This window comes from Ursus arctos, unplaced genomic scaffold (assembly GCF_023065955.2).
Source record: "Ursus arctos isolate Adak ecotype North America unplaced genomic scaffold, UrsArc2.0 scaffold_12, whole genome shotgun sequence".
Classification (NCBI taxonomy): Eukaryota; Metazoa; Chordata; class Mammalia; order Carnivora; family Ursidae; genus Ursus; species Ursus arctos.
In genome coordinates this window covers 61,983,449-62,267,260 of record NW_026622786.1, presented here as the reverse complement: position 1 = coordinate 62,267,260, position 283,812 = coordinate 61,983,449, and the positions used below count along the sequence as shown (strand labels likewise).

Sequence of the window (283,812 nt, the reverse complement as noted above, 5' to 3'; positions counted from 1 at the left end):
ATCTCTGTTCCACTCTCCGTCTGGTCCCTGCACAAATCAGAGGGATCCTGGAAGATGACCATGGACTACAGTGAAACCAACCAACGGTAGTTCTGTTTGCAGCCGCCGTGCCTCACGGGGTGTCTTTCCTAGAGCACGTTAATGCGTCCTCAGGTCCGTGGTGTGTAGCTATCGGCCTGGGGAGCGTTTTTCATGTCCTTCCCTATCAGAAAGAGTTCATCCTTGCTTGCAACAGGCTTGCCCCAGGGCTATTAACCTTCCTGCCCTCTCACAACCTAGTCTGAGAAGACCTATCGTGCCTAGATACCCTGCAGAACATCGAACTGGGCCAGATGGGCAATGAACAACACGTATATTGGAAGCCTTAGTGAGACACATCCATTGCGGAGAGTGGAAGAAGACACGAAGAAGAGGCAGAGGCCTGACAGCTCAGTGAAATTTGTAGGGACCAGTAGTCCGGGATGTGCCAGGGACTTATCCTCCAAAGAAAAAGACAGTCACTGCAGCCCCCACTCCCTCATTAAGAAGGAAGCGCAAGGGCAGAGAGGAGGCCTCCTTGGGTTTTGGAGGCAGCATATTTCACACCTGGAAATACTGCTCCATCCCATATACTGGGTGACGCAGAAGGCTGCCAGTTTTGATGGTGGCCCAGAGAGCAGCAGATCCAGGCTATGGTACGAGTGGCCATATGACCCGGCAGAGCCCACGGTGTTTGAGGTATCTGTAGTGGAAAAAGATACAGAGTTTCTGACAAGGCCTAGGAGGAGACAGTGTAGACCCCCGGGGCTCTGGAGCGGGGCCACGTCATCTGTAGCCAGGAAAGACACACTTTTCAAAAAGCAGCTTCTGATTTGCTGAGGGTTCTGGTAGAGACAGATCATCGAGTGGACCATACAGCTAGAGCTGCTCGTTGTAAGCTGGATTCTCAGATCCACCACATCGTAAGGTCACACAAGGCCAGCAGCAATTCATCACGACAGACGTGGTACAACTGGGACTGGGCACAGCGGGGCCAAAGGGCAAAGGACAGCTGCCCGAGCAGGTGGCGCAGACATTTATGTCATCCCCCATCTTTGCACCAGCGCCTCTCCCTCCGATCACCTCCGGCTGCCCGAGGAGCTCCTTCTCTCCAGCTGGAGGAGGAAAAAAAAGCCAAGCTCTGTTCATGGGTGGGTCAGCTCAGTATGTGTGAGCAAGCCAGAAACAGACTTGCCATACTGCAGGCCCCACTGCAGTGTCCTTGAAAGACGGTGGAGGGGGAAAAAAAGTGCCTGGGTGGCTCAGTCAGTTAAGCATCTGCCTTTGGCTCAGGTCAGGATCTCAGGGTCCTGGGATCGAGCCCCCGTAGGGCTCCCTGCTCAGCAGAGAGTCTGCTTATCCCTCTCCCTCTGCTGCTCCCCCCACTCCTTCTCTCTTTCTCTCTCTCTCTCTCAAATAAAATCTTAAAAAAAAAAGAACAAGAAAACAATGGAGGAGGAAATGCTTCCAGTGGACAAGCTCTGACTAGTACACTCAGTCATCCACCTGTTGTGAAAAGAAAGGGGGCTGTGGTTAAAATAGACGTGGGTCTGATGGGCAGCGGTGAATGGCTTGGCTGGTTGGTTAGGGGCCTGGAAGGAGAAGATCGGAAAATCGGGGACAGAGATCTGGGGTACGGGCGTGCGGATGGACTATGAGAGCGGACACCAAGTGTGAAGTTCATGGTATTCCAGGTTAACAGCCACCAGAGTGTCGACCAGGGAAGAAGTGCTAGTAGGAGCAGCCACGCTGCGGGAGCCGTATGATCTGGCAGAACCCATGGCTTTTGGCCACGCAGCCAGAGCTGCTCATCGTAAGCGGGATCCTGTCAAATCCACCACATCATAAGGCTACACCGTCCCTAACACACTTCCTGTCTGCTAATCTCCATCTCACAGTCTCCTTTCCGGGGAACTGGACCTGCAACCTAGCTCTCCGAATTGTTGGTAACAGCTCTTCGGTCAGGTGCCAGCAAACTTTTCTATAAAGGGACAGTTAGTGAATATTTTAGGCTTGGCAGGCCATATGGCCTCTCACAACTACTCAGTCCCGGTCAGTGCTCGAGCGCAAAAGCAGCCATAGACGCTACGGAAACGAATGAGTGGGGCCGTGTGCCAATAAAACTTGACGGAAGCGTGCAGTAGGTGGCATTTGGTCCATGGCCTTGGTTTGCCAACCGCTACTCTAGAGAAAGATTTTTACGAGTGCACGAAGTAGGCATTACAAAGATCGAATTGCAGCACGGTCTGTAATACAATTTTAGAAGTAATCTCAATTTACATTAGAAAAAGAACGGTTGAATAAATTGTGGTACTTAGGGTTTTGGAACACTATGCAGCAGATAAAAGGAATGAGTTTAGATCTATATGGCAGCACTGTCCAACAGAAATATCACACGAGCCAGTCACGTATGCAGTTTAAAATTTCCCAGGAGCCACATTAAAAACTGTCAAGAGAAACAGATGAAATTGATGATACTTTTGAGTTCTATACACCGAAGATATTATCACTTTCACATGTAATTCGCATAAAAATTGAGATACTTTACTTCCCTTTTTTGTACTAAGTTTTTGCAGTGTGACGTGTATATTACACTTCCCAGCACATCTCGGTTTGGGCTAACCACGTATCCAAGTGTTCAGTAGTCCCACGTGGCTAGCGGCTACGGTGTTGGACAGCGTAGATCTGTACTGAAAATCTGATGCGGAGACGCCGCTGATGCATATTGTCCAGTGAAAAAGGGAAGTTACAGAATAATGGGTGCTGGATGAACCACTTGCGTAAGGGGGAACATACTGCAGGAACATACTGAAGGAGAGGGTGTGTACACGTGTGTACCCAATTTAGAGAGAGGCTTTGGGTGGAGTGGTGGAGGAGGGATTTGCCTTCTCCTTACCTGATTTTTGTCTGGGGATAATTTTAGACTTACAAAGAAGTGACAAAGATAATACAGGGAGCTCCTCTATGGCCCTCACCTGCTTTCCCCATTGTCACCACGGTGCCGCGGTGCGGCACCTTTGTCCAAATGAGAACCCCACCATTGCCGCGTACTATGAACTGCACTCTGCACCTCGTTCAGCCTTCACCAGCTTTTTTCCACGAAATGTCCCTTTCCTGTTCCAGGATTCAATCCGGGATTGAACTGCATTTAGTCATTACGCCTCTCCAGTCTTCTCTGCTCTCTGACCAGTTTCCAAATCTTTCCTTTTTTCCTATGACCTTGACAGTCTTGAGCAGTGCTGGCTTTTGTAGAGTGCTCCTAAGTCTAGATTTGTCTGAAGAAGTCCTGCTGACTGAACTGGGGTTGCGGGTTGCGGGGAAGAGTACCACGGAGGCGAGCTGCCCTCCCCGTCACAGCGCATCAGGGCACACGGGAGCCACTGAAGTTATCGCTGGGGATGTTAACTTCCAAGGCTTGGTTACCCAGGTAGTGTCTGCCCGGTTGCTCCGCTGTAATGTTACTCTTTTTCCCTTTCCATACTCTATTCTTTGGGGGAAGTCACCAGACCCTTCTCAAAGGTGGTCGTGATTGAACTCCACCTCCTGGGTGTAGTAGCTACTTACATTATTTGGAATTCTTCCCTAAAGAAGGCTCGTCCATTCTCTCCTTCCTTCCTTCCTGCCTTCCTGCCTGCCTTCCTTGTTTCTACCTACCTACCTACCTACCAATCAGTATGGACTCACGTATATCTATTTTATACTTTGGGTTATAATCCAATCAGATTGTTTTCTCACAGTGAATGTAAATTCACGTATTATAATGTTTTTAATGCAGAAAACATACAAACAACCATGCTGTGTGAGACACAAATTCTGTGATTGGCAAGGCTTTTTCCTCCAAAGCTCTTCACGATTGCCTTTGAGTAGGATAATCATTGGCTCATTGCTAGTCAACTGGCAACTTTAGACAAGCTATTTCAACCCTCCAGGTCTCAATCCCCACATCTGAATAAGAGAGTGTATCGTGAAACGGTCTCGAGGTGAAGAAGGGGATGATGTTTGTATGTACAGGTATTTTGTTTCCTATTAATAGACCTAAAGTCCTTAATGGCAAGGGTTATCTTCTCTTATTTATGTTGGAAAATGGGCCCAGAGCTAATAGCCCTTGAGAACATCACATAAACATAATCAATATTTATATCCCTATCGCAGCCCCAAATACTTCTCCTGTCCTACTTTTTCACCTCTCTGAGTGGGATCTGGTTTTTGTCTTCTCCCTCAGCTTTCTCTCCAGTGGCCGAAATCTACCCTGAGACATGCTGAACTCTGGCCTCATGCACAAGCCTCTCATCTATCTACACTACGGCCACGCGGACGCCCTTTCACCCCCATGAACGAAAATGCTTACCGAATATCCACTTCTCTATGCCAGGCCCTGAGATGAGAGGAATCGACAGGGCTCTGTATCCTAGCTCATCTTCCGGGGGGGGGGGGGGGGACCAAGCCATCAGTCCCTAGCAATCTATCCTAGAGATGAATGGGGAGGCCTGTGGGAGCGTCATGGAGCGAGAGGGCCTGACCGTGCCTGTGGAGGGGCCTGGTCTGCAGAGAATCAGAAAGGCTTTGCAAAAATGCTCACTCTGGAGCTGGGCTTTGACAGGTATATAGGAGCTTCTCAGGGAGTGAGCAGGACAAGTGGTGTTCCAGATACAAGGAAACGTATATGAACGCCAGAGAAATGCCAAACAACAGGGAACGGTGATAGGCGTCATGTGGCTGGAGCCCAAGAGCAGACAGAGGAAGAATGGCCCCAGGTGAGAGTGGACAATGAGGTGCGGGACAGTCTGTGAAGGCCTGAATTGTGGGCTGGAAATTTCTATTTGGGAAATCTCTATGATTTTTTTTTAAAGATTTTATTTGTTTATTTGACAGAGACAGCCAGCGAGAGAGGGAACACAAACAGGGGGAGTGGGAGAGGAAGAAGCAGGCTCCCAGCGGAGAAGCCTGACGTGGGGTTCAATCCCAGAACGCCGGGATCACGCCTGAGCCGAAGGCAGACGCTTAATGACTGCGCCACCCAGGCCCCCAATCTCTATGATTTTTGAGATGAGGAAATACGTAAAAGTAGAGGAACAGAATCAGGGGCTTGGTACGCAGGTGACCGTTCATCAGCAGATCCTGGGCACCTGGGGCGCATCGGGCACTATTCACGGTTAGTCTCCCCCTCCGCCTTCGTGTGAGCTTCAGGGCGGGGACTGGGTCGCCTGCGTTCCCGTGTCCCCGGCACAGAGGCTAGGACAGCGCAGGAGCTCAGTGCACACGCACTGAACGAGGGCGGGAGAAGACCAGGCGAGGTCTGGAGACCAAGTCCTGCTCTGGAAGTCACCATGCAGGATGGGGTCGAGCCCGCCCTCGGCCCTGAGTTTCCCATGCTTCTGCAGTCTGTGCTGTGTCAGTGCGTCTGTCTACACGCCAGAGGCCCATGGTGTCCTCACGCAGGAGCGGGGCTCCCTGAGGAAGCACTCAGGGTTGGATGGCTTCAGAGCCAGAAGGTGCGTGGCCCGTGGGAGGTTCCTGTCAGAGGCGAGCAGCCCACGTGGCCAGGGGGGACAGGATTTGAGGACAGCCCACAAGGGGAAATGCATCGAGCATTATCCTGGGGGCCTCGGGCCAGGCCTTGAGCTGATCAAATATCAGGATTTTTCGAAGTTCATTTTCTGGAGAGGCCATGTGGTAGAGAACCGAATCATCACAGCCCGGCCACCACGTAGAGCTCTCCCGCCGCGTGCCAGAGACCGGGTAGGTACTCTGGACGCCGTCTCCTCCTCTCATTGTTGTCGCCAAAATGTGACCTCCACCCTCATTCTCCGCACCGCAGTGCCAGAGCCTCTGACCTTGTCTCCTCGGGGGCGCCCTTGTCCCTCCTGTAACCGGTTCCCCACCCGGCAGCCAGAGTGAGCATCTAGAAGAGACTTGCAGGTCATGTCACTCCTCTGCGCAAAGCCGTCAGTGGCTCCCATCAGACATCCTGTACAGTGGCCTACGAGGTCCCCAAGGTCCTGACCTCTGGCCCTGTTGCCATCTTGTCTCCTACCCCTGGCTCCAGCTACTTCTGTCCCTCAAACTCATCAACTGTGGCCCATTGTTGGGTTTGCGTCCACTCTTCCCTCTGCCTGGCACCCTTGGACTGCCCCGTGGTGACTCCTTGTCATGCAGGGCTTCCCTCCTCAGAGAGGGCTTCCCTGGCCACCCTCTCCAATTGGGCCCTCGCCCCCTGACACAGCTTCATAGGATTTAACCCCATCTCAACTTACTTACTATACGCATTTATTGTTTCTTTCTTCTGGTGTACCCCCACCAGAGCACACGCTTCATGGGAGCGGCGACCTTGTCTGTCCCTCTTCTGGGTCTCCGGTGCCTGGCGCAGGGCTCCGTACATGTGTACTGAATGAGTGGCTTCCCCTCCACGCCTTCGAGCTGGCCCATGAGTGCCCACACAGCCAAGCAGCCCTGTCTGCGCTACGCAGGAAACCCTAACGCAGAGCGTGTGGACCGACAGATGGTGTGGAACCGCGAGCTGAGGCGCGGCTGTTATTAGTCTGAGTTGCTTCTGCTTGGAATAGGATTAGCATAAATACCATCCCGGGCAAGTGGATAAGGTAAAGCTCTGTTAGTTACATTCAGATTTTGTTTCCCTGTTGCAATCCAGAACCATCCTTTTGCTGGGTGAGTTCAATTCATGGCTAAAGGTGTTGTCCAGAGAGGCCAAATGGGGTGGGAGTGGGAGGGTCACACACACAATCCTTCTTAGGCCCCACCTCGCTCTTCCCTTCCAGTCCCTGCTCCACACTGGCCTCTAGCGTGACCGCTGTAACCGCTAGAATCCAACCTTAGCAAGCAGGCAGAAAGCCTTGTCCCGGTCCGCACTGTCCCCGATGAAGCCCAAATGCCTTTTAATGATAAAGATGAAGATCGGATCATGGTAGCCGCCACATCACTCTCTCAAAGGCCCCCCAGCAGCCCTACAAGGCCTGGGAGTATCGTTGTCCTCATTCAAGGGAAAATCTGATGGCTCAGAGAGATTCAGTGATTTGCCCAGGGTTGCTCAGCCAGTGAGCCACAAAGTCGCCAAGCCCTGGGCTGTGGACTGATTGTTTGATAGGCATTCGAGGCCCTTCCTGAGTGGGCCAGCCTCTCCTGCAAAGCTGTCAGCCTCACCTGACTGAGCCAGGAGCCGAGTCAAAGGTAGGGGTCAGCCCCATGAAACTCCTATTCTCCGGCTAAGAAGCACCACTTGCTTCAGCCTCTTCCGCTTAGCTCCATCAAGAAGCATTTTGTTGTGGGGGGTGGGGGGAGTCGTTTTCCACAAAGAAACAGAGTTCTTAAAAACGGATTTATAATAACATGTGTATAGTAATAATAAAAGCTAACATGTATGGAGTATTCTGTCAAGACTGTGCTAAGTGCTTAATGTGCATTATTTTGAACACCGCCCCTCCCCCACCACAATTGAAAAACAAGAGGTTATAAAAAGGTGCATGTTGTAAAGTAAGACTCCGGCTCCCCTTTCCCCTCCCAGAGCCCACACTGTGACCTGTCCCTTGGGCTTCCTGCAGGCTCCGTGAGCCACTACGAGCTCATTAATCCTCAACAGCCCTTTGAGGTAGGCACTACCGCCCTTGTATTACAAATCCGGAAACTCGAGTTCGGACACAGGAGGCCACTTACCAAGGTCACACGGCTTTGGGTGGCAGAGCTGGGATTGCTCCCCAGACGCACTGCCTGCAAGCCCGTGTGCATTCTCGCCCCGGACCACCCTGCCTCTCCCAAGGAGGAGAAAACCGTAGGCTGAGCTGAGATGTGTAGGCCAGGCAGGGCTTTGCCTCCATAGACCGGTCTTGCAACGAAGAATTCAGATGTGGGCCTCCGTAAGATGACAGATGATGACCTCTCCCAGACCTTCGAGGTTATTGACCAAGAGTCAAGACCTCAAGTATTCCAATCCTGAATACCTCTAGTCAACATGTCTTGCTGGATCTGGCCGTCCTGCACCTTCGTGCCCTGGGTTTGCCCTTCGGAGCTGTCGGCTCTGACAAGCTGCCCAATATCAGTCAGGTTTCATGAGACGGAATAGGAAGAGCACAACTGTGCAGGGGCGCCTGGGTGGCTCAGTTGGGGAGGTGTCCGACTCTTGATTTGGGCTCGGGTCGTGATCTCAGGATCCTGGGATGGGCCCCGCACTGGGGCTCCATGCTCAGCGGGGAGTCTGCTTGGGGATTTCTCTCCCTCTCCCTTTGCCCCTCCCTCCACTCACATTCTCTCTCTCTCTCAAATAGATACATCTTTTTAAAAAAGAAAAAAGAAAGAAAGAACGCAACAGTGCGGCCGTAAGCCTAGGCCATGCCTCAACTGCCCTCTGCCCTGCACGGCTGGGTGGGTCGTGCCACCTCTCCGTGCCTCAGTGTCTTCACTTGTAAGGCAGGGATAATTACATCTCACTTCAGGGTCTGAGGGCCCTTGGTGAGGTAATAAAGGCCAGATGGCAAGTAGGAACGCCACATGCAAATGGCATTACTTTTAATCCCAGTAAAAGTTGTTGTAAAGCCATAGGCTCTATGTAAAAAGCAGCTGACTAAATTCACAACTACTGTCCCTTCACTTCTTTCTATCCCAGCCCCCAACCCGCATCTGTGAACTCTTTTACAGTCTACAAAATCCTTTCCTTCTGTCGCCTCGTTAACCCTTGCCCAAGCCCTGTGAGGCAGAGTGTGGGATTATCACCCCCACTTTACAGATGAGAAAGCTGAGGTTCCAGGAGGCGGAAGTGCCTTGCCCAAGGTCACAGAGCAAGTGCGAGGTGGTGCAGTGCTCATACCTGGCCTGTCACTGCCCTGTGCTGCCCATGAGACTGAGCCCGTGCTCCTTAGCCTGGCACCTGAGGCTCCTGGGGATCTGGCCCCTGCCCCCCTCCCCAGATTCATCCCTCTCCTTGCTCCTTTATGCTCCAGTCTCTCCAAGTGTCTCATCATTCCTCAGACAGGCAGCGACCTTTCTCAGCCCTTGTCCTTTGCTTCCCTCCGCCAGGCCGCCTGGTGGACGCCTGCCCATCCCTCATCAATTCCTCCCACAGTCGCTGTGACAGATGCTGACACAATGAATTTTCATTGTTGTTGTTGTCACTATGCACTGATCATTTTGCAGACTGAATCGGGGCCCAGGCTCCGGAGCCAGGCTACCTGGGTTTAAGTCCCGGCTCAGCCACTTCCTAGCTGAGTGCTCATGGACAAGTCACTCAACATCTCTGTGTCGTGGAGATGCACATTCTAGGATTACATACCGAACAGTAAGCCGGGGCCTGGCGCAGACCGAGCATTAGCTATCATTAGCTATCACCGTTCTCATTAGCGATCGTGATTATTTTCTGTTATTTGTATTCACTGATGCCTACCCTGTCCCAGTCCTGGTGCTGGGCACACTGAGCTGACTCAGACGCAGTGTCCGGGCTCAGAGCCCGAGGGAGGAGGGAGGCATGTAAATACTCCATGACGATGCGTTCACTCTGACCACGTCCCTGTGTTGCTGAAATCCCCTCTGCCCATGTTCATGGGCTCCAGGGAGCCAACGCCACTCCACAGCCGGTCCTTCCCTGCCAGGGGCGGCCTGGCTCCCCGTGCCCCCCCACGCCGTTGAGTGTCTTATCCATGCAGGATGGCTTCATCTGCTCTCCCTTCTCTCCACGTTCACCCCAGAGACAGGCTGCTGCAGAGTGCCAGGAGAGTCAGCTGCGGTATCATTTATCTCCCTGGGCTGCTTCCCCAGCGGAGATTTACAGGCTGTGCCTGTCACAGGGACCCTGCAGGCTCAATTACAGGTCTGCTTCCAGGCTAGACTGGGGCAGCAGCCTGCCTGCGTTTGCCAAGCGGCCCCGGGGGAGAGCCACAGGCCCTGCCAGACCTGGGACCTCAGAGAGCCTGGAGCCCATTCAGCCGCCTCGCTTGGGACATGTGAGGAAACTGAGGCCAGAAATGGGAAGACACACTCAAAGCTCCCACCAGGGAAAATGGGCCCAGGGTGAGGTCTAATGCAGGCCCGCGAGTACCGTCCAGGGAGCTGCCTTTACTGTACATGCGAGTATGACTTTATTATTACCCAAATAGCTTTCTTTTTACGTAACAGAAATATTTACTATGGAAACATGCTTTGAACCTTAAACCTAAAGCAAAACATTGCCCTTCCAGAAACAAAGACCATGTTCTGTCCACACAAACACACTAGGAAGGTATTCGGTGCTGCCGAAGCATTGCCCGGCTCCACCAACCTGGGATTACAAAATGGAGTCCTGTTTGTGTCCAAAGACAACAGCCCTGAGCCTGCTTCTACACGGGCGGGAAATTACCCTTCTCAGACTGTCCCCCAGTTATTCCCGGGAATCTCCAAGAGTAGTCACAACCGGTCTGCCGACTGCAGTCACCACAAAATATTTGCCAGTTCTTCCTCCCCAGCTGTCTCCTTCTTCCTCAGTATCCTCAACTAACGAGGCCCTTAGAAGGTTCCCATTGCTGCCACTGCGAATAATGCCTGTTGTGGGGACAGTGTCAGGCCTGAAAAGTGTCCCCGACTGCCTTTTCTCTGGGCGTCCAGTGGGGCTGGGCCTCCTGGGAGGGAACCCAGGTTCCATGACACCCTGTCCTACTGAAAGCTCACTAGCTGACAGTCCTTGGTCAGGTCTCTGTTAGTTACCTAGTTTCCTCTCTAGTTACCTAGAGGTGATAAGAATGTTGTCTTGGGGCACCTGGGTGGCTCAGTTGCTTGAGCGACTGTCTTCGGCTCAGGTCATGATCCTGAAGTCCCGGGATTGAGTCCCGAATCGGGCTCCCTCCTTAGCACGGAGTCTGCTTCTCCCTCTGACCCTCCCCCATCTCATGTTCTGTCTCTCTCATTCTCTCTCTCTCAAATAAATAAATAAAATATTTTTTTAAAAAAAGAGTGTCGTCATGAGAATCCCATGAGGTCATATGTGCATGATACCTGATATATATAGTAGGTGCTCAATAAACGAAAGTTCCCATTATTATTAATTTTTTAAAATATTTTTTATTATGTTAGTCACCATACAGTACATCCCTGGTTTTTGATGTAAAGTTCGATGACTCATTAGTTGGGTATAACACCCAGTGCACCATGCGATATGTGCCCTCCCCACCACCCATCACCAGCCTATCCCATTCCCCCACCCCCCTCCCCTCTGAAGCCCTCAGTTTGTTTCCCATTATTATTATTATTATTAATTATTAATATACTGTCCGAGACTGGGCTCCCCCAAGAACAGACCCTGAAATAAGCATTTGAAATAAACAGTTTATTTGAGAGGTAATCAGAGGAAGCCTCTGCAGGGGTGTTGTGAGGAAGCAAAGCGGGGAAGGGAAAGAAGCAAAGCAAGCAAGTTTCTGCTGTAACCAGCCAGCGCTCAGTTCCACTGGGGAGTTGTGGGTGGTGGTGTAGAATGGGCCTCAGAGTTGTCCCAATCCAGGGAGAGGGAGCTGGCGTACGTATCCACCCATCACTGGCTGAGAGCTGCTCGGGGGGAAATAGATGTCGAGTCTCCGGCAACTTCCCCGCAGGCATGCAGCCCAGGCTCCGAGGCCAGAGAAAGTGCCCAGGGAGGGTCGCCGGGGCAGGCGCGTGGAAGCTATTGGGTCGGCGTGCGCGGATGGCGGACACCAAGAACACAGGCAGATGCTCAGAGCCCCTGCTGCAAACACCATGTAGCGTCACTTCCCCTTAAAAGAAAGATGCTGAAACCATCTCCTTCAGGCTGGGGGAACCTGGGAGAAGGGTGGAGGCTATGTGGGCTCTAGTTTCCAACTCTGGCCCCTTCAAATTGACTGTGACCTTGGTCTGTACCATCTCTGGTCCCCAGTTTCTTCTCCTGTCCAGTCAGGAGTTGAAAGCTGATGGATCTTGAGGTCCAGCCAGCTCTCAGAAGTTCCACAATTCACCTGGCTTTTGGGCTTGCACCTCACAGCACCCCTTGGCAGGGGGTGAGCAGGGCCCGTGTGACTCTGTCAAGAGCCAAGCAAATTCGGACTCAGACGAGGGGAGCAGCTAGGTTCTCAAAGTGCACCCCTCCGCGTGCAGCCTCAGCGCCACCTGCACGCTTGTTAGAAGTGCGAATTCCTGGGCCCCAGGCTAGAGCTACTAACTCAGAAATTCGGGGGTAGGGCCAGACATTGGTGCGGCTGCCCGGTGACTCTACCCCGCGCGCGCTCGTGTTTCAGGCCACACAGGGCGCTAAAGGCAAAACGGGACTAGAATCTGAGCCCCTACCTCCCAGGCTGCACGTCTGTGGTTGGCACCGTGCCCTGTGCTTAGTAGACGCTCAAAAACAGCCAGGAAATCTGTAATCCCCACGCCCGTTTCTGGTCGCTCTTCTCCGAGGACATTTGTGCTATCCTGTGTCTGCTGTTGGTCTCTGTATGGCCGTGTGGAGCCCTAGAACGTCAGGGCATTAGGCAGTCAAGTGCGTCCATGGTAGATGAGAAATAGTTCAAGGGGAGAGGAGCCCCTGGCCGGAGGTCACCCAGCAAGGACGGGAGCAAGCCAGACCCAAAGCCCTGGTGTCCCTCCTCTTACCTCAGAGCTCCCCCACCGCTGAGATCATGACCTGAGCCAAAATCAAGAGTCAGATGCCGAACCGACTGAGCCGCCCAGGTGTCCCTCAAGTGTATTTTACCACAAAAAAGAAAATGTGTTAAAGTCAATCTGACCCTGTCAGTATCTTTTCAGTTCCCTGTCATGGCTCTGCTCCTAGAATGAAGTTCCAGCTCCACGGGTTCGCACCCAAAGCCCCCTGGGACCTGACTCCCCCACCTCTCAGGCCCTCTGCTCTGCTCTTGCCCACACACAGTCTTCACAGACTCAACGACTGACAGTTTGTCACACAAGCCAACCTCTTCCTCTAATGCTGTGGGCCTTCGCACATGCTATTCCTTCTGCCCGGGACACTTTTCCCCACTTCCTCTCCAGCCACATGCTTCCTCCTTTAAAACTACGCTTAGGGATTATTTTCTCTAGGAAGCCTCTTTTTCCTCCCTGCTCCCGGGTCAGGGGGCTCTGGGCTCCCCTCCGTTATGGCACCGATGTCACCGTGCTGTGTTGGTCTTTCCCACCAGGCTGTGGGCGGCACAAACCACTGACGAGGCTTCATCACCTCCGTGCACGAGTCAGCAGAGAAGGGAAGAGTGTTAGCGCAGAGATGACTGAGCCCTTGGTCTAGGCGTGTAGGACAAGAGCCCAGAGGAGGTAGAGAGGAAAGGCAGTGGTGTGTAGGGGAGGGGGCAGTCCTGTCCATGCCCCTGAGCCCCAGCAGCTTCTTGGAGGTGGGGCATTTGAGAGGGCAACGTTTCTACAGACAGAGATGGCGGTCATTGGAAAAGCGTGGGGAAAGACACAGAGGTAGGGAGCTGCTTGGCCTGGAGAAGGAGCAGGACAACAACCAGTATCTTCAAGCAACGACTCTTTGCAAACCTGTCAAAGCCACAGAAGCCTTCTTAGAAACGAAGTCACAAGGAACCCCAATCCATAAACTATACACAAGTGGAATGGCTCTGGTCGAACAAGGTGTGAGGGATCCGAAGGCTCTATTCTGCCCCTACCAACACTCACACCGTCCCAACCACCGTGAACACACCGTCCCAACCACCGTGAACACACCGTCCCAACCACCGTGAACACACCGTCCCAACCACACACACAGCATCCCGACCACCGTGAACACACCGTCCCAACCACACACACAGCATCCCAACCACACACACCGTCCCAACCACCGTGAACACACTGTCCCAACCACCGTGAACACACCGTCCCAACCACACACACAGCATCCCGACCACACGCACCATCCCAACCACCATGAACACACCGTCCCAACCACACACACAGCATCCCGACCACACACACCGTCCCAACCACACACACAGCATCCCGACCACACACACCGTCCCAACCACACACACCATCCCAACATGCACACCATCCCAACCACATACACCATCCCAACCACCATGAACACACCGTCCCAACCACACACACAGCATCCCGACCACACGCACCGTCCCAACCACACACACCGTCCCAACCACACACACCATCCCAACCACACACACAGCATCCCGACCACACACACCGTCCCAACATGCACATCATCCCGACCACACACACCATCCCAACCACACACACTGTCCCAACCACACACACAGCATCCCAACCACACACACCGTCCCAACCACACACACCGTCCCAACCACACACACACCATCCCAACATGCACACCATCCCAACCACATACACCATCCCAACATGCACACCATCCCAACCATATACACCATCCCAACCACACACACCGTCCCAACCACCACACACCGTCCCAACCACACACACAGCATCCCGACCACACACACCGTCCCAACCACACACACCGTCCCAACCACACACACCGTCCCAACATGCACACCATCCCAACCACATACACCATCCCAACATGCACACCATCCCAACCATATACACCATCCCAACCACACACACCGTCCCAACCACACACACAGCATCCCGACCACACACACCGTCCCAACCACACACACCGTCCCAACCACACACACCATCCCAACATGCACACCATCCCAACCACATACACCATCCCAACATGCACACCATCCCAACCATATACACCATCCCAACCACACACACCGTCCCAACCACCACACACCGTCCCAACCACACACACAGCATCCCGACCACACACACCGTCCCAACCACACACACCGTCCCAACCACACACACCGTCCCAACATGCACACCATCCCAACCACATACACCATCCCAACATGCACACCATCCCAACCATATACACCATCCCAACCACACACACCGTCCCAACCACACACACAGCATCCCGACCACACACACCGTCCCAACCACACACACCGTCCCAACCACACACACCATCCCAACATGCACACCATCCCAACCACACACACCATCCCAACATGCACACCATCCCAACCATATACACCATCCCAACCACACACACCGTCCCAACCACCACACACCGTCCCAACCACACACACAGCATCCCGACCACACACACCGTCCCAACCACACACACCGTCCCAACCACACACACCGTCCCAACATGCACACCATCCCAACCACATACACCATCCCAGCATGCACACCATCCCAACCACATACACCATCCCAACAACACACACCGTCCCAACCACCACACACCGTCCCAACCACACACACCATCCCAACCACACACACTATCCCAACATGCACACCATCCCAACCACATACACCATCCCAACCATGCACAGCATCCCAACCACCATACACCATCCCAACCACCATAAACACACCATCCCAACCACACACACAGCATCGCAACCACCACACACCGTCCCAACCACCACACACCGTCCCAACCACCACACACTATCCCAACCACCATAAACACACCATCCCAACCACACACACAGCATCCCGACCACACACACCGTCCCAACCACACACACCGTCCCAACCACACACACCATCCCAACCATGCACACCATCCCAACACGCACAACATCCCAACCACACACACCATCCCAATCACTACAAACACACCATCCCAACCACACACACAGTATCCCAACTACACACACAGCATCCCAACCACCACACACCATCACAGTCACACACACACACTGTCACAACCACCACACACACACCAACCACCACCACATGGTATGTGTACAGAATCACAGCTGTCACACACACAGATACCACCACATACACACCATTCACACATACCATCCTCATTCTCACCAGAACACAGGAAACCAGCAGACAGTGGGTACAGGTAGAACAATGGTTAGAAGTGTAACAATAGGAACAAGTCACATGGGGCCTTGTGAGTAAGGCTGAGGAGCTTCAACTTCATCCTGAGGGCCATGGGGAGCCATGGACGGTCCTGAGCAGAAGGACCCCCCAGCCGCAGTGGGGGGATGGTGTAGAGACATACTTGAGCTGGCTATAGCTAGCCTGCCCAAAGGCCCTGAAGGCTGCAAATGGGACCCTCATGGTTCTTCTAGTGCACAGTGGGTAAGAGCCCATCCCCAGGCTGGCATGGCAAGAATGCTCAGGACTGGGGACCTGGAACCAAGTCCAAGCCAGCATTCTCACTCCTCCTTAAGCTGGGACCAGACTCCATGATTGGGCCATGGTCTAGATGAACTCAGGGAGATTGCTGGAGGCAGGGAGGCCAGGGGAGGCTAGTGGTGGCAGTGTAGTGGCAGTGGAGATGAGAGAGAAAGGAGCAGCGTGTGTGGAAAGATGGGGGTATAGGAATTGAAAGGACTGGGTGTGGGAGGTGAGGAAGACAGAGGGATCAAAGAGGAGCCCAGATGTCTGGCTGGGTGACCGGTGTGTGGAAATGCCACCCATTGAGATAGGAACACAGGAGAAGGAAGAGGCTCAGGGGACATAATGATTCCATTTGAAGCCTATGGGGTGGCCATGCCTATGGGACAGCCTGACCCTGTGGTTCAGGGCAGAGCAGGGCAACAAACCGAGGAGAGAGGTCTGGATGGAGACCCAGCTGGGAGTCACCAAATCCCATGGAGATGGTAACAAAACACCCAGGATAGAAGAGATTGCCCAAAGTGTCTGTGGTCAGCAAGACCCCTGCTGGGGTAAGAGCACAGGGGCCTTCTCTGATCCTTCAGACCAACCGAGGTCCCTGGGGAACTGTCTCCACTGCAATGTCTTTTACTGTTGCCACCCTTGCTCACTTAGGGTGACTGACTCACGAGTCCTGTGTACCCAGGACGTCCCTGATCTTAGAACTGGAAGTCCTGCGTTCTGGGGACCCCTCAGTCCCAGGCAAACCAAGACAAACCGGGACAGTCGGTCACCTGCGCTTATCGCGGTTTTAAGGACTTGGTTAGCGTCTGTCTTCCCTAGTCAATGGGAACAGCACTTAAGAGTCAGAGGAAAGAGGAGGATGCCAGGAAGGGCTAGGAACTGGTTTGGAAGGAAAAATCTCAGGGAAGCATCTTGCATCTTTTTCGTCCCAGGAAATTGGTGCACCCCAGATCTTGTGACTCAGGATCTGGGAGCGGTTTGGCCTTCCAGGGTCCTCCAGGCCACTCGTCCCCATCCCCATCCCTCTTTATTCCCCAGAGGCCATCAGCTTCTCGAGACACCACGGACCTCCTTGCGGCCCCACAAGGTGGCGCTGCGCCCAGTGCCACCCCGGGCTCCGCCAGCTGAACAGAGGGACCTGGAGAGTCTCTGGCCACCCTCTGAGCCGCTCCCCCATCCCCCTCGGCGGCCCTGGGCGCTCAGTAGCAGTCTGGTGGCAGAAGGCACCCTGACGCACCCACAGTGCACACAGGCTTTTTCTCTCACCAGACACACCTATCGTCAGACACTCACCTGCCCACACAGACCCCGAATGCCCTTGACCCGGACAGCCCTGCAGGAACATGCTTGACAGAGCCAGGGCAAGCCTGAGGGGTTGTCACTTCCGGTCCCCTCTAGAGACGGCGTCCACCCAGGCACACACAGGAACATCTGTCCAGGAACACATGCACAGAGCTGCCACCTGAAGTCAGGCGCCCTTCCCCCCACGCTGAGCAGAGACCTCAGCTTCCCCCGGCCTCCCTTCCTCCACAGCCTCCGCCAAGCCTCCCTCACTGCCCTCCGGTGGGGATCAAATACGACACTGGAGAAGATGGGGTTTCGTGAGAGTGCAGTGGGAGTAACATTAGATACACACGTGTATGTTCACAAACACACCTGCACACGCATCAACGTGCAGCCGCTTGCACCGGCCCCGCCACACGCAAGAGAGCTCACGCGCAGCTGTGCCTGTGAACGGCAGCACAAGGACACCTGCACGCGCCCTCGCCCCGCTGCTCACACCTGCACGCTTGGGCCGCACACCTGACACCCAGCAGGCCCCTCCTTCCCTTTTGCTATGAAACGGAACTGGTGAAGAGGCCCAGTGCCCAGGCAGGGGTTCCCCAAACTCCAGACCGCGCCCCCCCCCCACCCCGGCCAGCCTCAAGTTCAGCTCTGGCTGGAAATGTGCTCCTGCAGCCCGCCGCCACCCCCAATGGTTCCAGCTCCCGCTCCACCGGCTGTGCGACCTCAGGCAACGCTTTCCACTCTCTGGTCCCTCCCCTGCTCCCTGAGGCTGTCTTGTCCTCAATCAGAACTTAGAGTCCTGCGGGTCCTGGGGAGAGACTTGGGCTTTGTGAGACACGCTGGCCTGCAGGGTCTGGCCCAGCTAAATCGGAACTCCCATTCCACCTCTGAGTCTGGGGGACCCCGGGCATCCTGAGAATGCTTTCCAGGGGTTTGTAAGGAGCCTGGCACAGGGCCTGGTCTGCCAGAGGCAGATGGGAAATCTTTGCTTCCTGTATGACAAGAAATCATCATTTTGTGGCGGGGATTGTACAGAAGGGGAGACTGTATCAAAGAAAGGATTTCTACACCCCTGACAGAGCTGGAGGTGCCTGGCGACAGGAAGCTGCATCCCCGAGGAGAAAGGGAGGGAGCCAGTCTCGGAGCCTACCTGGCTCCTTCTCAGCCCACCCCTGCCCTCAGCCCGGCACCAGGCCTGCGAGCTCCTTCTCTGCGCTAGGGGGTGAGCAAATCTGGGGAAGGGCGGGTGTCCGGGAGCACGGGGCGGTGGCCTGGGCACTCCTGTTGTGTGCATCTGTGTGTGTGTGTGTGTGTGTGTGTGCGTGCGTGTGCCCTGAAGGAGGCTGTCTCTCCACGTGGCTGAGAGTGTGTACAAAATCTCTCAGATGAGCCATGGCTTCAGTTGTAATCCCAAAGGCACTTGTGGGCTCTGTGACCTTACCCAAGTTACTTTACCTCTCTGTGCCTCAGTTTCCTTATCTAGAAAATGGAGATTATGGTCCTAATAAAAAAGAAATAATAGGCAGGCCTCACGGGACATGTAAAAAGTAGTTAGCCAAGCACGTGGGGGCACACGCTTAGTGCTCAAAAACCTCTTCGCTGCTGCTTTATGTAACGCAGCTGGCCCTGTGCACACATTCATTCATTCATTTTGATTCATTAACTGCCTCTAGCTTTGTGCCAGGCCAGCCTTGAACTGGACAGGGTCCTTGACCCCCAGAGCTTCCAGAAGGATGGGGGAGACAGATCCAAGCAGCAACAGCAACAGCAGAGCTGATGTTGAGAGAGGCAGCTGGGAGACAGAGGAGGGGAGAAGGGGCCCCTGGGAAGGGAGGGGCGCCCCCCCAGGCATCCCCACACACTGTACACCAGCCCCACTGGAGTACTTCCTGTTCCCCAACTGTCTACCTGGTTTCCTACCTCCAGACCTTTGCTCACGCTTTCCTTTGCCCAGAAAGCGCCCCTCCCAAGTTCTGCGTCCTCACTGCTATGCGTTTTTGAAAGACAGCCTCAGTGGCACCACCAGTGTTCCGCCCTTGGCTTTACCCACCACCCTCAGCAGAGATGGGCCACTTAATTGTCGTGTGCCCAGCACGTGTCGCCTCCTGGGGCTACTAGTTTCTGATCCTAGAGTGCCATCGCTCTGTGACCTTGAGTACAACCCTTCACCTCCTTGGCCGCAGTTTCCCCCTACGTAAAACGGGCAGCACCTTTCTCTCAGGACAGGTGTGAGGATCAAAAGACAGAATGTTTGGGGAAAGCACTTTGCAAACTGTAAATTGCTGGGCACCTGTCCAGGAGAGTTTTTATTCAAACAGCTTCCTTTCCTCTCCTGGGTGTGAGCCAAAAGGTGTGTACACCCCACGGGCTCGGGCCCCATTTCCCCGGAGCTCCGGTGTGGAGCAGCTCCTGTTTGGGGTTTGTGTGTGATTTCAAAGCCGGGAAACTCCCTCGCCCAGGTGATGTGGGCGGGGCCTGGTCCACAGAGTTGCCAGGGGAATCCCAGGGTTTGTGGCCCTGATTGCCCCCCACAGTGATCAGACGAAAACTCAGCCCCCAGGAAGGAGGAAGGGCATCGAGATTGTGCTGCAGGACAGTGTCCCTTGGAGTCAGGTGACCTGGGTGTGATTCTGGCTCCTCTGGGGGAACTTAGGCTCATCACCTTCTCTCCAGGCTTCAGCTCTAAATCCAATGTACAGGATTTATGATTTGGGGAGCCCCTTACACACCAGGGGGTCCTGAGGGTACCAAATGGGGACCAAGAGCTGACATGGCCACTGTGTGGGAAGTCTTTTGAAGTCAGACTCTGTCCCCACCTGCCTTCCCAGCCTTGTCACCTCCACGTGCTCGTCCACTCTGTGCTGTAGTCGCCTGGTGAACTTGGGGTTCCCTCGAGTCTCCCAAATCTCTCATCTCCAGCCGTGGCCTGCCTGACGTGCCCTTCCTCCCTGCCTCTCTCCCCTGTGCCCTGTTTAACGTCTTCTCATCCTCCAGGACCCTGCCCGGGCTTCACAGCCTCCGGGCCCCCTGGCCGCTTCCAGGCACTGTGGGGCTCCTCTTCTGCTCCCCTGCTCTGTGTCACTGGTGGTTTATGGGCAGGTCTCCCCACACCGCTTCCATTGCCACGGGTTCCCCAACACGTACCAGTTCAGGGCCAGGCACTCAAAGTCATGAATAAATACCCCCGAAGGTCCTCGGCACGAAGAGCAGGGGGACCATCTGGAAGAGTCCGTGTTGTTTTGATTTTGCAGAAAGAGCCCCCAGAAGGACCTGGGCTCAAGTCCCCGCCCCACCAGTTCCCAGTTGGGTGGTCTCTCGCAAACCTGTCAGCTTGGCTTTCTCGTTTGTCTGGTGGGGTGGTTCTGATGGCGAGGGTGGATAAACGCCGGTGTGCCCAGGGGGCTCAGTGACTGGGAGCTTTGACTGCTCTATCTCCCTTTCTGCCAGCACTCCCAAGGGAAGAGGCATCAGGGCTCTTTGCGATGCGGCCCCCCCCAGCTACAGCCGGGGATGTTCTGGGCAGTGGTGGGGTGTGGGCCCAGCGTGGGCCGGGGCGCAGAGATAGCTGGAGCAGCCTTCCCCGAAGTGCAGCTGCTCCGAGAGCCTGGGTGGGCGTGGACGAAGCCAGCAGAGGGCGGTGAGCCCCACTGATGGTCCAGGAGGGAAGCCAGCCAGGACCTCGTTGACTTTGGAGGGGAATGTGGAACGGCCCTGGGAGGCCCTGAGGCTCAGTGTCCAGAGCAGCCAGGCCTGGCTCGGGCACCGTGTGTGCTGGCGACTGCGTGGGCAGGACGGGCAGGCCAGGGACACCACAGGTCCCGGGAGGCTCCACTGGGAGCAGCCTGGAGCTCTGCCAAGGCACCTGCGAAGGGCCGCAGTTCGTTGGGGCCTGTCTGGGGCCTCAGGAGCCCTGAGCCCGTTTTGCAGCTTCACGCCGAGACTGGTCAATACTCAGCAAGCTCCTGCTCTGCCCCAGGCATTGTGCCAAGAAGTGTTAGGGCCGCTGGTTAGGGGCAGGGACTCTGAAGTCAGACCACCTGTTGAGAGGCCTGATGGCAGCGCTAAGCAGCCATATGACCACGGGTGAGATACACAGCCTCTCTGCCTCCACGCCTCCGCTGGGAGGCCTAAACTAGCGAACACATGTGAAGTGTCTAAAGTAATCCCTGGCTCTCAGCATTAACCTTCACCTAATGGGAGCTATTAGCTGTGATCTCAAGCATACTATTTAACTTCTCAGTGCCTCAGTTTCCTCATCTGTGAAATGGGACTCCCCTCCCAGCAATGTTGCAAGGACTGAATCAACTAACTCACGGAACGTGCTTAGATTCTGAGAATAACGAAGTGCTCGGTATTATTGTCTAACACGTATCTTGTTACAGCTACAAACGTGAGTGACAGTTGTCACCTGTTTCTATGACTCCCCTCACCTGCTCTACTATAAGGTCTGGGCTCTGGAGCCCTATCTGCTGCCTGGGTTTGAATCCCACCTCGACTGTTTCTTAGAGGGAATGATCATTGTTACTGTAGAGAGAATGAAATGAGAACAGAAATACAAAACCCTCTTTGAACAATGCCTGGCGGAGAGTACATTTCAGTGAGGGGTCCAGCTGTTGTCCCAATTAACAGATGAGAAAACCGAGACTTGGAGCAGTTAGGGAAAGCTAGTGGCAGAGCTGGAACCGGGTCTTGGATCCTGGCGGGTGCCAGGGAAGTGCCTCTTAAAAGAGGCCCAGAGAATTGGTGGGTTTGCAGGCCAATGTGTCACTGGGCCAAGAGGTGGCAGAGACAGACGTGAACCCAGGGCTCGGCTCACTGTGCCAACGTGGTTTACTCCCTGACAGAGCACATGGTGCCAGCCGACACAGAGCCCTTCTGCATAGGGGCTGGGTTCCAGGAGAAGACACCGATGACAGAAGAGTACTTACTTGACCTTGTTGGTCCAGTGGGTGTCTTCATTCTGAAGCCACGGACACAGAGGGCTGCTTCCACTGTTGTTCTGAGAGAAGCTGCCGGTGCCATCCAGGTGTCCTAACTAGTAACTTCCCACCCTGCCTTCCCAGCTTCACCCCAGCACACCTCCCAGCCCCCCTCCCAGCCGTCTTCCCATCCTTATCATGACATACTCTTCTGTGCCTCTTTGCATTAGCACATGCTGTTCCCCACACCTAGGATGCCATTCCCTCTCCTCTGCCTGATGTGCCTTCCTGGCAGCATGAGTCATCCCTTTGGGCTCCTCTCGCACTTACCCAAGCTGAGTCAGCAATTTAAACCCTGTCTTGTTCCCAAAAGTCTTTTAAGAGGAAAACACCTCGTTTGTCTCTGTGCTGGTGTCCCTGTGCCCGTCAAGATCCGCCGTCCGTCTTCTCCACCCTGCTCCGTGTTCTGGGGAGGCTGACCACATAGACCGTGTCCTTCTGGGCTCAGCCTGAGGGGCCACGGGGAAACTGCAGGGCAGAGGGAAAGTGAGGGGTCCCCTGGCTGGCTGTGTCCCTTCAGGGAGTACGTCTCCTGACCTTGAGACGCCCAGTTCTTTCCCAAGGACAGTGGGCTCCCGAGGGTGGGCCATGGCTGTGCACAGGGCAGCGCAGAGCAGACACCTGGGAAATGTCCTCGCCTCAGACCGCACCAGAGGACCAGGACTGCCACGCATGTGGGACTCGGCGAATGGAGTCGTGTCGAGCTCGTGCATTCATTCACCGGCTGGTCCCCTCATCCGATGCCAGACACTTACTGCAGGGCAGGTGGGCCAGGCTCTGGCAGGGGTGGAGCGGGTGAGGACTGCCCTCACGGAGCGGGCATAGCGGTGACGGGCACTGGGCATAAACAGGCAAAGCCCACGCACACCTCACATCATTTCGGAAGGCGATACCTCCTTGAAGGCAGGCGAAGGGGTACAAGGTGACAGGGTGGGGTGCAGTCAGGGGGCCACGGGGCAGAGAGGGGTGTGAAGGAGCCAGGCCAGCCATGCGCAAGGACATTCTGCACAGAGGGACCAGGAGATGGGAAGGCTGGAGGTGGGAACGACCTTGGTGTCTTGAAGAACAGCCGGGAAGCTGGGCGTCCCGGGAGACCCCTCCAACTCTGAGATTCAAGGACTCCTGGGGGAAGGGGCCGTCGCCTGGCCAGGACCTGCCGGCTAGCCTTGTCCTCAATCGTGCGGCTGGAAGCCCTGTGTGGACACGCTCTCCCTGTGTTCTCGCAGACCTCACGATGACCTCATGGGGAGGGTGTGGTGTCCCTGTTCCATATATGAGGAAACCGAGTCTGAGAGCAGTGAAGCAACTTGGCCGAGGTCACAGAGTCAGGGAAAGAACGGGAATGAAGCCAGGTCTGCCTGACCCATAGGCCAGAAGGCATTTTCCCAGGGTCAGCACATCACTTTGCTAAGGATCTCCTCTTTTGTGACCTTGGCTCCACAGGGACAGGCTGGTGAGAGGACCCAAAGCTCCTGGCTGGGGGGAGGCAGTCCCAAGGCCACACAGCCAATGGGGAGGGTGCTGGGGTTCAAGCCTCCCACTCTCTGCAAAGGGGACACTGGCAGGTGAACGAGAAAGCTGTGCTGTGTCCGCCATGCCCAGACACTCTTCCGGGGCCGGGCGGGTTGGTTAATGGGTATCATTTCAGTCCTTTCATTTCTAATAGACACTGTACTGTCATAAAGACTGTCATTTCCCACGGCTCAGGCAGGATAATCAACATGCTGGCTGCCCAGAGGGCTGAGAGTGGCAGGACCTGGACACGGCCATGAAGATAAGACCCTACTCTCCCTGTTGACCATTCCAGTCCTTTCCCAACCAGACACAAACTTGGGTTTGAGAGCCAAGGGGCCCCTACTCGCCGCACAGTCCCCAGCTCAGAGAAGAACTGCCTCCTCTCAGCCTAGCTCCAGCATTTCATCACCTTGTAACCTTGCATAAGGCGTTTTCCCTGCCCAAACCTCAGTTTCCTCATCTGTGAAATGGAGGCAATTCTGTCTGCCTCACCAGGTGGCTTAAGTGAGCTGATCTACGACTTGTCACGTAGCCCGTGCTTACGGGCAGTCGCTATGACAGTGGCGGTGCCAGAGGTGAGAATGATGCTTGTCACGTGTTAAAAACAGAAACTGAGGCCCGAGAAGGGAGTGGTCTCCTTAAGGTCACACAGCAAGTCAGTGGCAAAGCTGGGCTGAGAACCTGGGTTTCTAGGCCAGAACTTCTGCATGAATTCCCAGGTCAATGGTAGTCACTGGGGTGTGTTGACCCCTCTCAGGAGCCGCACACTGTCACGCAGGACCCCACACGACTGACGAAGCAGGTGTCATTACCATCACCCCCAATCTGCAGGCAGGAAGGCGGACCCCGTGGGATGCCCTCAAAGAGGATCCGGTGTGTGACAAGTCTCGTCCAGAGAAGCTGAGACCCAGGTGGTTGGAAGGCTGGCAAACCTAGCTCAGTGGCGGAGGAGTCTAAGAGGGAGAAGGTGGGTGGGGGAAAAGGAGGAAGGGGCCTCTGCTACAAACAGGCCAGGGTGTCAGTCAAGACCCTCCTGCCGGCACAGTACCCTGCCAGACTTCCCTAGTTCCTCGTGTTGCTACGTTCTCTCAGCAAGCTACAAACGGTGCTCCCATTACGCAGATGGACATATCAAGGCTCATACCATCCAAGTGACTTGCCCGGGTTCACACAATTACTAAGAAGAACTTGGACTTGAACCCAGTTCTCCTAGTGTCCAGGCAACTCTTTTTCCCTTGCTTAATTCATCTTTTACTTTGTTGACTCTTTTCTCGTTTTCTCTGCAAGTTACCAGCTGTTGGCCCCCCGTCCCTGGCGCTGCCACACAGATGTAAGCATCTTGAAGGGAGGCATCTCACTTGACTTCTTCACTGTCGTGTGCTTGGGGCCTGTCAAACAGTGGGGACAAAGCTGGGAACAAGTGGATGCTGGCTGGGTTGTTGAAGGAATTGTAATCAGGCTACAATCTGTTTAATTGATACCAATGGTCGGCAGGGTCCACGTGGAGATTTCTATTGATCGTAAGGGACTCGTTACGCAAATATACAGGTGGGCAGGGGAAAGTGGTGTTACGACAACTGCATTTTTTGTTTATGTTTCATTAGCAAGTTTGCTCCACTCCTGATCCGTACAGCTCTAGGGAGGGCTGGACCAATTTTCAGGAGGATGCCAGAGCCCTTCTCACAGGAAAGCACTGGAAACCCAACCCCCGCTCCCCATAGTGTAAACTCAGAGAAACACGGGGGTGCTGGAGTAGGTCTGAGTGAAGTCCAGTGCAGGAGAAGGTCCACAGTCTCCAAAGAGAACTCATCTGAAGGGAAACATCAGGGGTGAGGACAAAGACACGCGGGACTTCAATCAGCTTTTCAGTCAAGGATCCCCATCTATGTAAGGAAAACCACCACCGTGAAAGAGACACCAGTCCTCAGCTTGCAGCCTCCCTGCCGGGTGTGGGTCTGCCCGCGTTTGACACGGGGATCTGACCCAGCAGCAGCCTTGCCCCCTCCTCCGACAGTGGGAGGCGCACAACCAGCCGCCAACAGCGACACCACATGGCCGAGGCTGGGATCACAGCACCAGGTGGGTGTCCGCTCCCTTTCTGTTCTGGAGTTGGACTGGCCTGCTGTGGACAAAGTCCTCAGGGTTCCTGAGTCAGTTCTGGAGAGTGGAGGCCCCTGGATGGTTCCTGAGCTTCCTGCCAATGAAGGCTTGTGACAAGCGATTAGTTGGAGAAATAAGAAGTGCCCTTGTTTTTACCCCGAGTCAGTGAAGCCCTCGTGCATTCACGGAACGTCAGGTTTACCCTCTGTCACCGGGGACCCCAACTATCCACGTTGACAAGCAACACACATGGGAGACTTCTCTTCCATAGCAGACTATCTTTGAAATTACGAACAACTGCACACATACAACATGCCGTAGTTTACAAAGTGCTTATCCATTCAGGCTCTCGGAGCCTCACGCCAACCCTGTGAGCTTAGGACATGGATCCTCCTTAGAAAAGTGAGACGCAGAGAGGGACAGTGACTTGCCCATGGCCACCAACAAGTTGACAACACCCAGCTCTGCCCCTGTTGTGGGGACCCCAAGCTGCCTCCCAGGGAAGCCCGAGCCCAGGTCCCTGCCCACTCACAGCAGCATCAGGACCACGATGGCAATGACCATGAGGACTCCAGCCAGGATGCAAAGGCCCAGAAAGACAATGTCACTGGTGTCCTGAGCCACCATGGCCACAGGGCCCTCCAGGGCCTCCACCTCATCCCTGGGAGGTGCCTCCTGAAGATGTTCAGCTGTGGCGGCATAGGGCCCAAGCCAGTCGGAGCCAGACAGCAGGTGGACAGAAGCCTCTTTGCGCCGTGGCTCACAGCGGACCTCATACTCATGGATGTCCTCCTGCCCGCCCGCCGAGAAGTCGAGGTACAGCACACTGACGATCACTGAGGTGTTGTTCCTCCTCTGTGGGGGTCACGGGGCATTCACTCAGACCTGAAGGGGCCAGGGCTGACCCTGTTCCCCTAGATAGGTAGGGACTCTGTGCCAAGGGGGCCGAACCCTAGGAGCCTGGGTTCTAGTCCCAGCCTGGCCACCGACTCCCTTCCCCTTGGAACCTCAGTGTCCCCACCTGTAAAAGGGTCACCACGGGGATGTCTGGGAGGATATCAGATCTGATGCGTCCATGCTTGCTCTGGCTTTAAGGAGGCAGGGTCTGTGCAAGATAATAACAGTAATAGAAGGCCCCTCTGCCATGTTCTTGGCTCTGTTTTAAGTGCATTATCTCATTTCATTCTCACTATGACCCTCATTGGTACCGTTAATATCCCCATTTCACAGATGAGGAAACTGAGGCCCAGAAGTTAAATCCCTTGTCTGAGGTCGCATGACACACAAGTGAGAGGGAACACGAGCTCACCTGGATCTGCCCAGTTCTTAGCTGTGCTCTTAGCTACTGGGCCTCACTCAAACCAAAGAAGGTACAACCAAAGTGGACTTTAAAGCATCTAGTTCAATCCCCCTTTTCTGGCAATTTACCGATGTGACTACTGAGGCCCAGCAAAGGCAGTACCTTGCCCAGAGCTGGGTCCCGAAGCCAAGTCTCCTGCCTCCCAGTTGGAAGCTCTATCTCTGGCTATGTGACCTTCCTCCTGGAACCCTTCCTCCCAGTGATGCCGGCAGCCATGCTGTGTCCCTGCTGAGACCCTGGCCATCCCAGTGGCACCACCCAGGGTTAGGAAGAGCCATCGAGGAGTGCAATGTGGGGGGCCTGGCACACTGCTACCCTCCCTACCCCTGCAGAGGAGGGAGGCAGGAATCAAGTCGCCCTGAAGATGGTGGGGGGCTTGGCCCAGGATCTGAGGGGCAGCATTCTGATGGGCAGTCTGGTGTGGTCTGGGGCAGGGGGGTGCAGCGGGGCGGGGCTACTCTCCCCACCCACCCCAAGTCTGCAGCAGCCCTTACACCCCTCAGGCTGCCCAGCCACCCACGTCCAGTGGTGGCACTTCTGAGATGAAGCTTCTAGACACGGAAGCTGTCTCACACAGAGTGGGCAGGCAGGAGAAGTAGGAAGCTGCCGTCCCTGGACGCTGGGTGACCTCTCTGGGGAGGCCTGTGAAAGGGCCAAAAAGCCAAAAAAGGCTCTGATTCCATGGCCCCAAAAGGGCTTCCGAAAAAGGCTCTGATTCCACGGCCCCAAAGGAGGCTTCTGCATGTGTACCCTCAACCTGTCTGCCCCCAAACCCTCTGAGGAGGACTGGTGTTCTGGATTTTTGTGATACAGAATTGGGACACTGGGCAAAGACAGGGCCTATAAGTGGAAGGGGACCCAGTAAAGTCAGCCCACGTGATAAAGGGAAGAAAAAATCACATAAAATGGGGGTGGAGGGTATAGGGAAGTTTTAGGGGTTTTTGATGCGTGAGAGCCACCCAAGATGTGCTGTTATGGTGATGAAATCAAGTCTCCGGTGTTTTTTCAGAGATGCACAGAAAGGCTGTCATTGCCTTGGGCTGCTCGGCCTGTGCATCTGTGAGAGCAGCTCAATGCGGAGACTGGTCCTCGTGCACCCAGGATGTGTAAGGGTGACACTAGGAATCCAGGAGTCCAAGGTTCTCAGCTCTTATGTTTCCGTTTGTATTAGCTCCAAGATTCTATGATTCTGGGGCTCCAAGTGATGGTGGTGGTTCCATGCCTCTGAGCCCCTGGGTGTCCGTGATACCTCGTTCTCCGTTTCATGGTTCCCTGCCTCTGGGATTCTCTGTCAGCGTCATTTCATGACTCTGTGGAGTACCCAAAGAAAATCCCTGGGGGATTTAGGGCATGGAGTCGGGGGGAGGGCAGATCATCTTGGCAGCCAAGACTGCCCCCACTTCTCTCCTCAGGTCAAAGGACAGATGTTGCCAGAGGCTGGGGAAGTGGAGGGGTGGGCTGGAGGGGCCCCAGGCAGACATTTGGTCAATGTGGGGGGCAGAGTGGTACGGTTTGCTGGAAAGTGCATGATTTCTGTCATGGCAGTGTGACACAATCCCCAGATACCAAGGCTCATGGGTGGGGGTGGGCTCTCCCTGGAAGGGGGGGGGTCTCTCCTTTCCCCTTTGACCTGCCTCCAAGAATGCAGACATCTGAGGTGCTTGGGCCACTGCCCAGAGACTCTGAGGGCCCCAAACCCAGGGTCAAGGCCTTGGAAATATACGGATAGTGGAAAAAACTCATTTGTAAGCTTCGCTGCCTTTGGAGGGAAGAGGATCCTGTTACCTGAAAGGCCCTTTTGTTCTGTGGAGCACAGGGACCATGTGGATCACTGGTTGGTGAAGGGGCAGGAGGCAGCTGGGCTCCAGTAGCTCTGGGTGTTAAAGGGGTGAGGCCTGGGTGGTGGGGAGTTCCCAGGAGAAGGCAAGGAACAGCACGAAGGCCTCCGAGGATGGTCAGGGTCAGGGCCTCTCAGGAGGAGCCTTCAGTAGGGGCTTTTGGTCATCCCTGGGTTATGCAGCGGGGCCCCCTTCTCTGTCTCCCATTTGAGTTCTTTGTCATGTCTACACTGAGCAAGTTTGTTGAGTTCTGCGTCCAAGCTTGTGGGGCCACTAAGCCAGGAAGAGAAGCTGAATTCTCAGAAACGGCAGGTGCCTTTCAGCAGGGGTCAGACCCTCTCCCTCACGCCTGCCCTCCCCACTGCCCAGCCCCTACCTGAGACTCGGTGCCGCAGGTGTCAAAGCGGGCCTGGATCCGGAAGGTGCTGCCGGCTTCCTGGGCGGCACAGCTGCGGCTGCCCAGGTAGACCTTGGTCCGCTCCAGCGGCGCCAGCGCCTGCGCGGAGATCAGGATCTGGAAGTCCGTGCGGGAGCAGCTCACGTTCATGGGCACGACTGCGGACGGAGGGAGGGAGGGAGCGGCTGGGGGCCTTAGGGGCAGGAGGTCTGCCCCCAACACCCCAACACCCCACGCAAAGGGTGCTGTGTGGGAAAACTGAGGCCCAGAGTGCGGAGAAGCCTATGCAGCCCAATGGGGATGTTTCACGTGTGTTACTCCATTTCACTCCGTCAGCCTATGAGTTCCCCAGGGCGGGTACCCAGCCTTCTTGTGTCCTCGCAGCCCGGCACAGAGCTTGGCAGGTGCCGTGAATGCTGAATGAATGAATGAGTGAATGAGTAAATGAGTGAACGAATGAATGAATGAATATTCTTAATCATAAGAAGAGCTACTATCTGCTGACCTCTTTACCAGGTGCCAGGTAATTCATTCAACCGTTTGACAAATATTTCTTGATGGCCTACTATGTGCAGGCACTATTGTAAGCACCACAGACACAGAAATGTAAAAAACAAAACAAAACAGAACAAAAACCCAACAGCACAAACTTCCCGCCTTCTTGAAGCTTACATTTTAGTTGGGCAAGGGGGCAATATATACGTAAAACGAAAGATGTGTCGGAGTGGGCTGAAGGAAAATCAAGCAAAGAAGCAAGACAGGGAAAGAGGGTATGTGTGGGGGGCTGGGGGGCAGAACTGCGCTTTTGCAAAGGGCAGAGAAGGAAGCCTCACTCTCTCCCCAAGACAACCCCACGAGGTGGACACAACTAAACCCATTTTACAATTTTGGAAACTGAAGCTCTGAGAGGTGAAGATGTTTGCAGTGGTTTAGTTGGGATTTTAACCATTATTGAGTCTATAGGCGATCCCCCCTACCCTATTGGGTGGCCCCTGCAGCCCTCCAGGCCAAGACGGTGCGACTGTCTGGGTGTATCGGAGCATGCGTGTGTGCAGGGGCAGTGCTGGCTGGGGTGGGGGCAGTGGAGGGGGAGGAAGGGGTGGCTGGTGGGCGGGAAAGAGAAGAGCTGGCAGGCAGAGGCCTGGAACTCTCAGCCCCTCTCCGGGAAATGCCTCAGACATATCTCAGCCTCTGGTGTCTGGACAGTCGGGGATTTATGGGCCTGCCGTCTCCCACGATGATCTCGGTGGTGCTGAACTGTGTGTCACCCCTGATTGATGCTGAGGTTGTCCTCTAGCCGGGAGGCCGCCTGCAGCCTGGGCCACATCTGGAGCCTCACCCAGCACCGAGGGCCCGTCTGGCCCTGGGCTCCCACAGGGATCTGGGGAGGTGGAGGGGGCGGGTGGGAGTGGGGGCTCCTGCCCCCGGAACAGAGACAGGTTTGGAGCTGCTCCGTCATCAGGCTCTGTAGGCACCAAAAGGAGAAGGGGCTTGTCCAAGATCCCACATTGCTGGGAGAGGACCCAGGCCTGGAAATAGACTATCAGAACCAAAGGGGACCTTAAAGATCCTTCAGCCGTGTCCTCATTTTACATGTAGAATAACTGAGACCTGCAGAGAAAAAAACCACCTGCGTGCTAGCTGCGACAGAGCCCATGGCCCCTGGCTCTTGGAAGTGGAACCCTAGGGGGGGGTCGCTCTCAAAAGGTTATGCAAGGAGCCAACTGAGGCCCTGGAGGGTGGGTCTGCCCAGGCCGCCTGCCTGCCACTGGCTTGCTGTGGCACAGCCGTGTCCTGCCCCCTCATCACTTGCATATGGGGTAAAGACAGAGGGAAGATGTTTGAATGGAGACCAGGCCTGAGGCATGTGAGGGAGAGAAATCCACCATGCGCAAGGATGTCCCCTGCTCCCTCATTCGTCTGAACGACCGCCTGCAGAGGGCATTCGTCAACCCCTCGAACAGATGAGGCCACTGGGTGGTCGGGAAATGGCAGCATGTGGATGGGGCCCTGGTCTGAGCTCAGCCCTGGCTCCCTCCCCCCGGGCCCTGCCAGGCCACAAAGAAGGCAGGCAGGGGTTCTAGTTTTGGCCGTGCCCCAGCTGCCCGCGTGACCACGGTGAAGCGTTTCCTCTCTCTGTACCTCCCTTTCCACACCTGCACAACAAACTTTCACCTGAGAGGGCAGAGGGCAAAATGGGGCCAGAGCACGGACTTTTCTGGGCCCATGGGCCAGGGAAGGGTGATGGGAAGAGGGGAGAGACGGTGGAGGCTGCTGGCCGGCAAATCTAACAGGCAACTGTGGGAGCTGGAAAAGCCTGGTGCCCACGTCCCCAGCCGCCTCTGCAGCGGGGCGTGGCCACCTGACCAAGTGCAAACTCTCGAGACCAAGAGGTCCTTTAAGGGCTGCTGAACATCTTTTGCTTTCCTGACGATGGGACACTTGTAGCTGGCATCTCCCCTACCCTCTTCCAGCCTTGAACGTGGACATGATGTCTGGAGTTGTAGCAGCCAACTTGCAGGCATGAGGCCAAGAGAATCCCAGAGATACTAGCAGCTGAGACAGTGTGAAGTCCCTAAGCCAAAGAAGCAGCTCCCTAGCTCCAGACTTCTTGTTACGTGAGGAAAACAAAAGCCATTTGTTCAAGCCACTGTCAGCCGGGATTTATGACTGATACAAGCAAAGCTTGTCGACAGCTCCATGGTTATACAACTGTTTATCATACGTAACATGGCCATATTCTGCGTACTACCCCTGGGTACACAGGATCAACCACAGCGTGAGAGAGGCCAGGGGCCCAAGGGGGAAGGAGAGCCAGAGGGGAATTAGGGAACGTGGAGTTGGAAGCTGGAAAGGCAGGCTCTGCCGTAGCGGAAATAAGCAAGGGCCACTTCGGTGCGGTCTCAGGGGTCCCAGGGCAGCGGTCGGCAGTGCTGTAACCACCGAGAAGAGGCCGGAGGAGACCAGGGGTGGGATGGAGGGAGGAAGCTGCAAAGGATCCCAGCCTTGCCCTCCCCCAGCAGCACACCCACACCCTCACCCCCAGCTGACCTCCAATGTAGGCCACAGAGAAGCCCCTTCGCGTGGTGCTGCGGTCCGTGTGCAGCAGGAGCAGAAGCTGGTTGCGGCTTGAGGTGACCGGCGCTGGCAAGTGGTGGCCACACCAATTCCCCAGCAGGGGGGCCTCCTCGCTGGCCCCATCAAAGGCCGCCAGATGGTCGAAGTCACAGGTCCTGGTCAGGCTGTTGGGACCCTCCAGGTCCAGGTCCAGGAAGAACACCTTGACCTGGTAGCCCGGAGGCAGGCGGATGGTCCAGTGGCAGTGGACGTTGTTAGGGTAGGAGCTGGGGTACCGGGGACTGGAGAAGTTGCCCCGCACAGCCGTGTACACCTCCTGGCATTCTCCTGGGTTAGGGAGAGTGGGACAAAGGAAAAATAAGGAGAAGGGTGGGGACTGTTGCCCTCTGCACTACAGCTTGGGCAGTGGGCACCATAAAGGTCCTAAAACCACCCTGGCCGGTGATGGGCACGGTGGTCAGCAAACCAGACAGTTGATCCCAAAGCCTGCTTTAAAAGGAAACTAGCTTAAGGCTAGGACTCTCATTCCAACTGGCAGTTCACTTCACGAGTGCTGGTCCTGTTAGGAATTCAATAACCACACCTAATACTTGTCCCTGGAGTCCAAACTTGGACTTGACAGACAAGGTGGCTCATGACATGACCTTGCTCATTTTCTCACTGCCCCTCATCCAGCCCTACCTTCCAGCCTCCCCAAACACCTCCGAGCACACGAGCACACTAAACCGTCTCTGTCCTCCCTGCCTTCGTGCATACTGATCTCTCTGCCTGGAATACCCTTCCCTTCCTCCTGCCTCTGGCTAACTCCTTCAAAGCACTACTCCATTCTCTCCTCCTCCAGGAAGTCATCCATGATTCTTACTCTTAACACAGATCACAGTGGGTTGTCATTGTCTATTTCCTTCTCCATCTCCTCCACTGTCTAGCTCATTTCACTGTCAACGGTTCATTCATTCAATTATACACACATTGATCGAATCCCTTCTTTGTGGCAGGTACAAAGACAAACCCACAGGAACTCACAGTCAGGGGAGATCAGCGTGCCAACCACAAACATAAATATTAAGTGTTAGATCATTGCTGCAAAAACAAAAACAAAAAAGAAACAAACAAACAAACAAAAACACACAAAACCTCCAGAAGGAGTTGAAAGACAAGACTAATTCTGAGTCAATCAGGAAGACTTCACAGAGGAGGTGACGTGCTCATGCCTTGGCACTGGCCAGGCAGGGACATGCACAACACGCACAGGGGACTCAAGGTACAGCCCCAGCCCCTTCTACCTGAGAAGTAGTAGGCCTTGAAGCCCCGGCCTCCAATGTTAAAGTCGGACTTGAAGACCACCTGCAGCTCGTGGCCCAGCGACGTAAGAGTGGGGGGCCGGGTGCTGCCACAGTAGTGATGCTCACGGGTGGGGCCAGGCCCCCCAAGCACGGCCACGTAGTCGTAGGTGCACTCCTCATTGCCCTCCACCTGGAAGTCCACGAACACCAGCTTGACGGTGGCAGGGCCAGAGGCCCGGATCACCCAGAGGCACTCCACGTTGTTGGGGTAGTTGTCCGGGTACTCGGGGCTGGTGAGGACCCCCGAAAGGCCCGTCAGGACGCCACCACACACATCTGCAAAGAAGCCCTCCTGAGCTGACCTTTCTTCCTCCCCGTGGCTCCCCACCCCCTTCCTTGGAAACTGGGCATCCCCCAATGTGCCACCCCCATGGGTATCTCATGGGAACCTCGTCACCATCCACTGAGCGCTTTGCTAAGTGTCAGGCACAGACCTGGCACTTGGCACCGACGCTGTCTTTTAATACCATTACTAGCACCCTAGGGGAATGCACAGTGGTTCTCCCCATTCTATGGCTGTGAAAATGGAGGCACGGAGAAGGTCAGTAACTTACCTGGGGGAGTCTGGTTTCACCCAGACAGACCCTGAGACAAGGGTGTGAGCACAAGGAGTTTATTTGGGAGATATAAGGGCCAGTAAAAGGCATTGTCAAGCCAGCTGCCAAGCCCTGCTGGGGAGCCCTGGGGAATGGCATCAGAGTTATGTCACCCGAGAGAAAGGGAGCTGGGGCATTCGTACACCAGCTCCCGAGAGTCCAGGCCGAGGGCTGTGGGGATAGAGGTGACCTGCCAAGACTTCAGAAGAAGCCTTCACATAGAGATGGGGAGGTTGGCAGGAGCCACTGAAGTGACGAGGCCCCAGGAACCTGGGTGGGGCCTCGATGGCAGGCCACCCAGCTGATAATGGGGAAAGCAGGAATTGCCTGGTTGCAGAGCCTCGGCACTTGGCCTTGTGATTCTCACTGTCCCCTCCTACCAGGCCCGCGGGGCACAGAGTCTGAGGTGCCTGAGTTCAGGAATATTCTCAAATCTCCGTAACAGAGGAAACTGAGGCTTGAAGAGAGTATCTGGCGGAGTGGAGATGGGCTTGAAGTCTGAAGACAGGTGTCCCTCCTCAGCTCTGTCTCCTATGAGGGGTGTGACCCTGGGCAAGTGACCCAGCCTCCCTGAGCCTCGTGGGAACACGAGAGGTCAGAAGACCTGCCCAGCCTGATCCACCAGGCACAGGCTTGTGCAGAGTCTCGGAGGCTGATGAAAGCCCTTTGGAACCGGGCACCGCCAATCCAGCCCGGAGGTGGGTGATGATGAACGCCCTGACCCGCTGGAGGCACTGGCAGGGAGGGGCACGCTGCTGTTTCCCAAGACTCCAGAATCTCCCCCCAGGGCTTGGCTTGTGAATCGAGCGCTGCTCTGGGCTGGGCGGCTAAGCCTTCGCGTCCCCGTGTTCCTGCTCTCAGCAGCGTACCCTTGGGAAGACACACTCCCTCTCCGCTCTTAACTTTATTGTTTGTGAAACGAGAGGGCAGGTTTTGACGGTCTGTGAGAACACCCTTAGCAGAGTCTTCTGAACTGTGCCCGGGAGCCTCGCAGCAGCCCGCTGGGGCATCTCTCTGGCTGCAAGGGGGGACGAATTTCACTGCGGTGCTGTATTCCAGCACTCTTTAATGCGCTCCAGAACAGCGTCCACAGTCACAGGTCATACGCAAAAATTTCACTCATCGGAGGCCATCCACATTGACTTGTGTTTTCAGTGACTGGCTTATGATAAGTAAATGTTAAAAATATGAACTTACAAAATACAGTAATTGCATACCAAGAAAATATCGCCTCTGTCTCTTTTATATATAAGGGATTAACATAAGCTTCCATTTGCTATAATGGTGCTCCTGTTTGTAAAATGCTGGAAGACATTGTTCATGGTATTTTGACTTTGATATCCTAACAGTTTAAAAACCTAAGAGTCTTAAATTCCAAAACTATGATGAGATCAGTCTGTGATTCCTGGGTTTTAGAGTTTCGCAGTTCTGTGCCTCTAAAGCCAGCTCAGGAAGGGGTGTCCCACCTGAGCCCCCCAATGGTTGTTTGGGGACCCTGTGCCCCAGGAGCCTCTGTGGTTGCCTGTGGCTTGAGCTGACACGAGTAAGGCCTTGGGTTTGGGCCTTGGGAGAAGGAAGCAGGTTTGAGTGTATGCAGAGAGGCCTGGGAACAGGAGGCAAGGTGAGGAGAGCAAAGCCTCTGGCCCCCTCACTAGACTAAGGAGCAGGTTTCCAGGCTGAGGGAGGGAGGGTGAGGGATCCACAATGGAAGAGGCATTAGGTAAGGCTTGGGGAGGAAGAGTGTCACTGGCTTCACACAGATGGCCCTCGTGCATCTTTTACTCCAGAGGACTTGGGGTGGGGTGGGAGGGGGGGCCCTGCACCTGTGCAGTGATGGGGTGCCACAGAGGGACGGGCAGCAGGGACAGCATGGTGTCCTCTCCTTCATCCTGATGCCATGGCATGGGATAAGAAGGCTGATAGCAAGCACAAGAGGCTTTGCTCCTGGGTACAGTGAGACCCTCCCAGGGATCCCAGGACTCCCAGGACTGCCGTCATGAAGGTGGGAACCCACAACCACCATGACCACCGCTGGCAGCTGTCTTTGCCCCTGAGCTGCGGCAGCAGGGTCACCCAGGCTCCAGAGCAGCCAGCAAGCCTCGCCACGCCTCAGCCCACGGCTCTCCTCCCCCCGACCCCCACAGTGCCCCCCCCCCACTGCCTGGCCCCCCTTGCCTTTCTGGTAGCCGGCAGAGAAGCCGCGGCTGGCCACGTGCTTGTCTGAGTGGAAGACGACGGACATGACATGCCAGGAGGAGGTGAAGGGCGGCGGGGGCACCTGCCCACAGAACCTCCCCAGCAGGCTGCCCTTGTCCCCCGAGGCCCCGTTGTAGACCTCCACGTAGTCGAAGCCACAGGAGTCGTGGTACTCCAGGTCGAAGGCATGGAAGGTGAGCAGCACCGAGGAGCCCTCGGCCACCACGATCAGCCAGCTGCACTCTGTGTTGTAGGGGTAGAGCCTCGGGAAGTTAGGGCTGGAGAAGTTTCCGGAAGGTGCTGAGAGCACACCCCCACATTTGACACCTGGGCAAGAGGGAAGAAGGGCTTGGTCAGCGCTGGGGGCCTGGGGGTGGACCCGGGGTGAGGGAACATGAGGCTGTGACCCTAAGTCAATTCATTGATGTGTATGTTTGCTCATTCATCTGCTTAATCCTCAAATGCTTGGCAAGCACTCTTTTATTCATTCAGCAAATACCGTCTGAGTGCTAGGCAATGTTCTGGGTGCTGGGGTTTCAGCAGGGACAGAACAGACAAAACTTCTTGCCTTCGTGGACTCTCCTGTGTGGCTCTGATGGGAACACAGATGATAAACAGTGAGTAAAATATACGCCATCCTGAAGAGTGATTAGTGCTATGGAGAAAAATAAAGCCGGGAGAAGAGACGGAAGCGTCGGGGCGGACCTGTAATTTTAGATAAAACAGTAATATGCCAGATCCCAGGTGTGTGCCGTAAGGGAATTTAAAAATTACAAATAATAATAGCCCCACGCTCAGTGAAGAGGCACACAGCCTACTGTACCGTCACAAGTACATTCTTACATGCACATATTTGTTTATATTTTAAAAAGAAAACAATGGAAGGAAACTAATAAAAATGATTCTCTGTCAGGGCTAGGAGTAAACAGAGGGGAGGAAAACAGGCATGAAGCTAGACCTCTTTCAGTAAGACTTGCTTTATAATTTTGACTTTATAATCATGAATAACTTTTAATATAATTTTTTAAAGATTTTATTTATTTATTTGACAGAGAGAGAGACAGCCAGCGAGAGAGGGAACACAAGCAGGGGGAGTGGGAGAGGAAGAAGCAGGCTCCCAGCGGAGGAGCCCGATGTGGGGCTCGATCCCATAATGCCAGGATCACGCCCTGAGCCGAAGGCAGACGCCCAACAACTAAGCCACCCAGGCGCCCCTACTATAATTTTTAAATAACCCCTAAAAATCCAAAACTGGGGGTGCCTGGGTGGCTCCGTCGGTTAAGCGTCTGCCTTCAGCTCAGGTCATGATCCCAGGGTCCTGGGATCAAACCCCGCATCAGGCTCCCTGCTCTGCTGGGAATCTGCTTCTCCCTCTCCTGCTGCCCCTCCCACTCTCTCCCCATCCCCCGCCCCGCTTGTGCGTGCTCTCTCTTTCAAATAAATAAATAAAATTTTTAAAAGGAAAACACACAAGAAATATTTTTGAAAAGCCCCAAACTGAAACAAATAAACTTAACTATATATATCAAGTTGGAGGCACATTCATATGGGGGGAAAGGATTTCAGAGGACTTGGAAATACACTTTTTTGACTGTACATTCCTGGTGGGATATATCCCCGGGACAAAATGAAGCACAAAGAAATCTGAAACTTGACTCAGGAGACTTACTGTTTGTAATAACAGTCAGTACTGCTATTTTACAGTATTTTATAAATTGGAATAAAGCACGTCTGTTAATGTCAATAGAAGCTAAGATGTTCCGTGTAAGAGGAGAGCAACACAACCATAAAATTAAAAAATTAAATAGAATGCTTGTGATCCTCAATTTGAATTAAAGACAGTATGAATTTAAGGTTTATTTTTATTTCTAAAAAAAAAAAAAAGTAGTTTCTTAGCTCTGTTTACTGAAAAGGCAAAAAGCATGTTGCGGGCCTGGCTGACACAGCACGGGCCCCTCCCGCGGGAGCGCACTGTGGAATGGGGGGGCGGTCAGCAGTGCTCTTGGGGCCCGAGGGAGGGGGCTAATCTTGCCGGGCCAGCACTGTTAGTGGGGGGACAGGATTCACAGGGAAGGTGATGCTTGAATTTGACGAGGAGAGACAAGAAGGTTGTTAGTTGGGGACAATTTGGAGGGAGGAAATGGCACGAACTCACAGCCACCTAGCCTCCCCGAGCCTCAGTCACACATCTGTGAAATGGGGTTGCTGTGAGCACCGATGACACAGAGCTGCTTCTTTAAGGGCCGCAGACGCACACCCAGTGCAGGTTGTCGGCTCCCTGCCTGGGCCCTGTGGCAGGCCGGGCAGGAACCCTGTCTGATTCATGCCATTATGGCAAGAGGACAGAGGGACATTCTGTCCGATGCCTGTCCTCGTCCTTCCCCCAGCCCTGCCCACGGGACAGGAAAAGCCCTGGGAGTGTTGGAGAATTCCGGTGGCCAAGGAGGCCCCAGGTGCCAGCACAAGCGGAGGCCTTGTCCTCCGGGACTCAGCCAGACGCCCTGAACCCCAGGATCACCCTGGGGCCGCTACAGCCCCGGAGGCTGGAAAATGGGAACAGCTAGCTTCTCCCCTTACAGGAAGGAGTGAGACGCCTGAGTACCCAGCCCACCTCTGCCACAGACTAGGTGACAGACACATTCCCCTTTCCTTCTTTGAGCCCTATTTGAGCCTGCAGGAAAACCAGGCCCTGAGGGCTGCTTGCTGAGCCCTCACAACATGCATGCCCCCTGAAGACCAGTGAAGTCATATTGCTTCACAGACAGGCACACAACACAACAGGGCTGGAGCAGCGCAAGGCGACCTGGGGCCAGGGTGCTGGCACAGGGTTCTGGGAGCTCCAAGGAGGGAGCATCTGAGGCTGACGGAAGGACGTGGAAGGCTTCCTGGAGGAGGTGGTGTTTGACATGAGTTTGATAGATGAGCCACATGTTCTCAGAAGGCAAAAGAGAACAGGGACCTTCCAGACGGAGGGTGAAGCCTTTCCAGAAGGGGGTATGATCCTCTGTCAGAGCGAGGGGTGCCCAAGGGACACAGGGGACTGAGGCTGGGTATTACATAGAGATTAGGGCCAAACCAGGGAGACCCCGAATGCCATCAGGAGGCACTCTGATTTCACCCGGCGGGCAGCGGGGAAGTACAGTAGGCTCTCAGGAGGAGACTAAAGCCTTCCCCCAGCAGTAAACCTTCTATGGTTCTCCGAGCCATTCCCTTAGCCCTTGGTAACTATGCCTCCTTGGACAGGTTACTTAATCTCTCTCTGCCTCAGTTTCTTCATCTGTAAAATGGAGGACTCATACCCACCTTGAAGTTTGTTGTGAAGATGAAATGCAATCGTGTTTGTAAAGCATCCAGCGCGTAGCAGGCACTCCGCAAATACTATCTTTCACCATCTCAAGCAAATACATCCTCAACTCCGCCAACTCCCCGCCAAAAAGGCCTCCTGCTTTCTGGCCTCCCACATGGAAACCTCCTGAGACCCTGGCAGTCACCTGGCCACCCCTCCACGCCCTCCCAGAGCCTGCCTGTCCTCGGGAGCCCCTACCTTTCGTGGCGTGGGCCTTGGGGCCTGGGCCCAGCAGCGCCACCGCCAGCAGCAGACAGGACCCCAGCTCTGCCAGCATCTCCTCACCGGGTCCCCCACGGGTCTGCAGAGCTCGGGGCAGGCCAGGAGCTGAGGGTCTGGAGCAGGGGAAAGAGACGTGGGTTTGAGAGGGCCTCCAAGTTAATAGTGGCCTGAATAATTCATCGGCCCCTCGAATTAGTAAGCTGATCCCCGGGTGGTTCCTTCATTCCACCCGAAGGTGACGGATCTAGTGTCACCGGCTTGACACATTCTGAGACCGGCACTGGCTGCACTGTATCGGGAAGGGAAGCATCTCAGGGCGGGAAGGGAATTTGGTGGTGGAGAAAGGGCATGCGTTTTGGGGCTAGGCAGATCTGGCAACCACCCTAGGTCAGCCTCTAGCCCGACGGGTGGCCCTGAACAAGTCATCTAGCTCCTCTGGGTCTTGGTCTTACTCACCCGTCCAGTGGGGCCATTCAGTGCCGCCATAGGAAATGGCAGGCGGTGACCTGTACCGCAGCCCGATGGCTGTCCCATCACCCCCTCCCCACAGGGAAGCTGAAGGGACCTTCTAATTAGTGGGACAAGTGGGACAAGCATCCTTCAGACATGCTTAGATTAGCTCAGAGGGAGAGCGAAGGAGGCTGTAGTGGGCAGCCGATGAGGGAAAAGTCTATTTTCATGGAAGGAAGCAGCCGGAATAACAGGATGGGAAAACTGCACTGTGCATCTCCTAAAGCAACCACGGATCTGGGCCACAGTGTAAATTCTGGCCCGGAATATTCGATGTTCCCTCCTCAGCCGATCCACAAACCCTGCCTGAGCACCTATCTGTGCCAGGCTGGTGTTGGAGTGAGGCTGCAGGAACGCCCTGGGGTCTGTGACCAACAGGGAAGCAGGATCGGTTTCCTCTGGAAGCCGTGTTTGGTTCGGTTCAGCCCAGCGCTCGTTCCTATGCTCCTTCTCTGCGCGGCGCAAGCACCGGGGAAACGCGGCGCGTTCCTGCCTCCCGTGGCAGAGCCCGGCTCCGGTCGGGCCAACAAGGTCTGAATCCCAGCTCTGCCACTCCTGCCGGGCTGGGGCCGCCTGGGAAGGTGGCCAACGTCTCTGCGGCCCGGCCTCCCGAGCACGAGGAGGGGAGAGCTAGTAGCCCGGCGTCTGCTGCGGGGATGAGATGAGACGGGGCGCGGGAAGGCTTAGGCCGCCTGGCTCCACGCTAGGGAGAAGACACGAGACTTTTACGGAGCTCAGAGGCGCTCAGAGGGCCATGTGCTAGACCGCATGTTGCTTCTGGCCCGTCCTCGTGTCAGGAGGCCCCCAGGGAGCCCTCGGCTGCCCGCATGGGGCCACCTGCAAGGTGTTCAGCAAAGAGCGCCGGGGAGGCTCGGGCCTGCGGGGTTGGCTTACCCATGGGGCCCGACTGGCAGCAGCAGAAAGGTTCGCTGTCCTGGGCCGCCGGAGGGGACGGCGCTTTCATCGCACCCGCTGTGCGTGCGAGCCAGGGCGCGGGGCGCGGGGCTCTTCCGACGGCACAGTGCGCGTCAGCCGCCCCGCCTCGCGGAGGAGGAGCGAACGCCGGAAGCGCCTGAGCCCGCGTTGTGGGTCCAGTCGCTCCACAGGAAGGCCCCGTGACAAGGACTCAAGGGCCAGTAGCTTCTTTGGGAGGCGATCCCAGGAAGCACAGGCGGGACAGTGGGCAAGTGAGCCAGGGATGAGAAGAAGCCAGTCAAGGAGATGCGGGTGAGCAGCTGCCATTGTGGACAACCGAGGCTCCACCCCCATGTGACCTCCGGGGACGGTGGAGACTACGGCCCCACGTTGTTCCAGTGAGGGGTGAGGAATGGCCCGGAAGTGCAGGGGTTGCAGGCCGAAGCCGTCTGCCTGCCCAGGAATGGTGAAGAGCAGGGATGTGAGCGGGCCGTGGTGGCCTCCGCGGAGTCATCCAGGACAGAAGACTGTCGCCCTTCGCATGGCTTCACCCTTGACCTGCTGTCCCTGGAATCAGCCACCTCTGAAGTGTTCATTCCACCCTGCGACAGCCGTCTCCTCCCACGCTCCCTGCAACCCCTGCTGTCCTGCCCCGCCCTTCTCCCCACACCTGGCACGCCCTTTGCCGCATCTTCTCCCTTGGGCTCAGAGTCCAGGGTCAGGGCTGTCTTGCTCTTTCACAACATCTGCTGGACCAGCCCAGCTGGCTGCACCCTCCCCTGCGGGTCCGGGCCTCTGAGCCCTGCTGGGCAGCGCATTGTCACCGTGTTTGCAACCCTGGCAGCTAGGAGCTGTGTGACCTCGAAAAAGTCACTTTGCCTCTCTGGGCCTCTGTTTGCTCAGCTGTGAGATGAGAATGGCGGTCATCCGTCAGGCGCTGTGAGGGCCAGACGGATGAAGGCACGTGGAGCGTGGAGAAGAGGGCCAGCACCCAACTCAGGTGCGTGCTCTCTCTTCTCCCGCCTGCCGTCTGTGCGGACTCCCGGGGCTCCACGGCCCTCGGGTCAGCTTGCACTGCTCCTTTCACCTCTCCTGCAAGTCTCCTCTAGGTGGGGCCTCCCCTGCCCGGCTGCCCCTCCCTGCCATCAGCAGCCTGGCCTGGCCAGGAGGGAGGGACACCCGGGGAGCACCCACACCTCCTCCCGACATTGGCAGGGACTGACCCTGCAGGGTGGGAGGTGAGCATGTCACATCCCATACTTTCGCTGCTGGAGCCTGCTAGAAAGCCACGGGGTGGCACGGGGTGCGTGGGCGAGGATGTGAAGGAGGAGCAGAAGGGGAAAGGAGTGGAGATGGAATACCGACAGCCAACAACCAGGAGAACCAGTGAAGGGAAAAGGCGAAGAGCAAGGGGGAAAGCTGAAAGCTGGGGGGTTAGGTCGTGACCGAGACAAGGCCAGTGGTGGGCTGGGGTGGAGTCCCCGGGGGAGACAGCAGAAGGGGGCTGCCCCTCACAGCCTTGAGAGCCACAAACCGGCCTCAGGGCTGGGACACTGTGAAGAGGACACCGCCTCCCTCCCCCATCTCTCCTCTCTCTGTGTCTCTGTTTTTCTCTCAGTCGCTCTGCCCTGTCCTTTCCCAAGGCTACACTGCGAAGGCCACATACCGGGAATGATGTCCCAGAAGAACAGATGGCCAAGGACCAGGTGTCCCGGGAGGCCCCAGACAAGGGCATGACCTTCACAGCCTCCAGCTCCTGGGCCAATGAGAAGAAAGTGAGGAGGGGGCCAGGATCACCCCCATTTGTGGGGCCTGCCAGGCCCTGGGTCCTTCCACACTGTATCTCTCTGAACCTCCCAACCACGCAGGGAGGGGCTACTGCCCCACAGCACAGCCCAGGAGCGGGGCCTGGTCAGGGTGGACGCCCTCCGTCCTGGGACAGGGCGAGAACCAGGGGCCACGCAGAGAACGGGCCCCTCAGGGGCCCTGCTCACCCTCAGCAATGCTAGGGCACGGCCGTTAGTCAGGGTTTAGTGGAAAGGGTGGCAGGACTGAGTTCTAATTGTCCTGGGCTTGGACCTGTGCTTCACATCTGATGGACAACGCAACTTCGGGCAAGTCACTCACTTGCCCCTGGAGCCCCGGTCTCCTCGTGTGTGAAGGGGGCTCACTAATCCCACTCTCCATCTCCCTGGGCTGCTGTGTGGACTAAATGCAAGGTCCGAGAGGCAAAAGGGCTTTGCAAACTGTGAAGACCCGTGCACTGTTGGGGGGGGGGGGCTACACTAATAACTGGGGTGATCGTGATAGTGACCTGGGAAGTGGGCAGAGCACTTTGTGTAGGTTGGGTCGTCTCCTGTAATCCACACATCCCCTCCACGTAGGGCCCACCATCGCCCAGTGCACAGCCTGGGGCACAGTGATGACCCAGGACCACAGGCCTGTAAGTGGCAGGACTTGGATTCCAACCCAGGACTGTACTGAGTACTGGTGCTGAGTACTGGCTGGGATCTAGGGGAATCTGACCGAAGGGGCTCCTGAAGAGGATTTGCAGGGCCAGGAGCAGAGGCGTGGGGGAGGCTCAGGAAGGAAGCTTCCTGCTGGCCCAGCTTCTCCCTTCCCCTCTCTTTGATGGCCAATGAGTCCTGCTTCTTTGGCGGGCCAAGACCTTTAACAGGGTTCAAGGGAAACTGCGCTGGTGACCTTCCCTGCCTCAGGAGAGGAGGCTGGAATGGCTGTCCCAGGATTACAACCTCCAGGGAGGTGTCTGGAGTCTTCTACTGCTTCCTCTTACCCCTCTGGGCCCTCCTGTCCTTCTCACCTGCCCAGCACATTTCACCTCTTACACCTCCACCCATCCCCACCCAGAGCTCGTGCTCATGGGAGCCTTCCAGAGCCTCCTGCCTTGCACGGGATACCAAGCCTAAAACCTCCCTGCCTCACAGTAATTCTTGAGCTCCTACTGTTTGCCAGGCACGTTCATATCCAGCCATATCCAAGCTATGTGACCTTGGGCAGGCTCCTTAACCGCCCCCTCTGTGCCCTGGAGAGTAGTACATTCTATTTACTAATTTAAATTCATTAACTTAAACAAAGTTAAAAATCTTTACAACGATTTCGCAAGGTGAGGATCATCAAACCCCAGTTTATGGTCTGGTAATCCGAGCTCAGAGAGAGTTGCTTTTATTAGTTCATTTTTTCGACAAGCATTATGGCGCACCTACTGTGTGCCAGGCCAATGCTCAACATTTGTGCACTTTATCTCACTTCACCCTCACAGCTCTGTGGGGCGGCGTTAGTATCCCCCAAGGTTTCCAGACCCCTCCTGGGAGGCAGGACTACCCTGGGGGAGACCCGTGGCAGCTGTCTGTCTCCCCCAGCCCCTGATCATTGGGAGAGGAGACACCTGTATTTTATCGTGGCTGTACTTCAGCCCATGGCACGGAGTAAGTGGTCAATAAATATCTGCTGAGAGAAGGAATAGAAGTATCCCTAGCTTACAGATGAGGAAAGTGAAGTTCAGAGTCACAAAGTGATTTGCCCAAGATCACACAACCACTCAAGGGTGGAGCTGGGATTTGAACCTGAGTATGACCAGCTCAAAAGCCCGTGTTCTTCCCATGACAGTGATTCTACCCACACGGAGGCCCGTTTTTAGGAGGAAGATGAGGTCTGAGCTGGTATGCAGACCTGGGACGAAGGGTTGGAGATGCCTGGAGTGGCAGAGCTGGGGGCCACGATCCCTGCAGCCTTTTTCATTGAGAGCCCTGGTCCCTCCTGCCTCCCACCTGTCCCCCTGGCTTTCCCCTCAGGCCATTGGCCATCCTGGTCAGGGAAGCAGTGCTCCCTCATCAGGTCCGCCATCAAGAAGAGGGGCCAGCTGAGCTTCAGAAATTCCAAACACAGAAGCTGCCACACTCAGCCTCCAGGGCCTCATCCTGCGGCTCGAAGGCTTACCCCGCAGTCAAGGTGAGAGGGAAGGGCGCTGAGAGGCGGAGGGGTGGGGCAGCCTAAGAAGGAGGGTAGGCTCGGGCCTCGGGCCATCTTGGCTTGGAAGAGACTTCGGAGAGCAAGTCCAACCCCCTTTCTCACCCATTTTCTGGCTGTGGAAACTGAGGGTCAGATAAGACAGAGGCCACCTGCACAGACGGTGTCCACGGTGTGTAGACAGAATGCCAGGCTCTTTCACATTTATTCTAATAGCTTCTGTGACCCTGGGGGATCGCAGACGCCTCCAAAGTCAGTGTCTTCAAGAACCCAGCAGAAAGCCTGCACACAAGCAGGCATTCAGAAATGCTTGCTGAATACACCAAGGAAGGAGTTACTTAGTTCTCAGAATAATCTGGAGAGGTAGGATTTATCACGCCATTGAGGGAACAGGCTCAGAAAGGCGGGAATTGACAACAGCATCACAGGCTGCTGGAAAATGACACCAAGGACACATGTGGGGTGGGCACCAGAGTGCAGGGGGTGGAGGAAAGAAGGGAGGTGAGAAAGGAGGCCCTGCAAGTTATAGGCAGCTCTTCAAGGAGAGGCTGAAAATATGGGCGGGAGGGAGGGCAGAAAGGTTGAGAGACCGAGGGTACGTTCTTCTCTGGAATAACATGGAGGGAAGACAGGCCATTGCTGGGTTTCGTTGAGTTATCATGGGGGAAACTTGGATTGGCTTCAGTGCTGCTTGGACGGAGCCGGCAGAGACTTGCTGGAGACTCCCTGGCGCCCTCTCTCTGGAGCATAGGGGGCAGTTCCCCGAAGGTGGTCATGAACCTGGGCGGGAAGTTTCGCTTCTTGGCACAGAGCCCTTAGAGGGGGCAGAGGAAGGAGATCACTGCTCACGGAGACCCCACTGCAGACCAGGCACAGCGCTGCACACTTTCCTTACACCAACTCAACCCCAACCCACGGTCATGTGACTCTGACCAGCTCATCCATTCAACAGACACCATGTCAACATTCGCTGGCCAAACATCGTGCTGTCTGGGGTGGTGGGGCGGGAGCGGGCCAGCGATGGAGCCCTCCCCTCGCGCAAGAACACCACTTTCTCTACCAGGTGCGTCACCTCTTGAGCATCTGTCCGTTTCTTTGCTGTAAAACAGGGAAGCTACTGCTCTCTAAAGATCGTGAGCACTGAGATACCTTAGTGGACCCTGTTCCGGTGCCACCTTTCCCAGACATGCATGAGGAGGAAGCTGCAGAAAGTCCCTACGAGCACCTGGCTCCTGCATCTGTCTGTCTGAGGGCTCCCCTGGCTGCCAGGCACTGAGCCCACCCCTGGGAGGCTGCAAGTGCGGGGAGTTGGTGCCCTGGAGCAAGCCTCACCCCCCTTGGGCACTTACTGCAGGCTGAGCCACTTAGAAGCCAGGCAAACCTCTGCACCCTACAGTTACAAAGTTATTCTGTGTTCCTGGTTCTACGCTCTATTTTCCATTCCACTGTTCCAAATTGTACGCTGCAACTTGGGGTTCTATGTTCAACATAATTGGCTTCAAGCCCAAATTCGATGTTCCTTGTTGCAAGCACCCATCACGTCCCTCCTCCCCTCCTTCCAGGAGCCCTTGAGGTCAGCCAGGCAGGAGGTGAACCGCCCCCCCCCCCCCCCCCCCACCCCGCCGCCCAGTCCACGTGGAGGAGCTGTTGCAGGCTCACTTGCTCCTGAAGGTGGCGGTATGGCCTCCCACCCGGCCGGTGTGTCCACCTGGCTTCCGAGCTGAGTGCTGGGTTCCAGGACCTGGTTAAGGCTGTCACACACACACCCCCACCCCCGTTATAAGCTAGTGTGCTCCAACAGCATCGGGAGCAAGGGACAGGATGACACAGTGGTGTCCAGCCAGAGCCTGTGGGATCCACGTGCAGACAGATTTGCCACCTCCCACTGTGTGAACCGCACACTCCCCTGCGTGGCACTGTTCCACGCCATCTATTTAGAGTGAGCTCTGTGGCACGAGCGTTCTGGACCCATGGGGGCCCTGTGCTAAATACCGGCCAGTCGAGGACCTGTGCAAACAGCACCCACCTGGGCAAGGCCCGCTGTTCCCACAACTCACGGTCAATGCGAACGAGAAAATTAAAGTGACGCATCTGCATGGCCCCTCCTCAGGCCACACCGGCTGTCCGGTTCCTTTGCCTCTGGCTGGAATGATGTCAACCACGTGCAGCCCCCAGCTGGCTGTACAGAGCAGAAGCTCTGAGGGGCAGCTAGCTATGTCTTTGATCAATAAAAAATGGGAGATAAATTAATAATGACTTAATACACGCAATTTGGGATCAAAATCTTCCAAAGCATGGGGAAAATAGTAAGAAGGGGAGTTCTGCAGAGTGGAAAGTTTGAGAACGAGTGCTGTTCTCAGAGGCCAGCCCTGAGCCAGGCACTGCTGGGGCCACCAGGGAGACAAGAGGGAGAAGGGGCTGCGTTCTCACACCCGCTCTGTGCAAGGGGCCCTGCTTGAGCACCGCACGTTCCCTTCCTCCTCACACAGCCCTGGGAGACAGCGCAACTGCCCCCGTTTTGTAGATGAGTAAACTGAGGCTCAGAGAGGCCAAGTTATTTGCTCTGGATACTTACACCATTGGCAAGAGATTTGAATCTAAGCCTGCCTCACTTAAAAAGGAAAACGAAACAAACGAAAGAGTCCCAAACTGTGGTGTCTAGAAAGTCACTCTGCTTTGCATTTATGAGGGAAAGCAGAGGGAACAGCATGTAAGCTGAGTGCCAAGGCTGCTTCTCCTACTTACAGTGGTACCCAAACCAGGGCGCACAGTAGGTGCTCACGACAGTTTCAAATAGAAGCCGGACGGGCCTGGAGGCATAAACGGGCACAGCCTGTCCCGAGGGAGGTGGGGATGACTGTGTTTAAGCCTCTCCTTCCTGAAGCACAGTGACTGGCAGCATTTAGTCGTCTTTTTTTAATCTTTCTTTATGGAATGATTTCAAACACAGAAAAAGCAGACATCAGTGACCCCATCATCCAGAGGCACCTGATGTTCGTATCTGGCCATATTCATTTCAAATATTTTTATATTGAAGTGATGCAGATAAAAAAGAGCCCTCACCCCACGCCATCCCCTCGAGGTCATCACCGCCTTTGCAGTCGGTGTATCCCCTTCCTGAGCATTTGGCATTATTTTGTGTTTTTAAACTTTCAAAATATTGGTATCTCACTGTACCATGCCTTCTACAATTTGATTTTCACTCAATTATTATGTTTTTTTAATTGAGTCTATGTTGATACATGTGGGTCTAGTTCGTTCATTTTAACTGCTATGCGTTATTTTACTGGATGAATATAGAACAGTTTATTTCTCTATTCTCTTATTAATGGACATACGGGCAGTTTTTATTTGCTATTTCAAATAGTGCAGCAAAGAAAATCTTTATACACGTTTCCTGGTGCACTCACATGTCACATATAACCTTTATAACAACGGCAGCATGTGGGAATTCGTGCATCGGTACGTGACCTTGTAGAATTGCTTAATGTCTTGGAAGCTTGGTTTTCCTCATCAGTAGATTGGGGTAATGAAGTTTGGGGGACGATCCGGTGCTTCAACACAGAGGAGATACATTTTGCAACCTGTAAAGGACTCCATGTATAGCCCCTTTTTATTATGCGGGTATTTGACATTCGGGATGTGCCGAGCACACTCCCACGCTGGGTCACAGTGCACAGGCCCCAGGACAGGCCCATGATGTGCTCCCCTGCGAACGAGGCCGTCGGAAAGCCGCCACTGCAGCAGGACGCATGAGAACCCGCTCGCTAACCCGGCCTGCAGCCGTGGAGGCGGGCGCGGCTTTGGAGAGGAAGGGAGAGTGAGCTGAGTAAGTCCTCAGAGGACCAGGAGGCCAAGGCGAGTGGGAGAGGAGAGGGCGGAAGGATGGCCCAGACCCAGAGAGCAGCAAATGGGAAGGGCCGTACTGACGCAAAAGCAAGAGTGCTGGGGCAGAACCTGAGACCTGGGGGCAAGAGGCCAAGGACCAAAGTAAGTCTGGAGAGGAGGCAGAGCTGCGACGACACTGTATCCTAGGGCAACAGGGAGCCACTGAAGGACTTTCAGCAAGGGAGTGACAGGCTCAGCTCTGCATGAGATCTGCTGTTGAACACTGTACCTTCAGTCGACAATAATGTCCTGCGCACACAATCTGTTAGGAGGGTAGCTCTCATGTTGTGTTCTTATCAGAGTTGCAAAACCAGGTCTGGCTGCAGTATGGCGGGCATGAGGGGAGAGGCTGGCAGACCAGTGAGGGGAACGTGGAAGTGCTGCAGGCAAAACACCGAGGGGCCCAAACTCAGGCATCCTTTGGCTACCATCACCCCAACGGCATGCCCCCCGATGCCATGCGGTGGGTGTGACTTCATCAGGAGGGATGGGCAGAACCGGCCAGCCAACAGAGCCCATGTCATACACCCCAACCCGTGCCCTTCTTCGGCTCACTTACCATCTTGCAAGGCAGGAGCTTTCCAGTCTCTGGATGATATGAGCCCTTTTGGCATATTGGTACCAAGGACATGGCTGGGTCTTCACTATCATCCCACGATAAGAGACCCTACTGTATCCAGACTGTATGGATGCCATGTGGGGTGAGGGGAAGGGGAGGGTGGCACATTCTAGGACAAGAGGGGCTGATGGCTATTGCGGAGTGGCTGCGTCTAACATCTTAACATCCAATATATAAAATGGGACAAAGACACAAAAGAACCATCCCACACCCCCATTTCTTATGTGGGGACTCCCTACCACCCCGAACTCTGAGTGACGTATTGCCTTTGAAGCCTCTACCCTTGGGGCAGTGGCATGTCCCTGCCCCCCTAGAATAGGCGAAAAGCCCTTGCTAGGTATCCATACTTCCCTTTCTAGAACACTCATCCCTTTTAGAATTAGGGGTTTAATTTCCGCACTCCTTGTCGGGCTATAAGCTGTGTGACGGGGTGACCCTGGTGCCGAGAACAGAGTCTGGCTGAGGACAGGCCCTCCAGGAGCAGCTGTGAGGAGCATCCATCAACAGAACGTACTGGGGGAGGGGAAAGGCGGGAGGAGGACGCCCACATTTCAGGAGCCTGGAGGGAGAAGTGTCTTGCCCAAGTCACAGGAGAGGCAGGAAGAGATCACGGCTCCTGCTCGGGACCTCTGAGGCTTTAGTGTGGGCCTTGCTGCTCACTAACCCTGCTGCAAGGGGGCCATGCCACAGACCAGCGTGTCCCAGAGCACAGTCCACGGAATGCTGGTCTCAAAAGATTCTAGTGGACAGAACTGTTCTACAGGTAAATGCACTTGGAAAACTCTGAGTTAAACAAAATGAAAAAAATCCCTGGACCGCTGTACTTTTCCAATCTGCTCACGTGCGCAGGATTCTTGGGGACGTTCCCAGGCAGTCTTCCCCATCTCTAAGTGACCGTCGAATTCTGCCTGGGAATCACAGTGTGAAACCTCAGGCACTGTCCCCCAGATGCCCGCCAGGGTTGTTTCCTGGACACAGCCCAGCACGGAGATGTGCTGCAACTTTTTGGGCTGTGCAGGAATACCCTTTCTCACAAATGGAGATGACTGCTAACTCTGATATATTAATGGGATATCCAGAACTGCTCTGGTTGCAGGGGGCCTGGAGACCCTGTGTGGCTGTCCCCTCACTGCTGCCATGCCCGGAACCCTACTGTCCTACGGAGTTCAGTCTGGAAATCACTGGTTACCCAACTCTCCGTACAGGTAACATCAGGGGACCTGGCTTCTCACGCCAACTCGGCCGCGAACTGTTTACCTCGAGCACATCTCTTCGCCTCATGGGGCCTCCTTGCTTTCCCCATTCACACAATGAGTCTATTAGACGGGATGCTTTCTGGAGTCCTGAACTTTAATCTCTGGGGTGAGGAGGGCTGTGATTCCACGACTATAAAGTTCTCGCTCTGATTCTGAGATTTCATGGCTTAGTATTCTGATTCCGGGAGCACCCGCAGCCAGCCTGAGCCGGGGCAGCACGGTGGAGGCCGGGCGGTGGAAAGCACGATTCGTTACCGGCAGTGCGCTGCCTGGGAGCGCCAGGTCAAGGGGGAGGGCTTGCCCCACGCAGGATGGAGGGGCACGGTGGGGAGGGCAGTGGGGGTGGAGCGGAATCAGCAGCGGCTCAGTGGGCAGAGCAGAGAGAGGGACCCAGGTCTCCTGGCTCCTGCTCTATCTTTAGATCTCCATAGCAACCGTCACCAGGGCTGCGGAGCTGAGGGCGGGCTGAGCTGGCCGCCTGCAGGAGGGAGGGGTGTTTGTTTCTGTACCTCTTTGGGTCAGGAAAGGACTCTGGGCTGGGCTCTTGAGCCACGGAAGGGAGACGGAGAGCCAAGCTGTTTGCAGCAGGAAAGGCCTGGGCCCAGTACAAAATAAAGGTAATCCAGGGCCCACCTTGCTCGGAGAATGCGGTCAGGTCATGGAGCCTGAGACCGCTGTGTCAGGCTGGAGGCAAGTTCCTCCTCCAAAGAGCTCTTAGCTACCCCTATGGTAATTCTCTAAACACTCAGCAAGCAACGCATCTGAGCCAGCACTGAGGCCACAGCAGGGACACAGTTTTCAGGGGAAGCGGGCTTTAGAACAGGCATTTCTAGGGCAGGGTGGGACGGGAGTGCCCAAACCCTCTCATCTGAGGCATCTGGGAAGCTCCTCCTGCACCTTCTCCTGCCAGCTCTTACTCATCCGGGGCCTGGCACAGACCTGGCTTTCTCCCTGGAGTCCTAACGGATTCCCACGCCCCCCTCCCTGGGGCTCCTGCAGCCCCATCTTCCCTCCACACAGCAATACGTCTGCCTGAGGGAGTTGGCAACCTGGTGGGGTAGATGAGAGCTGGAGGTGCACACAGGTAAAGACATTCACCTAAGGTCACCTGGCCAGTGAGCGGTGGGCCAGGCCTGCACTCCATGTCTTCTGACTCCAGTCTGTGATTCTTCCAGTGTTCCAGGGGCAGGATCCAGGCCAGGGCTTTGGAAGGGAGGCCAGGGCTAGAAGAGGAAGTAGGAGTCTTCAGCCAGGCCTGCGCGCAGCAGGCACCTGGCCATGTCCTTGGTAAACTCGGCTGAGCCACAGACCAATGCAAAGGGCTTTCTGCGACAGGAGCCAACCAGCTCTTCAATCAGGCCCTGGGCCAGGCGGCCAAAACGGGTCTTCTCCCGGTAACTCCAGGGAAGCTTCTCCAGGGAGTTCTCCTGAGACAATGAGAAATAGTGCAGGTGACTACTGGGAAGTCTTCAGAGTTCACGCAGTTCACGGTTGAACGAGGAAACTGAGGCAGAGGGGCGGGAAGGCAACCTTCAGCTAGCCCTACCACAGGCCAGGGACTTCCTGGCACGGGGACTCTGACTACCCTCATAACAAGCCCAGGGGGAGAGAGGGACACTTATCTTCCCACAACAGGGGAGGCACAGGGAGGAGGAGGGACATCCCAGGGCACGCAGTGAGGCAGGTCCCAATTCTTACTGCCTCCCAGGGGCTGCTGCACCTGTCACTCCAGGGGACGTCTTCTCCCCAAGACTGGGGGTCTCCCAGTACCTTTGTAAGGCTGTCCACCACCATCACCCTGGGAGCATAACATGCGCTCCTTTGTTTCATCAGGCTTTCCACCTTGCTGGTGGGACGAATATTTACTGAGCGGGCACTCTGTGCCTGGCACCGTGCTGGGCACTGGGATGTGGCAGCTGCTCGAAACACACAAGCTTCCTGCTCTCGCTCCGGCTGTGTGTGTTGGGGATCCGAGGCAGCAGGGCCTTAACCGAGAGGGGGGCTACTGCTCACGTAAAAAGGCTGGAGGTAGGATTCCAGGGAGCACAGTGCCCGAGTGACCCAGGCTTCTCTCTTTTTGCTCCTCCAGCCTTCGCTGGTGGCTTTCATCTTTGGGATCACAAAAGAAAAGCTCCACCTCCAACTTATTTGGAGGAACTTCGCTTTTGTAAGTGGACGTTTTACTGAAGTACAATGCATGTATAGAAAAGCACATAAATCAAAAAGTATACATAGTTTAAAAATTCTAACGAAGAGAAGACACCATGTAACCAGCATCGAAACAAACAAAAACAGAACAGCACCATCCCCTCTGCAGACCCTATTCAGGTGAGCTTCTAACTTCTGGGGCTAAGCAGAGAGATGGGAAAGAGAGAGGGGGCTGGATCTGAGCTCTGCCACCATGTCCCAGCTGAGTGACCCTGACCTCTGTGGGCCACTGTGACGAGTGCAGGCCTCTTCTCCAGCACACTCACAGTGCCTCGGAGGCCCGCGCTGCAGAGCTCATCTGACCCCACTGCGGTGCTCCGAGGGGATCCTCGCTGATGATCTGGATCCTCCCATGCCCCCTCCATGCTCTGACCCACCCAAAGGGCCCTTGAGGGCCGGGACCAGCAGGGCCCACTGGCTTCACCTCTCCCTCCCGCTGCCCAATTCCCCCAGGCTAGTTAGGTTTGGCATACCCCCCCCCACCAACTGCACACCCAGAGATTCGGTGGGTCTGGTTGCTGCCCAGGTGGGGTGGGGGACCCATAATCAGTGACGGCGCTGCAGGGTGGATGCTGTTAAGGAGAGCCCGGCTATGACAGCAGAAACACCCATGCCAGTCTGGGGGCTCTAGAGAAGTTCCAGGATGGAGTCACACCTCAGCAGAGAGATGTGAGGGGTGAGTAGGCGTTAGCTGAGGAAGTGGGGCAAAGTGCTCCTGGAAGGGGGAACAGCACGAGCACAGGCAGGCCCAGCAGCCAGAAAAGCACGGTGCACTTGCAGCCAGGAGCAGACCAGCGATGCCTGGACACGCAGGGAGGGTGTGCCAGGAGACAAGGCCACAGAGGTTAGTACAGCCGTGCGGGCTGGGCCATCATCCTGAGAGCAGTGGGGAGCCAGGGAAGGGCTGGAAGCACGGTGGTGGTGGAGTCAGTGGTGCCCTTCTGGCTGCAAGAAGGGCCGATTGGCAGGAAGTGTCTGGAGAGGGAGACCCGTGGGGCCGCTGTGGCTGCAGCCTGGGCGAGAACCTTAAGTCAAGGAGGCACCTCCCACTGCATCACCCCTCACCTGCCCCTGCCTTTGACAGCCAGCCCGCTCAGCCGCCCAGCCCCAGGCGACCGGCTTCATCAGAGCCCTGGCCCAGGGCTGAAGGCCCTTTATTGCTGGTCAACTTTAACTCTGCCCTCAAGCCCAGGCTCAATGCCAGCTCCTCTGTGAAGCCCTCCCTGCTTGCTGCCAGCATCTTCAGCACCCTCCATGTGGCCCCCTCCCTCTGCTGTCTTATACCAACAAGCAGTAAAAGCAGGGCGTCTGGAGCAGGACCACCTTGGTTCACACCTAACTCTCCACCAACTTGCTGTGTTACCTTGGTCAAGGTTCTTACTCTCTCTGTGCCGTATCTATAAAACGGGCATGATGGCAGTATAAGCCTCCTAGGATTGTGGTGGGATTAAATGATTTAACACACACACAGCGCCTAGAACAGCACCAGGCACAGAGAAGGTGGTCAGTGAAGCCATCCCTGTGGCTGTCTCCCCTTAGAAAGGTGAGTGCCTGGAGGGCAGGGGGCAGGTCATCTTCACTTCCCTATCCCGGGCACCAGGCATGCGGTCGGGGGACAGGAAGGCTGGCCAACAGCCGGGTGATTCTGCCACTCCCCCCACCTTCCTTGAGCTGGCCCTCGAGCAGAGCTGCCTGGGCCAGCCCGGGCACACGAGTCAGGCTGCTCACTGGCCTCTGCTTCATTTCCGGCCTTCAGCACCTCCCGCCTCTGCGAATGCTCACCAAGCATGGCCCTCCTGACGTTTGCACCACTGACCCTTCTGTCCCACGGACAGGCCCACAGAACTGGGCCACTGAGGATCCCACGACCTCTGGAACTGGGGAGGGAAACCCGGTTTCCTGACACCCCCCCACCCAGTCACGATGGGGAAAACCATGCCAGTCTTTAGGGACACTCTAAAGCTGCCACAAGTGGGACACTGATGAGACGGGTACTCCCAAGTACTGGGCAGTGAGGCCGGCCCTGAGCAACACAGAACGGAGGGGAGGCCCCAGCAGGGACCCCCAACTGGGGGCACACGGAAGAGAAACAAAGCTACAGCCCATGGGGAAGGCAGCACAGGGCCTGGCTTGGGATAAGGAATAAGATGGCCCCCGACCACGGGCCAGAGGGGAGGGCCCGGGCAGAGTGGCCAGAGTACGTGCAGGGGGCAGAGAAGCTGAGGGGCAGGGGGCAGGGGGCAGAGTTGCTTCCAGTTCTGGTATGGGCAGCCTGGAGAATCTGGAAGCAACTCTTCTCCCGTGTGGGGGCAAAGTGCTGTGGTGGGAGCCCTAATAAATGCGGTGACCCCAGATCTACTTACTCACCAATAGTTGATGGCGTGTGTGCCTGCTCTGTGCCTGGCACCCTGCCAAGCACCGAAGAGAGCCTGGTGATCCAGACACGTGATCCCTGTCCCAAAGGAGTTTGTCCCGGGCCTTGTGGACATCTGCGTCCTGGCCCACTGACTCCACACACAGGCCCCCAGCCCATACAGCAGGTGAGGCCAGAGGGCAGCTGGCAGGCAGCAAAGTACGATGGGGGAGGGCTGGAGCGCAGCCCGGTGCTCCAGTCCTGGCTTCACCCCAGCCGGCAGCACGGACAGGCCAGCACCTCCACCTCTCTGGGCATCAGTTCCCGCACCCACACACACCAAACAGAACCAGACCTGCCCCCCTTGCCGGCCACATGGCGACAGTAGATTCCTACTGCAGTCCGGGGCAGGGAGGCCACAGCAGACCGTCAGGATGGGTGCAAGGGGCCAGCACAGTCTCAATCAGGGAAGGAAGTCACCATGCTGGGCTCACCTGGCTGAGGACAAAGAAGGTTCGGACATTCCAGAAACGGGCCTGCTCCTGCAGGAAGGTCTTTAGGTAGATGCCCTCAAAAGTCTTAAAGCAGCCGACCAGGGTGACGAAAGTCTCGTCCTCTGCGTTGTCTGTTATGCTCTGCAGGACGGGCACCATGGGGGCCAGGCCAGTGCCTGAAGCCAGCATGAGGAGCTCAGCGTACTGGGGAACAGAATGGGGACATGGCAGGTCTCAGCCCACCCACCCACCACATGGCCTTTTCTTGGGCTTGCTTGAACTGCCCAGGACAGCACAGCCCTTCCCAGGGGGTCCCACCGGTCTGAGGTCCCCTCTCTACATCTTCTAGGAAGCCATCCTTGCTGTGAAAGTCTACAGCTTGTGAAGTCTGTGTCACGGAAGTCATGGAGTCCGAAATGGAATGTAAAATGGTGTAGCCCATCCTACGAGTGGCTTAGCTGCTTTCCTACCCAACTCCACAGGACTTTGCTTACACACTTCTCTTGACAGGGAGCCCACTCCCTCCCAAAGCAGTTTACTCTGTTATAGGCTGACTCCCCTTTCCAGAGAGGTCTTTCCACCTCACACTGAGCCGAAGCCTGCTCCCTCCAAAGCCTAGCCCACTGGCCCTACCCCGACCCTGCCCTCTGGGCTGCCTGCAGAGATCTGAGGGCCCTGGCTTGGATCCCGTAGCCTGCTCTTCTCTAGACTGAGACACTCACTACACAAAAGTGCCTGCACAGTGTTGGCACAGAAGAGCCACAGAATAAAAGGGAATTTCTTCCCCGAGAGGCCCCAATTCCATCAACCCATCACTCAATCCACGAATCCTTCTCCTGGCTCTCGGTCTCTTCGGGAGGCGTGGTCTTTAAGAACAGTGCTTTAGAGGTTAGTGCCTGACCTATGCAGCAAGGAGTCACCTCCTTCATTCTGGAGATTAGGCCTCTGAGAAGTAGTCCAAGTTTCCATTAGCTTTATCGACAGCGAATGCATGTCACACCCCTACATGAAATACTTCGAGTATCAGTCATGCAGATCTGGGTCTAAATCCTCAGCCATATGATGTGGCCAAGTGCTTTCACTTCTCTGAGCCTTGGTTTCCTCACGGGTAAAAAAAAAATAACAGCTCCTCCCCACAGCAGCACGTGTCTCAGAATTGTCGTGGGGGTTTAACGAGACGCCATCAAGTGCCTGGTGCGGATCCTGGTGCTCCACACAGTTCGAGCCCTTCCCTCACTGAGCCCTGCTGCTGGCCGCACAGCCCTGTCCTGCGCGTGGGTCCCCAGCCTCCTGGTCCCCAGTACGCGTGCTCCTCCTCTTTCTCCCACCACCGCTCAGGGTCTCTTCTGGAAAGTCTTCCCCGAGCCAGTAGCATGTGAGGGGTCCTTCCTTTGCATCCCCACAGTTGTCTGTGCACCCTCCTCACGACACCGGTCACGCCGCATTGCCGTCACGTGTGCGGGCATCTGTGCCCCATCACACTGTGAGCTTCTGGAGGACAGGGCCTCGTCCGCCCCGTGTGTGGCCCTGCATGGAGACCTGAGAACGTCTGGAAGGAAAGCACATACAGATGCTCACGTGCCAGCCTCAGGGTGGCCACAACATCCATCTACAATGAAGACGACTGCAAAGGGCAAGGACAGGGCAAGGACAGGGCCAGAGCAGCCCCGCGTCCCTGTGGGTGCAGAACCGCGCCTTAGCCTGTCTCAGTGGCTGAATGTTTCTGCGTGAGATGCCAGCTCTTCTCCCTCACTGCCTGGCCCTACAACCTCCCCGGACAGGAAGTACGAGGCTCTGCAGGGGTGTTTTGTGGACACACGGGAGGCTCCAGCGGGAAAGGGTGTGCCCTCTAGGTCAGGAGGGAACAGGGACAATCCCGGTCCCTGCTTTCAGGGGCCTGGGGGACAGGGCGACGTCCTCAGCTAAAATGCAAGGCTGAGCAAGGCTGACGCCAGGAGTATTACAACATCCGCACTGCACACGTCTGTGAAACGGGGGTAGCACTGCCTGAGAGCTGTGGTGAGGATAAAACAAAATTTTAGCACAGCAAGTGCGAACATCAGAGCCTGGCACGTCCGCAGCGCCACACACATCGTCTCGTAGTACCGTTACACACACGTACGTGGGTGCGTGCACGGGTGTTCCACCCACGTGCGGAAGGGGAGCTGGGAAGTTATCTGCCAAGGCAGTGAGACTGGTGTGTCTGGGTAGATGGCCTGCAGCTGTTCTTTCCTCTCTTCTTTTTGCCTCTCTGAGTCTGATTTTTTTTTTTTTGGTAATGTACATTCTGTGTTTGTGATAAGAAAAAAACCAATAAAAACTATTTTTATATTAAACGAAAATAACGGAGAGAAAGGAATGATTCATTCTTTTTCATTTGCTTTTGTTTGGTTTTGTTTCCTAATCATAAAAGTAATAGGTGCTCATTGTGGATAATTTGGAAGGTATAATGAAGAAAACAAAAATCACCCATAATTCTACCAGCCAGAGCCGCTGACATTGCATTGCATTTTCTTTTCACGTTTTTTTCTGTGCATTTAAACTTTGTTTCCCAACCTGTTGTTTTGTACATGTGTTTGTCACCTGATCTTACACCATAAGCATATAACATCATTTATAAACACAATTTTAAAATCCAGGATAATATTCTATCCCGTACCTGTAACCCAGTGCACTTAACTGTTCCCCTGCGGCTGGATAGTCCGTTTCCTCCAACTTCCTGCTTTTATAAATAAAGCCTCCGTGAACATGTGCACAAGAGGCAGCACTTGGGTTCTTTCCATAAGACAGACTTCCAGGAGTGGGATTACTGGGTCAAAGGATTTGAAGATTCTTAAGACGCTTGGTACATACTGCCAAGCTGCCTTCCAGATATGCACCAGCTGATGAGAAATTACTAATTCTTCCCGGGCACAACAGGGAAGGAGATAAACATGCCAGGAGGATGAGGGGAAGAGCCTTCCGGCTGGGAAGCACTGGGCTCCCAAGCAGAGAGCGAGGGGCGTATTTAAGGGAGGGGCCTCCGTGGTTTTGTAGCTGGAATGTGAAAGTGGAAAGCCATCGGAGGGCCTGATGGCAAGGGCATCCCGAGTTCCAAGTACGTGAGTGTGATTTCCTAAGCAATGGCCGCCCTGGAGAGCTGGAGAGCATCTGTCTCTTGGTGCCCCTTCTGTCTCCTCCCAGGTCCAACCCCAGGGATGCTCTTGGGATTGGGCTTGGGCTCAGGAAGAATGGCACAGTGCGATTCCACAGCCTGCCACATGGAAACCATGGTCCTGGAGGCTCAGGCAGGAGGCGTCTCGTGAGGACCTAATGTGCTGGCACTGACCTTGTTTGCTTTATAGAAGAAGTCGCCGAAAGGTCCTCGCCAGAAAGCTGTGTCCCCTGTGCTCCAGGACTTGACGTACTGCGACATCAGCCCGGTCGGGTAGCACTGGGAGCAAACACAGGGAGACCTTACTGGGACACGTACATGCTGCCAATACAAGCCACGTCAGCCACGAACGTGCAGCCTCTCCAGCAGGCCAAGTGCCTGACAGGTGCTGTGTCAGAGGACCCTCCTAGTCGCCCCAGAGTTGGTACTGTCATTCCCAATTTTCAGATGAGGCCTGGAAGCTTACCCAGAAGGGAAATGGTGAGGCTGGGATAAGAACCACAGGACCGACAGCCTACCTGCAGAGGTCTCAGACCCACACGACTACAGGGCCCTGAACGTAACATCACTGAGTAAAGAACTGGGTATGAGATGATTAATTGCAATTAATTAAATCCTTCTCAGTATCAGGGAGACAACAGGGGGTGGTGGGGACCGTGGTAAATTGGTGAGTACAAGAATGCTCCTTCTAAAGGAGGAAGTCGCTTTGCAGATTCCAGGATGTAATGTGTGGGGCTGATAAAGCCCTATCTTCTGATTTTCTAAGAGGAGCAGGAGATCCAAATTTTTACGTAAAATCTCCCATTTTTGAAATGTCAGAAATTAATTCTAAATTTCTAAAACGCTGTGTAGGCCCAAACCAAATATATTTCTGTGCTGCAATCCGTTCGCAGGCCACTCATTTGCAACCTCTGCATTACCTGTTACTGTCTCCTGGCTGGCTGAAAGAAGTAAAGGTTGTGGAGGGGATTCCTTCATGGGGGTGAGCGGTCCACATTTCCTGCGGGCCTGCCCACTCTGGGCGACACGCCATGCGGGGGCTGCAGGGAAGACAGCTAGACCTTAAGCTCCATGAAGGTAGCCAGTGCCTGGACCTTGGGAAAGACTTCATAAATATCTCAATGAATGAATGAATGAATGAATGAATCCATCAATCCAGATTCAGGACCTCTCCTCAAGGAGTTCACAAACTAGGAGGGACCAAAGTCTTGCACATTCAAGGTAGAGATACCTAATACCCCATGAAAAGGACAGCATGCTGAGAGAGCCCTGACGAGGTACAGTCGCTTCCAATGGAGTAGGATCAAGGATGGCTTTCTGGAGGAGGTGGCATTTGAGCTGGACCTTGCGGGCTAGCAAGATTGCATTCACTAGGGACACCTGGGTGGCTCAGTCGGTTAAGTGGCTGCCTTCGGCTCAGGTTATGATCCCAGGGTCCTGGGATCAAGTCCCTCACTGGGCTCCTTGCTCAGCGGGGAGCCTCCTTCTCCCTCTGCCTGCCACTCCCCCTGCTTGTGCTCTTTCTCTCTCTGACAGATAAATAAATAAAATCTTAAAAAAAAAAAAAAGATTGCATTCACTAGGGATGGGAGCAGGAAGGCAGAGAGGGTTCTGGGCATCAGGTGTGGTATGGTCAAGGATAGGACAGCCGAAGACACAGGAATGTGAGGGGGAGGGGGAGATCTGATAGGACTGGAAGGGTGGTTTTTTTTTTTAAAGATTTTATTTATTTATTTGACAGAGATAGAGACAGCCAGCGAGAGAGGGAACACAAGCAGGGGGAGTGGGAGAGGAAGAAGCAGGCTCCTAGCGGAGGAGCCTGATGTGGGCCTCGATCCCATAATGCCGGGATCACGCCCTGAGCCGAAGGCAGTCGCTTAACGACTGCGCCACCCAGGCACCCCTGGAAGGGTGTTTAGAGTCAGAATATAACCAAGTTTAAAGGAGACTGGGCTTTGGTCACCAGACATGCTTTTAAGTACCCTCAGCAACCTCTGGTAGCATCTCTAACTTCACTGGGTACCATATGCACAAAGCAAGGGAAGTCCTCAGCCTCCTGCAAGAAGTCTGGGAGGGAGGCTACAGTTCTCCTCCTAACTTGCTGGAGGCTTGTCTCCGAGCACACCTGTTTTCTGGCCCCAGTCTTGGGGGAGGCACAGCCCCAGCTGTGGCTTTAGCAGCCCTATGGCACAGACGGCACTCAAGGAGAAAGGAAGGATTCTTCTGTGTCGCCAGCACCCACACGGAGCCTGCTCAATACATACTTGTTAAACAGACCTGACACTGAACTTCTGCTCTTCCATGTGGGGTCACATTACCCAAGGGGCCTTGGGACAGTGACATCATCACTCTGAGCTTCAGTTTCTCTATCTGTAAAGTGGGATAATAAGATCTACTCTGCAGGATGGTTATGAGGTTGAAAGGAGACGATGAATATGAAGAGCCGGAAAGAGTGCTTGGTGCCCAGAAGGTGCCTGAGAAATGGGAATTCCTCCCTCCCATCCACACGGGAGGTAAACCTAAAAAACCCGCCTGCCTTCCCAATTTGCAAAGACATTTCCAGCTCTTCCCAGCCAGCGGCTTAGGGATAATTAAGCATCTCTCTAAAGACAGGCTTTCCGGTAAACGAAGGAGAAAATCAGCCTTGCAGCTGGGAGAGATCCAGCTGCCCTGAAGAACTGTCTCCAGGCTTATCCTTTCAACAGAAACACACCCCGACAAGCAGCTTGGGGAAGCAGGCCATTTGGAGAGGATTTGTGGAATCTCCCAGACAAACAGTTGCGTGGAGGAGGGATCCCATCCAAGCTTCTGTGTGAGGGAATAAACACTCAGGCTTTGATGCCGTCAGGGAAGGCAGGAGCCAAGACAGTGCTGGGGTCCTGGAGTCAGGAGGCCAGGCTCACTCACTGGCCACACTTCTTACTCCCTGTGGAGCCTTGGGTCCTCCTGGGGTCTCAGTTTGCTTATCAATGGAAGGCGAGTAATAATTCCCATCCTACAAGGGTGATAAAGGACGTGAAAGCTATTCTTAAATATCAGTGTTCCCTAGGATTCTGTTTGGGAAATGACGATGTCAACTATATGTTAGCTTGACCTGTATGAAACCACTGTTTCTGTAAGTCAAAAATCTTAGAGTATCAGAAGTTTCACATAGTTCAACCTAATTATTTTTTCCACATAATCGGATCTTTAAGACCTCTTATACATCCAGTGCTGAATCCGTGGGTCCTGGAGGGGCGGGTTGTGGGGGGGATTTGTACCCAGGCCATCTTGTTCATCTCATCTCTGCCAAGTGCCCCACCCACCTCGGCTGTCCACACGAGCACCCCTCTTCCTGCCCATCAGTTCAGACTGGGTACAGTTCCCACAGACCCTGTCTCACCCCTCCTTGCCTTTGGTCATCTGTCCAGGCCAAGGCCTGGAAGGCCACTCCCTGCCACTGCCAATTTGTATTCCTGCTTCAAGGCCCAACTCCAATGCCCCGGGCCCTGTCTGCTCCCTGAGAACGGTCTCAGGTTAGTTCTGTTCATGAGGTGCTCCATGCCCCACCTTCTGCCTGCTTGTTCCCTTCTACTCAGGGACAAGTGACTGACAGCACCCCCAGCCGTGCCTCCTTTGCCGTTGTGCGTGCTGTTCTGGGCACCGAGTGCGTCCTTCCCACCCTGCCCTCCCGGTTCTCCACTCCTTCACTTCAACACGCAGCTCAAACTCAGCTTCTGCTAGGAAGCCCCGCTGCCTTCCCTGCACCCCCGCTGCCCTGAATTGGGTTGCGACCTCCTGTCATGGTGTCTGTCACATCGTCCTGCCCTGGTCTGGCCCTCTGTCCAAGGGCGGGCACTGTATGTCTGACTCATCTCTGGAGCCCAGCAACCAGTGCACAGTAGGGACCAGGTGACTTGGCTGCCCCTTCCCCTGGGCCCAGTGCTCGCTCTCCATGAATCGCTAAGAAAGCGAGAGGGAACAGCGCTACCTTTCTCAGTCTGAGCCTCCTTTTCCTGAAATCAGTCTCTGTTGGGGTCTGAGGTGGCGGCCCCCTCTCCCGGGGAAAGGAGATGGGAGAAGCCTTCCTTTACTCTCCCTGCCAGCCTCCTCCCATGTGAACACTGGCTTTTCCCACATGGCTGGGCACCACCCCATCCCGACCTGGCTGGGAAATGGAGTCCAGTCCATACCATCTAAAGGGCACCCACGTGGGTCAGCTCACCTTGATTAAAACTTCGAAGTATCCTTCTGCGTTGGCAGGGCTGATGGGTGTATAGGCTCTCTGAATTTCTAAGCCATCCACCTTCCCTCTGGGAAAGAGAAGTATACGGTCGGGCGGTCAGCCAGGCTTTCAACAAACCCTTACAGGTACCTCCTCTGTGCCGGGCGGGTGAAAGCGGGGCCCAGTGGTCCCCAGCGGTCCTCACTGAAGGTGGAGCAGAAAAAAGGGGTGCTGCTTCCCCCTCTGCCACGTGCTGGCCGTGAGACCCAGGCAGGTCACTGATCCCTTAGCTGCCCCTCTGTAAAGTGGGGACAACCATGTGTGTCCCTGTCGTGTGGCTCTACTGGGATCACAAATGGGAAAGTCGTGTTCCAAGAGTCCACTGATGAGGTGAGCTGTTTTTAGGACGTCACTGTGATGTTTCCTGACCTCCTCTTGACCACAGACTGAGAAAGATAAAGACTGTTCACGTTTATCAAACACTTACTACCATGTACCAGGAGCATCAGAATTAGAAGGATCCTCAAAGGTGCCCTAGTCCAAAGCCTGACCTCACGCGTGAATCTTCTCTACGATGTTATCAACAAGGGGGCCAGGATGATGATCACAAGTAATAATAGCAGCAGCCACGTTGATTAAATACCTACCAGGCACCAAGAATATTGTGCACATTACCTCATCTAACAAATAATAACCCGGGGGGCTCCTGGGTGGCTAGGTCGGTTGAGCGTCTGCCTTCGGCTCGGGTCGTGATCCCAGGGTCCTGGGATGGAGCCCCATGTCATCAGGCTCCTGGCTCACTGGGGAGTCTGCTTCTCCCTCTCCCTCTGCTTCTCCCCCAGCTCGTGAGTGCACATGCTCTCTCTCTCTTTCTCTCAAATAAATAAAATCTTAAAAAAGCAAAAACAAAACCCAATAACCCACATGAAGAAACCAAGGCTTAGGATGTTACTTGCCTGAAGTCACACAGCTAGAATTCATTCTTAGCTCTGTCTGACTCCAGAGCTGGATTCCGCACACGACACCTCAGTGCTTTCCAGAAGCACCCAAGCACTCCTTTTTTGAGTCCTACTGTATGCAAAACTTTCTTCTCAGACATATGTAAAGATTAAAAAGGCCCCATGCTGGGGCACCTGGGTGGCTCAGTCAGTTAAGCGTTCAACTCTTGGCTTTGGCTCAGGTCATGATCTCAGGGTGCTGGGATCAAGCCCCCGTTTCGGACTCTGTGCTCACTGAGGAGTCTGCTTGAGATTCTCACCCTCTGCCCCTTCCTTCCTCACTCAGGCATGCACACTCTCTAACAAATAAATAAATCTTTAAAAAAATAATAAAAAATTAAAAGGCCCCATCTTACTGCATCAAACCCAGAAGCTAGACCAAAATACTCAAGAAATGCTTAGGGAACAAACAAGGAAGTACTAAACACCATCCGTGGCATGGCGTGGATACAAAGAGCACTGTAACATCTGCTGTCCCAGACGTAAACACGCACACGCTCCACACGGAGGGACCACTCTCACCCGGGGAGCTACAGGAGGCCTCCTGGAGATTTGCTACCCTCCTGGGTATGAAAGAGGCAGGCCACTAACAGGTGACAGTGGGGACAGGACAGGAAGGAATTCCAGGCAGAGGGCACAGCCTGGGCAAAAGCTTAGAGGTAGGAAATGCGGAGCAAGCCAGGAACTGGTGAGTGGGTCACGAGTCTGGAGCAAGGCGCAAGTGTGAGGGAGGGGCAGGGAGAACTTGGTGGGAAAGGAAACGAGCCTCGGGAGCCTCCTCGGAACACCAGAAGGGGGCAACATGGTTAGCTCCCTGTGTTAGGAATGTCACTGGAGCAGCAGAGAGGGTGGAGGAGAGAGGCCAAGCTAAGGGCACGGAGTGCTGGGCACCCCTGACTTATGGGGCTGTGACTTGCCCTAGAGCCACTGGGATAGTGAGCTTTAGCGACAGCCAGCCGGGCCACAGGCCGGACACACTGGGCACAAACACCACGGGTTGGCATGAGGCAAGTGGCTAAAGTGCGACCAGTAGTAAGACCTTCTCCTCGTCCTCTGTCCGCTTTGTTGGCTCCTCCCCTTCTTGCCGATACCAAAAATGCTGGAGTTGCCAAGATTCGGTCCTCTGTCCTTCCCTCTTGCCACACCACGTACACCCCAAATGCTGTCCAGATGCTGGCTGATGACTCCCACGCTCACATCTAGAGCTCATCTCTCTGCTAAGCCTCAGACCCAGAATCAACCATCTGGCAGATGCCTCCACCTGCAGGTCCCAAAGGGCCTTGTCCCTGGGCAGGTTGGGGGTTGTGGGGGAGGGGATCAAGGCTGGGGGAAAGGGCAGAAGGAGGCTGGGAGGAGGAAGGAACTTCAGAGGAGTGGTGCAGTGTAGCTGGGGAGCCAGGCTGGGAGTTTGAATCTGGCTGCAGGACTTATTAGCTGTGTGGTCCCAGGCAAGTCCCTTATTCTCGAGGACAAGCGTCCTTCCTCTCAACTGGCACTAATATTAGATGAATACCAGAGGCTCTAGAGCCAGACTGCTTGCCTTCAAATCCTCGCTCCACCACTTCCTAACTGTGTGACCTTGGGCAAGTTACTGAACCTCTCTGACTTCAGTTTCCTCTTGCGAATGATAACAGTACTTACCATACACAGTTTTGTGAGGATTCCATGAGTTCCTAGGTGTGAGCACGCAGAACTGTGTATTGGAGAGTAAATGCCATGAAAATATTTGTTGTTGCTGCTCTTAGTTGTTAGGAAAACCCAATCCCAGAACCCTCTGAGTCAGGTAGCACTACGTTTATCTTAAAGGTGATAAATGGAGGGAGGCTTAAGGGAGGCTCAGCAAGCTGCCCTTGGCCCCACAGCAAGCAAATGGCAAAGAGGGGCCGCGAAGCTTTGGCCTCCCACTACCTGAGTGTACCGTAGGATGAGGTGCTGGCCAGGCCGTAGGCCGAGCTGGCAGTTCCTGGGTAGTGCAAACCGGACACGGTAAGTGTCCTCGGTGAGTCTGTCCATGGCACTGATGCGGAAGGCCAGGAAGGTCTCTGGGCTCAGCTGGGACGGGCAGCTCTGCAACAGGAAAAAATCCAACAGCTAGGACCTGGGGCACAACACACACGCAAGCACCCTTCTCGCTTTCCCCCAGGACAGGCTACCTATCTCTGTGGGAGAGTTTTCCAAATAATAGAGAGTAGTCCCGCCTCACCTGCCTTTCGTGCTCTGATCTAAGAAGGCCCGAGCTTTTCACACTGAGCTCCCCCTGCTCAGAAGCCTTCCGTGGCTCCTTCAGCCCCAGAATAAAGGGCAGCCTCCGTGGCTGGACACTCCAGGGCCCTATGGACGAACCTCAAGCCTCATTTTCTCTCCCATGCATCAGATGCTGAACTTTTCTCTGTTCTCCCAAGAATACCCTGCTGCTTCCTATCTGGGGGTCTTTGTTTGCTCAAGCTGTGCCCTTTATCCAGAACACTCATCTCCAATGTAGGAAATACCTACTCATCCTTCAAACCTGCCAAAAATCCAGATTTACAAAATTTAGAAGTTGATGGGACCTTAAGATGATCTAATCCAATATCCTTATTTTCCATGTGGGGAAAATGAGGCCTGAGTGGCAGTAGTTTACTTGTCCAAGGTCACACCCAGAGCAGGAATTCAAATTCATGTTTTCTAAGTCTCAGCCCATTGCCTTTAACATTCCTCCCACCTGTATCTCCTCCAGGAAGTCTTCTCTGAATGTCATGACTTACAGATCTCTCTCCTGTAAAATGCCCAAACCTCATTCACTCCTGGGATGACCTCATGCCCAGCTCCCGGTTAGCCTTTGAACCTGGATCTGTCTGCTTCCATTAAACACACCCTTTTCTCTCTGCTGTGCAGAGTCAGGGGGAGCTTCCCCACACAGGTGCACTGTGCAGGGCCGGGGCCAGGCTGACCCTGCCACCCTGCCACCCTGCCCCCTCTTGTCTGAGGAGCAACCCTCCCTTACCTGTGACTCCTCCCCACTCAGCAGGCTCCTGTCCTTGCTGGCTCGGGCTGCCTCCCACCTTGCCAGCTCTCGGTGATAGAGGTCAAACACACAAGGTGAGCAGCCACTGCCACAGCATTGGGAGGGCAAGGGCTCCACTGGCCGAAGCTGCAGCCAGGCTTCCTCATCGGCATCCGCCTCCGTCTCATCCATCATCAGTGGGGTTTGGGCAGCCCGGGAGGGACAACTTGGTGCTCTTCCCAGAGCAGGTCTGACTCTGTGAGGCCACGGGCCCGGGCCCTCCCTTTTTGGCCTGAGAGAAGGAAAACATGTGGGTTACACTGGTTACCTCGATTGCTCCCATTCTCCCCGAGGCCTGCAAGTGCCACACTCTGTGTGAGCACTGGGACGGGATGAATCAATCCTGAGAGAGCCTGGCAGGAGAGCCAGGCAGACAGGGCCCAACAATCAGAGCTGGTGCCCAAAGTTTCCTGACTGCTTCCTGTGCTTTGAGTGCTGGATTAAGCACTTTACATAGAAAAGCTCATTTGTGTACAAACTTAACCACCATAGTTCAGCTTTGCCCGGGTTTACCTTTATGTCAACAGAATCATACCACTGTATTCTTTTGTGTCTAATTTCTTTTTAAAATAGTATTTTTAAAAGATTTTTTATTTATTTTTGCGAGAGAAAGGGTTTGGTTTCAGAAAACTTGGGTTTTACTGTTCATGAGCTCTATGACTTCAGGAAGGTTTAGCAGGCTACAGCCCCCTTGAGGGCAAGGATGAGGTCTTATTCTTTCTGTATTCTACCACCAAGCACAAGCCGGGCATATGGAAGGCTCCAGTAAATGGTGAGTGCTCATTCAGTTTATAGATAAGGTCTGAGAGCAAGGGGCAGCACTAGATGCTGGGACATAAGACATAAATAGGACGCAGGCTCTCTACCTTTATAGAGATTGTAGCCTAGCACGGTGTTATATCAATTCAACCCATTTTTATTTTGTGCTATGGACCAGGTATGTATGGTGAGTGAATGAAGTCTGGAGCCCTCTTTATGCCTTTTTTTCCTGAAATTTTTGCAAGAGAAGTGGGAGAAGGGAAAGCTCTATTAAATGTAAACTATGAGACAGCGTGAGGGTTATTCCTATCAGTATTTGCCTTAAACTTACCTTCTCTGTGTCTTAATTACCCTACTTTCTTTCGTATTGAAGTCGTCCAAGTCTGTCATGAACTTTAAAGACCTGATTCCTGCCTCCACCTAGCTTCCACCTCTTCAGTCTAAGAAGCACTACCTTTAAGCCAGGTCTTGACACATCCTGTTGTCTCTGGTGGGATGGCTCTCCCCACCCTTCAGGCCTTCTTTAAAGGTCACTTCCTCTCAGAGGCCCACCCTGAACCTCCCCCTTCTCTTTCTCTATCAAGTACTCTATTTATTTCTATTATGTATTGATTCATTTAGCATATATTTACTAGTGCTGGGCACTGTTCTAGGTGCAGTGAGGAAGCAAAACCGCCTGCACTCATGGAGTTTACATTCTGGTGGAAGAGACAGTCATTAGACAAGATCAAAATGGAAAATGCGACATTTAGTGTTAAATGCTAAAACGAAAAATAACTGGGAAAAGGAATAGCGTGTTTCAATTGCTTATTTATTGGCTTTGCTTGCTTTCTGCCCGTACATTCTACATTCCGTAGGTATTTTAATCACCAACGCAAACCCACTGCTCACCACAGCTGCAAGCACTCCATAAATCGATGTTGGAGCAAGGAGCAAAGAACACCTCCAGGGCTCAGGCCTTGCTTCTAGGAGGCACACAGGAAAACCCTGAGAAAAAGGGAGGAAACTAGCTCCCTCTTGACGCTGGGGAAGGGGCGCACGTTGGATGCGGCGCTGGTGTGGTGGACAGGGCCACTCTCGGGCTCGGGGAGGGGCAGCGGTCAAGGCTCCGCAGCAGAGTGAGAAGTGGGTGGTGAGGCGAGAAACTTCAGTGCACCCGCTATGGGCCCGGCGCCGTGAAGGCACGCTAACTTAGGCATGTCTAATGCATTTTTTACAGTGAGGGACATTGGGGCTTGCAGGCAAGTGCCCTGCCCAAGCTTCAACTTCCCGTAAGCGGTCAAGGTTGCCCTAAATTGGGTTTGAAGTACGGGTATTCTACTCCCAGCCCTATCCCAGCCTTTACCCGGACCACTCACCTACACACCTCGAGAGATGTTCCTCCAGGTGCCGCCCCTCCGCCCAGGGAGGCGGGAAGTGCCTTGCTGGGTCTCACCTATGAGAAAATGAAAATAGCCTGCGGGGTGGGACAAGGCAAGCATATCTTAAATATGATTGGTTGAAGTGGCTGCCACTCATAAAACGAGCCTTGGCGCCCAGCCCCTTTCACTTCCAGCAGGCCTTGCGCGCGGGAACATGGCGGCGTCCAGGTGGATCTCTTGAGGGGGACCCAGTTGGTATGGCGTTGGCGTCGGGGCCCGCAAGGCGGGCACTGGTTCGCCCAGGGCGGCTCGGTCTTGGGGCCTGTGGGGCTCCGAGACGCGGAGCGTACGAGTGGGGCGTGCGCTCCACGCGGAAACCCGAGCCTCGTCCCCTGGACAGGGTGTACGAGATCCCTGGACTGGAGCCCATCACGTACGCGGGGAAGATGCACTTCATGCCAGGGCTGGCGCGGCCGGTGTTCCCGCCCTGGGACCCCGGTTGGACGCACCCAAAGTTCCGCCGCCCGATCCCGGTTCATGAGCAGCCGCTGTACAAGGATCAGGCCTGCTACGTCTTCCACCAGCGTTGCCGCCTCCTCGAGGGTGAGGCCCTAGGACGGGCAGGAGGGGACCTCGTTCCTCCGCCCAGCACTGACCCCAGTCCTCCATGGCCTTGAAACTTTGTGGGTCTTGGTTTCTTCGTCTGCGAAGTGGGTAGTGATTACGTCTTCCGAGGGTTTCAGAATTAAGTGGGATGAGAAGTGCTGTGCTTGTGTGAGGCAGTTTTAGGTTGAGTGGCGACGTGGGAAGACCTGGTTTCTGGCCTAGCCCTGCCTCCATCCAACTCTGTGATTTGGGGCAAGTGGATGAAATTTCTGGAGCCTCCATTGGTTTTGACTAGATGGTCCACATTGACCCTCCCAGCTCTTAACACCCTGGAGATATAACTGTACATTGAATAATTAGATGGAGGAAGTTTATAGTGGACAGAGACAGCAGAAATCATGCTTAATCTCCTGGCCTATGGCCTCATTTCACAGGATTGGCGAATGTGACAGAGAGGGACCTGATTTGCCCACACACGTGCTCTGGGTTAATAGTGAAGCCAGGGCTACCTTTCTGGTTTCCTAGGTCAATGTCCTCTGTCAGAGGTCAGAGCTGAGATGTTTTCAAGGAAGGGTTCTGGACCTAAAAGCCATCTATCTAGCCTATTTCTGCTCCCCTTTCACTAGGAACAGATTAAGATGACTGAGCCAAATGAAACCAGTCTGTGTGTCTAGAGCAGAAATTATTTTAGAGTCCATGGGGGGGGCTTGTTTATTGAGAGTCCCTTTCCCTGTTCTTAACTGTTCTTCCTTAGTCCCCAAGTCACTTTGGGGATAGGGCAGGTTCTGAAAACACAAAATGGTCAAGGTCAGTCAGTGGAAGCAGTATTTGCCAAGGACTGATTAGGAAAGAAAGAGACCTGGCAGGATTTGGGGACTAAACCAAAGAATAAATCCTAGATTTGAAAAACACTTAACTGGCCAGCCTCTTAAGCTGCTCAAACCCATTCCTGAAAGCTGAATTTCCAGCATCTAAACATTCCCATTGCCCTACCAGGGTATCATAATGGACCTCACAAGACTTGGCATCCCCCCCCCCTTTTTTTTTAAATTTAAGTAGGCTCCACACCCAGCATGGTGCTTGAACTCACGACCCTGAGATTAAGAGTCCCGTGCTCTACCAGCTGAGCTAGCCAGGCGCCCCAGCCTTGAATGACCCTGGTATAATTTCCAGGCTTTAGGGTGGACAGACTCCACCATCACTTACAGGGTATGTGACTTGAAACAAATTCTTTAGTCTCTGAATTTCATCCTCAATTGCATAAAATCCCATCCGATTTGTAGATAAAGTTCCTGGCACAGGGTAGTTGGTGGTGCTCAGTAAATGGCAGCTCTAATGATTACATATTATTCATATACTAGTGAGCCACAAAATCTCAATTTTTTTAATCCACTGTCAAATTTAAGGAATAATGACGATGTCAGAACTAAAATTCAGGTTATCTGACTCCAGTCCAGGGTTTTTCCTGCTGCACCATAAAATCCGGAAGTTACATTTCTAAATGTTTGTATTTCTTTTTTTTTTTTTTTTAAAGATTTTATTTATTTATTCGACAGGATAGAGACAGCCAGCGAGAGAGGGAACACAAGCAGGGGGAGTGGGAGAGGAAGAAGCAGGCTCATAGCAGAGGAGCCTGATGTGGGGCTCGATCCCATAACGCTGGGATCACGCCCTGAGCCGAAGGCAGACGCCTAACCGCTGTGCCACCCAGGCGCCCCAAAATGTTTGTATTTCTCATGTCCTACAAGCCTCAAAGTGAAACGTCTGATTGCCCTCATAGCATTTCATTTATTAGCACCAAGGAAATTGAGAGTGTCTCCCCCAAAGTATCCTAGCCTCTGTTTAATCCTAGGCATAGCTTTACCAATGAAGATAGGTCTCAAACAGTGGTGTTTGCCCTGCTGAGAGTAGCCTGCTAACCAAAGCAGTCACCAGCCCGCTGTTAATTTGTGACTACAGTCATGGACAAGAACGTAGTATTACCTTTGTCCTGAGGGCAGGGGACTGGTATGTGGGTTTGGTGCAGAATTTAGGTTCCTGGGGTGAGGCTGGTTTTTCCCTCAGGGAAGCCAGATTTGGGGAAGGTGAAGCAAGGGACTTCTGCTTGGCGTCACACCCATCCCACTGACAGTAGCTTCATTCCTTAATGTTTAAAAATGAAGCAATCTGAATCCAATCTAATTTTGTTTATTTATATTCCATCTTTTCCCCAAAAATATTTCAGGCATCTCACAGAAATTTTACAGCACAGCCAAATTAAATTAAAAACATAGAGGTGAGGGAATCTACACAAAGGCGAAATAAAGCAGTGAGGTGAATACAAAAAATCCATTTTGTGAGGTTCCGCTTGCTAAATGGGACCCCCAGACTTGGCTCTCAGCCAAGTAGAGAGCCGGGGTCAGCTGACCAGGCCAGTTGCCTGTTTCTGTAAATAGTTTTAGAACACAGCCACACCCACTTGTTTACTTGTAGTCCCTGGCTGCTTTCATTGCTGCCGTGGCAGAGATGAGTAGTAGTGACAGAATGTATGGCTCAGAAGCTGAAAATATTTATTACCTGGCCCTTTAAGGTTTGTTGACCCCTGGTATAGGGAAGAGCATTTTCAGTTACGTAGCTCACCGTGTCCATAAGACAAAAGCGTACTACCCCAGGAAAAGCCCAGCCTTGTGGTACCAAGGCCACGGAGGATCCTGTGTGATAAATAGAACATGTGATCCTTTGACGAATACAGCAGTACATTTCACAGGACTTCTGCATACAAAAATCTGCTTAAAGATAGCTCAGTATAGAAGCTCAGGGTTGGGTGAGATATGAAAGTTTATCTGTTTAAGTGCTCCCAAACTCGGGGCCCCTCGAAGCCCCTCACGTTATTCATGATTCATAAGTTATTTCAGTAAGTTACTCTCAAAAGCTGTTTTCTCTTGATACAGCAGTATGGGCTCAATCCTTGGCCCACACCTAATGGGTCTGTTTGGTAAACATGGGCTTTTACAGTCAGGGACTGGGATGTGGGTTAATAAACGGATCTAGGATTTGAAATGCCGGCATCCATTGATCTAGTCCTCTAGTCTGGAGTCTGTCTGAATCTTGCAGGCAACAGATGGACCCTTTGCCCCAAGATTCAGCCTTACGATCCCAGCCGTCTTCGCTGCTGTTTGAATCCCTCCGGTGCAGGCGCTCACTACCTCGGCCAGCTGCTGGCCATCCTCAGGTCGACAGCCATTCCTGCAGTCGAGTTGAAATCTGGCTGTCCTAGCGTCCACTCTTATTTTGGTTCTGACTCCTCAGATGTCACAGCACAAATCCTGTCTCTCTCAAAGCAGGCCTTTCCCCAAGATGCTGTTGGCAGGCTTAAGCAACTCTTACTGAATTGTCTTTTTTTTTGGTTTGTTTTTGGTTTTTGTGATTGATTACCCCAAAGGTGTGAAGCAGGCCCTCTGGCTTACCAAGGCCAAGTTAATAGAAGGCCTTCCTGAGAAAGTGCTGAGCCTTGTTGCTGATCCAAAGAACTGCTTGGAGAACCAAGACGAACGTCTTCTGAACGTGATCTCTCATGCCCGTCTCTGGCACTCCACTGAAGACACCCCCAAGAGAGAGGCCTACTGGTACGTTTCCCCCAAGTCAGTAACATTTCTAGTCCATGGATCTTAGAGTCAGCCTTTTGCTTTACATGTCCAAATCTCTTCTTTCCTCCAAGCCCAGTCATTGTGGACAGTCTGATACAGCTGTGTAGATCCCAGATTCTCAAGCATCCCTCTCTGGCCAGGCGGATCTATGCCAAAAACTACACGTTATCCACCGCCTGGAATCGAGGTAGGTTATCCTGGTCTGTTTTTTATCTTTTTACTCTTAGCCCCACTACCAGCTCACCACCACCATGTCCATACCTGTGCTCATTTCCATCCTTCACAGACCACTTTTGTAGGCTCAGACACATCCTCCTATCATTAGCCACAGACCAGTCTTTTTTTTTTTTTTTTTTTTTAAGGGTGAGGCGGGAGGGGCAAAGGGAGAGGGAAAGAGAGAATCTTAAGCGGGCTCCATACCTAGCGCGGAGCTCGACATGGGGCTTAATCTCACAACCCTGACATGACCTGAGCTGAAATCAAGACTAGGACACTTAACCAACTGAGCCCCAGGTGCTCCTCGGTCCTTTTTGTTTTTAATCACTTCTTCCCATAACTTAATTCAGCTGTATTGAGTGCCCACGAGAGCCTAAATGTTGAAGGTAAGAAGTAATAGAGTGCAGGCAGTCTCTGCCTTCACAAAGCTCATACTCGATTATAAGAGCCTTCTTACCCCATTCATGCTTTTCTCCTTTTCCAAATCCATTTTCCACGTAGCTGCTAGAGTGATTTTTCTAAAGTGCACTTCCCTCCCCTGTTTCAGATCCTTCACTGCCTCCCAGGAACTTAAACCATTTATCATCGGATCCAACCCATTGATTTGGCCACCAGCTGGTCTTTCTGGTCTTCTCTCCTTCTTACTACCCCCACCCCCACCGTACCCCCCAGGCCAAATTTACACTTTAGCCACTTGCAGCTTTTTGGCATCAAGCTTTTATACCTTTTGCACTGTGCTGTGCGCTCTGTCTGGAATGCTTTTTTCTACTTTCTTCATTCGGCTAAATTCTGCTTGTCTGCAGGGCTCGGCTCCAGCCCCCTTCCTGTGTGAACGCAGACATTAGCTAGTGCACTTCTGGGCTCCTAATGCCCACCGTGCCTATTTTTATTAGAGCACATGTTGTACTGTATCGGAATTTTCTAATATCTTCTCTGTCTGCCCCGCTAAACTAAACTCCTGACAGCCGGGACCGTGTCTCACTCATTTTTGTGCTTGGCGCCTAACAGTTCATGGCACGTGAGGAGTGCTGACTGAGGGACGGGTGGGTGATTACCACCCTGAGGGGTTTCCAGCAGGATGTTCCACGCACACCAGTGTTCTGACTGCCGGAATCCTGGAGCAGGGAAACCGGCTGTGGAATGATTTGGGATTTTCAGGGCATCTGCTTGGTCAGGTTTCTCCAGCTTGCCCCTTTTGAGTATGGACTTCCTGGCAAGGAGTCAGCTCTGCAGAGGTAATGGCACCACTAAGGAAATTAGTGAACCTCATTAATAGAGTAGTACTTGTTGGCCCATCATCAACTATTCCCTCTAATTAAACTGCCCCATTTGGAGCTGTCACTGGAGGAGGGATGTGGAGGGAATTGAATTGGAAACCACACTAGAGTGGTCTGTGGGGAAAATGTAAAACCCAAGGTTAGGAGAGGTCCAGGCACATTTATCTTCCTTGCAGATTATATGTGAGGAAACAGGAAATACTTTAGAAAACTATTCTCGAGGTGTGGGTATAACGTATTTTAACAAGCGGCTCAGAGTTTATCCATCCGCAGATGGAGTATCGCTGCTTTGCACACCCAGTGAGGGAGACCACATGCTAATTGTGTGACCGTGCTGCTGACCAAACCAGCTTTTACATGTAGAAGACCGTCACCCTTGATCCGTTACCATCGCGTTGTGACTTGACGATTTCTAAACACCCAAAGCACCTTCAGAGGAAGATTTGCCTCCATGGAGAATCTTCAGGAGGCCATTCACAGGGAGCCTTTCAGGCACATTGTGCCTGGTGGCATGCAGCCTCCTGGGGGGACCTCTGTGAGGGGCATGTGCGCACGCTCACAGTGGCAGCTTTGCTGATGTGTCGGGCGTGAGTGTGTTTCCGCATAACTTAGGTCTGTGTAGCAAGTACGCTGGTCTGTCTTAGGTGAGGCTTTCTGACTGGCCTGATTTTCCCTCAGTGTCGGTTGTTGAGGACAACTTGGCCCCTTTCCTGAGTTTAAGAGCCTTTCTCCTTAGCCTCTAGTCTCCTGCCTCCCTCCCTCCATCCCCCCTTCCTTCCCCACCACATTCTGCTCTAGTCCCCTGGGTTTGTCTCCCTAGACCCTGCGGCGGGGGAGCACACCTCCGTGCCTTTGCACACGTTCCCCCTCCTGAACTAAAATGTTTTTGCTTCCCTTTTCTTGCCTGGGCAAACTGTTAACCAACCAAGGGTAGTTTTGCCCCCTAAGGGAGATTTGGCAAGGTCTGGAGACATTTTTGATTGTCATGACTTGAACGAGGGGAGTTCTGGCATCTGGTGGGTAGGGGCAGGGATGCGGCCAACCTCTGCAGTACACAGGACAGTTTCCCTCACCAAAGAATTATCCAGTCCAAAATGAGAATAGTGCCAAAGTTAAGAAACTCTGCTCTTATCCATCCTTCAGAAACTAGTTTGAAGGCACACCACTTTCAGGAAGCTTTCCAGGCCTCCCAGAGGAGGTCAGTTTTCCCCACCTCTGCTGTCTCTGAGTATGGTTCATACTTTCTATGCACTTACTACCTAGGAAGCTTCTTGAGAACAAAGGGTAACTCTTACTCATTTCTGGGTCCCCAGCATAGAGCAGGTGCTTGGGAAGCTCTGTGGGGGGCAGCTCTGAACCCACAGAGACTGCCAGGCAGCCTCAGGACTCATTGGCAAGGGAACACAGGAAGAAGAGCGCATTGGTTGGTCCCTTTCTCAACATCTCGACCAAAGTTTTGTTTTCTGTGAGCAGGCTGGTCAGCTAGGAAAGCAGTAAGACTTGAGCATGGCAGGATGAAGGCTCGGCTTGGCTGAGCTGAGGTAAGGCTTTAGACCAGGGTAGACTAATCATCTTTCTCCCCTTTTAGGGTCTTTTCTCCTTCAGGTCCATGGTTCCAGTGGAGCCCGACTGAACACCAAGGATCCGTTGCCCGCCATCGCCTCCAGAGAGGAGGTCGAAGCTACTAAGAGTCATGTTCTTGAGACCTTCTATCCCATATCTCCCACTATTGATCTTCAGGAATGCAACGTTTATGATGTGGAAGACAACACAGGTAAGTGGCACAGCCAGGCTGCGTGAAGATGAGGGACGCGCTTTTTCTGAAGGGAAGGAGTATATCGAATACTTACTGAGCGTGTGCTCTGCACGTCACACGCGTTTTCTCCTTAGAGCCATGTAGCAGCCTAGCCCCACTTTGCTTTTGACCCCCGAGAGGTAACTCTGCTACATCACAGTTGTCACGGGTGCCTGAGGGGCTCTGGGCCGGGTGCCAAGTGTTTCCTTTATTCACAGGTCCCTTGAAAGACACCCCTCTTTCTGTGCACCCTGTAAACACTGGCCAACCTCCTGCTAGGACTGAGGAAGCCCCACAGGCCTTGAATGGGGCTATTATCTAAACTCCATCGAATAAGGCACCACCATCTCCCCGGCTGCCACGACAGAAAGTAGAGCATCACGGGCGCCTGGGTGGCTAGGTCGTTAAGCGTCTGCCTTCGGCCCAGGGCGTGATCCCAGGGTCCTGGGATGAAGCCCCACATCGGGCTTCCTCTTCCTCTCCCACTCCCCCTGCTTGTGTTCCCTCTCTCGCTGTGTCTATCTCTATCAAATAAATGAATAAAGTCTTAAAAAAAAAAAAAAAAGTAAAGAAAGAAATTAGAGCATTGGGCCAGGCAGGCCCACGGCTCCCGCCCTCCAGTCCGCCCCTAGGAGTTGTCCTTCTAACCGCCTCATCTCCACGGCAGCAGCCTCCGGCAGGCCCAGCCGGTTGCCAACCTCCCAGCTAGCTGGCCAACCTTATTGGGCTGTTTTCTCTCGGTCCATCTGGTTCCCGGTTCCAGAGGCACCCTTCTGAAACACGATTCCGTCCCTCCCCTCCACGCCTCCGTGCACACTCCCCAGTGCCTGTCGGGTACAGGTGGAACTCCTGAGGGCCTGCAGGTCTGCTCTCGGACCCCTCTCCAGCCTCACCTTGGTCTGCCTGTAGACCCCCCCGCCCCCGGTAGTCCAGCTGCACATAAACCCTCGTGCCCTCTCTCAGCACAGGCTCTGGCACGTCCTTGTCCCTCTGCCTGGGTTTCATGGCCATCCACCTCGTGTGTCTTCCCCTTAGTACTTCATCTGTCCCAGTTCATCTTCGGAATCACTTCTTCCCAGAAATGCTCTGGGGTCTTCCCTTGTCATCAGGGGCCTTTCCTCTGTCCTTCCCCAGCCCCCAACTCACCCCGCCCGGATCTTCACATGTCCCTCCGTGTATTCCCCTCCAGACCGAACCCCTCAAAGGCAGTGACGGGCTGCGCTTGGCCTCTGCTCCTGGCCCGTCTGTCCTTGGCGCCCGTGTCAGGCTGGACGCACGGGGAGTGCTGAGCAGCAGAAGTGAAGCCAGAGGCCCACGGGAGGGTGTCTTTCAAGTAGTGCTTGCCTCTGGGATTTTCAGAGCCCATGTCTCCCCAGCTCCTTCCTCCTTGCCACCCACTTTCACTACTCCAGGTGACTCATTCTGGAAGCTGCCAGCCTACCAAGGGTTTCCTCCTAGCCGTGCAGGGGTTGAGAACGATGGCACGGCGGGGTTGTGGCTGGGATGAGCTGGGGCTCAGCTCTGACCCTCAGTGCCGATCACTTGTGAGGGATGAGGCAGGTCATTTATTGCTAATAATAAAGTATGGGATTTTGCAAATGATTGGCTTTGAAAAAAATAATTACTGTAGTTTTCAGGTTTCCTTCTAACATCACTGTTGCCTCTGTGCTTGAATGAGCGAGAAAGGGGTGGAGTTAGAGCTAGCACGCCAGAATCACCCGGCACAGGTTGACAACATTTTCAGTAAGAGCCAAATAGTAAATATTTCAGGTTTGCAGGCCACATGTGGGCTCTGGGACAGCTACTCCGTAGACATTGTGTAAGTGACGGGCATGGCTGTGCTCCAGTCAAACCTTTATAAAACAGGCGGGGGGAGGGGCGATGCGGCTGGCAGGCTGGTTTGCCGTCCCCCGAGCCATAGTGACAACATCTGCCTTTACGGAGTCTCTGTGGTGCCTGGCACTGAGCCAAGGTGAGGTGACTTTCCAGAGGCTTTGGGACAGGCTGATAATCCTTTCCGTTCCTCCACATGATTATGTATCTTGCAGGATTCCAGGAGGGTTATCCTTACCCCTATCCCCACACCCTGTATCTCCTGGAGACAGCCAATTTACGACCACACCGCTTTCAACCAGACCAGCTGCGGGCCAAGATGATCCTGTTTGCCTTTGGCAATGCCCTGGCTCAGGCCCGGCGCCTCTACGGGGTATGTATGTGGAGACCACCGGGCTGCTTTGCGTGGTGTTGGCCTCCTGCCTTACGCTGGTCAAAGAAAGAAGGGAGGTAACGGGGAGTCCTTGCTCGACTGAGGAGTTCTGGGGACAGGTACTTCCACTCACCCTACGGAGGTAAACTAACGTCTGCTGGGGGCCTCCTGTGCGCCCGCCTGTCTTTTACGTAAGACACCTCATTTAGTCATCAGAATAGCCCACAGGGTTTCTTTATCATCCCCATTTTCCAGCTATGTCCCTGAACCGCAGGAAGGCTAAGCAGCTTGTCCAGCATGACATGGCAGCGACTGGGGGAGAGAGAGTCAGAACTAGGTGTGCCCGGCTCCCAAGGCTTTAGTTGTCCGTGCTCTGGGACACCCCCTCGGTTCCGTGAGAGCAGAACCGGAGCACGAGGCTGCGTGGGCAGGAGGGGGTGAAGCAGGAGCGAGGATGCGGACCTGTCCGCCCAGTCAGGATGGCTTCGGGGACTAAGATACCACTTGGTGACGGCGCCTTGATTCTGAGAGAGGTCTCAAGGACCTGGATGGGGTAGGATGCAGGCTGGGTGGTGGTCCCACAGAGCTATCCGCAAAATGGGGGAAAGCCTGGCCTGGGAGCAAAGGCCTCCAGGGAGGGAGTAGGGAATGGCAGTATGGGATTCCCCGAGCAGGCCTGGGACACCGGCTCCCGGGGTGTGTGTGTGTGTGTGTGTGTGTGTGTGTGTGTGTTGGCGGAGTGCTGAGAGCTGCCGGCTCCCAGGTCTGAGGCCCTCGCGATGTTGTTGCCGCTGTTGCCCATCCTGCGTGGTCTAGGAGCTAGGTGGGGCTGGAGAGGTGTGGCTGGGTGAACGAGATGGGGGTGGAGTGGACCTTGCCTGTCTTGAGCGTTGGCTACATGCCAGACAGTTAGGGCTCCTCATATCAGCGCTTCTCGAAGTATGGTCCTGGGTTAGCGGCATGAGCGTCTGCCTGGAGCTTGGGGGAGTACAGATTCTACCGCATCAGAAACTGGGGGTGGCGCCCAGGGAACCAGTGTTGTCAGAACCCCTGCAGGCGATGCTGCTATCAGCTCGGGGTTCAAAACCACAACACTATGGGGCGCCTGGGTGGCACAGCGGTTGAGCGTCTGCCTTCGGCTCAGGGCGTGATCCTGGTGTTGTGGGATCAAGCCCCACATCGGGCTCCTCTGCTATGAGCCTGCTTCTCCCACTCCCCCTGCTTGTGTTCCCTCTCTCGCTGGCTGTCTCTATCTCTGTCGAATAAATGAATGAAATCTTTAAAAAAAAAAAAAAAAACCACAACACTAAGATTTGAGAACCACTGCGTTGCTCAGTCCTTGTAGCAACCCTCTGGGGCAGATGCTCCTAGCCTCGTTTTACAGCTGAAGACACTGAGGCTCAGGGAGGCTCTGTACCTTTCCCGGTGTCACACGGCCAAGAGATTGGCAGCTCTTACATCTTCATGTGACCTTCTTGTGTCTTCAGGTCCTTGGAGGTGAGCTTTGTTCCCATTCTTTGACTACATACTCATGAAGGCCTTGGAACATTAGGTGCCTTGCCCAAGATCCCACAGCTTTTACGTGGGGGAGCGAGCACGGAGCCCTGATCCCTCTAGCTTCAAAAGACGTGCTGCCTCTCAACTCTGGGGCAGGAGAAAGCAGCAGACGTGGTCACATGCCAGGGACCGTCTGCAGCCTCCTCGTAGCTTCGGTGCCAGCCGTTGCCAGCAGAGCGTGGGTAGCGACGCTGCCGCTAATTGCCACCCAGTTGAGTAGGAGGGGAGACCTCCCCCGCCCCTCCAGGTACAGATTATTCCTGGGGATGTGAAGTTGAGCAATTACGGGAAGAGCTTCCATGTAGAAGGTGAAATCGCTGAGAAATTTACGTACTACCTGCAGTTTTATTGATCTGTAGAGGGAGATAAGAGTCAACACAGAATTCTCAGCTAACACTTAGAGGTACTTTTCTTTTTATTTATTTCTCATGCAGCTAAGAACAGGTATTTCCAAGGCCAGCCGTCCCGGCGTGGCCCACACCGAGGTCTGACATTAACTCTTCCTAATGTCACGTTCAGCTCTGGAGGGGTGAACGTAGGCAGCATTTTTGGATCAAGGATGGTCTGCTTCACGGGGCCTGCCTACTGGATCTGCCTACTGGGTGCTATCACCCAGCTGGACTGTTGCGAAGCCTGGCGGGGGGGGCGGCGAACATGTCATTTCTCATCCACCCTGGGAAGCTCCTGGGAGCGAAAGGGGGTACTCCTGTCGGATACTGCGGGACGCTAGGGGTTTCAGTGATTTCCTGGCGTGGGGTCTGATGCTGGCTCACGTCTCATGGGCAGCCTTGGACAAATTATACTACCTCTCCGCGCCTCAGTTTCCCCATCCGTGAAGTGGGAATAGATGCTGGATTCGTGAGATGACCGGTGACTGTAGCGCCGGCGGCGCGACTTGAGAGCGTCGGCACGTGCGCCGCGGGGTGAAGGCCGCTGCTGACACGGTGGTGTGGCCGCCCTGGCGAACTGCCGCCTTCTCGGAGCCGCCCCGGGAGCGCGAAGCCCAGGTCCGGAGACAGCGGCAGGGCCGGGCGCCGCAGGGCGCCAGCCCCTTCGGAGCGAGGCAGGCTGGAAGCTGAGCAGACCGGGGCGCCGGCCGGGGGCGTCCCGGGGCCACACAGCTGCGTGACGTCACACACGCGTAGCCTTGCTCAGTCTCGGTTTCCTCGTCTGTCAGGTAGGGTGAGAACAGAGTGAGCTTATATAGTCACTGACCCTCCCGCTTTGCTGGAGGCGAGGTCACCGTTGCCGCGGGTTTGCGGGGTTCCCCGGCGCGCTCTGCCGTCGGCTGCCGGTACTCTGCGCCGGCCGGCTTCGCCCGCGGCGGGGTTACTGCTGTCCTGTGCTCGTTAACCAGGAGGCGCGGGCCCGGCGGAGCCAGGCGGGGGAGGGAGGCCGGCCTCGCCTGGTCGGTGCCCTGAGCTCCTGCTTCCGTCGCCGCGCCGTGAGAGCCTTGAATGGGAGCAGGCATCCGTAGTAGGGGCCGGGGCGAGAAGCTGCGTGTCCTGCGCCGCTCTGCACCCCACCGTTTCTGGTTCGGTTTACTTGTCCCTTTTCCTCTCAGAACGACACTAAGGTTTTGGAGCAGCCGGTAGTCGTGCAGAGCGTGGGCACCGACGGACGCGTCTTCCAGTTCCTGGTGCTGCAGCTGAACACCACGGAGCTGGCCTCCGACGAGGGCGTCAAGAATCTGGTCTGGGTGGACTCCGACCAGCTCCTCTATCAGCATTTTTGGTGTCGCCCAGTGATCAAAAAGAAGGTGGTTGTGGTAAGTCCAGCCGTCCGCAGCCTGGTGATGGGACCACAGCCAGGACTCCAGGTGCCCAGAGGGAGCCCGGGGTGGAGTTGAAGGGGTGCTCACAAGTGGACCCCGGCTTTAGGGACTTCCTGCCCAGGGTCTCTAGCTGGAGGGCTCCGTCCACCCTGCCTGTCGCCTAGAACGGCGCCTTCCACCCTGCGCCCTGCCTGGCCCCCCGCTTCCCTGGGCCCCCGCCGCGGCCAGCTCCTCACCACACCCCGCGTGCCCTGCCACCGGTAGCCTGGGCCTTCGTAGGTGCTGCTGCTGTTGTATAGGAGGCTTTTTCCTTCTCCCCCCGCCCTCCATTTCTCCTTGTCTGGCTGTCCTCTCCTTGTCCTTCCGGGTTTAGCATAAGAACCCACCGTCCCGCTGCTGGCCTCACTGCAGTGCCTTGGACGGGTCCCCATAGCCCCTGTGTTCCCCCATCGCAGCACAGTCCTGCCGTTTCCAGGTTTTTCTCCTCCACCAAACCGAGCTCCAAGCTCCTTGGAGGTAGGGCCCGTGGATGAGACCTTCATTCATTTCTTCACGCGGACGTGGGGACTCTTCCCGGGCCTTGCCCCTGTCGCGCCGCGGTGCTCCCCTGGCAGAGTCCCCGCCTGCTGTCTGTGCAGCGGGCAGTTGACCATGTGTGAATTCATAACGTGCGGTCAGGCAGTGATACACTCCGGAGGACGAGGCGGCGAGGGGGCTGCTGGGTCTGCGGCTAGCTGTGTCCTGGGTCCCGCACGGGCCTGAGCAGATGTGCTGCAGGGAGCTGGCGCTGGGCCTTTGAACAGAGTCGGTGTGGCAGCTGCCTAGTTCTCTGTCCAGCCTCTGTTGGTGCGGTTTCTGCCCTGGAAACGTCTCCTGGTCTGGGCCCTTCTCTTTGGCCCCAGACACCGTTGTGTGTCACCTGCAGCCGCACCGGCTACCTCTGCGCTCTCTGCTCTTATCCTGCCCTCCTTCTCCCCTACACGTCTCTGGGTTCTCCCTTCTAGAACACTGACTTAGTGGCAGACACATCCCGGCTGGTCAGCTGGCTCCTCTGTGCCTCTCCAGTTGGGCTCCTGCCCCCAGCCCCAGCCCCGGCGCGGGGCTCCAGCCTCGCCCTTCTACTTCTGCCTCTGCCCGGGCGCATAGACTCGTCTCTCAGACGCCGCTGCCTTTTCTTTCTCTTTCTGGTCCATTCTGCTTGCCCTCTAAGACCCATTCATACGTATGGGAGAACGTGTGTGAGCCATCTTCTCCCCTGCTTTCTGAGCCTCTTTTCCCTACGTCTGCTGTGAGGCCCGTCAGCTTTCATCATCACGGTTGGAACATCTGGCTGTAAGCTCCTCGAGGGCAGAGCCAGAGTCAAGCCACTGTCGGGTTTCTAGCACGGGGCACAGGCCCAGTGCAGAGCGAAGGGGCCTGCTCAGCGGGGCCTGCTCAGCGTGTGTGGAGTGAGGGATTATCGTCCCTGGGAATGAAAGGGGAGGGCAACAGACCATTGGTTCATGGCTGTGGTTGAGGGGGGAGGGAGAGGGGATGAGGGTGGTGCGAGCACATGGTCTGGCGAAAGTGCTGGGGTGCTTCATGTCCTCCGGCCTAGCCCCTCGGGCACCTCTTCTCTGGTGCCCCTCTTTGGTCCATGAGAGGAGAAGACAGTGAGGATCCAGGCATTTAGGAGTTACATAAAACCAGCCTTTTCTTTGCTGCCATTAAACCTAGTAGCAGGATCTTAATGGGCTGTGTTCTTTCCAGGAACCTGTTGGGCCGACTGGTTTCCAGCCAGAGACATTCAGGAAGTTTTTAGCTCTGTATTTGCACGGCGCCGTGTGAGCCCAGGACCATTCTGAGGTCTGAAGTCCCCTGGCCCCCTCCCGCAGAAGAGCCTGTATCCAGGGCTGCACTGGGCCTGCCCGGAGCGTCCGTGCGCGTCTGGCCCGCGGTCTAGCTGCCAATAAAGAGCCTTGTGCTGACTGGGGCCTGGGTCTAGTGCGGGGCCGTCAGGAGGGGCGTGGGGAGCCGGCCTCCGTGCGGGTGCAGGCCCTGGAGCCTGACCTGCCCCGCCTCGAGCCCAGCTCTGCCACTCCCCACCCTGCCTTTAGATAAGAATCTTCGGTTCTTTAAGTTTCACCTTCTTCACCTGAAACTTGAGGGTGACGTAACCGTTTGGAAGACAGACTGTTGGTGATGCGTGTGGAGCGTCGGCTGCAGGATGGGTGCTCTGTGATGCTCGCTGGGGTCTCATGGAACTCTGAATCGCAGGCACATCTCATAATGACTGCATGAACTCTGAGTATAGAACGTTCATCGTAGCTTTCTCCCTAGCATCCGGGTGAATAGACCACGTGCGTCCCTGGTTCGGCTGGCCTCTCTCTGTTCACATCACATCCAAGTCCTGCTCTGGGCCCAGCACCTTAGACACAGCACCCTCTTTAAGCCTCATGTGTCATTTCCACATTCAGGAAAGTGGTTGAACGCCCGTGTGCCGAGCACTGGCCTGGGCCCTCAAGATAAGGCACGTCAGGTAGTATAAGGTGCCCCAGGTCACACAGCGGTGGTATAGGTCAGCTTCCTCGGAAAACACTCGGAGACGTGCAGGCGAGTTTGGGGAGGACCTCGAGGACCAGCCCCTGTGGGCAGCGCGGGGGCAGTGCCGGCCAGAGCGCCCGAGCTCAGTGGGTTTGCACCTCGGCCGGCGCCAGCTCTGCGGGTGCTCCGCGGCTGCGCTGCTGTGCCCAGGGGTGCGGAGCTGAGCCTTTCCGCAGACCCCGCTGGCCTGCACACGGTTGCTCAGAGCAGGAGAGACCGGAGGTTAGGTGGGTGGAGGGCAACTCCCAGAGGGACTTGGCTGAGCGCAGTTAGCCAGGGAAGCAGTTAGGCCACCCCTGCTGGAGGGCCTCCGAGGAGAGATCTGGGAGCAGCCTTAGAGCCACTAGAGCTTGTGAATGGCCGAGTGGCGCTCTGGCCCTGTGTGTCCGGCTCCCAGGCTCGTCCTCCAGCCACTTTGCAACTTACCTTTTAGGCTTGGGACGGTGGAGGCTTGAAACCAGGCTGGGCTGGCAGAAACCCTTGGAGACCAGTGGAAGCGGGAGGGGGCGGGGGAGGGCAAAGCCAGCCACTGGAGCCTGTGGGAGGGAGGCTGTGAGTCCCGCGACCACGCCAGACAACCCCAGCCCACCACCAGCAGGTGCCCTTGCAGTTCAGGGACAGCCCTGGGAGTGGCCAGTGTTGCAGGTTGGGCCTGGGCGGCACGCTGAGGGAGGACAGCCCTTGTGGCTGGCCTCGATGTGGCCCCCGTGGATCTCAGAGCTGAGCCCTGGGTGCCCGCTGCACTCCAGGCCAGCGCCACTGATCTGCAAGCTGAGGCCGCCAGGAGTGCCGGTTTCTACCTTCCGCCTACAGATGGGGGAACTGAGGCAGAGACCAGGTGGTGTAGTGTGAAGAGCTGGAAATCTCATGTGATGACTGCTGCCTTTTCCATAGAGAGGTGTCCAGTTCCCCCAAATCCTACTTGCGTGCCTAGCTCTGCCTGCTGCCTGCCGCCGGAGTGGGCTTGCTGCCCGGGGTGCCGAGTCCAGCCCCTCGACAGCAGCACAGCCCCTTCTAGCTCTCTGTCCCCACCCCCTCCAACACACAGCTCATGGGTCTCCTCAACCCCAGCCAGACCAGGATGGAACCTGAGGCTAGGTCAGGACTGGGGACTACAGACGTCCTCTAGACACACGCAGCAAAACCTGCCGTGTGCCCGGCCTCGTGCCGGGAGCAGAGCGACAGAACGAGCCCCGCTCTCTCCTCCAGGAGCTCTGTTTGCCAAAGCAGGAGGCTGTGAAGGCCACCTTCCCCCTGCCTGAGCACCTGCCCCCAGGGGACAGTACACGGGGGTGACTACCCAACAAACGTCCAGGTCCTCGGTGAATAACTGAGCACCTGCTGGGTGGTTCTGGGGACAAGGAATACTCGGGTGTCCCCAGCTTTGAGGAACGCCCTGCCTGAGGGGGTTGCTGGGGTGCGGGGGCGCTCGGTGTTCTTACCCTGCAAACAGAGGTGGGGGAGACGGTGAGGCGCGAGGCAGGATCCCCTTCAGCCCAGCACCGCCACACGTAGGGCTCCCGCCCGCCTGGAGAGCAGAGGCAGCAGCGTGGGGCCCGCAGCAGAGGCTCCGTGCCGGCAGAGGTTCCGTGCTCGTGGAACAAAACCCTTCAGAGCTGTGAGTGCGGGTCAGTCCCAGACTGAGTGCCGGCTGCCCAGTCGTGCAGAGGTGTCTGGAGGAAGAGCCCAGAAACCTTGTTCAAGAGGAGGGAAGGGCAAGATGCGAGTTTCTGGGTCCTCCCAGCTACTCCTGTCACTACCTTTCAGACTCCCCCTCCCAAGCAGGAGTGCCCGAACACTAACAGCTACCACGCTGCTCCTGTGGGTACAAGGTGCCCTTCTGAACCCCACAAACACCCTGAGGGAGGTAAGCCATCGTCCCCGTTTATAGACGAGGAAACAGGACACGGTGGGAACTAATGCCCATGGCCACACAGGTAAGTAGAGGCAGAGACAGGATCTGAAACTGGCAATTTGCATCTGGAAGGGTCAGACCTTGTAAAGGTGTACTGAGCCCACATTTGGCTCCCACAGTTTCCTTCCCCTCCTGCGGGCCCAGGGCACGGTCCCAGGAGCTCTAGGGAAGCAGAAAGTGCGACTTTTTCAACGTTCAAACCCGCACACCCCACTGCTTCCCTCGCCCCAGCTCCACTTGCGTGGACGGTGGCTGGGACTGGGTCTCCGCACGTCTGCCCAGCCCCACCCAGCCACCTTCCAGAACGCCAGAGGCTACTCTGAAATCCTCCAAGGGCTCCCCCTTGCCTTGGCGGTGAAAACAAGACCAAACTGAAAACAGGAAAATTGGTGTCCCCAGGAGCCCCCAGCCTAGGCCCAGGGAAGGCCTCAGGGCCCCACTGGCCTGTGCGGACTCCGTGGAAGATGGCACCAGGAGCCTTTTCTACTCCCTGAAAAATACCTTCTGGCAAACCAGTGTGTGTGTGTGAGACAAAAAGCTGAAGGTGGATTTTAGAATGCCCCCTCATATTTGAGGGGAGACGGCTGTCTTCCCTCCCCACCCTCCCCTTCCCAAAGGCCACTAGGACCGTGTACAGCAAGTGCAGATGAACATGCCCTGGAAAAGAGGGTGGACATCTTGAACACAAAACATGATCTTGCTAGGCACCAGGAAAAAAACCTGCCCAACGGGTCACCTTGCGTTCTGTAGTCCGCAAAATAAACTCCGACCCAGGTCCCCTACCCCCCCGCCCCGCAAACATGTCAGGAAGGGCTGCGGAAAAAAGATGTCCCTTTAATAAAACGTTATCAACATATATCGTACACAAACTACAATGTATCATAATTACTTTTTTTTTTCCTCTCTTAATTCAGAACCAGACTACAAGGTAAGAAAAAACACAGAAACAGCTACAATGTTCCCAATAATCCGCACAAGGTCTTTTTTCAGGCAGATGGTATCTCACATAGTATGATATACATGGATCAGGGAGGGAGGGAGAACAGACAGCAGCTACAGGGGTGCGGGGAGGAGGGGCTGTAAATGTACAAAGAATTCAGGTGTCTTCAGGGCAAGACACGGAGGTTTCGATGGGAGCAGTGAGGTGAGGGAGGCCGTGAGTCACACCCCTCCTGGGAGGGGACAGGCTCCACTGTCGCAATTTGTCGGTTTTTGAAAATAAAAACAGGACCGGAAACAGCACGTCTGTTTGGTTGGTGTCCCCCGCCCCCCACAGCTATTCCAAAGTCTTTCCATCCAGTTCCAAGCGAATACAGAGCAATTCTGGTCAATTTCCCATCTTTGAAAAAGCAAGAATCAAGAGAAAAAAAAACAAAAGAAAACCCAAACTCCAGCCCTACGGTGCCCACACACACGATGAGGACGATGCGAGCCAGGGCCACGGGACGAGAACGTGGGGGTCACAGTTGCCATGTCCCAGGTCATAGCCATCCTGTTGGGGGCGGCCTCCCCCACTGCGCTCCGTCCAGGCCACCACCCAGCTGGCAGGATTCTCGCTGGGAAGACTGGGGTGGGGGCTGAGGAGGGGGCTGGAGCGGCAGGGAGGTCGGGCAGGGGAAGGTCCAGAAGAGAGGAGGAAGCAGTCCTGGGAACACAGTGCATGCCACCGGGTCACAGCGCGTCTCCGCCGTGGCGGAGTCCTGAAAGCAGTCTGCCCCTCGGGCCACATAGTGGGGGGGGGGGGCGGTTCTGGGGTCCCAGGTGTGCAGCTGCTGGCGCCACCTCGGCCGGGAGAAACCAAGCAAAACCAAAACAGGTTCCTGACCCTCCCTTGCCTATCCGCACAAACCAAAAACCCCAAGTGGAGAAAGGTGACTTTCTTTTCTTTCCAAAAAAGGCCTTTTGAAAGAAACCACCGATTGTAAACTGCCCAGTTTATTATTATTATCATTATTTTTAGATGGCTACAAAGACAGCGTGAGACCTCACACCTAGACTAGCTTTCCTGGTGGAAGGGCTTGGGTACAGACAGACAGCAGGGCTTGGTTTTTTTTTTTTTTTGTCCTTTTTTCATTTTTTTTTTTTTAAAGAAGAAAGCAAAGAAGTTGGGTGGGGTGGGGTGGGGGGGGCTTGCTAGAAGCTTCCATTTTTAAAAATTTTCCCCCCAAAAAAACCCCCCAAAAACAAATTAAAAAATCCCAATAACGGTAAAACCCCAAACAAACAAAAAAGAAAAACAACAAAAAAGTGTCACGTACATAAAAGGTCCTTTTGGGAATGGGCAAGGGGTGGGATTTTTCTGGTCTTTGACTTGAAATACATTTTTGAGTTTTGTCCTTCATGTTTTATGGAATAAAAAGTTCGGCCTTTTTATTGCATGAAACTAAAATTGGGATAGGTTGGGGGACTGGAGGAGGAGGGTGGGGGCTGAGGGGGAGCAGGGAGAAGCCCCTCCCCCAGCTCCTGGGTAATGACACCTCACTTCTTCTTGCATAATTTCTGGCATCTTCCCGCCTGCAATGCCGGCTCTCTCAGCGTCTTGGAGAAGAGGAGGGGATCACACGCTCATCGTCATGCTTGGAGAATACTGGAAGAGGAGAAGTAGAGACGGGTTGTGAGGGCCAGGGTGTGGGAGCCTTGGGGGCTGGAGAGGGCCAGTCTGGGGCTGTGGCTGGGTGGGAAAGCCTGGGATGGCTCTGCCCGCTCAGCACTAGCCTGTGCCCCGCCAGGGTGGAAGCTCCGGGGGCTGCCATTAGACCCCCCCGCCCCCTCTTTCTCTTCTCAAATCCCCCCTTCTTCCCAGCTGAGAAAGCAGCAGATACCGCCCCCCCCCCCCCCGGGCCGGCTGGGCTGCTTTCCTGCAGAGTGAGCCAGGGCTCTGCCAGGGTGCCCTGCGGGGGAGCCAGTCCGGGGTTCTCAAAAGCTGCTGGAGCAAGACGTTGTTTCTTCAAATAAATTGTAAGTAGAAGCCAGCCCCTCTGCATGGAGACCTCAGGAAATCTCCAGTTTCATGAACCTTCTTCCCCAGGACAGACAGAAGTGGACCCCCAGAGACCATGCTGCCCAGAGCCCCAGAGCGCCAGAGCCCAGGCCTCCTGAGTCCCCTCTTCCAGCCACATCAGCTTTCTCAGTGTTGGAGGCATTGTGCCTGCCCGTAGACGCCTCCAGAAGGACCTGCCAGGGACCAGGGTGTCAGTGGTTGGGGCCATGCTGGGGGGGGGGGGGGGCCTCTGCACTTTGTGGAGAAAAATGACCAAGGAGAAAGCCAGTAGCATGGCTGCTGGGACACAGCCAGCCAGGCTGGTCTTGGCCAGCCAGCTCCACAACTTGTTAAACAGTCCCTGGCCGCAGGGGTAAGAGGATGAATCCAGGGGCAAAATGGGAGTGGGGGGTGGAGGCAGCACTTACATTGTCATTCTGGAAGGAGTGGAGGAAGTTCCCGCCTAGCTCACCATCGTCTCGAGGGGTGCCTGGAGGATTGCTAATGCCACTTATGTTGTTAGGAGAATTCTGGAGAGAGGAGAGAGAAGGTGAGCCCCGGCGCCCCAGCAATCTGCCCACCCGATGGGGAGACAGGCTTTCTGGGGCTTCCGGGCTGGGGCAGGGTGGATGCTGTCAGGGAGGAAACAGAATACACTCACTTTTGGAAGTCCATCTATGTCACCTGACCCTGGAAGGAAGGAAGGCTCGGATTCAGTTTCTTGTTTGCTCTTCCGTAGAGAGGCCTCCAAACCCACCCAAATCCCACATTACTTCTGTGCAGAGAATCTTCTGCTCTGGCTGGACCTCTGGGGATCTTCCTACGAGCCCAGCCAAGGCCGGTGGGGGAGACCAGGCCTGGCTGAGCCGAAGACGGCCGCTTGGGCAGGACTGGGCAGGGTGCAGCGTGACCACGGGGCCGGTGCCCGCTTACCTAACGATCCATTCATGTGGTGGGGCTCCATGCCGCCCATGCCTCCCATCGGGCCGTCCGAGCCTGGACCCATCGGGAACTGAGGGAGAAGCACAGGGCATGGTGGCTGAGTGGGCCCCAGGCCCTCTGCAGTGCTCTCATGCCCCCGCACCCAGCTGCAAAAAAGCTGTGCCCTCAGGGAGCATCCATTCTGGCGGGGCCCCTCTGTCAGGCCCCTCTGCCAGGCACACGGAGGTATTGGTTGGAGCAGGCCCCTCTCCTCGGCCCTCGGAGCTGTGGAGGGCAGAGGTGCTCAGCCCTACACACCAAATGAGGAAACAAACCCAGAGAGGGAAAGACGCTGGGGCCGAGGCCACACAGTGGCATACTGGGACAGCTCTCTAACCAGGTGGCACGGACTTGGGCTCTCTCTATCCCTAGCCAAGTGCGCGGCTCACCAGTCAGAGCCTCACACTCATACTCACAGACACACACGCACACATGCACAATGGATGACCGACTGCGCCCAGCCAGGGGCTGAAAGTGTTAATGCTTCTCCCCCCACTGTATAGATAAGGAAACTGAAGCACAAAGACAGTGGGAAATGCTTTGCCAGAGGCCGCCCCCCATGACCCTGGGGATGGGGGGAGCTGGGACAGGGCAGGGGCAGCTGATCCCCAGCCTCTGAGTGCCTCCTCAGAAATGACGGAGTTCCATGGGGGGGTGAGGAGATGGGGTCTACTGAGCTCCTGGGGGGAGGGGAGAAGCTGGGCAGGGTACAGTGGAGAGGGAGGCCGCTGAAGACGTCCCCCGTGCCGAAGCGGTGGCGCAGGCTGGTCAGAGGCCAGAGGAGGAATCTACCCTAGCCCCAGGCTCGGGCCTGCGGGGAACTATCAAACCATCTCAGAAAAGCAGCGACCAAAGGCCAGAGGGTCACAAAGGGAGGGCTGAGCCCCGGCTGGGGAGTCAAGGCCCTGGGAGGCAGACCGGGCATCAGGGTGGACAAGGGTGGACTGTTTGGTGTCTGGCCCATGCTGGGGGCTAGGGAGACAGAGCCGAGTCATGGCTGGGCCTCAGCCTTGAAGAGGAGCCCACAGCTACGGACACCCAACTACCCCAGGGGACAGACACGCTGAGTTCCAAAGGGAGCTGCAGACAAGGAAGGACCGAGGCTTCAGGAAGAGGCACTGGGGAGAGGGCAGAGAAATCCGAACACCCTGCACGGAGGAGGCGGCAGAGGGCCAAAATAATTGAGGGACAGGATTTAGGCAGGCAGAGACAGGTTGTGCAGCCCATTCTAGGGAGGGGTCCTGCGAGAGCACAGAAGAGCAGGTGGCAGCAGGGAGCCGGAGCCGAGCCGAGTGCGCCCAGGCTGCAGGGGCAGGGCTGGGGCACAGGCGTTCCCTCTCGCCCATCCGCCCACCACGGTCCACCACACCCGATCCACCACAGCCGCAGCCTCGGCGCCTGCCGCCGCTCCCGAGGCTCCCCAAGGCCACTCACAGGCACCGGGCCCATTTCCGACATCTAGCAGCAAATTCCGCACTTACTACTCCAAATGAGATGAGGAGGAGGGGGCTGGACGTTTTAGGGAGTCAACTTAGGACACAGCCCCGTATCAGACCAAACGACCCCCAAGCATGATAATGTTAGGAACATATGACTCTAACATATTTTTAAAAAATTGAAGTTATATATCATTGTGGTTTTTTGTGTATTATTATATCATTTTAAGTAGGCTCCACGCCCAGCGTAGAGCCCAACCTGCGGCTTGAACTCATGACGCTGAGATCAAGACCTGAGCCGAGATCAGGAGTCAGATGCTTCACCAACTGAGCCACCGAGGCGCCCCTCCTGTGTGTTATTTTTAACAGCTTTACTGAGATACAATTCACATACCACACAATCGGCCCATTTCAAGCGTACAATTCAGTGGTTTCTCGTGTTTTCAGAGTTGTTCAACCACCACCACAATCCATTTTAGAGCCTTTTCATCACCCCGTAAAGAAGCCCTGTACCCATTAGCAGTCCCTCTCCGCTCCCCCTCAAACCCCCAGCCCCAGACAACCGTGAACTTGTTCCTGTCTCTCTGGGTTTGCCTGTTCCGGACACTGTGTATGAACGGAGTCGTGTAAGAGCTTTTGGGGCTGGCTTCCTTCACTCAACCTGTCTTCAAGGTTCACTCATGGTGGGGCGTGAGTCAGGCTTCATTCCTCCTTCTGGACGGACAGACTGCATTTCACCGACCCCTCCGGTCAGGGGACACGGAGGCCGTTCCCGCTTTCTCGCCATTATGAGCCCCGCGGCTCTGAGCACTTGTGTCTCACTACCGCGTGCGCACGCGTCTTCTCGCGGGCACAGAGCCGGGCTGGAAGCGTCGTGCCACGGGGAGACTCGGTGCAGCCTTTCGAGGAGCGGCCAGCCTGCTCTCCACAGCAGCTGCGTCACCCTCCGTTCCCCCCGGCGCTGGAGGAGGGCTCCGAGGAGTTGCCGGCGTCGCCCCCACTTGGGCGCATGGTCTCCTGGCGGCAGCCGGCGTCGTGGGCGGCGGGGCTGAGCTCGCCGTTCCCACGTGCGCGTCCCCGGCCGCCACGAGGCCGGCCGTCTTTGCGTGCTTCGGACACCGGCTGCGGGTACGCCTTCGGAGTAACGTCTGTTCAGATCCTCGGCCCACTTTTTAAACTGGGTTTTTTTCATGACCGTGTTAGTTCTTTGCATATTTTGGATTCGAATCCTGAATCAGGGATGTGATTTGCACATGTTCTCTCCACGCCGTGGGCTGCGTTTTTACCTTCGGGATGGCGCCCCTTTGAAGCGCACAAGTCTTAATCTTGATGGAGTGCCATCCATCTGCTTTCTGCTTCTGTCACTTGTGCTTCCAGTGTCACAGGAAAGAAGGCTTTGCTCTCACCCAGGCCACAGAGATGGACGCCTCCGCTTTCCTCCAAGTGTTCTCCCGCTTCGGCGCCGCCGGGCAGATCGAGAGCGGACTCTGCGCGGATTCTGGGTCTCGGTGTGAACCGCGGTCCGACCTCACGCACTTGCCTGGGGACAGCCAGCTGTCCCTGTGCCGCTGTTTATTCTGTGTCAGTGACTTTGTTACATAAATGCTATTATCTCAATAAAGCCATATTAAGGCTAGTTAATGGGAGCAGTGAATAGAGGACTAGTTAAATAAATGGTGTGAGAAAAACATAACATTTTTATATTTGTCCTTTAATACAGTAATTTATTTGAGCTCTTTATTGGATATTTAAATTTTGTAGGCTATTATTACTATGTACTCTTAAAATATACAAATGTAAGGTTTTTTTTTTTTTTTTAAAGCTAAATGCAATGGACTGATTAAACTGATACTACTTGTTTTTTTAAAATCCCATTTCTTGGGAGCACCTGAGTGGCTCAGTTGGTTAAGTGTCTCACTCTTGATTTCAGCTCAGGTCAGGATCTCAGGGTCGTGGGATTCAACCCTGAGTCAGGCTCCATGCTCAGTGGAGTGGGGAGTCCGCTGGAAATTTTCTCTCTCTCTCTCCCCCTTACCCTTCCTCCTCCCCTCTCCCCCCACTCCCACACAAGCTCATGTGCTCTCTCTCTCAAATAAATAAATTTTAAAAGACTTTTTGTTCATTTGAGAGAGCGCACAAGCAAGAACACAAGTGAGGGGAGGGTCAGAGGGAGAGAAAGAAGCAGACTCCCCATTGAGCAGGGAGCCCGATGCGGGACTCAATCCCGGGACCCTGAGACCATGACCTGAGCTGAAGGCAGACGCTTAACCGACTGAGCCACCCATGCGCCCCAATAAATATTTAAAAAATCGTCGTTTCTTTTTGTCCTATATTATAATAGGGCATTTTTGCTCTGCCCCTCCCCCCCTTAATAAAGATCAGAAATAAGTTTTGTACAAAGAGGTAGTTAGCATGGTTCCTCTGTCGGGTTAGGTATCTTGGATAATCCATTCAAGGTCATTTGTCCAACCCGATGAAGCCTAGGATATCCTGAGCATCCGGATGGAAACACAGTTGGCCACATTTCTGGATGGGTCCCGGCCAGGCCGAGAAGACATGGCCAGAGTGCGAACCTGGGCTGAGTTTCCTCCAGGGACTGCAGTGGAGCTGCTGGGGTAACCCATCTTGCTTTCGTGGGTGCAACAAGGCAGAAGGTGCCTGCTTTCCCCCCAGTACTTCCCTGCATTGCCTGCAGCCTCTAGGCCATGCTTTTTAATTTCTTTAGGTAGTGGTAAACTGAATACAGAGGCAAATGCAAAATTCGCTGTGACCTGCCACTCTGCTCTTATCACACCCTGTTGTCAGTCCAACACAGAAATACCCTCTCCCCAAAACATGTGTGCGTGGAATACACGGGATGTTACTGACTCACACAGGTTTTTGGACCTGCAGGAACTCCCTCCCAGTGCTCCTAAGAGGTCTGTCACACTCTGTATCTACAGGCTGGTTTAGGGGAACCAGCACTTGCCGGTCGGGTCCTCTGCATCCCTAAATCCAGCAGCCGGGCTGCCTTGTCTCAGACGTCCATCACCATTAAGCGTTCCAAAGCACCGCGGATGTCGTTCTCGCTTAAACCTCTCTCTGGGGGCGCCTGGGTAGCGCTGGGGCGCCTGGGTAGCGCAGTCGTTAAAGCGTCTGCCTTCGGCTCAGGGCGTGATCCCGGCGTGCCGGGATCGAGTCCCACATCGGGCTCCTCTGCTGTGAGCCTGCTTCTTCCTCTCCCACTCCCCCTGCTGTGTTCCCTCTCTCGCTGGCTGTCTCTCTGTCACATAAATAAATAAAATCTTTAAAAAAAAAAAATAATAAACCTCTCTCTGGGAAAATGGTTTAAAGCACAGAGGTGATATGAATTTGTGAGATCCAAGTAAGTTACAGGTTTTTTTTTAAAAAAAGATTTTATTTATTTATTAGAGAGAGAGAGCACATGCAAGAGCAGGGGGGAGGGGCTGAGGGAGAGGGAGAAGCAGACTCCCCGCTGAGCAGGGAGCCCGATGCGGGGCTCCATCCCAGGGCCCTGGGATCATGACCTGAGCCAAAGGCAGACACTTAACCGACTGAGCCTCCCAGGCGCCTGCAAGTTAGTTTTAATCAAGAAGCTGAGAGAGCTCTATTTAATGTGGCTGCCCTTTACTGGTGACAGATTTTGATTCGTCAGGCAAGCTCATTTCCAAAACACAAGTCCCTACACTTCGGCCGATTAGTTTTGATGCAACCCCCTCAACCACCCCCAATGACTCAGGCGCGGTCTGCTCATCCTCCTCGAGGCTCCTGGCGGCTTCCTGAAAGATCACCAAACGGTTCTAAAGCCACAGCGCACATGCTTCCATGTGTGGAACGTCCTTCCTGTAATTCCTCTCTACATTCTCGTCTCGGCATAGTTCCCGTGAGAGAAGGACGTCACGGCAGGCTGACCTTGTAACATCCCTTCTATGGCCGGCAGTAACACTAGCCAGCGTGCGGGCACAAGTTGGGCCTGTCTCCACTTCGACAAAGTCCAAAGTCCCGTCAAGTGTGTCTGCACGTTTTGAAGAGGTTGACAGGTGACCAAAAGCTTTCGTTAGGAAAGCCTGGTACCATAGGTAAGCAAGCCATACCCTTCGGCAGCAGTGCCGGGGACAAGGTGCGCGGGACGGTCAGCAGGTAAGTTCATGCACCAAATGAAAGGTGCCGCATTAACTGCGTGCCTCTGCCGAATACGCTGACAGATGGGCCAGGTTGAGCTTGCACTTGGACAACAGAAGAGTCGTCTTTGATTTGTTTTCTGCGGTTTCATTAAAATCGGTGCAGAATCCAACAGCCCAATGTGAAGCTCCATCCAGCTTTTGAGTCGAAGTACTGGAGAGCTGGGGACGTGTTTTTGTCACCATGACGTGAGGCACCACTTGACAATTCCGACTGCTGGCAAAGGCTGGCAGAACCCGCTCGACATGCAAGCTGTGTCTCCTGCTGACACACAGGACTTGGGCGCAGCCCCGGAACACGGAAATGGAGGCTCCTCGGTTCCCGGAGCCACAGAGGGAACGGCGCAGTGGCGGTGACGTCCTGGGGCTGCGCGCAAACCAACCCGCTGGCCACTCTCCCCACTCCGGGGCATCTCTCGGGCTGCGTGAGGAGCTGTGCTGTCTGGCGGGACCTGCGCACCAGGGCCCCCTGCCACCTTCTGCCCACCACGTGGGACCCCCGAGTCCGTCACTCCCCTCCCTCACGCGCTGTGTGTCCTCCCACGTGGCCCCACTGCTGGGGCGAGCTCGGGGGCGCGCAGGCGCTGCCATCCTGCACCTTTTCAGCCTCTCGACTCGGAAACCACGGCGCCTGAACTCACGACGTGAAAAATGAGGCCTGCGTGATCCTGACACAGCAGGGAGACTGCGGGCAGAGCCCAGGTGGACCCCGTCCGGGCCCCTGTACGCTGGAGCCACAGCTCCTGGAGCGCCACGGCGTGGACAGTCCACTGGGAGCCACAGGCCACGAGCACTGGCATGCCGCGGCAGGACGGTCCTCTGTGCCACTTCCAGCTGTCGCGAAGCCCAGTGAGCTCAGGCCCTGGTTGTGGGGCCGTCAGAGTCTCACACTCTTCCACCTGGCCTTCTGCATCGACTGCCAAAGCCCTGGACACTCGGGTGTCCTGGGAAGTCGTCCCCTGGGACATAGAGCTTTTAGCTAGAACCTGATGGTTGGTCACCCTAATGAGAAGCAGGGGTGATGAGGGTACTGGCTGCCCAGGAGAGGGACAGGAATGGCGGAGCAAGGGTTAAGGAGTGTGGTTCCCGCACTCTTCAGTCACGTGATCCTTGGCTTAGGTCCCTTTCTGCATCCAGCAGGCATCCAGAGACACTCACTTCAGAGGCTGCCAGACGACTGAACAAGGGAGCGTCCAGCGCGGGGCAGCCCCCAATCAGTGTTTAGCCCAGTGGTAACTAAGGTGTCACATTAGGACCTAAACCCACAAAACCAAATGAAGCACCCCAAAAGGCCAGAATAACTTGGGGGCCCCAAGCCTACCCTCTGGCTCTGCAGTCCTGACTGTTCGTTTGGTCCCCCAGCAGCCTCCTTTCCAGACATGCTCCCCGAGGCAAGGCCAACGTGAGTCACCTCCCCCGCCTGGTGCAGAAGGGCTGTCTGCGGGGGTGAGTCAGACCAGCCCTCTCCTTAGGGAGCTCCCAGCCGGGAGACGGAGACAGGCCACAGCTGCAGAGTCAGAGGGCCATCCGGCACAGGACAGGGGGCATGAAGGGAGCGGGTGAGCAGGAATCAAAGTGGAATGTGAGCTGTGACATCACCGAGGCCTGGCACTTGGAGAAGCCCAGAACGGAGGGAGTGGCTTCTACGCCAGGCAGTGACGCAAGGAGAGGCCAAGAAGCCGCGAGGTGCAGGAGTCACGTGGCTCCCAAAGGGGCTGGAGACACAAGGCAGGTGAGACCCCAGATGGGCCCCAGGAACCCACAGCTCCAGACCCAAGAGGGTGACGGGCCTCCTGGGGCAGCACAGCACGTCAGCAGGGCAGGGTGGGGCCCCGGTCCCCCTGCAGCCTAGTGCTTCTCCCTCACTGACACCCCACTCTGAGCGGCGGGGATCCTCAGTGAGGCCGGGCGCCCCGCTCTGACCGGAGGGGAGGGCATCACACTACCCCCTCTCTCCCAGCTATGAAATGGGAACCGAGTTCCCCAAGAGTTAATCGCTTTTCTGACGGTTTATTTTATTCATCTTTGGTAACAAATGGCTGAAATCAATTAAACGTGCTTTCCCCTCAGCTGATGAAGTTAATTATGATTTGTTATGGTATCTGATATGTAAATTATTAGAAAGCGGACTTACGTTGGACCGGCTGCCTCCAGGCGGCACCGGATTAATCATTGTGTAGATGTTGTCACTGGAATTTGTTGAATCTGTAGAACAGTGGAAACCCACAAGTCGGGGTGATTAATTCATTTCTTAATTAAAACAAACTCGTGGCACTTGAACTCATTCTTTTGTATTTTATCACCTAAAATCTCCTCTAAGTACCACCATTTTCTGGCTAATTTGTATTTAATGAAGATTCACAAAGTTTTTAATCACAGAAAATTCAACTGTGAAAACCACTCAACCCTGAAACGAAGAATTCCAGGATGTCTGGACAGCAGTGTGAACGTGGCAAAGGGGGGTGGCAGGTTCGAATTCTCGTCCCCCCACCCCAAACCCAACCTGGTCCCCAGACACTGCCGGGGAACGTACAGGGACGGCCACCTGCACTCTCGCCCGATCCTGCCCAGCGGCTTTAATCAAACCGGGGAAAGAGAAATGCCACAAATTACCCAGGGGCCACCTTGCCAAGCCGATGGGGCAGGAGGGAGAGGCAGGGATGGGGCTGAAGACGCATTAACATAAGGAGTGGTTTAATGTGACCCAGTCTGAATGTAGGTCACGCAGCTCATCAAAATGCAGCAGCAGAAAGAGGGAGCGGGAGCCGGAGCGTCACAGCCGCCAGCTCCAGCACGACAGCTGAGCGGCTCCCCTGCTACTTGGGGGAGGGGAGGCTGGCGACAGGGGGACCCCTCCGTCTCCCCCAATTAACTAGAAAAGTCTCCTTAGAAAATCAGCTAACATGCTTAGATCAGGAACAGGCACCCTACTTCTCAGGCAGAAATCCAGCTACCTCTCACTGCTTACTCTTGGGCAGGTGAAGACTGTGGTGGAATTCCTTCTCGATGGGAGCGTGCGGTACTCTCAGCGGGGAGAGAAACACAAACGCGATGCCGTGTGCGCATGGATGTATGCGTGTGCCCGCATGTGTGCACGCATGCCCTCTTCTGATTCAAGAAAGAGGGAGAAGCCAGAGCTCTTGGCTTCTGGTCCTCTCTACAGGAGATGGCTTCATGTTATACGGTCCTGGTCCTAGGATGCCAGAATCCCAAAGTCCCTTTCTAGTCACGCAGAGAACTGCACAGCCAGGATGGGTGCTTGCCACCCGGTACGAGCCGAGGACAGTGAGAGCCCACATTCCTGGATCTCCCCACTCCACGCCATCCTTTAACCAGAGATGAGGAGTGACCTGGCCGAGGCCACAGGGTAGGTTAGTGGCACCAAGGACCTCCTGCCTCCTGACGCCAAGATACCTGGTGGGGGAAATACTGCTCAGGAGAGTAGTTGGTAAGCTCTGGCCCTATACTTGGGCCCCTCCAGGACCCCTTACTCCCCTCAATGGTACCCTCTCCCCAAGCCTTCTTACCTGCAGGACTAGGCATGATGGGTGTTCCTGGGGGGCCACCACCGCCAGGAGGTCCCTGGAAATGAGATAAAAACGGACATCAAAAACCCATCACAACGATACAGGTGGGGAGAAGCCACCGAGCTCCAGCGACATCAAAGGCGAGGGCTCCTGCACGGCCCAGCCAGTATTCAGCTCTTGCTAAAGCTCGAGCAGAGCCCGAGTGTTTAAGCCTTGGGGGAGGTGGACTTGGACACCCCCTAACACCCGCCCCCAGCTTTCCTTCCAACCCAGAGGCAGCTGTGGTGTGCACGTGTGTGCTCACACACACACCCATACGTGGAACCTGGGCCACGGGTCAGCCCCCAAGATGGGGACCCAATCCTAGGTCTTGCTGGGGGACTTCCGGGCCACCAGAAGGTACAGAGAGCGGAATAGTGACAGCAGGTTCTGGCACAGTTTGGAACGTGGGCTCAGAACGTGTTTTGAAGGGGAAAGAGACAAGGACCCTGGAAGTTCTCTTGCACGTTCAGTCACATGTGGCTGGACACGCAGTGCCCCACGCCCACACACACTTACCACGTAGGTACCAGGTGATGAGGAGGAGTATGGAATCTAAAAACAAGAGGTGGGGGAGCCACGTGTCAGAGTCACTTCCTCTGATACTCAGAGTGCCCTTGGGCTCCCCAGTCCACTTGGGGACACACCCCCTCTTGCTGGGAAAGGCGGTGGGCCCCCCTGGTTAGTTTCCCTGGGAGGGCCAGGGGTGTGAACAAAGCCCAGTTCCCACACTGAACTGATCCTGAGAGCCCTGGCAGGAAGCTTGGAGGGGGCGAGGACATGCGAGAGCCTCCAGCTCAAGAGGACAGGAGAGTGAGAGCTTCTCCCCCGCCCTCTGGCCGGCCTTCCGTGCGGAGCCCTTTCCCAGCTCCGTCCTCTGAGTGCGGGAAGCCAGCCCTGTCAGGGAAGAGAGGATCGGCAGGGGTTTCTGCGTGCACAGTGCTCTCTGAGTGAGCCCTCAGCTCACACGTCAGGGTTTCTGCAGAGCAGTGGGCTAGGCTGGGCTGGGGCCGAACCCCTGAAGGCCCCACCACGGTTCTCCCAAGCCTCCACTTACAGCGGCGCTCCTCCCTGCAGGTGTTGGGGGCGGGGGGAGTCTTGTTGTATCCCTGCCTCTGATGACACCTCCAACCTAGGGACAGGTCTACCCTGTACCCTAGAAGTCCCTCCCTGGCAAACACCACCCCATCCAGCCTGGGTACTCACTGAGTTAGCACTGTTAGGATTTGGCCAGGGTCTGCCAGCTCCCGGGCCCCTGAGAGAGGGAGAGAGAGAGATGACGACAATAAAAAAAGGTCTTATCCACCCCAAGGGGGTGGTGTCAGCAGGGCCAGAGCGAGAGGGCTGACATCACTAACAGGAAGTCCCTCACACAGGCCTAGGGCCTTACACACCATCTGGTTCTCAGGGAGCAATGGGCAGCTCCGTGGGTGGAAATCTAGAAGCCCCTATAAATTGTATGGAAAATGTGTAATGTATATAAAATTTCCTGTGCGTGTGCATTTTCCCAGGAAGGGAACCCACGGATTCTCACAGGGATCTATCCCCACCAGGGGGGTCAAGGACCACTAAAGCACCAGAACACTCTGTGGTGAATTGTACAGGGGTTCAAATCTCCACCGTCACTTAGAGGTGTGTGAGCATGGGCAAGTTACTTCACCTCTCTGGGCCTCAGTTCCCCCGTCTGTAAGTGGGGGGTGATAATAACCACCTTCCGGAGTTGTTTGGAAGAGATGGCTCAGAGCCACACCGAGTGTGGAGAAGCACTGTGCAGAGCCTAGGAGCTCTTATCACAGTGTGGCTGACACGCCTGATCCACTGCTGAGAGGACTGAGGGCCAGAGAGGTGCCCAGAACGCCTCTGTCCACGAGTGTCTCAGGGGCCGCCAGAGGGTGGGGCGAGCCGCCAGCAAGGTTGGTTGTGCCTTACATGTTAATCCCGGGCATGGCGGGGCCGAGGGAGTTGGGTGGTGGTCTCATGCCGCTGCCATAATTCTGCAACGATAACCAAGGGTCAGTCTATGAGAAGGAGAAGGGGAACCGGAGAGAGGAGGAGGGAGGAAAGACAAACAAAATATAAGCAAGAGGATTAGTCTGTGGAAAGGATCTGATGAGGAAAAAAATAACATATTTGTTAAAAAAGGTGAGGGGGTGGGAACCACGTGACGGGACCACAATGACAAGCCAGCACAGAGGGAGGCTTCGGGATGGTTCTCTCAAAAGCATGGGGATGTCCGGCAAGCCCTCACATCTTGGGTCTTGTGGGGGTAAAGGGAATGGACTTGTAACAGAACTGACTGGTGAACACTGCCCACCTCAGAAATTCTGGGGCTGGGGGCGGGGGCTGGGTCTGAACATGGAAGGGGAAAGAATCCTTAAAGGCCTGGCCGGTGACTGTCCCCATGGCCCAGCACGTGCAGACACTTGCCCCCCACCCCGCCCCATGCCTGGGTTGTCCCCCAACCCCTGGATCAGGTTGCCTGATTCAGGGGTCAGCCTATGGGGCCCTCAACATACATGGTACTGGAGAAGCAGAAAGAAAACTCTTGGGGGCGGGGAGCGGGGGGGGTCAGCAATTCTGATCGAGGGAAGAGTCCCTCCTCAGCTCAGTACAACCCCCAAGGCAGAGTGCAGTGGGTCACAAGAGTGCCAGGATTGGGCACCTCTTGTCACTGCTACCCCTGACTCCCCACTTCCAATGCTATTTTCTTTGCAGAAGAAATACCTTGCTTCCCTTCTCCACTTGGGCTCCTACACATCTTCCAAACCCAGCTCGAAGAGCACCTCCTCTGTGAAGCCTTCTCTGAACACCCCTTGGGGTTAACTGCTCACTCCCATAATGCCTTGTAATCCCGACCCCTGCCACAGCCCGTACCACACCGGGCTATGACCATGACCACACGTGTCTCCCACTGGGCTCTGAGTACCTGCTGAAGGTGGGGACTGCACCTAAACGGTCTCCATGCATGTGTGACCCCACACACACTGGGCGCTGAATCAATGAAGGAGTGAATGAGTAAATGAAGAGAGTAAAATTAGCCTGGTTGTAGCTTAAACGCTGCCACTGTAGAATCTGAAAGAAGTAAGGTTGGTATTTTTTTTTTTTAAGATTTTATTTATTTATTTGACAGAGAGAGAGAGACAGCCAGCAAGAGAGGGAACATAAGCAGGGGAAGTGGGAGAGGAAGAAGCAGGCTCCCAGCGGAGCCCGATGTGGGGCTCGATCCCAGGACCCTGGGATCACACCCTGAGCCAAAGGCAGACGCTTAACGATGGAGCCACCCAGGCGCCCCAGTTGGTGGGTATTTGATGGCAAAGAACAGCTGAGCACATAACGCACTTTATAGTCTCTGGCTTGTCCTTTGAACACGCCATGAAGCTAGTATTACTCCCATTTTAGAGAAAAGGAGACTGAGGATCTGAGGGGAGAAAGATCTGCCCAAAGTCAATAAGCCAATGACTCAGCTGGGGTTTAAACCTGGAACTGCAAGCCTCTGGGTCTACACTCTGCCCACCACACACCTGGTAAAAGGCTGGTGGGGACAGGAAAAGGGCAGGAGGCTGAAGAGCCCCGAGCTGACAAGCTCAGAGCAACATCACACTGGTGGTGGCTTCCTCAGCCAAGGACCGGCTCCTGAACCTTAAAGCCGTGGGCCCACCTCCTCTGCCTGGTCACCCTGACAGCTGCTTGGCGTCTACAAGAATCCACAGTGTGTAGACAGTATCAGCAACGGCACCAGGCTGACTGGCAGAGAGCAGGCCTGGAGTCCCACAGGCAGAGTGGGGCGGCCACAGAGGGATCACGCGTCAGCCCCGGGACGGGCAGAAGCTGCGCCCTCTCTAGCCACAGTGGCACCGGCTGGCAGGCAGAGCCACAGACTTGAGGTCACAGCACAGGACAGCTAGCCCCGGCTTGGGCATACATGTGTGACAAATGCCCCACCATGGTCCCCACTGGAAGAGATGCCGCGGCGCAGAAGCGGAGTGAAGGCCCCTCACACAGCTGTGCACCATGGAGCCGTGGCCCAAGGCCCACGGCCCGGCTCTGGCTCCACAGCCTCGGCCCGCCGCCAAGCTGCCTGGCCGATAGGGTGAGGACAGGGAGCCCCCAGCCTTACAGGCCCGCGGGGATCAAATGCAACGACGGCTTTGAAGTGCTCTGTCAGCTCTCAGAGGTGTGTTCTGATTTGGGATGTTAGCAGCAGAACGAACACCAAAGCCCTTAATGCCGCCTTAAGCATCACAGAACCTCGGGTCTTAAAGGGTCCTTCCTAAGCCCCACGTGCAGCTGCTAAATCCCTCCACAAATCTCAGCCTCACTTCCGCCGCCGCCGGACAGAAAGCCTGCCACCTCCCCAGGCAGTCCCCTCTCCCTGCCCTGTACAGAGACCCCTTCCAGGGGCGACGGCCACACCCTGCTGCCTCTCCAGCCCAGGGCAGGGCAAGCAGAAGGACGGCCTGGGGGCAGGTGGAGCTGGGGACATGGGGCGATAGGAGAGGCTGAGCCAGGTGCTCGTTCCTGGAACATGCCCGCCCGTGCAGTGTGCCCCCAGCCCCCAGGAGGCTCTGGGGTGCCAGCTGCTGTTCCTACCTCTATCTCACCTTCCAGAGCCTCCCAAACAGCCAGCACAGTGCTTCCTGAGAGGGAGGCTGCCCACCACGCCCTCCCTGCTGGAGCACAGACCCCAGAGGGCCACTTATACCTCCCTGATTCAAAGATGACAGCCTAGAGGGCCAGGGGGCGGGGGGGGGGGGGGGCACAGATTTGCCCAAGGGCACGGGGTAAGTCAGGGGTGAAAGTAGGGATGAATGTCAGCTTCCGGGAAAAGTTCTCAAAGCAGAAACAGCAGCCTTTCCATAGGGGGCTTGGAAGCACGGTTTCAGAGACAGAAATGGTTCCCTTCCAGGGCGCCTGGTTGGCTCAGTCGTTAAGCGTCTGCCTTTGGCTCAGGGCGTGATCCTGGCGTTCTGGGATCCACCCCCATGTCAGGCTCCTCTGCTGGGAGCCTGCTTCTTCCTCTCCCACTCCCCCTGCTTGTCTCTCTCTCACTGGCTGTCTCTCTCTCACTGGCTGTCTCTGTGTCAAATAAATAAATAAATAAAATCTTAAAAAAAAAAAAAAAAAAAAGAAATGGTTCTCTTCCCTCCACGTCTGCCTGCCCACAGCACCCGACTGCAAGGTGACCACCAGCCAGATGCTTCCCCTTCCTCTGCCATCTGCACAGCTCTGCAGGGACAGGGGCAGCTAGATACATGGGAGGGACCCTCCATGCAGTGTGGGGCTGGCCACATCCATGGCGGTGGTCCCTGTCTTCCCACGCTCTCACCCTCGTCCCTACTTGGGCACCCGAGACCCTGGGCAGAAGGATCCGGTCTGCTGCCAGGAACAATTAAGGACCCCCCTGTTGGGGACCATGGATGAGGCATCAGGCTGAGTCTCCTGGACAGGAAAGCGCTGGGCAGCTGGAAGGCTGCTCTCACTCCCTGCAGCTCCCAGTCCGAGGGGCTCTTCCTTGGTGCTGCCCACAGTCCACCTAGCACTATCTTCACCTTAAGGTAGGGGAAGAATGTTCCAGTCTTTAGGACACATTGTCCTGGCAGTTTCCTGGGCAGCAGGGTCCTGTCCTCCAGCCCCCTCTCATCATGTGGGGCCTGGGGGCCTCTATGGACCATCCCATTCCCCCCCCCCCAGGAAAGTGCTTTGAGCGGCCCGCTTTCTCCCCACCCAGCCCCCAGCTGCTCTGGCCAGGTTTATAATCCTTCCATCTCTTGCTGGGGCCGTTGCTCAGAAGCCACAGGTAGGAGCCAAGAAAGAGCTGGGCTGTCCTGGACCAACAGGGAGGTGCAGTTTTCTTCTGGGTGGCACAGGACTGTCCCTAGAGATCAAAGGTTATCCTTCACGTGGACTTTCTCAAACACAGACAAGCTAGGATGGCGATCTGATGCTGGCCTGCATGGACTCCATCCCAGCCTGAACACCAGAAACCCTAGTCATTGGCACTCAGGGGGGCCATGAGCATAGCACCTCTGAGGGGGCCTTGAGTTCTGTCCATGGGGGCCTGGCCAGAAGCCCTTGCAGTTCTAGCCTCATTCCAACGGGAGTCACTTCTGGAAAATGTAGCCAAAACATTCCCATTGGATACCCACATAATTCTTCAAAGAAAGACTATAATTAAGAGGATATATTACACCTCCTTTGTGGCTCTGGCCATTTCACCAAACCAGAGTAAAATCTGTCTGAGACACTCAGGGAAAAGGGCAGGGCGATGCCTGGTCTGCTGAGTCCTTTTTGACATTTAGGCTAAAATGCAACACAGGCTCAGATAGTGTAAATGTCACTCCATCCGGCTTTGAAATCTATAAAGTAGCCCCAAGACTACACTGTACCCACTCTGTTCAGAAAGTTCTGGAATCGTCACTGGCTATTAGCAATCTTACTCCCCACTTGGAATAACAGGCTGATGGCTTCCCACCTTTGTGTCCGGTCTCAGTATGGCACTCTGCATACAGTGGCACCTATAAAGGCTGCTTGAAGGGGCTGGCCTCCTTTTGTAAGGGCCCTGGCTGTGGCAGAGACAGGACTCCTCCCTCTGCCCCCCAGCCCATGTTCTAGGGAGGAAGTGCGGTCCATGAAACACCCTGCAGGCATCCCATGCTGCTTCTACCAGACCTACAATGGACCCTGTGAGGTGATCACCTGGCTGCCCATTTTGCAGATGAGGGACTAGAGGCCCAACCGGGCAGGAGGTGGGGTGGTCCTGCCCTCAGCCTTGGGGTCTAAAACTTCTAGGCTCTGCAGTACCTGCTCCCTGGCTGACTCCAAAACCTGTTCCACACCAGACCAGGCCCTTCTGCCCCCCCCCCCCCCCCCCCCCCCGTGAGGGACTGGGGCAGACATTCTGGGTTGCTCTAAGGGAGGTCTGGCCCTGCCCTCTACCCAGACAGGTACAGGAGGCATGGGCAAAGCACTTAGGGTTTCCCTATTAATACAATGAAGTCAAACAAAGAACAAAGGAGATGTTTCCAGAGCCTGAGGTTGGTAGAGGTGGGATGCATCAACCAGGCTCATCCTTGAGCTAGTTTCTCCCTCCCCTCTGGGTCACCCCTCTCAGGGTCTACAGGAGAACTGTGTCCTTACACACCGCTGGGTGAAGCCAGGAGAGCCACACTGGACCCAAGAGGCCTTGTTTGGTAAGACCTCCGCCTTTAGCACCCTCCCCTCTTTAAAGCATGCCACAAGAGTGTGCCAGACTGCTGGTCAGGGGCTCTGACATGAGCAGATGCCTGCTAAGCCGGGAGGAAGTCCTCAACTTACAGAATGCTCTGCTCTCGGTCAGTCGGCTGACACCTATTCCGGCTTCCAGAACCTCAGGATTACTACAGGCTTAACAAACTGCTAATGGCCTTGGCCAGAAAAAAATAAAAAAACAAAAACACACACCACTCAAAGCACATGAAGCCCAGGCAATGAGAGTCCGAAACACTGATTTTCAGCTCCCAAGTTGGAAAACATACATTGCTTACTGAGAGTACCCCATGCCAGGCGTCACACCGAGCACTTGAGCCTTGCCCTTTGAGCACTCCTGTACGGCAGATGCTGGCCTCTTGCCCATTTTACAGATGCAGCTGCTAAGCATCCTGGAACCCAGAGGGCCAGGCGGGGGGCCTTCCCACTCCATCCTCTTGTGTCCCCAGATCCCCCAGGACGTTGTGGAAGTCCAAGGTCACTGCTTATCCACCCCAAGAGCATCTCTGAAGTGCAGCTGAGGGACCTACAGGTTCCTGACTCAGGAGAGGCAACACTCTGCTTTAGACCCCGCGGCCCCTCCCACGAGGTCCTCAGCGGAGCCACCCGGCACAGATCAGCTCAAGACAGCCACATGGCAGGAAGGGGCCACTCTGGTGGCTTAAAAGAGACTGGTGAAAACACAAGCTTTGGGGGATTTGAGGAAAGAAAACAAACAAACAGACAAGAAAACCAGAGCTGCAACTGGTGTGGGCTTGCTTCATTTTAGGATTATGGGGCCAAGAGAAGACGAGGACCTCTCTAAAAGCTCTCGGCAGCACCGACGTTGCAGCCAGCCCCGAGAAGAAGGCAGTGGGCTGGGGGTGCTGTAAATACAACTCCAGACGGAGCGGAGGACTCTGGGTGTGGGCAGACACCTCTCCCTGCCAGAGCCGGCACGTGTCTGTGAGCCTGTGAGCCGGAGCGCTCCTCCTCCCCCAGGGAACCGGAAACCTGGGGAGGGGCCCCGAGAATGCAAACATCTGCACACTGAATGGGGGGGGGGGTGGACCCGGACGACAAGCAGGCTTCTAGGCAGGGCAGAAAAGGGAAGGAACACCCTAAAGCAAAACCCTCCCGATTTCACTGAATGAAACTTCCTGCTCCTTATTTAGACTTCCAGCTTCTTTTAGATAGTCAGGTCAGCAAACTCTCTGCCACAGCTACTATAGGAAACAGCCACATTCAAATACCCAGGAGACTGGGAAGCAACCGTGAGAAGGTTCAAGAACAGGAACGGCCTGTCAGACCCCTGCCTGATGGTCCTGTGGGAGCCTGGACCTGTCGGCCATGGAGCTGGGTCACAAGGAGTGACCACTGTGCTGTAACTGTAAAGAGGGAGACAGGGCACCTGACATCATATCTCCCAGAGACTTCTGAGGAGTCCTTTTTGACAATGGAACCTCTCTTGGTCAGAAGAAATCTGAGCTTGGAGGCTGGGAATGAAACCGGCAGGGGCTCTGGGTTGAAGGGGGTCTTAGGGGCCCTGGCCAGCCTGGCCTCCTCTCAGTTGGGGTGGCATTGCTGAGAACCATGGATAGAGATACGCTCCTCCTCCCCTCACATCAAACAGGGGAACCAAGGCCTACTAGGGCCCACCGAGGTCAAGGAGAGACAAATGGTAAGTCAGCTGAAGGCAGAGCTAGGACTGCCTCTCATTTGTCCCGCCATTGGGTCACGACAAACTAGGACCCTGAGCCAGTTCAAGTTCACCTACCCAGGGTAGAAGATTTTGGGATTCCCGGACACTACTGCTCGGGCACGAGACCCTCGACCTTCCAAAGTCCTCAAATCCCTCCCACAGGAGGGTCTGCCAACCAGAAGGCTCCTGGCTGTCCCGTTTCCCCAGCTTCCCAGAAGGCCCCTTAACCTGGCCCAACCTGTCTACCGAGGGCGGCTGCTCCTGGCTGTGTGGGGGACCAGCCTGGCCATGGGCAGAGGGGGCAGCTGGGGACTCAGCCATGTCCTCTCCCCTCACCCCTGTGAGCTGAGTGATGGTGGAACGACTGACAGACTGTGGAAGGAGGAGAGTAGGCGGGTGCACACAGATGGCCAGGGAGATGGACAGACAGACAAGTGGTTACCTGTGGGCCGGGCCCCATGGGCCCCATGCCTCGGGGAGGGTTCATTCTCTGCATTGATCCTCCCATGTTGGGGTGACCTGCACAAAAGAGTAGGTGAGCTAGGTGGTGGGGGCAGACAGGACAGACTCCCCACACCGCAGGTGGCCCCGCCCAGCCCTCTACCTTGTTGTCGGGTGGGATCCATGGAATTGGGCAGCAGTGGCTGGGTCCCAGGAACTCCTCCTGGAGGCTGAAAGAGACGTGAGAGCCGCACTGAGTGGCTGGGGGACGGAGGGAGATGCGCCTGCCTGCCCCGGCCCTCCGCTACCCTTCTGGGGCCACTCACGGCCTCCCTGACCTGCCGACTGGGGCTGGGGGCAAGACCCAGGAGCGGCAGGCAGCGGGAGCTGGCGTCAGCAGAACATACAACATGGGTGGGACAGGAACCATCACACACCCTGCTGTCTCCGTGAATCTGTGCTCCGGGCAGAGCTCCGCCTCACCCTGGCAGCGCCGCCCGCCATACACCCCTCAGCGGCAGCCTGCCCCCTGCCCCGCGCTCACCTCCCAAACCCCGGCCACCAGGTTTAAGCCAAACCCTGTCCTTCCTTCACCCCATGGAGATGTAACTCAGCCTAACCCCTCCCCTAAAGTGTGGGGACCAGGAGACCCACCAGCTAAAAATCCTATCACTCACTACACACATGGGGATCTTTTTACACAGGAGCAGGGGAGGAGGCGGCCTTCAAGGTTTGGATGGGGAAACTGAGGTCCAGAAGCCCAACGGCCCCCCAGTCACCTACTGGTAGAGCCAGGATGAGCACTCAGGGCTCCCAACTCCCTGTCTTCGTCCTCCGCATGAAAATGCCCCCTTTGGGCCGCAGAGGTGAAGCAGAGGCCTCCCAGAGAGGGAGGAGGAGGCTGAGTGAGAACTGCTCCCCAAAGCCGGGTGCAGGTGGCAGATGCTGGTGTGATTATTAAGAAGGTGAGGACAGGGTGCCACGGGTTTCCTGAGTGAATACTTGGCACACTCGCTGGGAAAACCTATTACAAGTGATTTACTTGGGCCTGAAGTGATTTTAGTGGCAATTGGGAAGAAAAGACAAGAAAAAAAAAAAAAAAGCAGCAGAACTAGAAGGAAAAGTGTGCTTCCAGAACCTTGTGCTTCAGGACTAAACACAGGCCATTGCCTTTGAGACGAAAAGCAGACCACCTTTTCCCATCTGCAGATGCCAGTGCCTCTTGGTGGCCAGGCTCTGGGACAGGGACCGCTGCCCCCTCTACCCCCAGCCCTGACCGTGGCTGAGGGGATGGCCCAGTGGTGAACTCCAAACGGTGCGTGGAACAAGGTGGTGGTATGCAGAGAGACTAGTTCTCTCTGCTGTCCCAAGCTTCAGAACGGGCTGTGTGTCCAGTGCGTGGGGGTGCTTGTGGGGGGCCACACAAACCTGGGAGCACCTGCTGTTTCCAGTGCCCGGGGGTGCTCACAGTCTCTCTCTAGCCTCTGGTCTTAGCTCTTCTGACCTTTCACTTTCTCCCAGTCCTGCGTGCTCTCCCCAAGTTCCCCAGCTCTGAGTCACTTGACAGGTTTGTGTCTGCCCACTTGGGAGGCTGGGATATTTCTAGACCCCGATTACAGGACCCTGAGAGGACAAAGGCAGGCCTGTCTCTGAGGCTCTCTGATTTGGGGATCCCAGGATGTCCAGGTGGACAGGGGACCGTCCAGGTCATAAAACATCCCCAGCTATAACCCTGATGGAGCAGCTGTGGGGGTTGGGCAATCACTTCCTCTCCAGGTAGCCCAGTGAGGACACCAACAGTTCTCGAAGGAAGCTCCTCCTTGGGCTCCCCTTAGCCTGCTGTGTCAGGACCCAGGAGCAGAGCAGGGCTGCCTGGAGGCTCAGAGGGAGTCTGGGCATCACTTCCGTCCACCCCTCACTGGGGTGACCCTGAGCTGGGGACAGGGTGATCTCGGCCCCCTGTACAAGAGAAGGCAGATGTGCCATGACCAAGATACCGGGTCTCAGAGAAGGGTGAAGCCTTCAAATGTAAGAAAGCAGCAGAAGAATGCTCATCTATGGCACTGTAAGCACATGCTGTGTGCATCTCGGAGTCTGCTAGGGAAAGCGATGCTCTGGGGCTGTCCCACGGGCTCCCGGAAGTAGGCCAGCGCCTCTCTGACAGCACCGTGGGGCAGGCGCAGGAAGCGTCTGCCCAGGGAACAGCCAAACCCCAGCAGTGTCTGCATGGTCACTCGGCCACTGGGCTGACGGGGGCTCCTCTGGGACGTGTACAGGACAGCTGCCTGACAAACCCGGATCCCAGTCTTCCTCCACTCAGCCCCGCTGAACCCCACTGTTCACTACCACCCACCTACTTTCACTTGAAAAACAGCAATGCTTTCTCTATATAGAGCCTCAAACCTGTCACCAGGGAGGCAGGTGGGAGGATGGCCTTGTAAGGTTCACGGGACAGGTCAACAGTCCTTAGCTTCTTGTCCCTCCCTAAGTGCCCTTCTCACTGCCTTAACACAGGAGGTCCCATGAACCTGAGCAAGCCCTGCGGCCTCTGCCTCCCCCACCTGCCACAGGGGAGGGCTGAGCTCACTGGGGCAGCAGAGGCTTCCACTCAACCCGTAGCCCCAACAGAGGCACTCTCCACGAACCCCCCAGGTGCAACACCCCTGAGAGGGGCACATCCCTCCCTGGAAGGCAAACATTTCTTGTGTCCACAGGAAATCGGTAGAGATTTCCAATGGGGTCGGTGCGGGGGGGGCGGGGGGGGGAAGTTGGCGGGAAGGTTACAAGTGGTTTGTAACGCGAGGTGCAGATGACGGATTCATTCTCCATTTGCTCTCTTGAGCACTTGCTCATGCTTAATTGATAAATAGGAACATACATGTTTCCTCTCATGTCCCTTAATTGCTGGAGGAAAGGACACAATGACGATAAGGGAGCATCTGTTCTCTCCATGGGGCGGAGGCCAGTTCGGGACAAAGAGAGACCCTGGGTATGCCGGGGGAAAAGGCGCTGCTGGGGCCCACGCACGTGACGGCAGAGGAGGCCAGGCCCCCTTGGTGAATGGGGCAGCACGCTTACAACTCTGAAAGCTAACCACACTGGGTGAGGGGCAGAGGAAACAGCACTGGGCTGGGAGCTATAGACCAACTTGATCTGGCTTACTGCAGGACTCCGGGACGTCACTTCTTCACTCTGACCTCTGTTTCCTCCTCTGTGACATACCCAAGGGTCCCTCCTTGTTCAAAAAGTTGGGTGTCTAATTCTTGTCTAAATCTCTCCTCCATGTCAGAGAAAGAGGAAACAGAAGACTTCTGGAGGGAAAAAAAATAACTGGAAACCTGAAAGGCAATTTAACACTAAAATTTGGAGGCCCATGACTATGAGCGTCTCTCCTTAGCCCTACAGCTCTGCACTTAGAGGCCTTTCTTGCAGAAACCCGAGAACAGAAACAATAAGGCCACTCGAGCTGGTAACTGAACTCCTAAGTTCCAAAGGCAGTAGGGGCTGGTGATGTGGTCACATCTCTTGAAGGGCTTTTGCAAGCAAGGTTACTCTAAGAATTATATATAAAAATATTCTGGCATGAAAAGAAATCTCCCTAACGTTTCTTTCCAAGTTTCTTTTAAATCTGTCAATCCTCAACACATATTTTATCTTTACTTCTCCAGCTTCCTTCCCGCCCCTGGATGGGCTGAACTAGGGAGGGTGGCATGGGGGCCAATTTCTCCAGACCACCTAAGAATTGCCAACCCTAATGGGCCAGCATAAGGCACACAACCCCAGGCTGAGCAGCCCTCCCCGTAAGCAGACCACTTTTCTAATTACACGAACAAATCCCTTCTTGTTTTGAGTTAGGTCTGGGAAACAGGCAGACATTGCTTAAAAACTCACAAATGTCCTGCTCCGCTGCAGCCCGGCTCCTGATCTAAGCATTCCTACGGGCCATTTCTCCCCTTAATAGCACGATTATATTTACCAGCCTTGGCAATTCTCAAAAGCTTCCAGGAAAAAATGCACGTTGTCAATTAACTTCATTAAGGAGGAAGACCCTTTTCCAAGAAGGGGCTGGAAGGGAGGGGCAGGGGCATTACCACCTTCTCTAGAATAGCCGAAACCCTGCATTCCCATCCTGATGGTTCTGCTGCTGCCCTCTGAGCTCCAGAACTCAGGTTTTACTGCCCAAAGGCCCCCAGGGGAGGCAGACACAATGCTGGGAGCGGGGCTGTACCGTGGACACGGAGTGGACAAAGGGCCCTCCCTGGGGCCCACCCGTAAGCTACCTCCCACATTCAAACCTGTCCCTCCACCTCCAAATCCTTTCCCCAAATGCTGATTTGAGTCAAAGGCCAGCGGGGGTCAAGGGTGGCTGGGTGAGGGGTGAGAGAACATGAAAAGGTACAGTACCTGGTTTCCCATTCTGATCGGGGGCCTGGGGCCGCCTGCGTAGCGCGGTGACATAAAAGGCTGCAATTACAGGGAGTTAGTTCAACGACAGCCTGCACTACTGCACAGGGACAAACACGAATGCGCTCCACGCCACCAAGTCCAGTTTTTGTTACAACTAGTGATCTTTTCAACTCTCTTTCTCCCGGTGGCCTCTTCCCTCTGGGCACAACTTCCTCTGGGCAGAGGCAATGACAGATGTGCCTCGCATGGGCGACTCCTGACTCCGCATGTGCCCACGTACGTCTACTCTGGGCGGCAGGAGCGCGCGGCTGGGACAGGGCACGGGACGCGGGAGAGCAGTTACAGCGGTGCGGGGCCGAGGAAGACAGCTCTGCTCTCGGGAAGGGCAAATGAAGAATCAGAAAGGGACTCACACACACAATGGTCAGCATGTGCGGACAAAGCTGGGCACGCACACGCACGCACACACACAGAAACCACTGACGAAAGGGGCGGGGAAGGGGAGCGAGGATTTGGGGGGGACACAATGAGAACGGTAAGGGGCCAGCGGGCTCCCTAACTTGTGCAGGGCGATGGGCAGGAAAGCTTTCTCAGCAGCAAGAGTGCACACAGAAAAAGGCCAGGAATGCAGCTTCGGTTACGAACAAATGGTTAACCAAACTCAAAAACCAAACCAAAAGTGAGAGAGGAGAAAACAAAAACGCAAAGGCCGCTGACAAGGTCACAGAAATATATTTGCTTTTCTTTTGGTTTCATATCCAAGCTGGGTGTGACGTCCAAGGAATGAAGACTATCTTGGGGGGGGGGGATTTTTTTTTATTTTTATTTTTTTTAAATTTCATTTGTCCAGAAAGACTCAAAAGCAATGGCTAGAGCACATTTTGATTTTTGTTTTTCCTCTGCTGGCTCTGTCCTCCTCGGGCCCCGCGCCCCCCGGCGGGCGGGCGAGCCACAGTGCTTTTACCTGACTGTGGGGTCCCATCATGCTGCTGGGATTGTGAGGTGGAGGCTGTGCGTGCGGCGAGGGCTGTGACCCCGGAGGACCCTGTGAGGCCAGACAGTAGAGGCAGGTTATAGATCACAGCACATGGAGAAGCGCAGAAGCTTAAAAGAACAAAAATTCAACCAAAACGAAGGGCAGGCGGCGGGCGTGCGGGCGGCGGGCTCTGGTTGGCGGGGAGGTGCGCGCGGCTGCTTGGGTCGCAGGCTCGATGGTGGGCGCGGAGAGCGGGAGGGAGAGAAGCCGATGAACACACTCACGGGGTGGTTTACAGGGACGGAAAACAAAACCCAGCTCCTTTGTCAAAGTACGCGGGAGCAGGGGCCCAGGCACCACGTACAGCTGGAGCGGAGTTTGCCATGTTAAATACGCTGGTTGTGACGGGCTCGGAGAGCGCAGCGACGCACAGCGGGTGCACCCACTCTGCAAAGCGTGCAAGCGCCGCTTCTGGGCATGGGGAGAGCCCTGCAAGGCCCTGGTTTGGGGGAGCTTCCAGTCTGGAGGGGGACAGAGACAGGATGCGGGCTCCTGGGCCAGTCGACTGAGGGGAGGGGGCCTGATGGGTGTACGAGAATAGACAGGAGGAGTCAGGCTGGGCCAGAGATCGAACAAACAAGGAAACAAAAGGATGGACGGTTACCAAGCACCCATTCAGTGAACTCTGTTAATTCACCATCACTTGAAAATGGCCCCATTAAGTGGGGTTTCTCATTCTTCTTTTTACCAATGAGGAAACTGGATCTCAAGGGACGTGAGGACTTGGCCACAGCCACACAACTGGTAGATGGCAGAGCCTGGATGAGACACCTGATGGACCCGAGGCTCACCGGGACTCCTGCAGCCCAGAGCTCAAGCGGGCATGTGCAGAGGAGCAGGGGGACGGGGCTGGGCTGGAGGCCCCTGACTGCTGGGTGGGCGGGTGGTGGGTGGGTGGAGGGGCTGGGCTTTCCACTCCAGCCAGCAGTGAGTCAGCCACCTGTGGTTCTGAGCCGACCCCAGAAGCCCTGGACTACGCTGACCTTGACTCCCCCAAGAAGAGATGGGCAGGTGAATTCACTTAAACCACAGGGTTGGTCAAACTGTGGGTTGCAACCCATTAGTGAATGCTGAAATCAATTTAGTGGGTTGCAACCATTGTTTCCTAAAAACCTGGAACAGAATAAAAAAACAGAATAGAAACTATCAAACAGCTGTGTGTGTATGAAGGCAAATCTTTTTCACTAACTTCTTCCCACATTTATACACAGGTGTGTGTGTGTCTATTGGTTCACAGTGTCAAATGTATTTCCTACCACAGGTCAATCAAAAAGTACAAAAGGCCCTTCTTGAAAGCTCCTTCCTGCCTACTCGGGCTGTTCGGAGCTGGACACTGGGCGAGTGACGAGGAGCACGCCCTAATTCACTCTTCTCCACCCTCAATCATGCCATTACTCTCGGAAGCCGCTTTTGAGAAAAACCCAAAACCTACACGGGGGATGGGGGAAGTTACATTAAAGGGAAGAGGAAGAGAGAGTCTTTGAGACTTAGGTAGGATTTTCTCCGCCAGCCTTCTCTCTCAGAGCCAGGCTGCCCGGCCTCCCACCCGCTCAGAAGACACGGTCCGGAGCTGGGGTGGGGTGGAGGGGCTGGTACCGGGCGGTGGGCCGGGAGACACGGAGAAGAGGTGTGCAGAAAAAGACGGCAGGGGGCCATCCAGGAAGCTGTGGGCACCACTGAAGACAGGCCTGGAGTTTCTTGGCCAAGCAAGGGGCTGCTCACTTCCGGAGAGCTCTGCGGAGCAGATGTTCCCCTACCTGCCACGCTACTAATTTCAACAAGTGTGTGTCTTTCTAGCGGCTGCCAGCAACGGCATGGTTTGTTACCATGAGCAATTTTCTTAATTAACAGACATTAATTAGCCATTTAGCAATTTTGCAAGCATTTGTTTAGCGGCTTTCCTAAACATGAATACCACTGTGATAATGGCGCTGATTAGAGGGTCCCCTAATTAACAGTACAGGGAAGGAAAATTGAAATCACATAAATTAAAAAGGGAGGGGAAGCTAATGAAGGCGGGACATATTTGCACCTGCAAGTCTTTTGTACCATGAAACTTGGGTGCAATGTAAACAAAATAAGATAATTCAAAGCCAACCCCCAAAAAAAGAAAAATAAAAAGAATGGAAGAAGAGGGTTCGAGGGTGAGGTCCAGTTGCCAAGAGGGGGCAAAAGGCCTTCTGTTGGTTCCCAGCTCTTGGCAAGAAGGGAGCACCTCCTCCCTCCAACCCTCGTGGCCCTCACTGGTAAGATCCGGTGCTTCCTCAGGGAGAGCGGTGCTGTCTCTAGGCAGGTCCCCCACACCTGTGGCCCCATGAGCCAGCAGAAGCAAGTAGTGGCTGACTCGACAGCTCACTGTAGAAAATGTATGGAAAGCACCCCAGAGTGTCTGCCACCCACAGGGGGCCTCAATCAGTGGCAGTCCCTACTAAGGGCCAATGATCAAAACCGGGTCTGGAGGGCCATTCCAAGCTGTCTCCTGGCCCTGGATTATGGCTGCTTGGGCCCCACAACGTTCAGGGCAGGCTGTTACGTGGGCCTCACCTCTCTACCTCCCTGCTGGACTCTGGTAACTGGTCCCTGAATGAGCAGATGTGGCACAAGTTCGCCTCGAAACAGCCGCCTAAACACAAACGGCCAGTAAGTATTAAGGGCCAGGAGCCCGCAGCTGGTCAGTGAGGCCCCCGGCCAGCCCAGCAACTTCTCTGGCTGGGTAGAGGTGGGGAGTGGGCTGTTAGGTCTGGGGAGGGAGCAGCCTTCTCAGAAGTCTCCCTCCATGACTTGGAACCGGGCTTTGGAACACCGAAGACAAGAGAACCCTGGCCTAGGCTAGCCAGTTACCCAGAGACAAATCCCCACCATGATCTCAGGACCTGCACGGATGACGCTCTGCACGCGTGTCCCCAGGGCACGGAGCTCCTCTCCCACCCCAGGGTAGGTGTTGACCAGGCTCTGCTCGGGTACTTCCCAGCATGGCCCCCAGCACTACTGGGAGCTCTGTGAGCCAGAAAGATTTTCTTCCATTAAGTCAGAAGCCTATCAATTCCTGGTGGTCACCCACGTCCAGCCGAAGCTCTATCCTCCATGTCTCTGCTACCTCCACCCAGCCCGGAGCGGTCTGCCACTCGATCTGTGTCTGGACTCAGTCCCCAAGACGGTGTGCAACAGCACAGGGAGGGGCCTTGCATGCTTGGCTCATTCTCAGGAACAGAAAACAGGGCACCGCGTTGGAAATGTTTGCTTCTGTTAAGATGATAGACCTGCTCCCATCTCTACAAGGAGGGATAGAATTTGCTGCCCTATGGTTTAGTGAGCCAATTAGAGGAGTTTCTCTCGTACCCTGCCTTCTCAACAAGAGACCAACACGTAGGTGTAGAGAAAACAGACTTTATGGTCTTTTCAACTTGTTACCCACTTGGTCAAAAGGCCACACAGGAGGCAGACCAAAAAGGATCTTGTCTGAGGATTTTGACCTTCGTTGGGATGCTTGGCTTTTCTCTTTCCCAAACTATGAACAGATCTGGCAGGCAGGGGGAAGAGGATCCAGATAGAAGGTGGGAGGAGGAGGGAGTCATAACACTGATGGTACTGACGAGTTTTCCCACACAGGACAGCTCCCCATGGGGCCTGCCTGCCTTCTACTTGCTGAAAGCTTTACATGAACCGAAAGTAGGTGTGTCTGGAAGCCTGTTTGGCCAAAAAGAGCCTATGAGTCCAGCTCTACTTAGACCTCGGCGGCTTCCTGTCTCGGGAGCTGCCGAATCCCCCCTCCCAGCACGCCACAGAGCAGGTGGTTATCGGCAGACATCTGAAGTGCACAGAGTACTGGGCTGGACTAGAGTTGCGGGTCCCACTGGTGCTTGGGGAGAGCTACACCTGCCCGCAGACACCCGTTTCTTGGGTGGCCCTGACAGATCATCACTTCTTCCAGTGTCCTTCATTTACGGGGGAGAAAAGAGAGGCCCAGGACAGAGGCGTGACCTGTCCAAGACCACAGAGAACTCCTTGGTGGCTGAGCCATATCTACCAACCCCAGCCCAGGGATCTCTTCATGATAATCATGTTTCCGTCCACTGTAGGTGAAGAAACAAGGTTTGGGAAGAACCGGGTTCAAATCCCGACTCTGCCTCCGACTGCACTTCCCTCCTCAGAGAAATGGGGATAACGAGGGAGCCGCGCGTCACCGGCGTTAGCTCACGTAACCCTGAACTCCTGGCTGGAAAGGCTATCAGTCGCTCCACTTCACAGCTCAAGAGGGTGAAGCCATTTGCAAAGCTACTAAGCGGTGGAACCAGCCTCAGAGTCCGATTCTAGAGCTCCAGGGGGTCTGAGCTGGCTCACTACCCTACCAAGCCCACAAGTGGTGCCTCTGTGTCACACGTGGAGCACGAGGAGCAGAGAAGAACGAATGCAAGAGGCTGAAGGATGTGGGGGTGCAACCAGTCCCTCACCCACATACATATTCTGGATGCTGACCTTGGGGGTCTGGCCAGCCCCACATCCTGGGGGTGGGTCACACAGATGCATCAGACTCGTCAGGCTAGCTGGGGAGAAGGATGATGACACGGGGACAAATGAACTCATGTCGGTTTAAAATGCCATGGGGTCCAAGAGAAGGTGACAGATAAACTGAGGCCCAGAGTGGCCATAGAAGGTAGGCCAACAGGGAGCTGGGATGAGAACTGAGATCCCTTGACTGGTCAGAAGTCCTTCCACTGCAGTGCACTGCCCCCCCCTCCATGGGGTGATGGCAAGGAGGCCTGCACCTGGGGAGAGACCCCAATCAGGAAACCCCGAAACCGAATCTGGGAAAAGGAAGCAACAAATGTGCCCACTTTCTGCCTGGGCCTTCATTCTGCCCCAGACCCTATTAATGGACTTGCCACTCTGTCTCAGGCGGTCCCAAGATCTCTGATCAGAGATACACGACTCCCGCACTTCCTTTTTATTTTTTCCTGCAATCCCAGTGTTGGGTAGTGTTACGTCTAGAGAGCCACTTAAGCAGCACCCGGGGAGGCTCTGCAAACGCCGGACACTGAGAGTTAGTGAGAGAGCCTTCGCTGTCATGGACATGGTGGGGAGCAGAACACCCCACGGCACAAGAGATCCACAGTCTCTGCAGAAAGACATTTCAGAGTGTCAGCAGGAGCCACCTAGGCCTCCGGGTCACAGCTGGGACAAGTCCCTGCACTTCACCCAAAGCCACCCTCGAGAGGGAGCTGGGCTTACAGCACGATGGGGAAAGCTGCAGGTTACACAGACCTGGCATCCGCTCCCAGCTCCTCCAGGGCACACTGTGAGTCCAGTTTCCTCATAAGGAGAAAGGGACATTGCAGTGGGGTGGTGCAGGTGACAGCACTAGGCATGCGGAAGGTCCCCAGTCTTCCATGGTCATGCGCCCCATTCTCCGGTGGCCACTCGCTGCCCATTTACGGGGAAAGCAGAAACCAGGTCTGCTCTGCCAGGACCCCTCCTCAGCCTGTTGAAAGCCCACACACCCTCATTCATGAAGCCTGCTCTGCCCAGTCATGGTGCACCCCAAAACACGGGGCATCCTCTTCAGACATTGCATCTCATCAGTAGACACCGTGTAGACTGCTCGAGGGCACGGGCACTGCTTTCCACCCCATGTGCACATCCTGGGCAGAGCCCGAACAGGGCAGCGAGGCTTGACCAACACACGGACCCCACAGCGGCAGTCAGCCGGCCCCTGGACGGACATATCTAACACCTGAGTTTAAGGAACCAGGAAGAACAGTACCAACAGGATGACCAAGTTGGTCCTCTGAACTAAAGACTCTACGGAAAAGAGGATAGCTCTTTAAAATTAGAGTCAAATTAAAAGGAAAAAAAAAGGGAGTGATTTTTTTTTAAAAGGAGAAAAGTTATTAATAAAACTACGTGTTAAGTTAAATATTTCCAAAACTCACCACTCCTTCACCCAGCGCCACCTTATGTTTCCCAAAGCTGCCTTTCCCTGACTAGAAATCATGGACTCTCAAGGAAACAAAGCTGAGACTTAACTCCAGGCTTTCTGGGTGCAGAGGCAAGCCCAGTAGCGAACGCACACGAGGACGTGCTGTGGCCAGGGGCAAGCGTCAGGCTCTGGAGCCCAGGGCACTGGGGCTGCAGTCCTGCCTTGTCTCCCTGAGCCGTGGGCCGCTCATCTACAAGGGGGAGGAGGTCAGGTGACACGGAGTTCAGCTTCCTCACAGGGAAGCCAGGAGAGCACTCTGCAAGCTGTGGAATATGCTACGTGCTTACCCCTTCTGTCTTCACAGAAGGCCTCTGAGGAAGGCACCTGGAAGTTTCAGGTGGCTCAGAGACCCAACACTCCACACATCCCCGTCCCTCCTCACTCACGGGGCCCCTGGCCCCTGGTCTGGCAAGGCTGGGCGGGGGTTATCGACTGGCCGTGGAGACAGACGACATGCATTACTAGGGGTCTGTGTCATCTGCCTGTTGGGCGTGTCACTTTAATTGAGTGAATATAAAATTACATTAATTATACACATGGTAAAAAGCATGCGGCAGACAATCCAATTTGCTCCTTGGACACAGATGCTGACGGAAAATGCTCTAAGCCCATTCTGGGGAGAGGGGGCCAAGGTGTGTCGAGTGCCACTGACCCCCCCCCCCGACATCCGTCAACGCAGTCCGTCTCGCTCCTGGAGCGTGAACTTGACCCCTGGCTGGGTAAGGGAGGGAGAGCTTTAGCCGCCCCTCCCCTTTAACATGCACCTCATCAGAGGCAAAGTCCTTTCTTTCTTTTAACCCATGGGAACAAAGTTGGCAACGGCTGGCATAGTTGCTTTCCTCTCCTGCCTCTGTCTGTCCCCTCCAGGGAAGAGGCTTCTGTGTGTGTGTCTGTATGTGGGAGATACAGGCCAGAGCTGGAGCTGAGATTACCAACTCGAGGGCAAAGGGAGCCTGAGACATCTGTATACCCGCCCAATGTGAGACTGGGACACACACAGCAGGTCCACACCCAATGGCATGACCCCTCCCCCCCCCCCAGAGAGCTCCCCGTCAGGGGCTGCCGGCTGCCTAGGAGATGAGCCCACAGCAATCATGACCCTCATGGGTACCAGACGAGGATGGGATTTGCCAGAGAGAGGTGAAGTGGTGGCGGCCCCTCTTCCTGGGATGGTGGGGAAGTCGCCAGTTAAGCGGGAGCAGGACAGTACACGACGTCTCCCCCTTGGGGTCACCTCTGCATACCATCAGCAAGCTACACAGCCACCAAGGTCCACTCTGTGCAAAGATCAGCAGAAGACCCATTGATTTCTGTCTGAGCAAAGGCCCCAGCTGACCTCTTCTTCTCCCCGCACCTCTCTGAGGAGCCAGGACAGGGCTGGGCAGACGGCAAGGGCAAGAGGTCCACATACTTGTGAATCTGGTGCCAAGACACAGGAGGTGCTCAGCGAATGTTCTCAGGAGGCATGAGGCACGCTTGCCCCACAGAGACAGAGACGCAGAATCAGCAGGCAATGGTTTTCAAAACAAAGGGAGGAAACGCGGCGAATGAAAGTAGTGGCAGCGTCCAAGACCTAATGCAGAGTTCCGGCACACACCGCCCCTGCCTCCTCCCCCAGCCATCCGCAGACACAGGAAGACTGCGCCCCACCTCACTGGTCCCAGGGCCGAGCTCGCCGGCCTGCACCATGCCGCACACCCAGAATGGAGGCTGTGGTCAGCTGCGCTGAGGACCCAAGAACGCGACCACTGTGCTGAGCTACAGGAGGGGTCGGCAAACTATGGCTCACAACCAAACAGGGCCTACTGCCTGTTTTTGTAAATAAAGTTTTATCGGAACACAGCCATGCACATTTGTCCCCTGTTCAGAGTGGTTGTCATGCTTCAATGGCAGCACTGTGACAGAGAGAGCCTAAAATATTTACTATCTGGTCCTTCACAGAAAATGTTTGCTGACCCTTGGGATAGGTAACGGTTTCCAAGGTTTAAGAGCGGAAAAAAACTGGGGTCTTTTAAAATCCTCACGGTAAGATAAAACAGTACTATTTCTACTTTCTGATTTTTAACCTCAAATCTCTCTGACTAGACAAATGAAGCAAAAATTAACCCCAGTGACAATAAGAAAACTGAAGTCCAATGACATTGAAGTATCGAAGCCATGATTTCTCCCACTGAGGATGAACAGAATGAGCGCTGGCCCAGGGGTCAGCCAACCCGACCTCTGGTTCTCCCACCACGATGCCATGTGGCCAGTCTTGAAGGCCTGGTTTTCTTGACCACTGGTCTTGCACAAAATGACCTTTTATCATTACAACAGCCAGCATTCACATCCAGCTGGCTGGCCCCAGAGTATCTCCTTGCGAATATCATCTCTCCAGTCTCCTTCTCACCAGAGTGCTGGGGAAAGAGCTCATCCCTTGAATGCCAGCAAAGAACATTCTGGGGGCTCGATTCCAGCCCTTGGTTCTTTCAGCAGGTTCACACTGTGTGACCCTCTCCTTTGCAGTGAATTTCTCTAGGCTCACCTCTGGAGAGGGCTCTACTTTGAATGGCTATGGTTGAGATGGGGTGACTGTGCCTCCCGCTGCTAAGCCTTTGGGGCCCCCCTGCTAGAGATCCTTCATATGTGCTTGTGTCCATATAACCAGGCACCCTTTTCAGGGACATGGGAAAAAGCATGTGCAGGACCCAGTCCACCTGGCACTGCATCCAGCCACTGGGTCCCAGCACCCTGGGCGGAGGCCATGCTCAGGGCCGGAGACACAAACAAGTGGTAAAAGAGTCCCAGGCTGGTTGGAGAGACCCAGGTTTAACTACTCCCACAGCAGCACCCCAACAGAGGCACGGAACCAGGTGCCCTAGGGAGCAAGAGGGCAGCAATGACATAATGATCACATTTGGGCAGGACGACCTGCAGGGAGGAACAGGTGTCCTCTGGCAGAGAAGAATCAGATGTGGCTTCTGGGCTGAGGGACTGGCACCTATGCCTTCAAGGCAGTGTGGCCACGGTGCTGGAGGGCCGTACGCACAAGGTGGAGACTCTGGGGCTGGGACCTCCAGGCTGAGAAGCGGGGTCATTAACTTTTAGGAGCTCGTGCTTTTACGCGGCAATCAGATCTAGGTCTTGGATTCGAATTACACATCCGTTCCTTTCCTCTCCCAAGATGCTTCTGTGGTGTCTCTCAAGTTAGAAATGAAGACCTGTGGCCACTGGAAAACTGAGCTCATAGCTGTCTAAGGTGCTAACTACACACGGACTATGTGTCTGCTCCCCCACTAAGCCATACTCTGGCCCCGAACAGCTCTCCTTCTTTAATGCTAGTGAAGGAGCCGGGGCCCAGGGGAAGGTTTCCAATACCCAGTCCTAGCCATGTGGGCTTCTAGCCAGAATCCAGAGAGCAAACCTCTCTCTCCCCGACATATACTCACTGCAGTAGAGACCAACTCTGCAGGTAAGCAGGAGAGGCAAAGACTGACCCAGGATTCAGAGCCATGCCAATCCCCAGGAACACATAACCTTGCCAAGACAACCAAATCCCATGCCCCTCCTGACTAAAAGATGGCCTTTTGCTCCGAAAATGGCTAATATTGCAAAGCTGCATCCTGCTCCTGCCCGCCAGCCTCCACACCGCCCCTCACCAGCACTCAGGCTCCGCAGTTAATCACAACGGCATGGGGAAGGCGAGGTGCATATTAAAAAGCCACGGCCTCATCCTCCCAGAGAATGCCTGTTCTACTTTAAGCTCTCCAGACAGATGTGTACATATAGCCTTCACACCGCTACCCCTTTGCACCACGAAAGACAATCCACAAGGTAAAGATCTCATCATATCCAACTAGGAAGGGAAGACACAGGGCTCTGGAAGCCACACATCCAGAATGCCAAATTCATCCCCTACTGGCCACTGAGCATTAGAGGGCTGAGCTGGGAACAGGAAAGTCGGCCACGGTTTTCCCTTTGGTTTGCAGCTCCTGGATGACTGGGTGGTCTCATGCCTCCTCCTCCCCAAAGGGAGCAGTTTGGGGAATGGCCCAAGATCTCATCTTCCCTCCTCAGCTAAGGAGAAGCAACAGGATGGGGCAAGGGAAAGAACCAGGATCCTGGGAAGAAATGGGTTTAGGAAGCCTGCCTGAAGTCACCTGGGCAATGGGTTATGCAACCTGGAGCACCTCAACAGAAGCACAAGGGGCAGCTGAGTGTGTGTGTGTGTGTGTGTGTGTGTGTGTGTGTGTGTGCGCGCGTGTTTGTGGGGGGGGGCTGCTGGAAGAGCCCCAGATTCATGGCCAGGAGCACCATCTGCAGTTGGCGCACTCCCGCCATACTTACTCACCTGCCTGTAAAACGGGATGCCCACCTCCTCCCAGAGAGCTGGAGGACTGAGGTATTGAGAGTCAAGTACTTAGTCCAGTGCTGGGACCTGACCCTCACCAAAGAGAGGCCGCTGAGAACAAAAAGCTGCGGCTCAGACCTTCCCGACCTCAGGGAATCCTTCGAGGGCCCCCTCTTTCTTTGACTAAGCTTTCCTATGACCCCAATTCCAAGGTGCTGCCTCCTGGCCTGCCAACATTCTTGGGCTGACGCTGAGTGCACATGAGCAAACTGCGGGAGTCGTCTGGCCCTTGAAGTGGTCGCTTTTTGCTTCTGCCCCAAAAGCCTTTGATGCCCCAGGCGACAGGAGCTGGGTCTCTCCTGCTTACCACCGCACCTCCCATGCCCAACTCCTAATGCTGTTGCATGTCACAGACGGGCAGATGAAGGCCCAGAAAGGAAAAGCTGCTGCCCCAGAATGGGCTGCACGTCTCCAAACTCTTAGAGCCTTCCCACAACTGCAGAATAAGTTTCTTGGGACCAGATACTATAATTACTCTGAGCAAGAGGCGCTTCATCAGATCCCCTGTGTGGGCGTATGTTTTTTGGGGCAAGGATAGGGCAAGACTTTGTCCAAGTCTTCTTGAATAAAACTGACCCGAGACTGAAGAGGCTTCCAGAAGGGGAGGGGAGAATTCTGTAGTCCACAGAAGAGGCCACACAGACGTGCTGGAGGTACAGAGGCTGGGTCTAAGAGCGACAGCTCTGGCCCCTGTCCTGGGGATCAAGAGCTGGTCCAGTAACGGCGAGAAGGTAGCAGCGGTTAGATCACAAAGAACAGTGAGTGTCTCACCGAGAACCTGGACTTTATTTCTTTAACGCAAGGACATCATGGATAGGAAGAACAGTCGATGGAGGGAAATTAGCTGGCCTGCTGTTAGCCCAGGCTGGGGTCAACCCCGTGGACTGTGAGCACCTGCAGACAGGTTCTGTCTGGCGTCCCGACCCTGGGACGACAGCAGGGCCCGGCAGAAACCTGTCACTCGAACATGTACTGAAGGAACAGATGACTGAACGCCAGCCGCTGGGAAGGAGGGCTTGTGCGGATTTCTGAACTGCCTTTCATTCCAACCACACTGGCAAACTCAGAGCTGGTGAAGCAGGTAGAAGCTGGTCCTGTTTTACAGTTGGGGAGCTGACCCTCAAGTGATACCCAACTGAGGTCCGCTAGTAACAGAACTTGGGATTCCAGGCAAAGACTCAGCCCCCTGGGCAGGAGAGCTGACACTAACTCACAATAAGGAGTTCATATCAATGAGCCTGGCAGGAACAGAATCAGAAGCTCCTGGACATACAACCTGCTTCCCTGCCTCTACCTCCCCTGTAAACTCCCACTGGGTGGACCAGGGAACAAGGAGTGAAGCCAGGTAAGGCAGGATTGAGATAACACACTAAAGGGACCAAGCAGGGCCTGGTGCTTAGCAGGTGCCAAACACATCTCTAACTGAAGGGGTAAGTACCAAAAAGCCAGTCTGTCTCTAAAATACCTAGAACCTTTCCCACAAATCGCTGCCACCAAGGCTGTACTGAGCCCCTAAGAAGATGCCCTTCTTGGAAATGAACACTCACAGTGGCCCGTGCCCTTGGATGAGCTGCAAGACCTAGCTCCCCCTGACCCCCAACTCTAGAAGAAACAGCCCCAGGACACACCGACATGTGTCCACAACACAAAAACCCGAGTGTTCAGCCACCCCAGGCACCAGGGAGGGCTTTGTGGGCCTCATTTCACGGTGTCCTCACAAGTGCCCGAGAGTTTGGGGCTATCTTCACCCCCAAATGTCAGGTGAAGCAATGAAGTTCAGATAGGTTAACTGACTTTCTCAAGGTAACCCACGTGCCAGCCCAGGCTGCGTGGCCTCAGGGTCTCCGGGAAGGATGGAAGGCCTTCAGGGAGGGGGAGAGGGGATGGAGGATGCGTCTCCAGGGGCCCAGATGCTCGGCTTCTGACTGCTCGTCAACACGGATCCTGAAGCCAATGGGTCATGTTTCCGTGGCAGTCATAAACCATCACTGAACACGACTGTATGTTTCTATGCAGAGTCAATCCTTACCAGAGCTCTGTAAAGGAGGCACTGTGATTTGTTGAATGAATGCTGCTCAGCACAACTGAGGACACCAGTGCCCACAGAGGTTGGGTAACCTCCCCAGAACACAGGGTCAGGAAGTGGCAGCGGGTTGGGGGGGAAGGTCTTGTTCCAAAGCCCGCCGTCACAGCTACCACACCTTACGTTGCCCTCTTGGGAGGTGTCCATAGGAGGCCTCTCCCAGGGCTCACACCCTGCTAATCCCCATCCCTGCACTGCATACAGAGCTGCTGTGCTGTCCCTCGGCCAGGGAGCCCCTGGGGTAGCCCAGCACCCAGCCTGGAGCAGACACTTCTGAAAAGCTGTGCCCCCCTGGCCATACTCTACCAAGTGTAACCCCCCACCCCATTTTGGTATTAGCAAGAGACAGTGGCTTGCTGGACGATAAGTGGGTCTGGCCCAGGGGCTTCATTTACATCCCGAGGCCTTCATCTGGGGGAGGGAGCTGGTCCGAGGAAGGTCTGCTGAGCAGTTCATTTAGGCAGAAATAGGACATGAGCCCAAAACCCACACTGTGGCTCTGCTGCTCTACCCCAGCTCTGAGAACAGCACCTCACAATTAGCACTCGGCGAGATGTGAGAAAGCCCTCTGACCCCGGTCCAGCCCCCTGGCCCAGCCCAGACTCCCCAAAGGGCAGTTTCCTTTCAGCGTGGTGTGATCTTATTCAGGGGGGTCTATCCTGAGCCACAGAACGCCAAGGCATGTTATTATAGGATTCCACTGGAATTCTCTTCCTCCAACCTCTTCTGCTACAAGGGTTGAGGAATTTGACCTTTTTTTTTTAAAAGGAAAAAAACCTCAGCATGATTTGCACAGAAGGTGGAAGCAGGAACACAGGAGGGTCTATCTCTCAGCCAACTATGAAGAAACAAAACAAAAACACAGGGGCTCCTCCACCCTCACGAAAAGCAGGAGGATCCTGGCGGGGGCAGCAGGGGGAGGGCGGGGACGACGCAGCCGTGGTGCTGGGACGGGGGACAAGACGGCAAAGCAGCTCCCAGACACAGGGGAAAATCTCATTCTAAGAGAAACCCAAAGTAAAAACCCAGGACTAAAGGGGAAAAGGATAAATCAGCCCAAGCTTTTAACACACGAGAGGTGAAGGGGCTGCTGACACCAATCATTGAGGATGGGATCCATGCAAGTCAGAGATCCGAGTCCGCTTACAGCTCAGGAGGAGAGAGGGGACGAGTCCGCTTACAGTTCAGGAGGAGAGAGGGGATGCACTGGGGTCTCCAGGGGCTTAAGGAGCAGCGCTAAGAACTAGTCTGAGCCTCCCAGGTCCCAGGGTCCTCCCGAACAACGCTCCCCTTCGTCTGCCCGGCAAAGAGAGCAGAGACCCGGGGCTGGGGGTCCTCAGCGCCCAGCAGCTGGGCTCCCTGGTGTGGGGCCCGCTCCGCGTTAGGGGGCGGTCGAGGCCCGCGGAGCGGCCGGTTGCTTTGTTACCGAGCAAATCTCCCAGGCACTGACTGCTGATGCATAGCTAACAGGGCGGCAGACATTGATTTATGTTCAACTTTCCATTTCATCAGCGAGAGTTACGGCGCGACATGCAGAGTTCACGTTTTTCGGAGGGGCGGAGAGGCGGCTCGAGTGTGCAGACACAAACATGCCCGCACGCGTGCACACAGGCACACGCGCCAATCAAGGCCGCAACTTTGTTTTCCCTTTCAGAAGGGAGGGCGAGGGGGGCCGGCAAGCCTGGCACGTCAGGAGTAACCTTTTGTCCGCGGTTGCTAGGAGCCCCGGCACGGTCATCTGCCCGTTGGGCAGACGTTAGGCACCAGGCTGGCTGCCGGGCGGGGCGGGAGCACAGCCTGACCTTTGTGGAGGTGGTGTTGGCAAGAAGAAAAGGCTTTTTTTCCCCCTTCTCTCCTGCCCTGGCCTTTCCACACAGGCTGGGCAATTGTCGGGGGCGGGGGAGGGAGGGGGAGCTGTGTGTGGGTCCACACTGGGGAGAGGGGACAGCCCAGGCGACAGAGTTTCCCAGCAGCCAGGGGTTTCTACAGCCCTCCAAAGCACCTAAGGCCCAGAGAGGGGAGGATGGCTCTCCAAGGACACACAGCAGTTTGGCAACAGGGCTGAACTCAAACCAGGACGTCCAACATCCAGGGCAGGGGTCTTCAGGCTTACAGCCTGCTACTGGCTTGTTCACACTAGCCAGGGGAGGGGCTGCTGTGGGGCTGTGGATGCCACGTTGGCTTGGAACAGGTGGGGCTGGGGTGAGAGCAGCCCAGGGCCCAGCAGTTGGGGTGCCCCGCCTCCTGCCTAATCCTCCTCAGCGGGGGTGACCCTGCCTTCTGTCAGTCTGGAGGCAGACACCAGGGTGAGGGGCAGGGAGGAGGGGGTGCTTCTGTCCCCTGAAGGAGCTGGCACACTCCCCCCATCCCGACACAGCATCTCTGTCCTCCTCTCCCACAGACCAGCGCATCTATCAGAACCCCTCCTGCCCACAGGGATACAGCCAGGGCGGGGGGGGGGGGGGCACAGAGCATGGGGCCCAGAAAGGGAGGGGATTTGCTGCCCCACAGACAGGGTGTTCATCAAGAAGCTCTAGAGCCTACCACCTGGTCCAGACCCATCTTCCCTGGGCAACTCTCTAGCCAATGTGAGCCTCCGTTTCTTCATCCAGAGTGGGAATGCTGCTAGCTCTCAGGCCGACCTCACAGGGTCAAATGCGATCACACAAGGGGATACCTTTTCTAACCTAGAGAGTGTTCCACCAACAACTACAAGAGGAGGTCAGACAGTTTTACTTTAGGACCTAAGAGCACTGGCTGGGAGCCTCAAGGGGCAAGGGGGCAAGGTGGCAGCCACAGGACAACATGTGGGGCCCCCTCCCTTCGAAAGCAAAGGGTCTGACAGGGTAGGAGGCACCTGACAGCCTCTCACCACCTCAATCCAATGCAAGCCAAAACCCTGGGCATCCTCCCAGCTCTGCTTCCTCCCCGCCCCACATCCAGCAAGGGGCTGTGAGTTCAGGGCAGGGACACACAGGCCACTGCACTTAGTCACCACTGCAGCCCAGGGCCCGGCCACCCCTCAGCCCAGGGGACCACAGCCTGGAATCCACACTTCCGCAATGGTAGCATGACACAAGCTGGGGGTCCTCCTGGAACCGGGTCACTCCCCTTCTTAGGAACCTTCCATGACTCCCCTGTCTTTAGGTTGAAGGATCTATCCAGGCCTCCTGCCATCCCAAGCTTGCCCCTTCACACCCACGTCCTGGCCTACTGCCCCCTCTCCCCACTCACTGGCAACTGTCTCCAGCTCAGGCCTCACTCCTCTAGGCTAGCCCCTCAGGGAAGTTTCCTGTTGGACCCCAGGGTAGGCCAGATGCTCCTTCGCCTGCCCCTGTGGCACTGGACCCTCAGTGTAATCTCTCCTTGCCTCCTCCACCAGACTGTGAGGCCCTCGAGGGCAGGTCCAGGGCTGTCTCTTTCGTCTGCGGTGCTCACCAAGGCTGTGTATTTGGGAGGCCACTGTGGCCTTACAGACCACATCTGGCCAAAGGGCTAAAGGATGACCAGCAAGTCTGCCAGGCCTCACAGGGTTTGGGTCCTGGCCTCAGACTGACCATCCATCAAATGGGGATGCCCCCCCCCCCCCAGCAAGCCCTCCCTTTGCAGCAGGCTTTGAAAACCACACAAACAAGGTGGTTTGCTTCTTCCCAAGCCTCTCCTAAGTTCCGCCCTGGCCCTAGTCAGCAGAGAGGGCTTTCCTGCCGCTGCAGCTTTCTGGCAAGAGGAATGTCAGCTCACTGTGCTGCTGCCTGCTTCCCGCTGGAGAGGAAGGCAGGAAATGGACAGCAGTCGGCCCAGCTCTCGGGAACTGCCTGAGCTTCTGCCACTGACAAGCCCTCATTTACTGGGCGTTGATCCTCCCTGGAAACACACCATCCCACCCCACGGCGCTCAGTCCCCAGGGCTCTCTACTGGGCATCGAGTCTCTACTTGGTTACCACTGATGCCAAGGAGCTCACTACTTTGTTAAGTTGGCAAGTGGTAGAATCGTCTTCTATACAAAGACTCAATTGGCCTCCCTCTTCTTTTCTCTGAAGGATCTGAGATCTAAGGGCTGAAGCCTGGCAGAGGCAGGTCTGAGCATCTTTTTTTTCTTTCTTTTTTTCTTTTTTAAGATTTCTTTCTTTCTTTAAGTAATCTTTACATCCAAAGTGGGGCTCAAACTCACAACCCCGAGATCAAGAGTCACACACTGTTCCGACTGAGGCAGCCGGGCGCCCCTGGTCTAAGTATCTTCTATATGGCCGAACTTCAGATACTCCAGGTCAGTCATCAGAGCCCTCCTGAGGCTGCTCCTTTCCCAGAGAAACCCCAGCTACATCTGCGGGAAATGAGGAGAGTGCTTCCTGTAATCTCAATAGGAAAGGCCCAAGGTCATGTGTATCTATCTCTCCCTTTTATTTTTGAATCATTTCTTGGGTTTCTGGACTATACACATCATATGCTTCTTCTCCCCACTCCCCCACAACTATGGGGAGGGTTCTCTGGAGGCAGACCTCAGAGGCGGGTGGACTCGGCTGGCAGGAACGAGAACCCCCGGGAATGGGGGGGACATACGAACTCCTATTGTGCCCCACTACAATGGAAAGTATCTGGGGATGTCCAGAGCAGAATGCGATGAGCTTCTGGCAAAGGGAGCTGGGTTCCCCCAAGACTGTCTTTTGCAGAGAAGGCTCAGTCTTTAGCCCTTGGACGTCTGCTGGGTCTCGGCAGTGCCAGTCTCTGTCCTGAGTGTGGTTAGTCCCCAGGTTCCCACCTCCACAGAGCTGACGGAGCGGGCGCAGAGCGAGCCGTTCTGGAACACACACCTGGCCAAGGCATTATCCGGACCAGGGCACTCCAGTGGCTCCCACTACCCCCGGATGGAGCCCACAGTCCTCCAACAGGTCCAGCAGACACTGCCAGCACACTCTCCAGCCTGTCTCCTACTGAGAACCCACCTATCACCTCACTGGGATAGCATCCCAGACTCTGCTGCCCCCAGGAAGCCTCTCCATTTCCTGCTACAGGGCATGGGTTACCCGTCAAGTCTCTGTGGTAAGCCGGGTGCTCCCAGGGGCAGACTCTGATTGATGAGTTCTGGCCTAGACTCAAGCCCCCTGCCCTCACAGAGGTGGCTCATCACTACCACTAACTACAGTCCCATCTGCTTCTGGGCCTCCATTCTGCATCTATATCAAGTCTGGACTCGATCGGGGATGGCAAATACACAGGTCACACACTACCACTTACATCCCCGTGTTCACGGCAGACGTTGCCCATCAGTGTCTGCCGAGCCCGCACACAGCTCCAGAATCAGTCTCAACAGTGTTCCAGCAGCCTCCACCCACCAATCAGGGCTGGCGACTGAACAGAAACACTGCCTGCTTTTGAGAGAAGATGGCTAGAGGTTCTCTTTCTCCCTCCATCATTCCCCTCCTTTTCTCTTGTTCTTCAGCCTCTCTCTAGACCCTCAGACTTGTATCTGACTGCTGCGGAAGAACACGGGCATGTGGAACCAGTAAGCCTGGGCTGAGACTCCGATCACGGCCCGCAGCCGGTAACTCTGTGCAGGTCATTCACCTTTCCCAGTCCCACTCTCCCAATCAGCCATGTCTCCTCGGCAGAAACGCTGGGATCAAAATGAAAGTAAGCCGCATGTCTAAAAACACTCCATAGCTGAAAACAATCACTGGAATTTAAAACAAAACAAGAACAAAACAGCCCGTACTCAGTGCTCCCTTCTTCGTGACCCCTGCCCTCCTGCCATGCCCCAGCTCTTGACTTAGATAGAAATCCTCATTGGAGGGTGCTTTCCTTAGAACTACCTTGGGGCCAAGAAGCTGGGGGCCCACCCAGACCAGCAGGCCTGGCCAAAACTAAGCCAAGCGTGCCAGATGTGCAGCCCGACTGACTTCAGCTGCATGGAAAAAAAAAAAAAATGCCACTGCTTGATTATGTAAAATCCGTCTGGATCCACAGCAGAAAATCCAAGTTGGAAAGGCCCTCACAGACCATCTGGTCCACCCTGCTTCATCTCCTAGTGAGGAATCGGGGGCCCAGAGATGGGGAGCAACTTGCCCAAGGTCACTCAGTAGGTCATGGACAAGCAGGGGACTAGAACAAGTGTCCTCAGGCTACCGTCTCCTGTATCCTTCCCCACTCCAGAATACCACCTCTGGACTCTCCAAGCCTGGGCAGAATGAGGATCTAGAGCTTTGGGGGTGGCTGGGCTCCACTCCTGGCCACATGAGCAACACGAATAAACTCAGTTCAAACATCTCCCAGGTCCCTAGTGCATGCCAGATGCTGGGAAGGCCAAGATGAAGGCCATCTTTTTACAACGAATGCACAGAAGTAGAATGTCCTTGCTAAGTTCTACCATAACCCTAAGAATACTCCCCAATATTGTGAGGTATGGTCAGGCTGGGTCCTAAACCACCTCTCTGCCAGCCCTCAACTTGCTACTAGACACATCTTATGCCACAGGACCAGGGCTCTGTCCACCTTAGACACCTCAACACCAAACAAGAAAAAGCCAACAGATAGGACATAACGTGAGGATGGCCAAATCCTCTGACCCCAGGAGTAGCCTTGCAGCCTGGCAGTCGAAGGAAGGAAGTCCCCTGGTGTTCCTTTCTGAGGGGCTGGGATGGGGGGTAGACAGCTACACCCTCCCACCTACCCTGGATGCCTCACTGGCTTCGAAATTTAGCAGCAACGGGGCATGGAGTCCTGATGTGAAACCTGGGCTGGCCACCGTGGGACAGGATCTGGTCAAAGCTGGGTCAGCCAACCCAGGCTGGCTATTTCGGCGCAAAGACCCCCCTGCCGCACAGCTGCCCGCCCAGACTGTGGCCAAGCAGGGGAGGAAGTGTAATTGTTGGCAGCAGATAAAACCCGATAGCATCTCTACTTTCCTTCTAATATCAGAGTGGCCGCCTGCAAGAGGAGCGAGGGGCAGGGCCGGCAATCAATAACTAATATTCCCGTCATGCGCCGGCCTGCTCCGGAAATGGGCAGTCACTACCTCCCTTCCAGAGAGATACCCTTTCCCCTCAGCAGTGACCCAGCCTGAGTAGGTCAGCATCACAGCCAGGAAGCACCCTATCCACCTTCATCTTCATCTGACTGATTAGAAAACCATGTCCTCACCTGAGGAGGGCGTGCCGGAGGTGGGGGGGAGGGGCGGGGAGGGGAACAAAGTAGGCTGAAGTCACCCAGGAAGCAGAGAGTCTGGGGAACACAGGTCCCTGCTCCATCTCCACCACCACAACCCCCCCAATTCTTGGAGGTTCATCCTGACTAGGGTTCAGAAAATACCTCTAGTCAAGAGGATCCAGAAGTTACCTCTGTTTGATGGTGGCTGGAAGTAGCCAAATAAGGGCAGGAATCAGTCTGGGCTTTCTGACCACACACCCCTGAACGTCACAGGGGAGGGCCCAAGAAGTATGTCTGGAATTAGGCCTTAACCATGGACAATTATACCAAAGCAGGAAGTTAAGAGCTGCCCACATATCAGGCAGACCTTCCCCTGCCCCAGACTCAGGCCAAAATAGAAGCCAACAGCCTATTTAAAAAATACAGCTGGCTATTGTCCACCTCTTCCCACCACAGCAGCTTGCTCTGGGCACCCAGATGCCAGCAAGCAGCCTCCACAGGCATGCACACAGGTGGAGCCCAGCACCCAGGGCTCTGTCCACCAGGCAGAAAAGCCACAACTGCACTGTATTCAGGGTCCATGGCCTCGTGTGGGAGGATGTGTAAGCCTGGGAAAGAAGGTCCAAGCAGACAGAACACCTGTGGGAAGACCACCAGCTAGGTACAGAACACCCAACTGCAGTGGCCAGGAAGATGGCTGCCCCTTGGCATGGATGACTATCTCAGTCAGCGGCCCCTGGGCTTCCCTTCCGGGGAAAGGGCAGAAACCTGTCTGGGGTCCATGGGTTTCCAAGGATTTGAATGTCTCATTCTCTTCCAAGTCTGGCCCCTCTTCCCGATGCCTTACCCCAAGCCAAGCCCCAAGTAATGCCTGGTCTGGTCTAACCTAGAGCCTACACACTCCATTTCTGAGGCTGTACTCTTTTCCATCCCAGGGCAAGGCTCCAGTTTGGGCGGCATGCTAGGAAGGTATGCAGATACACACGTGGCCATCCAAAGCCCTCAACCGCCACCCCTGTGCCCCTCTCACTCCCCTCACTGCCATCATAGTGGTAAGGCAACCCGCTCTTTCTGGTTTTGGGCAACACCCAAATTTCACTGATTCCTCCTCGGATGGTGAGCAGCATGTCCAAACCCTTCTCTCCTGGGAGTCAAGATCAACCGAAAGGTGAAATCTTACAAAGCAGAAGTGTCATCTAGGTCATCTCCCATACCCTTAACATCTCCAAGAGGGGTCTGTCCCCCTTGCTTAGATGTCTTAGTAACAGGGAGCCCCTGTCTCCCACAGCCTGCGTCTCACTCCTGGATGCACAGGTGTGAAAGTCTAGCTTACACCAAGCAAAAGTCTCCTTGGACTGTGTATCAGTGCTCCCAGTTTTGAATTTTTGGGCTTCACAGAGAGATCTTGGCCTTCTTTTCTATACAACGCTCTTTCCACATTCTTATCTGGAAGTGCTAGCCTTTCAAAGTGGTGGGGAACATAGGTAGGTTCTCAAACCCCACCACAGACAGGTTTGAACGAATGAAATGTTACACTCCAAGAAGCTCCTTCTAGCCCTGCACGCTGATACCTCTCGGAGATGGCATTCCCCAGTCTCAGCCTGGTTAAAATCAATGAGCCTCCCCCCCAACCCCCAGCTGCCAGGGAACCGCCGAGATAGGGGGAGAAGGAGGCACAGAGGGGCCAGCAGCCACACCCAACCCTGACAAGACAAAGCTCCCAGAGGCCAACAAGGTGTGTTTTGGAGAAGACCAGGCTCTCACCCCACGTGGGACCTGCCCCTGCCTTTGGCGGGCGGAGTGCGGGCACAGATGCTCGCGGGATGCCGACTGTGATCACACTCGGAAAAAATCAAGTGGTAAACCAGAGGGAAAGGATTCCGAGACCTGCCAGGATGGTGGGTTTTTTGTTTTTTTTTAGATTACGCCTAAGGTTTGTAGTTTGGACAGGCAAAGTAAACAATGACGATGACAGCAGCAACAAAACAGAAACAAAGAACAGTTTACTTGTTTAAAAAAAAAAAAAAGCCTTTTGTTATAAAAGACAGCTCCCCACGGCCTTGGAAGCAGCCCCACCGCCTCCCTGACCAGGGGCGGGCTGTGTCGTGCCTTCGAAGCTGGTGTGAAGGAAACCAGCCCGGGCAGAAGTGACAGCACGTGCGGAGGGGAGAGTGGGGGCTGCTCTCCATCTCTTTTCTCCCGTCCTCAGGTTTTGGAAGGGGTGGAGAAACGGATGGGAAGGGCTGGAACCAGCATAAAGCAACCGTATTTAGACCATGGCAAACTGAGCTCCTCCTTACTTGTCTCTCCCTCCCTCCCGCCTGCCTGGGTCTGGCCTGGAGCGAAAGGAGCACGAGACCGAGGGGGCCCAGCACGTACCTGAAAGAAACCCGGCGGGATGGGGCCTCCCGGCATCCCATCGTTGGGGGGAATGTTGCCAAGCACAGGGCTCGGGGCGGCGGCTGCACTCTGTGGAGACAAGGAGGTGGAGAGTGAGAGGCTGCACCCACCGAGAGACCCAGAGCTCCGAACCCCGGCCCCCAGTTCTCCCCGTCGGCCCGCGTCCTCCACACACCCGCCTCAAACACCACCTTCCCAGGGGTGTCTCTCACTGGGCAAGTGGTGGACTCTCCGACCTCTGTTTTCTCATCTTTACAATGGGAGGACAACATCCACCGCTGCGCACGCGCACCGCAGAGCCCAGCACGCAGCCGCTGCTGCAGACGTACGGACGCTGCTGCTGACGTGCGGACGCCCTGCCTAACCCACTCAGCTGCTTGACGAAGCCCCGCACGGCGGCCGAGGCGCTTTATAAATGCTTGTGCCCTCTCCAACAGGATGCGTGCTGTATCGAGAGCACATCCATCACTATCCACAGCTTAATGAACGAACAGACACCCTGCTGGGAAACGTCCCTGGAGGGGTCGACGAGGGCGGGGGCCTTTCGGCCCCGTCAGGGTCCTGGGTGCCATAGGAGATGAGGTGGCCCGCGCAATGGGGGGACTAGAGGCACTTTTCTTCTTAAATGCTGCTATTCTGGCGTTTACCTGGTACATCTGCCTCAGCAAATGCCTCCCGGGGGTGAACAGACGTCGTTCGCCCCAGCCTGGCCTCCTTCCAGACAATCTGTGTCCCACCTGCCATGTGGTCAGCATGTCTGAGCCTGGGCCCGCACGCACACAGGCAGGGTGAGGCTGATGGGGCGAGTCACACACCTCCCGCCGCCCCCTCTCCCCCCACACCCTGGCCACCGCGGCTGGTGCCCTGCACACACACCCCTCCGCCCCCCAAGCACTCCTCCCACAGGACCCCCCCACTCCCATCTCAGTGTCACCAATCACACACACCCCACTGAGAGTTTGAGACTCAATCACCAATGGCCTCCCAGGGGTCTGAGGGGTTCTCTGGGACCCCCGGGGTCAGGAAACAGACTGCCTCTTTCTTTCTTACAAATGCTGCAGAATTCTTCTTCCCTTTCCTCAGCCAGGAAATAGGAACCAGAACTCCTAACTTCCAACTCTGATAGAAGGAAATGAGGTAATGTGTGGATCCCATGGACACACTACCTGTAGCAAGATGAACTGACACCCCCGGGGGACCCATGCATCTGGGCTCCAGTGCCGTTCCCTGTACTAGCAACAGAGGGCCGTGGGCAAGCCGCTTGGCCTTCTCGGCCAGCTTCCTGTGCAAAGTGGGTATCGCTGTTGTCCTGCCTGTTCATCGGGGTTGTGGGAGGCTACAGGACAGGGTGGGCTGAGTTTGTGAACCGGGAAAGCTTGGTAATCTGGAAGCAAGGGGGGCTCAGTATGGGCATGCACTGGGTGTCTTAACAGACCCAGCAAAAGAGACTGGGGAGGGGATGGGCTGGCCACGTGTGCCCAGCATCTCAAAATGCTGCCTACCGAAAGGCAACCCTCTCTGTAAATAAAGAGATTCGCAACCATCCTGCCATGTGTTACAAGCATCCCAAACATCACGAATGAGCTCTTCCCACCTTCCCGGGTGAGAGTCCCACTCAGAAGGAGGAGGGGCCAGCGGGCCTCTGCCTATAGCCTCCCCCCCCAACCCGGGACCCAGCATTATCTGGGTAAGGGCCGCCTGGGGGAGCACGCCCGGCTATCCATCAGCTGCACGGTTCGTCTGTGGTTGGTGGTTCTGTGCAAATGCAACTTTTCAGGATTTACAGCCAACAATCACCCCTCGGAAGCAGGGGCAGGAAAGCTTGAAAGAAAAATTGGAGTGAGGTAAACAGGTACCCACGTTTTCTTCAAGTTCTGTCAGAGACGGGTTTTATATTTAACTCTTTAACCCTTCGGGAACTTAGTTTGGTACAGAATATAGATTTTGCTCCTCAGGCAGTGGCCTCAGTATGATTTTGCCCCACTCATTTGAAATCTGGAGGCAAAATCCTTACAAAGGCTTGGGTCTATTTCTGTGCTTTTAAATTCCGTCCTACGTGTCTCTATTGTTCATCGTCATGATGGGAGTTTCACCATGTATCTTACTTTCCCCTCCAATTGTTCAGTGGAAGTTTTCTGGCTCATTTTCACCTACCTATCCCTCCAAACATCAGATCATCTATAAAAGTCACCCTCCTGTTGAAAGAAAAAAGTTCACATATGTACACACACACACACACACACACACACAAATCTGGAGGAGAAATGCCGTCTTTCCTCAAACAGAGGTGCCCTCCCAGGACATGGTCTTTCTCCAATTACTCACACCTTCGTGCAAGTCCCGCAGTCGAGCAGGTGGGGGGGGGGGGGCAGGAGGACGACAATATTATCAGGTAGGTGGGAGTAGGCGACATGGGGAAAACCAAAATCCAGTCTTGTTTAAACTGACTAAATGTTTTATTCAACAAATGTGGCACCGACATGTTTGCGGGACGATGACAGGAAAAATGGAACTCCTGACTGGGGAGGCCCTAGGTGGTATGCCTTGGGCCCCATGCTAGAAACAGGCTGGGTACTCCCCGCCAACCCCTGCCCTCTCTCTCCCTGAACTCCCAGGAGGCCTGTGAGGTGGACACAAGCACCCTCGCCTGAGAGATGGAGACACAAGCGTCTGGTGAGGAGAGTGGGCTCAAGACAGCCCTCTCCCGTTTGTCCCCGTCTGCCCGGATCTACTCCACCCCGGCCTTCAACCCAGAACCATGCTGTTTTTACAGAAAGATCTGGAAAGCCTCACCAATTTGATTCTTTGAATTAGCATTTATCGTTTAGTATACAACACTTGCTTATTATAGAACACAGCAAAGGAAAGAGAAAATTAGCCACCGTGCTTTGTTAAAGAATGTCAAGAGCACTTCCCCTTCTCATTACGCGGCCAAAGAAAACATGAGTTTTTAATGAGTCTAATATTATGTAGAGGTAACATTATTTAACCCATTTAATTAACAGGCATCACATCGGTGTTTGCTACCTCGGTAGTTACAATACGGTACCTCTCTGGTATTCGGACCTATTTTTTGGATCACTACCTTTTGAAATGGGTCTATGCTGACCACTCGTAGATCCTCTTTTATGGGAGGACGTTCATGTCCCTTGCTATTGGTATATTTGACTTTTTCCTTAGTGATATATAAGAGCTCTTTATATTTTAAGGATACAACATATGGATATCTTAGAATTAAAAACAAACACCCAAACAACTTTTTAATGAAAATTTGGACCCGGGAGCATGACTTACAAGGCTCCCTCCCTCCGAGATCTCCTTTCCCTACAAAATCAGAAGTGAGTCCATGGTCCTTTGAATGTCAGGACTGGGGTAACCGTGGTTCCAGAACATGGATGGTGCAATTCTCTGACATCTGGGTGGAGGACAGATTTTTGCTAGCCTCCAATGAAAGGAAAGCCATCTTAGCAGTGATTAAGGTAGCAGAAAGCTGAGGAGACTTTTATCATTCAAAGCCTTGTCCAGCAGCAAAAATAAGCAAAATAATTAACCTGAATTATGACAGTTACTGCTATTCTTTGATTATGAAGGAAATATGTGCTCATAACGGAAAACTTTCAAAAGGGCAGAAAAGTATGAAGCAGCAAATGAAAAGCAGCAGCCGGTGTTACAGGGCAACAAAAGGGTTAAGTACTAACTGTGGTTCACAAAACGGAATCCACAGACCCCCTCCTCCGGACCCCACACCTGCCAGCAGGGGCTGTTTTACCCATCTCTGAGATGTGAGGCATACAGCAGGTGTTCAATAAATGATTACGACTTTTATTATTCAAAGACCTGCTCAAACCTGGCCATCCGGAGCCAGGCCTTTCCGGATTGCTAGGAATCGGCCTCTCCCTGCGGTTTCCAGCTTTGAGTTAGAGCTCCATTAAAGCACTCAGCAAAGCGTCTCATGTGAGTTTTCTCTAAAAACACAACCCAAACCGAAAGCCCCTGACGTTCACTGAGGCCTACAGCTTTCGGGGCTGTGGTGGGTGCAGGGGAGGGAACCCTCCCACTGGAGCAGGGCAGTAAAGAGCACTGGATTCTGAAGCCAGAGACCTCCCTGTGAGCTCGGGTCCCTGCTGGGAGCCTCAGTTTCCCCATGCGTCCAATGGCCGGGTTAGACAGGACCACCTCTTGGGCCCTTCTTCTGAGCCGCTCTTCCCAACCCAGTCTGCACACCCAGGGGGCAGGGACTGGAAAGTGCAGCCCGTGCGTGAACAGGAGAGCCCTCTCTCCGGAAGACTCTGAATTTTAACTCTTCTCTGTTCATTACAGAACACTTAAGAGATAAAGATTAGAAACCTTCTTGTTATCAGAGCCTGCAGGTAAGAGCCGATGACATCTGAGCTCGCCCCACCCAGGCCCTCCTCACCCACGTTTATCTATATATGCATACATACACGGACTAAAAAAAGCAGAATCAAATCAGGCATGCAGTTTGGTAACTCACGCATTTTTTAAAAAACTAACTTCAAGTTCTTTTCTACATAGAAAACAGGCCTTGCACCGGGTGGCGTGGCCCACTCCAGCCAGCTGCCTCCTCTAAGACTCGGGGGTCAGAGTTCACATGTGAAGCTCAAGGTGCCTTCGGACAGCTGCCTGAAGCTCCTCCAGCTCCCCTGTAAAGGATCATATTTTTGTTCGTGGCCTGGGAGTCTTCCAAGGAGGACCGAGCCCACAAGCCTCTCCCTTAAGAGTAGGGCTTCTTTACGATCCCACGGCGGATACACAGCCAGCCGGCCGGGCCCGGGGCTCACCGCCGCACCGCAGCCTGCCCGCGTGCTCCAGACCCAGGCCAGCTGGTCTCACACGTGCCCTCCAACGGCAGGCGTCCGGCACTAGCAAATCTGCTTTTCAGTGGTGACCACCCCTGCAGGGCCGAGCATCCTGATGCATCCTCCACTAACCCACCCAACACCACGAGAGTACAAACGCACTTGGCAAGTCCCAGACGTGGTGCCGGGCCCTTTCCTCGCTCGGTACCAACAAGTCCCCTGTGGCTCCAGGACCAGCAGGGTCGGTCCAGAGGAACCAGGAGACAAGCTCCCAGAAGCCTCCCGTCTCGTATCGCACAGTATCTTGTGATAGGTAATACGTGCTCATGCTTCCTTCCAGAAGTGTGGGTCTGGGGGATTCTCCCTGCAAGGTATTATCTTCCAGCCCCCACCCCAAGTACCCCAGTTCTCCTCACTCACAATCCAGCATGGGACCCTCCCCCCCATTTTCACTATTTTAAAATGATCCTCAGGGCGCCTGGGTGGCACAGTCGGTTAAGCAACTGACTCTTGGTTTCGGCTCAGGTCGTGATCAGGGTTCTGAGATCGAGTTCCGCATTGGGCTCCACACTCAGTACAGAGTCTGCTTGGAATTCTCTCTCCCTCTCCCCCTCTCACTCATGTGTGTTCTCTCTCTCTCTCTCTCTCTCTCACATAAATTATCTTTAAAATAAATAAAAACAGAAATAGAAATGATCCTCTGCACACGAAGCCCCTAGAAAACTGAATAAAACCAAATGCTCAGAGTGAACCGCAGGACTCCTGCCAGCTTGGCCAGCCCCTCCTGATTTACAAGGCTGCAAAATGGAACTTTGTTCTGCAATCCCCTCCCTCTTCGCCCCACCCCAATACTCAGGCCTCGGCATGTAGCAACATAGAGCCCACATGCAAAACCACCAAGTACAGCCTTTCTTGACTGAAACTCAACACAGGCCATGTGGCCAAGCACCCAGGACGCCACAGGGTGTGTGGCATATGGCTGGGTGCGCACAGCTGGGAAAGAGAGGTCACTTAGAGGAGTGAAGGCACCCTCCTGCCGCGTACGTGAGAAGGGCAAGTGAGAAACGAAGGTCTTTGTGGGATGCTTGTGTCCAGGGGAAGGACAGATGCTTGCACGGGTATCATCAAGACACAGCCTTCAGGGGCGCCTGGGTAGTGCAGTCGTTAAAGCGTCTGCCTTCGGCTCAGGGCGTGATCCTGGCGTTCCAGGATCGAGTCCCACATCAGGCTCCTCCGCTGGGAGCCTGCTTCTTCCTCTCCCACTCCCCCTGCTGTGTTCCCTCTCTCACTGGCTGTCTCTCTGTCACATAAATAAATAAAATCTTCGAAAAAAAAAAAAAGACAGAGCCTTCAGCAATCTGTGCAAAATACTGGAGTGACCTAGGTCCCTCGGGGCCGAGTTTCCTAGAGGAAATGTTAATCTTAGCAGGATAGATGAGCTGAAGATGTTGACGAAGGAGTGGCGAGAATGCCATCACCCAGAGAGAAAGGCCAAGACAGAGAGAAGTGGGGTCAAAAAAGGGAGAGGTACAGGAAGAGGCCTCTTGGTTTTGGGCACAGACCACAGAAGAGAATCGGTTCTGGAGAACAGGGGCTCTAGTTCTGCAGCTTGGAGAAAACACAGAGCTGTTGGTACGTGAAGAGACAGAACCAGCTGGCATTAAAAATAGGTTCAGATGACACACGGGAGTGAATGACACAGGATCCCTGCCTCCAAATAGCCAGGGGCTGTCACATGGAAGGAGGAGTGGATGTCCTCTCCTGGTGCCAAGGGATGGCTCTGGGTCCAGCAGTAGGTGCTCTGAGCTACCAAAAGCTTTTCCAGTTCCGAGCATCAGAGCGAGCAGCCTCAGGAAGTGGTGGCCTGGGCTAACTTGGGGTGGCTCACAGCTGGCACACAGCAAGAGCGCACTACAGCTCTGAATATGTGGCCTTGATCTCTGCTCTCCAACTCAGAGCCATGCTGACTGCCTCAGCCTCAGTTTCCCCTCTGCCACATTACCTACCACCTCCCGGTGTTTCGTGGGGATTATGAGGATAGACGAGACCTGGAATGAGGGCTCCCACTCTGGCTGCAAACCACCTACTGTGTGACCTGCGTAAGCCTTCCTGCCCCTGGCCTCTGCTCAGCTCCAAAGGAGGTGGATGACGTCCTGCAGTTTCAATGAAACAGTGGGCATCGCACTGAGCTCTAAGCTGAGGCCACGTGTAGGCAGAAAAAGCCCTGAGCTGCCACAGCCAGGCCATCAGGCCCACGGGAGAGCTGTCCTGACACCAGAGCTTCTTCCAAAGTCTCCTGGCTGAGGGGCTCAAGGTCGGGACGTGGAGAAGGGGTGCGGAAAGAAGCAACTACCTTTCATCCTGACCCCGGAGATCAGGAGGGGGGAGGGTGGGACTGACTCCTCAACATCCCCGCCAAGAGATCATTTCTGTTTACCAGTAAGGAAACTGAGGCACAGAGAAGCACATGATCATGAGTGGCTCTAACTTTACTCTCCCTGTCCTTCCACCCACTCCCCCAGTCTTAGGCCCACAAACCCAAACACAGTCTCCCCATCAACCTTGCAGTTCCCGAGGAGAGTTCTGTAAGCTTTCTGACACTTAAGAAACAACAGAGCATCACAAACACGAGGGGAGCACAGTGCGTTCTCTGCAGCTGGGACCATCTACAGGTTTTGCTCTTCTCCCGAAGTGCATGGACTTAGCCCTGCTCCTTCCAGCAAATACTTGATGGAGTTGGCCTTCAGCAAGGGGTGTGGGGAGGGGTGTGTGTGTGTGTGTGTGCGCGCGCACGCGTATGCATGTGTGCGTGTAGGAATGCATGAACCCGCTGAAGAGTCTGCTGGATCTAACTGGCAAATTACCCTGGGAAGAGAAGGAGAAACAAGGTAGGTGGGAGCTTAAAAAGGTTACAAGTGCTTTACACACATCGGACGCACTTCGCAAACACTTGCTCCCGGGGCGGCGGGGATGCGCCGAGTCTGCCAGGGCAGCAGATGACAGCGCACTGAGGAGTGTGGGAAGGTGCTCCGGGCGGGTGCGGTGAGGCGGGGATTAGTGGGATCAGGGAGGCTTTATGGAAGAGGTGGCACTCAAGCCAGGGCCTTAAAGGACGGCAGGACTCGAAGATGCGGGCAGTGATACGGAGGTGAGAGATTACTGCTGTCATCTCAGCCCTCCCCGGGAGCCAGGCCTCTGACAGCCTCTCCTTCAGAGCACAGATCCCGCCGAGGTGGGGAGCCTCCACTTCGTCAGAGCTCCGTCCCAGCCCAGTTTCGGGGGCAGGGGATCTGGGGCTTGGGCTGACTCACTTCCCTCCTCCACAAGGGGGTTCTTCTGCAGAAGGGGAGTGTGGCCTAGCTTCTTCCCCCGCTTTCCCAACAACCCGGTCGGGAGTCCAGCTGAGGATGTCGAGGGATTTGTCCAGGGTCACGCAGCTCAGCTTCGACAGGCCTAACTAGAAGTCAAGCCCAGATGTGCTAAAACCAGAGCCCAGTTCTCGGCCATGTCCCGGCTTCTCTGGTCTTAGTTCCGAAGCTGATGCTTAAAGATGGTCACCCAGGAACAGAGAGGTCAGGGCTCAAGGCCCAGCCTTTCCATTCTCCAGGAGCCCCTCACGGTCACCTGTAAAGGGGGAGCCCTCTATCTTCTGCAGGGCATGGGAAACGTAAACAGGACTCTCAGGCAATGGGTTCAGGTCGAGACAGGTGATCAATGAACAGAAGCCCCTGCGCCAGGGACACAGTACCAAGGCAGACAAGAGACTCGCTAAGTTTCTATGAGTCCACGAACACAGAGCAAGCCAGGGAAGGAAAGGGGGTCACAGCTGTAGGAGGACATCTTCTGCTCAACAGAAGCCACTCTTCTGAGCAGTGGCCTCTCTCTACTCCATGCTAGAGAAATAGGATTTCATTAAAAACAAACAAACAAACAAACAAACGCACTCCAGTCAGGACATTTCCGAAAGAAGAACTGGCTTCCTTCCCAGTGCTGAGAAGGCCACGGCCACTATCCCATCGAGCCTTGCCCATCCATCCCTGGGAGCACCCAGCTTCTGCTGGGAATGGATCAAAGGGTACCGTTTGTGTAAGAGGTGGAGCCCCACATAATTAATACCTGGTTATACCGTGGATGCCAGCCAGGGCACCCTCCTCCGTGTGCAAACACCTCTCCGGCTGGGCCACACAGCACAGGGCGCGGGTTCTAGGCATGTACACGCAAGACAGGGGAGATTAAGGGCTAGAGGTGCCCCCACAAATGAACAGTACAGAATGGATCAACAGCACGCTATTTGTATAATGCCGATTCTCTTCTTAAAGAGAGGTGAGCTCCATGGCCTGGGTTTACACCATTAGCAACGCACGCACGCACACGCACACACACACGCGTGCACACACACACAGAGTCTTAAAGGAGCTACTTACAACTGCAAACATGTCATAGTAGGCCAGTGACAGTTCCTTAACAAGAACACTGGCAGTTGCCTCAGCAAAGCGGAAAATTCCCTGGCGGGGACCCACACACGCGCTCAGTTCCAATGACAACTTAATCCTGCCAGGACTGAGGTGCGCAGAGAACAAAAAAAAAAAAAAAAAAAAATCGCCTGCTTCTAGAAACTTTTAAGTTTGAAAGAAATCATTAAAGGCATGACCCTCAGAACTTCTTTTAAAAATGGGAGCCCACACTTTGTTCGGCCGGCACCAAATTTAGCGGGGACCCAGTCACTTGCCTTCAGTTCATCCTCTGCTGTGATAGGACGAAAGTGCAGTCTGTAAAGTTCGCCGGGGTCCCCGATGTCAAGGCCAGAGAAGCGGACACTGGGCCGGGGAGGGTGCGTCAAGGCAGGGGCCGGGCGGGGCGCAGGTGAGGAGCCCAGCAGCGCAGTCTGCACGGCCAGCACGCAGGCTCCAGGCTGGGCAGATGCCACCTACGCCTTTAAAGTGCGCACTAATTGTGCTAATTTAGCTAACAGTCTCGGTTTTGTCCCCCACCCCAGTCAACCAGCATCCTCTGGTACTGCTGGAGATGCAAGCTGTTGGCCTTAGTGTTTTGTCAGCCATTAAACGATTCGTCGGAGTCATTAATTGATTTATTACTGCTGCCTGCTCAGAGGGTTTAGCAAATAGAGAATGATGTAGGTCACAACGCGAAGGAAATTGGACCAAACACCACCATGAGAAGCTGGGCACTTAGAGAGGGTGCCACTGTCCACTCGGGCAGCCCTCCATGCCCAGCTGTCAGATGGGGGACAGCAGAGCTGGCTCTCCTGCCTGAAATCCGGGTGCCAGACTGCCTCCTGCTCAGGAGCCGGTGCTGCCAAAGATGTAGAAGGGAGAGAACCTTGTCCAGAGGCCCCTGGCAGCTGGGTCCCCGGCACCTGCCAGGCACGATCACCAGCAACCGAGTTAGAGGGGGAGAGAAGCCTCCACTGGCCCCCACCCAGTAGGTGCTGGGTTCCAACGGCTGGGCCTGTGTGTCAGCCTTCCAGGGCACTCGGGAGGCCAGGGAGAGGCCCCCAGCCAGGGCTCCATTCCTCTAGAGGTGACAGGCTCCAACCACACTCTCTCTGTTCCTGCACTGCCCACAGGAGTGCCGGCACAGCAGCAGCTGACGGTAACAGGTGTCTCCTGAGGCCTGGCCCTTCAGGACTGCTCTCTGACCCTTGAAACAGTCCTAGCAGGTAGGTGGCATTACCGTCCCCATGCTGGCGAAGAAAACAAGCATTACACAGCAGGCCAGGGAGCCGCAGTCCTGGGCATCGAACCCAGGTCCACCTGACTTCAAAGTCCACATTCCCTCCCCTCTATCACACCCTTTAGCTGACACCAAAGGGCACTACGGCTCGGCCTCAACAATAACCCCACACCAAACTAGCTGGGTGAACAAGAGCAGAGCAGCCCCCCTTCTTCTCAAAGCCCCCGGTGCCTCACTTATAAAGGGACAGAGTCAAGATGGGGGAGCCCTAAGTCTCCGTGGGGGGGGGGGGGGCGCTGGGACTGCAGGACTCAGTTCCTCCCACCACCCCAGCGGCACTGGCCCATGGGGGGACGCTGATGGCCTGGCCATGCTGCCAACACAGATCACACCGCCCAGTGCCCACTTTCTGCTGTGAGTGCGCCTCATGCTGGGAGCAAGCCCTCCCATGTGTCCCCTGCTGCCCTACCCGCCCTTCAAGCCCCAACCTACTGCCATAGGACCGGGAAGCCTCCCCAGAACACGGCCGGGTACCCAGGAGCACACGATGAAGGGTTGCTGCACTGGGAACAGTCCAGAGAGAAGTAACTCTCATCCCGCCCTGCTCCCAATTCCCAGGGTTGTAAGCAAACACAGGGGAGTGGTGTTGAGATGAGGGGAACTAGAATGCTCATTTTACAGAAATGTTAACACTCCCAACAAGAGGATTACAGGGTCACAGATTCTGTGTGTGGGGGCGTGTGTGTGTGTGTGTGTGTGTGTGTACATGTCTGTCTCTAAAGCAGGAAAGGTAAACACTCTGGTACCTTGTGTCCCTAAGGAACAAACACAGCCAGTCTGGTTGACTCAAATTCTGTGAGTGCAGGCGTCAGCCCCTCAAAGACACATCACACGCCCGCCCTGCTCAGTGGCACTGGAGAACAGAGTCCACCCCAGCAGGCTTTCAGAGGACCTCAGAGGGGGATTACTTAGTTTACTTCAAAAGTGATGCAGAGGGGCTGCCAAGCCAGGTCAGGGGTCTGACAAGAGCTGGTCAGCTTCAGTCCTCGATACAGCCCCAACCCACAGAGCCCATTCTAGGACCTGCTGACAACCCGTGGGGCGTTCAAGGGCAAGGCAGGGGGGCCTCTTCAGAGCTCCCCCACAAAGAAGTCTACAGAAATGTGTTGGGTGTCTATCAGGTGTACAAGGCATGGCTCTCTTGCTAGCATTGCCCCATATCTTTTGGGATCCAAGTGAGAAACCTGCTAATGGGGTGTGGCCAAGAGCCCAGCCTGGAAGGACCAGAGATGACCTAACAGGTCAAAGGCTTCTAGGGGACAGAGGAGTTTATCTACTGAGAATTCTGATCCAAACTTGGCTTCTGAAACAGACCCAGGATTTCCCATAGAGGTGGTCTACCCCCTACTCCATACTGCATCGAAAGCACAAAGGAAAGTCTTTATAAAGAGATGCATCAGGGTCCAAGAAGTGAGATGCCTACAGTCCTGTGGAGAAAGAATCACCTACTGTCACGTACACATATTTAGGACTCCAACTCCCAAAGGCCTTTCCTTCACCTGTATTTCCCGGATGCGCACACCCAGCCGCCCCCTGCACAGGTCGGTGTCGCTCTCTGGACCGCTGCTCCGTGCTCTCTCCCTGGGCGATGCCTCTCTATCCTTTATGCATTCCTCATCGCAGCACTTGTCACATCTGACTGTTAATTCCTTATTAAATTGGTCAGCTGTCTTCCCGGGGACAGGGGCAAGGATGGTGCACACAGCAGAGACAAGGTGCTGGCTCAGTAAATATTTTTTGGATGAATAAAGTCCTTGCAGAAATCCTGCCTCTCAAGAGTATCCACCATGTCTACAAAGTCAAACTCTAAGGCTAGTCACCTACTAACTTACCATTTGGCTACATCCATACAACCACTCCCTGCCCCCACAAAATGCACCCCACAGACAGGAATCCTCTGCCAGTTTGAGGACTGCCCTTCACAGCTGGACCCTCCAAACCACAAGTTTCTAAGAGATGTGGTTCCTGCGATCAGAGATGAGCCACAGGGCAAGCCCTCAGCTCACTCAGGAAAAATGTGTCCTCTTCCTCCTCCCTGATTCAATTCCTCACTTGACATGAGAACTTGAGAAGGGCAGAGAGAAGAGGGAGGGCAGAGACCAGGCTCTCTGAGCTCACAGGGTCCTCTGGTTGCCCCCTGTTCTGCCCCCTCCCTGTGCTTACTATGCCCTGGGAATGGCTCCAGCCTCTCATCAACCAGGTCTCAGGTCCTCCGCTCCCCAAGGGACACTGTGCTACTTTCGAGGTCTCTCCCAGACAAGCTCCCTATCACCTTCCATTTATCTACCTATAGAACTCCTAGTCACCCATCCATGCCCAGCTCAAATGTCACCACCTCCCAGCCCCAGATCAAACACTAAAGTCCCCGAGTAGGTTCATGAGCTAGAACTCAGTATCAGAAGATACCAGTTTCCACCTGCAACTGTCTCAGGAGGCATTCAGTGGAACATTCAGTACCAATGAACTCCTAACCGAGGGCTGCCGTGGTCAAGGCAGAGAGCAGTGCAATGAGGGTTTCAGCTCCCCAGCTCCCTGGCTAATTTAGATGGGCAGGCAATTCACCCTGACTCGAGATGTTCCCCCAATACAAGACAATACCTCTACTGGGGTTGGCATGAGACTTAAAGCAAACAAAGAGATAATGAAGCGCTGTGATCTCATATCAACCCCCCCTTCCCCCCCCCCCAACCTTCCTCTTCTCTCGTGCCCTAAGCTTCAGCCATGGGGAACACTCCCTGGCCTCCAGCTGGTACAGAGACCATCCCCCCCCCACCCAGAGTGCCCACACCTCCCTGTCGCCATGTCAACCCTCCACCTGTCCCTCGGGCCACCCTGGGTACCGGGCAGGATGATTTTTTTCATCTTCCAAGCCCACGTGAAACTCTACCTGTGACTCCTTCAGAATTTTCTACGTGGCCTTACTGTAAGGACAAAAGCTACCTCCCTGCAGGACTGTTGGTTCCAAAGAACAGAACCCAAATATTTACTATGCCTAATCATCAATAACCATCGAATAGAATGACTGGGGACTATGAAAGAGCTTTTTGGACAAAGCTAGGCCTGGCTCTTCTGGGAAATTTCTTCCTTATTTTTCTCCTTTATAAAGATGTATAACTTTAACGAACAGAACAGACTTTCATAAACCCAAATGTCAAAAGGGACGAAGAGGGGCCTTATCTTCCAGTGTTTCTATGTTTTTCTCTTCAAGCAATCATTGCAGGAGAGAAATATGGAAACCTTGAAAAAGGCTTGAATTTGAGTCTTGGTTCTGTCCTCGCTTGAATCTCGTGAGTCGCAGAGACACGGGAGGACTGTCCTTGATGGATGACTAAGTAAGTGCCCCCCTCTGCCACAAATGTGTCTAAAGCAGTCTGTCTGTCTTCTGTTTTGCCTAATTCCATTTGAGACCATGGCCTGGGTCTTCTCCACTGAAGACAGAAGTTTTTAATTAGATTTGGGTAATCCGCAGGCCTTCGGAAACTTCAAATCTACAGCCTCAGAACAGGAGGGGGTCCCACAGCCCCTCTGTTTTAGATGCGGCCTCCGGCTCACAGACCTGGGTCCAGGGCAGGAATCCGATCTGGGACTTCGGTATCCCAAGATGTCTGTACCTTGGCACTCTCGTCTAGAAAACTGGGCAAAGAAGCCCTGCCTTCACAGAGTCTGTGAAAGTTTCTGCGGCCTCCCCTAGAACTCTGCCTGGCTTACATCCATCGCGTACTCCATAAATAACTGTGAATGGACACTCCTTCTAAACCCTCCCTCTGCCTTTGCTTTACCCAGGAAGGCCTCGCCCTGAGGGGCGCAGCCAGGCAGTGCTCAGCTGTGGAGCCCCCGAGCGTTCCCATCCCACGCCCCGAAGTTTGCTGGCCGTGTGTTCCAGCAATGGAAACAAGCCACCACTCAAGGTAGGCACCAGGGATGGCCAACCCTCCCAACAACTTGGAGGTGGGTACTCCACTCCTCTGCTTCACATCTGAGCTGTCTTGCTGGTGAAGATCACAGGGGGCAAGTGTCTTCACAAGGTCACAGTTCTTCCTGGCTGGGTCCAGTAATGACAAACCCATGTCACCCACCCCACCACCCTGGTGGGAACCAGATAGAAGACCTCAGTCGTGGAAAAAAAAGACCTTAACCCTGCAACCAAGCCCCCTGGTTCTGACACCAGTTTGGGGCGGGTCTCTTCAACCTTCACTTGACCATCTGTAAAATGGGAAGTGGCCACTGCCTGCCTGGCCTACCTCATGCAGGAATGTGAAGCACAAATAAAGAAACAAACACAAAACCTGATGTGACCGTAAGGGCAACAGCACCCCCAGCTCCCAGCCCATCAAAGGGGTGGGAAGAAAGGAGGAAGCTGCGGTGACAAACCCCTGGCTGGCTAACCCCTCTGCCACTGTCCCTTCCCCTCACCTATAAAACTAAAGGGGTGGATTCGACTCCTGGTCCCTAAACCTGGCTGTACATCAAAAGCACCTGGGAGCTCTGCAACCACCAAGCTGCCCACCCTCCCCAGGCTGCAGGGATCCAGCTTTTTGGGAACTCCTGCATCAGATGTTCTAGCAAATTCCTCCTAGGTTCTGTCTCTGCCCTCACCAGGGGAAACAGACCCTGGGTCCAGTGATGACTAGCCAGATGGGCAGGCCTCTGCTGCCCCTCACCCTCCAGGCTCCCAGGAGGCCTGCAGGAAGCCTCCGGATGCAGGTCGGGGCTTAGACAGCCGCCCAAACAGGTACGGGCCCAGATGTAATTGGCCTCTCGGTTAAGCTTTCTAATCTCATTAAAGCTGCCTGCATCATGCAGACCACAGCTCTGCATTTAATAACAGAAGAGCACTGCCCTGCCCAAGGTAAGCTGATTAGGTCTGGGGCGACCCGAGAGGACTGGTCTGGACCACGGCCCCCGGCCCGAGTTGGACCCCTCTCTGCCCTTCCACACCATGCTGTCGTGCGGACGTCACAAACTCAGACCAAAACAAGAGGGGGCACCCTGCAAAAGGGGCAGGCAGGCAGGAAGTGTTTCGAGCTAGGGTACAGGGCCAGACCTGCCTACCCACCCTGGGAAGCCAGTGCTGTCCCCAGGACTTTCAATACATGCAAACCTCCAAGTAATTTTATTTCCTGTCTGACCAGGGTGTGATCATGCCCACCCCCGCACCATGACACAGCTGTCCCGCTGGGCAGAGTGCAGAGCTCACAGCTGTTCCCCCCTCCCAAACACAGTGGGAAGAGGGGTATGGTCTGGGGTCCAGAGAGCTGCTCAGCATCTTTGGAAGAGAAGACCTATCCTGCCACCCACCCTTCCCTCCACCCCTCCGAGAGGAGGTCCCCCAAAGTCCTTCCCTCACAAGTGTGTGAGGAGGGCTGAGGAAGTAGCCACTCTAGACATCAGCTCTGAAAACACCACGGTCAACGTGTGCAAATATCCCTGTGCAAATATACGTCATGCACCCCTCGCTCATCTCCTCCACCTAAATACATCCCAAGAAAATAACTTGGCAGTGCTGAGAAATTCTGCCACGGCTCCACAGTAGCAAAAACAACACACACACACACACACACACACACACACACACACACACACTCTGTCTCTCTCTCTCTCTCTGTTCAAGGTGCCACACTGGGTCAAGGACAGGCGTGGAGACGCACATAGGCAACACCACCCAGAGTATGTTGGGGGTTCAGTCCTGCTGAGAGAGGTTGGTTATTATTAATATTTAATAGGCAAGATAATATTTTAGAAGGGAAGGGACTCTGTGCAGGCTCTAAGCCAGGCACAGATACCCTGTCCAAGGGAGATGTTTGGGGGCACGCCCAGCCAAGTACACATACACACCCATCCCCACCCCCTTTGGGACTCGCTTTAAGACACTGGCATTTTCCACTCCAATTGCCAAGAATGAAGCCACCCTGCCCCGTGTGATCCTCAACCCCCTGGAAATAAAGGAGGCAGTCATGGGGGTGGGCTAGCACACCTCAGGCACTGGGCCCATGTCTCCCCCGCCCCCTGCCATTTCACCAAAGGGGAAACAAAGGCCCCCAGTAGGAGACAGACATGCCTAGAACCTGGCCAGGGTGCTTCTTACTCCACCGCACTTTCATTCTTTGGATAATTTGGATAGAGGTAGCTTTTTTTTTTTTTTTTTTTTTAAATACCCTCAGCAAATCTAAGCTGCTTACAATCACCGCTAAGCCCACCCTCTAAGGCACAAGAGCAGCAAATTATTAGGAAAATGTCTGAGGGTCAAGGGCATGTGGGCAACCCTCCAATCACGCCAGCTCTCAGTGGGCCACCATACAATGCCCCAGTGCCCATCCACTCCACTCTCCATCTGGACTCGGTCTCCCTCACTGGTGTAGCTGCTCCAGTCCTCCCCTCGCCCCTAGGACTGACCTAACCAGGCCACCAACGATGGAGGTTCATCAGCTCAGTAGACTGTCTGCTTCCAGTTGCACACCAGCTTGGCTGGGCCCTTCTCAGTTCCAGCTCTGCCCACACAAACCCTCCTTCCTGAACGCAGCAAGTCTTTTCAAGCTTCCAAGTGTTTGCAGACGCTTCCCTTACCCTGCAATGCTCTCTTCGCATGCTCCCCTCCCGATCACCAACTTCTACTCCTTTTTCCTTTGTGGGACCCACAGAAAAAGTCACCAAATACAGGAAGCCCTCTGGGCAGAGCCTTCTGTTGGGACTCAGCAACTGGGTCCCTTGGAGCACCATCAGCATCTGCTATGTCTTCTTTCCCACTAGCCTGTGAGATCCCACAAAAAAGCCTCTTAGGTATCTCCGAGGCCTGGCTAAAGGTCCAGCACACCAAAGGTATTTTTAGGCCCACGCAACTTCCAAAAACACCTTCAAGTCTCAGAACCAATACCAGAGACGTTGTTCAGTCCAATCCTGGTTGTTTTGTTTTAAGTCAAGAAAATGAAGGCCCAGGGAGAATGAGAGAGTGTTACGATCACACAGCTCGTTAGCAGCGCCAGACTGGTGGCTGGCCAGAGTCTTCATTGACTCCTCCAGACTGGCCAAAAGCCCCCACAGCAAGACCAAACTCAGGAGAGTGCTACCAGGACCGAACATCCAAGAAAGAGGGGCACGAGAGAGGTCTAGGGGCAGCCCAGAAGGAGGTGGTCTGGGGGCTCAGGAGCCCCACAGAAGGAAATGCACACGCCAGCCTGGGAGCCCCAAGTGGAGACTCTCGGCTAGAGCATCCGGAGCAGGTGCTCTGACCAGGACAGGAGGAAGGACCACTGACAGGACCTGGCCCGTGCAGGCACTCAATAAACTTCTGCTGTTGCACAATTAATGGCACAAATGGCCAAGTAAAAACCGGCACCCTGCATCGTATCACACAGGCCTGCACTGGGCTGCGGGACCCCAAAGAAAGGAAGGATTATTTCTGCCAGAGGGTGGGGCAGTCTGGACAGCCTCACAAAGCGGTGACGTCTGATCAGACACCATCTGCTATTTTTCTCTAATTGTTGCACACGTGTGAAATTCTGATTCTAAGCTAGAACCTGGGCTCCGAGAGGCAGAGGCAGAGGCAGAGGCTGTGGCTGCTTCCCCGGCCTTCCCCAACTGTTCTCTCCAAAGCGTCGGTGCCACAGGGCTCATAGTAGACACTGAGGAACGCCTACAGGAGTGATGGGCCACACCCTTCCGTTTCAAAGAGGAGGCGGAAGCAACGTTGGCTTCCCACAAGTCTGCTTTACCTGCAGAAGCCCACCAAGAAATCCCACGGTGTCCAGGGGCACTCCCAACACCCCAAATGTCCTGTGTCCCTGATGTGACGTTAAGAGATGGGCACTCTTAGGCTCTACTGAACACTTCCTGTGTCCAATGGGTGGCTCTAAGTCTCTTCCACACCTTCCCTACTTACCCCTTTCAACAACCCTGCAAGACAGGAATCAACACCCCCACTTGACAGACTGGGGAAACTGAGGCTTGTAGAGGGGTCACATGGCGAGGTCAGTGGCAGGCCCATGTGGGCCCAAAAGTTTCCTGCAACAGACGCATCACCAAGATCGCTTGGTAGGAATGAATTAGTGCCCATCCAGACATCCCATCTGCAAGAAACACCACCAGCAGCACACCAACTTTGGTTTCACACCACCGACTAACCTCAGCGGCAGACCGTACCAGGTGGGGTCACTCACACAGACCATACCGTAGCCTGGTTTCTACAGCTGCACCCATCTTCTCACTTTCCCGAGGTTTTGACACGACACCGCACGCCCCAGCCACATCCTAGTTTCCATAGAGGCCCAGAAGAATGCAAACTCCAATGATTCCCTTTCTTGTCTGGATAATGGCCACTTTGCAATTCTCCCTCCCACCCCAGGACGCTCGCTGCTCCTGAGCAGGCGTTCAGGCCAGGGAGAGAACAAGCGGGAGGGGATGAAAAACACACACAACAGTAAGCTGCAACCCAAACAGAACTAATCCATTCAGAGCCCAGAGAGGCTGAGCAGATGGGAAGCCGGCACTCCCCCGCCCGCCACCACCCTGGGTTCCGGGGGCCTTCGCCACAGTGTGATAATTATAAAGGGTGACCCAGCCACATGCTCTTGGGGCCGCCCCTGCTCCCAGGCACCCGCAGGCACCGCCCTCATCTGGTTTGTGTTTAGAGCCCTCCCGGAGCCTCCCCCAAGTCAGATGCACAAGGGCAGGAGCGCAAACACCCCAGCCTTGGGACACACTTCCAGGGCAAGGAGGGGAGGGGCCAGCTCTGTGCCCTCCCCTCTGGCTTCTGGGCAGGAGGGGCAAAACACCCCCAGAAGGGCTCCCACTCCCATTCTTCCCAGCCCAGTGCCCCGTACTCTGCCTCTGAGCAGCTCCACCTGCGCGGCATGATGTCTTCCTTCACGTGCGTCCGTGCCTGTCTTGCCCTCACCCCATAAGCAGGAGGGCAGGGCCACCTGTGTTGTTCACTGGGAAACCCCCAGTGCTTAGCACAGGGCAACGCCGTGCAGAACACATTCAAAGATTTGCTGAATGAATGTCGTCACAATTCCAATTAAGTATACTGCCATTTTTACTCCTTTGCATTTGTTCCTTTCTCTAAACCTTAAGCCCCCTGAGGGCAGAAATCCGTCCTGTTCATTACCTCCCCAATGCCTGGCACTTTGACGCTGCTCAGTAAATACTTGTTGAGCAAAGGAATGACCATTCACTGCCTTGAGAACACGGAAGATCCACCAATGGAGGGATATCCACCGAATCAGGGAACGGGAGGGCCGAATGGAAGCTTAGCTATCGCGATGTCACCCTGCTCATGGGTAACAGGAGGGACAGTGCCTTGTCTGCAGCCTTAGACAAGTCCGTGTGGCAGACACAGGACTCGAATCTGGGTCCCGAGGCCCAGCCTGCCAGGGCGGAGGAGACAAAAGGCACCAAAGACACAGGTGAACTGGCGGGGCAGACGAGACAGACACGTGAAACAATTAGTGAACAAGATAACCGCCAGGCTGACGGTATTATACCCTGATATAATAAAGTACACGCTGTACGACACAATTAGAGACGAGAGTGAAGCACGCCGCACTAATTACACGGGACAAAGACCGAGCAACCAGGAGCCGCGGGGGCGCTGGAGCTGTCGTCACAGAGGGCTCTGGAGACCCAGAAACCCGAGGTGAGTCTGGGTGGAGCCTCCACCAGGAAGCCTCTCCAGGTTACCACTCCCTCTTCAGTGCTCCTGCAAGCTCCTGCCCTGAGCTGGCAGATCTCTCTGTCACTCACGACCCTTCTTTGGGCAGTCTGACATCGACCACCTGCACGGTCAGCCCAGGGGACAGGTGGCAGACCCTGGCCCCAAGCCAGCCCCCGGTGATCAGTCAATTCGTCATTTCAACACGCACAATCACTAGCACCCGTGCTCGGCACTGGGCTGCGCCTCTGCATGCCTGTCTCGTTCAGGCCTGACGGCAACCCTGCGAGGTGAGGGCGTGTGCCTCTGCGGATTGTAAGCTCAGAGCGGGGAAGTCGCCCTCCCCAGGCCACAGTGCCAATAAATGGCAGCATCGAGAGACGATATAAAACCAGTCCACCACTCTACAGACCTCATGCCTAAATCTCCACGCCCCCACACGGCCCAGCATGGAAGGCCAGGCCCCACGGGGCTACCGAGTTCTTGGAGATGTGGGCAGTTCAGACGGAGATGTGAAAACACACACCAGAGCTCAAGGACTTGGAAGGAAAAGGAAGTCTGTAAAATAACGCCTCAATTATTTTTATACTACTTACATCTTAAAATGACAGTGTTTTGGACATACTCATTTATGAGTAAATAGAGTGTACTACGCTGAAATGAATTCCTTCCGTTTCTTTTCACTTTTTCAGGGGATGACAAGAAAAGGTAAGGGGATGGGTGTGGTTGCACAGTCTATCTCCAGGGATCGGCACTGCCTCCGTGACGTCTGTGAATGAATGATGAGCAGGATACAGAGGACAGGAGGGTGGTGAAGGCGACATTTCAGACAAGAGGAAGCACGGAGGGAGCCAAGGAGTAGCGGGGAGGCAGCCCTGAGCCCTGCTCTGCAGGCTGGATGCGTGGGGTGACATCTGGCTAGAACTAGGGGAGGGCTTGGTCAGGTACACTGGCGCCAAATGACAGAAGTTGTGGAGAGCAGAGCAGGACTCTGACCTGGCAGTTCTGGTAAGAAGAGGAGGCAAACCTACTGACCACACAGAGAAGAGAGCTGGGAACGATGACTAAGTGTGACTAGTGGCCTAGAACTAGTCGCCCACCCAGCTGCCTTGCAGAACACAGCAGCAATGCCTCAATTTCTTGAGCTGAAAAGCCTGGAGAGACCCAGGGCCAGCGAACACTCTTTCCAACTCAGCACAGACATTCTGTGGTCACAGGGCTAGTCTCACGTAGGGGCCAAGAGGGGCTGGTTGGGTAAGGCTGAACCAGGATCTAGGAAGTGGGGGTAGGGAAAGGACAAGGCAGGTAGAGCTCTAGAAGAACAGGTGGTTCTAGGCAGAAGGTCTGGGGTGTGCAAAGGCTGCATGCCCAGGGGGCAGGCAGAGATGAGACCAGAGGCCTGAGGGACTGCTGGAGCCAGACCCCAGGATCTTCTGCTGATAAGGAATAAACACCATTGGTGCAAGGCTGGAGACTGAGTCTGGGAATGCGGTTGGAAAAAGGACCAGTCCTCGCTTATGGAAACAACCCTCAGGCCTGGTCTAAAGACCTCTCAGCTGTCGGCTGTTGAGAGGGCGTCCCCAGAGAAACCCAGAACACCCCCCACCCGCCACCACCGCCGCTGCTACCACAAAGGGCCGAGGATGCACAGGACCGATGGTCCCCTCTGGCACACCCAGCGGAGATTTACCATGACAGGAGAAAAGCCAGGCAGAGACCAGCGTGGAGGCGTCTGGAGGGAGGTGTGGCATGGGGAGCATGGCTCGGGGTAACAAATCCCAGCTCTGACAACTGCACGCGGAGAGCCTTCGGGCTGTTTGTTCGCTAAGAAAGAGGGGAACCACGATCTTACTCCCCAGGGTCCTCAAGAGAAATCAAGAGATTCAAGAGATGTGAATTCTCCAGCACAGACTCAGGCCCTTCCCTTCCCTGTGTTCCGGGTCCCCCGAATGCCTACCTTCCACGGTCAGGGAGGGCACAGCACCCTCCTAGCACAGTGGACAGCACATGATAGGCATTCGATAAACAGTAAATTTTCTGTTATCAGATGTCACAGCTGAGGGACAGCAAATTAGATCTAGTTAGAAGAGCAGAAAGGTACCTCAGCGAGCAATCACAGGGCCATGGAACGCTTTTAAAAAGAGAAGGAAGCTTGAAGGTAGAGGCCATGGTCTTCCTTTGCCAGGCTGGGCAGCTTGGAGCCACGGCAAAGCAGCAAGATACTCAAGTCTGATCTTTTTTTTTTTTTAAAGATTTTAGTTATTTATTTGAGAGAGAGAGAGACTGAGAGAAAGAGCACGAGCAGGGCAGAGGGAGAGAGACAAGCAGACTCCAAGCCGAGCCGGGAGCCTGACACAGGGCTCCATCCCAGGACCCTGGGATCATGACCTGAGCCGAAGGCAGACGCTTAACCGACTGAGCGACCCAGGCGCCCCAAGTCTGATCTTCTTATAGATGACGCGCCAGAGGCAGAAGGAAGCTCTCAGTTGAGGTCAGGGCTCGCGGAGAGCCGCTGCCATGTGGTTCCCTCTCTGGCAGACTCTTCTGCCCTCTCCCAGTTCTGTCCCAAGCCCAGGCACCCTGACCTGCTAGGCATTCTTCCACCTTTTCCCCGCTCCGCTCCCACTCTTCATTGTTTGTACAAACACCCTAACCATCGAGGTCCCAGGGAAACACCACCCATGGTCCCTCAGTAGCCCTTCCCAGACTCCCCCTGTCTGACCGTGCCACCCCTCCCTCCCCGACTCCCACTCTGTCCCCAACTCCTGACACCCTTCTATCTGGGCTGGCAGAGCTCCTGGGTTCCTTTCTTATTCCTCCTCCTGGACTGTAAGTCCCCCACCCACCCCACCCTCCTGGACAGGACACGTCTGGCCTGCACAGAACCCACGGGCCTTCCCAAGGACAGAGTGGAGATTACACACGTGCTAAGGGAAAGAGTGGGAGGGATGTGATAATGTGCACCTTGGTGCGATAAGCCTCGGGCTGGTGTCAGCCCTGTGTCACAGAGGGCATCCGCCGGAGGACAGGGGAAAAGCTACAAGTCCAAACAGGCATAGAGTTTCAGGCCAGGACACCAGGTTCATTATCAGCAAACATCAGGTTATCTGAAACCAGACTGCATAACAGAGGTAAAAAGCCATGGCAGCAGCACGGCCTCACCGAACGCCATGTTCAGCCCTTACCTGGGTAATCCCTGGGTAGGGGTGAGTGGGACGAGCACCCCGGCATCTGCCGTTCCTTAGGAGCTGTTACAGGTAGTACCATTATAAAGCTGAGAGTAACAGTATGTGTTTATTTGGTACAAAGCACTTACTATGCTCGCTTCTCTCTGTCTACCTTCACAGTCCAAGATGTAAAGACTCTATACGACCCATTTCACAGAGCAGGCAGCTGAGGACTGCATTGCCAAGGGTCACACAGTTGTAGCTGGCAGCACTGGCACCGGCCTGACACCGGGCTCTGTCCATGACAACTGTAGTCTTTCCCCCTGGCGCCCACCACCATTACTCACCTTGACACTCAACCTCCAGATTCCCAGAGTGAAACGATGAAGACTCAGATAGGATTCCAGCTGTTCCCTGTCCCCATAACCCCCAGGATGAATGAAACCCAGATTTCAATGGGCCACCCAGGCCCTGCTACCTGGGGTACCCTATACTCCCATCATACTCTCCTTCTCCTGCTCTTCTGGCCCTAGAATCCTGGCGCACACTGCATGCTTTGAAGGAGATGGCTTCCCCACCATTCACTCAGTTCCGCTACAAATCAGCCCTAGCATCACCTTCTCTACCAATCTCTACACCCACTCCACGTCTCCCCTGACCCCGGAGAACGGCCTTGTTCTCTCTCTTCTGTGCCTGGCTTATCCTGGCCTGGGCCCCGCATGGAACTTCACGCTGTGCTGTGTTCAATGCTCTGCCTGGCTTTGCTTGACGGTGGGTTCCTTGAAGGCAAAGATCCCATCTTCATTTATCTCTGAATCCCTAGTGTTGTCGAACAAATTAATGTTTTAAAGCACACTTCCCCCCCAAACAAACAACTCCCAAGCCCCTTACCAGAACAATATGAAAATAACAAAGAAGATTAGAATAACGCACCAATCCGGAGGGGCAGGGATTCACTCCTAGGTCAGTTCTGAAAATTAAGAATACCTAAGAAAAAGGTCATCTCTGCCACTGGCTTTACAGGGAAAATCTCACTGATTTGGAATAATTAGGGATAGGAGATGAAAAGCTGGTCCGACTTACCACTGTGACAAAGTTATAATGCACTTCTGACTGTATGAGGCACACACAGAACATAGCTTTAGTGACTGAACAGAGCCCATTTGTCAACAGCGCACCCAGAGCGTGTAAGCAAGCAGAGCACGCAGATTTCGAGCCGTGCAGATTATCAAGCAGGTTCTGTCATCTTCCTGCATCTTAGGATACCACTCGTTTGCTTGGCAAACCTGTCTTCTGGTCTTGGCCTGAAGGAGTGAGGCATGAGCTCTGCCTTAAGGGCGGTTATAAAATTTCCATCAGACCCCCTCAAACTGAGCCGCCTCCAAACAGTACACGACTTTGCAAGTCGCCTAATGAGAGCCGAAGTTTCTACAACAAGCCAGATCAAGTCAACAGAGACTTGAGCTGTAGTCACGATACAGGAACCGGATCATGAAGGGAGGCATCAGCATGCCTCCTCAGCATGACAAGGGAAGGGAAATGAAGCTGGTTCTCAAAACAGCCAGCCTGGCATCCAACGGATATGTGGGGAAATGTCCCTATTAGGATTTGAGGCTGACGGCACTGTGAGAAATTACTGGTCCCTTCCCCACGTATTCAGTGGGCTGGGAAAACAGCAGGCGGTCAGCAAGTTGGCTTCTCTACCACTCCTGACACCACCCGGTAAAACTCAAAGACTCTGGAGTGGTCCTGAAAATCCCTAACTCCCCAACTGCCCTGTACTCAGAAATAACCAAAAGCCTCAGCCGCTGCCAAAAAAGGAAAAAAGAAAGAAAACCCCAGGAACACAGCAAATCCATGTCCAACTCCTTTGCCCCTTAGAACAAAACCCATTGCGGGCGCACACAAAGCGGGAGAAGGCTGGACAAAAAGGAGGCCAAGTCACACCTCGACAAGGCGCTTTCTTGTCGTTTCCAAAACAGAACTGTCCTCTATTAACACACTCTTGTTGCTCGGATGTTGGGGAGGCGGGGGGGGGGGGGGGGGGGGGGGCGCACAAATCTCAAAACAAAAGACAAGCCGTGGCGGGGAGGGGAGGCCTGGAGCCGGCTCCTTCTCCCTTGCACACTTCCCAAGTGTCTGAATGCCCGCAGATCTCGGTCCCAGAGCTGGCAGCTGTCTGTTATTATCCCAGCAACTCCAAGGGCCCCAGCACCAGGGAGCGTGTCCCGAGCAGGTGAACGCCATCTGCCCGGCTCTGACGAGATGCCCGTCTTCGTGCCTGCTGCTGCCAGCAGGCCATGCAGACCTCAGGGAGGCACAGCCAGCCTCCCTCCCCTCTCTGAAATGGTTCTTCAGTGCTCGGGCAGGCTTTCTTCTCTCTCCCCAGGGGCTGTGGGCTCAGTCACTACCTGGCATTTATCGCAGAGGGGGAGCTCTTTTGAAAAACACTTGGTCACCTTTCATAGAAATTTCTAAAGGCATTGAGAGTATGTTTTTGAGGGAAGGGGGAGGTTTGCACAGAGTTGGGTATACATCGGGAAACAGAGCCCACTGACACACACCTTCCAGGGGTTAATTTTAAGAAAGATCTTTAATTGATTTACTAAGAGAAAAAAGTTTTCTACCTGCCTTTTAAAAAGCACTCCCCGCATTAGCTAAAACATTTCCAACACACCCCGGGCCCATTTCCTCCTGCCCCCACCCTGGCTGTTTTAATTGGGGTAAGTGGTTCCCTGATGCAATCTGCAACGTACTAGTCCAGACCATGGGGAGAGCAAGAGCTAAGTGGAAAAGCGGGGCTGCGGTGGGCACGATCCCGGGATGGGAGCGGGAAGGCCACACCTTCCCGCTCTGCCTCTTCTGCTCCTGGGAAGAGAAGAGATCCCCCTTAGAGTATTTTCACGAGCTAGTCTGTCAAAGAACCGAAATGCCTACAACACGTGTGACAGGCAGGGGGGAACAACTCCACAGGATAAAACGAACCGCGTGTGACGGCGAACCCGTGTGCCCATGACTTGAAGGGTCACCGTGGGGTCCCATCCTGTGCTCTCTGACCCGGGAGCTAAACGGCACCTGGAAGGAGCACAGGTCCCCACCCTCATCTCTCCGGAGTTTTGAGCAATAAGAAATCTGTGGTTTGATGTCTTCCGAGACACATACGCTTCACCGATGCCAACCAGTGACAGACTTCCTCGTCTTAGAGAGGAAAGCAAGGTGGGGACGGGGACAGGCACGGGGAGGGAACGGGCCATCCCAGAAGGGGGCAGCAGAGTTCCGGTCTGGCCCTGGGCCGCCGGGGCTCCAGGTAGAAACCCACCACGGGCTTGGAGTGAGGACTCTGGTCCTCCCAGACTGAAAATACCCTGGGGAAGGGCTGAGCCCCAAAGCCTCTCTGCTTTGGAACAAAAGCCAGAAGGTGGAGAGGCAGTGTGGAGAACCTGGAGGTCAAAGCTGGTTCTGACCCCTGCTAGACTTGGGGGGCCCAGCGGGACTTCTGGGGCAAAGAGAAGACAAGCAACCCACCTAACTCAGTAGACCGCCGCCGGGCGCGCCAAGGGCAGTGCAGGTCTGGGCCTGGAGCGCTACAAAGGGCCATAGCAGCAAGGTCTCCAAATGAAGTCGGCCTCCTCAGGAGCAAACAGGCAGGACATGCAGCCCCCAAGGGTGACGCACCCTGGCCCTGTGACCACCCCCAACGCCGCCGTCACATAGGGAGCTGCAAGCCAGGAGGTTCAGGAAAGCAGCCCAGCTACATTGAACAAGCAGCCCTTCCACCCACCCACCCTTGCTTCGCCCTCCACCCTCCTCCTCCTGCCCGGTGCACAGTAGAGGTCTATTTCTAAGGTCTTCAGCTGGAGAACAAGCCAAATCATTATCACACAGAAACAGTCCTTGAATTACTCCACCCAAAGTGAGCTCTGTGTTGTGTCCCCAGGTCCATGGTGCTGGGGTCCCAGTGGCATCTGCAGCGGCTGGGCAACCATGCCCGGCGCACCATACAGCTAGTGGAAGCTCTCGTACACATCTGTCTCAGCCTACACCCAACTGCCTCTCCCCAGCATTCACCGGCCCAGCTGCCTTTTCTCATTCTTGTGCAACAAAGCAGCAGCCCACAGGAAAAGGGCTCCAGCCCACAGCACCAGCTCTGAGCTTTGTAGTATTTCAAAGGAAAGGGATTGTTTGGGGCAAGTGGTCAAAGAGGGCTTCCTTTCACAAGGAGGGTGTAGCTCACGATGAGCCTGGAAGAATAGACGGGATATTTCAGAGAGGACCAGAGAACATGCCCCCGTGCACTCAACCACAGCCTCGGCTCCGGACTCAAAGCAAAGTCATGACCTGTTCTCTGCCCTGAAGGCTGTCCCATCTTGTCACAGCTCCTGAGCCCAGTGTTCAAAGACCAACCCCATGCCCAGAGATGCCAGGACTCAAGGCCTGCTGTTCCCACCTGAGGGGCAGAGGCCACAGGACAGCGCCCAGCTGAAGCCCCTGGGTGTCTCCTCCCCACCAAGCCCTCGTTCCAGATCGGGGGACCGAGCCAGCTTCCTGGAAATGTCTCCTCCACTTTGAATCCACTTCGGAAAGGCAGGCTCCGGTGGGAGGCCGGGGAGGAGCTGGGATGGGAACATCCTGTCTGCATCAGGGCAGGGGGGGTGGGGCTCAAAGGCTACCCACGTGTGCTTCAGGCTCTTTTTTTTTTCCCCTTCACTGAGCAGGAAGTGTTCATTGGACCGACAAACAAGCATCTGGGGGTCGTGGTAGGGTTAGGGCGGTGAAGCCAACCTCTGATTTGTGGGAGTGAATAATCCAAGACAATGGGTGTGTGACAGCGGAGAAATCACCTCCAGATGCAGGCCAGAGCCAGCTGCCCAGGGACCAATCGGGTAATCAATCCTGTTGATATGTTTATTCTCAAAAGGAGGACCTGGGGGAGGGGGCTAGGGCTACTGCCGGGGCAGACAATGGGAGGCAGCTGCAAGTTGGTCCTATGATCCACCCCCTTCCCGGCACAATCTGGGGGTTCTGTGTTCTCTTCTGCTTCCAGGCTTCCCTGCTCCCCAACCAGGAACTTGAGGGGAAAGGGAGATGACCACACCAACGCCAGCTGAGTGTGCCTGAGTTTTCTGAAATCAACAGCCATGTTGCCTGGGGTCCACACCCAGGGTCTTACAAAGTGCTGGAGACTAGAGTCCCCCTGCCCAGGGGATGGCTGAAGGCTGCCCATCACCTCTGTGCAGAGGTCTTAAGCTGATGCTACTTAGGGTCAAGATGGCCAAGCTTTCCCCAAACAAGCTTTCCCGGAACCTCAGGACAGCTAGCATACAGGAACTCTGGGATTTTCGCTTTGCAGACCTAGAAGGTATCAAGGTAGCTGCGATGAAAACGGAGGCCTGACAGGGCCTAGCCAGCCATAAGTAGCAGAGTTAGGCCCAGACCAGACTTCCCTTCCTATCCTGGGGCTCTTCACAGGCGCCCAAATGGCCCCCACCCCCAACACGTAACCCTAGACCCAATCCCCAAGGGGAGACAGGATTACTTGGTTCTCTGGTGGATGGACGTGGGGGAGGATGACCACACAATGACAAACCACACCAACCAAGCATGTGGGACACATCCCAAAAAGCAGGTTTGAAGACCTAACATGTAGCACAAACTCCGTAGAGAAGCAGAACGAATAAAGGACTCCCCTACTTCATAGAGCTCTTACACCCACAAGAAGATGGGCATAAGAACCCTTCTATATGACACAATGTGACCAAGAGCTATAGCCTTTAAGTTGTGCCCAGACCTGGCTTGTGCAGTCTCACCAATGTCAGTGGGGCAACAGGGACTCCCTGCCTGGCACACACAGAAGGAAGCCTCAAAATGCAAAAGTGATTTGTTACATAGATTGTTAAATGGATGGAAGAGAGCTGGGGCTGACACCTCTAACACTGCTTCCCAGGACAAATAACGCTATGGCCTCAAATATTTCCTTAGATCCTTCCTAAAAAGCACCTGAAAGGGCCCTGGAGGAAAAGTGTGGGGGGTGAGCAGCCTAGTTAGGCAGGAAGTACTCGGTCACTGACTGTACCCCGACAGGTACTGGGCTGCTGGCTTCCAATGTCCCTTCCCAGCATGGCCATTCCATGGAGTCAAAGGTCACCTGGGTACGGATACTGGACAAGGAGGGAATACTTGTTCATCTGCCCAGCCTTGCTTGCTGGTAAGGGGAGCCCTCGATGAACAGGGAAGGGAGAAGGGAGTTGAAAATCCCAAGAACAAAAGAACGGCAGAGCTTGTCACTCCGGCCCTGATCGTCCATGGCACCCTCTCCAGCCATCTGTCACATCATAGAGAAATTCCCTGCGTGTGATTCTGTCTGCCTGGAAAGACTGCTGGCTCCTATCCATCTCCCTATCCCCACTGAGTGTGGTGCCCAGGAGGCCCCACAAACATCGTTGAACAAAATGATGAGCCAGGGCACCACCAGAGCCTGCTGGAGCAGAGCAAGCACTGGCCACGCCCATTCCTCAAGGCTAAGGCTCTCTAAGCCATGCAACTTCCTCTCCTTAACCTTGACAGCACACAGAGCTCATGCTACACACACCAGCACGAGATCACACCTGGTCTACCTCTGTTCCCACCAGCCGCCCTCTCCTCCCTCTCGGGCTGCTGTGAGTCCCTGGCAGTCAGGGGGCAGAAAGGACTAGCCACACTCCACTTGGCGCTTCAAGAAGCACATAGCAGTCAGACATAGTGGTTGGTACAGAAAGTAGAAAAGTCAGGGTTTTAACATTTTTCATCTAGAGCAAAAAAAAAAAAAAAAAAAAAAAAGCTTCCTTTAAAAACGTGTTTCGGGGCGCCTGGGTGGCACAGCGGTTAAGCGTCTGCCTTTGGCTCAGGGTGTGATCCCAGCTTATGGGATCGAGTCCTACATCAGGCTCCAGCCCCACATCAGGCTCCTCCGCTGTGAGCCTGCTTCTTCCTCTCCCACTCCCCCTACTTGTGTTCCCTCTCTCGCCGGCTGTCTCTATCTCTGTCGATTAAATAAATAAAATCTTTAAAAAAAAAAATAAAAACGTGTTTCATAATCCCCAGTGCAAGCAAAAACGCAGTTAGAATACCCATTTATCTATTCTAGCATCAGTGTAAATCAAGACAATCCTTTTGAAAATAATTTGGCAAAATGACTCAAGGATCTTGAAAGGAGAGGCCCATACTTTCTGACCTAGTAATTTCACTTCTGGGAATTTATTCCAAGGGAATCATCCAAAAATGAAATGCTAAGATGTTCACTGCAGTGTTATGTACAGTGGTGGGGTGGGAAGGGGGGAGGACAGGAAGAAAGATCCAGTAAGAGACGAAGAGTTAAATAAGACCTACGCAGCCATTAAAGTATAATTAGAAATAATTACAAGCATGCTTATCAAAAGAAAAAGCAGACCACAAACACATATGCAGACCCGGACAGCATCTTGTCCAAGTCTAGAAGTTGTGGTAAGATGATGGTGGAGTGAACATTTTCCTTTCACTTTCCAAACTGTCCCCCAAGTGGATTCTAAAGACAGGGCGCCCTACTTAAGGTGGGCGAGGGGCCATGCCTGGGTCTCCGTCCTCCTCCAACCCAGCTACCTCGTGACCAAGCCTGGGACTTCAGCAAGGGGACAAGAAGTGGGGGAAGACTCTGAACCACGTAGCCGAGCCTGGCTAGTCGTGCTCTGTTAACATGGCACCTCCAGGAATGACATTTAACCAACGGGAACCTTCTGGGAATATTTAAATACCCTCCCAAAACCCAAACCAGGCAGGCAGGCTTTACATAGAGCGGGCACGCGCATCCCGAGAGCCACAGTTCTCAATAGACAGAGACAGAGATACCGTTCCATTCCCCAACAGCCGCGGTGGCCAACTTTCTGCCCCAATCAGCCATCTGGGGCTCAGAGGGAAGGTGTCAGATTGATCACCAGGGTTGGATTAAATTTTTTTTCCTCCTTAAATCCCCTTAACTGAGAAAGCAGCTTGAGCCAATTCTGCTTTTTCTCACAGACACCAAAACACCAAGCTGTAGTTACACCAGTTCAGCTTCACACCCCCGGCGTTTGGGGGAGGGGAGGACCAAGCTTTCCAAGCAGCTCTCTGCAGTCTCACCTCCCGGTAGAGAAGCTGAAAGCACAGGCTGCTGGGAAAGGGCCCCATCCCCAAGCCCCCCAGCCCCGACCCCCCACCGCTAGGGTCTCCTTCAGAGGAGGGAGGTGGCCTCGCCTCCCACAGGCCTCTCCAGATCCCCAGCTCCAGTCAGAAGCCTTCCCCTTGCTCTGCTCTGCCACTGCAAAGATCTTCCAGAGTGGCACACGGCTCGCACCAGCCTGACCTCACCACTTAACACACCCTTAGAACTTACTGAGAGAGTGAGGGGAGGAAGGAGGTTATCGTGCCCCGGGATAGACCAGGCACCTTCTTCCCATGATCTCATTTTCTCCCCTCAGCAACCCGGCCAGGGGGTGTTCCCGTTTTATAAATAAACCAATCGAGTCTTGGAAATGCTGCACTTCTGTGGCTGAATCCTTTGTATTCTAGACTATGTATACCACACTGGCTGTTGCAGGCCACGCTCAACAGAGAAGGGCAGGGAACCAACCACTACTGAGCACTGAGAGGTGCCAAATGCTCCTACACACACTCTTTTTTTTTTTTTTTTTTTTAAGATTTTATTTCTTTATTTGAGGGAGAGCACATAGAGGCAGAGGGAGAAGCAAACTCCCTGCTGAGCAGGGAGCCTGTCACGGTCCCGGGACCCTGAGATCTTGACCTGAGTCAAAGGCAGCCGCTTAACGGACTGAGCCTCCCAGACGCCCCCTTCACACACTCTTTCTGATCCTTACAACGACCTGGAGAAGAGGAACTCTATCCTCATCCCCAATCTCCAGATGAGAAAACTGACCCTGAGAAGAGCTAACTTCCTTCTCACACAGTTTCTAAGTGATGGGCCAGACCTGAGCCCACCCCCACCACTGTTCGATTGTCCAAAGCTCCTCCAGGAACCAATCTGCAAAGCATCTGTGTAGCTCCCAGCCAGGTCTACACCTAGCAGTGTGTGGGTACTCAAGACATGTGCTTCTGTTGCGGGGGAAGGCAGGCAGAAACCAGGGTAAAGGAACTCCTGAGGATTTACCCCTAATGGGGGAAATTTCCAAACACACAAGCAGCAGCAGCAGCACGGGACAGGGGTTCTCCTGGGAGGAGGCTGCTGCCTCATGGCTCAGCAGCTTCTTCTGAACCTTACCGCCCCTGAGCCCACCTTTACCCCAACAACTAGGAAGATCCTTAATATACGCCCTCCTGTCCCACTGCAAACACACTCTGTTACCTGCTTTACCACGCAGCCTCCCTCTGCATTTGTTAATGATCAGCCTCCCAGGTAGGTCCCAGCCTTCCAAAGGCACAGTGACCACCCCCAGGAAAAATGGCCCAAAGCAGGTTCTACGTCAATTTATTAGGCTGTAAAAAGTCCTGAAGAAAGGCGGGGGGGGGGGGGGGGGGGGGGGGGAGAAGAGCAGCGAAGACCTGGTGTTTCCAGTATTTCTACTGTCCTTTGTTTGGCCCCTTCTCTTTCAAGGAGGCAGGTGGTGCGGGAAAGGCCTAAGGAAAGAGCCAACCACAAAGATTAGTGCTCGGGAGCCTGGTTTCAAACTCACTATCTGGACAGACTCCGTAATTTTTCAGGTTTTGACAGGAGAAGGGGGGCTCTCTCAGCTCACAGAGCCCCCTGAAATCCAACAACGGGAGGCCGCCTCCTGCCGCTCCTGCTGTCACGGACGCTGGGGTAACCTGCTCCACACCAGGCAGAGAGGAGGCGGGAGGACTTCAAGGCGAATCAGATGTGCCCTGGCCTCCAGGGCCTTCCAGTCGAGTAGGGGAGAGATTCACCACAATCACCAGTGACTTCCAAGGGAGGAAAAGTATCAAATAAAAGTTATGTGGAAGATGGGGAGCCTGGGTGGCTCAGTTGGTTAAGCATCTGCCTTCAGCTCAGGTCATGATCCCAGGGTCCTGGGACTGAGCCCTGCACTGGGGGTCCCTGCTCAGTGGGGAGTCTACTTCTCTCTCTCTCTCTCTCTGGCCCTCCCCTACCGCCTCCCACTTGTGCTCATTCTCTTGTGCTTTCTCCCTCAAATAAATAAATAAAATCTTTTAAAAAAAATTAAAAACGAACCCTTATGTGGAAGAAAAGCCAATCTCTAAGAGGAGAAATGCTGGCTCTGGGCTCTGGTCCCCATTCCCAAAAAAAGAAAAAGAAAAAAGCAGCAAGGAGGAGAGAGGCCCAGGTTCAAAGACGCCAAAGACAAAGGTTACACCAAACAGGTTTTAAGTTAACAGCCCAGTTACTGGACAGTCAGGATCCCAAGTATCATCCAGGTGCTAGGAACCACAGCAGAGCCACGGAGACAGGCCCTGACTTCAAGGAAACGGGGTGCAGGAGGTAAGCACAAATAACTTCCATCCACGACCTCAGTTAGCCTATCAACTAGCACCGTACCCGGCAAACGGAGGCATTCAACAAATGCATTCATGGGATGAACAATGGAGCGCCCTGAGAAGGCAGAAAAGGAGTGCTGGGCAAAGAACCTGGAGCCCAGTCACAAAGGCAAACTTGCCCTCCAAGCAAGCAAAAGGAGCATCAGGCATCCTGGGCGGAGGGGACGGCACGCACCAAGGCACAGTGACGCAAGGGAATGTGGCATATCCAGGGAACTCCAAGAAGCCCCTCTGTTCATGCCTGAGAGACCAGGGAGGCCCCAGGCAAAGGCGCCGCGCCTGCAAGGCCTTGAGCCCAGCTGGAGAGCACAGGCTGCAACCTGAAACAGAAGAGAAAGCCGGGGTGTCCGGACATGGGTGCAGCACAGAGCTCTGACGCCAGCTTCCAGGTGAGGAAGCGGGGGACTTGAGTAGGGTCAACACTTAACTTGAGGGCCGGCTGCTGCAGGGTGCCCATCCCTGGCTTCCGACCCGGCGCTCCTTCCATCCTACCCTGCTACTGTCCTGAGCACGCACTGCGTTACCTAAATATTCCACAAACACTGCACAGGCTGTTCTGGATGGATCTGCACAAACAGGCAGCAGCTTCACCCGCCCGAGCCCCAGCTTCTGCCTCCCGTGCAAGATGGGGAATGCATGCTAAACCGAGGGCGCTGCCGAGCAAATCAAAGGAAGATGTGTACGGCTCTGGCACGCGGACGTGCCACCGGGAAGCCCTCTGAGGGTGGCAGACGAGTATCTTTTGCTCATTCAAACATACTGGAGTGCCTACTATGTGCTGTTTTGATCAGGAAGAGCAGAATGAAGGCCAGGGAGCTGAAGACCACCCGGACAAAAATGGACAGAAGGCTTCCCATAGTGGACGATGGGGGTGTGTGTGGGGGTGCAGTCTGAGGCCTTTGGCCCATAAAGTGAGGGGTTGCGTAAGCAAGGAAGAGAGGGGAGCCTGACGTTTTATGCAATACTTGACTGCTTGGAGATAAAACCAGAAAGCTGGGTGGGAAAGTGGATGTAAATTGCTCTATCTACCCCGCCCCTTCCAAAACTCTGAGACTAAACAATTAGGAGTTCAATCCCACCTCTGGGGCTATAGTTGGGGCACAGTTATGGCCCTGGTTCCAGCCTTCCCAAGGCACAGTTTATGTGATCCCTGTTCAGGAAGGTTCTGGTCTGGTCACAAGTATCTGCTCTCCATCCTGTGGCTGGCTGGCTGGCTGCTGAGACAGGCAGACCGAACAGGGGAGAGAGTAATGCACAGTTTCCGGTGGTAAGGAGGTGGTGGACAGCGTTGATGTGGACTAAAGAATCACACGGACTTGAGCTCTTAGGACCTGCAGGGCTGCCAGTGGAGTTTTGGGGCTGGGGGACTGGAATGCTCCGGTGGGTTGAGGTGTATGTATATAAGCAGCCGTGGCCAGTAGCGAACAGCAATGACAATGGCCAGCCTTCTCTGATCTGGGTCAGGAGGCAAGTCCCTCAAGGACCCACAATAAACAGTTCTTTCTTATCACTACCACCTAATAATGCATCTGGCACATAATTCAAGATGGCACCTACTGAATACCGAAAGATGACGGCCAGGCCAAGTCAAGCAGGGACACAGGGTGTGCACTCAAGAGATGCAGAAGGCAAGGCCCTTTCTCCTAGGATGGGCAAAGGGAAGAACAGGAAGGGACAGCTGTGGTCTCCAAGAAGTAAGTCGGCTGTCTCCCCTGCCCCTCCAATCAATGAAGCCAGGTTCAGACAAAATCAACAGCCCACTTATACCTCAAATGTTAAGTCAACTAGCATTACCAGGTGGCTTTGAAAGTCCAACACAGCATGTGTTATGGGACAGACACCCCATACAATCACTGGTTTCCTCCAAAATTGCACCCAACACCTTACGGGGGTGGGGGGCACTGGGAATAAAAACAGGTTCCCTGTCTTCTGGGACAATACTGATAAATAATGACTTACACTCCACAGGTCTATTCACTGGACCCTAGCCTATGATTTTCAAGGAACTCAGGAGAAGACGCCGGGCTTCCTGGACAAAGAAACGGCAGGCTATCTGAGTTATTAGAACGTTCGAGGGGAGGGCAGTGGAGAGAGGTCCAGTATCCTTCAGCCTCCCCCACCCCATCTCAGCACTGGGAACCACTGGTCAGCCCTGGAGCAAGTCAATTAAGCTCCCAGAGCACCTAAAACTACTCTTTAGTTGGGAAAGAAAAAGCTTTGAAAAAAGAGACGAGAAAAAAGAAAAAACTCTGCCTCTAGGGCTTAATTAGCTTTGTAAAAGGCCAAGAGATGCACAGATAACATGTACTTTTGCCAAAAGAGGAGAAACGTAAACTACTCCTGGAAACAGACAAGCTCCCCGTCCCCAGCCCCCAGGACCCCTCTAGCAGGTGGGGCTGGAAGTCAGGCCCTGGAAACCAGTTCCTCTAGCAGGGCAGGATGCCAAGGCATCCTGCTGGAATGAGGTCCCCCATCTTCCCTGGAAAGGTGGTGCTCCAGCCTCTTGTCCCAGCCTGCTTACCAGACCCTGTCCCAACAGGCAGGGGAGGACTGCTCCTGGCCTCACCTTCCATACTATCTGCCTTCAGGCGAGCAGAGGGCAGAGAGAAGGCCTGCAGAGGCAGTGGGGTGTGGGGGGAAAGGTTCCATCTTGGATTCCAGTGACAGGGGAGACTTGCAGTGAATTCATCCAGTTCTAGAGGTGAAACGTACTGAGTCTGCAAGGCCTATGGAAACCGTCCACCTCTGCTTCTACCCATTAAGTAAGGCTGCAAAGACTGGGGGGGGGGGGGGAACCAGCAAAAATGAAAGTCCCCTCCCTTCAGGCTAACACGGGCCCACCTCAGCAGGATAAACAAGTGGGGTACAGCAGATATGCCTCTGTGCCCCTCCCATAAGATTTACTGAGTATCAGTTATTGAAGTCGAGTGGCATGAGGTATTATCCTAAGCTTTTTACAAGAACCTTCTCGTTTAATCCTTGAGCATGCTTGCTAAATGTGCTCTCCCCAGTTTACAGACACAGAATGGAGGAGCTGGGGGGGGGGGGATGACAGAACTTGTTTCTTGGAGATCACAGCTGTTCCTTCTTGTTCTTCCTTTTGCTCATCCTAGGCCCCACTCTTCCAAGTCACACCTTTTCTTTTCCAAATACCCCTGAATTCCTGTGGTCAGTGACCAAGAAAGCTGCATTCAAACCCAGGTCTGTGGACTCCAAAGCCCCAGCTCATGGGCACCAGACGCAGGGACAGACTCTCAACAGTCTTTGGGCAGTGGACAAAACTCCATGAGAACAAAATCCCTCTCCAGCGATCAGGGAAGAATCAGGGAAGGGCCTCCCCCTTTCAGACAGTCCTCTGGCGTGGCTCCACTGCCTCGCTAGCCTCTGTGCCACCACAGGGGCCACTGTGGTCTCTGGCTGCCCTGATGACAGCCCTGGTCCCCACCCCAGAGAACACTGTTCACTCATTGATCCCATGGGTCAAACAGCAGGAAAAAGCAGCAACCCTCAAGGACAGTGTCCATCCCCGGGGTGCCCCCTGGGAAGCCTGCAAGGTTGCAGCTTCACCTGCCCACCTGGCATTCCACCCCCAAGGCAATGGAGGCAGGCCCCGCTGGGGAGTGAGGAAAGGAGAAAGCCTAGCCTGATTTACAGAATTTACCAAATGGGTCCGTTTTTCACCAAGTTCCAGTGCTTTGGGGAAAACTCCAGGTTTTTAGGAGAAGGAGATTAATGGCAGGGAGTTAATGGGGCAGTGATATATCCTGCCTGAAATTTTCTGAAAAGTTCCGTGTCGAGGCATGCAAGTCCAGTGGACCTGCCGTGATTTAGTACGGCAGCCCCTGAGAACAGGCAGGCCCACTACATCGGTAAATCTGCTCAACGAGGTCGTTTCTGGAGGGCGGTTTACAAGATATATGGCCTGATGTGTTGCCAAACTTCCCAGCTAGCGGAGCCCCAAATGTGAAGACAATGGGAAAGCCAAGGCAGAGAGCCAGCCCCCCTCTTCTAGGAGGTGGGAAAAGTATGTCGGGAGCAGCCAATGCTGGAGACCCAAGGAAAGCTGAACTTAAGTTCTCTGGCTTCCTGCTTGGGCGTGGGGGAGGGTTCAAGAACAAAGGAACTCCAGAGAGGAGAGCCAAGAGGGAACTCAGACATCACCCACTGTGGTACCATCTTACCACTGAGAAGACAGAGACTCGGACGGCAGCCTGGTGTCTCGGACCAGGCTCTGACTTTCCCTGGGCAGTCACGCCCCTGGCCACCCCCTCCAGACCCCAGCCAGACCCCACTGCCCAGGCCTGCCCTTTTTCTCAAAAAGCCTCGCCTCTGAATGTACAGGGAGAAGGCAGGACGGCCTGGTGCCTCGCCAGCTCAGGTGTCACCAGGCTCACCGGCTCATCTAGAAGCGACATCGCCTAAACGAAGGCAGACACAGTCACTCAGAGAACAGCCCTCCTCTCCAACAAGCCCTGCGGGGAGAGATCACACACGCCACCCCAGATCTTTCCACAGGCAACAGATGCGATCGCGATCATCGTCCCAAGATGAGATGCTCCCTCCCTCTGTAGCTCCCGCTGATGTAAAAGTCCGCACCAGATCAATTACAACACCATCAGTCCCCATTACCTCTGCTGGAGGATCCAGTTATTGGATTAATTTATAATCTGCCTTCCTGGTTGTTTTTTGCCTATTGCTCTTTATACCAAAATCACATGTAAGTAGAACTTAATCAAACGGCCCAAAAAGGCGTTTGAATGTCTCGACTGCTGATGTCAATTCATTAGAGGCATTACTGCTTCTCCTCTGATTTTCTCCACACTCCTCACCTTATTCTGAAATCCCTAGAACCGAAACCCTTATCTGTGGATTTAACACAGTGGCAAAGATAATCCAAGGGAAAGTCCTGCTTGACATCAGGGCTGTGGTTTCCAGTGGCTTTCCAGCGCCCACCCCAGCCATCTGGGACACCTCCGCGCGCCATGGCTCGGCAGGCGCCAACCGGGAACAGGGCACAGAGGGCTAGGTGCTGACGCTGGGTCCCTTTCGGGGAGAGGGTGCTGCTGGTGGCTGCAGCAGTGGGCTCAAACTCTCCAATCTCCCTCCTGGAGCTCACGGTAATCTGATGATCACAGTGGATAATTAGAGTCTCTTATCAAAACAATTAGCGGATGAATGAACAGCCAGCTCTGTCTCCGACACAACTGCACAAGAGCAGCAAGGAGGGGGAGGCAGAGGCAGGGGAAATGACGAATCGAAGCCACTGGCCATCTTGCCCGCGCCTGGGGACAGGCGTTCCCACTCTAAAGCACACACACTGCTCCAGCCTCACCTCAGACTCCTCTACACACGCCCATGCCACCAGCAGCTGCCCAGAACCCTCCCCAAGCACCTTCCCTTTTTCCGCTCCGCTCCTACTCTGGGAAGTATCAGCCTCACCCTCCTCCACTCTCTTCCCTGCAGAGTTCTGTGCATACCCTCTATTTACCGAGGCTGGGACACCCCAGGACAGCACTCAGAGCTCTTACTTTCCGTGGCTACTGGCCCCTGGTAGGGGCTCTGTAAATGTCTGTGGAGCCAACGAGCAAGCGAGCCCGGCCTGCCTCTCTCCCTCACTGACTGCGAAGTGTTCCATGGGAATACCCAGGCCGTTCCACCCAGTGCCCCCGTCTGCAATCTCATTAGCTAATGTTTAAAATTCAAAGCTCCTCCATCATTGCCGTGTCTCCCCATCTGTAAACAGGCCTGTGGGTCCAATACCATTTGTTTCCACCGGCGAAAATACACAAGGATTAGCCAGAAAGCCCTCTGGAAACATAATCCGAAGTAGCCTGGATCGTAAGGTGGGAACGATTTGCCAGAAGAGGTGGTCCTTCCCGTTTGGTTTTTGGACCTGGGAAATGAAGCCAAGAAGAAGGTGGGGGACACCCAGAGGTCAATGGGGCTCTCACCAAGAGGCGCCCCAGGGGAAGAGCCCCCGGTTTCTAAACACAACTCAGACACTGGCAGGTGGGGGCACACCATCTCGGGCCCAGCCTCTCTAGGGTCTTACCCCAGTATCACCCCAACAGTGATACATTCTGGAGTGTGCTGGTGCAATGGGGTGCCCCCGCCCCGTTGCTAGTGTTCAATCGAAAGGGAGGGAATACGAAAGAAAGAGAAGAGGAAAGGGCAGGGCCCAAAGCAGAGTTCTCCATCTGCTTTTGTTTTCCATTGCGTTCCTTTCAAGGTCTGGGTTCTGCTAAGCCCCCGAAAGCCATGGCATCATCTGTCCACTTCCCCCTTTGCAATCTGCCGCCCTGCCCGCTCCTGACAGCCATCAATCACTCTGTAATGTGCTGACCCCAAGGCTCAGGGGACGGAATTTTCAAGTCAAATGTAGCCGTTAACATAAATAAAGCATCACCCTGGATTTTTCTTTCTTTCTCTCTCTCTCTCTCTTTTTTATGATTTTGCAGCTGCTGCTGGGGACTCGGTAGGCAACAAAAGTGAGGCCAGACAGGCAGAGTAGAATGGCAATTCTACTTTTCTGAGTCATAACAATTATGACGTGGTGATAAGAAACATTTTCTATGAATTTTTAAGCACCAGTTATCCTGTTTTGCAATTGTCCCCCGGGAAAGAAGGACAGATTCAATGGGACTGTAGGCTCCAAGCCAATTGTCCTGAGCAAGGCAGACCCCGGGGTCCCTCCCGCAGCCCACCCCAGTGCGCCCCCCTAGCCAGGGCTCACTCTGCATCTTAAATAAAGCAGTGTCCTTTAAGCACATTTACATGCAAACGGCTTCCATGTACCAAATATAGTTCCGTAAGCCAGCGTTTATTTTTAAACATGAAGAAGAGTCTCCCATAATAAAGCTCATGATAAATGTTATGATCCTCCAAATGGTTTTTAGGGGAAGAGGAAAAGCGACTCGGGGACTGGGCAGGAGAACGGAAGCTCTTCCCGGGGGGCTGGGGGGGGGGTCTCCCCTTCTGCAGCTTGGCCATCGACCATGGGACGTCTGTCCTGGCAGACTGCCCTGCCCTCCCCTCCTCGCTCCTGTGCTCCATGACAAACACACCAGGGCCCAGCAGGGGAGCGATGAGCACAGGAGGCAAGGTCCATGATGCCAAAGGGCCAGTCGTCAAGAGATCTAACCACTGAGCCAAAAGAGGGCAGGGGCCCTCTAAGAGCCAGGTGTGTATAAGAGCTCTGTTCACAGACTACAGTCAGGGCCTCTGAGTCAAAAGCCAGGCCCACCTGAGACTGTAGGGCGAGGTAACGACAAGCTTCCGGCTCAGCTGCTGATCTTGTGTGTGGCCTTGGCCAAATCACAGCACCTCTTTGGGCCTCCGTTCCCTCATCTCTATAATGGCGGAGGCTAGCCTAAAGAGAATCCGCCAGGTTCATTCGAGACCTAACTATGCATGACTCCCTGTCGAACCAGAAGCTCCCCTAGCAGCTCTCCCTCAGGCAGAAGGCGGATTTGCCCACTGGGGTTTCTAAGTTCCTTACCCAGCGGCCTAACAACATCTTGACATCCTCACTCACATCTTGAAAGACCCTGGGGTTCCTCCAACTCCTTCTGGGAGAAAAACCAACAGCCTGGTCGCCAGGGTGTCTTTACAGAAAGCCACACACAATGACAACAGGATACAAACCCCATAGACTAAATTAACCCCCTGTCGGCATCTCTCCCTCCCGTGGCCCAACCCCCTTCCAGAACTGTCACTGAGAGTAGAAGGTGCCATTACCCCAACCTTGAAAATGTGGTGCCTTACACCCGCACAACAATGGGGGCTCCTGTGATACCAGACCTAACTTCCTCCAAATTATACTGGAATGGGGAGCCAGTATTTTCCTGTCTTGGAGACCCAGGGCTGAAGAGTACATTTTCCCTCCCTACATCCTCTGAATGGTGGGTTTCCATGGGAAGTGAGAAGGGTCCCCATATGGAAGCAGCTAGAAGCCAATGCCTGTTTCACAGGTCCAACAGTAAAGTTCCAAAAAAATATTCTGGAAAGTACCAGACTCAAAACTGGGGAAATAAATGTAGCTCCTGGACTTTTGGAAGAAAGAGACTTTGAGAATCTAATCCTTAGTCCCCACCAAAACTCTGCTCCTGGAAGAGAGCCCCACCGAAGGCAAGGAGGGTGGCTATGAGTTTGAATATGCCCGTGACCCTGAGAATGAATGACAGACTTTTTTTTTTAAAGGCTGCTCAAAGCAGACACATTAAGAAGGCTGCATATTTATCTTTCTGACATTTTTAAATATGCTGCAAAAAGCGGAATCTTAAATCAAGGTGCATTTTTGAAGGCATGTTGTACCAGGGACAAAACCGCTTCCTTTCCCCCTTCAAGGAGCACGCCTGCTGTGGAGCAAGGATTTCTGCATGTGACAGAGTCTGGGCCTCCTGCACAATCGATACTGAGTTATGTTTTGGAGGCAGCAGGACAGCCGGCTGGGCTGGAGCTTACAACCACACAGCGTCCTGTCAGAGCCTCTGCCTCCTACCCGGGCCCCCAGGCTCAGCCCGGGCCCCATGCTGCAGGGGAGCTGAACTCACCTCAAGGAAGCCACAAGCTCTGCGAGGGCTCACCAGAAACAGACATTTTCCCGACCTAACTCAAGGATCCGGCTCCCCGTCAACTGTTCCAAGGCACAATCCCAAGCAGGGAGCCCCCCCCCCCCCGGCTTCTTAAACAGCTGCCCCAGCTGCACCTCTGAGAACTGGGGGAGGGGCTGGCCTGGGTGGCTGTCCGTCTCACCCCACAGCGCACATCAGGGCTGGGGCAGGCAAGGGAGAGGAACCCTGAATGGCTTGCTGGGTGGATTTTGGTCAAATGTTGTATCAGCTGCAGAGAGAGCCTTCAACATACACTAAGGAACCGGACACCCCGAATGATCTGGTTGACACCCACTGCCTAGCATACTGCTGCACAGCATGGCCTGCTTACAGAAGTACCCCAGTTCAGATACTGTATGGTCCCTAACATACACACAGCAGAGCCTTGAACCAAGGGAGGAAAGAGACCTGCATTAATCCTTCGCAGCAGGCAGCCCCCCAAGCAAAGAGGACAGAACTGAAAACCTACAGGAAACTGCTCTCAAGGGCTGTCACCCATGGGTTCTCCATCATGCCTGAGCCCAAAGGAGACCTGGGCCAAACTCCCCTGTCAACAGAAAAAAGCAACAATCCGTAACTGTCACCACCACGGAGGGAGGGCTGCCCCAAGGGACAATGGTGCCAGGCGAACGAGGATCGGTGGTGACCATGAGGAAGGTGTCAACCACCTTCCCTTACAGCCCCGCTTCACCTGCAGTTCCAAGGGAGTTAGTAATGCAGCCCCCAGGGTCAGCTGGCATGACCCACTCACCTCCACCTGCCTCCTCCAAGACCACCCATCTGTTCCTGTTCCATTCACTCTGGCAGCTACCAAACTCTTCCTGGTATCGAGTCTAAGATGTTACTAGAAATCAGCCTGCCAGCAGTCCCTTGAGTGGGTGAGGAGAGCAAGGGTGACCCCTTCCTTGTTCAGAGGGATTCCCTCTCCACCACCACTGGCCACCTCACCTCCCCCTGGCCATTCTCCACCAGAGTGAACAGAGGTACTCAGGGCTCCCTGCCTGTCATGCCCACCGTGAGGACACAAGTTCTATCTGCTGACAGAGACCAAATCTCCATACAACCGACAGCTCCAACCTATGCCGTCCAAACACTCCTCCCCCGAGCCTAAATCTGAAGGACGCCATCGGCTCAGGAATCCCCCCAGGACAGGCACCGGGCAGCAAAGAGACACCCTGAACAGATGGCCCCCACGGGCCACCCTGAACTGTGCCACCACTCCGGAGCACTCAACTCTGGGTAGGGGGTCGCCACACTGGTAGTGGGGATGGGGTCCTGGGGTGCCTGTTACGGCAGAGCTTGGGAATAATGAGGAATCAGCTAATTACAGTCACTGAAGGCACTGCTAAATGGTTTATTAAACTTTGCAAAGAAAAATACATCAACATCCATCAATGCAAATGCTTTTCTATACATCAAGCCCTTGGATATTTCCTCATTCTAAGTAAAAATAAAGCTTTACACACGTGTACGCACATAAGCACACGTCCCCATAAGATAACCTCCATGTGTAAAATCAACTACTTAGAAAGAAGTGCAGGTACGTGCCTGGCTGGAGAGACAAAGGCATAGGATCTGGGTGAGGGCACCTTATACCGTGGAAGTGTGTCCGTGCATGGACACAATACTGAGACCAGATGCTGAATCATTTCCAGATGCTACCGTCTAGGACAGCCGAAGAGGAGAAAGAAGCTTGCCCTCCATGTCCAGCTACTTGGGTTCAGGTTACATGAAACAGGATTCGTTCAGAAAATAGTGCAACTTTACAGCCAAGGCAAAAACCAAAGAACGAAAACCATGTAAACAGCCGACAGGACTACAGGACTGAGCAGTCACAAAAGGCCAAAGACTCCTGGTTTAACTCTAACTCCCCTCCCTCCACCCCACACGTGCGGCCTCACATGGAGGTGGGGGGGGGGTCCCTCAAGCCTCATAACAGGGCTGGCATTCCTCCCACGACAAAATCCAGTGGTGTCCAATGCAGGGCAGAGGTGGCAAGGCTTGGCTCCTGCCCGTGCCTGACCGTCGTGCCCGCCTCAAGGCCACGCCAATCAGCTGGCCAGCCCTCCACCAGCAACCTCTCTACCCTGAGCAGCTGCCACCAAGGACGAGCAGTGTTGGGGTCCACAGCATGGGTGCACAGAAAGAACTGGAAGAGAAGGGGCCAAGAATGGTGGGGTCCCTCGCCCCAAGTGCCCACCAGCACCCAAAGCCAGGCAACAGTCCTCTGGTGAAGGCAGAACTCCGAATGCATGCATACCCTGCACCGCCCCACACAGGCCTTTCCCACCAGCCCACGCCACCTGCCCGCCCCGAGAGCCTCCAAGCACAGGTCCACATGGGTCCCACTCACTCTCTGGAAAATCATTAGTCACAGACCTGCAGGGCTGGAAGGTCACTGGAGGTTATCTAGTCCAAATCATCTTATCTCCCAGATGAGAAACCAGGGCTCAGAAAGGTTAAGCAACTTGCCCAAGGTCACACAGCTCAGAAGTGGAAGAACTGTGACTGGATCCCAAAGCTGCCTAGCTAAGCCCGCGCTCCTTCCACTCGGCTAAGTTCCTGTAAACCAGCTGCTGCTACCAGTCCTGGGAGGCAAAGGAAGTGACAACGGGGATAATCAGCCGGTGGCGGCCAAGGAAGGCGGTGGCGGCGGCAGCATGGGCCAGGAAGCCTGGGTGGCAGCCACAGTCGCTGCATCAGTCAGCGCTGCAGGAGAAGCCACAGCAGACATGGGCCGCAAGGAAACCAAACATGGAAGAGGGGGCTGCAGGAGGGAGGCGCCCGGGAACTGGGAGCCAGGAGCCCCGGGTTCCCGTCCTGGCTTCTCCATGCCTCGGCCAGATCAAGGCACAGCTGTGGGCCCTGTTTCCCCATCTGGACAGGAGGATCCTGCAAGCCCTCTCGCCCCCACGTCCAGTCGCCCGGCCCTGACTCCAGCTTCGGCCGCATTTGCTGGTTATGTGGCCTCCGAGAAGCCACTTCACCTCTCTGCGCCTCCACTGCCTGGCCTGAGACAAGGAGGTGACAGGGCTGAAACCAGGGCTCCTTGGTAAGAACTCCAAGGAGGCCAGGTAAGCCTAAGGAGCGTCCCAGATGCCCTGGCACCAGGGGAGACCAGAGGCGGCCGACTGGCTCCCCCGCGCTACAGCCAACACCGCCTCAGGACAAGGGGCCCAAGTGGGAGTCAGATGCATCGGAGTCAGGCTGAGTGCCCACAGGGGACCGGAGGGGACAAATAAAGTGTGTCCCTGCTGGCACTCAGGTCAGGAGGCGCGCAAACACTTGCACACGCCCCCTCCCACGCAGCATTGTTCCCCGTGCCTCCGTCAGCACTTCTGCCGGGCTTGACAGCCGGGGCTTCCTAATAGGGCAGGCCGGACCCGGCGGACACCCGGTCACTTCCCCTCTAGTGGTCCACGGGGACCTGCCACTGCCTGCGGGTGGGGGAGGTGCCAGGAAAGCCGGGTTTGTCCTCAACAAAGGACTGGGAGCCAGCCAGCGATACGGAGGGCCCCGGGGGCCTCTCCTACCCCACACAGGTGGTCTCCTCGGTCCTCCCGCCTCTTTGGGCATCCCCGACGGGTGGGCGGTCACCTGGCAGTAGGGAGCTCACTACCACCCTCCAGGGGCCTAGTCTGTGACCACCTGGTGTCCAGATTTAGGAGAGCAGAAGTTTCTCCTTTTTACACATCCACCCACAGGCTGCAGTTCTGCCCTGGGTCCAAACACAACAGTGTCCTGCGGACAGGCTGCCACAAAGAACAAAGGGCACAGCCGGCTCCTTCCCCACCCTGACCACTCTTGTCCTCTCCAAGGCTGCGAGGCCTAGATATTAACAATTCTAAGCCAGACTATCCAGGTTTGAATCCCACCTCTGCCACTTCCAAGCCCCATCATCTTGGGCTTGTAACTCAACCCTCTGTGCCTCGGTTTCCTGAACCGTAAAACAGAGTAATGACGGGACTGATATGTAGAAATGGTTTAGAGCTGTGCCTGGACGCAGTGGGGGCCACACAGAGGAGACAGCCGTCGGTAAAACTACCTTCAAGCTCAAGGCCAGCCATAGCCTTCGGCATCTCTTCATCCAGCACCTTCATCCTCTGCTGACCCTCTAGTTCGCCCCAGACAGCACCGGCTCTGGGTTCCAGCAGCTCTGCCACTTCCTGGCAGTGTGACACGGGGCAAGAAACTCCGTGTCTCAAGTCTGGGTTTCCTCTTCCGAGGAAAGAGGATCCTCTGACCTACCTCAAAGGAGGACCTCAAGGGTGGAACAGTAATGCAGGGAAGGCACCTCACTATTATTATGAATTATTAACAACAACAACATCAGCCTTCTCCTTTTGGACACGATCCTTGCTCGGCGAGCCCGCGTTACTTTCTCTCAGCCACGGCCAACCGCGGGCGCACGGAGCCGAGCATCAGGTAAAGCCGAGGGTCACTTTCTCACTCGCCGTTCAAACGAAACTTCCCCATCCTGTGCCTGTGAAGTTGCTATTTTTTGAAGCCGCATACGGGACTTTACATTTATGCCTATTAAATTCCATCCTGTTGTTTTCCACCTGGAATGGAAACGGGGAGGATTTGCTCATCAGCTCTGACTCAACCAGCACGGAGGTGCCGTCCCCAGAGGGACCGCAGCCCCCCAGAGGTGACAGGGTCCAGAGAAGCCGGCCTCTCAGAACTAGGAAGGGGCCAGCTCTGCCCCCTGCCTGCCCGACGCCAGAACACGAGAGACCGCTCTTCCTACCCAAGTCCCATCAGGAAGGAGGGAAAGCACCATGCTTTCAAAACGAAGGCCACATGTGCAAACTGTTGTCATTAACACAGCCCCTTCTCGAGGCCTCCACTGCATTCCTCCCCAGAAATGTGTTTCATTTCTTCAACGTAAACACAAATCAGATTTATTACATTCCGCCGACAGTTCCAGGATGGGGACTGAGAAAGCTGTGCTTCCTGGGAACAAAAGACACTTGTGCCTAAGTGTGCAAGGAAAAGGAGCAAAAACGGCCTCCCGGACTCTGGGTCCAGCGACTGCAAGAGGACCTTTCTGCCACCTGCCCTGAAGTGACTGAAGGACACAGAGGCAGACTCAATGATGGGGCTCAAGATCACGTCCAGCCAGACTTCAAACTGGCCCACCACGGTCCGCAGAGCTTCACGCCATTTCATATCTCCCCCCCCCCCCCGCCCCAGGGCCAGACCTATCAATCCCGCGAACCCTTTCTGGGACCCGGAGTGGCCCAACGAGGAGTGAGACTCATCTTGGCCTGTCCTCAGGGGACAAGAATACAGGCACCAACGTGGACGACAAGCACTCCGTGCCCTGGAAGGTGGTGGAGAAGCAGCTGGGGGGCTGGGTTCTCACTCGGAGTTTCAGTTCCTAAGATTTCTCCCAGGCTGGATGAAGCAGAGGGATTCCTGGGGAATGCAGGCAGGAAAAGGAAGCAGTTGGGGGAAGGGCAGGACACATGAGTCTCGCAGAAGGGAGGACTGGGAGCAAGAGCCAATGTGACATCATGATGCAAGTACGAGCACTAGAGCTGGAGAGACTCAAATTCCAGCTTCGCGGCTTCCTGCGTGGCTTTGCACAGATGACTTAACCTTTCTGAGCTTCGGCTACCACATCTGTAGAAAGAAGGGAATGAAGGGGACCATCCCTAAGGTTCCCCCAGCGATGACCCTCCCGGTTCTAGCCAGGAATTGCCGCACCTTTGGTGAGCAGTATTTAAATCTTTCACTAGCCATCCAGAGGGACTATAATACTGTAAGGCGCCTAGTTCCCTTTCACCTACTGAGTCTTTGCAGTAGGCAAGGCAAGCAAGTCCAGATTAAACAGATACTGCCTGACATGGCCGCCTATCTTGGGGGACCCACCCAAACCCCTCCTAAAGCCCTCAGAGGCCCCGGCTCCTCACCTCCCAACCCTCGTCCCCTCCTGCTCTGGGGGCACTGACAAGAAGGAACTGGATTCAGTGGGCACCCCAGCTGCCATCCACCTGGAGGAAAAAAGCCAGCACTGGCCAGAACCTCCCAAGCCCTGAGAGCCAATGGGCACCTGGCAGACGTCCCACCTCTGCAGACTGGCCTGGTTCAGCAGCTTCTCAAAGTCAACAAAGGAAGGTTTTCAAATCCTAAAAGGCTTCTCAAGCCCCTTCTAATCTGTCTGCCATTTTGTTTCGTCTGCTCAGCTCAAGTCAAGGGGAACTTGACATTTGGAATACTAACTGCAAATAATCTCACACCAAGGACAGGCTGGCATGCTGCAGTGTCAGCATGTGGCTCACAGGGATGGTGGGGACACGCCAAGACATTCCAGCGATCTGCAGAGGGTCCTAGAAGGCACATGTCGGGTCAGGCCCCACGCCACTGACATGGGGACCACGCAAAAGTGCCAGCTACCCCAGGGGTAGGACTGTATTGAATTCACTGGCTTCTCAACACCCCTCCCACACATGGTGGAAGAGAGATGCTATGTTGGACGCTCTGCTGGCAGAACCTACGTCAGATAAATGAATGCGCACGGTGGAAGTGGAAAGGACAATGAACCAGTATTCTTGCAAACTCTAGATGTGAGGCCCTGCTCTGAAATAGCCATACCATGCTGGGCTGCCTCGGGCAAAGTGCTCTCTGCTCTGTACACTTCCACTTGGCAACAATCCCACAGCTGGTCTTCACAGTGGGATCCACCAGCAGCCCCGCCGTCCCCCAGCTACAGGCCTCAATCAGCAAGGATATACAGGTAGGACTACATGCTTGTCCCTATCACACATGCTTGGGCTCAGTGCATAGGCCAGACCAGGGCCCAGGGTCTGGGGAGCTGGCTGCCTTAACCCCTCCTATGCAATAACCCACTCTGGTCTGCCCTTTTAGCAGCAAGAGGTGCCAGAAGTGCCAAGAGGCCTGGAGAGACAGAGACTTCAAGGGCAGGCTTTGTGTGGCCCAGGCTAACCTCCAATGTCCAACCTCTGAAGCAACAAGAGCTTGGCTGACACACAGCATTTTTTTTCACCCTCAAACTTTTCAAAGACAGCATGCTCTTTGGGTGTAAAAATAAAATCCCAGGACTTTAACTGAGTAATAAAATAAGATACAATGACTATAACCACCCACAACATCATGTATGTATACAAATAAAACTCAACAGCAAATAGAACCAAAATGCATACTTGAAACCTCTTGTCCCCCAATTCATTAGGTCAACTCCTACAACTCAACGCCTCCTCCAGGAAGCCGCCTCTGACGCCCCGTGTGATCCTGGTGCCCCTCTTCCACATTCCCACAGCCCCTGTGGCCCCTACTAAGACAGTACAGGGTCACCACTACCTACAACAAAGCCCAGCTAAATTCAGTGTTTACTTTCCATTCCCCCAACTAGACGATGAAATCCTCGAGGGATAATACAGTTGACCTTGAACAACACGGGTCTGAACCGCACAGGCCCACTTATACACAGATTTCTTACAGTGCAGGACTGTAAACATATTTTCTCTTCGTTATGATTTTCTTAGTAGTATTTTCTCTTCCCGAGTTCACTTTATTATAAGAATACACTGTATAATACACATAACATACAACACACGCGTCCATCCACTGTTTAAGCTATGGTAAGGCTTCCTGGGGGAGTCAAAAGTGACACGTGGATTTCTACTGAGTGGGGGCTGTCCCTTAACCCCTGCGTTTGTTCAAGGCTCAACTTCACTTTGCAAGTACCTGGAAAAAGAGATCTGGAATGTATCTCAAACTGAACACCCATCTGTTGAATATAATAAAGGAGTAGATGAGGACATGGCCTCTTGCCTTTGAGGGTGCCCTCCACCCCAGGAAGGAGTCGGCAGAGCCCTGGAAATCTCAGCCCTAACAAGACAACACCGACCTATCCAGGGTGACTGCGTGGTCACTTTGGGTTTCTCCGCCTTTAGAAAAATATATAAACCCAAGGGGCATGAGCTTGAGTTTCCATACAGACCAAGGCAGCAAAGGGAGTTCTCTCTTCCCGGCTGAGGCTAAACAGGGACCCAACCACAAACATCCAGTAATGCTGAACATGACGTGAACAATATAAAAATAGCTGCTCTATCTCTTGCCCCCACCCTTCTCCTCGGCAACACAAAGGGCAGAACAAAGTGACACCCCTAACAAGCCTTGGCTTGTTCCAGCACGGACAGCCCCAGCCTCCTACATCTGGACCAGCTGCTGTGAGCCAACAGGGGATTCCAAATTACATTTTAATTACCATAATTTTTCACAGGTACCTGAAACCAGACCATGACAACAGTGCAAGAAATCCCCAAGTATGATGCATGAGGTCCATGTTACCAGTGAGTCTTCTGCGTACACACCGTTTTCCCCATGGCCTTCATTTCATGGGGCACTTTACAGTTTGCAGAATGCTTTCAGAGGCCTTCTCTCTCCCGTAGTCTCTGGATTAAGACAAGAGGGTTTAATAGCAGCCTCTAAAGCATGGTGCCCTCTACAGAGACCTTGGGTTTTGTTTTGTTTTGTTTTTTTTTAAAGGGAATTTAGGAATTGGGGGTACAATTCCTCTCCCGCGGGGTGACTAGGAATATTAAAGATCAAATGGAAAGCATAATGAAGATTTTTTTTTTTTTTTTTTTTAAAGAGAAAGCACCTTTAGGGGCGCCTGGGTGGCACAGCGATTAAGCGTCTGCCTTCGGCTCAGGGCGTGATCCCGGCGTTGTGGGATCGAGCCCCACGTCAGGTTCCTCTGCTATGAACCTGCTTCTTCCTCTCCCACTCCCCCTGCTTGTGTTCCCTCTCTCGCTGGCTGTCTCTCTCTCTGTCGAATAAATACATAAAATCTTTAAAAAAAAAAAAAAAAGAGAAAGCACCTTTAGGATAACTCATGCTGGATGGATAGTAGGTGCTTAACACGCACACATGCTCAGGTGTCTACACAGCTGGCAGTTAGGAGAGTGAGCTGTGGAATTAATCTGCTTACATCTGAATCCAAGCTTTGCAACATTTTAGCTGTGGAATCTTGGGAACGTTAATTAACCTTTCTGGGCCTCCATTTCATCAACTGGAAAATAAGGATGAGAGTAAAAATTACTTCCCAGAATGACGGTGAGTCCGGGGAAATAAATGGAAGTCAAGTACTAGCAGGGTGCCCAGCCCTGGCACATGATAAGCACTCAAAAAAAAAATTTTTTTTTCTTTCCTTTTTTTCTTTTATTTTTTGGCTGGGAGAAAAAGGAATTAAAGTGCCTTAAAAAGAGGGAGAGGCAAAATGTACCATTCAGCATTTAGCTCTCCACTCAGGCAGACATTACCACCAAATTCTGGAAGGAAGGGTGCTGTGGGGAGCCAGGACCCCATGGCTCGCCTGCTCTCGTCCTACCTGAACACTTAGATCTTTCTTCCCCCACCTAGAGGATAAGCAGCTCCAAGGAAGAGCCTGTGTCCTGCTGGTTTTTGGTTAGTCCTCGGGTCCCTGACATGTGACTGGCAGGAAACTTCTGCACAGTCAATATTTACAAAATTAATTGAACAAATTAATTTATCTCTCTTGCCTCTGTGCATTCCAGATATCAGAAAGAAGCAGGCTGCACAAAGAAAGCCCTCTAAAGGGGCCTGTCTCTTTTCAGCTGCAGTAATATTTGCAAAGGGAGTTGGCGTCCCCATGCATGCCAGAGCGCCAGCCCACCGACACGGCTGTTTGCTGCTACAGAGAAGTAGAGGCACTTCCTCATGAGGGCCCTGTGGGCCCTGTCCTGGGGGGGGGGGGTGAGCAGCATCAAGGCCACCCATATGCCCAGGTTGTGGGAGTCCCCATGCCTGCCGAGGGGCAGGCAGCAAGGAAGGGGGAACCAAGGGGCAAGTGGCTCCCACCGAAACCCCAAAAGAAAGCCCAGAGGCAGTAAGGAGCAAGTGCACGTTTTATTTTTAGCCACAAATAATGGAAAGTTACTCCCGGAATGGTGCAAATTCTGCCTCATCACCCTCCGTCCCTTTCCAGGAGGCCCCGGGGAGAGAGGAATTTCTGCAGCTCTCTCTGAGGTGGAGAGGAAGGACACAGAAAAAGGTGAAACCAGGTGGGCAAGGAAAGGGGGTCTCTGCGAACCACCAGTCCCCCCAGCACAGATGGCCGGCAGCCGTGGAGCCTCCTGCTGTAAGTCGCTACACCTCCACTGGCTAGCAGGAGGCAGGGTCCCCATCAGAGCCAATCCAAGAACTGGGGCTGTCACTGCTGGGAGGCACGGGGCTGTGCCGTCAGAAGGACCCGAGTTCCGATGCCGCCTCTGCTGCATTGGGACGTAAGCAACCAAGTTCACTGGGCCTCCGTTCCTCCTCCACAAATGGTGCCTCCCCAACGGAGCTGCTACAAACACGGAGCGGAGGAAATGACGCCTGGCACTGGGTGCCTGATTCACGGTCCTTTAACGACTAAACTGGGGCCCAAATCGAGGTCTTCAGAGGCTGTGTGATCTTGGTCCTTCCTGTTTTCTGGGCTCCGTGTCTTTTCACCCACTAAGGGAACAGGTTGGCCGGGACAAGCTTCGAGATGCATGAGCTCCGGGAGGCTGCATACCCTGGCCTATGGGGCTATGGGCAGAAGTGTCCCTGTTTCAGGTGTTAGGGCTCCACTCTGACGCCATATCCTGACCTCGAAGTGGGCCCATGCCTCTAGAAACATCAGGAAATCACAGTGAATTCTGCTCTCCAATGTTTGTTCCCTCCATTCTCACGCAAACTGCATCCATGGGCCAAACAGAAAAGACCCCGACCTGCCATCTATCCCCTCCACCAGGGTTTGCTACCCCCTTTACTGTGCCGTGCTGGGCAAACAGGACAGACCAGGACAGACGGGTCCCTGCCTTCCCCAAGCTTAACTGCTAAATGCTGTAAAAGGTAAGTTAATTCTTTTATTGTATTGTGGTCAGAACTACAAAAAAGAAGTACTGAGAGCCTTGGGGGTCTATAACAGGAGGCCTGACCCATGGAGGATTAGGAAGTACCCTTGGGGCTGAGATCTGAAGGATGGGCAGGTGCTAAACTAGAGACCAGGGGGCGAGGGAAGGGAGGGACACACCTTCTAGGCAGGGAACAGCGCTTGTGAGAAACCAAGAGAAGGCCAGGGTGGCTTAAGGGCAAAAAAGGAGACCAAACTGCCCAAGCTGGGGCTGGCCAGGCAGGTTTTCACCCATGGATTGCCGCCATACTCTATGGGAGGCCTCTTCCATCCCCCACCCAACCCCCAGAGGGAGTTTTCTGGAACCTCTGGCTTTGGGTAAAGTTTCCTGCACAGACTGAGCCGGGGAGATAGAGATAACCCAGGCATAGCAGCGCAGGACAGTCTCGGGGTCCAGAATCTAAGCATGGCCTCCTGACCTGGAGCTGGCCCGCCCATCAAGAAGGACCCTCCTCAAACACAATTTTAGTTTTTCTAAGGTTTTGATCCATCCCTGCCTCCCACTCCCACTCATTTGCCTTGTCTTATTTTTATTTATTTATTTTTAAACTGGGGCCTGCTTACGGTCAAGTTAATGCATTTTTAAAAAGAAAGCCTCGAATGTGCTGCGGCCCCCCCTCAGAGGAGATGGGTGGATCAATAGCCCTCTCAGCGTTCTGCCTCCACCGCCAGCAGCCAGCAGGGTGGGGCGCCAGGCCTACCCCTCCCTGTCCTCACTCCCTGCAGCTGCCAGGCAAGGTCTCCCACACCCTGCCCTGTACCACCTAGAGAGTTGAACCCGCGAAGCAGAAGGACAGACCCAGGGAAACGAGAGGACACTGGACAGTCGAAAGACTCACGTTCTAATGTCAGCGCAGCCTTGAAATCCCAGACAAGACACTTAACCTTCCTGTACCTCAGTTTGCTTAACTAAAATGTGGGAATCAGTCTAAAAACTAAGTAATGGGAAAAGGGCCTCTGGGCTGCTGCTGACCGGAACCTCCCAAGGACCCCGATCCTGTCCCTCGGGTGCCAGGCCCCCCAACCAGGCAGAATGTGCCCTGGGTGGAGATGCAGAGCCACCCTGCTGTCACAGATCCTCCTTGCCCACCTCCCCTCCCACCCCCGCCCCCCCTGGTGCACTGCCATGCTTTGAGCTCCCTCAAGTGAAAACCCTCCCTATGCCGACAGATGGGAAGTCCTAAAATACAGCGTATGGATCATGTTTCGTGACTAGCAAAACACGCCAGCCGGGACACTTTGAGAACCCGGCCGGTTTTCAGGAACAGGATTTTACACATTTCCCAGGATTGGCGGATCTCTGCTCGCCTCCACCCACCCGCAAGCTCTGGAGCCCGGATCCTGCATCAGGGAGATACTCAGGACAGGTGGGGACCTGCAGGGGAGGGGAAGCCCCACAACCAACAGGTGGTGGTGTCTAACCCCCCATGGCTTTTGTCATTACCATTTACTGAGCACTACTACAAATTCCTTGGGGCAAACCGGGTGTGTGGCACCCGCTCTCAAGCCACACTGCCTTGCTGCAGTCCCGACTCTGACTCTAACGCTCTGGCCCTGGGCTCGTTATTTCCCGAGTTGCGGTTTTCTCATCTGTGAAATGGGGCCAGGAGTACCTTCCCCTCTCTGGGTCGCAGGGAAGGGTGGGTGCACAGCCTAACGTGAGCTGCTACTAACAACCACAGTCACTATCGCAACAGCATAACTGTTCTGTGGCTATCACTGCACCCATCTTATGGAAGACAAAATGGGCACCACAAGGCCATGCCAGCCAAGGGCACACCCAGAGGCAGAGGGGCCTGCCTCTCGCTGAAGGGCCACTGGGAAGGGCTTCAAAGAGTCCTCAAATCCCTGGACTTAGTGGTTTGTACATGTGAACATGCCCTGTTTGGAGAGGACAGCCAGTTCATCAGTCTTGTGGTGATCTATGGGCCCGTGAAGGTTAGAGCCATACCCCATACTGGACACACACGGTGTTCCCCCTGGCAGAGCAGCCCTGGACTCTAAGACTTGGGAGCAAGGATTACACCCCGTTCCCCTCTCCCCAAGGGAAAGAAATTGGTTCTTGGTAACATGGGTTACAAAGAGCTCTTGGCTGCGGGAAGGCAGGCCACGGGCGGTGAGGACACGTGTGGGCAAGCCTCCTGGGAGGGAAACCACGTGCAGCACGGGTTCTAGAATCTTAGAAGAACACATGCAACTTAGCAAACTGAGGCAGGCAGTCTGTACCTCCCAAGAAGAGAAGACCAGAGGGGAAGGAGGGAGACCGTGGCAAGGAGCCAGGGGACAATGGCGGCTGAGGAGGCACGTGGAGGAGAGGGTGCTGGCCACGAGGCAACTATGGTTGGATGGCTGGGCTCAAGCAGCCAAGTGGACTGATACCACCCCACCGCACCTGACCTCCTACAGGCAGGGACATGTTCAGACAGTAAGTCCTACCAGCAAGATACAAATCAGGGTACTACCAATATTAATCTCTGGATAGTGGAAGTGCCAGAATTTTATCTAATTTCCTTCACAATGAACATACATCCACAATATTGCTTGCAAGTAAGACATGAGACTAATTACTCACAGAGCTACCTGTGTGAAGCCCATCATCAGTCTCGGCATCAGGAGTATTGGCAGAAGGGGACTCTTGAGGGCCCCCTCTGGGAATGGGGGATCCAAGCCACTCCCAGGACAGCCATCACTCTGGAGGTAGAGTGGGGAGACTAAAAGTCCGTCCTAGACACTTCCTTGGATCCCCTGGGGTTTGGTCATTTAGGGACATACAATTGTCCTCCTGTACTGACTGGTAGAAAGGCGCTGCGTCTTCTGGACTCGACATGTTCTGTATCCTCAGAGTGGCGAAGGCCTTGTAAGAGGTGAACAAACTGGGGGAAATGCCTAATTAATTTTCTTCCCTTTTTCTAGCGGGGGAGGGGGTTGGGGGACGAGAAGAGAGGAGGGACGGCGAAGAGCACCAAGTCCCGCCACATTCCGCCACCGCCAAAGCCCTCGCCGCCTGCAGACAGCGCTCTAAAGGCTACAGGCGCATGGTTGTAAATTTCATTTGGCGTGTGTGGTTTTTAGTGGCAGCGTTTTGAGGATACATATAATCCTGACTTCCTATTTACATTACATTGGTTTTCACCAACACAATAGCTACAAATGCTTTCTGCTCCACTCTTGTCATCTGTGTGGAAATCCTTCTCAGACACTGGGAGACTGTAAAGTCGTGGGAAGAATTCTCCTGCGTGGCGAGTAGACTAATCTCAATTCTCTAGCTGCTCCTACGGCAACTCCCGGGAGGGAAGAAAAGGGGCTGGCCCGATGTATAAGCCACTAACCCACACCTGGCTTTACGTTTCTCCACAACAAAACACAGGAGCCCCTATTAAGAACCATCCCTACTGACATGACACAGTGTTTGCCCTTCCAAGAAAACAGTTCCCAGCTCCCACGGCTGCCTGGAACAGACCCCAAGAAGCACACTTCAGAAACCTTCTAAGTCCTGCCCTCACTCGGAAGGAGGAAACTGAGCACTGAAAGAACCTCCAGATCCAGGGGTTCCCAACCCCCTTCTCCATCACCTTCTTCCAGAGGGCAGGGAGAGGAAATCCGGGCTGGATCCAGGTAGCCCCAAAATTGATAGGGCAGGAAGGAAAAAGCCTATCTGCATTTCTCCAGGTCATCCCTGAAGTACATGCATATAAAAGCCTGGCCTCCACAGAAGCTTCTCACTGTAAAGGCCACACAGTCGCTCCCCTCTGCGCAAGGCCAAGCCCAGAATTTGGCACGCGCAGGGTTCCTAACGTGAATATACTGGACTGATTGAAATTACAGAACCAATTAGGGTCTTTAAGGCCCCTTCAAACCAGAGTTTGCACATGCTCTCTGGATGTGGGGCCGGCACGATCTTCCTGTGCTGTGGGTTGAGGTGTGTCCCTCTGAAAGATCCATTCAAGTCCTAACCCTGGTACCTGTAAATGTGACCTTATTTGGAAACAGACCTTTGAGGATGCAGTCAAGTTAAGATGAGGTCATACTGGAATAGGGTGGGACCTAACCTGTGACTTATAAAATAAGTCCTTATAAAGTAAGAGAAATGCGGGCCACGGACACACAGGGAGGACGCCATGTGATGGCAGAGGCAAGCCAAGGACCGCCAAAGACTACCGGCAATGCCAGAAGCTGGGAGAAAAGCACAGACAGAACAGATCCTCCTCTGGGGCCTTTGGGAGAACACGGCCCTGCCGACATCTCGACTTTGAACTTCAAACCTCCAGAACTGTGAAATAATGAATTTCTGTTGTGTAAAGCCAGCCCATTTGTGGTAGTCTATTAGTGTGCAGGCCAGGAAATGAATCCATCCTGAATTCTTTCCAATCCTCCGACCTCCAACTACACTCTCACCTACCCCCTTCCTCCCTCTCTGCACTGTTCCCAATGCAGTGTTGTTATGTGAGACACCTTCACACATCCATGCAACCACCCCTAACCTTCCACCACCATCTGCTGGAACAGGTCAGAGTCCTGTCACAGTGACACAAGGTCATCCTTACTGGGTGGTGGACTCCATGCTTTGTCTGCCAACTGAGCGCAGCCAAGGAGAATGAGGCAATGCGCAAGATATTGGGAAATGCAGAGATGTGGGGAAGCAGGTGGAAGGTGGGTGGAAATTAAGAGACTTGGCAGAAAGAGAGAGAGAAAAGGAGAAAGTTCAAGAAGGATCCTGAAGGTCAAGGGCACAGACAAGAGGGAAAGAAAGCGGACCTCATCTCCCCTGCCTGCCATGGCCAGCCACATGCTCGCAACTCCCCCCTCCACCAGCTTGACGCCTGCCTGGAAACTGACTTCGACAGCCCGCCAAGCAGGCTCACGCCCGAGAGCTGACTACCCACAGAGCTGTTGCATTTTGAGCTTCCACAAAGAGAAAGCCAACCCGCTTCCATCTCGGGGCTAGGCTTTTATTTGTTTGGGATTTTCAATATCTAAAACTTGGTGTGGCCAAGTCAACGTTAGGGTGACCAAGATGCTGGCCAGGCAGACAAATGAGGTTAAAGGTTCCACGTGTTGCCTCACCTTTGCCGATGTAAGGAGCAGAGTCACCAGAGGTCCTGAGGCAGGCCAGGTGGGTCCCAGTCTCACTCCCCTACGACACTCACAACTCAGATGGCGGCACAAACGTGCCTCAAGCAGCGAGGCCAGGGGACTGACAACAGTCGCTGGGAAAGCTGAGTAGCTGCTAAATGTCATTTCCACTTCTATGAAACCACCAGAAACAAAGGAATCCTCTGGCAGGGACAGTGGCAGCGATGAATGTAATACACATCTAGTTGGTTACAGACCACAACAGGACTTGCACCATCATCTTCCTAGGCTCTGGCACTCACACTTAAAGCAATCCACAAAACAAAGCTGGCCTCAAGGGACAGGTGCAAGCACTGGACAGGCAGCCTGCTGTCTTGTCGAGAACCTGGGCTGGACTAGGAACCCAGCTCCACTGCCTTCAAGCTGTGTGCCATGCATCCGGCCAACAAGATTTATTGAGCACCTGCTATGTGCTCTCAGTGGCCTCACTTGCAAAACTGGGGTGACAATACCTGCCTCAATGAAGCTCTCCTGACAATGGAACGTGATGACAAATATAAAATACCCAGCACAATGTTGGGCATATTAAAAAGAGCCAGCATGGCGGCTTGGTGTCTTTTAACCTCTCTCCCCTCTACCCATTTCCACTTTGGGTTCAAACACCTTGGCAAGTGTCCTGAAGTGCATAACACGAACTGCCTTGAGACCCAAGGTCTCCAACAGTAGCATCCCCTAGAACGTCAGCTCCGCAAGGACAGGCAGGGTTAGCATCCGTGCTGTTCCCTGCTGGACACCCAGCACCCACAACTGGCCAGACACACGACAAGCACTCGAATGTTAAAGGAACAAAGTAACTGCCGGGTGCCAGGTACCTAAGGCACCCACCGCTGCATGCAGAGGTATCAAAACTGTCATGACGTGCTGAACAAAGAAGTCTGAGGTTATAAACAAGGAATACTGCCCCCCACAACCAGGGAAGGAAAGGGCCACAGGGTCCCCCTAAATGAAGCCAAATTAAAGGAGGAAACCAGCACGGAGCTGCCTCTGGCTTCCGCCTTGGAAACACACTGGCTCCTCTTGGAGCAAACAGAAAAAGGTTAGTGACACCTTACTCGTCTTCATAAACTGAGGGCGGGGGGGGGGGGGGGTGCCATCACAGGAGACAGGTAGCCAACGAGGAAACAGGTATGGAAGGGCCAGAAAACATCAAAATCATTGTTCTGCAGATCTCTTTTTCAAGAGATGGCTCCCACTTTGGTCAAGATTCACAAAAATGCTACTTTTTTTTTTAAAACCTCTCTCCCCTCTACCCAGTCCCACTTCCGGTTCCAGCACCCTGGCAAGTGTCCTGAAATGCATAACACAAACTGCTGGCCATCTGGAGCCCCCAGATCCAACACCCACCAAGGGTCCCTACAGCCGTGGCTGTTGGCTATCACTCCAACTCTCCTGCCCCAGATTAAACCTCACCAAATGCTAACCACCCAGCATCCTGAACTGGAAATGCCTTTACCATGCCGCCCCTAAGGGCTGTGTCTCACCTACGGGGCCCCCACCTGCAGCTACTGGGACCCACTAAGATCTAGGACTCGGGGGACATCTGTGTGGAAAGGCAGGACAGCAGAGGGGCATTTGGAAGACCTGGGGATCTGAAGGCCAAATCACCGCCTCAGGTGTGTGACGGGAGGGCAGGCTGCTTCCCCTGCCCGAGCTCCAGTCCCGCCAGCCATAAAAATTGGCACACGATAGTAACAGTACCCCTCAACAGGGCTGTTGGAGAGGACTGAAGGGAATGGCTCCTAAACGGTCCTCTTTCACAGTGAGACACAAATGCTGTTACTAGGTACCCTTTCTTACCACGAAAGAATGGACCAAAGTACATGCTAGAAAACGGGCCCACGCACAAGGCAGCCCTTGCAAAGCAGAAGAGGCCCTGTTTTTCTCAAGCGATGAACCGGTCCAAGAAAGGCTGCAGCGCAATTTACAAGGGCCACAGCCAAGAGAGATTCATACGCATATGGCCTTCGGATGGCTTTCTAAAACCGTGCACACCCTCCTTTGGCTGAGGACCTCAGCAGCAAGTAATTTTCTAATTGATTCATTAGCACTCCAATCAACTACTACTTTGGACACAAAGGGCCCTGCTCCGGTCTGAATGCCTGAGCCAGGGATGCTGGCTGCATGGCCGCTCCCGAGCCCTCCGGTCAGCTGGGCCCAGGGACTGTGGAGAGAAGCCCGATGCCGAGGTCCTCCAGAAACCACACCGACCTGAGAAAAATACCCAGAGTCTGGAATCAGAGCCTACAGAGCTTCTTCGCTGATAGTTTGGTAACGAGAGCTTTTTGCCTAGAACATGATTCTGCAACGCTAAGTGAACAAGAAGGAAAAGAGCCTGAGAGGAAATACACCTCTCCACTCCCCCATCCCCCCCAAAAGAAGTTAGCACAGTGTTCGTCCAGGTGGTGGAATGATGGGGTGACTTTTTCTTCCTTCTACTTTTCCAAATGAGCATGTAGAGGACACAATTCCCTCAGTTTTCTCAGGTGTAAAGCCACAGCAATTACACCCAACTCCCAGTTACTGTAAGGATGAAATGAGATTATATATGAATGAGCAGCGCCCATGAGCCGTGGGCACTGGACAGTGCGCCAGGCTTACCCACCAGCTCAGTGACTAGGGGGCCAAGCTGCTTCTCAGGCCAAGAATCAAAGTTGCGCTCAGGGAGGTTGTAAATTACTCCCGTCACTTGTGAATTGTCGAAGCCACAAATGCTAAAAATTCACAGATCTCAAGGGTAAAGCTGTGATCATTTAAATATAAATTAAGCTTTAAAAACAACCTTCCTTCATTGTTCCTTGTCCCTTTGGCATGTGGGATACTCACAAGACAAGGTTCCTCAACAGATCAACCTAATAGGAAGGAACCTCCAGCAGATGCTAGAAGGGAATGGTCAGAAACTTCTCTGGGCCCTCAGGAGATTCAGGACCTGCTTGCTGCCTGTACACCTGGCTGTTGAGAAGTCCTCAAATGTAACATGGCATTTTGCAAAGACTTCTGACTCACCCGAGCCTGGATCAGCATTCTCGACCCACTCAGGCAGCCAGCCAACCACCCAACCCACCCTCCCACCTACCTAACCGCCCATCAAAACATCTTTAAGTTTATTCTCCATAACGAACTCCCAAGAAACAGTGGGAACTCTCAGCAAACTAACAGGCTTCCTTATTATGAAAGACAAAACATATCAAGCGCCCTCCATCTGCACAGCCTTGGGCTAGACAGGGATCAAGGTATGTAACGGCACGAAAGGCCTAGAGACACTAGTTTCCTCCTCAAAACCCAAAACTTCAGAACTGGCACCGGACACCTTAGGAAGCTTGAAGGAAATTGATTCAAGTCCTACTTGACCTAGCAAGAAGTAACCTGTTACCCCAGGAAGGGACATTCTCCAGAAATGCCAAATGGGTCCCAATTTCCTGGCTGATAGGTGTGGAGGGTTCCTCAAGGGACGTTGTGAAAAGGAGTCAAACTTTTCCACAAAATATCCTGAGGGAACCTTTGTCAGAAACTGTCCCCACTGGGCCCGCCCACCCCACCCCCCACTTCCTATGAGGCTTCATCTCCTCTCCAAACCCCCACCTCCCTTCCCCTCACCTCCTACTCTCCAGAGAAGAAAATCATCCATTTCATGTCTTACTATGGCAACATTAACACAACAAGGCAAACCTAAAACGTGGGTGGCTATCCTGAGTCTCCCCTCACTGGGCTCTGCAGCAGGAAGCAGCTGCATTTCACTCATCTTTCTGGCCATCCGAGGATCTACCATGATTGGCACTGTACTCACTACAATCACTACTGTTAATAGAAACACACAGACAATGCAAAATTTGAGGAAACCCCCCCCCATCTCAATCAACTGCTTTAAAATGTCAATATGGGGGTAAATTGTTTGCCATTTTTTTCCTACTCTAAAACAGAGGATGGTTAATGACAGAACCTCCACAAGATCTGTGAGGCTCAACTAAGACCGTAACAAGCACAAAACCTACCCAATCCCGCAGGACGTAAGCAGACTCTGAGGGGCATCCCCTGAATGGCAAACCCGAGAACTATCGGTCAGAGGGAAGAGCTGGCCCTGCCAGTCATGTGTCGGTCACTCCATTCCCTACGTGGCCCTTAGTTTCCTCATCTGTAAGGAAACCTCTAAGGCTCTCCACGCACCCCGGCCGTGGGGAGGGCAGGTCTCTGAGGACTTCGGCCAGCTCTGGAATGAATACGGTTTGTTTTATTTATTTTGCATCCAACGAGGCTTCGGCTAATTTGAACACGGCACATCTATTCTTTCCATGGAAATCAGGCCCATTGTGACAGAAAGAACTCTGGACAAAAATCTAAGCCAAAGTGGGAAAGAGCAAAATCACCTCTACTTTTCTATCCTCGAGGTCCCAGAAATCTTCACCTCAACCCGCACGCCCCCACTCCACCCAGTGACTTACCCACTTGCGTACACACGGCCCAACCCCAGCAGCTTCAACCCTGAAGATCTTTTCCTTTAGCTGTTCTGAGAAGCTTCACTGGTAGAGGCCCTGTGTACCTGCTACAGCCCCCCAGCCCAGAGCCAAGAAGATCTCTCCCTGTAGGAAAATTCGAGCTTAGAGGATCTTAAGTGAACCACAAGTAGAATCAGAACCCAGTTCGGACTAACCTCTCCAGATTCCATGAAAGTCAGACAAAAGTGGGCAGGGTCCCGAGACTGCCCCCTTGATGTGGCCTGACCCGTCTCCCCCACAGTGCAGCCCAAAGGCAAGGATTTGAAATGCACTAAAATGTACTGATATGAACAAAATTATACCCAAGCCAGATAAACTAGGCAAAACCCTAAAGCCACCTCCTACAGTGACTGAAAAGCCAGTGTGAGGCCCAGAAGCACAGAGAGACTTCCCCAAGATGCTGCCTCCATCCCCAGACCTGGACCGAGTGATGGTCGAGAGATGGAGGATGATGAGGTCAATGCCAGTGTTTTACAGGCGGGAGATTGTGGTGTAGATGGGACTGACCACCCAAAGCACACAGGGACCAGAAGCTGAGCTGGTTGCAGGCCCTTGGCTGCAGGTGGCACATCACGTGCCCTCCCAAGAATACTCCCACATCCCAACACAGGGTCACACTGGCCAGCAATGGGAGAGCCTTGCATTCCACTGCCCCAAGCCGACCCTCTGAACCAGGAAGCTGAACCCCCAGCCAGCGTGCCCTACTGTCTATGGACTCTCCTGATCTTATGAAGGTGCGTGTCCCTTTACCTCTGGCATCATTCTCACCCATCAAGACCGACATTCCAGCCCAAACTGCTCACACATCTGCCATACACACAATAGATGGACAGCCCAACCGGGACCTGGTCCAGCGGGGGCAAGTCCTTGTCTGGGATCCAGAAGCCCCAGGAGTGGATATGCCATGACCTCTGGTCCTCAGCTTCTGCATCTATGAAATGGGAACAGTGAGCCTCCGCAGCTGCCGGCTGGGCCTTTAACACACAGACCTCTCTGCACAGAGCTCACTCTCTCAATGGGGAGAAGGAGTGAGCCATATAAAATTCCGTCACAAATCCCAACCTCTCTAGAGGGAAGAAATTCAGAAAAGCAAGAAACCCAGGAAGGCAACCAATTGGAAATCCCTTTGAACCAGGGCCCAGGCTAACACAGAACTCCACATAGGACACAGTGCTTAGAAAAGCACAGCCTCTATGCCTGCCAATTATCAGGCCCGTGGATTTCTGGGCAATCACAGTCAAGGGGAAAAGACGAGTAACAGAGCAGACCCCTCTGAGAAAGGTGTCCTCAGTACAAGGTCACCCTAAAAGGAAGGCCCCTCACAGACTGGGAGCCTCTCTGGCCAGAAGAGTGGTATGACCTGCCCCTTCTTGGCGGGCCAACACGTGCAACACCCAACAAATGGCAGCTGAGTGAATGAATGAAACTCAGCAGTCGGTCCCACTTCTCACTGCTCCCGGCACAGGGCTGGGAGCACAGGAAACATGCAATTGCTGTGCTGAACTGAACTGAATTTCTGGACCACATCCACCTGGAGGTAAATACAAGAGGAGAGAACCCAGTGCCGATATTGCAGTGGGGGTGGGGTCTCCCCTCACCTTAAAGAGGCCCCCCAAAATTTAAGGATTCTTGTCCAACTAAAGAAGTTCCCTGAAAATCCTTCTGAAAAGCCAGTCCCTCTCAGGGCACTAGAAAACAAGATTGCGTTTACACGGTATGTTTTAAGAAGGCAGCTACTGTATGCAGGAAAGCGAACCCGAGTGCACAGCCTTCTATCCCTACCCCCTCTTTGTGCGAGGGGACAAGCCCCACATTCGGGCTCCTGGAACCCAGCTCCCTCTCCTCCGCCCACCCTGCCTGGCCAGACCCCCATTAACGCACTGCTAGTGCCATCAACACTGTTGTTTTGGAATGTGCCAGTAATTCTAGTGGCAGGAACAGCAAGCTTTAAGCTCAGCAGAGAAACCAGCTGGAAAGGCAGCCTCATGAAATAATGAAATGCCAAACCAACCCCTACATCTTCTCCAGTCTCTCAGGTCACCTACCAGATTAGAAGGCCTGTTGCTACGGCAACCATATCTTGCAAGTGCCGGCTGAACTTCCCCATAATATTTAACCCTTTAACTAGCTCGAGGAGGGTGGTGTGCGGGCGAGCCCAAACCCTGGAGAGTTGGCCGGCTCTGGCTTGTGCTTTCACAAATTAAACCAAGGATGGAGGAAAACAGTGGGCAGGGGGAAGGACGAAGGTCCCACTTAAGCAAACAGACAAAACAGTAGAAAAGAAACGCAGCAACATCCACCTTCCCTTCCCACCGCCACCGCACCATAAGACCACTGCGATAGGCGCCGCGCGGCAAACTTTTTGTGCACCTGGCAAGTCCTGCAAAGTGCGGGAGCCAGGGACAAGCCAGCAATAAACAAAGGCAAGATGGGGGTGCCTGCCCCTCCCGGCCAGGCTCCGTGCCCTCGCGCTGCAGACTATTGCCGGGCCCTTCTGTGGTAAGCAGAAGGCGGACAGGAGCCAGGCGGAGGGGGACAGATGGCCAGGCAAAGCACTGGCACTTTCCAGTTGTCTGAGAGGCGCCTGCTGCCAAACAAGCTCCCCCCTCCCTGCAGCCCCCCATCCCCCAACCCCTACACACACACACACACACACACACTCTTCCTGGAAACTGCATTCAGGCTCCAAAGCACAGGGGGGCCAGGCTGAACACCAGAGCTGGGGGGGGGGGGCGGTTTGTCCCTCCCCTGGTCCCTCCCCTGGTCTACGGCATCTACGAGACATCGGAGAGGCTCAGGCAGGGGTGTCCACTCCCTCAACTGCCCAGGCCTCTCCATCTCTCCTTTCAGGGGGAAGTCTTCCACCCACCCCCAACCACTAAACCCTCTTTGTGCTCAACGACCAGAGTTCATGGGGTTCTCCAGGAATAAATCTTTAAAATGACTTTCCTCAGCCTCTCAGATTTGACAGGAGAAACTTAATAAAACCACACAGGGGCAGGAAAACGCCAGTCAGGCTTCAGTGCTGGGGTGAGGGGGGAAGCCCCCTCACCTCACACCGTGACACCGTTGGTGGGAGAGAACTTAGGGAAGAAAGGGAATAGGGCCCGTCAGTGGAGGAGAGGCTCCTGACCACTGGACCTAGCAGCGGGGAGCCTGTGTGGCTTCCCCAGAAGACGTCTCTGGAAAGAAGGAAGCAAGGAAAAGGGGGCTAATTCCCCATGAGAGCAAAGACAAAACTGAAAGGGGCAGGAGGGAGGTGAGGAAAGGAAGCAGGCATCCTGGGACCCAAAGGACAGGCCAGGCAGCAGCAGGGGGTGGGGGTGCTGCCCATGTCTCCCCAGAGTGCCTAGCACAGCGCCCCCCACCCCACCCCCACAGCAGACACGAGACCAATGAGGCCACTGTGTTGCGCACACACCACAGCCCCACTCCTGACGGAAGGCTGTGGATTCACTTAAAAAGTCGGGGGGGAGGGGCCACCTGGATGGCTCAGTCTGTTGAGCATCTGACTCTCTGATTTCAGCTCAGGTCATGATCTCAGCAACCTGAGATCAAGCCTCGGGTTGGTGCTCGGGTCCATGCTCAGTGCAGAGTCTGCTTGGGATTCTCTCTCCCTCTACCCCTCACCTGCATGCTCACATGGCCTGGTCCTCTCTCTCAAATAAATACATAGAATATTTAAAAAAATAATAATAATAAAAGAAAGTCAGATGGGGGCAGGATATGCCACATAGGGGTGGGCAGTGCTGCAGTAGGGTTTCTTAGAGAGCAGGAAGGGGATGCCTTGCCAGTGTCCTGACACTATTAGCAGAGAAAAAGGAGAAAATTCAACCCCACCCACCCCCATCACCTTCCCCACTCAACCACTGTCCAGCCAGCCTGGCCACCTCACCTCTTACCCATGCAGGGGGACACCTGGGAGGAAATCCAGTCCAGTGATTTAAAGACCTAATATTTTCTTTGCCAATTAATTAACAAGACACACCACAAACGGCACAGCACCCAGAGAAGAGCGATGATTTTTATTAGCATGTCCACCCGTCACCCAGGCCTTCTGCACTCGGAGTGGTCAATCAGTCAGGTTAAACAGAAGCCGAGGAGAGGCCATGGGGTGGGGGGAGGCTAAGGGCAGGCCCCGTCCCTGGGAAGAGGAAGGGCAGAGCTTCAGCTAGAGTTTTATTGTTGGGCTGCATGCACTGGCTACCGTGATACCTGGGAGGACACTTCCAGGAGCAGCTGGGGAGGGACCCTTCAAGGGAGAAGGCTCCAAAGCCAAGGCAGTTAGGCATTCAGTGCTTACAGAATACTTCCCATACCATCCGCACATGAGGGTGCCCTTACATTAGGGTTTCCTTCCCTAACCCACTCAGCAACTGGGCTGTGACCACACCACTATATCCCTCTGAGGTGTCCAGGATGGGGCAGGAGCTCCAAGAACATTTGGGACATAAAAAGGAATGGGCTTTTTCCATTTTAGCCCCCCAGATGGGCTGGCTGCCACCAAGCTTATCCACTGTTTGGTCTCGTGTAACCAAATCCTTCGGTTCATTCAACAAATCTTTACTAAGCACTTACTATGTGCCAGGCACCATGCATACAAACACGAAGACTAACACACCCATCTGCCCTCGAGGAGCACCTCTCATCTGGCAGCTACCCCCGGTACTCTGCCAGCTCTCCACCCCTGCCTTGTGCGCGGCAGGCCCTCGGGATCTGACGGATACACTGGACTCTTGGACTCTCATCAGGTGTGCCCCTGAGGCTTGGCCAGCGTGCCCAGTTCAGGAAAGCAAGGGCAGGGCCTCAGGGTTTCTGCGCAAACCCCAGTACCTGTCGGCCAGGGCTAACCAGCCGGAAGCCTCCTTGACCGTTCCACAACTGTTAAACTAAAGGCCCTTCGTAGTGCTGTCACTCTAGCCTCACCCCAGGGTAGAGAGAGCACCAGGAAAAAAGACCAGCAGCCTGGCTTCCAGCCACGAAGGCGAACTTCACCTGCCATGTGACAGGAGAACGGGGACAAGTTGACTTCTACCCTCTGGGCCGCAGTATCCCCTGCTGTAAACCGAGGAGGTTGTCCCATCTAATCTCTGAAGACATCCTAATAAGCAACATTAGAACAGCACCATCCTGGCTGGACAAGGCTTTGGAACAAAGGACCCAGCGAAGACGATTCCAGGCAGAGTGGGCATCCCGCTACTGCGTCCCCACCCACGCTCTCAACAACACAGGGAAATTCTACCCACGGCTCTGAATAATAATAGAAGTAACATTTAGGTAAGGTTGGGGATTAAGCTAAACCTCACATAAGAGGCAGAGATGTTGGCATTTGGAAGCAGGAAACAGGCCTGGGAACGTACTTAATACCTACCACAGAGCAAAGCGGATCACGGCCAGCTCCTGACTCAAGAGCATCTTCGCCCCTGCCACACTTCTCCCTCTTGCCAGCTCCAGACACTTCGAGGGCGCCAGGCCAAAGAGTGGGGCTGGAGGTCAGTTCTGGAAGCCACATTTTCAGAAGAACATTGGCAAACCAGAAGCCAGGAGAAAAGCCTTCCAAAACAGAACAGGAGCTATTTTAAATGGAAACCCACTGGGGGAGGCAGAAGAGTTTTATGGGAAGAACAGAGAACATGAATGAGTTGCTATAATTAACCGCCCCCCAAAAAGAAAGCGTAAGGAAGAGGGGAGTCTTTCTACTTGGTGGTGGTAACACACAGGTAGTGTGTTCCCCATCACTGAAGGTGAAGCAGACACTGGAGAGAAAACTTGGACCAGGGAGGCTCTTGTGTTCAAAAGGGACTGTAGAGGTTATTAACTGATAAAACACTGATGGGAGGGAAATGCAAAGGGGAGCATTCAGGCCTTTCCTAGTTTATTTTATTTTATTTTATTTTATTTTATTTTATTTTATTTTATTTTTTTAAACTTTCCTAGTTTATTTTATTTTATTTTTTTAAAGATTTTATTTATTTACTCGACAGAGATAGAGACAGCCAGTGAGAGAGGGAACACAAGCAGGGGGAGTGGGAGAGGAAGAAGCAGGCTCATAGCGGAGGAGCCTGATGTGGGGCTCGATCCCAGAACGCCGGGATCACACCCTGAGCCGAAGGCAGACGCTTAACCGCTGTGCCACCCAGGCACCCCAGGCCTTTCCTATTTTAAAACTGACTTTCCTTTTAAAAAAAAAAAAAAAAAAGGCGTAAGACTCCTAAGGGTCATGAAAATGTTCTTCTTGCCCCTCAGTAACCTGCAGAGGGCTTTTTATCAACAGAAAGTTTCCCTAGACATCCCTGGTCAAATTCCTCTGGGCTGCGGAGGTCACTGTTTTTCTGCCAAAAGCTGCTGGTGGTGACTGAGACACAGGATAAGAAAGAAAGTTCCATTATATTAACACTCAAATGGTGAGGGTGCCTCAGCAGAGCACACAATCAGAGAGCAGAAATGAGACAGGCCGGTGCTCATCCTTTTAGGGGGCGAAGCCGCCACGTTGGCATCGGGGGCACCAGCATCACCCAACCTGGCGTGCTGCGGGTAGATGGTGGGCCGCAGAGAGCAGCCAACACTCACCACATACACGGAGAAAATGTTCAGGTCACAAACTGGGGATCACCAGGGAGTCAGAGCGGGCCCTCTGGTCGCCGACGGGTTTCAGTGAGAACCAAGTGTACTGTAATTGCTACTCCTTCCTTCAGGGCTTCGTTCACCTGTTGAATGCTTAGGACATAGAACAGTGCCCAGCACATACGTGTGCTCAAGAAACACTTTTAGAAAGTATGGGTATTGAAAACTTATAAGCAAAGTATCTTCTCCTTTAGTTTTGGAGTCAATTACATAACTTCTTTCCTCCCGCTGATTCACCTCTCTCCTTGTGTTCGGGCTCAAAATATTACACGAAAATTATTTTTGCACTCCCCGAATCTATGGTGGGATAAAGGAGCTGCCTAGAAGCTTAGGGTAAGAAGTTACAGCATGGGAATGCGGAACCCTCAATTTGAGCTCCACAACGGTAGGAATTTTTGTCTGTTTTGTTCGCTGCTTTATCCTCAATCGTGTGGTAGAACACTGGTACGTGGTATGCACTCAAAAACATCTAAAAAGCATCAGCGAACACACTCACTGTACCGTCTTGGCAAGTCACTTCTCTCTACAGGCCATCTTTTCTGAACTGTAAAATGATAATGCCAAAGGGCTCAGGGGTCCCCAACCAGTTCTAATGTGTTCCAAAGTCTGTGATCCAGGGGAGCCGGCCTACAAATGGCTTTGATCAGAAACCTGCCTGGGTCCTCCCCAGGAGCTCCCACAAGGGAGGAAGCTAGGAGGCAGTGTGGTGCCACAGAAAGCACACAGGCTCTAGAGCCCAACCGTTTAAATCCCAGCTCAGCTCCAGGTGCAGGACTTGCGGGATGTCGCCAAACCTCCTAGAGTCTCCACTTCCTTGTCTGCAAAATGGGGGGCCACGCCTAGCTACCCCTTCAGGTTGCAGCCTGGATGATAGACTAATGCATGTAAAAGCCCCTTGCGCAAGGTCACTACAGAGTGAGGTGACCCATGTCCCTTCCAGCTCTACAGTTTACAATCACTTCTACCCTCAACGGGACGGTGCCAATTTGGAACAGAGCATAATCCAGACCAGTTCACAAAATAATACTATTCAAAGATTCATGATCTGCACCTTGGCCTGTCCTAACTACAAAGATAAAAATGTTTATCTTATGCAGTTCATCTCGAGCTTTTTACTCCCTTCTCAGAAGACGGAACAGAGAGAGGTTTAAAGAGAAGGGGAAATATTTTGAAAACTGACCACCCCTCATAAGAAAACAGGAGCCCTTCTGAAGCTGCAATTCAACCCACGCTGATGGCTGGCAAGGAATAAGCAGAGAAATGCTGCCCCCAATAGAGCAAGCCCTCCCAGGCCTCGGAGAGGAGGTAAGGAGCCGGTGTGCTCTCCTCCCCACAGCCCAGCCACCAGCAACACAAGCAACCGTAATCAGCGGTATATATCAACACAGCATCTATGAGCAGCAGAAGTGACAGCCCAAATCAAGACAAGTGACCTTACTGGACACACCGGACACATTCGAGCCCTCCACACCACTATGATACTGCTGGGCAATGTGCGTTATCATTCAAAGGTAAAAGGCCTCGTTTTTAACTCTCCCTGACTGGTAGGCGTTGTCAGCACCCCCACCCACCCACCCCCAGGTTCACCTCTCCCTTCCTCACTAAATGAGGGTGCAACCAGAAGTTCTCCTAGAAAGAGACTGGGGGGCAGAATTAAAACAGCTCAGGAAAGAGGGGTGTAAGGCCTGGCAAAGGTGTCTTGCATGGCTTAAGGCAAAATTTAGAATTCACATCTTTTCATCCCCAGTCTGGCATCTTACTTGATGGCATCTTACCTTCACCTGGGTATTCACCTCCATGGTTAGGACAAGCAGAGGAGACCACAAATCCACACAGCCATACAAATACCCTAGCAAGGGAAAAATCCCTCCCTTTTCTCCAGAGTCATTCACTTTCTCACTCTGGACCAGGAGCTCCCCTGAGAGCCTGCGGGGTGGTCGCTGACAACACCAGACCCCCCTGGACCATCCCCGACACACGTAGGTGCTAGGTGCTCAATTAAGAACAAACTTCCTCGGGGCGCCTGGCTGGCTCAGTCAGCGGAGCGTGCAAGGTTGATCTCAAGGTTGTGAGTTCAAGCCCCACGTTGGGTGTAGAGGTTACTTTAAAAAACTTCCTCGTGCCCACTGAGTCGTGCTAGTCCACAGAGCAGACTCACCACCGACCGTCCTCTCATCCCCAAAAACGGATCTGGCAAAGAGTGGGGGCCACCAGGGCTTGCTCTGTGGATAAAGTGACTTAGCTAATGGGTGGAGGAGGGGAATCCGGGCTGAGGCCCTCCTCAGGGCCACAGTCAGCGGCAGTCCACTGGATGAGTGAGGACTCCACCAGGTTGAAACCCCCACCCCACCCCAGGCTCCCCCAGGTGCGCCTCACACAGGCCCAGGCTCCTGGGATCCGGACAAGGAAGTTATTCCACCAGGAAGGAACACCCAATGGTCCATTTCCCACCCCATGTGCTCCCGGCCTTGAAAGCTTCAGGAAATAGCAGGCCCCCAAATCTAACTTTTTTCATAGACCAGGTAGTTGGTTTTATTTATTTATTTAAGTCCTAGTTTATCTTCTTAAGCTGTCCAAACATTTGCCAGAGTATCTCAGCCACATGCTAGGCTGCCCTGGGGGTTAGTTCTGCTTTTAGTGGTGAATTTTTTTCCCTCTTTCTCTCCCCACAGATAACAGCAGAGACTTGCATTTCTTAAGAGCCGCGTGCTTCCCGGGAGTACTAATCTGACGGGATGGGGGTGGTGGGCTAGAGTGACCCGTCTCAAAGTGCGTTTGCACAGCACACTGCTGTTTCACTCAGACCACATGCTGCTGTGGGGCGTCTGGGAGAGAGGGGTGGGGCAGAAGGCTGCCATCCTCCGCCATCAGGATGCACCACTCTCTGCAGGGCATTCCTGGGAAGGGAGGTACCAGGCCTTAGGAAGCCCACTCTAGCGCGGCGCCCCTGAAGGCCCAGCGACTGTTTGCTGAGTCACATCTCAGTTTCCACAGGAAAATGATAAAGACATTTGCTTGTCGCAGCCATGTGAGATTTTCAATCCAGAACTGCAAAGCTCTTAACAGCATACTGCCTTGTTTTGCCAATCTGGGAAATGGGGACAAGGGTTCCCTTCTCCTCCGCTCAAAAGGGAAGGGCCAAGGGAGGACACACACAGCCTTCAGCAATAATGCAAATAATGAGCATTTCTTCACCTGGAGCAAAAGTATTATTTAGCACAAGTCAGAGACATGAGAGACAATCTTACTACCAAATCAGCCATCTGATACCACACTGACAGTTACGAAGAAGAGGAGTTAACCTTTATTTATACTCCTTTCCCCTCACTAACCACGGTCTCTTTGGGCCCTCAAAGAAATAGCCCCGTAAAGAAACTAGACGTTATATACGAGTGGGGAGCACAATACTGGTGTCCCTGAAACTACCCTGCACGCCACCATTTTTTTTTAATGTCAAAATAAAATACGAAGAAAGCCATATAGTGACAAAAGCAAGCAGGGTTTGATTTTTTCTCCCTCTCACTGTAAAGGTGTATCACAGGGAAAATATACAGGGAAAGGATGTGGGAAAGGTATGCTGTTTTGTGGCAGACAGCTTCCTTCATCAGACTTAAGCGCAGATTTACCATAGCTTACAACTCTTCAGAACAGGGCGATATGCATAGAGCTAGGCACTTTTGCTCTCCAGAGAAGTCTGGACAGGCCACCTCCCCTGTTACCAGAGGAAACACAGGGGACGGACCAGGTTCCTGGCAAGGTCAGGCCTCAGAAGGGCTCAGGTGTTGGTCCCTAACTCAAGTAAGAAATTCCTCCCTGCAGACTAGTGTTGTGCACGAGAAAACATTACAAAATCCAAAGAGAGCGCTCTAGAGCTGGGATTGGCAAACTAAGGTCCACAAGCCAAATGCAGCCCACAACCCAAATGAGGCCCACCGCCTGTATTTGTTAAGAGTTTTACTGGAACACAGACACACCCCTTCATTTCTGTATTCTATATGGTCGCTTTTGTGCTGTAATGCAGAGCTGAGTGGTTGCAACAGAGAGCATACAACCCACAACGCCTAAAATACCTACTACCTGGCCCTTCACAGAGAAAGCTTGCTGAACCCTACCCCAGAGTCCACAAAGGGTGTAATAATAGCCAGGTTTCAGAATGAAGACAGCTAGTTCAGCACCTCCACTTTAGAGATGGAGAAACCGAGGCATGGAGAGGAGGAGGTGACCTGCCGGGGCCAGACTGTTAGAAAGCCTGAGAGATGCCTCCTGCTTTTCAACCCAGCACTCTTTTTAACACAAAGCAACGGGTGAGGCTTCTCACAATAAAACAGCAGCAACAGGTGCACCTGGATGGCTCAGTCGGTTGAGCATCCAACTCTTGGTTTCGGCTCAGGTCACGAACTTGCAGTTATGAGAGGCAGGCATGAGAGCCAGTCCCCAGTTGGGCTCCTCATCGGGCTTGGAGCTCAGCGGGGACTCTGCTTAGGATTCTCTCTCACCCTCTGCCCCTCCCCCATCATGTTTTTTTTCTCTAAAAATAAATAAGTCTTCAAAAAACAAAACACTGGCGACAGGAAAAAATATCAACAGAAAATTAAATTCTACAAACAAATGTTAATGCTTGGCCCGGGTTTAACATCAGCAATGTAAAAAATGGGGAGGGGAAGAGGACCTGGGATGGTCTAAGCAAATTCATATTCAAAGGACAGACTATTTTAAGCCCTTTAGAAATACCCCTTCCACATATCCAAAGCACACGGGCTAATTACAAATCCTGCCCTCTCCCTGCCCAGGCAGATGACCCCTCCTCCTTGCCACTGCAATAGTGAACTTGGCAGTAGTGAACCAAAAGTCTTTTTACCAGTTGCCTGCAATTTCAGCTTCTCTTGGTTCTCACACAACTCTGCCCTTGAGGAGACCAAATTAGTGAGGTCTGTGCTCATTTTAACACTCTAATAATTAAGACCTCTCCCAAAAGGAGTGACCAGCGCTCTCCCCAAAACAGCTGTGGAAATCGGGCTGAGAGGGTGATGGAGATGGAGAAGACCCAGCCTTCACAGAAGGGACAGGAGGGAGGGTCAGAATCCACATCTGCCCTTTCCAGAGCTTTCCTCAAACCGGCACAGGGGAAAACACCGGACAACATGAACGGTGCATGGAGATGAAGCAATATTACCAAGTGAAAATTAATTAGCTGGCATGTTGACAGAGGCTCCATTGTGCCTCACAGTGAAGCAATCAGAGTGCAAGGGCATCACACACAGTGTTGAAAGGGCCTTGGCAGCCACAGGTACAAGAGGGGAGGACATGCTCGGTCGTGTCACCAACATGGTTCCTTCAAGGAAGGTAGGCATACTGTGTGTGTGTGTGTGCGTGTGTGTGTGTAATGGCTAGTCTAAGACAAATCTAGAAGTCAATTTTCTGGAATGAATTTCAAAAAAGCAATGACTGAAATATCAGTAAGACTCTACTCTTTGAGAAGCTAAGGGGAAGGGCTGAACTGAGGAACAGCATGAAGCTTGCCTACGAGCCACTGAGTTGTCACTCACAGGGTGGATGTCAGGAAGGGCAGAGGCTTCCACCACTCAAGTGACAGAACGGGGACGAGAGGAGGCCCAACTACCACAGATAGTAGTGGCTCTAGGTGCTCTCTTATCGGCTTACCAACACCCTCTCCAGCCATGTCATGAACTGCCACTCCCCGCGTCCGCACACCCTGCCATGCCCAGCTCTGCCAACAGCTGCCTGCCCACCCCGTCCCCCGCCAGCCTTGCTCGCGTTGGCTGCTACACTCTTCCAGCCAGACTCTCCTTGAAACCCAGCGGGCTGTGCAACATAGCCATTAAGAGCACTGAATGCCTATGCTCCAATCCTAGCTTGGACACTTACACGCTTTGTGACCTAGGGCAGGCTGCCTCACCTCTCTCTGCCTCAGACCCCTCACCTAGAAAAGTACACTTCTGGCCTCAGAGTTTCTAGTGGGCCGGTTTACACAGAATGATGTGAATACCAAGTGACACAAAGTCAAGGCTAAAGAAGTTAGTACTACTAAGGCCCCCAACCCCTCCTTCTTAGAGGGCACTTCCTCCAGAAAGCCTTCCCTAATTCCCTCCATGCTTTAACTGCTCCCCACTGGAGCCTGGAGCCCCATCTGCTGCTAACACCTCTCTGGTGGTGTTTATAGCTGACTTAGAGTTTACTTTGTATTCATGGCTATTTATATCACTGTTGTCCACGTGACTCTGAGTTAGGCAGAGTACTAACTACATCCACTCCCCATATACTGCAACATGGGGGGCACAATCTCAGGTAACTTTCCAGTACCTTCATTTGTGCCATACACACTGGGCCATTACATTGTTATCTCATAATTCTCTCAAAACCCCATGAAGCTCCAGACTGTTACCCCAAGTATACAGATGAGGGATCTGACACTTACTCTCTCTTGGATGGGTGACTTACCCGAAGTTACAGTCAGTTAGCATGCTGCTGTTTAATTCGGGTTTGCTGGAATTGAAGAAACAGAGTGGGCATACAACAGGGCCTCCGGTAAGAACTGAAATGGCTGGTTCAGGGCTGAACCGGAGCAGATATTAACACGTGTAAATGCACAGAAAAAGGGCAGCAAAGGGCAGGGAGATGCTCTTTATGTTTTATTTCATACACCTCTGTGTTTTAGCAATAGTTAACACCATAAGTACTTAGGTACTAATGGCATAATTAAAAATTAAGAATCGTGTTACACTCATCTCCTGCAAGACCTTGCAACCACTCAGATTTCGTTCTAATAACACGTTAGAGATTCCTGGACAAAATGCTTGGTGCAGTCCAGCTTTGGAGTCAGACAAACCGGGCTGCCAGTCCCAGTACTGTCTCTCTCCTTATAGCTGAGTGACACTGTTCGAGGTACCAGTACTCTAGAGCCTTGAATCCCTTGAGCAGGAAGGGAACGCGACCTCCCCGTCTGGGTGTTCATGAGGCTCACGGGACACGGCACGCAGTTCTGATGCGGCTGTCTGCACCCGGGAGGCCTGAGTGTGGCCGCCTGCCCTGTGGCTTTGAAGGGTTCATTCTAGTCCATATCCACGAGTCGGTCCTTCTCCAAAACAATCTCCTTGCATGAAAACAGAATGCCACCAACCCTGCTGCCCATAAACCCCCAGCCCTGAGACTCCCCTTCTGAGAACACCGGCCACCCTCTAGGAGCCAGGCAAGATCCAGGCTATAAAAGCGGAGACAGAAACCTTCTCGCAAACGAGGCCCCTGATGCCCCATTGTCTCTGTAGTCCAATCTGTGCCTCTTACACAAGGTTGCAGGGACATAAAAAGCATTCAGATAAATGGGTCTCCACTACTGAGCTCTTACATGAGGAAAAACATCTAAATCTAAATCAATTAATATGTATGAAGTCCCCGCCACTGGAGCCGAGCTTCAGCAAGCAGGGTGAGAGGAGAAAGAACGAGGGGCCCGCTCCCAGCCCTCCAGGGCCAGACTGGCCGGACAGGGCAGCGCAGCCCGCAACACAAGGCCCTGCGCTGAATTCCCAGGAGCTGGTTACCGAGGTCGAGGCTGCCTGTGCAGCCGGCATCTTCCAACACTGCTGATTAGTACCTTTGCCAGGAACAATGCTGGCAACTGAAACTCAGATGTTCCTGAAGCAATGTGGTGGCAGTTCTGATGCACTCGTGGTTATAAAGTGTGCTGTGGCAACCATGTGACCGAACCGCTCCACATCTAAGAATACCACCCCATCTAGGTGCACAGACCTTTAGCCATGAGGATGTTCATCACAGTATTGTTTATAGAACGAGAAAACTGGAAACAATCGATGTTCCATAGTGAGTGACTGGTAAATTATGTCACATGCAAGAAGCAGAAGGCTTGCGTGATCACTGAGAAAGACAGAAAGTATCTAATGACATGGAAGGGCAGAGGCTTATGGGAGCCCTTCACCTGACACCCCATCAGACGTTGCAGGAAGAATAGACAGCTGTGAAGGATGGGGATGCCATGCCACAGTCCAGGAAAAGGGACTTGTTCTTGGACTGACAACTGGACCCACAGTTGTCCTTGTGGGGGGTGGGGACTGATCACCAACTCACAACCCAGTCACTTCCCACCTGTAATATTTCTTTCTTTTTTTAATTTTTAGAGTGGGAGGAGGAGCAGAGGGAGAGGGAGACAGGGAATCTTAAGCAGGCTCCATGCCCAGTGCAGAGCCCAACGCGGGGCTCGATTTCACGACCCTGAGACCATGACCTGAGCCAAATCAAGAGTCGATGCTTTACACAACTAATGAATCATCGAGCCTTACATCGAAAACCGGGGATGTACTGTATGGTGACTAACATAATATAATAAAAAATCATTATTAAAAAAAAAAAAAAAGAGTCGATGTTTAATCGACTGAGCTACACAGGTGTCCCCCACTTTTAGTATTTCTGAGACCATTTTAGGATTCCTCGACCAGATAAGGTCCTGTGGTCAAACAAGTTTGAGAATCACTGTATTTTATACTGTCTATCCGCACCCCCACTACCCTCCCCTACCCCACTTCTGAGATCTGCAATGCAACCCAACATGCTAAAAACTCAGGAAGCTCTACGGTAAAGAAACTGCTTACCCCTGCATTTCTCACAAGCATCTGGCTGCAGACCCTTCACTGAAACCTGTCTGAACATCTCACTGAGGAGCTGGGGAATGCTGACAGACTAGAAAGTACCCCAGATGTGGCTGGGAGGCATGGGGACCCCGTGCATCTCACTCACTAGGGCAACTTCAGCTAAGGCATTCCTTTTTCCTGGGCACCGCCCCTCCACCTAGGAGCTGGACTCAATCAGAGGGCCATGGGGGCCAGGAGGGGAAGCATAAAGGTGGGAAGTTCAGTGGGCAGGACTCTCGGCACCCCGCTTCCCTTACACTAGTGGACAGTTCCGTTTTCGGTTTTATTATTTGGTCTTCACATAAGACTTCATTTAAAGAAAGGGCTCTCCTGCTATAAAGAAAAAAAAAGTAAGTTAAAAAACCACCGAAGCCTATGCCTGTAAGGTCCCTTCTAACCGCGACAGCAGACTTTCTTTAAATTTGTATTTCATGTGGGGAAGAGTCCTCTCAAATGGAGGGGCCAGGCCAGTCTTCCTGGAAAAGGTGAGGGTTTGAGCTGAACTTACTCCAAAAGAGACTCGGCGGGTTTAGGGTTGGGGATGAACCAGGGAGCCTTCCTATGGGCAGGAAGGCGGGGAGCCGGGTGACGCTGCCGGGGGAGATGAGAGGGTCTACGCAACTAAGTGGACGGATGAAAAGGCACCTTGGAAACCAAGGTCAAGAATATCCACGTGGAGGCTGACAGCAAGAAATCGGCTGATGTTTGAAGAGTTATGCGATCAAAACGAGAGAGCCACTAGTTAGGTGACCGTGGAGGATGGTTTCTGTGGCTCAGCATGGAGGAAAGGCTGAGGTGAAGAAGTGCTCGTGGCCTGGCTATCCAAGGTCAGAGGCAGAATCCAAAGTTCAACTTGAATGAGAACTTCAAACTCAACCTCCACGTCAAACCTGGTAGAGGAAGATGCCCAGAACAGGCCTGGGTATTCAGACTCACCAACCGGTCCAAGAACAAGCCCCTGGCCTTCTGGCCGGACAGGATCCCCCGGGATGGCCCCCCATGGCCTCCTGGGGACACACCCCCTCGATGCTATCACCCCACCACCACTCGAGATGCCCCCATCCTGTGAGGGTCTTTGTGTGGCGTGGAACTCAGGGGGTCTGGAAGAGGAAGGCGTTGTGCTGTCTCCTCTATGCTTCCTCCAACCGGGAGGGTTCAATCATGTTTCGGCAATTGGTGTGCTCCACCTTCCATCCCCTTCTGGATCCCCGTCTGGCTCTCCAATTCAAGCAGCCCTTCTTCGGTCAACCACCACGCCTCTTACGGAGACTCTCCCGGGCCTTCTGGAAGCTGGTCGTTGGCTCTGGCAGAAAGGCACAGGGCTTCCAACTGGAATCCAGTTACAGTACGCATCTGACTTTCACTTATCTAGAAATCCAAACAACCAGGAAACGCACACGACGTCACTGGCCAACTTCCAGCTGGTGTGTGACACCGATGACAAGAACTCCTCTCGCATGCCGATGTTATTCAACTGACAATGGCTGGCTGAATGTGCTACTGAAAATAATCGTGAACCCGGGGTGCAAGGAAGAGTTACCGTGATCAACGTGCAATGTCTGACACGAGCAAGGGAGAAGTGTCAGTGTGCGTGCCAAGCATTTGCCATCTGTCCTGTATACCTTCGGATCGGATTTTACTCTTAGCTTCATCATACACTGGACGTGTGACTTGGGAAAGTCACAAAAGCCACCTACCTGCCTTTTCATCAACAAAACAGGGTAATAAGCCTCGTCCGTCACTCCCACGGGGACTGCGGGAGGGTGCCAACAAGCTCGTGTACGGGAGACCGCGCTGCAGAGTATCCAGTGCAGGGGATTATGATATTTGAGGGATTACAGTTCCTCTCCACAAGAGTGGCCCTGAGGCCCTACACGGTCCTGAAGAGGCTTCTAAATCAACAAAGAATTAGCACAAGCCTGGTGGCTGTGGGGTGGCAGCCCTGATGAGGCGAGGCTCAATTCTAAACTTGGGAATGGTTCTCTGCTCCCGTCACACGGGGCCAAGGGACGCTGGGATCCCCATGTCTTCATGGATTCTTCCCATCGTTGCCTGACACTGTACTGTGGGCACACATGGCCTGGAGACCCGAATGCTGAAAACCACAGGGCACAGTTTGCCCATCAACAGGGCCCCCACCTCTTCCCAGCAGTGGTGAGGTGGGAGAGAAGCAGTGATACCACTGCCAGAAGATCACCTAAAGGGAGTCTTGGGGTCTTGCAAAGGGCCATGGTGAAAGGTCTCCAGGCAATCCCAAAGCTATGGATGCTTCTAACACTGTGTTATTCTGACAACTGTACTGGGTCACCATACTGGACTTTCTGCGTAGGAGCTGCCTGTTCTTGTAAGACTGAGGTCTTCAGGGTCTCGATTTGACTTGGGGCAGGGTCCTGCACCCGCACCTGGGATAACCGTATTGCTGGTGGAGAAGAGTCACAGTCACGAGCTCAAGCATCCAAGTGGCAGGGGGTCTCTGGAGCCTGGCTCGGGGGGTTTGAAGGCTGGGTCTTCCCTGCTGTGTGAGCCTGGAAAAGTCTCTTAACTTCTCCGTGGCCCAGGTTCTCAAACGCAAAATGGCATAATGCCTGCCTCACAGGGTTGGTTATGGCGGTTAAGTCACTCCATGCAGGCAAGACCAGAGCCTGGCACAGACTAAGAGCCCACATGTCCACGAGCACGCTTCACCTTACACAACCGGCATGTTTGGAAGGCTGTCGCTGAGAAAGCCTTGGTAAAACGTTAAGCCTCGCCTTACGACACACGGGAGGGCCTGCGGGAGCCTTCCCCTGATGTAACACAGGAGGGCAGGGACAGGAGCGAGACACACCCAACTCAGAATCTCCACATGGCTTGCCAATTACTGTGACTTTGGACACATTACCCACCCTCCAAGCTGTTTCTTCTTCTATAAAGTGAGGCTAAGATCACCCCACAGGACTGATGAGAGGACCATCAATAATAATTACTAATATCGAGAGATAAGACACAATAATGAAAATGACTACTGTTTACCAGGGCTGTGCGCGTGCCAGTGCTGTGCTGGGCACTTTGCCCACATTTTATCTAATCCTGCCCAAGTCCCACAGGCTCCTGGCCTCTCAAACAAGGACAGTGGGGGAGGGGAGCCTGCCTTACAGTTGAATATTTTCTACCTTGCAACCACCCCTCCTTTAGTTGCTGGGGGTGACAGCTCCCTGCCCACAAAGCACCCTCTGAGCAAGGCCCACAGAACAAATTCCATTCAAGAACCTCACTTCGCTTCGTGGACATGTGTTACTCTCATTTTTACAGATAAAGGAAGGGAGGCGGGGAGGACTCCCCCCAGCGCCCAACCAGTGGGTCGTACCACCAGTTAATGAGCATCTATCTCTCAGCCACCGGATCTGGGTCCCGTCAGGCCAGGCAGTGACTCAGGGCCATGGCGGATGGAGGGGGTGTCCCGGAGCCTGGCTCTGGGGGGGTCTGAATGCTGGGTCTTCCTTGCTGTGTGAGCCTGGAAAGGTCCCTTAAACTTCTCTGTGGCCCAGGTTTTCAGCTGCAAAATGGGATAACACCTGCCTCACAGGGTTGGTTATGGGAATTAAGTCGCCTCTCACAGACAAGACCAGAGCCTGGCCCAGACTGAGAGCCCACATGTCAGCTGCTCACTGCCCACAGTCCTCCGAGACAAAGATCTGCACCTGCCTGGGATGTGCTTCCCCTCCACTTTCTCTTTCTGTGTCTTCTTTGAAGCCCAGTTGTAATGCCCCCTCCACAAAGCCCTCCCAAACCCTGAAGCAGCCGGACATACCCCTTTCAGGGCTCCCCTCAGATTCTGAGTCCCCCTCCCAGCACCGACCAAGACCTACCCACTCAATGGTCAAATCAGTCTGCCGGCCCTTCTGGACCATCAGCTTGATCCTCACCCAGTTTTGTACCCCCTGGATACCAGGCTTTTGGCAGGACCTAGATGACGCTCAATAAATGTAACCGAGTGACTGCCAAGCCGCCCTTCCCAGGTTTCCGGTTCTTACACCAGCCATCTCTCACTGAGGAGCCAGGAGTGTCAGGGAAGGTGCTGAGCATCGCACACCTGCACTGCTAACATACACCTGTACCTTGACCTCTTTTATGGATGGGCAAACTGAGGCTCAGAGGGGCCAGGTAAGTAAGCTAAGGCCACATAGCTGGAGAACAGCTGGGCCAGGACAAGAGCAAAGTCTACCTGACTCCAGCAGACCTTGCTGCCTAGTTGTCCTCTACTTTGTCTTTCTTTGCTTTTCTTCCTTTTCTATCCTTTCGTGTTTATGGTGCCACAGCGATGCGGCATCTTTTTGCACAAAGCAAGGTGTCCCTGCCCATAATTTCCCCGTTACTGGTAACAATTAATAGCAAACCAACGGGCCTCCGCACTGGATGACTCTGATGTGCCCAGGCCCTCCTCCCAGTGTCACCTGCACTAACCCACTGACACAGACACTCAAATGCCACCTGACTGACTGACAGCCTGGCTTCCACCTTCTTCCCTCTTCCCCTCCAGGGCCCCCAGAACCAACAGGGGAAGTTGGTTGCTAATGGCAACGGTCTTGGGAGCAAGGTGAGACCTAGCAGCCCGCTGCAGAGGGCTGGAGGGAAATTTTCAAGAGCCTCTGGGGCCTCTTTCCATCAATCAAGGCGGCCTCTTCCCTGCCTGGGCCTCAGTTTCCTCTTCTATAAAAAGCAGGCGCCACCCTCCCTGATTCTACTTGTAGAGCTGAGAAGAGTTACGGGAATCCAGCCAACTGGGCCTGGGGGGCGGGGGGGCATGCTGGTTGGATTTAGATGGGTCAGCAAGTGTTGTTTTTAAAAAAACAGAAGTGCCTCCCAGCACCCTAGCTCTGCAGAGCCCCCTTCACCCCCCCAAGACCCCCCAAGGGCTACACACCGAGGCCTCTGAGCTGAGTGCCACGGGCTGAGCCTGTTTTCCAGGCTGTGTGTGATTTGGGACCACTGGAGCTAGAGCTACCATTATTTCCATCCCATCATCCCTACTAGACCATAAACCTGCTCAGACAGGAAAGACAAGCTATTCTCGATGTGTACAGCTGGCACCCAGGAAGTTCGCAAGACAGAGACGCAGGGAGTCTGGGGTGGCCAGAGGGGCCAGGTGGCTGGCAGGCTGGAGTCCTGGCTCCTAGGGCTGCCCACAAGGCCACACAGGCTCCTCTGAGCACACACCCCGGGGAGGCAGTCTCAGCCCCTCTGCCCTTTGATATTAATCCCTTCGGCTGGCCACAAAAGGACAGTCATCCCTTTCTTCAAGAACCACGGCACTGCCCCACCCAGCTCAAGTTCATGACCTGTCCAAGCCTTTCCAGGATTATCAATACCAAATACCTAACATTTTCCAGAGAGAAACTGGTTCACACACCACCCTCAGCTATCCTGTGATGGAAGCTGGCGCTCTCCCGCCTCATAGAGGGCGACGGTATGGTCAGAGGACGGTATGGTCAGAGGACGAAGACGCAGACGCGGTCAAAGAAGCTGTTCATGGGGCACAAGCTTTCCCTAGCCCCTTCCTCCCTCCCTCCCTCCCCCAAGCGAACCCACACCTGCACCCAGCCTTGGCCCCGGAGAACCAAGGGGGAGCTGGAGCTAGTGTCCACAATACCAACACCCTCCTCCGACCTGGGGTATCAGGGGAACTGGCTGGTCACTAGGGCATAAATTTGCTTTGAAATGCTTTCATTCTCACTTTGTTGAAAGGATAATAGCCTAAGCTTAGGCACAAAGATAGAACTCTGGCCTGGGGAAGAGGAGAAGGACCCCCCCTGGGCACCCCACCCCCTGGGTGAACCCATAGGAGTCTTACCACACAACAGATAACTTTGTATTGGGGCAAAACAAACAAAACGGAAGACAAAAGAGGAGGGGAGATGGAAGGAGGGAGGGGAGGGGAGGGAAGGGGAGGGGAGGGGAGGGGAGGGAAGGGGAGGGGAGGGGAGGGAAGGGGAGGGGAGGGGAGGGGAGGGGAGGAGAGCTGAAGGCCACTAACACGGAGGACTCAGCTCAGCTGCCTGCTGCCCTGTGGTTCTCCACTTGTCTGAAGAGGAGTCGAGGGCCTGCTTCTGTCCCCAGATGTTGGGCAGGCCCCTCCAGTCAGAGCCTACAGGGCTCAATCAGTTCTGAATTATGGCAAAAATCACCACAGCGAATCTCACTTGAGTCTCAGGACAGCCTGACCAAAAAACGTCATCACCGTTTTACTGACTGGGAAACGGAGGCTCCTCCAGCAGGGAGGTGGCCTGCTCAAGGGCACCTGATTCGGTCAATAGAAAAGCCCAGAGGCGGAAGACAGAACCACTAGGCACTAGTTATCTCTGTTCGACTGTCCATTCAAGTCCTGGTGTAGCACAGCCGTGTGGTGGCCGCAGCAGATTTTACTGCTTAGGATGTGCACTGGTGAGGGAAACTGAATTCTTGCACCCACATCAGCGCAAGGCCACCAACCTGGGACTCCCATTCTGAGACTTGGTTGAGGCTGCTACGGGCCACCCCAGCCACCAGCCCTCTGTTTCCAGCAGCCACCCTCAACTCCAGTGAATCTCCAAGCATCACGTTGTGGGCCCCGGAATATAGGCCCTGGTGAACCACCTTATGAGAGTATGAGTGGGGACACGGGCCACAGTCTCCCCCCCAGAAGTCTTGTGCTCAGGCAGGAAAGTCGGTCAAGGCAAGCACTTCAGAGTTCATACTGAAACCGTTTTTTATAAAGTACCAGCTTTTAAAGAGAGATGCACAGCCAGAGGCCTCCTTTGGACTTTATCTTGACTCGACAGGCGGCTGCGGTGGCCCTGCCTGAAACTGGAGCCTGGGCAGCCAACCCCTGCCCGCTGGGCAACAGGGCCAGGCCAACCCTGAGCCATCCAAGGGGACACAGGTGCTGCTGACCGGGCTCAAGGGCCTGGTGCCGGAAGGGGAGGAAAGGGGGGGGACAAAAGGGGGAAGGAGAAAGGAGGAGCCAGGGAGGGGAGGGGAGGAAAGAGCCTTTGTGCTGGCCTCCCATCCCCCACCACAATCCTCAGGAGCAACAATCAGTTATGCAAATAGTAACCCCTCCCCCAGCCAGAGCCACACCACTCCTAGGGCCCCCTCCCACTCCCTCTGGGTCTCTAGGTCCTTCTCTGGTTTGTCTTTTGCCCCTCTGGCCTTCCCTCCCTTCCTTCCTCCCTGTCTCTTTCTCTCTGTCACACACACACACACACACACACACACACACACACACAGAGGCACAAGGCCCTCAGGCCTTGCCCATTCGGAAAAGAAACCTGCCCCTGACCCCCACCCCGTCCCTCAAGGTCTTCAATCTTTAGAAATTAATTTACCCTGATTTTTACCACTACCATACTCATTTCTCATTTTGGGGCCAGAAACAGCTAGTCCAGGGAACAGTTCACAGCTGGAAGAAGCAATGTATCGCTCAGAGCTTCACAAAGTAATGTGAATGCACCACCCACTTCCATTTCATTTTTCTAATTCTCTCAATGAAATAGAGTATCTGAGGGAAAAAAACTGGCTTTGAGGCAGGGCCCTCACCTGGCGGTCCGCGTGGACCCCTGCCATCCACATGGAAAGTCTGAGCTGGGTGACAACTTCCGGTGGGGGGGGGTCTTAGCCCCCACTGCTCCACTTTCTGATTGTTTCAGTTTCAAATTACCATCAGCCATCTAAATCGGGAATCCCAGAGCAGGGGGGCACAGGTGCAGACGTGGATATTCAAAGCAGCCCTTACTTACAAAGAGTGATGCAAATCTGCCCCGAAACACTGGATGCACTAGACACACGCGAAACACGCCGCGGCCACTGTCCGTCCCCACCAAACACCAGCAGTGTGCGTGTCCTTGGTCACCCACAATCGCGGGATGGCGAACGAGGACCGTGACAATGACGATGGACATCTCTGGGCACACACGGAACCTGGCGCCTGGGAGGTCTTGAGTTAATAAGCTTTCACGAGCTTTGAAATAAAGACAGCTGACAGAACATAAACGTTTTTCTGAGTCCTATCTGGGGACTGGTCAAGGCTTTCCTCACCTCCTGGGCAAGAATGCTCCAAACCATGGGAATTTAAAACATTCCACTCTAAGAATGCCAGAGGGTGGGCCACAGGGGCTGCTCTTCAAGGGGGCAAAGAGTAAATGGTCCCTGCGCCACAGGCCTCAGGCCTCCTCTCACTCCCACTACTGGGCTCTCAGCAGCTGAAAAGTGCCACCCCTTTCCCTCTGAAATTGTTCCCCCACTCCAAAACCCCAAACCCATCATGGTCCCGGCCTTCCCTACAAGGACTGTCTCCAGGCTTCGCCTCATAAGCCCTCAAAGTCACTCTGCCAACCAGAAGGGCCAGAGTGCTCCACCCAGGCCAACCTCTGGCAGTGCCTCTGCGGACAGCTCCCTTCCCTGTCTACAGGGCACATACTGAATCCGGACAAGTGAACCTTAGGCACTATTGTCATCTGTTCTTTACAGAGAAAGAAAACAAGGCTCGGGGAAGTATTAGGGTCACACAGGGCACTCACAAAGGGCAGTGCTCCCCCAACTCTCCAGCATCAAAACGGGGGTCTCAAATCTGCTAGAGCATCCCCAGCAATAGGTAACCAATGAAACCCATGTTACAAATCCAACGGTTTTAATGTTCTAATAGGATCCCTGTGGCTTTGGATAAAATTCCTAGAGACAGAGTCATACGTAAATTTTAAAAAATATCATATATCAAACAACTCAGATGGGAGTATTGGTGAAACGCGCTAGAAAAGTGGGTTAGAAGACAAAAAGTGGCTTTGGGGTCAGCATTTAAGACACTCATGCCAAAAATGCACGTGGAGACCTAGAGTCAGTTTTTTTTATGTAAGTTGAGAGCAGAATAGAACACTTCTAAATTTACACATTACCTCCTATAACATGATTTTAAGTGTGTATCATTAAATTAATAAAATACTTTAAGTAGGGAAAAATACTTGTGGCAACAATGGGGCCACACCAACCGGCCACCGTTCTGCTCTGCCTCGGCAAACCCACACTCGCCTCCACCTGACCTCCCCGGCAGGCCTCAGCTGTCTCAAGTCCAATGTGAGGTGCCCAGCCACATGGCCTCAGGAAGCACACACCCTCACACCCCTGGCCACCAGGTTAGAAACCAGGCACCGGAGTTCCCATTTCACCATGAAAGACTCCATCGGGCTCATCCTCTCCATATTCTCAACCAATTATAGGAATAGCTAGATTTTTCCCCAACGTTCAGTTCTCCTCCCCAATTTCTGCTTAACCCCCAAGTGACGGATAGCACTTGTTTAAAGATAATGAAGCCTATCTTGTAACAAACGTGGGTGCTCTGGTACCCAGAAGCGTGGGTTTGGCTTTTTTAGAGTTTGCCTGTGGTTATTTCTAGGTGACACACACAGAACTTGTGACCAAAAGGGCCCCAAAAAGGCTCAGGGCAGGAGAATGAGTAGCTTTGATGGAGACCCCGGGCCCTTCACCAGGGAAGGGGGTCCCCCTGCCACAGCCACAGCCCCAGATCCCTCTAAGTAGGGTAGCAGGCTCTTCTTTCTGGAGGGGCGACCAACAGCCAGCACCAAACTTCAAAACTAACCACCACCTTTGGGGGGCTAGGGCCCCACTGTCTGGTTCCTTTTAGTCCACGTGCAGACAGCCAGTCCAGGACCCACCAGCTACTTTTGTTTCACGGGGAGCAGACAAGGCAGGGGCTGGGCGGCCACTGGAGGCTCCAGTTAAGTTTCACTGGTGAGTGAGTGGCGGGGGCACAAAGGAAGGAACCGCTGGGGGAGGGGAGGCCGCAGAGCTGGAGGGCTGGGACAAAGGGGACAAGAGACAAAGGGACAGGAAAAGGGAGCCCGCTTTCTCCTCTGAGGAAGGAACTCTCCATTTAGCCTAGTATTTCACTCACACATCCCTGGGCCAGGAATGCACAATTACACGTTTTGGGAGGCGGCTGCAGGTGACACGGACACCCCTCCCGCCTCAGCTGCACATTGGTGGCTCCCCTTGCCCACTCCCCCACCCCCGCCCCTGCCCCTGCCTGTCCAGGCCCCTTCCTCAGCCCACTTGTTCAAAGTCAGGGAGGCTGCCTTTGATCAGCTGCCTCTCTCCAGCCCCATCCGCCACCCTGAAGAGAGACAAAGAATTATTTATTTGGAGAAAAGAAAAACCCTCAAAGTGTCAGCCAGTGACAGACATGATACTTGGGGAATGAGGAGGCAGGAGCGAGGCGCTGGGTTTTCTAGTCTATGGGGGGCTGTCACCAGCAACCCACACACCGGCCACCCTCTGTACCCTCAGACACTCTCGAATCCTACCTGTTTGGCCCTTTGGGGTTTTTTTCCCCTTAAGACCACCACCTACCCCACCAGGAGTTTGTGATAATTAATCTATATTGAAGAAGAGAGTGTCCGGCACCAGGATGAGGTCTGCAATCAAAATGGCAAAATCTGAAATGTGGGCGAGGTCAGACCAGAAAAACCTGGAACGTCTGGCTCACGGTGTGGGGCCTCAGTCCCACAGTCAGGGAAACCTCAGGGCTGTCTTTACTGCGGCTCCTGATTTGTTTCATTTTGATCTGATGTTGATTTTCGTAGGGGAGAGACTGGATGCCATCACATTTTACGTTAACAAAGCAAATGTGGCATCCACGCCCAGGCCCAAGACAACAAAGGGTGAGGCCAAGAGGCTGGCTGTCACCATCAGCGGGGACAACAGGAGAAAGGCCGGAGCCCCTGGTGCCCCCGTGGCCAGACCACAGCTATCCTGTGCATAGCACGTTTGGCTCTTTCCCTCCCTGCTGCCACCCATGCCCCTGCCAGGCCAGAGTCCTCCCCTGGATACCCCTGTACTCCCCCAAACCCCTGAGCACCTCCCATGCTCCAGGCGCAGCATAGGGGGCGAGAGCATCAATCACCAGGCCTCGCGTCCTCCACTCCTACAGTTTTAAAACTCAAGACTTTTAATGAGCACCCACTGTGCGCCAGGCACTGGGGGCTCACTCATTTGTCGGGGCCTGGGAAAGGGCACTCCCAGTCCTGCAGGGGGGACAACCAGGGCTTGAGGAGTGGTAAAGAGCCTGTACTCAGAGAAGGGAGAATGGAACTGGGCCAAAGGAACCAGAGAGAGGTCGGAGAGCATCTGCAGGCTCCCCCGTCCTGCGTGGGCTGGGCGGGCGGCCACGCTGGTGGTAGCCATGGCTCCTACATCAGGTCAGGGGTGGACCCTCCCCCAGAGCAGCAGAAGCTGCTGTTCCAGGGGTGAGTGACCCTTTCCGTGGCCTGGACAGGCTAAATCACACCTCCCCTACTGCTTCCCTTCCCCCGGATCCTCCTCACCCCAAGGCCCAAAGCCTGAGACCCGATTATACCCTGGGTGGGGCCCCAGCAACCCGCCCACCCAATAATCAGACCAAAGATTGGGCCACAGTCAGCTCTGGGTGAAAACCAGTCTCTCGGCTCTCAGGCACAGCTTCTGCCCTCATGAGAAGAGTGCTGAGGTGACACGTGCTCCTCCACAAACATTTTTATGAAGGAAACAGGGAGGGGAAAGAAGCCATGTGTATCTCAAGTGTCAAGGCAGCTGTGGACGGAGCAGGCACTGGCTTCCTGAGAAGCAGCGGCCTGGAGGGGCCCTGGCCCATGACCCTGGCCCTCCCCAGGACGAGCTATTCCAGAACAAACTCACTGACTCACTGGAAGAGGGCGGCCCAGCAGCAGACACCTGTGCCTCAGAGATGCCCCAGGGCCTGGTGGCCATGTCTAACCCCCAACCCCGAGGAGGAGGATCTGTGCTTCTGGTAAAGCCTGGAAAAATTAACTCAGGTCTGAGAGAATGTAGGTCCCTAAAAGCATCCTTAACACCAGCACGTCTTTCATTCTTTTATAGTTCATGTTTCTGTGGATTTGTGTTTCCAATAACCAATTTTTAAAGAAGTTTTATTAGAATAACAGCCGTGCAAGGACAATTTCGTTCCGCCTCTTCTGTCTCCAAGGTACAATCACCACTTTCTCCAAACTCGTAGCCATACCCTGACAGGGCCCCCGAACGGCCCAGCTGTGTGCACCGCACACACCCCGACACTGGGGCCGGGGAGGTATCATTTACCACCACTTTACAGAGAAGGACATGAACGGTCCGTTAACTCCAACAGCCAGTCCAAACTCCACAGCCATAGAACGCAGCGGCCAAGGGACAGGGCGGCCAGGGCACGAGGGACCGCCTCAGGGGAGACCTGGAGAGTCCCCCAGTGCCCTCCTGGAGGATAAGCCCCTCTGGACCTGCAGAAGGTATCTGCTATTCAAAGACGTGCCATTAGCATCTTAAAACACAGAAACCCCAGAGAAAGGGGAAGAATAGTCCACAGAAGTTCCGGGAAGGTAAATGATTTGCTGCTGCCCTGTCTGCAGCCACACCTCAGAGGCACCAACTCTCTGATGAATGAGAGACTAAACGGACCAGATGAATATCCGAGAAAAACAAGTACGGCTCTGACCCCTCAGTGGATTTTGGATAAAATGTTCTCCCGGGAACACCTGGGGGGCTCAGTCAGTTTAAGCGTCTGCCTTCGGCTCAGGTCATGATCCCAGGGTCCTGGGATGGAGCCCCAAGTAGGGCTCCCTGCTCAGCGGGGAATCTGCTTCTCCCTCTGCCTGCTGTTCCCCCCACCCCCGGACAAATAAATAAATAAAATCTTTAAAAAAAAAAGTGTTTGAAGGAAGTGATTTCCAGCCTGGGAAAAGCCTGAATGGCTGGCTTAGAACTAAAGCAGTCCCCCCACTGGGGTGTGGCCGGCCCTCCCTGAAGAACAGGTGATGAGCCACCCGCAATTAGGAGCCCCCACGGCACAAAGTCCCCAGGCCAAGGCCTGAGCACCCCCCACCCCCAAATCTTGTTTATCCTCCTGGCTAAGCAAACCATCTTCTCAGATAATGCAAAGGCCAACTGTAGACTTGGGTGGCCTGATAACATCGCCACCAACGCTGAGTGACAGGGGGTCAAATTATGAAATATTCCCGCCCAGATAAGCGGGAGAGTTAGAAGAATCAGAACCCAGCTACTTCCCGCAATCCCAGGTTAACACCGCACTAAGGCGCCAGCTGCGGGACTGTGTTCAGGACTCCAGGCCAGGTCCCTGCCCACCCTCTCGCCAGTCCTCTATACAAAATGCAAAAACCGGGCAGAAGAGTCACAGGGCTTCCAGCCTCAGAGACCTCAGCGGTCGGCAAAAGGTTGGGCGAACTGAACACTGAGCATTTTTCCACACATCTCTGAGGACACTTCATGTCAGAAGCGCCATCAATATGTCAGAGACCTATTTCAGAAAAGAAAGGCAAATGGCAGGGCCAGGACAGCCGAACTTTGACACGTGCTGAGGGCATTAAGGCTTCAGGGAGCCATTTAAATGCACAGATTGGGGGGGGGGGGCTGGTAGTGGGCAGCCTCCTGGTACTTCCTGATCACTTTTAGTCCACAAATACAAACTGGAATATCCATCAGGTGTCAAAAGCCCCAAGTCTATTGGTCCTGCCCAATGGCTCAAAGATGATTATGAGAATACTCTCTGACATCTGAATTGAGGCATGAAGAATGAATAGAGATCCCCACAGGGAGAAAGGACAGAGGAAAGTGCTTCAAGCAAGGAGGAATAGCCTGTGCAAAGGCCCTGAGGTAGGGAGCCTGGCCCTTCCCTTAACTACAGCCTGGCAATGTTTGGTATCTAAGTCTCAGGGTTCACATTCCAGCTTAAACATAAAAATACATAGTCAACATTCCAAAACGTACAAGGTCAACCACCTTCTCACCTCTCCCTGCTGACCACCTTTCCATCTCTGCAGTGGTTTCCCGGGCGCAGTAGCTTCTAATTCCTGAACAGTTCACAAGGGCCTTCAGTTTGGGACACACCCTAGCTTCCTAACTGCCCAGTGGTCACCCAGGCTGCCTGTCCCTGTCTCCAGAACAAGCCTGCACAGGGAAGAGGGAGAACATGTTTCCTAACCAGAAGAAAAGAGCAAACCCCATCTGCTCTGGGCAGCACAGGCCAGGAAGGAAGTAGGAAGTCATCCTGACTACAGGAAGGCCTCGCTCATCCCTCGATGAGACTAGACCAAAGCCCAGCAACAGGCACTCGGTTCTGGGAAGGGAAAGATGGTCTGGGGGCAAGGGGTGGAGGTGAGAACCCTGCTCTGGCCCTGTACATGGTACGCTGGGGACATACAAACACTTCTAACCGAAAAGCACCTGGTTCTCTTGGAAGCTTTGTCCTCGCCCCCACTCCCCAGCAAAAACAGACTTCAGGAAGAAAATGAATCAAGTTTTACAAGCTTCCCTATTTACCCAGGACTACAAATCTATCAGTGGGGAAGCTTTTAAAATAAACTCTCTCCTAGCAATGTCACTTCCTTTCTTCTCTTTGCCGCTACACACACACACACCCCACCTCTTTAACCTTGGCTGTGGAACCTGAGTCTGAAAGAGGAATTCCAAATTCAGAACACACACCAAAACCACCACGTGTAAATACTTCCTACTTTTTATTCGGCTCCTCTCATTTACTCGTGTGTCTAAACATACCTGGTACAGCTCCCTAAACAGGGATACTTTGCCAAGAGCACTGGCTACCTTGCAGCCTCTCAATCTTTTATTCCAGAAATACTGCTGGGCATCTTCTCAGGTGCTCGGCATCCTCACCTCAAAACAGTACTGCAAGTTGAGTGCAACCCATTTTACAGATGAGGACACTAATGCACAGGTTACATGATAAGTAAAAGCCCTACTGGGGATTAGAGCCCAGGCTGCTTCACCTTGTTCTTTGCACTCTGGTTCCCCAGCACCTCATGTATCTTTCAAAATGCAAACAGCAAAACTGCTTCCTTCAAAAAGAGACTCATTGTGGGAGTGCTCAGTTGGTTAAGCGTCTGCCTTCAGCTCAAGCCATGATCCCAGGGTGCTCAGTGGGGAGCCTGCTTCTCCCTCTGCCTGCCACTCCTCCCCCAGTTGTGCACGCGCACGCACTCTCTAATAAAATCTTTAAAAAATACATACATAAATATAGAAAAAAAATTTTTCAAGACTGGTTGTAGATCACCAGCTGCTTTAATATGAAATCTTGAAAACTAAAGGCCATTTGGACTGTTGCTTCCAGAATGGGTCATGGCAACTCCGAGGGCAAAAAGTAAAGCCTGCGCTTCAACGTCAACAGCAGCACTTGGTGTGGTTCCTGGAGACACAGGGAGGATGCCCAATGGGCCGTAAGCAAACAGCAGCCCCTTGGCTGGGGAACTGGGGTTAGCATCCCAACCCACAGTCACTAACCACAGGACCCAGGAAAGGAGCGGCAAGGGCCGGGTGGCCTTCCTGCAGTGGCCCCTGGGCCTCCTCTATGGCTGGAGGCTCTCCAGATAACATGACCCATGTGCAGAGCGCCTTACAGCCTCCAGGGCTGAGCACATGTGAGCTCCCAGGAGCGGAGGAGGGCGGGGAGATGGGAATGCCCTTCTGGCAGTTGAAAGGATCCAGGCTATGTTGGGGTCTGGAAACAGCTCAGATTTCATCCCCCAGTTCCAAGGCTGCTTACAACCTGTATTCCAGAGTTCGCAGCGGAGGCAATGAGATAACGTCCTCCAGAAAAACAAAATAAAAGGACTTGCTCCATTTTCAAATCAGCCCACTCTACTCATCCTAAACTCTCTGCTGGCTTTCTATACCCCTAAATCCATCAGCGGGCCCTACCTTCTGACCCTATCTTCCTGCCAAGCAAGAAGCCCCTCTCATGTCTGGCCTAGCTGCCTACAGAATTCCTGCCCGCCTGTGCACGACCCTGTTCCCACCACCCGTCCACCCCTTCCCGCAACCCCACACCTGGGTACCTCCATCCTAGGCCCTCGACTCTCCTCAGCCATAGAGCAGAGCAGTAAGAACTTACACCCCGTCTGTCACTCTCACAGGGCTGCCCAGTACACGAGAAAATACTTCATAGAAGGTCAGATGTGGCAATTCACTCGTGTGGGGTCCCTGAGTCCTACCACACTCCCCATACACAGCCGTTTGCTCACTGGATTCTGTCTCCTGCGGCCCATCGCTTCTGGGGTGTTGGTCAGAAAAGCCCCATGAGGTGAGAGACGAGGGGGGTACCCTAAAAAGAACTCTAACTCAATGACTCAACTACTTGGAGCTGAGATCCAACGTCTCATTTAAAGCAAAACCAAAGCTGCCAAACGCCAGGCCACCCACCCTTCAAGAAAGGATTTCCAGCTAACTCGTCCAGTGAAATGCAATGTGGCCTCTTAACTACAATCCCCCTGCTCTATGGCAGGGCCTTCTCGGATTACTTTCCTTAAAAAAAAAAAAAAAAAAAAAACATAATTTACACGTTGAGTGTCTTTACTCTCCAAACCATTCAGAATTAGGGAAAGGGGGGAAAAAACGTCTGTTTCTATTTGAAACTGTCAAAATTAGCATTCAGTAATTAAAAATCACACCCTTTCTCTTAATAACCTAACCAGCATGATACAATCAGGTTGTGCCAACTCTTTAATCTAATTGACTAATTACAGATTTTAATTTAGTCAGTTACTGAACAACTGTTGACAATTTGTTTTCATTAGGGACAGAACAGAATAAATATTTAGGCTTCCAGTCACAAAGACTCCTGCGATCAGTTCTCCACCGTGACCCCAACTTCAGGGCGGGCTCTGGCTCCGGCAACATCCTGAGACACAGGTATACACACAGCCCGCCAGCCACTTCTCAGCGGCAGCCCCGCACACACCTTCCCCCAAGTCCCTCTTAAGGCAAAAGCCTGAAAGGCGAGCCGCGGCCTACATTCCCAAAGTACAGGCAATTCCCAAATTCACACACGTCACTCAAAAAGTGGCAAACACTTAAACGTTGTGAAGAAAAATAAATTCAACGCTACATGTCACTGGCTTTTAAGCAACAAAATAAGTTAACAGTCAAAATAGGTTTATCTGCATTCATCTCACTGGGAAGCAAACTGTCACTGACATCTTATTTTTTTTTTTTTTTTAAGACACACGTTTACAGGTTTCTCCTGAAATGATCCAGTTCTTTCAAAGTGCCTTTTCCCCCCAAGGTCCCAAAAGTTTGTTAGAGTAACACATGGCTCAGAAGGCTAGGAATGAGGCCCTGGGTTCAAACCCTGACTCTCATATTTAATGATCTCATCACCAGTTAAGCCTCAGTTTCCCTGTCCAAAGAACTGGATAAAAATAGCCTTTGCCTTGTAGAGAGTTACCGGGATTAAACGTCACGCCCACGCGCAGTGCCTGGCCCAGGGTGTGTGGCAAGTGCCAGTCACACTGTCCTAGAAATCACTTTTGTATCCCTCACTGGCCTTATGCTACGAATCAGGAAAGCCCAGACAGAAGACAACGGTCAGTCAAAGGTTACTCAGTCAGTAAGTTGGGAAGTTTAGCTGTGAAAGAGGATTTCTGCCCAGTGAACCATCTCTCCCACTGGATGCCAGCTCAGAACAGTAGGGAAGGAAATACTTGTTTGCGGGGAAGGGGGCAGGGGTCTCGGGAGTGTCTTCTGGAGATGGGAGCCTCCCACACAGAGTCTTACACCCCTTGGGCCACCCATTCCCCCAAGGTGGGGTTCTCCCTACAAGAAAGCTTTGAGCAGCCTGCACTTCGAGGGATAACCCAGGACGAACTCTGCATTCTGCTCCTGCTGACCCCCCAAGGAGAAAGCACGAGGGACTTCTCTCCATAAAGCCCACCCTGGCGATTACAAAACAAGTCTACCACAAGCCTCCCACCCTGCTAGCTGGTCAGAAGAAGCTCAGACGAAAGCCACAGGTTCCCAGCCCAAGGACGCTCACCAGGTCTCCTGAAAACCCTCCTGGAGACCAAAGCATGGCTGGTGGGGTTTTTTTAGGCTCAACAAAAATCAAGTCTACCTCAACTGAAATGGAACCCAAATCCCCAGTGTGTTCTGTTGACTAGAATTCTACCAACCTGGCGTGCTCGCACTGGCTCCCCTGAGCTGATAAGCAGCTCTAATCAGCAACTCCCTAGTTCTTGTTTTTCCTATTTCTCAGTTAAAATGGTGACCCGATGCACGCAATCTATTTGCAAATGAAATATGTTCAGGCATGGAGTCCACAGGTGACAGAGGATTAATAAAAGGTGGCCTCGTCAGTGAAGAGATGGGGAAAATGCCACGTGAGGGTATGCAGGCCCAAAGCAAGAGGTCTTCTTCTCAGTCGAGGTCACTGAAAACCAGCCCGGCAAGGACCCATCCGACCCAGGCAGAGAGAGCTTCGGCTTGTCCACCTCCTTCGGGACGCACGCCCCCTACTCCTCCCAGCGCCAGGACCAAACCACCCCGGCCTGGGCAGTGGGTCATCAGTTAATGAGGCAGCAAAGACGTCAAATCAAATCTGGTACTAATTCCTGGGGAGGCGGCGTGGCGTGGTAGCGAAAAGCACTTTATTTTTTAAGTCCACCTCCAATGTGACTGAATCCTTCTAGTGCCTCCGTCTCCTCTTCTACAAAATGAGAATTCGGACAGAACTTAACCCACCGGGCTGTTTGGAAGATGACAAGAGATCAAGCCTAAAGGACTCAGAACAGTGCCTGGCATACAGTTCGCACTCAAACTTGTTCACTGTTCTTGACAGTTCTTCCTTCATGAAACAAGAAGATCCTGTCCCCTACGTTGCCCCGGTAGGACAAGAATTGAATAAGAACACTTTCTTCAAGGTCTTGGCACACAGCAAGTGCTCAATAAACACTAGTTTCCTTCGTCAAACAAGGGATTCAATATTATGAAGCCACAACGCCGTGGTTTAGTTACTTATTCCTCAGCAAGAAACTACCACCCCAACTCCCAATGGCTTGACCTTCCATGGAAGATCGTCGCCCCCTCCAATAGTGGCGGCCAGAGTCCCACACCATGATTTTTACCTCGCCTCTTCTCTTCGAGTTCCCTTTGACAAAGATGCTGCTAGCAAAATAATGCCAAAGAAAGTACGTGGCGACAGTCAACTAGATTTAAGTTCATTTTCTATAGCTTGGGGTCAGAATCGACGGATGCGCTCTGGTGATCAAGTTTTCTGCAATTCCCTATTCCACGCATTAGCTCGCTGACAGAAATTCACTGCGGTATTTAAAGTGGCAGCCATCACAACTAACTCAAATTGTATTGGCTTCCCCGATGCTGAAATGCTCTGCTGAAACCATCAATTGGCCAATTCGGAGATAACGTGGTGGCTGAAATTCCCTGTCATGCTGTAAAACCCCCGTCTGAAGCGGCACACCAGCCCGGGGATCTGCAGCGAGAGCTGCCACCGCGCTGCGGGCCCGGGCGGCCTCGTGTAACACAAGTGGGCCCGCGGAGCCGGAGCTGGCGGGCGGCGGGCGGCCGGCGCTGCCAACAGGCAGGGCCTCCAGAGAGAGGATAACATTTGCTCCTGGAAGCCTTCTAAAAGACAGCGAGAAAGGCACAGCAGCGTGCACACGCCCAACACCAGGCCTGCCCACTGGGCCGTCTGCCCCCCTTGGCCCAGGCCACGGATGGCCAAAGCCACAGGAAGCCCACGGCATCGCCCAAAGAAAGCTGCAAAATTCCTAGCGGGTGGCACGGGCGCAGGCGCCTGCCTCTTAAGCGAAGGTTTTCCAGACTCAGGGGCTGCCACGGGAATCAGGTGTCCACCTGGCCACAGACTTGCTGTGTTACCGTACCACTCCGGGCCTCAGTTTCCCCATCTGTAAGTTGAGAGGGTGCTTCTTAACACATATTCCACAACTTGATAGTCGGTTCACATTCCAAAAAGCCTTCTCAACAGTGGACCACAATTTACAAACTATTTTCACAGGCTCTCACCAACTTCTAAAATGCTTAAGAGGCAGGGGGAAAAAAAAAAAAAAAACCCAGGCCTTACTTCACATCGTTTCACATCACAGATGAACCAGCGAAGGCTCAGAGAGGCCAAATGACTCACCCAAGGCCATCTGGAAGAATGAGAACTTGGACCTCTGGCCATCCAAGTGGAAATCCTGTGTACCGCCGGTGAGGCCGCTTTGGTTCCCGGCACTGAGCGGGGAGCCCACCTGCGGCACACACCCGGGATGACCCGCCCGCCGCCCGCCTCGATACCGCTCCCGCTCCCGTCTGCGAAGCCCGGCTCTGTCTACCCGGCAGCTCCCAAAGCTGCGGATAGCAGCCCGGCCCCTGGCAGGTGTGTCACCCCACAGCCCGCTCTCGCCAACGGCCTTTTGTGACCGGGAGAGAAGGATCAGAGGAAAACCTCAGACAGGGGCCCCGGGGAGCAGCCGAGCTTCTTAAGGTCAGAGGACTCTGAGACAGAAGTGAAATGTCAGGGGCTTCACCCAAACACACAAAGAGCGGGAGACACAAAGCCTGCCTCGGGAGCTGTGCAAACAGCTGTCACCGGGAGGGGACAGAGAATTTGGGAGGCTGGGCCCAGCTGGGTCAGACAGGATGCCCTGAGACCTATTCTCGAGATTATTGCCGTAGCCAGAGCCTGAGCCTTGCAGATGTTCAGACAACACCCTCCACAGGGGGCAGGGGAGCCCAGCGGGCCGCAGACACACCGGAGGACAGGCGGGAGGAGCTGGCCTGTCGCCGGCCAGCAGGGATGAGCTGCAGACTTCAGGGGGGAGCTACTGCTGCTTGCTCAGCATTCGCCAAGCATCTGCTGAGCACCTTCTATATGTCCTCCACACGGAGAATACGGCAGCCAACAGCTAGGCAGCCACCGAGGAAACTACCAGGCACCACTCTTGAAGCGAGGGGCATGGTGGGGAAACCGTTCTCTCAAGACCCCTCGGGGGTGGGATTCATTCCCTCCTTATTACAGGTCACAAAACAGAGGTCAGCGATCACTTGTCACTTGGCTCAAGTCACCCCACCTGTGGGTGTCAACATTCAGTCTCAGCCCTCTCGGGGCTAGTGGCTTCCAAAGTTTAGACTGAGACCCACAAGAAGGCAGATTTTACTTCACAAACCCAGGACACACATTTATTTATGCAGCGATCACTGAAAACAGAAGTTTCCCCAAACAATACTTATGCTTACTCCGTGTGATAACAGTTGTTTCATTTTTTGTAATTGCCAGTCGTGACCCACTAAGTTGATTTCCCAAGGCACTCATGGGTCACAACTCACAGTTTGCAAAACAATGCGTTACCATGTGCCACTTGTCCATCTCCATTAAAACGTGTATTTAACACACTTGATCCCTGGGCAGGGATCAGACCTTTCTCGCTTCTCAGAGCACAGAGTCTATCTCACCAATCGGGATTTATTCAAGACTCTGCAGTTGGCCCCAGGAGTGGGGGTGGCACAAAGGGGGTGCAGATAAGGGGCGCCTGGGTGGCACAGCGGTTAAGCGTCTGCCTTAGGCTCAGGGCGTGATCCCAGCGTTATGGGATCGAGCCCCACATCAGGCTCTTCCGCTATGAGCCTGCTTCTTCCTCTCCCACTCCCCCTGCTTGTGTTCCCTTTCTCACTGGCTGTCTCTATCTCTGTCGAATAAATAAATAAAATCTTTAAAAAAAAAGAGGGGGGGTGCAGATAAGAGCGGCCCTTCAAGAAATTTTAATCTACAAGTTGGGAAGGGAAGAGATACAACCTTGACCCAAATCGTCCTCTTTCTGGTCAGCAAGTAGCAGAGTTCCTGGGGATAAAAGAAGAAAGGAGGGGTGTTCCCACGGGGGTGGTCCTGGCAGGCCTGGTGGAGACAGCCACATTCCAGGCCGGCATCTGCCCTACAGAAGGGGCAGGGGAGCAAAAACCCCATCTCAGTTGGTGTGGTACCAAGTAGGGGCCACAGAAAGGGTCAAAGGAGGCGGTGGAAAGTTCCAGATTCCTAGGTCAAGAGACGTGACCAGCAAAAGAGAAAACGGACACTTGAATGAACAACCCAGTCCAGATGCCAGCCAGGAGTGCCTCTGAGTGAGTCTCATTTCATCCTCACAAGCACCAGGGCTGCTCTGGAAGCTGTGTGTGTGACCCTCGCCTTCCAAGGGCTCAAGGGTACTTGAAGATGGCCGAGTCAAATCCAGAGATCCAGAGCGCGATTCAACAGGTGAGGCAGCCAGTGCCGGTTCCCGTCCACAGGCACACACCTCTCACACCAAGACCATTCTGCTGCTGCCTCCCTCTTGGCCAAGAGAAAGCCAGGATCCATACAGGGCCGCAGGTGAGGTCACAAAAGGAAGAGCAGACATTTACATGGAGCTTCTGCTGCGCCGGGCCCTAGGACAGAGGTGGGGTGCTTGCAGGCACAGACGCGCATTTCATCCTCGCGACAACCTCATGAGGGTGTACTTTATCAACCCCATTTTCCATCGGAGGAAACGGAGAAACAGAGAGGCTAATCAACGTGCCTGGGTTTGCACAGCGTGAAGGGCAGCAAGGCAGCACAAGGCAAAGGAAAGCGTCCCAGAGCCCGACTGGGTTCGCAGGCTTGAGTCCTACCGGCGACCTCAGGGGAGGCATCTTTCCTCTCTGCAGCTAAGTTTACGTATCTGTAAGATGACTAGGTGACCTCCAGTTCAATCCCCTCCAATCCTGCCAGGTACATATATGCTAAATACATTTCTTGGCTGCCACAGAGGGTGGGACTGTTTACCTTCTCCCACCATCTGTCCTGACTGCATCCTGGTCTCTTGGAAGACCGAGATCATTCCGCACGAGGCTTTCTAAGCACTTATCACATCCTGGGCTGCATCTGTCTCTTCAACGAGACAGTGAGCGGAGCAGGCACTCAGTGAGCCGCCGGATCACCACCGCAGAACTCAGCGGTGTCTCCCGCTCCTGGTCTGGGAGCCAACGGACCGAGCCCGGAGAGAAAGCAGCCGCCACACCAGCACCAGCTTCCCACAGACCTGCAACGGTGACACACCCCTTCCCAGGCTCGCTTCCTAAGGCTCCTTTTCGGGACGCCTAGCCCAATCAAAACGTCAAGTGAAACGGGAGGCACGCAAGGGCAGGCTACATACCGAAAAGGACGACCCAGCTTAGCAGCTTTCGATCCTGTCCATCCCCATAAGCGTCTACACAGCACATCACCACACAACTAACCACCCCGGACAGGCTGCCTTGCCTTTCTCTCAACCCCTATGGCAGGATGAGCAAGGACGATCCCTAGGCCTACTTCTCAGTGGAGACAATGAATCTTGAGAAGTGGAGGCTCCCCCAGTAACAAGGGGTATGGAGCCAAAATCTGAATCCAGATTTCTGCTGATGTCAAGATGCAAGCCCCTCTGGGTCTTACCATTTCACTATGCGGGACTGGGACAGGACTCCCCTGCCCCACACAGATAAGGGGTGCAGACGTCTCAGGGGAGCATTTATCGGTGCCAGCTTGTGGCAGGACTGCCCACTCTGCCCCTTGCAGGAGTGTGGGGATGAGACAAGACAAGAGATATGGAGGGAGAGACTCCAGGGCACATCAGGGGAGCCCAGGCGCTGGAGGGCATCATTGGGAAATTCAAGTGTCCAGTTCCCTGAGGTCAGCCTACTCTCCCAGAAAAAAGATGCTGTTGTCCCCATCACATTAAAAGTTTTGGAAACTTTAGAGCTGCAAAGAGAAAGGAAACAAACTCACCAAGCACAAGGCACAGAGAGACAACCACTCTATGTAGGTGATACCACTCAGCTCTCACAACAACCATCCAAAGGGATCATCTCCCCCACCCGCAGAGGAGGGAACGGAGGATCTGATAGTCCACCCCACCAGGAAACGACGGTGAGGGCTAGAACTTAGGTGTGCGTCCCAGCCACCAGCCAGAGCCCAAACCCTTCAAAATCCAGAGGATTCAAGACCTGAGAAAAGAAAAACACGGGAGAGAAACATTTCTAAAACCCATTCACCAAGGCTTCAGAAAACCCCATTACCCTGACGAATCAAAAACAATCGTTATTGTCTATTTGCTGTAAGATCCTAGCAACATGTATTAGAGAAGTTTATGTGCATCGTCTCATGCACTTGTGCCGTGGTCAGAATTATTACCAAGCTAAAAAAGATTAATTTTTCTAAATACTCTAAACCCTAGACACTATTATAAAGGCTACAGCTAGCGTAACATTTCTGTTATCTTGGCTGACAGACCCTCAAGCACACACACCTCCCCTTCCACTTCTCCCTCTTAAGACTGAAACACACACAGGCAGAAAAGTCGGGGGAAGGGGCAAGGCAGGTCTGGCCTGAGGTCTCCACTACAGAACCCTCTTCCCTTGGAAAATTAAGACAGCCTAAGGGACACTGCAGGGAGAGCTGGGTGTCTCTGGCTCCTTCAGAGCCGTGGCTGGCACACAGCTAACTCTTGGTCCAAGTTTGCAAATGCTTAGCTAACAAAGATGGCATTATGCAAAGACGTGCACACGGCTGGTCTTGGAGTTCAAATGAAGTGACCACTGCCAAAAACTTTGTTTGGGTCCCCACGACTCTACCCCCCCCCTCCCCGGCCCCAGCCCTACCTCCTGCCTTGAAATAAAGGGCAAGGATTTGCAATTTGGGGTCTTGCCGCCACTTGAAACCCATTAAGGTGGCCGCGCAGCCTGGGTTCTGGCAAAATGCAATTCCAGTTACTCATTTAGTGTTTAATTAGCTACCGATGGAAGAGTCTGGCAGCCTTGGGGTTAGAGGAATTGCAACAAACGGGGTAGGAGCCCGAAGAAAGGATGCAACACAAAGTCTAAGCTCCAAGGCGGGTGGGGAAAGAAATTACTGTGTGTATGTTTTGTTTTTTTAATCTGCCACACAAGAGTGCCAAGGGTCAGAGCCAAAGGCAACTGCTATGAACTTGCCAGGACCTCTGGGCAGATGGCTAGGCCGGCTTATCTCTGGGGAGAGCACTCCCCCGCTCCTCAGAGCAGGGTCTGGCCCCTCCCCTCCCATTCTGCCTGCACCACCCCGTCCTCTCCCGCCCCTGCCCCCAAATGGTTCTGGCAGGCGTGGACACTCCCGGCCTGGCAGGAACCCCAGCTCAGCACATCCAAGGAGAGCCCTCTCAAATATCACTTTGCTATTTCAAACCCACCAAGGACACTGGACCCCTGCCACAGAGCCACAAATACCTCAGCTCGCGTCCACGCCTAGGCCTCTGGGGCACTTTCCTAATCCCCCTTCGAAGCCTGGAGACACAGGCCCACAGCTGGAGGTGAGGGGGTCAGCGGAGTCCTGCGGCGGGGACACAGGGGAAAGGGTGCCAGGCCCGCCTTGTCAGGGGCTCACGACAGCAGAGCAGAAAGGGAGAAACTGAGGCACAACACTCGCCAAGGTCATGGGTTTCCACGTCTAGTATATGCCCCAGGTTCTTCACGGGGCATCACAGAGGGGCTGGGGTTAGGGGAAGCAGTCTGTACACCTTCCAAAATCAGGTACAAAGTCTCCTTTGTGGGGACACATGTATTTTCTGGAAGGAAAGGCCAGAGCTTTTATCACATTTTCCCTGCCAAAAGAGCCACTGTACCATAACAAACTCCCTTCCCGAGCTCCCGTCCCAAGCTCTGCCAGTGACTCTGCGGTTCACCTCTCTGCTGAACGCATTCCTTCAGGGACTATATACGGGCACACTAGGGGTCAAACGCAAACACCTTGCCTTCATTCAGCAGGAATTCTGTTCAAAAGTTGAGAAGAAGAACCTGAAAGACCCACATATAGTCCCAGCTCTGCCACCAACACTCCCCTCCCCCCTGCTACATGCCCTTGGACAAACTATCTAAACTCCAGACCCCGGTTTCCTCATCTGTGAAATGGGGCTGAAACTTAAGAATAACACCTGACCAATAAAGCCACCTTGAGGCCCAACCACAAGCCTGCACTGAAAGGCTTTATGAGAACCGCAGCGACGTGAGCGGTGCGGAGCCCCCTCGGCTCTCTAGCACCTTCAGCTCAGAGGCCATGCCTCTGGGTCTTGCCCACTCCACTCATTTCTTGCCACCAAGAAGAAAACACACGATTAGCTACCACAGAAAGGGAAAGGGCTGCTGGTAGCCAAGAAGGCACCAAAGATCCTTCTTTTTACCAGCCACATGGACCCTGGGGGAGAGGCAAGCAGAGAAGGTGGCCCAAAGTGAGAGACACAGGTTGCACTGGGAGCGTCCAACCCACAAAAGGCCAGACCTCAGACAACAGGGTCTAAGAGAACCCAACGGCACTCCAAGCTTTTCCCGATGCCCTGAGAAGTGCTGCTCTGGTGGGAGTAGAAGAGCCCCCGAAACCACAGCAAGGTCCCCGGGAGCCTCCTCCCAGGGCGTCGGGGCTCTTCGGACTTAGGGTAAACCAACTTCTCAGAAAAGTCCACTCCTGCACTGAATGCCCGAACACTCCATGTTACACGTAGTCAACATCAGGGTGCCCGAGCTTACAAATAACCTGCCAGGTGTCTGGGGGGACAGACTGCGACTCAAATAAAAACTCACCAATTCAAAGAAAATTTAAAACACCTCCCCGCTGAGTCACCTGGTTCATTCCAGGCCCTATAGCCTGGCCCTGACCTGAGAGGAGCCTTTATGATCACCTGACCCCTGACCCCACTGTCAGGAAGGGGAGACAACTTGTCAGGAACACAAAATCTTTTCCCCTAAGAGAGCGGAGACCAGGATCTTCCCAGTGGAGGTCCTTTCCAAAGACCCTTCCAGCCCCACAGCAGCCGGGCACACCCCCTCATCCCTGCCCCAAAAGCACTTAATACTCACAACTCCCCCCCACCCCCAAGGCCTGGGTGGGTACCTGGGCCGCGCAGACTTCCCCCCAAACCATGAGAATCTTTGAATCGCCTCAATGGCAAAGGGAAGGCCAATGACTGGACACTCTTATTGACAAGATGTAAAGTAACTAGTTTACCAGCATTGGAATCGCCTGGCTCTAGACCACCCCGCAAAAGTGAAATCACCAAAAGAACATCTTCCAATATTCCAATGGCGGTTCTAGGCCAGGCTCCTCAGTGACTCCAAATTACCTATTCTTTCTCACCCATAGCTCCTTAGCCCCTTCATTCAATTAGCGCGCATGCCTACTGTGTGCAAGGTATTGTGGGAGCTACAGAGATGAGTAGCTCTGTAGGTCAATGAATGGTCTCTGGCATGGAAAAAATTAATAAGCTGTGGTTCAAAGACAAGCCTAAAAGAGGAATTAGGCAGAACAGACCCAAACAAACGGCACTTGCCACGGACCTGCGGGGCTGGGCCTCAGCAGCGTCAGGAGCGGCGAGTCCGGAGTCAGTGTCGGCCTGTGTCTGCATTCTCACTCTACCGCTCAGCTGGGAATTAACCTTCCTGTGCCTCAGCTCTCTCATCTGCAAAATGGAGTTAACAACTCCTCCTCTCACCTGGCCACTGGCCGCTTGAAATGAGAGACTGAACCAAAGCACTCAGCCCAGGGGCCCAGCACATGGAAAGCCACCAACAAAGGCTGTGTATAGATAGTTTGCATAGACAATGAGATGGAGTGATCAGAGTGTGCTAAAAACGATCATAGAAGTCCACAAAGAAGTTAAAAGGTGGAGAGGATTTGAATGGATAAGAGAGGCATGCATTCCAGACAAGAGGAAGGGAGCCTGGCAAGAGACAACCACAATAATTCTAGCAAGAAGGAATGAGAGCTAACTAGACGGCAGCCATGGGAATGGAGAGAACACATGAAGATCTGAGAAGGACAAAGAGAAAAGAAGATTCCTTTTCTTAAATTTCTCTTCATTTACCAGGTGCTCCTCTGTCACCCCTGCAACCCGATGCCACCCCATAACTCCTTCACCATACAGATGTTCCCTCTCTGTCGCCCCTCATCACTCCAACCCTCCCTCCCACGGCTTCACTCTCAAGCCAATGACACCAAGTGGATTCCAATCGAGGAGAAAGGGTTTTGACCCCCCAAATCTATGGACCCCCGGCCTCAATCAGTGTAACTTCAACGCTCGCTACCGTCTTCTACGTGTCTACGCCGATTTCAGTCCTCGCCACATAATTCCGCCGCCGTTCCTTAACAAATTATAGAAAGCAAACCCATGCAAGCTTTCACTGCCACCCACATTGTTTCAAGACGGTAGACCCAACGACAAATTGCCACAACCTTACGTCCTTCGCTAGGGCACCGAACTTAGCTAAAAACTCTTAACTTCTCTGATAGCTTGCAAAAAATAGCATAGACATCCTCTATAAAGAGATTTACTTGAAATAGGCACATCCACCTATCTTCCCAACTCTAAAACGAAACCATTTGCACAGCAAAGACTGGCCACACAGGAATGGGCTCTCCGTACTTTTTTTTTTTTTTTAAAAAGGAAGATTTTTACTAGGTAGAAAGGTCAAATTCACCAACTATTTTTATATGCCTAATGTACCTTCTGGCCTCCTCCCCCAACCTCCAGCTCGGGAAACCCTATGATCATCACCACGGATTTTCCCAGAAGAACCACATCACAAGAGAACCAGTCACCTCACCTTTTACTACTGAAAGTTTACCAGACCGTAAGTACCATTCGCCAGCTTCTCTTTCTCAGCCCTGGAGAGGGCACAAGCACTGGTCCATTTCCTCAGCTGTCTGTTCCAAGGGCATTAACTTTTCAGTTGTAACAAAATTTCATCCCGTTGAATAGTCTCAAAACCAGTGAGCCTCCCACGGAGTCTCTAACTCCTCATATTACAGGAGAAATTGTCACCATAAAGATATTCGTGGTAATGGGATTTGACCACTTGTGAAACTCAACCAGATGGGTTCTGGTGTCCTAGGCCAGTTCCTGGTGTCCTAGGTGTGTCCCCGCCTCTGGATGCAGGGGACACAAATGGCCTGGCTAAGTGGGTAAGCCCTGACAACATTCAAGAAACCAACTTCCATGCGCTAGAGCTTGGAGACCATTCCTACCCACCTCACGAAAAAGAGCAAGACCAAATAAACCACATCTTATGTGCCTGTACGCACGCGTTCACACTCACTCACACACATACACACACACACGCACATACCATCTACAAGGCCAACAGGAAGCAAAGCCTGGAAGGAGGCTGGGAAGAACTGCAGACACTTCCCCTTCCATCTCCCACCCCCCCCTCAGATCGTGTTTCATCTGATCATAAATTCTGACTCCAACCCATGTTTGGAGTCTAATATTTTTTTTTTGAGGGGGACTGCCATGGGAGATGGATATGCGGCAGACATCGCTCTTATAAGCATTTCATAAATCTTGGGAAACTCATCCAGGTAGAGGATGAATGATAGGGTAGCAAGCGCTATGATGTGATGAAATTAACTATCCTCACAAGAACATTTTGAACACAAGATTATGGACCAGCCAAGGACGTCAAAGTATACGCGGTCTTAGGGGGCACAACATGAGCCCTCCAACCAAGCACACACGCGCACACACACACACACACACACACACACACACAAAACATAATGAAAAGACTGTTCCCTGGGAAGTAAGGAAAGAGTCCACTTCACCAAACTCTCAATTCAACCACCCCTTCTGCTCCGAAACACAAGTTTCGTATTTGCTTTTTCTGTGGCGGTGGTGGTGGCCAATTTTTTAATTAAACCAACACCAAGGAGGCTCGGTCCCGTCCCAGCTAACTGTCCACTCTGAACATCAACCTCACTCGGCTGAGCCCTGAACACCACCATTTAATCCTCCAGATAGGTATCTCACTCCTCCGCATAACAACAACATCACGAAACACTGCTCCCCAAGTTAGAACGGGCAAGGGCAGCAGGGAGGTGGGCAGAACAAAAAGAAAGGCCAGGAGAAAACAAAGACCACTGCCAACTGGCTGTGTGTTTGACTCTGGTACTAAAGAAGTTAGAGCTATCCAACCCTGTAATTATTGCCAAGATTAAAAATTTGTTACTCACGTAATCATGAAAGGCTTTTGCTTCACTCGAATGTTCACAAGTGTCTCGCCTTTCAGGAGCTGCACAGTAAAGGTCCCAAAATACGCTGCAAGTCAAAAAATAAAATAAGATCAGGTTACTAATTATTACTCACGTACCAACGACAAGTGTACAACGTACAGGCTAACAGCAAGTGGTCTCCCAAAGGCTCCAATCCCACATTTCCAGCCTTTGTCGGCCAAACTTGGGCTTGAAAACACAATGGCAAGCCAAACCTTTGTAGGGTACGGTTAGGGTTAGGTTAGGGTCAGTTCTCATCGATCAGGCGCCTACTGCGTGCTGGAGGCCTCACGCCCGTGACCCTGCTTGTAACTACTGCGGTATTATAAGGTAGGTGACTATCCCTACTCTATTCAAGGGACAACTGAAGTTTGGATGAGTTAGTACAACCCATTCATGGGTGCCCAGACAGAACACGTAGGAATCGGATAAGAATCCAGGCCTGCTTCATCTGTGCTCCTTTTACCACCACCTCCCCAACCAAAATGGCTACATTTCATAAAAAGGTTAAATTGTCAAAGTCAGGACTATGATTCATAGGCAGAGCGGTCTGGGTGACTAGCAATAAAGGAAACCTACAGGTTCTCAGTCCCAGAGCCCACACCCCCACCTCCCATCTCACCCCCAGGCCCAGCCAGGCCTTCCTCCAAGGAATTCTTATGCAAGAACCATCCCCCCCCCAAAGAATGCATATCAATTAGCCAAAGGAGAGGTTGTCACAGCCCGAGTATCCTGTCCTTTCCTGTTGAAGTAGCCCTCCTCAGAGAGGCACCTGTCCACCTATCCAGCAAAGGGGGAGGGGGAGCGTGCAGGGGGATGGCGAGATATCTCTGCCTCACCCACCTCCAAGATTTGGCGTAGTCACCCTAACACTTTGTATTACATGAGAACAAACCTACACGTCACCGGTCAGCCAGTAAAACCTTACACAAACACGGGGTAGTCCTTGGTATTAATATAGGGCCTTAGAAACCCTCTCCAGGTCAGGAGCCCAAGACCCAGGGCTCGGAACCCACTTGAAGGAAATGGGCACCAGAGCAGAAGTCTGACTCCTGGTCTAATGCTCCCGTCCCCCTCACCAACAGCTAGCTCTGCTGGTCATCAGACATGCCATCTCACTCAAGGTGTCTCAATTCCAGGGCCTGACCAACTCAGCCAATCAGAGCCCCGGCTGCCTCCCACCTGGAGAGCCTCAGCTGTCATTTGCTCAGGGTTGAATGGCACGAAGCAACTTCTAACTAACAAGACCACAGATAGACACTCAGAGCCACCACTGCTCAGGTCCAGCACAACAGACTCTCCACATTCCTGGGGCCGAGACAAGGTTGGAGAAGATGGGCTGGGGCGGGGCGGGGGGGCCTTATGGACAGAACAAGAAAATCAGAGATTTCTAGTAGCTGCAGAGGAAGGCTCAAAAACATTCCTTTCTGTCCCCTGAAGCTGCACACATTTGATTAACCTCTCCACACACTAAAGATTCTAACACTACAAACTCCCCAGTCCCTTCTCAGTTAACTTCTACTCCTAAACCCGAGCTTCTGCAAAATCCATGATGGTTAGACGCACCCACCCCGCTCACATACTGCTCTCCAAAAACAAGCCCAGAAAACCTATCACCCACTCCTACAGGTCGAGTCCTCAGGCCACAGCACTGCAGTGCCAAGGCTGGCAGAAGTAATTACAAACTCATTTTCTCTGTGCAAGTTAGAACAGACACTTCATCCCCCCGCATTTCAAAGAGACTCGGAACAGTAACCTGCTCCGCACAGGTAAACGCACGCAAAGACCCCAAGACATGGCACTTCGATCCTTCTGAACTCCACCAAAATATCAAAAGCCGTTCTGCTTTCTTGTCCTTTTCAAAAGGACGTCAAAGACTCCACCAATCGGTCCCGCAAAACATCCAGGTCTCACCACTCACAGCGACTCACTCCTGCTGACCCTGAGCCTCCGTTCTTACGCAAACCTACCAGGAGACTAGACCTAGAGAGGTCCCACCCCAGCAGGACCCAAATAAAGGAGGGAAAAGGTCACAAATAAGGGAGAGCCGCGAACTACCAACTACAAGCTTTCTGTGAGGTCAACATCAACCAGTTAAGGTTCTTGGTAAAATGAAACTTTGTGGTTTTAGGGATGCTAGGGGTTGGGGGGGAGGGCCCACAGAGGAGAGGAAGGTCCAGTCAGTCTGAATCAGTATCTTTAAAGGAAGTGGCAGCCCCTTCTTGCTTTTTCTCAGGGTGCCTGGAAAAGGCCCCAGTAGAGTTGCTCTCTCAAGGTTTTGAACTCACAGAAAAAAAAGGAAGGGACAGGCCAGTTGTAAAACAGACCTGGTATCCTCTCCACCCTACCCCACCCCCACTCCCTCTAATTAAAGCAGCATGCAGAATTGACAAAAATCCTTCAAGGTTTTTTCAAGCCCCAGCCTGATGCCCCAAAGAGAGATAAAAAAGTAAAGGAGTTTCTATACAAACACTGGGCACGATTTAGTAGGTTCTCAATAAGAGGGGAAAAAGAAGGCAAAAACTTCAGGTACCAGCCTCTCCTGTCCTTTTCCTCCTTCACCGGCCCTGGTCTGAGTGCCCAGGGGTGCCCTGTTCTGTGCCAAGCCTGAGAGCTAAGGCATGGGGGTCTGCTCCAGGCCTCCTGTCTTTGTTCACCCAGACCCAGGTCTCAGAACAAAACACACACACACACACAAAACTACCACACAAACTTACCACCACCACGAGTGCAAAAACCCAGGCGGTTCTCCCAACGTGATGTTTTTTTCCCATCGAATCTGGAAAGCAGAGAGCAGAGACCGCTTAGAGGAGCAGAGAAGGGTGGGCTGGGGGCTTCCCGGAGCCAAAAAGCTGTGAAGACCAACTAACAATAAATGCCAAAAGGTGATAAAAATTCAAAATGGTGGCCACAGTGGCTGCTCCTGAAAACAAAGGCTCTAAGAATAGTGGGGAAGAGGGGGTGTCAAGAAATTGGATGATGGGGGGGGGAGTTCCACTCACCTCCGACAAGAAGGTCTGTGCAGATTTCTGTGCTCCTACGTGCAGTAAATATTCGTAGACGTATAAAGCTAACCTGGAAAGTGGGCAAGGGGCACAGAAAGAGAGGGCGTCAGATCACACGGGGCGCTCGCTTCTGGACCTTGCCAGCAGGCTTCCAGCCCTGTCTGCGCTGTCCCATTGTGGCCCCAACCAGAGGTGAGCAGCTAGCTCGGCCCTGCCTCGGGGCCGCGGGTGGAAGCAGTCAGGGGGTGGGTACCAGGGGACGCGTTGCCTCGAGCCGTGAGAGCTGGAGAGCAGCCCCCAAACTTGAACTTCCAACTGGCATCGGGGCCAAACCAACCTAGGTCTCTCAAACTCGCAAACCTCCCGACCACAGAGCCTCCCTCCTTTTCCCGACCCACTCGTTGCCACCCTCTCTCCAGCTCTGAGGGTCCGGGGAGACTCAGTCCTGGACTCCGGGGTGCTCAGCGCGCTCTGGAGAGGGCAGCAAAGCGCCACCCTCACCAGCTCCCCCTCAAGCAACTGTCCCCCAAGCCCAGGGCCAAGCCGGCGCCGCCGTCCCTGCCCAGCGCGGCGCCCGGGAGGGCGCGGGGCGGGTGGCGAGGCCGAGGGCAAGCAAGGGAGAGCGCTCCCGGCCGAACAAAGCCCCCGGCACGCACTCCTCACGCCGCCGGCGGACAAAAGGAGCCTTCGGGGCTGCTGGAGCCACGCGCCCCCTGCCCGCGCCCGCGGGGCAAAGTGCGGCCGTCGCGGCGGGCGCCCAAGCTAGCGCTCGGGACCTCGCCCACCCCTCTCCGCGGGCCCCCGCGCCCGGCACGCCCCGCGGCCACCAGGTGCCCCCTCCCCCGGCGGCGCCCCCCGACGCCCCGGCCTCCGCCGCCTCCCAACAATGGGCTCTCCCACGCCGCCCGCCGCGGCCTCGGGGAAGGGGCCAGGCAGGCGGCGCCCGACCCGGGGCGCAGCAACCCCCGCCCGCCCACCTGCCTCCCACCGCCCTCCCGCAGCCCGGAGACGGCGCGGCCGCCACTTGGAAAATAGGGCTTACTTTTCCCGAGCCTGCCCGTCCGAGGGCACCGCCGAGCCTTTGCCTTTGGCAAACATGGTTTGCAGAGAAGAGGGCGCCGAGCCTCGCCGCCGCCGCCGCCGCCGCCGCTACCGCTCCGGCTGCTCCCGAGCTGCCCCTTCGCTCCCGGCCCCCTCCCCGGCCTCGCTCGCTTGCCCGCTCGCGCTCTCCTCGCCGCGCTCCCCTCCCTCCCCCCCAGGCGCTGGCTCCGCGCTCTTTCCAGCTGTCAAAGCGTCAGCCCCGGCCGCGGCCCCATCGCCCTGGAACTCCTCCCGCGCCGGCTCGGCCTGGGGTGCCGCTGCCGCCGCCGCCGCCGTTCGCCCGCCGGCCCGGCCGCCCGCTGGCTCGCTCGCGCGCCCGCCCGCCCGGCTCCGCCTGCGCCGCCCTCTGCGCCTCCGGCACCGCTGCCGCCGCCGCTGCCGCTGGTCTACTTGGAGCTCAACCGAACGTGGCTACCCGGGCGAGGAAGCGAGGCGGGCGTCAACGTCCCGCGATTGATGGCCGCTTCGGCCAATCGGCGCGCGGGGGCGGGCCCGACGGCCCGGGAGGGACGCCCTGTCAGCGCCCGGCCGCGGCAGTCCCCGCTGCGGCCGCCTCCACCGAGCCGCTGCCCCTGCTCCCGCGGCCGAGCCGGGGGTGCCCGGGGGCGCGCGCCTCTCTTTTCTGTAGATGTGGGGAGGGGACTCGAGTCGGGCTGGGGGAAGCTCTGGTCTCCCGGCCCCGGCGACGAGGGGGTTTGCCCGGCGCTCTTCGCGCCGGGGACACCGGGGGGGCGGGGGGCGCTGCGGCAGCGTCGGAGGGGAGGGGGCGCGGACCCCTAAGCGGAGAACCGCCGGCTCCCTCCCGCCGCGTCCCTCTCCCTTATCTGCCCCTCACCTTCCCCGCCCGGCCCAAGCCGGCCCAGCCCTTATCTCCCCCTCCCCCTCGGCCGCCCTCCCCCCCTGGTCTCCGACCCCGACCCCCTCCCCAGACTCCAGTCCGCTCCCCAGCCGCCCCGCCCCCGGCCCTCCCTCTTGCCCAGTCCGCCTTCCAAGCGCCGGGCCCGGGGCTCCACGCTGCGAGCTGGGCGGCTCGAGCCGGCGCCGAGGCGCGCGACTGCTCCTTTACTACATCATTAAAATACTTTGGAAAGCCCCAAAGTGGAGCCGCGCGAAAAAGGTCCTTGGCGTGCTTTGGGGAGCCTGGGGGAGGGGACGGGGGACTTGTGCTAAGAGAAGGGAGAGTGCTCCCAAATTTCTAAGGTCTGGTAGCCCTGGCAAGTTAGCCCCTTGGCTTCTCCACAGGAGACTGTGCCGTTCCGGGGTACGGGGGCGTCACCTGGGTGTCCCGCAACGTGGAATGCGCGCCATAGAAATCTGCAAACTTCAAATAAATGGACCTAAATTGGGGAGTGGGGGGGGATGAGAGGGTTGGGGGGAGGGGAGGCTTCCATTGTCAGTGACCCAGGTGTACAATGGGAAATGAGGGGGGCTGGCAGAGTGACCCAGCTATTTGATGCTGACTCCTCTCTGCCCACGCTGAGAACCCCGAGTACACACTCTGACTCCCTTATTAGACCAGAAACCAGCGAAATAGGGGAAGACTCCCCCATTTTCAGACTGCTTTTAGAGTGCGGTTCTCTTTAAATGTGATAAAACACTGTCGGCACTGTCTCTTTAAAAGAGTCAAGCAGAAAAAGCTGTGTAAGCGCTGATTGGCTGCCGGTTTGGATACATCTTTAGGGGAGCCTTGAAACTGTTAGCCTAGGTTGATTTTTTTTTTTTTAACTGCGCTGTTCCAATAAACAAGTAACGCCCCTCCCCCTAACATGCCTCGCACCAAACAATTAAAGGATAGGTCAGTGTCCTGGGGAAAACACGTTTCAAGTAGGAAAACTCAGAACTAAATTTAAACAAAATAAAGAATAATTCCCTACCATTAAAGTTTGCTTATTTTGATCTGTTGAAAAGAGAAAAGGGGCTTTTAAAAGAAATGCCCCGCAGCAAACCGATCTGCATTGGTTCAGGAAAGAGACTCGGTGCATTTTTGGAAGAATGTTCTACTCAGTGTAACAGCCTCCCTAAATTAGAATACAGCCAGGCCCTACGGATGCTTCTGGACGCACTCTGTTCTCTGCTGGGACCTAGAGATCGCAGGGGAAGGGGACAGAAAAAGGGAAATACTGAACCCTAGTCCATGGTTGTCTATGCCTGCCCTTAGTTTAAAGGTTGTTTTGTGAATGAGAGAAGCATGGAGGTTGGGAGCGAGTTGAAATACAACGATAGGGGAGAGAAGGAAATAATTACAGTTATTTTTTCCCCTAGGCGGTTTAATTTAATAGGGCTAACTTAAGGTACCTTAGAGCCCACACTAATTAAATTGGCCTGTTCATCCCCTTCCCCTGGACTTCTATTTTTGATGGGCTAGGAATGGCCAAGGATGGCTTGTCAACAGACTGACTCACAAGAAGCCTGACTCATCTTGGGTCTGCAAGGCCCACAAATTATGAGTATCGGTCGGGTCCTGGCTAAAGGAAAACAATGCCCTTCTCTGGCTCTACTATGGCAGTGTCTACCAAGTTGGCCATGACCTATCAGCACCAGGGCTGCAGCGCAAACCTATCTGTTTGGCCATCATTTTCCTTATCTGTCAAATGGGAAAGGAGGGTTAGAAGGTCTTTAATATCTCTTGAGAATCTGATGTTCTATGACGCTGATTTCCCTTCTATAGTTTTCTTTCTCCACCCCCCCCCCACCTCCCCAGCCCTCCCACCAAGAAATGGACTAACACCTTCTTCGGGAGCATATGTGGCACAAGAAGAGGAGTGGTGTTCAGGGAACCTGTACCAGGCACTCTGTCCTTGTGGTCTGCCCTCTGCTAGGGCCTGACACAGAATGATGCCCCATGTCAGTAGATTCTTAGTGAAGCGAAAAGAGACAGTGAGAGGACCCAGAGAGAGACAGCAGGGAGCCCCCCAGCCTGCTGGAGAGAAGGGAGTTGACAGGCTCCCGGGAAGCAGGACCACTCAGCAGCCCCAACCAGGTGTGCACACAGTGATCCAAGATGCAGTCAGATCAGAAGCCAGTCCAAACACCCAAGAACAGCATTCTAAACCTCAGCCTACCTTTCCCACTGAATTCCCCAGCTCCCCCTTCCCCAGATCACATCTTTGGGCCTGGTATCTCTACCTGGAATGCCTCCCGCCCCAACATTCCCTTTTGACCATTCCTTAGGGCTAACATCCCCTTCTATTCCATCTTCTCCAAAACTTCTTTGCTTTTCGCTCTTGGAGCAAAACTCATCCTTCCCTCTGCTTGGTCTCATTTGGCTTAAACTTCCACAGTGGTTCTCCATTCATTCTGCCTATTGTTGTAGCCCGTTGTTTACTGTCTGTCTGCTCCGCCAGACCTGGCAGGGAGAGGAACTAACTCTGAGTCATCTGTGTGTCTCACCACCCAGCACAGGTTCGATTCCTGTGTGTACGTCAACACTGGTGTACGTACCAGGGGCTAGGGAACCACGAGAGGGAAGAATGGTTTCATCCTCAAAGTAGCTCTGGGCCCAGAGGGGAGAGAAGAGACACCACCAACAATGGGATGAGAAAAGGCCCCTCTCCCAGCCCCACCCACCTAAACCACCAGGAACTACTGCACTTTGGGTCCTCAGAATGTACCGGGTCATTGCTCGTATATCCACCCTAGACTCGTTCATTCTTTCCTCCTCCCTTTCTCTAACCCTCCCTCTCTTCCTTTCCTTCTTTCTTTGAGCACATGTCCATTGAGAATCTACTATACCAAGCATTGTTCCAGGTACTAGGTAATAAACCAAACAAAAATCCTTACTCCATAGACCTTATGCTGTTGGGAAATCCTCTGTCCAAAGCCTCTTTCTGTGACAGACTCCTACTGATTGTAAAATCCAGCCTGGACAGGTAGCACCTCCACCAGGAAGCCCTCCCAGGAAGCCTTCTCTGAGCTCCCAGACTGGGCCAGGTGTCCCCTGGCAGCCCCGGGACCACCCCCCTAAACCACAACAGATTGCCCTTGGCCACACTGCATAGATGTGGACACATGTGCATCTCCCTCATGGGAGCATGAGTTCCTCCTGGTCAGGGCATGGCCATCATTCACCCGTGGACCTCCAGTGCCCAGCACCTGTGGTAAAGGAAGAGTCAAATGACTGAGTGACCAGAATGAGGAGGATACAGGCAGATGAGGTGGGAGAGGAGGAGAAGGAGAGGTTGACTCCAAGCTTGGGCTAGAGTAGCCACTCCTTCACTCAGCTGCCAGAAACTGGAGGCCAGAAATCCTGGTTGGCAGTGGCCAGGCCTCCAGAAGGTGGCGGTTAAAGGAAAAAGACTTCAGGCCGGAGGGCTCAACCCAGGAGGTTGTGCTGACCAGGGATGCCAGGGGATCTCCCTACCTCTCCCTGGCAAGAAGCTCTCTTTCAGAGTCCCTCACACAGCTGCTGGAAGGATGGGGCTCCCCTGGCGGGGGGGGGGGGGGGCGGCTGTGTGAATGGTCACTGAGCCTGCAGCCCATCCCCCTCCTGCCCCAGCACAGCAGGTCCTGGAATTGAGTGGAGGAACCTCTGGTCAAAACCTGGGACTCTTCTGCCAGGGGGTGAGGGGCTCCGGCCCAGGCCGGTCGGCCCCGGTCTTAGCTGACATTTCCCCAAGGGGATCAGGTGCCTCCATGAGGGGGTATGAAATCCAGCATCTAGGCCTTTCTGGTGGATGTTGGACAGACTGTCTGGGAAAGGAGGACCTCACTGTCCATGTCCAGGGCAGGCAGGAGGACAGCCTGCAGGAATTGCGGGGACTCGCCCGCTGGGCTGCCAGTCGGTGCTGGCCAAGCCCGCGTTTCCGATCGCCTCTGGACAGTGGAGAGTCAGTGCTTTGAAGGCTGTTTGGAGGCTCCGAAGAGATAGTAATTGGAGAAACAGTCTGTAAATTGAAAAAGATGATTGCTCCTGATGTTATTAGCACAGCAGAGCCGGCAAAAGGAGAGGTGCTAAGAAAGAAGGAAGTGAATTTAAGTTTAAAATCAAATGTGTTTTGAAATGTCTTCGACAGGACACACACCTGTGCTGAGACACCTTGTCAGAGCAAAACGGTTTTAGGCATTTTCTTGAATGGATTTCGTTCTATCTAGAAAGCACCTACTAAGCGCTGGGCGCTGAGCCAGGGATGCTGAAAAGTATAAGAAATACAAGGCGAGGTCCTGCCAAGGGTAGGCGGGGAGGGGAAGCCGATGCTGGGGTCCTTCCTGGGTTCCTGCCGCACCTCCCCCACCTCCTCTCTAGGACGTCTTGGCCATGAGTTCATTCCCATGCCACCCACCATGAAGCCTTCCGCAGTGTCCCCCTGGCAGCTCCCCCTTGCATCCTCCGCTGGCCTTGGGCCAGCACGTCTCTATGTGCACTCGCCCGCTGCATCTTTATCCACGCCATTCCCTCTGCCTGGAACACCTCCCCCCAGACATGGCTCACTTCCTCCAGGTCCCTGATCTGCACATGGCCAGAGCCCTCCCTAATGAACCTCTATGGAATGGCACCTGCCCCCCTCATCCCGGTCTAGTTTTCTCCCTAGCAACCGTCACCAACTAACATAGTATATGTTTATTTGTTTTTCTTACCTTTTTCCCTCGTTAGAATTTAAGCTCTGTGGGAGTTTAATCCCTACCTCTAGAACAGGTACTCAATAAAAATATGTTAAATGTTGAATAAAATAATTTTTTTAACGAAGATTTTCTGAACATCTGGTATAGGCTGTGCCTCCTGGTAGGTGCCGAGAATGCTGGGTGAACAAGACAGTCCCAGTCTCCTTCTGTTCAGAGCTCACGGCCCAGCGAGCAAGATAAGGGTTAATTCAAGAAGCACACAGATGAATATGTCATGACAAACTGTGCCAAGCAGAGGATGCTATAAGAGCGAATAACAGAGTCTGATCCCGTGGGGGAAGGAGTAGTGATCAGGGAGGGCTTCCCTGTGTAGGTGACATTGGAGTTGTAAAGGCATACGGGAGAGCTAACTACACAAAGGAAGAATGTTCTGGGTAGGGAAGGAAAGTCTGCAGCAGGGAGGAGCCTTGCCAGGTGGAGTTATTGATAGCTAGTCCTTGGGACGGGAGCAGACCCCACCCCTGTTCTGCAGATGTCCCTTGCTGTGGCATTGTGGCATCGGAGAAACCCAGAGCAGAGAACTAGAGCTCATCCACACAGGAGGTGAGGTGCTGTCAGGTAACGTTTCGGGAAGCCGGTTACTGTAGCAATGGCTGGAGTCACAAGTGGGCTGACCACTTTCACACTCCTTATAATAGGTATTATAGCAAAAAAAAGAAAAGAGAAAGAAAAAAAGAAAGAAAGAAAGAAAGAAAGAAAGAAAGAAAACATGGAGTGTTGGAGGATGTGGAGAAAGGGGACCCCTCGTGCACTGTTGGTGGGAAGTACGCTGCTGCGGCCACACCGGAAATCAGGAGGGAGGCTCTTCAAAACACAAAACAGAGAGTTGCCTTACGATCCAGCGATTCCGCCTCTAGGAACACACCCCACATAATTGAAAGCAGGGACTCAAACAGATATCTGTACACCAGTGATCGTAGCGGCACTAGTCACAGGAGCCATAACGCAGACCCGGCCCAGAGGAACGGACAAACTGTGATGTATGCATAAACGGAATGCTACTCAGCCTTGAAGAAGGAAGGAAATTCTAACACAGGCGACAACGTAGATGAACCTGGAGGACATGCTGTCAAGTGAGATGAGCAGACACGAAAGGACACATACTGCGTGAGTCCGCCGGCACGACGCACCTAGAGCCCTGAAGTTCACGGAGGCGGAGACGGCAGCAGCGCCTGCCACGGGCTGGGCAAGGCAGGGGAAACGCGAGTTGCTGGCTAAATGGGTACAGAGTTTCAGTTTGGGAACATGAAGTTCTGGGCTCGATGGTGGTGACGGTCGCACAACAGTGGGAATATACTGAGGGCCACTCAACTGTAACTTAGACCTGGTTAAAATGGTAACGTTTCGTGTGATGTATATTTGACCACAATAAAAACCAGAAAGAAAAGGGACTGAGCTAAGAGCAATGAGGGAGGGCAAGGAGAGGTCCAATATGGGGCGTCATGGGGCTTTGAAAGGGGCACCTACGAGGGAGGGGCATTTAAGCTTGTCCAGTGCGGGAGACGTGGGACAGAGGCTGCCCGGCCTGTTTCTTCAGAGTGGGTGAAAGGAGCACCGGATGCCAAGGCGATCCCTGCAAGCATCCCTCCCAAGTCCCATGCCGACCCATCGGGAAAGCTGTCGGGACCAGACCAGGTCTAAACTGAGGTTTGAGCGGGGAGCTGCTGGGCAGGTGTGGAATACGTGTCAGGCAAATTCATGCATTTATTCAACTGAGCTGGACCATTCAGGGCCTTGGTTGTCATGCTAAGAAGTTTAGCCTTTGTCCTGAAGGCAGGGCTTTCACCAGGGATGACCTCCTTGTGCTTTAGGAAGAGCATTGGGCGGGGGAGCCCCGAGGGCAGTGGGGGGCTCAGCAGCAGGTGTGGTGAGTGGTGCTGCAGCAGGTGCGGTGGAGGGAAGCTGAGGGAAGAGTGTTTCCTGGGCTCGGTCGCTGACTGCATACGAAGGTGTGAAAGCTGACTCCCAGGTTTCTGGCGTGGATGAGGGCCTGCCAGTCAGGGGGCCCAGGAAGGGAAGCAGGTCTGTGGGGGGCAAGCATGAGAAGGTCAGTCTTGGACGTGCTGAGTTGGAAAAGCCCATTGGATGTCCAGATGGAGGGATTCAGGGACAGGTAGGCCAGAGTCTGGAGCTCCGGAGTGGCGTCTGCCCTGAAGATGGAGCCTGCAGAGTCATCAACACCTGGAATTCAGATTCAAGCCCGCGAGGCAGCTGAGGTGACCCAGACATACCTGTGGGAAAGAAGAAGACAAGCGGGCATGGTGCAAATGGTGCAAACCCCCCCCCCCCACCTCAGAGCATCAGAGGTCAGGATGCTTCTGAAACCCTCTTCCCACTCTCTCCCGATTTCCTTCCTTCCCCTCCAACTGTTCTTCCTGTTATCCGAGGAAGGGTTCTTATTCTCCAGCCTCCTCTTGAAATTATATTGGGCGAGCTATTGCTGATACAATGTTACATAACAAACAGCCCCAAAATCTCAGTGGCTTATTATGAAAGCCATTTATTTCTCACTCACAGGTCTGCAGTCGGTCTGGGCGGCTCTGTTCCAGTCTGATCATGGGCCCCCCTTGCTGGGGCCCAGGCTAGAGGGCAGAGGCTGCCCAGCATGTTTCTGCAGAGTGGGTGAAAGGAGAACAAGATGCCAAGCCAATCCATGCAAGTCACATGCCGACCCAGCAGCAGCGGGGCAGGGCGGTGTATGCCTCCCACAGAAAACGAGGTGGATATTTGCCACACCAGCTACTGTGAATGAGCTTCTCTCAGGCTCTGTCCTTGACCTTCACTTTTGCTCTGGGCAAGTTCAGCCATACCCATGGCATTGACCACACCTGAACCTCCATGATGAAAAAAATCCCAGATTTTTTTCTTAGTACCAGCCCTCCCCCGCCATCTGTTTAGTTAAAAGGCATTCCCACCTGGATGTCCCTCGGGTGATTCAAAGTGCCTGTGTCCAGAACTGGACTCATTATTTCTTCCTATCCAGTTCCTACTCAGTCCCGTCTCTGCGCAGGGCACCCACACGTAGCCAATTACCTGGGCCAGAGACTTAAGAGTGGGTCCCTGCTGCTTTCCTTCCCTCCCCTCCGCCCTCTCTGCCAGCACCTGGGTTGGTCAGCTAGATCTAGTAAGCATTCCATGTTTTTCTTTTCTTTTCTTTTTTTTAAGATTTTATTTTTAAGTAATCTCTACACCCAACGTAGAGCTCGAATTACAACCCTAGGATCAAGAGTCACGTGCTCTGCCGACTGAGCCAGCCAGGTGACCCACAGGCATCCCACGTTCTGCCCACTCACTACCCCCACTCTCGTCACTGTGATCCAGCCCTGGATTATTACACAACCCCCAACTGAGCCCTCCGCCTGCAGACTCTCCCCCAACACTCCACCCTCTCCTGGCCAGCAAGAGAGATGTGCTCAAGGCACAGACGTGACATGCTTTTGCTCAAAACTCTTCAGTGGCCCTCCTTCTCAGCCAAGAGGAAGCCCAAGGTCCTCAGCAAAAAAGTTCAAGCTCCTTTATAATCTGGCCTCTGCCTCCCTTGCAGCTTGCTGCTCAGCAGGGTCCTGAGCGCGGGGGTTGGACGTGCTCCTTGGGAGTGTGCAGCCTGATGGGGGAAGCGGACGACTCTGCCAGTACTTATGATAGAACGTGACAAGTGTCACAGTGGAGGATACAGGCCCCTGTGGGCGTAGCGCATGGGTGTTATGCTGGTCCAGGGGTCAGAGAAGGTGGCCGGGAGGAGGTGGCCTTCCTAGGACAGTAACGGGAATGGATGAGTACTCTCAAGAAGCTGGAGACGGAGCTCTGAGGAGCACCAGCAGGCCTGATGGAGGAGGAGGAGCTGATGAAGGTGACGGAGGAGGCCTTGTCCCGGGGGTCAGTGAGGAGGAGATCTGGGGAGGGGGTGCCTAGGGAAGACAGTGCTTCAAGGCAAATGTTGACTCTCGGAGAGTGGTCAAGGAGCAGAGAGCTCTGCAGAGGCTGGCTGGCTGCTGAGGGCAGTTTTCAGGGAACAATCTGGGCAGAAGCCACATCACAGCGGTGGCGGCATGGGAGGGGAGACAGACAGAGACAGCAGGTGCAGACAATTCTCTCTAGAGGCTGGGCTGTGAAAGGGATAAGAGACAGGCCAGCATGCCGGGGTAAGGAACGTTGCTGTGCTTGGTTGAAGACAAGAGAGACTAGATGCCGTATCAATGCCGACTAGAAGGAGTGAACAGAGAGGGTGAGGCCAAAGGTACCGGACGGAGCCAGAGGACAACGTTACCATGACGTCCCTGAGAACGTGGGAAGGGAAGGGGCTCAACACAGTTGGAGGGCCACCTTCACTACCCTCAGGGAGCACAGAGGGGAGGAGACAGCCTGTGCCCTCAAGACACTCATGGTGGGGGTGCCCGGGTGGCTCAGTCAGTTAAGCGTCTGACTCTTGATTTTGGCTCAAGTTGTGATTTCAGGGTCATGAGATCAAGCCCCAAGTTGGGCTCCATGCTATCTTCTGCTTAAGATTCTCTCTCTCCAGGTGCACCTGCGTGGCTGAGTCGTTAAGCGTCTGCCTTTGGCTCAGGGCGTGATCCCAAGGTCCTGGGATCGAGCCCCATATCGGGCTCCCTGCTCTGCTGGGAGCCTGCTTCTTCCTCTCCGACTCCCCCGGCTTGTGCTCCCTCTCTCACTGGCTGTCTCTCTCTGTCAAATGAATAAATAAAATCTTTAAGAAAAAAAAAATTCTTTCTCTCCCTTTCCCTCTGCCCCTCCCTTGCTCATGCTCTCACTCTCTCTCTCTCTCTCTCTGTCTTTAAAAAAAAAGACGCTCATGGTCTGGGGGAGAGGGCTGGGGCTTTGCAGAGGAAGTAAGCTTGGAGCTGGGGCTTTGAAGGTTGAGCAAGAGTTTGCTAGGCAGACCAGCAGTGGTGCAGGGAACTGCATGAGGCACAGGGCCGGAGGCTGTGGCATGGGCGACAGGAGAGGGGACCAGGATGCTTCTCACACCCTTGTGCATTGACTTCATGGGCACCCACCTCGGGCACCCGTGGACCCCGAGGGAGGGCCAGGACTGTCGTGTTCATCTCTGTGTGGCCCGGTACCTGGCTTCTACGTGTGTTGAGCAGCAAAGGGTCCACTTCGGGCAGAGTGAGTCTATCCTGAGTGTCGCGGAAATAGCAAGGCTTCCGGGGTGGGGGGTCATCGCCTCTCTCCCTTCCAAGTGCTGGCCACTGCCCCGGGCTGGCGCCAGTGTGCACTCAATAAATGTCGGCTATGTCCCTGGAGGCCCTGTGTTCCGAACCTCCTTTCTAGCCACCCTCCGAGGCCACCGGGGGAGGAGGTGCGGGAGCGGCCCTCTCCCCCAGCTATCTGGGGCACCCAGAGCACAGCTCACAGGCTCATTCTCCGATTCTGAGCCCCGTTTCCACGGAAACAGACATCGGCAACCATCAAAGTCCCAGCTTTCAAACACGAGTCTCTTCCAAAACTTACTCTCACGTGATTCTTAGACTTCACAGTTGTGGGGGCTGCAGGGGCCTTACAGAGCATCCCACCCTCCCTGTGATGTGAGGGCAGAGCCAGGGCTAGAACACCGGGCCCTGGCTCCCAGTTCAGTGCTCCATCCTTCATCCGGAGCTGCCCGGACCTGGGAGACCCCGCAGCCATCCTGACCCATTGGCCAGGGCCTCAGTGTGTCCATCCATCCATCTAAGGACGAAAAAGTACCTAAAGTCAACACGCACCTGCTGGGTACCTCAGATTCCTGCCAGCTCAGTGCCCAGGACAATGGGCACAGGGGCGGGGGTGGTCAGCCTCCTCTTCCAAGGCTGATGTCATTGGAACCCGAGACCCGCTTCTTGGTCACTGAGGGCTGGGGTCCTGCCTCAGAGGATGCTGGGAGGAGGGACTGGGAGGACACGCGTCACCCACGGGCACTGATCTGGCACAGGGCAGGTTCACAGGAAAGGGGCTTCTAGAACCACCCAGTGTCCGCTGGGCTCTGCCTCTCTCTGCCTCGGGAACGCTGCCTGCCTGCTTGTGCTCCTGGCCTCCGCCCTCTCTCTGCTCTGTCTTGCAGTCCGTCGCTCAGTCTCTGCATCCCTGTGGGTCTCTACCTCCTCTGTCTCTAGGTCTTGACTCATCTCTGTCTCTGGATCGCTCCATACTGTTCCCTCTTGGCCCCTTTCTGTGGGCTTCTCTGGGTTTTTACCTGTCTCTCTGGATTTCTCTGTTCTCCCACCTGAGAGACTCGTGAGGACGGGCTTTTGTCTCTTTTGTCCATTGTCGAACCCCCAGTGTCTCGGACAGTGGCGGGCACGTAGTAGGTGCTCGGTAAGCACTTGCCAAATGAATGATGTCTTTACACATCTGTCTGTTTCTCTCCCTTCCTGCATATGCCTGCCTCCCCTCTCTGTCCTCTCTCTCCTCCTCATCTGCTGCTGTTGTGTGTCTCTGGACTTCTGCTTCTCTCTCCCCCTTTTTTCCTTCGTCTTTCTCTTTCGCTGTCTCTCTCATTCTCTCTCCTTCTCTCCCTGTTCTGTCAATAGCTGCCGGCCTCTCTTTTACACATGGGGGCACGTGCGTGCACGCACACACACACACCCATCTGCAGCATTCTTCCTGTAAACGTCTCCCAGGTTCATGTGGGTTTAGGAAACCTAACTTCAATACTGCAGCTCCAACCCTCAGAGAGCCGCCAACGTGCACTCCCCCCGCCCCCAAAATACCATGACAAACAGGACCAGGTATTCAGCCCCACAGCAAAACTGGGAGGCGGGCAATTTGCTTCCAGTGGCTTCACCTGCTCCTGAGTCACCTGTTTCCTTCTGCCCAGTGCCTCTCTTGAACCGCAAGACCTCCAGAGTCAAAAGACCACCCCCTCCAATGATCTGCTGTAGAAAAGGTTCTGAGACCAGCCCCTCACTGCCCTGGTGTGACCCTAGTCACCATCAGACTTCTTCGGGAACCTGTCTAAAAATTTCTTCTCTGGGAGGTAGATGAAGATTTTGCCTCCAGGAGGAGGAGCGTTAGGCCCCTAGAAGCATGAGGAGGCAGTATGTGGAGGTTTGAAGAAAGAAGTTTACACCCCCAGACACCAACCTTGTAGACAGCCCCCGAACTGACAGACAGTGTGATGTGGCAGTGGGAACGTGGATATGGAGACCAGCAGAAGACCTGGTTCAATCTCGCCTCTACTCCCTATTTGCCGTGTGGCCTTGGCAAACGATTCGACCTCTCTGAGCCTCTGCTTCCTCATTTGGAAAATGGGGGTCATGCTGTCATCCTTTTGGAGGGAGATTCAGAGCAAGGTGTATAAAACACTTCACACTTCACACACAGTACGTGCTTGGTGAATGTTTGTTTCAGTTTCTCAGCCTGTTGGATACGCCAGGAAGGATGGAGTCGAGATGCAGCACATATCTGAACTACACTAGGTCCGGAGCTGGGGCTGCAGGCCAGTCTTGTGCAGGGATTACTAGCTCTAACTTTGGGGTCAGAGAGGCCGCTGACTGCTGTGTCCTTAACCTTCTGTAAGCCTTGGTTTCCTCTTCTGTAAAAGGAAGGTCATCACACCAACTCTATAGGGTTTTTGGAGGGTTAAATGAGATAATAGCTATAAAGTGCTTGGCCAAGCGTGTGATCGGGTGTGTGATCAGCAAACATTAGATGGTACTAGCTCTCCAAATGTTAGCTCATTGGCTGTCACAGTGATCCTAAAAGTACATGTTCTTTCACCCATCTTCCAGGGGAGGAAGCTGAGCTTGGACAGGAGGGGTAATTACCAGGTCAGCCAGCTAGCAGGAGGCAGGGGTAGGACTGAACTCCAGCCTCTTTCTTGGCATTGTCACTGTTTTAACCTCTCTCTCCCTTCCAGAGCTCCCCAAAACCCGGAAGCTGAGTCCTAGCTCATAAGTCTTCCCTGAACACGCTCATGGGCTCCCTCTCACTAGGCAATGCGGTGATTGCATGAGGAAGCAATGTGTGGGAGCAAAATCCCTGCCCTGGGAGGCTCGTCCAGGACAGCTCAAGCTCTGAAACTTGACATGGAACCAAAATGGCAGAGGAGCTGGTGGGGGTGGGGAGGACAAGGAGCTATGAACAATGGGACATGTGAAATCCTTTAGCAAAAGGGTGTCTGCTGCTGTGAGTTCCAGGGAAGTGTTATTCACGAGTGTGGTTCATCTTATATACTGGCATGGAAACAAGAATGGTAGGCGTGGCACCCCATTGGCACTCTGAGGCCTCCTAAGGAGGAAGGGAAGAGAGGGAGGCGTTTGCTCACAAGAATTATCCTGGAGACAGTGAGGGGATCTCAAGGCAGAAACCCCAGGCGGGCATACCTGGAGCCTGCTTACTCCACGGCTAAGTCCCCCAAATGCCTTGAGGTAGGATCCAAACCCCATGGGCAGCCTGGACTGGGAGGAGCTAGCTCGGTCACAGCGTCTGGACCACATGTGCTCCATTCTGTCCCCCAAATGGCTCAATTCCAACAGTAGGACGAGACGGCTAACTGAGTCACCTGGGGGGTGAATGGAGGGGTCCTTCTGGAAAGAGGGCAGAAATAGAGATGATCAGCAGAGTCTTGAGCTGATAGGAATGCCTGATAACACTAAACCCCCCCCCATTTTTGTATTTTTCCAACTTGTCAGAGCTGTGAGTCACCCTCTAAGTGAAGGGATTCCCATGCCCAGGTGCTGGCTGGCTGGCAGATGCCAAAACACGTGACCCAGTAGCGAAGCACTTGGCTGGCTCTAGCAAGGTGCCGGGGTGGTGGGGTAGGTGGGGCACTGTCACCCGTAGAAAATGAACTGTCTTCAGAGCGACAACCTTCTCTACCAGACATTTATCCTCTGCCACTTTGCAAACATGAATCCAGTTCAAAGAGCTTGCAACAAAGAGATTCTATTCCACGTTATTTAAAGAGAAAAAGAAAAAGCAAGGCCAAGGTAAGAAGAGAAGGGAAATGAGCAGCGCATCTGCTGTGACTGGGCACCAGACGAAGCTATAAGCTCCTTACTGGCCAAGGCAAAAAGGGAAACATGATCACGTATGGAATTCTTGACATAAAGAGGATAGAAACTAATGTTTGTTGAGTACCTGTGTCAGCAAGCCATTGTTGTCCCCATTTTCTGGGAAGGAAAGAGAATCTCAGATGTCGTGCCGGTGCTTCTCTGAGATTCCCTCTCCTGGACCAACACGCTCGTCTCACAGCTCCTGGGAATTTGGGCTGCCGCCAGCTCGCGGTAGTATTCCTCCCTGGGAACTGCCTCTGGCGGCAGGGAACGACTTCATCCAAAGTCACACGCCCTTCAAGAGGAGATTTCTACTCCGGCTCTGAGGGTCTAGAGGTCCCAAAGAGAGAAGGTTTCCATCAGGGGACACAGGGAGAGCTCCAGCAAACTTGAGACCATGGCTGCTGCCTGATTATTTTTTAACTCCTTGAGCCACAAGTCCATCACCAAGGAAAAGAATGCCCAACCTAGCAAAGGCTACGGACGGCGCTCAAAAGGAGAAGTTAGAGCCGTGCGGTGAAGCAATAGGCACAGAGGAGAAGACGTGTCACGCTCAGGTGACCCACTGGAGTGTCCTTTGTGCTATTTGCCCGGTTTTGATGGCACATGGACAAGTCAAGCAAACCCTGGTAACACAGGGCTCAAACCCTTCCTGGTCGAGGGTCTGGCTCTCCACCAGGGAAGCCGTGTAGGTGAGAAGAGACGCTGGCGAAAGGCGAGGGCGCTCTAGACGAGGGGGTGGAAGGGTGGTGGCCAGTGTCAGTTATGGCCTTGAACTTCTGCAGCTGGGACGGTGGTTCATCCCCTAACCCCTCTCTTTCAAGTTTCCCCGGAAACAAAGCCAACCAGAATCCTGGAGAAGTGAATCCCACGTGGGTCAAACTTCATGGCAGCAGATGAATCAGAACAGGGCAAGGGGTGGTCGTCCCCGCAGACGTGCTCTTCGAGGCTAACCCACCCCTTCTAAGCTGCTGGAGATACGGCTGCGCGGGTCCCCACCCAATGTCACGCCCCCTCCCAAAGGTGACTGAGGTGGAGCTGCAGGGCCCGCTACCTTGCCTCAACCTGGGACATCTCTGAAGGGCCATCGGCCCAGGCTTCAGTTAAAGCCGCCTTGCTGGTCAGCGTCTGCCTCCCACCAGTCCTGCCTTCCTACCTGCCTACAGGCGTATCTTCTAAGAACACTTCACAATAAACCTTGGGCCGCAACGCTCAAAGTCGGGGGTTCTTTCCAGGGAACCCAATCTTTTTTAAAAAATTGTCTCCACGCCTAGCATGGAGCCCAATGCAGGGCTTGGACTCATGACCCTGAGATCAACACCCGAGCGGAGATCAAGAGCCGGACATTTAACTGAACCACCCAGCACCCCCCCACTAGGGATCCGGATCTTAAGTAGACATGTTGACAGTCTTGTTCAAGGTACCAGCCCAGATAAACACCTTCCCCCCCGTATCATGGAGGCAGATTCTCAAAGGAGGCAAAAGGGTTCTTGCATTGAGTTATAAAATTTTAATTAAGTATTTAACTGAGAGTCAAAAGGTTTTAAATTTGTATACTATGTATAGAGAAATTCCCAGTTTTCCAGGTGCTGTTGCTTCATAACCAACTACCCCAAACCTAGTGGAGTGAACCACAGCTTTTTTATCACGCTCAGCGGTTCCGGGGGCCTTAGACGGGGCACGGTGGGGGTGACTGGTCTCTGTTCTGGAGTGTCTGGGGACTCAGCTAGCAAGACTCCAACAGCTGGAGCTTGGCATCTTCTGGAGGTTTCTTCTCTCACACATCTGGTACCTAGGCTAGGATGACTCAAAACTTGGGTTCGGTAGGATTGTAACTTGGGCATTTCACTCATTGGCATCTGGGTTTCAAAAGGGAGAGTACTGAGAAAGAGCATTCCCCCAATCCAAGGAAAAGGTACATGCAACTTTATGACCTTGCCTCAAAAGGCACAAATTGTCACTTCTGTACTCTTGTGGGCAGAGCTGCACGAGTTCACCCGGATTTCAGGGAAGGGGATGTAGACCATATCTCCACACCTCTTGATGAGAGGAGTAGAATTTGTAAGAATTTGTAACCATTTGTTTTTCGAAACCACACACCTCTGGTAGGGATTTATCGCTGGGAACAAATACGCTTGTCTAACGTCTATGTAAAAGGAAGCTTACCACAACATTGTTTATAATGCTGAAAAATTGCAAACTATGTAAATGACCAATGACCCATAGGGATTGGTTAAATAATTTGTGGTACAGTGTGTCAATATTATGAAATATTATGTAGCTATTTTTAAAAATGATACAATACGATGGAAAGATTTTTATAATATATTGTGAGGTGGAAAAAGTTGGCTGCAGACAGTGTATATGGGATGATACATTTTGATTTAAAGAATAGGTTTTTTAGTTACAGAAATTTTCAACAAGCTAATCGAGTTTCTCCTAAGCCGGCACCGAGCTAGGCACTAGGAATCCAGAGTAAATGAGAACCCACTTCTTGCCGTGAAAGACTTTGCATTTCTGGGGGCAGGGGTGCTGGTGCTGGTGGTGGCGGACAGACACACAGGAGGGATGTTTCTCTTTGGCAACTTTCCAGAGGACATACACTTGAGTGGAGTTTTGAAAAAAATTAGCCAGACAAATGAAGAGGAAAGGTGTTGGCAGTCTTGGAGGCTGACTCCCCCCGCCATCCCTTCCACCAATCATAACCCCATTTCCATTGCTGGCGATTGGTTTAAGAATGGCCATGTGACCAATCCTAGCCAATGTGAGCTGAGGGGAAGTCTGCTGGCTTTCAAGCATCAAATAAAGAGACACTAGGCATGGTTTCTTTTTCTACCTGTGGACATTGTCATGTCTAGGAGTGAAGACTGAATGTACTATCATCTTCTTTTAACCCAGAAAGGATTCAGTCACAGTCAACTGAATCAGATCCCAATGGCAGCAGAGAAAAGAGACAAAAGAGCTTCCACCTCAACATTTTTGAGCTGTTGGTTGGACAGTGCCTGGGGTTCATCTTGCCTCGATGCTAAGTGAGAAAATGCCTTTCCTGATTGTGTAAGCCAGTTTGCATTAGGATGTTCTGTTACTTGCAGCTGAAAGCACGCTATCACAGAAGACCATTCCAGGCACCAGGAGTAGATGAGCAAGAAGGCTTGTAGTTCGGTTTGTCTTCAGGAGAAGCTGAACGGAGAGAAGGAATGCCAAGGACTGAAAACAGAGAGGCCAGTAGGGCCAGGTCATGGCAAGATTATGCCAGTGAAGGTTCCAAGACTTCGTCCTGAGGGCAATGGAGAGCTGGCCAAGAGTTTTATCATCTTTTTTTATTTCTTATTTTAAGTAAACTCTACACCACACTTGGGGCTCAAACTCACAACCCCAAGATCAAGAGTTGTTTGCTCCCGCAACTGAACCAGCCAGGTACCCCTGGCCGAGAGACTTAAACAGTGAAGTGATTTGTTCAAATCCGTGTTAGGAAAATCACTCCAGTAGCTAAGAACAATTTGCAGGAGAGAGAGAGAGACAGACAGACAGACCAAAAGTGAGAGAGAGCAAGAGTTCGGGCACGAGCGTGAGCGCAAGGAGATCAGTTGGAATACTGATGGGCAAGGGCAGTGAGGTGGAGAGCAGGAGGAAGTCAAAGAGGTGGGAAAGAAGCAGAGTTGCCAGGCTGGGAGAGCAACTGACTGTGGTGGAGAAGAGGGAGATGAGGTTCCTTCCCAGGGTTCAGGCGTGGGCATCTGGGGGAACAGAGGTGCCATGCCCTGAGAAAGGCAATGCAAGAAGGGTTGTGTGGGAAACAAAGCTTGGTTTAGATGTGGCCTGAACATGGTACCCCAAGATGCTAGCAGTATAGGGAAGGCTGCTGGGAGGTATCTGTTGCCTTTCTTCTGATAGCCACCATGACTGGCTTTGGGGAACCATCCCCCAAACACTGGAGGGAGCCTCTGGGACTGGGGGGCGATGGTGTCTGCCATCGGTTTGGTGGACCGTGATCCAAACCTGGACAATTAAATGGTCTCCTAAGAATCCGAGCCTTGACTTGTCTCACAATATAATCATTCATCCCCAAGATGAGGTTTTGTCTTAGTCTGGTCTCCCTTGAATTTAGTGCCTGAGCAAGGGCTTCTGTGCAGAAAGTGTATTTGGGAAGTAATTCCAAGGAGCAGGAGAGAGGACCTGGGAAAAGATAATCCAAGGGTTATTATGTTGGATGCTCCAACCCACTGGAAACTTCTGAGAGTAAAGTATGAGTCTCAGAACAGCCTGCAAGAGGGGGAGCAAGGGGATGTGAAGGGAGAGGCCAGTGTCCATTGGCCCCTGACCCCACTGGGTAAGGGCGGACACCCCCACGGCCCTGGGTTGCCCATGTAGGCATGCCCAGCGGGCTCCCACCGTCCCCTCACATGGCAGCATCAGGAGAAGGTGGGGCGGAAGTGAGAGGCTGCAGCACGTCTCACTGTGAGATGAGGCCCTGTCAGTGCAAACTGGGTCAAAACCTGTGCAGGAAAGACCACAGTGGCAGCCGGGGGGGGGGGGGGGGGGCGCTGAGAGGATGTGCAGGAAAGACCACAGTGGCAGCCTGGGGTGGGGGTGGGGGGCGCTGAGAGGATGTGCAGGAAAGACCACAGTGGCAGCCTGGGGTGGGGGGGTGGCGCTGAGAGGATGTGAAGCAGGGCACAAGAGACGTCTGATATGGGCCTCAAAAAGGAGCTGGGTCCTGCTATCCGGGTTTCCAGCAGTCTTCTTCCCATGTTCACTATGAGGCCCAGTGGTCCAGCTTTTCTTTCGGTTTTACAAGCCACACCATAACCTTCCAGTGAGTTCCTTTGGGGCTCACATTAGCCATAGTCAGTTTCTGTTGCTTATGTGCAGAAAATGCTAATTAATGTAGTGCCCGAGGTCGTGGAGAGCAAAAAAAAACTGTCGCGGGAAAAGTAACACAACATTTTCCTGTAGTATCTCTTCAAAGGTCCCTTGGTAAAGTCAGAGGGCTGAGCCTTGTCTCCCGAGAACGTGGCCTCCAGATGAATCTAAGAAAGCACTTGAACCCCTCCGGGGAGAGCATCCAGACACTCTTGCCTCTATCACTCATGCTCCTGTCTGAGAACAGCAAAGGCAGCCTGTATCTCCTCGAAAGCCCTAGGTGGGTGTGTTCCCAGCCTGAAAGGGGGTCTTCACGGTACAGCCTCTAAGAGTGGGTCTGCTCAGACCAAGGTCTAAGGGGCTTCGTGAGTTTATGGGCACAGGATGGAATTAAACTGCAATTGAAGAATGTGTGTGCGTGTGTGTGTGTGTGTGTGTGTGAGTGTGTACCAGCTTCCTCAGCGGAGATAGCGCCAGGGGTCACCAAGCAGACGTCACTTTTAGGAACCCATGAAGAAAAGGCTGGGAGAGAAGACGTCTTGGCAAATAAAGACGAATTGGTGGAATAGAGACACGTCAAGTGGTGTGTTCATGTTTGTTTGTTTTCCGTTCTAGGAGCATTAAGCTTAGATATTGGGTACCTGTACCCCCAAAGGAGCTCCACGTCTAATGAAGCTGACAGATACCAACGTAAAGTTGAGTAGGAAATCACCAGAGCAAAGACAGAGGAGCTACACAATGGAGTATTTTATCATGGGAAATCCAGAGACTGTCTAGAAGAGGACGTTCTGGGTGGGTCTTGCAGGGTGAGCGGGAGTGTCCGGGCACGTGCCGGGGAATGGGGAACGGCAGACCAAGGATCAGCACGGTACAGTCCCCGAGTGCGAAACAACATGGCGCCTCAGGGGACGGGGTGGGAGGTGATGGTGGGACGTAGCGAGGGGGTTCGTACTTGATCCTCCAGGAAAAGGGGAGTCTCTGAGAATTTCATTCGGGAAATAAGACCGTTGTATGCACATTTTTATGTATTTTAAATAATACATGTGTGTGATATAAAAAGTTCAAGGAGACAGAAAGAGTGGAAAGTGAAAGCCCGTGATGTCTTTCCTGCCCCCTAAGCCTCAGGCACCTTGATGGGTGCCCTGCGCACCCCTCCAAACGCTTTCTATAGGCCTCTAAACACGGCCATGGGTATGTCCTTCTCGCTTCTAACAAATGCGTTTATGTTACGTATACTGTGCCGCGTACCTTGCTTTTTTATCTTCACAATATATCCTCGACCTCTTTTCATGTTACGTAAGGGGACGTCTCATTCTTTTTAACAGCTTCGTAGTATTGCGTCGCATGGGTAAACCAATTACCCTCCGAAATCGTGGTGCCCATTTCCACAGTCACAAAGCACCGGTGAACGTGGCCGTTAGCGTTCCTCCCTGTCAACATTCTAACAGCCTTTTTCATCTTGACGGTCTGATATCTCATCGACAGTTTTGACAACCTGGTATCTCTTTGTTTTAATTTATGTTAATAAATCTAATTATGAGCGAGGTTGCTCATCTTTTTACTGTGTTTATTGACCATTTGTATTTTTTTCAGCCAACACCTTATTCATATCCTGTATCTGCCTTCATGTCTGTTAGTCATATCAACTTATAAAAATTGTATCGATTTTGGGGCATCTGGGTGGCTCAGGTGGTTGAGTGGCTGACTCTTGATTTATTTATTTATTTTTAAAGATTTTATTTATTTATTTGACAGAGAGAGAGAGAGACAGCCAGCGAGAGAGGGAACACAAGCAGGGGGAGTGGGAGAGGAAGAAGCAGGCTTCCAGGGGAGCAGGGAGCCCGATGCAGGGCTCGATCCCAGGACCCTGGGATCACGCCCTGAGCTGAAGGCAGACGCTTAACGACTGAGCCACCCAGGCGCCCCTGACTCTTGATTTCTACTCAGGTTGTGATCTCGGGGTCCTGGGATCGAGCCCCTCATTGGACTCCACTTGGCGGGAAGTCTGCTTGGAGATTCCCTCTCTTCCTCTCCCTCTGCTCCTCTCCCCCACTCTCTTTCTCTCTCTCTCTCAAATAAATAAATAAAATCTTCTTAAAAAGTGTGTATTTATCTATTTAAAGATATTATTTATTTATTTGAGATAGAAAGAGCAAAAGAGAAAGCAAGAGCAGGGGGCAGAGGGAGACGGAGACGGAGAAGCAGACTCCCTACTGAGCAGGGAGCCTGACTCGGGGCTCAATCCCAGGACCCTGGGATCATGACCTGAGCTTAAGGCAGAGGTTCAACTGACTGAGCCACCCAGGTGCCCCTAAAAAATTATATTTTAATGAAATTTGACATTTGTTTATAAGTTACAATAGTTTATATATATACAGATAAATTAATGTATGCAAAATATGCAGATATTATGTGTATACATGTGTATTAATATATCTGTATATATAGTATACATTAATTATCTTTTGAGGTTGTTTACAGGATTTTTGCCATATAGAAATCTATGGGTTTTTATGTTCTCAAATTTATCATTCATTTCTTTAATAGCTTCTAGGTTAATGTCACACCTAAGGGTCTGTGCCCATTCCTAGGTTATGAAATAATTCATCCATGTTTTCCTCCAGAACTTTTTTTTTTAAAGATTTTATTCATTTATTTGAGAGAGAGAGACAGCCAGCGAGAGAGGGAACACAAGCAGGGGGAGTGGGGAGAGGAAGAAGCAGGCTCCCAGCGGAGGAGCCTGATGTGGGGCTCGATCCCAGAACACCGGGATCACGCCCTGAGCCGATGGCAGACGCCTAATGACTGCGCCACCCAGGCGCCCCCCTCCAGAACTTTTTTTAAAAAAAGATTTAATTTTTAAATTTTTTTATGTAATCCCTACCTCCAACATGGGGCTCGAACTCACCACGGTAAGATCAAGAATGCCATGCTACACTGACTGAGCCAGCCAGACGCCCCTCCTCCAGCACTTTATGATTTCATCATTTATGTTAAAATCTTGATTCCCTCTGGAATTTAGTTTAGATATGTACGTCTCTGAGCACACCGTTTGCTAGCAACTTCATAGTCACCATGTTCCCAATTACTTCTTCCAGGCATTCAACCATGATTGAATTTTCTTTACCAAGACAATCTTCCATCTCCAACTTCTGAGTGAGGCTTGTACTGAGGACCCATGCACCAACTGCAAATGATAAAGAGACCAAGGAACAGGAAATTTTGAAGCCTGCTGTCCTGCCCCTATCTGAGAACTTTTGCATTCTATGCAGAAGGGTAAGCACAAATATGGACACTTGCTATGTTCTGGAATGGGGGGTGATGGGCAGGTGAGTAAGACTGTGACCAGTGCTGGTGAAAACGTGGTGGCCTGGGCGTGCTCACGGGTGCTGCTGCAACTCTATCTGGATCCAGCCCTTCTGGAGGGCAGGGTGATAACCTATGCCACGTGGATTCATGTGCTTTGACCCAGTAAATCCACTTCTGGAGGTTAACCTGAACGAATCATCAGAGATGCAAACATTCACGTACTGGGGAGTTCATCACAACAAAATTAATAAGAAAGAAACATTGAAACAGTTGTAATAGCCATAGGTTATGATCAGATAAATTAATAACGCTCCAGTCAAATTACAGAATATTTTATGGCCATTAGCAATGATGTTTTAAAGAAATAGTCAATGTTATGGGAAATGTTTATGATATAATTTTAAGTGAAAAACGTAAGAATATAAGGCACTTACATAGTATGAGACCTTCCCCCCCAACGGATATCGTATGATGCGTGTGTCTGTGTGAGATATATGCAGCAGTTAGGAGCTCTGAATTTGAATGAGACGCTTTTCTTCTCTATAAGTCAGTTTTATCCTCTGTGCAATGGGGCACTGGGGGTACTTACCTCATAGGGTTGCTGTGGAATTAAATAACATTGAACAACGACAACAACAAAAACATGAAAAGTAATTAAAGACCAAAAAAAAAAATGCCAACCATGATGGGGTTGCAGGTGCTTGGATGTTCCTCTTTACAATATTTTGGTACTTTTCAAGTCTTCTAAAATGGTACTATAATTAGGAAATTAGTAAATGTGTTTAGGTAAGTGAGCAAATTGTTTCTATTGTTCTTTAAATAACAAGTTACATGGCTTGAATGAAAATGATTGAATTTTATATGAAAATATAACAAATTTGAAAATCCATTTTAATGGTGAAAAAATGTTTAAAGGGGCGCCTGGGTGGCACAGCAGTTAAGCGTCTGCCTTCAGCTCAGGGCGTGATCCCGGCATTCCAGGATCAAGTCCCACATCGGGCTCCTCCGCTAGGAGCCTGCTTCTTCCTCTCCCACTCCCCCTGCTTGTGTTCCCTCTCTTGCTGGCTGTCTCTATCTCTGTCGAATAAATAAATAAAATCTTTAAAAAAAAAAAAAAGAAAAAATGTGTAAAGTATCTGTATACATAAGAAGAAAGTGAATCCGCCGCCTGTCCCACAAGCGCCCAGGGGCTATCTGTGGGTGACTGCCATTATCAACAGTTTGTTATGTTCCTTTTTCCTAATGTGATTTTGGAGACAGAAAAAGATTCCAGCGCCTGGTGACTTAATTTGGCTCTGACAGAAGCCTAACTCAAAGTGGGTTACTTGGGGCTCCTGGGTGGCTCAGTCGGTTAAGCGTCTGCCTCTGGCTCAGGTCAGGATCCCAGGGTCCTGGGATCGAGCCCCACGTTGGGCTCCCTGATCAGCGGGGAGTCTGCTTCTCCCTCTGCCTCTCTCCCCAACTTGTGCTCTTGCTCGCTGTCTCTCAAATAAATAAATCTTAAAAAAACAAAACAAAACAAAGTGGCTTACTCAAAACGGGACTTTTTTGGCTCGTGTAGCTGAAAAGCCCAGGGCTAGTGCTGGCGTTGGACCTGGCTGGGTCCAGGGCCTTCAATACTACCCTTACATATGTGTTTCTAACTTCTGGCTCTGCCTTCTTTGGCGCTGGCTTCATTCCCAGACAGGACCGTCCATAGAAACCTCAAAGATAGCCACGGATGGTTCCAGGCTTCTGTTCTACTGCTCAGTAATCCCCAGGAGAAAGCAGCATTTCTGTCCTGGTAACTCGGGGCTAAGAGTCCCAGGTCTTCCTCTCATTGGCCTGTTGTGGATCATGTGACTGCCTAAGGCCCAAGCACGGTGCTCAGGGCCCTAAAAGGCTCAGTTCAGCCAGGGAGCCTGAGGCTGAAGAGTACGAGAGAGTGAGTCCCTGAAAGGCAAAGCAAGCGTTGTCATCAAAGAAGGGGAATGAATGCTGAACAGGCAAAGTAAGATAGGTGGCCACCACCTGGCCTTAGTGCCTCTAGAAGAATAAGCATTTACTGACTGAGTTATGCTCTCCTTTTCAGAGAGCCGCGTAAACAAGGGGGTGCACATGCCAGGAAGGCTTGCGTGTTCCTCAGCCCTCTGCCCAGCTGCTGACACTCACATAGCTTCACGCTGGAGACTTAGTTTCTTAAGTTACTTTTGGGTTTCGATGAATCAAGTAAGCATTTTAGAAAGCACCCCAAATTTGCTGTGTGTCATAAAAGGGGAAGAGGACAGAGGGAGAGTCAGGAAACATTAGCTCTTGGCTCAGAGCAAGAAGGCACCCATTTTTTGAGGGTCAACCCTAAGCCAGGCATTTCCGCAAACGTACAAATGTACTTTTCACACCCACCCAGGAGGGATGAGACATTAGTATCCCCATTTTACAGGTGAGGGAACTGAGGCACAGGGAAGGAAAAACACTTGTCAAAGCCACTCAGAGAAACAGTAGCAAAAAAAAGGGACTCAAGCGCAGGTCCATCTGTCTTCTTTTCCTTCTGCTCTATTTTGCTGGCTCAGGAACTCACAGGGACCCTATCAGGTTTCAAATGGGACCCAAAATTCTATCCCTACTTCCAGCCCTCCCCCGGTATTTCTCCCTGCAGCACGTGGAGCTCCCCAGGAGGCTGCAGACTCTGAGCAACGCTAACCGCCGTATCTGCGATCTTGGTCTGATACAATCGCAGCCCCTTCTCTCCCTTTTTCACTTCTGTTTGGCACCTACCACCTCTGCGACTACATCCCTGCCTCGGTGCCTCAGTTTCCCAGGGAAGAACTGCCATCGCTGCCGCAGTCCGGGTAGAAGAGAACTCACCGTCTTTATTAATCCACTCATTTATCTATTTATTCATTCAACAAACACTCACTAAGCTTGAATTGCTATCAGGCCTGTGATGAGAGCTCAATGAGACGGCTCCTGCCCTCAGGGGAATTTGTAGTGTAGTGGGGGTGGGGGAGGCCAATCGCAGCATGTTCGCATGTTGTTATCAGTGCCGTGAGATCTGTAGGGCGCTAGACTGGCACCTAACTCAACCCAGGCAGGCTGAGATGGGCTGGGAGCCAGGGAAAGCTTCCTGGAAGAGGTAACACTTGAGGATGCCTTTACTTTTTTTTTTTTTTAAAGATTTTATTTATTTATTTGACAGAAAGAGAGACAGCCAGTGAGAGAGGGAACACAGGCAGGGGGAGTGGGAGAGGAAGAAGCAGGCTTCCAGCGGAGGAGCCTGACGTGGGGCTCGATCCCAGAACGCCGGGATCACGCCCTGAGCCGAAGGCAGATGCTTAACGACTGAGCCACCCAGAAGCCCTGAGGATGCCTTTACTTTTTTAAAAAAAAGATTTATCTAGAGTGAGTGGGTGGCTCAGTTGGTTAAGCATCTGCCTCTGGCTCAAGTCATAATCCCAGAGTCCTGGGATCGAGTCCTGCATCGGGCTCCTTGCTCAGCCGGGAGTCTGCTTCTTGCTCTCCCTCTGCCTCTCCCACCTGCTCATGCTCTCTCTCTCAAACAAATAAATAAAATCTTAAAAATAAATAAATGAAAAGATTTATCTATTCATTTGAGAGCATGAGAGAGAGAGAGCTCATGCAAACATGAACGGTGGGGGGGAGGGGCAGAGGGAGAGAATCCCAAGTGGACCCCCCCCCCAGTGTGGAGTCAGCAGTGGGGCTCCATCCCACAACCCGGAGATCAGGACCGGAGCCAAAATCCAGAGTCGGACACCCAACCGACTGAGCCACCCAGGTGCCCCAAGGATGCCGGGACAGAATGTGTGTTGAGGACCTTTGTCATATTCATGGCTGTCTATCTTTTTCTGAATAAACTTTTTTTCTTTGTAGTTGGGGTGATTCTCCGTAATGAGTCCCACTGGTCCCACTGTCCCAAGAAGACGGGACACCCAATCCGAGCTGCTCTCGCACGTGGAAGGCAGACGCGTGACGCAGGCTCTGCCCATGCCCTCGTCCAGGACTCTGATCCAGGACCGAGGAGATGGCACCTTGCCGCAGCAGGGGTCAGGGGAGGCTGCTCGGCTGCAGGGCTGAGTCCCTGACACAGACGTGGCTTAGGTGCTTGCGGCGAAGCAGTACCGGCCGCCACTGGCGAAGCGGGGCTCGCACGTGCGGTTTGGCTCTGTAGTGGCGGTGACCGCATGATCTCCAGTGACCGGTTCTGAAGCTCGTCCCTCGGAGCGATGCGTTCCTGAGTCTGCTCCTCTCGTGCTCCTGATGGTTCTCTGAACTGCCTCGAGTGCACCCCATCCCTGCGCTTGCGTGCCTGAGCGCATTCTGTGGCCGGCAACCCAAAGCCCTGCACGAGGCGCAGAGGGGGCGCGATGCTGTGGTGGCCGGTGAGCTGCAGCTGGGCCAGATCCCGGAGGACTGGAGCCGGGTAGGGCTCAGGATGTGGGCAACCGGGAGCTACAGAAGGACACTGAAGAGGGGTGGCAATGCCTGGGCACCGCTCTGTGGAGGCCACGGGAACATGGAGACAGACAGAAATCATGAGGTTGGAGGATAGGATCCTTATTTTCAGATCCATGAGGGAGAGTTTTTAAAGTGTGAAAGAGGGATCATAGGGCGCCTGGGTGGCTCAGTCGGTTAAGCGTCTGCCTTGGGCTCAGGTCATGATCCCAGGGTCCTGGGATCGAGTCACGCATCAGGCTCCCTGCTCAGCGGAGAGTCTGCTTCTCCCTCTCCCACTCCCCCTGCTTGTGTTCCCTCGCTTGCTGTCTCTTTCTCTGTCAAATAAATAAAAATCTTTAAAAAGAAAGAGAGAGAGAGATTATAGAGAAATGGTTAAGAATATGGACTCTGTCCATGCTCTGTGCCTCGGTTTCTTCATCTGTAAAATGGGAAATAAGTGTACCTATCTCATATTTTGAGCATTAAATTAGTTAGGGGTGCCTGGCTGGCTCAGTCAGAGAGGCAGGCAACTCTTGATCTCGGGGTTGAGTTTGAGCCCTCACGTTGGGGGTAGAGGTTACTTAAAAATAAAATCTTTTTTTTTAATTTAGATTTTATTTATTTATTTATTTTAGAGAGGAAGAGCGCAGCCCGAGCAGGGGTGGGGGGGAGGGGAGAGGCAGAGGGACAGGGAGAGAGCCTGCGCGGGCCTCCATCCCCTGACCATGAGATCATGACCTGAGCCAAAACCAAGAGTCGGACACTTAACCTACTGAGCCACCCAGGCACCCCAAAAATAAAATCTTTTTCTTAAAAAGGATTCAATTCATTAATATTATGAAATACTTAGAAGAGTGCCTGGCATTTAGTAAACACTTTGTAAATGTTAGCTATCATTATTGGGAGCGATACTGAAAAGGCTGGGACTTAGTATGGGACTTAGAGTGACAGGTTTCTGGTCCTTGTTTTGCCACAGCTGTGTTGTGTGACCTTGAGCAAGATGCTTCCTCCCACCAGGCCTCAGTCTCTGATGCATGAAATGTGAGGACCCGATCTCTGAGGCTCTTTTCTCTGACCTCCCAGCCCTGCTCCTGCCTCTGTTCCCAAGGGGTACTTGGGGCTAACTCCAGCTGGGTCCTTTCATCATTTGACCTCTTGTCTGACACAGTTGACCACTCTCTCCTCGAAATGTGGTCTTCCATGGCCTCCTTGATATCCCAGGGTCCTGGATTTCCTTCATCCTTTCTGGCTGCTCTTTTCTACACCTTCTCGGCTTTCATCTTCTACTTCTTAACTGGAGGCTTCCCTAGGGCTCGTCCTGGGGCTTGCCCCTCTTCAGTCTGCACTCTGTCCCTAGGCCAGGTCCTCTGTCCTCAAGGCTTCTATCACCTCCTCGAAGGTTCTGGTCCTGCATCGCCGCCTCTCTCCTGGACAGCTCCACTGGGTGTATGTAATACATCAAAGCGAATTTATCATCCACTATCAGGCCAGACTTACAGTCCCCTTCCTAGAAGAGGACATCACTATCACTATTACCCACTTAGATGCCCGACCAGAAGCCCCTATTCTCTATAGGCCTCAAATCTCATTTGTTACTAAACCCTGCCCACTCCATCCTCTCAGACTATCTTGTTTACTTGTCACAACCTCTACCCTCGTCCAGGCCCTCCTCTTCTCACCAGAACCTTTGTACCAGCCTTCTCAGGGAGGCCACTGCCTCCAGGCTTGCTTCCTCTGATCCATGCTATACGGGGGTTTAGGGGTATGATTAGTGGAGCTTATTCTAGAAGTTCAAGTTTAGTTTAATATCCTAATATAGATCGATATAATTTATTATACTCACAAAACAAGATAAATATGATCATTTCAATAAATAGAGAAAAAGGACAGTTAATAACATTCAATACCAGTTACAATAAAACTCAGCGAACTAGCGATAGAAGGGAACTTCTTTAATCTGAGAAAGGATTTCCGCAAAATCCTATAGCTAAGATTTATTTAATGGGAAGTATCAAACATTTTCTTCCTGATGTCGGGAACAAAGCAAGAATGTTCTATCACACCATTTTTGTTCATCCATTATACTAGTGGTCCTAGCAAAGACTATAAGGCAAGAAAAAGCAATAAAATGGGGCACCTGGCTGGCTTGGTTGATGGAACATATGATTCTCGATCTCAGGGCTGTGAGTTTGAGCCCCACATTGGGTGTAGCAGTCACTTAAAAATAAAATCTTTGGGAGGCACCTGGGTGGCTCAGTCGTTAAGCATCTGCCTTCGGCTCAGGTCATGATCCCAGCATTCTGGGATCGAGCCCCACGTCGGGCTCCCTGCTCAGCGGGGGACCTGCTTCTCCCTCTCCCACTTCCCCTGCTTGTGTTTTCTCTCTCACTGCCTCGCTCTCTGTCAAATAAATAAATAAAATCTTAAAAAATAAAAAAATAAAATAAAATCTTTGGGACACCTGGGTGGCTCAGTCGGTTAAGCATCTGCCTTCAGCTTGCGTCATGATTCCGGGATCCTGGGATTAAGCCCTGCGTCAGGCTCCTTGCTCAGCAGGGAGACTGCTTCTCCCTCTGCCTGGCGTTCCCTCTGCTTGTGCTCTCACTGTCTCTGACAAATAAATAAATAAAGTCTTAAAAAAATAATCTTTAGGGACACCTGGGTAGTTCAGTGGGTTGAGCTTCTGACTTGTGATTTCAGCTCAGGTCATGATCTCGGGGGGCTCTGCGTTTGGCAGGGAGTCTGCTTCAGATTCTCTCCCTCTGTCCCTCTCCTCACTGGCTTGTCTCTCTCTCTCTCTCTCTCTCTCTCTCAGTGTAAAATAAATAAATAAATCTTAAAAAAAGTAAAATAAAATCTTAAAAAAACAAAAAATTTTCTAAATAAAGTATTAGAATGAATGCAACAAAGTTCCTAGATATAAGACAATATACAGAAATAATTGTGTATTTTTAAAAGATTTTATTTATTTATTTGAGAGAGGGAGAGAGAGAGTACAAGCCAGGGTGGGGGCAGTCTGGGGGGGAAGGGGCAGAGGGAGAAGCTGACTCCCTGCTGAGCAGGAAGCCCGATGCAGGGCTTGATCCCAGAACTCCAAGATCATGACCTGAGCCAAAGTCAGACACTCAACCAACTGAGCCACCCAGGTATCCCGAAAATAATTATATTTTTATATATTAGCCGCAAACAATTAGAAAATGAAATTTGAGGGGCGCCTGGGTGGCTCCATCAGTTAAGTGTCCAACTCTTGATATCAGCTCAGGTCTTGATCTCAGGGTCATGAGTTCAAGCCCCACACTGGGCTCCATGCTGGGCATGGAGCCTACATTAAAAAAAATGAAATTTGTTGGGGCGCTTGGGTGGCACAGCGGTTAAGCGTCTGCCTTCGGCTCAGGGCGTGATCCCGGAGTTCTGGGATCGAGCCCCACATCAGGCTCCTCTGCTGGGAGCCTGCTTCTTCCTCTCCCACTCCCCCTGCTTGTGTTCCCTTTCTCTCTGGCTGCCTCTATCTCTGTCAAATGAATAAATAATATCTTTAAAAAAAATGAAATTTGAGGGACACCTGGGGGGCTCAGTTGTTAAGCGTCTGCCTTCGGCTCAGGTCATGATCCCAGGGTCCTGGGATGGAGCCCCGCATCAGGCTCCCTGCTCAGCGGGGAGCCTGCTTCTCCCTCTGCCTGCCACTCCCCCTGCTTGTGTTCTCTCTCTCTCTGTCAAATAAATAAACAAATAAAAATCTTTCTAAAAAAAATTAAGAACTTCTGTTCAGCAAGAGATACCACTAAGAGGGGCACCTGGCTGGCTCAGTTGGTAGAGTGCGAGAATCTTGATCTCAGGGCCATGAGATCCCATGTTGGGGGTAGGGATTACTAAAAAATAAATAAATAAAAACTTAAAAAAGGATACCACTATGAAAGTGCAAAGGTATGCCACAGACTGGGAGAAGATATTTGTAATATATATATCTAACAAGGGACTTATACCTAGAATATTTAAAGACCCCATGCATCAAGAAAACAAACCAGGGGCGCCTGGGTGGCTCCGTCGGTTAAGTGTCTGACTCTTGGTTTCTGCTCAGGTCATGATGTCAGGGTTGTGAGATCAAGCCCCACATCAGGCTCCATGCTCAGCACAGAGTCTGCTTCACATTCTCCCTCTGCTCCTCCCCTTGCCTTCTCTCTCTTAAACAAACAAACAAATAAATAAATAAATAATCTTAAAAACAAACAAACAAACAAACCAGGTAACCCATTTTTTAAAAAATTAAGGAAGAGGTGTGCCTGGGTGGCTCAGTCAGTTAAACATCCGACTCTTTGATTTCAGCTCAGGTCTTGATCTCAGGATTGCAAGTTTAAGCCCTGTGTTGGGCTCCATGCTGGGTGCGGAACTACCTAAAAAAGAAAAAACAAAAACTGAAGAAAAGACTTACACAGACACTTCACAAATTACCAATAAGCATAGGAAAGGTGCTCCACACCATTAGTTATCAATGAAATGCACATTTATTTTTTTAAAGATTTTTAGAAGTGTATTATCTTGGGGCACCTGGGTGGCTCGGTAGGTTAAGCATCTGCCTTTGGCTCAGGTCATGATCCCAGGGTTCTGGGATCGAACCCCGTGCCTGGCTCCCTGCTCAGTGGGGAGTCTGCTTCTCTTTCTCCCTCTGTCCCTCCTCCTGCTCATGCTTGCTCTCTCTCTTGCTCACTCTCTCTCTCTCTCAAATAAATAAATTAAATCTTTTAAAAATTTTATTTTCAGGGTGCCTGGGTGGCTCAGTCAGTTGAGCGTCTGCCTTTGGCTCAGGTCATGATCCCAAGACCTTGGGATCGAGCCCCGTGTGGGGCTCCTTGTTCAGCAGGGGAGCCTGCTTCTCCCTCTCCCTCTGCCTCTCCCCCTGCTTGTGCTCTGTCTCTCCCTCAAATGAATAAATAAAATCTTTTAAAAAAATTTATTTTCTTTAGTAATCTCTACATTCAATGTGGGGCTTGAACTCACGACCCTGAGACACTGACCCAGCCAGCCAGGCGCCCCAGAGAAATGCAAATTTAAACTCCAATGAGATGCTATCATACACACTTACCAGAGTGGCTAATATGAAATGGACCAACATTTTCAGTTGTTTGCAAGGGTGTGGAGCAACCAGAACTCCCATACTTCGTTAGTAGGAAAATAAATCGATAACAATACTTTGGAAAACTGGCAGTATTTACTGAGGTTAAACATATATGTCTCAGGAATCCCACTACTTGATACATACCCAACAGAAATGAGGGTGCATATGCTGACCAAAAACAAGGTGCAAGATATCCATAGCAGCGTTGGTTATAGTAGCCAAAAATTGGAAGCAACCCAAATGTCCATTAACAGTAGAATGGATAAATAAAAAATATATGCATTCACACCCACACACACACACACACACACACACACACACACACACACACACAGTAGATTATACAGCCGTGGGTAAGAACAGACAATTTCCACGTGCTGCGACACAGATGAACCTTTCAAGCAGAATGTAGGGCGAAAGAAGCCAGGCACAAACAGGTACTTGCTATAGGATTCTATTTATACGGAGCTCAAAAACAAGCAATATATGGTGGTCAAATCAAAATAGTAGCTACTCCTTGGGGGTAAGGCTGGGGGTGGGGGGGTGCGTGAAAGAGCCTTCTGGGCACCAGAAATGTTCTGAGTCTTAATCTGAGTGGTGGTTATAATTCATCAAGCAATACATTTAAGATTTTAGCAATCTACTGTTCGTAAGCTATACCTCAATTTTTAAAAGCCTTAAAAAGTTTCAACTGTCAATGTCCATCAGTGTATCCCATCGCTCACAGGAGAAAATCCAGATTTCTTTTTCAGAGCCCTGATGCCCACGGTCATCAGCTTGTTGCGTGGCTTCCACCATCCCCCTTCTAGACCATAAGATCCCCCAGGTCAGGACCTGACTGCACAGGACCGGGACTGCAGGGACTGCACTTTCTGTGGCTGTAACCCCAACTCCTAGCACAGTCCCTGGCAAACAGCAGACGCTCAATCAATACATATTTTAAGTAAATTAATGGATGAGTAGTGGCTTTGTCTTGTTCCAATAGTAACACTTCTAAGCTCCCTCTCCAGCGCCCCCCCCCCAAGGTTTCTGGAACCTTCCCAGCTCTTTCCAGCCCTGCAGAGTGGCTCACTCTTGCCCAACAGGTGGTATTTCTACACCACCTCCAGCTTTTCTGGAATGTCCTTTCCCCTTTCTTGTCCCACAAACCGCTGCTCCAGACCCTTCTAAACCCATCGACAACTCCCTCCTTCATGCTCTTAAAACTTGAATACAGCACACAAATCACTATGTCTTTATTTCCACGGCTCCACAACTCCTTGACTTTGAGACCTTAGACAAGTCACCTAACTCTCTGGGTTGGTGATTCAGTTAGTACACTCCCACTAAGACCTATTCTTTTCCCTTGGTGTGCCTGAAGCCTGACCTCTGTGGACAATATCACTGAAAAACCTGGCCTTCTGATTCCCTGCGGATTCAATCAATGGGAAGTCCTAGCAGGAGCGAGAGGGCTACCCCATTTTCC

General features: G+C 53.7%; 4 protein-coding genes across 10 annotated transcripts; 1 reads left to right on the top strand and 3 right to left on the bottom strand.

Moving 5' to 3' along the window:
* Positions 1–26,558: 26,558 nt before the first annotated feature.
* On the bottom strand, positions 26,559–40,461 carry CDCP2 (CUB domain containing protein 2). The gene is made up of 6 exons (XM_026497463.3): positions 40,383–40,461; positions 36,818–37,165; positions 33,987–34,322; positions 32,677–33,030; positions 29,605–29,783; positions 26,559–26,885 (listed from the first exon to the last, which is right to left on the bottom strand). The coding sequence occupies exons 1-6, from the start codon at positions 40,459–40,461 to the stop codon at positions 26,559–26,561; spliced, it is 1,623 nt and encodes a 540-aa protein (XP_026353248.2).
* An 11,196-nt stretch (positions 40,462–51,657) lies between these two features.
* LOC113254636 (NADH-cytochrome b5 reductase-like) lies at positions 51,658–70,219 on the bottom strand. Of its 4 annotated transcripts, none has more exons than XM_026498034.4 (7): positions 70,161–70,219; positions 67,976–68,267; positions 66,911–67,059; positions 63,995–64,082; positions 59,965–60,069; positions 56,637–56,840; positions 51,658–53,008 (listed from the first exon to the last, which is right to left on the bottom strand). In XM_026498034.4, exons 2-7 carry the CDS (start codon positions 68,168–68,170, stop codon positions 52,805–52,807), a joined length of 945 nt encoding a protein of 314 aa, XP_026353819.2. In that variant the 5' UTR covers positions 68,171–68,267; positions 70,161–70,219; the 3' UTR covers positions 51,658–52,804. The 4 variants fall into 4 exon arrangements, with proteins under 4 accessions (XP_026353819.2, XP_026353818.2, XP_048076474.1 ...); XM_026498033.4 differs by having other exon boundaries at positions 70,153–70,217; XM_048220517.2 differs by lacking the exon at positions 63,995–64,082 and having other exon boundaries at positions 66,901–67,059; positions 70,153–70,217.
* Positions 70,220–70,340: 121 nt separating this feature from the next.
* On the top strand, positions 70,341–85,565 carry MRPL37 (mitochondrial ribosomal protein L37). Of its 2 annotated transcripts, XM_026498032.4 has the most exons (7): positions 70,341–70,758; positions 74,183–74,366; positions 74,459–74,574; positions 77,469–77,654; positions 79,724–79,881; positions 83,003–83,206; positions 84,962–85,565. In XM_026498032.4, exons 1-7 carry the CDS (start codon positions 70,413–70,415, stop codon positions 85,037–85,039), a joined length of 1,272 nt encoding a protein of 423 aa, XP_026353817.2. In that variant the 5' UTR covers positions 70,341–70,412; the 3' UTR covers positions 85,040–85,565. The 2 variants fall into 2 exon arrangements, with proteins under 2 accessions (XP_026353817.2, XP_057166623.1); XM_057310640.1 differs by lacking the exon at positions 84,962–85,565 and having other exon boundaries at positions 83,003–84,939.
* Positions 85,566–88,524: 2,959 nt separating this feature from the next.
* Positions 88,525–250,108, bottom strand: SSBP3 (single stranded DNA binding protein 3). Of its 3 annotated transcripts, XM_026498029.4 has the most exons (18): positions 249,961–250,105; positions 248,916–248,988; positions 248,631–248,692; positions 245,875–245,959; positions 137,637–137,726; positions 115,593–115,673; positions 114,626–114,685; positions 110,385–110,451; positions 110,223–110,299; positions 102,784–102,848; positions 102,061–102,109; positions 101,374–101,409; positions 100,816–100,870; positions 99,423–99,493; positions 91,624–91,702; positions 91,352–91,380; positions 91,119–91,220; positions 88,525–90,297 (listed from the first exon to the last, which is right to left on the bottom strand). In XM_026498029.4, exons 1-18 carry the CDS (start codon positions 250,014–250,016, stop codon positions 90,268–90,270), a joined length of 1,167 nt encoding a protein of 388 aa, XP_026353814.1. In that variant the 5' UTR covers positions 250,017–250,105; the 3' UTR covers positions 88,525–90,267. The 3 variants fall into 3 exon arrangements, with proteins under 3 accessions (XP_026353814.1, XP_026353815.1, XP_026353816.1); XM_026498030.4 differs by lacking the exon at positions 115,593–115,673 and having other exon boundaries at positions 249,961–250,108; XM_026498031.4 differs by lacking the exons at positions 114,626–114,685; positions 115,593–115,673.
* Positions 250,109–283,812: the final 33,704 nt, after the last annotated feature.

Bases quoted from the DNA above. Each gene is read 5' to 3' on its own strand.
- SSBP3 (XM_026498029.4), bottom strand. From the start codon at position 250,016: ATGTTTGCCAAAGGCAAAGGCTCGGCGGTGCCCTCGGACGGGCAGGCT. The intron at 245,960-248,630 runs GTAAGTTTGTGT...TTTGACTTGCAG, and splicing joins TTTTTGCACTCGTGGTGGTG to CGTATTTTGGGACCTTTACT. The intron at 102,110-102,783 runs GTAAGGCACAAC...TCCCTCTCTCAG, and splicing joins GCCATGCCCGGGATTAACAT to GGGCCCGGGAGCTGGCAGAC.
- LOC113254636 (XM_026498034.4), bottom strand. From the start codon at position 68,170: ATGATGGATGAGACGGAGGCGGATGCCGATGAGGAAGCCTGGCTGCAG. The intron at 56,841-59,964 runs GTCAGTGCCAGC...TCTGTTCCCCAG, and splicing joins TCTTCTATAAAGCAAACAAG to TACGCTGAGCTCCTCATGCT. The intron at 53,009-56,636 runs GTGAGCCCAGCA...TCATTGTCTCAG, and splicing joins CCTTCTTTGTCCTCAGCCAG to GAGAACTCCCTGGAGAAGCT.
- CDCP2 (XM_026497463.3), bottom strand. From the start codon at position 40,461: ATGCTGGCAGAGCTGGGGTCCTGTCTGCTGCTGGCGGTGGCGCTGCTG. The intron at 37,166-40,382 runs GTAGGGGCTCCC...CCTCTTGCCCAG, and splicing joins CAAGGCCCACGCCACGAAAG to GTGTCAAATGTGGGGGTGTG. The intron at 29,784-32,676 runs GTCAGCTGGGGG...CTCCGTCCGCAG, and splicing joins CTCTGTGGCCTACATTGGAG to TCGTGCCCATGAACGTGAGC.
- MRPL37 (XM_057310640.1), top strand. From the start codon at position 70,413: ATGGCGTTGGCGTCGGGGCCCGCAAGGCGGGCACTGGTTCGCCCAGGG. The intron at 70,759-74,182 runs GTGAGGCCCTAG...ATTACCCCAAAG, and splicing joins GCGTTGCCGCCTCCTCGAGG to GTGTGAAGCAGGCCCTCTGG. The intron at 77,655-79,723 runs GTAAGTGGCACA...TGTATCTTGCAG, and splicing joins TGATGTGGAAGACAACACAG to GATTCCAGGAGGGTTATCCT.